Source organism: the organism of the source record quoted next, unplaced genomic scaffold (genome assembly GCF_019419815.1).
Source record: "Pyrus x bretschneideri cultivar Hongxiangsu unplaced genomic scaffold, Pyrus_bretschneideri_v1 Contig11, whole genome shotgun sequence".
In the NCBI taxonomy this organism is placed as follows: domain Eukaryota; kingdom Viridiplantae; phylum Streptophyta; class Magnoliopsida; order Rosales; family Rosaceae; genus Pyrus; species Pyrus x bretschneideri.
In genome coordinates, this window is record NW_025999402.1 from 7,627,736 (window position 1) to 7,887,220 (window position 259,485).

Genomic DNA, 259,485 nt, shown 5'->3' on the forward strand with positions numbered 1-259,485 from the left:
GTGACATGTGACAAACTTAAAATAGTAACATATTTACGTTTAAGTTGCATGTAAGTCTCTCTCGATATCATCATACTCAGAAGTTGGAACTTTTGGCCTAAATACTCTTCCCTTGAAGAGAAACATCAAGAATCAAAGCTTAACCCTTTTGCCCTAATGCAGATTCTCTGCCTTGTCAAATTATCTCAAATTATTTGCAGAATCATGTTCTGAGTTCCAAGGGCACTCAACTTTCTTCCCTCATTTTTTAAGTCTAAGATGAAGGAGAATATAGGGAAAAAAGGCACTACTTTACATCCTTTAGAGATATTATTCCGTACTTTCGTTTCCTGTTTGACAAATCTGACACACCCAAAAAAGAAAAATAGCAAATGTTTCCGTCTTGAGAACTTACATGCAATCAAGACGTCAAAATGGCAATATTTTAAGTCAATCACACAATGTCATGTGGATGTGGGCAAAGTAACACACATGACAACGCTTGATAGGCCTAGGATACCGCTATCTTTGATCTCAAACAGAAGGTTAGCGTGGTCCTGCTACTTACTTACATATGCTAAAATCTGACCCAATTTTTTTTCAAATAATCTTCAATTTGGGACTGATTCTTCATCCCCGGATAAGAAATCAAATATCCCAGTTTCAGTAGTAAACCTATGCGAACTCGTTCGTCACGCGAATTATGATTTCCAACGGATAATATCACTATGAAAAATGAGAATCATAAAATTCCTCATGTTTCTTCTCAGAGTTTCAGACCCCAATTTCAAGTTTTCTTGCGACGCAAGATTCGGCAGAGGAAGAAAACGACGAAGATGCTTTTCTTTAGTACACAAACATCTTCCATGGAAAAATAATTACACTATAAACAAGAAGAATGTATCCAACAAAATCAAAATTTCAAGGCTCAAATGTTGGAACTTCCTCTACATGGTGATACATTGCCCGATATACTGTTCTGTCGAAAACATTCCTATAAGGATCCTCCTCCCGCTTTTTAATTAAGTACGCCAAGCTGTTTTCAATGTCTGATTGTATCTGCAAGTACAATTCGTTTGCGTTTTCTTTGTCTTTCAGGATCTCTTTCTTTCCCTTTGTTTCGATGGGCTTCCCAAACAAACAGTAATACCGTCCTGGTATCTTCGGTAGAATCCCTGGAAAAAAGAGTTGTATGTTGGCAACCTCCCCACTCGACTCATCCCTATAAACCAGAAAACGTTATAACTCAGTCTAACAATTTGCGACCATTAAGATTAGAGTTGGGAGAACACGAAAACATTAAGACGGAGATTATTACCTTATTTTTATAGAATCAAGCTTAGCGGCTTTGAGATAGTCACTCACCACTGGGATATTCATTAGGTCATTGTAGTCAACAACCAACTGCCAGATCCAACATAAGAACCGAAATATAATGTTAACTGGAAGTTAAGCTCAAAAGTAAAAACAAGGCATGGCATTGTGACATTATCTGTTTTCCGAAAAGGAAAAAAAAAAAGAGTGGCATCGGAAGAAAATAATTATAAGGCGTGTTAAGTATTGAAAGCTATAGGCGAGCGAGATTTCATAAAACTTATCATACACTATGAAACAAGGTCCATATTTTGTTAAGAATTTTTTTTGGGAAGAACAGTTTAATACAAGCTTACTTCTAGCATGTCATCTTCTCCTACAGCCGCAAATGGTACAATTGTGGCCCCAAAGCGTGCAGCCATTCTCACAAATTCGGGTTGGTCAGGCCAGAATAACTTGTATTCTTCACCCTGCCAATTAAAGAAACACCATATAGGCATGGGAAACCAAAACTATAACAGATAAATTACCAACAAGAATGAAGTGTGCTTGTAAAATCCATTTCACACACATTTAAAACGTGCAAAATGCCAGATCGAAAACTAAGTTCTTGGAATCTTGGCGCACCTTGTTATGGAGAGCCTCACGTGCACCACCAGGATAGAGCAGAACATGCGATTTTGTTGCAAGCAATTTGAATAGGTTTTTTGCTGTGACAGGTACTGCGCCGAATATTTTGAGATAGTCAAATTGGGCCAAGTTCCCGTGCTTGCCCCAAAACAACGCTGGATGTGCTACTCCACGAACCATTATGCTCTTCTCTCTTAAAAATTCTTCAACTAAAGAATAAACTTCCAATCCCAATAAATTGTGATTACCAACAAGTAAGACAGGTCCTTCATCTGGAACTCCAGCAAGACCTCTCACAATCTTCCCATCTTCCAACGTTGAGAGCATTACGGAAGCAGTAGATAGGCGTAATAATCTGACATTCATGTATTTCAGTATCAGCTCTGGCCCCAAATCAACAAATATGTTAATGGATGCAACTTAGTGGGGTCCGGGTTAGGTGCAAGTGAAACCCATACATGATGCAATTATACTGCAAATACATTTTGGAACTAACATGCCTGGAAATCTGCAACACAGAATATGAAACAAACAAATGTAAGAAAAGTATTAGGTGTTGAACCGAATTACCCGAATTGTTCATCACATGTATATTTCAATTCCCACATACTAGGAGGAAGAAAATCTGAGACATAATCATGCTTCCTTGAACGACGGTATTTGTAAGTGCCTTTTATAACTGACATCAAATTAACGCCATCTTCCTGTAATATGACAATAGAGCACATTCAGTCACATTAGCATCTTCACAAGTCAATGGCACCCGAAAAGGTAAAGCTTATATTACACAGGAACAGCAAAGTATATCGAAACTTGCATCAAAGCAAACAAAATTGTTGTCACAGTAATAGTCTAGTGTCCATTGTCAAATGGGAAATTGATATCCCAAGAGAGTTCTTGAAGCCAAAACTCAATCTTTATTCTTTAACTAGAGATTTTATCCGACTTGGGAATTAATAAAAGGTTTTGAGTTCAAAGAACAGATTCAACAATATTCAAGAAAAGAAATAAAACTGTGTACTAAATTCATATCCAGAAATGCACCTTGGTTATTAATTTAAAGTTAATGTTATTAACCATTATCCAACGGACAAATTGAAGCCAACTTAAAGATAAAATTCACCATCATCAGTCGAATGTGTTGATAGTTACATCTACGCAGTTTAAACAAAATCATTAAGGGCATTGATTTCACAACGTATGCTAAACACGTCATTACACTTGTCATCATTGATGCAGCATAGAGAAAATTCAGTAGCATCGCACCAGACTTGAAAATATACACACATCTTTTAACTTACTAGTAACAGAGTATGTCCATTGTCATTGAAGTGTCGTACTGTACAATTCTGTAACGAACGTGCCAGTCGTTCTGCTTCCTCTCGACTTGGAACCATGTTATCTTTGCCACTGAAATGCCAACATATGATTTTTACTATAAAAAATTAAAATATCAAATGTACAATTTTACGATAACATTTTTAATGCGAGTGGGAGAGAAACACAATGGCTATAGTGATTATTAACCTAGCCAACACTAGCACTTCAGCTTTAACAGCATGGAGACGGGAATTTGCATAAGCAGCAGCTGACTTGAGCAGCTTCAGCTTCCAAAGAAGAGTGTCCCTCGGTATAATATCAGCCAAAGACTGAGATGGAAATGATGGAAGTAAGTAAATATTGAAAATAAGGTAGAATCCACACATGTAGACATTTCAATGAAGTTCAAGAAAAGGAATTGAAAGCACTTCTTACGGAGAGATATGGTAGCAAATCAGTCAGATTGCGAGACATTTGTGTTAACTTTAAACTCGATGGAAGTCTATTTTCTATGTTAACCATCGCCATTTTTGTTGGATCACCTGATGGAAAGAAGGTTAAAGTAGTGACATCAGAATTCTTGTATTTGGCAGTGGAAAACGTAGGGGCTTGAAACTGCAAACAGTTGTTTCTGACCATGACACCACATGAAACTTTCCAGGAAAACTAACATCCAAAAGTTCTTAAAACTGCTTCCAACAAATATACATGGCTCCCAATCAACTTAACATTCAATACAAGATAATGCAATTTACCGACGTATCAAAAAAATTAACAACAGGAAAAGTACAATAAAAGCTTCCAAAACAATTCTTTAGTTCAACCATCCGCAAACTTATCTTTCAAATCATAGAACCTATTAATATAATGCTATTATGCTAATAACCCAAGTCTCTAGGAGACCAACACAAATGAGTTTTCTTGTGAACTGAAATCATAATCTTATTGACCTCACCAAATTCCAAATATAAAGTACCATATTCTCTTTTGCTCCTAGATTAACAATTTGATAGTAAAATTCATTTTAGTTACTGGGCTCCTAATTAAAAAATTCCTGATTGTATTGATCAGATTTGTTCCCGTGATAAGCTACAGTCTAAATACTCACATTAGCATTTCAGATTGTAAGAAACTTGAGACACAAATTCATTGGCTACGACACAGGGCTCAAAATTAGTCAAGGTTCATAACAAGACTTGCAACAAGACAACATCAAGTATTTATATCATTCATTTTAGTCCAGGGAAGATAATGAACGCCGTATCCCTGGACTGGCAGCACCCCAAGAGAATAAGCATTCCACATATCATAGTAACACAATTAACCGAGACAGTGAGTGTACCAGGCTCTAAAAGAGTCTTTTTCAAGGATTGAAAGCACAGTCAAGGGCCAAATTAGAAATGACTTATCTCACTTCAGCATAAATGTTTTTGTTAATTAGATTTCAGAGCAACAAATCACAGACCCATAACAAAGCCAAGTAGATAGGGAACAGCAATATGTAATTCATCAGGCATAGCAGCCAAGATTGGGAACAGAGGTTGCAGCGGAGACCTTTCAACTGATGTAGCTAAAATAAAAAACACCGAAATGTCAGACTGAGTTGGTGTGTTGACAACACTGCCATTAGCATAACAAAAATACATGTTGAAGAAAATTGGACTGCACAACTTATAACCAACCTGGATTGACTAGTGTCAGTACTAAATCAATGGTAGGATTACGTGCAGCAATGGCAAGTGACAGGCATCCTCCAAAGGAATCTCCTACCAAGTAAATTGGCTTGTTTGGAGATGAAGCATGCTCAAGCCGTATAGTTTCTTCGACAAATTTCACCAGCCCTAAACAGATGAAACCAAACGAAATTATTGATTAAGAGTGCCACGTTATCAAAACAAAACTGATAATTCATACATATATAAAGAATTTCAAATGGTGTTATCAAGATTAACACCTTCAAATGGTGTTCGATCATTAACAGGAATATGCAGGCATCGAACTTCAAAAGCCCTGCGTTATTTCAACGAATTATATATCAGAAGCTGCTAGAAATAGTTTACCTCCAATTTCAGAGCTAAAACCTGATTTTTAACGATACCATATTTCTCTAACAAGGACAACCATTTATTTGAATGGAATTTCCCACAAACCATAGTTCTGTTTTAAAACTGAACATAAAAGTTATCCAACTTCCCAAGATCCGAACAAAATTTTGTAAACTACAACAAAATAAATAATTCGAAAAACTTACTTCCCAAGAGCTTTATGGTGCAAAATGAGGCCCCATCCAGTACCATCCAGCCCTGTATATGCACAATACATAAATGATTATACAACATTCTGCACTACAGAACTTCACTCGCTAAGAAACATAACAAACACATTTTTCTCAGATGTATGCTGTTTAGCTACTCTACACGTATAGATATATCATTTATATGCAAATCACAGTGCCAACATTAGAAACCAACTTATGATTTATCATCTTTGGCAAGGCAACAATTACCAGGCAAAAACAAAAGAATCGGAGAATCCTTCAATGGACGCCCGCACTCAATGGGAGAAAACCATCGGGGAGGTCCACCATCAGGCTTAATCATCTCCTTGTTTGCATGAAAATAATCTTTTACAGTGACAGTCCCATACCCATCATCGTACAAAGGTTCCAAACTTTCAAGACCACCACCATCCTCCACCCTCTTCTCCTCCTTAACTTTAAGCCTCAAACTCCCATTCCCTCTATCAATCACAGACCTCCTTTCCTCCCTCTCCTCGATTCCGGAAGCACCATTCAAAACAACAGATTCAGATGACAACCCCGGTGAATCCTTACCACCTAAACTCTTAACCTGCAGTACACGAGTCCGAAGCTTATTCTCCGAATTCAACACGAAAAAATGAGGACCCGGAAAGCCTATAACTGATGCCATGGCTTCAAGCAAAACGCAAAAGAACTCTTTCAATACAAACTAGCACTTGGGAACACCTTAACACAGTGAACAAAACCTGCCCAATTCAGTTGGACATTCCCTTAAACCACTCTAACAGACACAATCATGCATTTAGCACAACACAAACCGTAGGGGACACTAAAAAATCGGCACAAAATTGAAACTTGAAGCAGACACAGATAAACTACAGGAAGATATAGCCTGTGAAACAAGTAAAGTCTTCAACTTTCCTCTAATTTAGCATTAACAAAACCCAGCAAATTTTTTTGGTGCAGAAAAATAAGGAAATAATATTATTGAGTGATAATCTGGATTGTACCTGATGTGGGTCTGGGCGGCCGACCCAAATAGTTGAGTTTTGTCCATTGTTATTTTGCTCTGGTTGATATTTGGCCACATGGGTCATCTGACGCTGTGGAGTTTGCAGTAATGTTGGTGAATTGCATGAAAAAGACGAGTTACAATCTTACCAGTTAGTGGGGAAGTGGCACTGTCATTGCCAAATGGAGACAACAATGCCGGAAAGGGCTGGCATAGGTGGAGAAAATTTTCATTCAGACGGAAACACATGTGATATATGTGTTTTTATGTAAGTGATGAAATTTTTTATATTTTAAGTTATCAATTTTCTAACACACATATCTTATTATTTTTATAATGATTCGTGGTGTACTATTTGGCGTTGGAGGGCTGGCTGGCTAGTTGGAAATGGCTAGCCCGTTGGCCTGATTTGGAGGTTTGGGGCCGGTGGGGCCCACAAACCCTTTGGCCTAGCCATCGGTTAGAGGCAGTTTTTGTGTCATTCCAAACTATTTTTAGCCCTATACCCCTTTGGTCGGGTCGGTTGGAGATAGCGTAAGTAGGACCAATCCAGATGGAACAAATTCCAAAGTGATGCCAAATTAACAAAATTTGCAAACTAAATGACACGTCACCAATAAAAAGAATAAGCACGGTAATCAATAGTTAAGTAGTAATGCAATCGTTAACTTTCATATTCAATTTACAAAAATTATTCTCACTAGCATTATCCTTACGTCCATTACCGCATCACCACCACCGCCTAAGACAACCATCAGCAAGCACGATTTGTGGTCAAACTTCGAGCCGAACCCCTTTCAATGAGAAAGGGAACATAACCCAAACCTGATGGGATCATGGGACCATTTCCAACTTTCCAAGTCCAACATCACTGGCCCAGGACCATAAAATGTGTTTCTGTTTCTAGTACTTTTCACTCGTTCAAAAGTTCGGCAGTCGACACGAGTTCGCATTATAATATGACGCTTGCCGGGTACGCGCATATGGGAACTTTCGGTTTTCTGTCGAGCAATTACATTTGCTTTAACAATGAAAAGCTGGTCGTTTAGACCATCTCCAACCGAAAAGTCCAGAAATCCGAAAATCATCTCTAACCAAGAACTAAATCAAAGAACTTATGGATCCTACGGGACAAAAAGGGACCAGAGGGCCAACCCGCTGGCCATCTTCAGGCAGGCAGGCAGGCGGCTGGCTAGCCCATTTTGTTTGTCTTTTTTTTTTTTTTTTTTTTTGCCCTTTTCCACTTGCCCAGCCCAGTTTCTTTATTTTTTTTTGTTCTTTCAGCCCACCTTAGGTTTCGGGTTTAGGAACTTTTTTTGTCCTAGCCCACTTTTTTATTTATTTTTTAATAGCCCTTTTTTTTCATTTTTAATTTCTAATTTTTTTCCTACACTATTTCTCATATATTTTTCACCATTTCATACTGTCTTACCTTATTTTATTTCAATTCTTTACATTCTATACTATTGCCATTTGTCCCTCTCGGTTGGAGATGGTTTTTTGTGACAGGACTAAAACGAGCCCTCTGGTCCTTGGTTGGAGATAGGGGCAACTATGACTCTGTACTGTTTATTAAAATATTAATATCTTGAAGGGCCAAAGGGCCAAAACGAGCCCTCTGGCCAGCCTTCGATTGGAGATGGCCTTAGTAAGTGAGATGTTTTAAATTCAAAAATCGCGGTGGCGCGGGACACTATTTTTCTTTTATCCAATCTTATATCTCCAGCAAAGTTTTACTGAGCCAAAATAAAGGAAAAGATAATTTTTTTTTTTTTTTAAACAAACGATATTATCGACATTAGAATATAAAACGTTTGCTGAGTACTGGGGAACTTTCGGTCCCTTGCCGAACGTTTACATTGTCTCATGAACGGAACAGGCAAGTCCCGAGCCGGAAATAGTCACACAGAGAACGTAAACATTACAGTACAACGATTCGAAGAAGCGGAATGTTCTTGCACAAACGAAATCAAGCCCGACGCCAACGGCAACCAAAACAAGAATTGAAGTATTACAATAACGAAAGAACAGTTCCAACTCCATAATAAATTACATATACAAGGGAAACAAAGTAAACAAGAAAAACTAACAGACGATACAACAATTTCTAACCAGTATAATGCAAAATTGGGGATTTCATTTTGTAGAATGTATCTGAAAATAAGAAACTACACGAAGGAGTAGCACGCGGATAACGAAAAAGAAATCTGGAAATGATGCAGAATGATACTGTCTTATTCTGTGAAACAAAGGAAAATTCCTTTCACAATAGAGTGTTCTATGGCTGGGTATTGAAACCGACAATATAAATCTACAAATCTTTCATTACCATGTGCCTGATACGGCTCTTCAGAAGTTCGAAGAAAATTCATGTTCATTTCTCATCCGGTCGAACACTCTATCTACTGCCACATGCAGACAACCAATTGACAAATCTGCAGCGTCCAGCAAAAGCTTCTGTATCAGCAACAAAGATCATGATGCCCCCTTTTGCCCAACAAGGGGCCTTCTCGGGAAGATTTGGGGAATGGCACTGGATTCCGCAATCAATTAGTTTTCAAACTTTACAAGTGTACCACGAGCGACCCCAGAAGAATCAACGTTTCTCATTAGCTTAAACACAACATCACCTGCAAGTATTAATGACAAACCTTTAAGCTACAGCTCTGTCTCGGTAGAGCTGATCCCTATCTACCGCTTAAGTGAAAAGGCTGTTTTTTTTACTACAAATTTTCAATCAATCTTAATACATCCAAAATTTGCACATTAGCGATAACAAATGCACCTCACCTCCGGAATCTAGCAGAGACTCACCTGCCCTGAATCACCCTGTAATTGAGAACCAGGTCCTCAGATTTCTTCCATATATAAGCCCGCACCGTGGCTAAGCTCATGTCTGGGGACAAGACCTGTGCATAACAAAAGGATAGGTAATAACCAATAGCAGTCACAGAACTGGTAAATTGCATGTAAGTTCAACCAAGAATACATTTAGCTGCTAATCCCAAAAGCAGAAAAAGCATTTACCAATGTCTTAAAACTTTTAGCAGTTATAGTTTCGTTAAACTTTCAATTACCACAAAAAGAAACCTATTAAAGACTTAATTTGCTAATTACTATGCAGACGTCCACCCAAGATGTTTGTCCACTTGCCTGATTATTGCACAATATCTCTATAGAAGGCTTAAGCTTTTGCCATGGCTTCAATCCAGATCGGAAAGATCCATCTCCAACCGATGATAGCTGCAATGGCCCTCCAGCAAGACCAGGAGCAAATGTGGCATCAGGATTTGCACTATCCAATGGTTTGTCAAGGACCATCTTCTCAACAACATAATTAACAACCTGCATAAAGCTTCCCATTAGTAAAGTAAAATAAATAGGATACATGTGGGTGCGCACACAACAATAATGAGTACTTGAAGAACTTCCATCATCCATGAGCTAACATGAAACGCAGAACTTACTTTATGAATTCGTAAAATACGAGGGGCGCTTAGTTTCCCTTGAGTGAGGATCTGAACAGTTGAACCTTCACATGGATGTAGATAAAAACTGCACCTGAAAAATTAACAAAAGAATTTTTCTTCTATAAGATAACACAAAAGGACATAATATTTCAAACATAATGCCTTCACTAGCAAATTGAAAATAAAAAACCATCTAGGAAAAAAGAAAGTATTATTAATTTTTGAATAAGAAAGAAGAAATTGCGGAGAGAAGGAATTAAGGCATTGAATCCTTGAAGAGAAAGGAAACAAGAACTTATGGCTTTCCTACTTTATTTCACGACCGCTCTGATCGTAACTTTAGTTTCAACGACTATTGCTAGACTGCCCATCTTTCAATAAGAAATGTCAGGGAAAAACTAAAATGGAAAGATGTCCCTAAAACTCTACAACTTAATTTTTGTAATTGCTTAAAACTCTACAAATTTCAGGCAAGTAATTCTATTTTAATCCATAAACACCTTCGTCTTCTGAAAACTGAATGGAGAATTTATATTCTCAGCTAGGAAGTAAAAACAGTATACTAAAGCAAGGAAGTTACTTGGTATTTTCTCTAGGGGGTAGGCGATTATTCAACACACAATCGAGACACCACCAAGGAAAGTCCTTCTCATCTTCAGTGCCATCTAGGTCAGTGATTTTCTTCCTCCATGGGCCTCCCTGAGAGCCCTCAGTAATAACAGAAGGAGGGGAAGTTGTAGAAAATTCGAAGGGAGGATGGACCATTGAATCATTTTCAGCATTACTATCCACCTCAATTCTTGAATGGGTAATACTTCTAGTAGTAATATCCTTTCCAGATGACACATCCCCATTAGCTGATGCTTGTGGTCCAAACCCTTGCTTTCTTTTTGCCAACCAATGAGCCAAAAGCCCTTTAAGGGTTTCTCGCGCTAGATTAACCTGAAGAATTACAAAAACTTAATTCTCAAACAATTTCGTCATGGTGCGTAAAAATAGATAAATCGGTAGACAGACTTGTCATAACTAATAAATGGTTAAATGTCACAGCTAAGGGGAAAAAAAGACAGAAATCATAGAACCCACAAAAAAGGGGGCGAAAAAAATATAGAACAGTAAAGGTTATATCTACCTTGTCATCTTCAGGCTTCCCCACAATGTTAAGGTCTGCTGAATACATCTCCGCTGAAAAGCATTGTGGGGTATCTAAATGTACAGATAAACATCCAAGTCTGGTATCCACAGTGAACCATGCAGGAATGCTCACCTGAACCAGTCAAGAAATCACTATAAAAATTCATCAACACTGTTAAGCTGAAATCACTGTAGACTAGGACGCATACCATCTCAAAAAGCTCTTCTTTTTTCTCCTCAAATTTGACCTGTATGGTACACAATATAAGTATAGATGCTTATAATGTTCCTCAATAAGGCATTTGCCTCTAACACTATTATATAATTCTAGTCAGATAATAGAGTACAGGAAAAAAGGAATATAACCTTTCCATAATCCTCAATGACAACACCCCTCGTAATCTCCCACAACTTCACTGAATCAGCAGTGTCCTGTCAAGGTCACATTGGTTCATAATATTTAATTAAGCAATGACATATAGTTTGACAACAAAACTAGATAGTCAAAGTAACTTTAAACAGGAGCATCGTCATAACAACATATGAGAAAATCAACATGATTACCTTTGTCAAGACATGCCTTCTATTGTTTAATATTTCATGTTGCACTATTCCAGGAGTTCCAGGAATCGTAAATATAGGTTCTTTATTAACAGGGACCTGGAAAACAACCACAACAACATTAATCCCCTAAACTCAAAGGTCTGACGTGGCAAATATCAAATAAGACTTATGAAGAAACAGGTACGAATATATACCATGATAAATAGAGCATGGTACATGCACATGCAACAAGAAGACATAAATTTGAATATAAAGAACAGAGTGATACTTACTAGGGTTGATCCTTCTAAGGACACCCTTGCTCTTGAAAAGGATAAATTTCCAGCCAAGAATGCACCACCTCTTTGAATAATCTTCTGGGGATTACTCCCTTCAGCAGGCCATCTATGAACTGAAGAATCTGTTGTTGCAACCCAGATACTATCATCATGTAAAGCCAACTGCAAAATGGGATGTTCCCCTGTGGAAAGCAGGAGACTCTCTCTGGTGGCCAAGTCTGTCAAGTATAACTGAGGGTATAAACAGAATTCAGTATTAAAAAAAAATGAGCAGCAAACCTGAACAGCCAATGATGTCTGAGAACAGAATTTACAAGAGAGCTGTACTCACAGAAAGGTCTCTCCCACCACTATATACATGACTAAATGTTGGGGTACTGGCAAGTGCCCAAACAGAATCTGTATGCACAGCATAAGAATGCACACATCGCTGCTGACCAAGATCCCATAGCCTATAAAACAGAAAGACTTTGGTGAACTGTATTCGCAATAAAGTACCAACCTCCTATCACATAAACAATTATATCTTTCAACTTGCACAGAATGCTAATTGTTTGCGTTGGAAGAGATGTGGATACCAACCTGATCATTGAATCAGAAGATCCTGACAAGCAAAATCTGTATGAAATTAAAAGAAAGAACAAACTATTAATGACTGTTACCAAAGCAAATTGTATGAATATAGCACATAAAACAACCCAATAAGATGAATAAATCATTCATTATCAAATCAAGATTGTGACTTGCTTGTTCAATACATTTGCTGTATCATCTATAAAAGATACAACAAACTGAACTATCCAGACCCAAAAGTTAACAGAAATCCTGTTTGAAGTACTCAATCAAGACAGCCTGTGAAAAATCTACCCAACCAACCTTCCAGTAGAATCAATCAGCAGAGCCCTGATATTATCTGTATGCCCTCTTAGTTTCATTTTCTTCGAACCTGTTCTTGGATCCCAAACACGAACAACCTAAAGGGCATCAGGATATAATTAATAGTTATTAACACTGTCTGGTTAACCTCACACACTAACTAGAAGAGGAAAATTAAAAATATCCAACCAAACTTCCGCAGATTTTTCAGAAAGTTTCATGTCTACGTGATAATAATAATAAATTTAGGACACAGCCAACCCTAGACAACAAAACATACCTTTTCCGTTCCACCAGAGACCAGAAGCGATCCACTATCATTCATTGCCAATGCATAAACTGATTCCTTATGACCTTTGGCAGAGATTGGGACATATCCATGTGGCTGAGTTGTGTGCATAGAAATGCTGTTGCTAGAGCTGATAGTACGTAAACTAGTAATTGCATTTCCAGAACCATTGACAACAGTTGAACTATCATCTTCCATTGATTCACCTGACTTTGCAACCGGAGTAAGAGCTGCTTCAAGATCCCATACAAATACCTCCCCTCCAAGTCCACCAGAGGCAACAATATTGCTCTAAAATGCGTTACACTATAAAAGGATCAGAAATTTTCTTTTCCTATATCATATTCAAGATAAAAGTATACAAATACATATGGAAAAGATGTCCGTCCATATTAAGTGCATAAACTATACAAGAACAGCAGAAACATTACAATTAGAACATATGTCCCAAGAAATCAAGATTAATCAAAAGGAAGAGAGTGTCCCTAAAATGCCTAGCCAATGCAGGCCCACAAAGATGCCAAGTACTGTTTCTCTTCCAAAGACATCTACCTCACCCCTCTTATCTTTAGTTTCTTTTCATCGAAACAAGCCAAATAAATGCAAAGACTACACATCACCAAAGGGTGATCATCTGCTCTTTAGCAGAATCCCTAAAAGAGTCCTCCACAGACACAGAAAATCACTACCTAGGAAATGTTACCCATCACTCCAAACACTTGTAGGAACTTATTCCAGATTTAAGAAGTTCAAGGGAAAGCAGAAAGATGCAATCTAAACTGTCAGCAGATTCAGGTCATCCATAAAATATGCAATGATGCCACCAAGCACAACTTGAACTATCAAATTGAACATGAAACTCTTCATATAGAATGAGTGCAATGACAAGAACCTATGCATTCACAAGGCAGATGAAAATTTGACGAGGAAATTACATATTTCTCTGCGGAAGCAAGGCATGTGACATAGTCAGAATGCTGACGAAGAGTTTTAGTACAAGTTCCACCTGACAAACAATTCCACGTCTGATGTATCCATTTGACAGTTGGAATAAAAAAAATGAATCAGTTACATCCAAAAAGAAAACACAAGTTACAAAATTAAAACAAAGCAAAACAAAGATCTAGGCCAGTGAACCTTAAGGGTGGTATCTGAAGAACAAGAAACAAGCGTATTATCACCTGCAAGAACAGCATCATTAACCTGCACAACAGAAGTACTCTCTAAGTATAAATTTTTAACTTATGCATGAAGCACAGGAAAGTAAAATATAAATTAAATATCATTTTTCTTTAAAGTAATAGAAGGACCGTATGAAAAGTGCATGTCTGGAAGCTACCCAAGCACAAACAACACAACGCTGATTTAAAAAAAAACAGTCTAATGTTGTGCCCAGCACAAGGTATTTTGTGCGCCCCACATTCTTTCATTTCATTTTCCCTTTTAACATTTTGTATGCTGATTGGTCTAGTTTAAACATCCCACATGGAAAGTTTCAGCTATAATCTGACTCCCCACCCCTGCATTATAATAAGACGACGACGACAACAAAGCCTTATCGGTTGTATGAATCCTAGAATAAAACGAGAAGAAAAAAAAAATAAAAAATCCATCCAAAATTGAAGAGCAAGTAAATCTCAGCAATTTTCATGAGAAAGGGAGAAATCTCAAATTTTAAACATCTCCACACCTTAAATGGCAAGTTTTGTTTTAAATAAACAAAACTAGGTTTAAACATAGGAAGAAAATGGTTACCCAATCCACATGAGACTCAAAGGTTGCTGAACATGTAGCAGCATCTTCAGCCAGCGCCCATCTTTTTAGTGTGCCATCACGGCTTCCAGTAAACAGGTAATCACACCCAGACACTGATGCCTTCAGTACAGACAAAGAATTTATGCCGGCACAATGCTGCAGACAGAAACCATCCAAACACGGTTAAGCATCTATAATTTAACACTAGCAAAAAGTTTCATGCAACGTATGCAGATAAAACAAAAGTCATATATATGTTGTGCTTTTTAAGTCCAAAAGTGAGATATATATTTATTAAAATATAAAATATTTTGTAACAAATAAAAACTTAATTACAGAACTTAAAATAGAAATCAGGAAAAAAGCATGGAATCAATTAACAGAAATCAGGAAAAAAACATGGAATCAATTCACCTTCGTGTCGTCAGCATCACTCAACACATATGTTAATCTCTTCTCTTTACGAGGGCGACTGGAATTGTTTGTGTTCCCTGAACTACCCACTCGGTGCATCGCATAAACAACTACAAAGACAAGTATTAAAAATTAATAATCATTGATCACCAAATAAATGTAAACAAAGAATTCCTACAAAGTGACCGTAATTTTAGAATATATTTGGTCGTAGCAAGTGTTGTAGAACAAAAGGCATTGTCGAATATAAATGATACACTTCATTTCAGTTTTAGTTATCCACTTCAGTTTTTCAATACAACGAAGGTGATATATCCAGTACAGATGATCCAATAGATATGCTTTCTCGACATGTTAAGGAATATTCTATCATGTAATCAGTTCTCAACCTATGATGAATAACTTTATGAACTTGTCAATACCTAATACAACTGTAATGAAAATAAATGAATTAGACACTTAAGAGTTAAGACCTATTAAAGTTGCTAACCTTCAAATCAATATAATTGGTATGTACATAAGGTTTTTACATCTCAAATGTAATAAATTTGACAATCCAACCTCTTCCCACTTTCTGTTGTGATATCGCCGGGACTCATTTTACTACTAATTCACCAACAAAAACATTGGCTCTTAAGATAACAGATGAAATGGTGATACTTCTTTCCCCTATACGACGCACAGCACCAAAAACCCACAGAACCTCAAACTCCCCGACTGCCCAAAACCCACAGTTTTTATATAATCGACCAAACACACTATAGAACACATGTATACCAACAAAAAAACTCCGAAAATAATTGCTGACCATCCAGAGCAATTGCAAAATGTTCTATTAAATAGTTTTCCATACCGCCATTTCGACTAACCCAATACAACTCCGATTCGTCTCAGAATTTCCATGCAACCCGTCAATTTATCCAAAAACTCCCAACTATTACTCCATCAAAGCACCAATAATCAACTCGAAAGATTGACTAAAACAGATTAACCAGGTCACCAAGTCTACTAATTAACCCGAACCTCATCGAGATGGAGACCCCACAAACACAACCAGGACAAAGAAACACAAAAACCCATTAATCATTTTCGTATATACCATTCAGATCACCAACTCAATTAATTACCATTCAAAATCCATGGAAAAATTAAAATTAATGCAAACAACAGTTGATTTTATCCACAAAAAATTAAAACTAGAAAATTGAAAATTATTGAAATTAAACAAAGTGGAAAACCCTAACCTTATCAATCAGTGAAGAAATTGGAAGCTCCCCTTTTGTGCTCCTCGTCGTCGTCTTCTTCTTATTCCACTGAGCTGCGATTTCAGAGAGTGGAAATTTTTGGGTGTGGGTTTCGATTTTATTTTGGGCGAGTCCTTTGACTCGGTTTTTTTGGGGTTCTAGTCGAGGTTAATTTCGTCTTTCCCGTGAGTATATGAATTTATGATGGGCGTGGACTTTAGCTACACACGCCGGTGAGCGCGGGTGGCCCGATACTCGCTTCGCTGGCAATTGGTTCGTGGAAGAGATTTTTTAATGTGACCGGTATATGAGGTGTGATACATCACGTGTCATTATATAAATTGTAGGATATATGTGCTAAAAAGTTAATAATTTTAAAAAATAAAATTTCCTACCACTCCTATTAAAACACGTGGTGTATTACTTGTGTTCCTGTCACAACTAAAAATTTCTCGTAGTGTGGGCCCGACTGGGGAGAATACAGAGGTGTGGTGGAATTACAAAATGGAAAGGGATCCTCTCGGGATCCCTTCCACTTAATCATCCTCATCAAAGTATCTGGGTCCTTGAAATTTAATCCAACAGCTAAAGTTATTATAACTTTTAGTGGACCTCTATTTTTAGTCGTTGGATCAAATTTCAAGGACTTAGATTGTTTAACGAGGAGGATTAGGTAGAAGGGATCCGAAGAGGATTCATTTCCTCACAAAACGACCCATCAACGATGTGGAAACGGGTTCGGACTCTAGTTATGGTAATGGGTTCGGACTCCATATATTTATGTAAGGTTTTTATCACAAATGATTCCTGAAATTGACATCACTTCTCATTTTGGTCCTTAAAATTGAAACCGATCAATGTCGTCTTTGAAATTTGGTACCACAAACCAATGTCATTCTTACTATCCCATTCCGTTAAGTTTTTAGTTACTTGGATGACGTGTTACACATGGAGACCCATACGACCAATGATGTGGTGGTGCCACATGAATTAAACATAAAAAACAGTTTTTTAATTTGATTTAAGATTTAAAAACTCATTAACAAAACTGAAAAAAAAGGTAAGATAGATAAACAAAAATAAAAATGAACCTAATACCTCCATCTCAAAATGGATTGCCGAAAATTAAAATCAAATTCGATTTGGGAAAAACAAAATCCAAAAAATGAAATCAAAACACGTATTAGGGATCTATAGGAAATAGAGTGAGAGTTTGTGAGTCACCTCCCCCACCCCAAGCCCAACCGAACCTATCCCATAACCTCGTTGCTAGTCGTTCCTCATCCCGTCCCCTTGACTTTGGTGCTTTGGAGAAGAACATGAAATTAAATTTGAAGAGGGTATGGAGAATTGGAGATGATAGTTGGAGATGATAGTTGGAGATGATAGTTGGAGATGAGGGAGGTGGCTGGGCAGGTAACTGGGTTAGTATTTTCATCTTCTTTTTCTTTTCTTTTTTTTCTTTTTTTTCAACCCATAAATGAAGATCTCTTTTTGATTGAAGAAGCTGGGTTGGTCGTGTGCAATTTTTTTTTTTTTTTTTTAATAGTTGTGTCCTTGATTTTAAATCTTTTTTTTTTAAAAAAAAGGTTAGTCCATGTGGCACCACACCATTGGTTGTATGGGTCCTCTTGTCAGACACCTCATCAAAGTAACAGAAAAATAAACGGAATGGGATAACATTGATTTGTAGTACCAAATTTCAGGGATGATATTGATTGATTTTCAATTTCAGGGACTAAAGTGAGAAATAATGTCAATTTATAGACACTATTTGTGATAAAAACTCTTCATGTAATTTCCTTTTCTTCTTTTTTTTTGATGAGCATGTAAATTTCCTTTTAAAAAATTAAGGTAAATAAAAAAAATTTCTACAAAAAAATTATATATAATTTTTTTACTAAGGAAATGAATACACAAGTTTTTGAACCTTATTATATGAGATATCATCAACCTCAGCATGCCTATACAATCGATTGCAACACAAACAACAACTACAAAAATAAAAACATTGAATGGAGTTCTTCTAGTCTAGTCTAGTCTAATCACGGATAGTTGATACTAGATCAATTGTTTTTCTTCTTCTTTTTTTTGTCCTAACTCATGATCTGAATGAGTCACACATACACCCTAGTACATGTTCCTCATCGCTAAGGACATCCCCCAATAGTGGGGGAGTTCGTGACATTTCTGATTGGATGTCTTGTGTTTCTAATAAGTTGTTTAATAGTTGGCATATTGAATCATACAAACCCTTTAAGGGAAGGGATCCCCATTTTTCAAAAAAAAAAATGAGGACACCCTCTTAACCATTAGATTTGACTTTAATGAAATTATGTGACTGAGATTAAATCACAGGCCACAAGATCTCAACCACATAATTTCATTAAAATCAAATCTAATGGTTAAGAGGATATCACCATTTTTTTTGAAAAATGGGAATCACTTCCCTTAAAGGCTCCCTTGAATCATATACATAATGGGCTGGTTTAGTTCGATCTTAACCGGATGATTATGAATTATTTTATTTCTATATTAATAGATTAATGAATAGAATATTAAATTTGGTAAGAAGATAAAATCTCAAATCACTAATTCATCTGAAATTTTTGTTTTGTTTTTTTAATTTAGTCGCTACAAGATCAACAATTCCATGAGTTTGGGTTTCTGTTGCTGATATAAAAACATTTTTTTCCATATATTCGAATACAACCCATTTTAATTAACAAAACGATAACGACTTTAACAGGTATCGCCGAAATAGCAAAGCCATATAAAGTCATCGTGGCTCATCCATATAAAGTCATCGCAGAAAAGCGATTCCACATAAAACCATCATTGGTAGACGAAACTACATCCTAATGCCTATGATGGTGCAGCCGTCAAGTTCAGTCACCAAAGTGGTCAACCTAAAAATGGCCTTCGGGTTAGTGATAAAGAAGTCAAAGAAAAGCTTTTTAGCCAAAATAATCCATAAGATTGGGATAATTCTTTACTTTGTTCCTTGTAAATTAAAATCAATAGAAGTGGTCTCTGAAATTGTCCACTATCAACCATTTTGCTCATTCCGTGAAAAATCTCCGTTAAATTGAGGTTGTTTTTGTCAAACCAACCCCTTTACTTAAACGGGTGGTTTCTTCAATTTAAGAGAGATGTTTCACAGAATGACCAAAATAATTATGATGACAATCTTAGGGACTACTTCTGTCAATTTTGAATTTCAGAGACCAAAATAAATAATTACAAGAACCATTTTAACTAAAAAGCCTAAAACTAATAGTACGTAATTTGGATACAATTTATTATCTGTTCAGAGTCTATATAGAGGTTCCCTATATTGGAAAGTGGGGGGGGGGGGGGGAATCTCTTTTTACATGGAAAATGATCCTAGAGATCCTGTGATCATGATTGTTCATCGTATATCCTACGGAAATTTTTCGTTAGGTACTATTTGTATTTAATTTAAAATTTAAAATTTTGAAATGATTTCTGATCGCATAATGTACGATGAACGATCATGGGATCCCTAAGATCCCTAGAAAAATGATTTGGCGAGGATCATTTTCCTTTTTACATAACATAAAGGATGGACCCTGAATTTAGAAACAAATTCCTATCTGTGAATTTTATTTTATCCACTGCTATGCATTTTCTCAATTAATTATTTTTTAGGGTAAATATCAGTTTACTACACTCAAGTTTCGTGGTTTTCAACATTTGGTACATGAAGTTTTTTTTCTCCCAGAGTTATACCTAAAGTGTTAATTGGACAGTCTCATACATCCATTAGTTTGGCTGTTAAGTTTCCCGTTAATTGATGACGTGGCACCCATGTGGACAATGAATAGATGCCACATGTCATTAAGGGGTCTACGTGGAAATTAAAAATTAATTAATTATTAAAATAAAATAAAAAAAGCCTAAAACCTACCTGTCTTTTACCTCCCCCCATCTCTTATTTACCCTGCAACCCCTACCCCCGGGCACCTTTTCCCTTCCTCATCCCCACGCACCCTCTCCTTCCCTTCTCTTTTCCCCAACCAAAACCCATGTTCCTTTTCTGGTATTTTCTGCAATGGTGCAAGGGTTTCCTCCATATACCTCTCATGGATCCAAGTGTCACCTTCTCCTCACCTCCTTAGATTCGGCCCTCTTTCCAACGTCCCCAACTCTGCCACCGCTTGCTCCGCCTTGACCTTCCTCAACCTTTCTTCAAACTCTCTCGATTTCTCCATCACATCGTCCTCATCTGCCTTCCCCCTCTGCATTGAGATAGAAGATCAAAAACCAAACATAGTTGAGAATTTCAAATATTTGATCAGGAACAAATAGAACCACTTCTAAAGAACCCAATAACTACCTAAAAAGAAAAGGGAACCAAGGTCAAGTCGATAAGAGGGAGACTTGTCGGCGTTGCCTTGACGGATGGATTGCAGAATAGGATGGAAGAGAGAAGGGAGGCTAGTGCAAGTTGTAGAAGAGAGAAGGGAAGGAAGGGTGTGTGTTGCAAAAGAGAGAAGGGAGGGAGAGGGTGCGGGGGGAAGAGGAAGGGAGAAGGTGCGTCGGGGAGGGGGTAAGGGTAGGGGTTGCAGATTAAAGAAGGGATGGGGGGAGGTAGAAGACAAGTAGGTTTTAGGTTTTTTTTCTTTTTTTTTTTTGAATTTTTAATTTCTATGTGGACCCTTTAATGACACGTGACACCGTCCATATAAGTGTCATGTTATTATCTAACGGAAGACTTAACAATCAGACTAACAGATGTATGAGACTGTTCCAAAATTAACACTTTAGGTATGATTCTGGAATAAAAAAATTTTATGTATCAAATCTTAAAAACTACGAAATTTGAGGATAATAAATTGATATTTAGCCTATATTTTAAATACAAGAAAATGGAATTATTGCTTCCGCATACTGTCATTTGTCACACTCCATGTTCCATGCGACGCAAGTCTCCACCAATCACATGAACCCTGGAGAAAAAAGCAAAAAAAATAAAATATAAAAATCCTCGCGGCCCTTGAAAGTTGAAACGACGTGGCTTAAGGCCGTTCCCCAAATCAATGTCGCGCAATCCCAATCTTCCTGCAGACCTAAAATTCAGAGACTTGAAGGTATGAAGACTTCGGCGTAAAATTGAATATACATGGCTCTGTGGTCGTCACCGTCAACTTCGTCGTCGCCGAAGGGGATAGTGATAACGGTGCCGGCGCTGGTTCTCATGGCGTCAGTTGCCGCAGTTTTCTTCTTCTTTCTCTTGTCCTCTTTATCGTCGCCGTGCACTTGCGGCGGCGGTGCTGGTATTGCGCATGTGGGTTATGTCGGTGGACCCAGTGTCGGCGTGTCGGAGGGCGGAGGAGGAGAGACGATATGGTCATCGAAGGAGGATGTGGAGTGGGTGAAGGATCAGATCCGAGTGAACGGGTTGCATATGCAGGATAACGTGTTGAGGAAGGGAATTAACCCTCGCACCAGAGCTCAGCAGCTTGAAGATCTCTTGCAGTCAGTAGTCTCTCTCTCTCTCTCTCTCTCTCTCTCTCTCTAAGTACTTGTATAATATGATGTGCACATTTGTGTGATTAGAAATGGGGACGTGGATTTGTGCAGTGGGATTGTGAATTTGGACATCAATTGAATTTGGCATGGGCTTTGGGAATTGGGTATTCAATTGTGAATTAGGGAACTATATTTTTGGATTCAAAGCTGCCAACTTTAATTTTGAGTACCAGTTCATGTGATTTTTGTGCCAAGTGAGGATGTGGGGGAGTTGAGATTACATCAGTAAACTTCGATTTTCATGAGATCGCATCAGTAAACTTCGATTTGTTTAGTTATGTGGACGTGAACTCGAATTTGTTGCTTAAGTTTCTGCATTTTCTTTGCACTTTATCTTTTCGATGCTAGTTTGGCAAGTTCTGTGTTGCTCTGTTTGGTTTATGTATTAGGGTGGAGAGAAAGGAAAGGATTAAGTTTTGATCATTGCCTACATTTATAGAACATGGAACTTAGACTAGATCATATCCTTTGAAGTGATTTGTTCTATTCCTATTGTTTCGATAGACATTTCTTTGTAACATGATGATTGTTTAGTTAGAGTTTTCTCATGCTTGTTTGGGAAATTCTTCTCTCTCGTTGTGCTTTAATGTGCCTGCAGTTATAACATATTCGCATGTTTGTGGGTCAATCGAAACAACAGAAATTATATGTTATGTGAATACAGGGATGATTTTGTACAAAGAATTGACCAGTAGTTTCTGAATTTTCAGATTCAAGGGTATATCTCACTATGAAGGACCTGATTCGGAAAATCATACTGCCCTCCCATGCCCTGGTGAGCTCTTGACTGAGGAGCACCACAGTAACTACGGTGAGCCTTGGGCAGGTGGGCGAGATGTTTTTGAGTTCCTCGCCCAGTCCTCTCATCTGAAGCCTGACTCCAATGTCCTTGAGATCGGTTGTGGTACCCTCCGAGTTGGTTTGCATTTCATTCGCTATCTTAATCCCGGACACTTCCACTGTCTTGAAAGAGATGAGCTCTCGCTAATGGCTGCCTTCAGATACGAGCTTCCTTCCCAAGGTCTTCTGCACAAGCGCCCTTTGATTGTGAAAGGTGACAACATGGACTTCAGCAGATTTGGGTCCAATGTTGTGTATGACTTGATCTATGCTAGCGCTGTGTTTCTTCATATGCCTGATAAGCTTGTGTGGGTTGGATTAGAGAGATTGACAAATAAACTGAAACCCTATGACGGGCGAATCTTCGTTTCCCATAATATCAAATTCTGTTTGCGGTTGGGAGGAGACGAGTGTACAAAGCGGCTCACGAGTTTAGGCCTGGAGTATGTCGGAAAGCATACACATGACAGCTTGCTGTTTAATCACTATGAAATCTGGTTCGAGTTTAGGCGGACAAAGGCTTAGAGTTGCAGAATTTATTCATTTTTTCACTGCCTTCCGTCCTACTTTAGATACGGGATGTGAAGCGATGCGTGGCTGCGGTGCTCTTGTGGTATTTGTTTTATAACTTTGGCCACCATTCTCTGAAGGTCAAGTCTTTTGACCTTCTATTTATGATTGTACTTGTTAGAGTGGCAGATCGTTTGTGCAGGAGGCTGAGGCCTGTTTTGTATTTTTGGATAGGAAAATTGTAACCTCTAAGAATTTGATAACACTTTCTTTGAATTTATATAAGCTATTCATTTTTCCTTCAGCAGTTGCTTAATAAGTTGCATGATTCCTTGTCAACTTAAATTTTCTCTGACGATGTTGTAATCACGAGAATGACCTACCTACACCGGCTACCTACACCGGCTATGTCATTGTGGTGGTTCCTTATTGTAATCACGCTTTTATTGTGACGATACGTCAATCTAATCATACTTTATTCTGAAGGTATCTTAATCTAGTCACGGTTAAATGTAGCATTATTTCAACCTAAAAATGATCTGGAAACTCAGTTTCCCAAAACCCCAAAAATGCAGACTAAAACCCTAAATCCTAATCAAAGAGAAATAGAGACCCAAAGGAGCAACATTTTCAAGAATGCATCGCTCTTCACGGATCATAAGCACCGCATTGTGCAATAAAAAATCCAACTTGCCGTCATCGTTCTCCGGCTACCATTTCGGTGATCGCAGCCTAGCTCTGTCATTCCGTTCGATATCCTCCACGACGCAGCTGGATAACTCATGGATGAACAAGATCAAAGGGGTCTTCACCGGCAACAAGACCTCTCCGGAAGAAGCAAGATCAAAGGTGAATTCACTGGTTCCGTTTAACGATAATTATTTGTTGCGTTCGATTACAAGGGTTGGCGGATATGATGAAGATGCTACAAGAATCGGCGCGTTTAAGAAGTACATTGTCGGCAGAAGCGATATTTCGATATCTCGGAGGATTTGATTCAACTGGAGAGGTTGGTTTTACCCTTTTGAATTGATGCTTTACTTGTTAAGTTCTTGCCAGAGGAAATTTCTGTTTGGTCCATTTGGCAATGTGTACACTTATGTGCTTATGCTTGTAAAGTTCAAGTTTCATAGGTTAATCTCCAATTTATGTGGGAATCTGGAAATTTCTCGCACTCTTTCTTCTGTTGAATTACTTCAAAGCCGAGTTCTTCTGCCTACTTAAACTGCCAATATAATCGCTACAGAAAATCGAGCTGTTAAGCTGAAGGAAACTTCATAATTTCAAGGGATGCAGCCCAAAGTATTTACTTATTGGCATTTCAAAATGTTCCATATCAGATCTATGTGTGTATATTGTGCGGAGGCCTTGGTTTGTTTCGATACATTTCTTTAAGATCCCAACAACACAAAATTCTGATAACGATTTTCGACTGTAGGAACTTTGCTTTTGTAACATGTCAAAAATGAACTGTGTCAAAGTTTCCCGTTGAAGTGTATCAAACTACTGTGCAAGAGGGCGGGTGCACATGAAAAGGAGAAGATTGTTAATTACCATAAAATCACACTCTTAAAATTGAATTAATATATTAATTGTGTTCAACTCAAGTGTATAGACCATTTGATTCATCATAGATTCTCGACTAATGAAATCTTTACGAGAGGATCGTTTGTGCACACACCATAATAGTTATAGATATGATGGATATATGACAAGACGGTTCTTGCATTATTATTATTATTATTATTATTTTGTGTGTTGGTCCTCTATTTTCCCAATGAAATTAAGCACTGGTTTTTGGAGTGTTGATACTAATAGCTGCTTATGATCGATGTTCGAATCTAAACCCCTTCTCTACTTTTCAAGAGATTCTCTTATATTATTAATTCACTTTGTGTCAATCGGACTAAATTTATTTAAACAGGTGATAAATATTTATTTGATGATGGCATCCTGTATACCATATCAACGTATCAAGATGGATCTCAAAAGGCTAAATCATTGCCTAGGTACATGTGTGCTACTAAACAGAGGTATTTTATTGGTACATATTTATGCCAAAGATTCTTTGTTTCTATTCTTTGGTAAAGGCAAATGTATAAATCTTTGTAATGGGTGCATAATATAGGTGCAGTTTGGGTTGGGTCATCCGATAGTTTGTAACTTTTTAAAGACGTATAAGATTTGAATTCCATGAGAGGAATTCGTAAACCAAATGCAGGTAAATCAAAATAGCAGATAACCCTTTGTTCATATTGTCCATTAATTTTTTGTTATTTTGACAAAGGATGAGACAAGTAAAGCAACACTATTTACTTAAAACGAGTATGAAATCGGTAAATATTAGTTCTTATTGCCTTTGTATTTAAAGGCTGTCAATTTCACTCGTCGCCACCATCGCACCCAGACACCAGCTAAGTAGTTTTCAGCGGGATTAGCCAATGATTCATTCTTAGCCGCAAGAACAAGCGCATAGAGACTGCCTGATCGCAATACGGATTCACCCGAAACCAATTTCTCAAATGCTAACTTTTTTTTGGCATTCTTGTTGTACTCCGAAATGCTCCATTTTCCAAGCTATCACAAAGGGGTCGCTAATGTTTACAGGGCAAGAGAGCGGACACACATTGCTCTAACCAACTAGCGTAACTTACATCTTTCGAGAATACAATTGTGTTCAAATTGAAAAAAAAAATGCCTTTCTGAGTTTGCTTCTAGAATGGCTAACAAAAATAATCTCGGACGATTAAAAACACTTTTGATACTTATGATGAAAAGTTAAAATTGTTTTTAGATCATAAAAACGATTTTTGAAGAAACACTTGAACTTTAAATATCCAAGTAAAATCAATTCTAACAAAAATGCTTATAAGTAAAAGTCTATGAGCAAAATTATGTTCTGCAAAAGTAATTTACAAACGAGCCATAACCTTCTCGCATTCTTGTTTCCTGAGCACCGATTCTCCCGAGGCCTAAATGGGGAGGTCGTTATTAAGCGCAAAACTTGAAGTTTATTGCTTATTCACGCTGATTTCCTAACATAAACAGAGATCAACATCCTTGATTCTTGCTGGCATTTGTTGACGGACAAGGATTGTTTGCCCTTCTACTTCCGGTGCTCTTCCATGCCCTCCTGTTTTGTGTGGTCACGGTTAAACCACATCAACATTTTATATTGTTTTTTTTATAGAGATAATAAGACAAAAATGAATAGTAACATAAAATATTGACGTGGTTTAACTGTGACCACACAAACATGAGGACGCAGGAGGACAGACAATCCTCTCTATCATTACAGAGTTCCTTCCAAACCTGTTGATAGTCACTCCACTCCATAGATAACGAACACAGATTCTTGTTTAATTTTAAATTCTTTTCGGGTCGAAAACAAGAACTGCTGGTGGGGCTGTGCCCATTCTCCTTCATCTCCCACTTTAAAACCTGAATAAGAAATCTCGGAATTCACCCTACATGTCGATGAAAAAATGGGATTCGAGAGGCTGGCGGGTAATTATTTCTGGGGCCATGAACACCTTGAATGGGGAAAGAAAATAATCAATCAGATGATTGTACAATGAAAATAATTAATATATACGATGGAGAACGACCCAGTATGGGATGGAGGATGTAGCATAGGCACAGATCGAACAGGAATGGGGGGTTGAATTCTGGGGCCATGAACACCATGAAAAGGGAAAAATAATTAATAGATACACATGTGATACTTAGCTATAAGAAGGAGCAAGTAAAAGGGAGTGACATCAAATGGAGAAATTGTTAATTACCATAAAATCACTCTTTAAATTGAATTAATATATTAATCTTGTTCAACTCAGTATATGGACCATCTGATTCATCACAAATCCTCGATTAATGAAACCTTTACGAGAGGATCGCTTGTGCACACACAACAATTGTTATAGACATGATGGATCTTTGACTAGATGGTTCTTACATTATTGGTCCCCTATTTTTCCCAATGAAATTAAGCACTGGTTTTTGGAGTTCTGGTACTAATTGCTACTTATGGAAGAGTTTTGAGAGAGAGAGAGGTTTGAGGTAAGGAAAGAAAATGGGGGAGAAGTGAATGAGCTGATTTCGAGAGTGAGGATAGAGAGGAAGCGTAATGGCGAGTTTGCATGGGGAAGGGGCAGACAAGCGGACCATGAACACCATGGAATAGTTACAGGCTTACGACTGCATGCGTGACAGCTATATTAACTCCACCTCCTCTTTTGGTTGTGAGATTGAAAAGCTCTAACCCAATACATGTTCTTTTAAGTAACAAAATAAATGTGTGCCATACAGATCTATACTGTATCCACTATATGACCCATATCCATTATTGTAGGGTTTTATTATGTTCAATAAAAGTTTAGAGGGAGGGAGGGAGGTTATGGACCATCTAGCCCATCTGATATATGATGGATATGTACCATCTATCCTCACAATTTAGATCCGGATGGAATCTAAATCATTAATCGTGTGCAACTCAGTTTATAGATTATCTAATTCATCACAACTCCTCGATTAATGAAACCTTTACGAGAGGATTGCTTATGCACATACAACAATTGTTATAGACATGATGGATCTCTAACAAGATGGTTCTTACATTATTGGTCCTCTATTTTTCCCAATGAAATTAAGCACTGATTTTTGGAGTTTTGGTACTAATAGCTACTTATGATCGATGGTCTAAACCCCTTCTCCTCTACTTTTGAAGAGATTCTCTTATATTATTAATTCGTTACGTGACAATCAGACTAAATTTATTTAAACATGTGAAAAATATTTATTTGATGATGTATGTTACTGAAATTAAATTTTGGTTGCATAAAAAAACAGATTTCTCCTCTTTCTCTCACATGCGTAGTCATTAGCAAGCATCTAAGAAAGTGAATAAAAACAAATGTTTATTAGAAATTACAGTCTTAGAGGATTAAATTATTTTCCTAACTAAAATTGTTTTTCCAATTGAAGTTTTTTAGTGGAGAAGGATTTATAACCAGATTCTAATTGGAATTATTATTTCAAATTTTCAAGGGGATATTGCACTAGTTTCTTAAGAGGAGCAAACAATAAGTTGTATACCTCTTAAAAAGTTAGAGTAATAGAATTCTGTGAGGGCAGAGTGTGCAAGAGAAAAGAAAAGAGATAATAGTATAATATTTCCTATTATGACAGGTTTTTTTTTCAGTCTTAATACTAGAGACTTAGCGATATTAGTCGTTGCGCTCATTATTGTTATAGTGAAAGATTATTGCTCTTACTCCGTGGATGTAGTCACATAGCCAAACCACTTAAATTTTTTGTGTTATTTATCTTAATTATTTATTTCTGGTTTCTAAATTTGTTTTAATTTTCTTATTCTTAAACGCAATATTCACAACATCTTTCTCCCACGATATCTTAATTTTGATATGATCTTCTTTTCTCCAATCAACATTGGATTTCACCTAATGCTGTTTAAATAAGATAAGCTAATAGCCGAATAACTTGTTTTTATTAATATAGTAAGACTTTGTAGCAACTACATTAATTTACTAAACATAAAGTTAACATCCAAAGTCTTTCATGATGTTAAATAAGATTATACAAATCCAATCCATAAGAGCTAGTTTTTGCCATTGCCATTAGAACTACTTGTCATGGACTCAAAATTGATCGCTCTCCGGCCATTCAAGCTATCCGACGCCGATGATCTCATGTCATACGCCGGCGGCCGGCGATGATCAAGTGACGCAATCCCTCCGATGGAAGACGTTGACAACCAAAGACGAAGCGTTGACTTTCATCAAGGATGTTTGCATCCCCCACCCGTGGCGCCGGTCAATATGCATCGACGACCGTTCGATCGGATTCGTAACCGTTTTTCCAGGATCAGATGATGACAGGCATAAGGCAGATTTAGGGTATGCCATAGCTGCAAAGTATTGGGGCCAAGGGATAACCACCAAAGCAGTTGAGGTTGCCATCTCTCAAGTTTTCAAGGACTTCCCTAATTTGGTCAGGTTGCAAGCTTTTGCTGACTTGGAGAACAAGGCATCTCAGAGGGTTTTGGAGAAAGCTGGGTTCCAAAAGGAGGGTGTGTTGAGGAGATATGGATATCTCAAGGGAAATATAAAAGATTTGGTAAGTTATAGTTTGCTATCAACAGATTAACCCTATAGGGGGATTTCTTTAGGTTGTGTGCTTCACAAACCTTTTCAATAACAAAGAATTTGCATGTAAGATCGTGACTGGTTGTATCTTGGTTCTGATTTCTCTATTTTCTTTTGTTTTTTTTTTTAAATACTGAGACGGGCTCTTTTCCTACCCGTATAGAATAGAACATTGGTGAACCAAATCTTCTTCATGTAAAACTCGACCCTGAGTTGAATTGATCATGTCATGTGCAACGTTTATCAATGATGGTTCATTAATGTCCATTGATTTAGATTCTTTCCTCCTTCCCAACTACAAATAAAATCGAGAGGAGCCCGAAAGCCCCCAACTAGTAAGTCAATCACGCACTTTTATGCAACTTCAGCAAATTCTTGAGCGTAACCGGATATCTCTCTCCATATGTATTGTATGACAAATTTTTAGGCGTCCATGCACGAGAAAGATATAAATGAGTGAGTTTGATGGGAATAAAAAGGAGAGATTATAACACAAATTTTTGTATTAATTTAAAATTTTCGTAACCACAATTTTCTGCTTTTCTTGGCGGAGGTATTAACACATAAATTACAACTCCAGCATTCTTTGAGGACTAATTATTTCTATGAACACGGTACAAAAAGGACTCCCTTCTGCAATGCAATACAAATATTTTACAATTCTTCTTCTTCCTACTTTCTCACTCTTTTCTTTTCTGTTTATCGTTTGAGATTTCGCAACTTAGAAAGCAAAGAAGCGGAATGTCTTCCTATTCACAAACGAGAGAACGAGGTTTCTTCAAGGTGTAGAATTTACTGAGATTTCTTGACGGAGAGGTGAGCTCGGGTGGTCCAGATTCGACGGAATGACAAGCCGCTGCAAGGGCTTGAGAGCTACCGTGAGTTCTGAGAACGAGGGGCGCAAGTTTGGTTCGCTACTCAAACAGAAAGAACCACCAATTAAACCAAATTCAACAAGTAATGACATTTCAAATATGCATATGTTTCAAAATTTCGTGCAACTTACGTCTGCCAACATTCCCAAATTATCCTTGCAACAAGGGGATCAAGTTCCTTGGGGATCTCAAGGCGACGATTCTGGAAACCCACTGCACCAACGACCTGCATTGGGTTCATGCCACTCCAAGGCAATTTTAGAGTTGCAAGCTCCCACAAAATGACTCCAAAGCTAAATACGTCACACCTGTATATTTAACAAAAGATAAACATTATTGTCCTTTTTGATAATCGAGATATAAATAACCCAAAGCTGTACGAAAAGAACCAGAAATATAATAGCAAGAGTTACTAACTTTTCATTTGAGTTTTCGTTGCGGAGAACTTCAGGTGACATCCACTCAGGCTAGGACATCGATGGAAATCGGACAAAAGAGAAAAAAGTGTCATAGTTAGAGTCAAGATTTACGGTCATATCAGCAATTATCGCAGATTCTCACCGTTCCAGCAGTTGATTTGGACGACAAGAAAGTGTTGTGTTTCAAGCGCGACAATCCAAAATCACCAACCTGCACAATTGAACTCCAGTCTCGTACAATTATACCATAACTAACAACTAATCAAATGGAAATCGAATCGCATTATACACAAGAAACAAGAGAAACAACATTTAAAAGAAATTTGATACCTTCACATTCCAGTTCTTATCAACCAGCAGATTTGGAGACTTCAAATCCCGGTGGACAATCGTCGGTGTACTGGCATGCAAGCAATTCATACCCCTTGCCTGCAAAATAGATAGAGGTCTGAGAAAGTGGATATGGCTGTATCATGCTCAAGAAGACAGGTAAGACTAACTCATACCACATCAAGAGCCATCTTTATTCTACGTTTCTCATCAATTTGACAATGAGGACGATGGATAATCCGATATAGACTTCCCCTGGGAAAATAAAGCACAAGTAGACCAATTACAACGGAAAGATGACAAATAAAATGTATACATGTCCAAAATCATTTGATAATCAAGGTGCAGAATTATACCTTGGAAGGAACTCTGTAATGATAGAGAGGTTTGGAGGACGTGTAACAGCCCCCATGAAAAGCACAATGTTTGGATGACGCAATCTCCGCATTATTCGTACCTTACATTGCAAAGCAAAGATCAAAGAAACAGGTTCAGTGGTTTTGGATCAATATGATATAACAGCCACGCAACCAGGCATGTGATGATCCATAAATGACTGGTTTACAGTTTGGGGTTAAGGTCGAAACGTTCTACCATTGTCAACTATATGCATTTAAAACCAGCAGCTGAGAGGTTATAAGTTTATTTTCTTAAGGAAACACAATAATTATTCAGGTTGTAAGTTTATTTTCTTTTTCTTCCTTTCCTCAAAGTCTTGGAAACTAAAAAGTACAGCACTGTGCATACAAGGGACAAGAAAGTTACTTCTCTTTTGAACTCAGCCAAAGCAGCACCCGAGAAGTCCTGATCTAGGAACTTCTTCACCGCAACTTCCTGTAAGTCAACAACAATTCACCAGCCAAACACCAGTTGGTTTTAATCCCCGTGAAATTAAATTAAAAACAGTTTCAAGCCTCTGGCAAAGAATTAAGAAGATGAATAGTTCCAGGCAGTAATGAAAAAAAAGCAAAATTCACCATGAAAAAATGATAATGGAGTAACAATTACCACAAACTACAAATCTTAGCTAACTTCAAAGGAGAGAAAAATAGTCTTGAACATATGCAATATCATTGTCAATCAAGAATCCTCAACCAAACACTTCCTAAACCTGCTTCCCAGTAAACAGAGAAGCAATTTTGGCTCATTCTGTAGTTGGTCAGCAACTGGCAACGATAATTGATAGAAAAAAATGTGACTTTTCAATGCTTTAAAAGCCACCGTACATTTGATGGTGCTAATTTACATGTGAATTTATCAGTTACTGGCATAAAAAAGAATGAACTAACTATAAACAATTTAGCATTGCCAGTCACCTAAGCAAATCAGCAAAAAATTAAGTTGAAAAGAAAAGATACTTAAAATGTGAAATGCCCAAGGAGAACAAGGGAAGGAAAACAAAATACGGGTCTGACTTCTGAGATAGGAAAGAATGAGAATATGTGATAGAGGCATCCATGAAATAAATATAAGAATGAAAATCAAATAAAACATAACAATAGCTGCAGCATATGACGTAAGGAAGAGCATATCGTGTTTATATAAAACTCACCGTGCCATGCCAATCAGCATGGTATACCTCTCCATATGAACCTAATCAAGAACAAGAAGAAGAATTAGACAGCCCCCAGGAAAGATCAGTTTTTCCTCTATGACGAACGAACATTGGCAGTTTGCCAAAATATGACAACTTTGATCAGGTATGGAACATTACCTAGTCCAATCCTTTCTCCAATAACCAGGTCTTCCCATGGAATTTCACATTCACCTACGTCAACATCCTCAAATGATGAGCTAGAATGATATTCAACCCTGCTTGAAATGGAATCAAATGACGAGTTACAACTTTCTGGATCCTTCAGTTTCAAATTGGATTCCATAAATCTGTCATGCGTTAACTTTCTAGGATCATGGGAACCAATTTCATTGTTCTGATACGTAGCATCTACTGTGTTGTTCTGTAAATAGTTCGGAGCCCTGGGTTGTTCCCCCTTAAAACTTTTGGCATCGCCATCTCTATCAAACATATTTGAATGAGCAGTTGATCCGAAACCACCAGGATTGATCTGTTCAGCAACAGTAGAGCTGGTCGAAGCTGAAGATGATGAATTGTAACCATTAGGCGCACGATTACTTTTTGGGAAGATGCCATCATACTCCTTTCTTTTAGGGACTTCATTGAAAGCATATTTAATTTTCCACATCAATGATGCAGGAGGTCGACCAGAAGCAAGATTATTTTGTTTTTTCTGAAGCTCTTCAACTTTATTCTCCGCCGGTTTGTTATACATAGAAGCTTTCCCAGGTCCTTTTATTTGGAATGGGTTAAGATCAGCAAAAAGGTTCTTTGGGTCCTCAGAGTTGTTTTGAGTATATGGAACTACATTTACATTCATCCTCATACCACCATCACCTGCATGAGCCCCACGATTCCCTCTGTTGTACTTTGAATTTTCGAAGGCTGATGAGGAAAGCTGATCTAACTGAGTTGTTCTATTCGGTATTCCAGACGAACCAACTCCACTGTCACTACTTGCACCTGAGAATGTTGGAAATGATTCTCCTTTCTCTGAACTTGGTCTTCTCTCCAGACCTGAACTACTTTCAACTGCTGAGTTTTGGCTGCTTCCCTCTCCATGTAATGGCTTTGGTCCTAGGTAAGCGATATCTGTGTCGATATAAGAATGTAAAGTAGGAAGTTTGTTCAAGTTTGGATTATACGGCTTAAAGGTAGTGTCCTTTGAACTTTGGATGTCAGTTGGTACGAGTGTTCCAGGATCAGCCATCAGATCCACCAAAAACTCCCTGAAGACAAACTATAAATTAAATCTATGTAGAAAGGTATAAACAGATCAAGTTGAGAAGTTGTAAAAATTCAAAGAAGACTGCTGCTCAACTTTAAGGACAAAAGAAATCTAATGATATACTACATTCTAAATACATAGATGACAAAATCTCCAATGTTACTGCACATTATGAAGCTATTATGTGGCTAGAAGTTGTCATTAATTAGTCAAAACTTATAATGTTTTAGAAATTGGTAAAAGTTTTGGAATAAAACCGAACTCACAGAGCAGAATAATATCTTTTTCGTAGGCTTTGCATGTACAGCCCAGCCCAGAATAATATAAGTGAAACCCCAAAACATTATACAAAAAGTATCAACGATTTAACCACAAAAACCTGCAAAAAGCAAGCCACTACCTGTCATCCTCCAACTTTATTACATTAACTGCACCGTCCTCAGCACCAGTGTAATGAACTCCCTTAAGCAGTCTACAGGGCATCTCGATATTGTCAGCTAGTACCTACATCCGAGGATACAGATAAATATACAAGATGTAGCCTCAACTTTTATTACTAGAAATTTGTAATGGTAAAATCATTAATTAAGTCCGATACAGTTCCTCTTATATTTAAATGTCATAAAGCAGAGAAATACTGATACAAGCAAAAAAACTTGTGTTATGTCAGCAAACCAAAAAGCTTCCAGTGGTCACTAACAATTTAAATTAGAAGACCCATTCATAGCATGGCTAATGTATTAAATCCAAAACATAAAATTTTAAGAGAATAAGAGAAGTTGGTTACATACATCCGAGGTGAGATGAAAATTCAAATTAGAGAAGCTAGACTTATATATTTTCTGGAAGGACAAAACAAACATCACTCTTTTAATATCAAGAGTACTGAAAATAACAAAGCCTCCATAATATAGAACACAGCTAGCTATACTAATCGTAGAAATACTTTTGCCTAAAAGTCCTAATAACTGATGATAATCTGAAAGCTAACCTTGAAAAGCAAAGCACGATGTCGGGAGAGACCAATAGTTATGGATCCAATAGGCAGTACACTAGTTTGCATTGATGTCCTCAACTCTGTGTTTATTTCCATCCATCTCGCTAATACGACATTTGCATCCTTTACAGGCCCACCCATTCGTTCGCTAACGAGTTCAGCAAGCCTCTGAACTAAAAGACCAACATTGGTGACAGGACAGTCTAAAGCAATACACTGTGCAATTTGCACCAACTCTTCCAAGACAGGATCAACTTTTCGATTTACTACTGAAACTTCAAATCCAGAACTCCCAAGGTTTGCTTCAAGATTTGTGAGAGATGGCATTTTTCCTTGAATTGCTGAATCTGGGGAAAGTCCATATACATCATAAAATCCATCAACCACTTTCTCCTCATAGTCTAGCGCATTGAACTCCTGGTATGAACAAGAGAATCCAATCCAAATCACATGAGTTAAAAAGTAAAGCAATGTCTCTTGATAGTGGTATATACAAGCAAATAATCAAGAAAGTGTGTATTTGTTCTAATTCAATATATGAAGGTTCATGAAAGATACTACATTTTTTCCTGATTGATGAAATCTACTCCCAACCACTAATGGAGGATTTTCCTATTTGACACTGAATAAGTGAGAAAGCCAGAGTAGGCTAAAAAAACTGAGCTCAGCTACACTTCCGCCATGCCTTAAACTACTCTGCATTCCAACTTGTATCCAAATTTTAGCAGTGAGTGTATTCCAAAGTTTTAAACTGATCAAAAGAAAATTCACAGGTCATTTCGAAAACTATTAAAACTGCGGGAATTACAGACCATAAGTTCATACAGCGGGGAATTCACTACCACGCTACTAGCAGGATTCTGATAGTTCTCAAAAGACCAGATCTTTCCCTTACTTAAAAATGAATTAAGCAAATTCCGAACAGTCAACCTTACAACGACAACGGTCAAACTTAATTAACAGTAAAATCTTTGCTAATACCAAATCAAACGCATGTTTTAACACAATTAACAATCAATTCATGCTCCTACACTACAATTACTACCAATTTAAGCTCATACACCAAAATTGACTACAAAAATGACTGAATTCGAACATAAAAACTTCACCAAACTCACCCAATAGTGCCGCGACAAGGTCTCTGCCGCCGCCTCGACCTTATCTCTCGAAGACTGGATCCGATTGCCGCCCAAGCTCAGCAGCGTCGCCGCCCGGATCTGATCATTCTCCGGATCATCCGGATAGTCCGAATTCGAAGCGCTGATCGCTAAGGCGAGCTGAACCTGAAACTCCTCTTCCGACATCATATAGTCCGGTCGGTTCACAGTCGTCGTCGACTCCACAGTGCCACCTCCCCCAGCGGGCACGGTCGCCTCCGGCGTCGGCGAAGACGACGAAGGACTCGCCGGAGCATTCCCTGACGTCTGACCGGACACCGTATGGTGATCGGAAGCGAGCGACGGTGAGGCCACGGTGGATGGGGAAGCCGCCGCGGCCTCGTTCGATCGGGTTGGGTCGTGGTTGCTTCCTATGTGAAGCTTCTTGAAAATGTGCTTCATCGCCTTATCTCGCTTCCTCTCTCTTCTTTCTTTCTCTACTTTCTCCGCCAGCTTGAAAAATTCTGGGAATTCCTCTCACTTTCCCTCACTTTCTCGGTCGATTTTTTCCCTCGGGTTGTCCGGTGGAAGGCGGGAGTTCTCAGCGGAGGGAAAACTTAGCGCTGTGGGTATATTGCGTTGGCCGGTTATTTAGCGGGCGCGGTCTTTGTGGAAATTACGGGATTGACCCGCGGGGATTAGTAAACGATCCAATGTGAACGGGGCACGGTGACGGCAATGGCATTTCTGTGAAATGAATTATGACCTACGCGGCGTTGACGTCCACTCGCAGAGAGGGAGAGGTGCTTTAGGAGTATTTTATTTAGAAAAGAGTAATGTTTGTTTTTGGGTTGTTTCATTAACATCCCATATATATTGTTGAATACATTTCATATTTATTTTTTTTTAATTAAAATTTATCTTAATACACCCCACTTTACTTCTAATAATATACTCACACACTACACTCTCAACGTAAACTTCAAATTTTAAACAGACAATCCACACTGTTCTGCGCATAATTCAAACAATTATCCTAGATATGGCGATCCTTTTGGGTCCCGCATGCACAGTGGAGCTCCTCATTCCTTTCTCAGTCAATACAAGCAACCGTCGCTTCCATACTTTTCTGGACATTATGCTGAAAACAATCCTTATCAATATGGGCCTTACCCACTACTTGCCTTTGCTTCTATTGCTATGACAAACACCTGCATGGTTCAGCGCAACACGAGATGGTCAAGTGACCTTAATCCCTAAATTGGAAGCTTTGTTCATTCCCATCCAGATAGGGTGGTGTTAACCGGTGGTGGCCGACCATATCTTCCATTTTCTGATGGTGCTCCATTTGTATATTTAATTAGGTCAAAATTGTCATTGCATATTAGGACTTACAAGTTATTTAAAATGTAGGGCGTATTCAACATTGTTTGGGGTGCTAATAAAAAAATCCTTGTTTTTTTTTATTGTCGAACGATATATTTTGTTTGATTAGATGTTAAATTAACCACATACAGAATTTGAACTCACGCGATCATGCAAGGCCCAACACATTTCCACTATTGTGGTAAAGGGTAAAGGGCCACTTGCAGAAAAGAGTAATGTTAGAAAGACTATACATTTAATTAATAATTTAATCGCTAATAACTATGTCACATTTTTCATACCATATTTATATCATTTCAATAAAAGTCACGTGTGTTCGTGGGGTAGGTACAAATATGATATAAAAATATTGTAAGTGGAATTCACTAAAAAATTGGTCTTTCTAATGAATGAGGATCCTTTTTGGATCCTCCAATCACGTTTGTTCATCGTACATTGTGAGGTCAGAAAGCATTGCAAATTTTTTATTTAAAATTGAATATAAACAGTACTTGACGAAAAATGACCACACGATGTACGATAAACGAACATGATTGGAAGATCCCCGGAATCCTCACCAAGATGATCTTCATTCCTTTCTAACGTCACAACTATGAATATAGCTTGCCAACCAGTTGGTGAGCACAAAATCGAACAAATCTCATATGAAATCCAACGAAGCTGGGAGCAAAATCTAAGGCCATCTTGTACCGAATGAGTGCCAAAGGGCTCCTTTTAGCCCTATAGCTCTACAAGAAATTATATTTTAATGAACAATGCTATGCCATATTTTATACCATCTCCAACTGAGGGGGCCAAAGGGCCATAGGCCAAACATAGACCCTTTGACAAAAAACCATATCTAACCAAGAGGGCCAAAGGGTCATAGGCCAAACCTAGCATTTTGACAAAAAATCATCTCCAACTGCGAGGGCTAAAAGACCATAGGCCAAACATAATTTATTATTTTAATTAAATTAAACTAACATATTAAAATAAGGTTTTTGACATATTTTGAGTGACACTTGTCGCCAAATAAATAAACCTCCAGATTTCTTATATTTATATAATCTCAATAATTTTTTGGACAGGATTTCGAGTAACACGTGTCGCTAACGTGAGTAACTCTCCAGATTTCTTATCTTTATGTAATCTCAATAATTTTTCAGATAAGATTTCGAGTGACATGTGTTGCTAAAGTGGGTAACTCTCCAAATTTCTTATCTTTATGTAATCTTAATAATTTTTCGGATTGAATTTTAAGTGTCACGTGTCGAGATGTAATTGGTTGTACAGATTTTAGATATGATTATTATCTACGTGACACTTCTTATCTTTAGCTTTCAATGTTGTAGGAATGGTGTAAGTATATATAGGAAAAAAATTCAAATTCCAACGGTAACCTGACAGCAACATGACGTTAGCTAGCCGTTGCTAGTTGGCGTCATGCTGCCGCCAGGTAGCCATTGACATTCAAATGGGCTAAGCTAAAAGGCTGGCAAAATGTCAAGTTTGACAATCTGGCGCTGGAAGGCTGGGCTGGGCTGGAGGGCGGGCTGGCTGGCTGGAAATGGCCAGCCTGTTGGATTGATTTAGGGGTTTGGGCATGGTGAGGCTCACAAGCGCTTTGACCTAGCCTTCAGTTGGAGACGATTTTCGTGTCATTTCGAGCTATTTCTAGCCCTATGACCCTTTGGCTGGATCGGTTGGAGATGGCCAAAGGGTGCTAGCGACGGCGATCGTCCTCTCAAATTTGTTTTAAGTTATCAGTGAGATGACTCAGAGAGAAAGAGAGGAGAGAGTACAAGAAAGAGAAATATAAGAGAGAGAAAGCTGAGGGATGATTCTAAATTTATTTATTTTTTGGATAAGGATGATTCTAATGCAAAAGGGAATTGTTATTAGCATCTTTTGGAAAAGGGAATTTATTTTTTGGAATTGTTATTACCACTCCAAAAATCACATTCTACACTCCAAACTTTCTATATTAAGAAAGAAAAATACACTTGTGAGGAGTGTAGAATGAGATTTTTGAAGTATCAATAACACTTCCCATCTAAAAACATTTTCTGTTTTGAGGAAGCAAGGTTTTTTCATGGATTAAATTTGGTTTGTAGCGTAGCACCTACGTTGTAATTAGTTTGGGAGTTCGAGCCGATGACAATTGTCGTCGTTGCATGGAGTGAATGTGCAGACGACGTGCTCTCCGTCGTTGTATCCACCGATTTGGACGAGGCTTCCGTCAAGGAGGATGGAGCCACTGACGGAGTTTGAACTTAGGCCGTCATGCAAGGGTTCAACATATTTTCACTATGTGGTAAGTATTGAGTGCCGTGCAGTCTACTTTGAGGACGGTGTCACTGGGGTCGCGGCAGCATTGGCTGCTGGGGAGGGAGATGTTGCAGCAGGGGCCGTGGTCAGTGCGGTCGGACATGATGACTTTGTTGGTACGTAGGAGTTGCATGTGCATGGCGGAGATGCCGACGGAGGAGTGGAGGTGCCATTGGAGAAGGAGGGTGGTTATCTTCGAGAGGGCTGGTGAAGTTTGCATCTAAAACGGTGGATGCGTTCAAAGAGTTGGAAGTGGAGCTCAAGAAGTATGATTACTTACTAGCTATAGGCACCAAACTTTCCAAGCTCAAATTGCGCGCTCTCTCATATTTTCCCCGCCATTGGAGAAAAACTTGTGTCCGATTGGTTCGTTTACGGCTTTAAACTTAGGGATGGGCAACGGTTATGACGGGGGTAACCGCAGTTATTTACTTATAACCGTTTATGTCTATACAGCATAACTGTTTACCCGTTGGGTAATTGCATAAACGGTTATACCCATACCCATAACCGTTTATAAACGGTTAACCATACCTATAACCGTGTACCCATTTAACTATAATCATTTACCCATTTAACCATAACCATTTACCGGTTTTTGAACCCGTTTATCATTTTTTTACCAATTTATCCCTTTTTTCACCTGTCTACATGTTTTTTTTTTAACAGCTTAAAATTACAAAAGAACAATTTGTCATAATTTTTATTTTCTAACAATTAAACACCATTATAAGTACATTTGAGCATGCATTTCCTTATTTTAATTATTTAAGTCCTCATACAATTCTAATAATTGAAATAATAGTTTATGAACGATATTTTTTTTACTACATCCAAGCAAGTCTTTAATTATGATCCATATGATTACAAAGTAAAGTTTCTAAAAAGAAAAAGTAATCATTATCTTGAATACCAGATAATTCAAAACTCCAAAATATTTCGAAACTAAATACTTTCGAACACAAATGCTTTCAGAAGAGGTTAGTTAATTATGTGGCTTTGTGCTTAGGTGTAATGTGTCCCTTAATTTACGTGACTTTATGGAGCAACTGCATGGAAAATATGTATACTGATATCAAAATGGGATTTGCTTGCACGATGTGGTCACGTCATGGGTACATAATCTTCTTGCTGTGATTTTGTTATCGGTCAAACTTTATGCTGTAATTTAAAAATATTGAATCGCATGAATGTTCACACGCAAAAGTATTCATCCTTTATTAAATTAAATGGAGGGAGAGATGAACGGGTCCAGGACGTTTGAGATTGAAAATTTAGGGTTTTTAATATTTTTTTTAAAATTTTACATATATTAAATTAAATAGGTAAATGGATACCCGTTACAACTGCAGGTGATACCCATAACCGATGGATAACCGTTATAACTGCAAGTAATACCCATAACCGCCCATTTAAATTTCACGGTTAAACCGCTTATTTGTCTAAAAGGTTACCTATATACGTAACCGTTAACTTTAAATGAACGGATAACTGCATTTACCCAAACCCATAGGTATTTTGCCCATCCCTACTTCAAAGTGAACCGAATGGGACAACGGATAGAGAGAATAGAAAAGGCAAACAAATTGGCTCTCGTTCTTGTACGTGTGACCGCACAATCACGTGGTCTGACAGACAAACTCTAGAATTTGCCTCGCCAAAGTGATTCTCCAAATTAGTGCTCTTCTTCGGATTATCGGGTTTAACTTATCAATCAATATATAATAACCAAGAACAACTCCTAGATTCATTGGTAATTCCAATATAATTACGTAGTTACAAGTTCTAAGAGCAAGTAGAAAGTAAAGCAAAAATTCGACTAACCAACACGCTATCGACATGATCGAACAAAATAGCATTTAAGAAACTCTACCTGATGGAGAGATGCAAAATTTCTAATGAAACATAATTTGGGGTTCAGCCTAATTCCTTTTACCCCGATTACGTCTTGGTCCAACTACTTCCCATCCATCTTCTGCTTTAGCTGCTGGCTTGGGAGTTGGTTTACTGCTCGTCGCGTCTGCTGGATTCAAATTTGGCTGGGACTCTGGTGTGTCCACCATCATGCTAGATGAACCATCGTCTTCCTCGTTGTCATTGTCGTCGTCTTCGTCATCATCTTCATTGTCCTGAGATGAGTAAGGAAGCAAACAAAAAGAACTGTAAGCAAATAATCCTACATGTGACTTTCGAGCATGTATATGACCAAGAAAGGCTCTCCAGCATGGATTGTTCCCACGATTCCAATGTCCAAAAGGAATTCTCCCAAATAGAATAGAGCTCCACAAGTTGAACATCCAAAGAATTTGCATTCGCAAAACAGTGGTGTGATTTGAGTTCTTCACAAGAATAATTGACAACTTAACATTCATCATCAAGTATGTTCAATATGAGATGATACATCATAACGTCGTGCTACCTTCAAACAAGTTGCAATTTAACAATTCCAATTAGAGTTAGCCTCGGACCTCTGTTGTTAAAGACAAAGGGGTAGCACGAGAGAGTAATACTCGTGGATGGGAGGCTCCTCATCTCTTATCAGGAGCTGGGATTATCAACTTATAAGCACAATTTCCAGCATCATTCTTGATGCTTACACGATTCACCAACATCCATTTCAGATCAAATTAACAACAATTAAAGTTTTCTTCAAATAGACTCATGAAGAATTAACTACTTATAACACACTGGTGGTAATAATATGTGCATTATGTTACCAAATCACAGAGTCTCTTTTCCCAAGGGCGTTGATTAAAACTCACTTGTCTAACATGAGGAACGGCAACTCTTCGATGATTGGCTTCTCTCAGACTTTCAACAGAATTGAAATTGCCAGTCAAACAGTCTTCATACATAAACATTAACTTTTCAGCCACCTGTACAAGTCCAAAGAACAAGAAAAGGATTACAAACATCATCAAGACAGAAAACAAATACTGATAAACCGCATCTCAGATATCCAAAGCTAGTCAAATTCCAGCGAAAATATGCAGGAATATCCAGAAACGATAAGGTAATCAAAGGAAAACTGCAGGATTCCACTAAACTAAATTGGCTAGGGGAATGTGCTGCCCCTGTCCACCCGGGTTCGAATCACCATCCATCCCCGTAGTATATAGTTCAATTAAAATTACGGCAACGGGCTACCCTCTGCACCTAAGTTCGAATCCCCTCATCATAGTGTAGTTTATTAAAATTAAAATATCGCTCGAATAAAAAAATACAAAATCCGACGAAAATTGAAGAGTACTTATCAATTGAAGAGCATATATACCTCCTCAATGCTGCCATCCTCTGTCATTGTATTGAGAGAAATCATAGCTTCATTGAGAATATCTTCCAAATCATCAATGTACAGAATCTCTGAGAAGAATCAATCAACACATGTACAAAAGCTCTATCAGAAACAAAAAGATGGATTTTTAAAGCAACCAGAATGAACCCAGAGAGATTTAAGGCTTGTCAGGAAATGCTTCTTTAAAAAGCACTTCTGCTCATACACGATTCTATTAAAAGCACATAATTTTTTCAATAAAAATGAAGTGCATTTTTAAACCCAGAAGTACACTTTTTTTCTGCCAAGCATGGTTAAAAGCACTTTCGGTGATCTGAAGGCGCTTATTTTGAAGGCACTCCCAAAGATACCCAGAGGTGAGGTGAGTGAGTTGATTTGAGTACCTGCAGACTGAGTGAACCACGAGAAGGCATCGGCGGCGAGTTGCTCCGCTTTTTGGCGCGAGCCACGGCCGCCCCACTCGTTGTCGACGGCCAACTGGAGCGCCGACCACCGGGACAGAACCAGTCCTATGCCTTCTCTGAATATCGCCTCCGCCTCTACCGACAGCTTTCTCTCAGCTTCCATCTTTCAGCCTATCTCCGCCTCTCTATCAGAGATTCTAGAGAGAGAATCTAGAAAGAGATAGAGATTGAAACCCTAGAGAAAACAGAATTCGATTGTCAGCTGAAATGCTCGGTTGATTCACAGCAAAAGGAGGTGGGCTCTGACTGGATGAATGGGGGCGACCGGAGAAGGAAGAAGAAAGGGTGAAGGTTAGGTCAATATGGGCCTGGGCCTGTTATTGGAACTTATGTTTAATAATAGTGGGCCGATGGGTTTAATTTTATGGGCTTGTTTGATGTACCCATGTCTGGTGAGCGCAAAGTCTAATTTCAAGTTATGTTGAAGATAAAGGGGAATCGTGAACAGTACAGAGCTTTTCGTTAAAGTTTTTTTTTATTTTTTTAACGAGAGAATTACGATGAAATTAGACATTGAAACTTATTTGGTCTAATCCTACTATAAGACTCGAGTCATTCTCACGAAAAAGCAAGCCTCTTATATCCGAAATTTGGATTCTCTTCGGACTTTAGTGTTTGGAGTCTAAAGATCATAAAATTTGGACTATTAGTTTGTATTAAGGACCGTTAATTTGTGTGAAGTGAATCTACTGAATGAGTTAATGTGATCGTCGGATCCAGTTTGAGAGATTTAGATTGTCAGGTCGTTAGACTTCAGGCAATGAAAATCGAAAAGGATTTTTGTCCTTATATTTGGATACCATTCTACTTAATATAAGTCCAATCTGTATTACACAACTTACAGATCGTATAAAAAGGTCTTACCATCCACGTAAATATGTTGTCCTAAAACAAAATTTCTCCGCCCATGTCCTAAACAGCTCAAAGTACTTCGAACTTGGAACGAGTCATCATCTCTTATTCTCAATGCCATTTGTCTCCACCTTAACAATGTACGTAAGCACTTCGAAACCAACAAATTTCACCCAAGAACTCGCCAAGTACTCCCAAACACTCTCGTGCTGTCCACCCAGAATCCCGCCACGTTCCACCTCCATAGCATCTACGTGTCCAAATGTTGAATCTCTCCACATGCACGTACGCCAAAAGCCCCCCCTCCCCCTTCTTCTCCATGCTTTTCTCTACCCTCTTACCCAAATATCAAATATTTCACAGAAAAAAAAAAAAAAAAAACAGTAATTTTGATCTGAAAAATGAGCCAAGAACAGCCGCGGAGGCCTGAAGATCAGAAGGAGCCGGTGAAATATGGGGATGTGTTTCCCGGCGTTTAGGGTGCCGAGCTGGCGGAGAAGGTGGTGACGCCCAAGGACGCTGCCATAATGCAGGCGGCGGAAAATGCTGTGCTGGGGCATACCCTCAAGGGTGGTGCTGCCTCAATCATGCAGTCCGCCGCCACGGAGAATGAGAAGGCGGGTGTTGTGGGTTCAAGTGACGTGAATGCAAATGTTGAGGGAGACGGGGTTAGCGTTAAGGAGGCTGATCTTCCTGGACGCCGTATAATATCAGAGTCGATCGGTGGGCAGGTTCAATATATTTCTTGCATGTAAAATGTTTATTACATGCACACAACATTTCAGTTCTAGCTCAAAACTGAAGTACTTGTTAGTTTTACATATTTTTTTTGTAAATTTTATTTGATTTTGAAGTGTTCTTCATTTATTCGATTCCTTGTTGATTGGTTCTGGGGTCCAAATTCAAATCAAAGGAAAGTAGATCATGAAAAGCAAATGAAAATCCATAAATTGGTTGAGGTATAAAGTTTGACTTTGAAATCAATTAACCACGTACCACTACTTTAAGAAATATTTTTGGAACATATGAAATAAGTGAAATAAGTTGAAAATTTTCGATGTATATATAGAACGAAGACACTAAACCGAACGAATTATTTACTTTTGAATCGTGAAAACAGTCTCTTAACAAACTAAAGATAAGGTTGCGTAAGATAAATGTTCTCCCAACCTTTGTAAATTGTACTCTTGGTCTTTGCAAAATGGGAAGCCTAGTTGGCCTTTGTTCGTCCTATATATATTGAAAATACTAATATAGAAGTCCAAAGAAAGCTTAAAAATAAAGTTGGTGAAACAATTTAGTTTGAATAGTTGAACACACAAAATAATAAAATTCTAGACAAATATTGTCAAAATCCTTATGTTTGTGAGTGTATTGATCTATTTTTCATTTTGTTTTGGTTGCACTTGGAGACATGAATATATAATACATGCATATGAGTTCATGTTTGTTCTCTGTGAAGGGTAGGTTGTGGGGCAATACAGCCAGCGAGCTCCTTTGGCAGCACCAAACACTATTCAACCAGTCGGTGGCTCTGCCGGTCAAATCACCATTGGTGAGGCCCTCGAGGCCACGGCTATGACAGCCGGACAGAAGCCGGTGGAGAGGAGCGATGCAGCCGCAATTCAGGCGGCAGAGGTTAGAGCAACCGGCCACACCAACATAGTACCCGGTGGTGTGGCTGCGGTCGCTCAGTCAGCCGCAACCCTCAATGCTCGGGCTACAAAGGACGAGGAGAAGACAAAAATGGCCGACATTCTTGCGGTATATAGTTAACTACAGCACATTCCGTAGTAGTTTGATCACGTTGTTTCCATGAGTATGTACGTGTGACATTTGATATTGTGTCTGTGTGATTGTAGGATGCAACTTCAAAGTTACCGGCAGACAAACCGGCGACGCGTCAAGATGCTGAGGGAGTGACGGGAGCGGAAATGCGAAACGATCCATTCCTGACTACGCACCCGACTGGGGTGGCGGCTTCGGTGGCGGCAGCTGCTAGGTTGAACGAGAATAACAGCAACGAAATGCTAAAATAGTTTGCATATGTGAGTCTAGAAGTATCATCAGATACGTATATCAGTATATGCAGGTTGCTCGGGTTGTGTTGTCACTTACAGTAGCCGCCATAGCCGTGGTTTTGGGAGTCTGAAAACGTTTGTTATCTTCCAAACAGATGTCCTCTTCCGTTGGGGGGTATGAATATGGTGAATAAAGGACCCAGAGTACGTACCAATATTAATGTACGAGAGTTTGTGTTTGTAGCTTATTTTTGCACTCGAGTTCTCGAGTTTGATTTTGATTTTGATTTTGATTCTTCCTTGACACCACTTGTTTAAAAATAAAATGGAAAGAAGAAGATATTTGAAAGTGGATCGACTGAGGTATGAAGAAATGGAACTTGATGACAAGTGAGAAGAAAAAACAAGTCATTCTTCACTTATTTGTGTTTACGAACACATGGAATCAAAAAGTTTTTAAGTTTTTTTATGAAAATGTTGTTTAAATCAAATTTTAGTAAAAATGTGAGCGAGTATTGAAAAAGCAGTTGAAGTTTTTTAGATAAAAAACACATAACTCATGTTTTTATAGAAAGCAGTTTAAATGCTTTTGAAACTCGAAATTATTGTCTATAAAAGCGTTTTCAGTCATGTTAAAAACACTTTCAAACGAGTCTTAAAAATCGAATCCAAGGGGATTTGATTCCTTCCCTCTCCCATTTTCTGTTAAGCAAGCACACTCTTTACAAACCTGTTAAAGTGCTCTTTCAGTTTCCTTCCTGTTTAAAAGTTTGTGCCGGGTTTGCCAGTTTTATTTTCTATTAGAAGTTTATGCCCGGTCACCCAGTGCCAAACGTGAAAAATAAAGCCAATTTTATTTTTGATTAAAAGTTTGTGACGGATCGCCTTGTGCACCAACGTGAAAAATAAATTCAGTTTTATTTTTTATTAAAAGTTTGTGCCAGCTCGCCTCATGCACAAACGTGAAAAATAAAGTTCCGAATCGCATCAATCTATGAACTTTAAATCCATATTAATTTGAAAGCGTACTTGCACAAAGAATTGGAAGTTCGATGCCTATAAATTTCTCACCTGAGGTACCTGTTTTGTTTACACAACAAAATCGACAGAATGTACAGACTTTACACGAAACCAAAAGCTGGAGGATGAAACAATTCCTCACAAAATCACCTGTAAAAATAATTCAAACAAAAATTCAAACTTCTGATCGTGGACGCGAGGGTAGGACTACGGTGTCCTTGGTACAAATTCTTCCGGATTTTGCCCGTTCATGGAAGCTCTGTCGAGACCCAATTCTCTGGAGATCAGTCTGAATAAGACTTGCACTGACCCTCTTATTCTTGCTTCTCTGTTCAACAAAAGGATAAAGAACGAAGAGTGAGTTGTGAGCGCACCGGTCTACGGTACCATAGAATACAAAGAGTTCGGTGTATTAAAGTTATGTTTTGTATCTCGACTATGTAAACCAATATAACTCTCACCTTGATACTACGAGCTCGGAAAATGAGGGAAATAGCACAAGCAGATGCGGACGTATGTCGTGATTCTTTTCTTTTTCGAGGGCACTTTTCAAATGTGCCTTCAAGGGGAGAACGGATGCAGTATCTGAATGAATTATCAGACGCGCCAACTCTTCAAGAACGTAAATAATTTCTTCAAGTCTTGCAGCCGGCAATGGGCGTCCACCTGCAGGAATGCAAAGACATGATAATACAAGATATTATCTTTCTAGTTTTCTTAACAAGTGATAGTATGGGATGATACGGCTAAGGTGGGTATATTAGACGCACCTAAGTCATTCTCGTCGATTAGAAATCTGCTCAAGATGTATTCGCATCTGGTTATCAGTACCATGACTGCAATTTTGCTCACTTCAGATCTCGCTGAATTCCAATCATGGGATTTGTTGTCATAACTGCATGCATAATATACGGTGAGACGATATTCTATCAAATGTAAAAATGGGTTTAGACATTAACAGTATGTTCCCGCTGTCTTGGATAAACTAGAACAGGAAGTAAAATAGTAATAGCTTCTGTAAATCAATACTCCCACATTAGGACATTACCTGCTCAAGGAGAATAGCTTCTGTAAACATTTCAAGGAAAATCTGCTGCAGTGGGAAGGCATAAGTTCCACAAAATCGACAGGTAAGGAACAAGTACGTGATGCGCATCGGTCCAAGGTGGAAACTAGACGATGCAAAATCTGTCAAAGTAAGAGATTTTATATCTTAAAAACAAATAAAATAGATGTTGATAAGAAAAGCTTCTAAGCTATCTCTGTTTCACATGGTCCCAGATTAGTGGTCCAAGACCAAACATGTAAATGTTAGACTCCCTCCTTTTACATTTTACTCTCAGGATTATGGGTGGTGAGAAACTTACATCGGAAGGTGCATCGATAGGTGACTTTAGAATCCTGTCTCCGAGTACATCTAAGACAGTCATCTCAAGGGACTCATCAGCTTTTACATCCACAGTTGAGAAAGAATCATCAGAGGGAAGAGCTCGTCCACAGTAACCCACAAGGAATACTTCATAAACATCGGCAACTTCCTTCCATATACGTGTTCTTGCAGGCTTACTAGCAACTGAATCTAGTCCAGAATTTATAGCCGATTTGCTGGCATCATCAACCAGAATGCGGTTGAAGCCTTCAACAGCTAATCTCCAAAGAGCACCATCTGGATTTTCTCTTCTTGTAGTCATACACCTAACAAGAAAGACTATGCTGTTATTTCCTGGTTAAAAAGAGTATGATCCTTCTAAACTGAAAAGAAAAGAGTTTAACCGTAAAACAAACAAAATTGCCAATTGCAGATACAATAAGGATGAAGGGTTACTGAACTTCTAAGCAATCTCTAAAGTTCAAGTAATTTTAACCTGAGCAGTTGTGTTACTTAAGAGTCTAAGAAGCACAACCGATCTAAAATCCCCTCTTGATCAATATATTAGACAACTAGGCATCATAATCCGAAGAAACCTTTTATCTTCATCTACAATTAGAATACTTAAACAGTCCCTCAGAACTGTAAGTGCATACAAGGTTTCTCAACTTTGCGCTTCTTACTGTGTTTCATATAACAATTTAACCGCCAGTATCCAATGATTATTTTTCAGTAACATATTCTCAAAAAAGTTTAGTTGCGGTACAACAAAGAATTAGAGCAAAAGAGCTATCAGTACCTCCCAAGACTTTGAATAATTTCAGAATACAAGATATACTTTTGAACTGCTGGGGCCTGTAGAAAAAGATCGACCAGCAAGGGAACAAGCTTTTCTGCAAACATATAATTGGGGATGCCTGCTGTTACAGATGTCTTTAATCCAGAACTTGGAGAACATTCTACTCTGCTTGAAGATATGGAAGATGTCCCATTAGGAATTTCACGTTTCATTCTCACGTGATCGTCTGCAGAAAGAAGTTTTTATTTTCTTCAGTTATTGTTGACAATCAAAGGTATGGGGGGAGACAAGCTGATTGTATACCTGGAACTTGGTCACTAGTGCTGGCTTCCTCTGCGCCATCTTCCTCCTTTTGTACAGAAGAATGTAATCTCGGCAGATATTGCAAAAAATCCCCAAGAAGAATAAGCCACATGGAAGAAATGAGCTCTGTTGGACGTAACATCGGAAGGATCTCCAGCACAGTACGTAATACAAGTGGAACATGTCCCTAGAGAAAAGTGTCCATATCACGCACAAATTTCTAGTGTGATGAGTTGCACTTTATACATTATGAAAGAGCAGCAGTGAGTTACACTTATACATTATGAAAGAGCAGCAGTGAGTTACACTTTACATTATGAAAGAGCAGCAGTGACTTCAAATAAACAGCTCAAAAAATTGGGGAGAAAACGAGAGTAAGATAAGAAGAGCAAGTTGAAATTTCACTTACAAACTCAGTGTCACAATTATCATTGCCAATTATGGCTTGTTTAACAGCTGAATCTATGACTGCAAGCAACTGCTGATACAAATTATCGTCAAACATCCTCTGGGCTTGCACATAAAGTTCCCCTGTTGGAAGTTCAAACAAGTTGCATGTCAATAGATGATTCACTTAATCAGAAAGAACGAGTCAGACAATACAAATGTTAAACATTAAAGCCATTAAGTACACCAAATGACGAGGAAAAAAACAATAAGATAGTCATCTTAATTTAAATCATTACCGAGACTCTGCAAAATCTCCTGCTTCACCTTGATAGCTGCATTGCCACTGAGGTTTGTTGACTTTTGGAGAACAACCTCGTAGGCATCAAGAACTGATTCAAGGTAAGGCCTTGGCAGGTTCCCCTGATTGACACCAATATATTATTTGATGATATCTTTTATTGTAGAAGTGAAGGACTGCAATATTAATTTGTAATTTTGTAATTCATTTTACAAGTTTAAATGACCTTGTCCGTCTAGTTATGTTCTTCAGTTTTAATCTTTCAGAAAAATAACAGCCAGCATAGGAAAGATGAAATGCGAGGACAAAATTCTAATTCACAAATGTATGAGCATTCTAGCTTTTTCAACTTTAATCACCTTAGAAGAATGAGAAAGAACGGGTGTCAGTAAACAATTTATTGCAGCAATAGCAACCTCTTTGCTACCATTTAAAATGCTGTTCTTGACAAATAAAAGCAAAGACTCCCATCCTGCCATAGGTAAAACATCAAGTGTGAATTTGTGAGACTGACAATCAATATTGGAAATAACAATACCAGATACATCATAAATACATTGTAACCTACCTGACCAAAAGTTGTTTAAGCTTCTAAGAAAAGGAAAGAATGAACGTAATATACGTGCTATGCCTCCAAGCACTAGTACAAGTGTTTCATCCCACTGTTTCTGAGCCGTGTTGCGACTGCAATTTCATTCAATACAAGAGTTGTATGATCGAATAACAGAACAGTTTAGGAGAAGCACAACAGATTCTATCTTTTCCTTAATGATAAATTATAGTTATCTTCTTTATCGCCAACTTTTTTTTTTTTTTTTTTTTTTTTTTTTTTTTAACAAAGAAAAGAAAAAGGAGTAGGAGAAAGGAGAACAATATTTAGTCTGTAACTTATATACCTATGATGTATGAGCATATGAACTGCTTTTCCTCCTCGAGTTCCGAGTTCTTTCCCATGCCATTCATCTTTTGATGAAGTCTCAGCCTAAAAACAAACAATTCAAATCATGACTTCGCAATAGTACACAAAAGCTCTTGATATCTCTTTTAAAACCACTTCAACAAACCATGTGAGAAGCACGATCTAGTGTAGGAAAAATGTAATTCCAAAGGCAATCCTCCCACATGCTTTTCGAAAGTTTTTGCCCATGACTTCCAAGTGTCTGAAAAAGTGTCCTGATGGCTGAATTTCTAACCTGGATACAAGTTCACATTCTTTGAGATTTGTATAACCAGTGTACACATTAGTTACAATACCAGATGCAAATTGAGAAAATATTGGCATAGATTGAAGAGAACGTTGATTAAACAACACATGCTTTCCTACCTCTGGCCTTTCATCAGCTCCAAGCTTCTGAAGTAACGAGAAAGCAGAGAAAAGCAACCTGTCACGATCAACTACATTTAACAAGGGAGCTTGGTCATTAACATTGTCTGATACATCGGATGCTTGTTCTTTTGGCTTTTCACCATCCAATTGCACATCAGAAATCCCTGTAATGTTTAAAAACACTGTAAATAAATTTTATGCACGAGTATACAACCAAAGAAAAATGATGGTCTAACTGGTCAAAAATGGTAAAGTAACCTGTTTCCTTTTCCTCTCCAATCCCATGCATCAGACCTTTGGCTATAAAGTCGGTTGTTGTCCATAGAAGGCCTATCGCTGTCAAGCTTATATTCAGTTCTGTCTTTTGAGCACTGTATGCTCCAGTCACATCTACACATCTGCAACATGGATGTATTGCTCAGATAATCTAATAGGTTTCTAAATTGGTTAATTATGATTATTTGTACAACCTATGCATAAGTGTGTGTGCAGGCGTGAGTAATAAATGCTGAAGTCTGGATCCTTACACAGGAAGGCAGTCTGCGGGTATAGTTGAAAGTCCATCATTCATAATCACACGTAGGCTCTACAAGAAAACACAAAAGCGAAACTCAATCTAAATAACTGACAAGACAATCAACCTATAAGGACAACATGTAATTTCAAAAGGTGCGTTGAGCTGATGAATGCGTAAGCTGCTTTCTGTAGCAATGTAAAAACAGTAGGAAATTGATATAGTCCTATCTTGAACATCGGTTAATGGGTAATTTTATGTAAGCATATAGATTTCGGTGTACTAGTGTGGCCTAAAGAAAGTCACAATACACTATGCCTTTCGTTCCCCAAAATTTCATATCTTAAAGTCACAATATACTATGCCTTTCGTTCCCCAAAATTTCATATCTTGTTGCTAACCTGAAAGGCCAGAGTAACAAGTTCCTTCTCTGAAGAATCCGCTACAGACCTTTACAAAATAAATAAACAGAGGATCAGCCCCTACAGATCAAACCGCAAACAGAACAGGTGACCAGAAACAAATAGTTATTTGAGGCAAACCTCAACAGTTCAAGAATATCCGGCCAACTGTAGTGCAATTTCTCCCCATGTCTCTGAAAAAAAAAAATTAGTGAAGTCAGTGAGAAGACATTATGAACAAAGGCTGATAACAAGGACATATATGAAAGAAAACTTGAAATGAATTATTGTTATTACATATTACCTCTAAAACATGCAGAAGAATTTTCAAAGATCCAGCACGTAATTCAACACTTTCAGTAGATAAATAAAGAACCCTTAGTGGCGATATGACAGCACATTCAAGTGATCCCAACTGTGTAAGTCCAGTTTCCATCTGTGGAGGTATGCCAATAAATAAGCAGTGTCAGTTCTTAATTTCACTAGAATAGAGTTTCCAACCATAAGGAAGTAAAAGTTCTCACATTCTGAGATGCTCTAGATCTGGTTGTTGTGCTGTCCTGGAACTGTTCCGAACCTAAAACAGCACATATCGATTCATCTAATGCATCAAGGGCCATATTACGTAACTGCTGGTTAGATTTATCTGCAAGCTGTAAGATTCACATGCTGTCAAGAAGAATGTAAACTGTGCAAGACTGTACATTATAAGAAAACATTTAGCATGATCACCTCAAGAAAGTGGCTAACGACTTGATCCCACAATGGCTCCACTCCTGCAATAATGTAAAGAAATATAAAATTAATCCAATTACAAAATCTGAATTCAAACCAATAACACATTTCATATACAAACACTGAAAGGAAAATCCATTTTATTATAACTATTATCTGCAAATTCACTGGCATTACATACTATGTAGGTTATTGACAAGGATAGATATTATTCTCTCCACTGAAAAGTTTATGTTGTCAACTTTTTGACTTGATGTGGGTACAGAACCACTTGTAATCCCAGCCATGCATTGCTGTGACAGTTGGCATAGGGCAGAAAGAAGGGACTTTACTGCAGATATGTGCATTAGTGCTGAGCTCTCGAACAGCTTTGCAAAATGGAGAAAAGCATAAAGTCAGATCATGCATAAACACATACATGTACATATATTTATATAATACGTACGCACAACAATATAACAATTAATCTTAACAGTCCATACAGTTCTTTATAAAATTAAAATAAAAAAGGGCCTTGCAGTAATTAATCAAAAATCAAATTTTCAATTTCAAAAATTAAAAATATAAGAAATATACCGAGAATCTTTTATAAGTGTATTGAAATTGCTCAAGGTCAGGTTACAAAACACTACATTGTACTTTTACATTCTAGGACACAGGTCCCTTAATTTCACTAAATGAGAAAAAAAAGATAGAAAAACTTGAAATTGGTCAACATCTGAATCCTCAGATGGTTTTCAGAGTACTGTACACCATTCATTAGGCTCTCATAAAGGCTGAATATTTCTCAGTTTACCTGAGAATTCAAAGAAGAAAGAATGTTTAAGTCGCTGGATTGACCAGATGATTCCCTTGTAAGCTTAGGCACACCCGTGGACACCTCCTGACAAAGCAAAACTAACATATTTAACAGCTTACATCAGGAAGTTAACATAGCAGCATATCAGATCAGTGATTAACACGTTATTAAACCAAAACAAAGAACTGCAACTAGAATGTATTGCTGCTTGGCTGTTACGTATTGGTGCACTTCTGCTCCTTTAGCTGTGCGGATCTCTTTACTTTTTGGAATACAGATCTATAGGTTTAAAACCATGAAAGCCCCCAATGCTTCTTTATATCAAACATGCATTTATTTAATATTTAATTGTCAAGCACATAAAGACTAATTAATTTCAAAAAGAGATGTATGGGACGTATGGGTTCAAAACCAATAAACTAACCATTGGTCCAGGGTAAACAATTTCTTTGAAAACAAATTGAACAGCAATGAGTGTGAATAAACATTTGTGGAAATTACCTGCGTGGTGGCATGTGGTGAATGGATTGCTCGGTCCAGAGCTGCTAGGGTTTCCAACACCTACATTAATTGCAGAAACAATAAGAGAATGATTTCTAGGTTTTCAAGGACAAATATGAAAGTACACCCTACGTACCAAAACCCAAGATGGGCCCAATACATTATGTAGTCGATGAGCAATGTTGAACAGAGTTCTTAAGGCCTGAATGAAAAGAGAGCAAATTGAATTCAAAATATATGTCAAACATTTTTTAATACAGATGCTATGAAAAATTGAAAAAGAAATTTTATTTGATAATCTACAGAACCTATATACCTGGACATTCTTGGGAGTAAGAACAACGCTTTCCCTTTGATCAACTAATAGTTCAAAGCGTTTTGATCCAGGAGATTGTAAAGTGCTGCTGCGATTAAAATGTAAACCCCAAAAAGTTCAACACTGTCAGCTGCCTAACAAGACTGGATATAACTTGACACAGGAAATCTAAACTAGAAAATCAAGGCATAAATAGAAACAAATAAAGCAAAAATGATAATAAGACTTTTTAACCATGATATTGCTCAAAAGAAAAGGAAAAGAAATAAATATGGTATAATGGGCAAAAGTTTTAGCAGTCCTTTTATGCCAAGATGAAATAAATTATAGCATTTGCAAACAAATTTTGATTTGATAGAGATTCGATAACAATAGGATAAATACAAATCAATACCTCCTTCTTTCTGATTCAATGGGAAAATTGATCGTAAATTTGCAAAGGGATGCGAGAAAAGAATTCAAGGGTTCTACGGCACGAAGAACCCCGCATGCCTGTATTGTCATGGAAAAAACCATCGCTTTATCATATTTTAGAAAAAAATGGAGTTATCCTGAAAGATAAACTTGATATTGTATGCATGTTGAAAGCAGCAAAACGAAAATTCCTCACTTGAAAAAACATTGAAGGGAGTGAAAGATGCTGAAAATAGCCCAGATAAAAAGCCGAGTTAGTAAGTTAAAGTTTCGGTTACCTGGGTGAAGGCCTGATATCCCTTCAGTATTTCCAACACAATAGCCTCTCCTTGTGACCTTCATAGTCAGCTTAAAGTTAGTTATAACTTATAAATAATAAGAAATTCAGTATTATTTGAATCTATACATGTTTTAGTAGAGAAGTCCAACCTTGACAAAATAAAGGACAATGCATCTAGAATAGTCAACCATAATGAATCAACCATTGAGAGGCAGAGAATAGAAGTATTTCCAGAACACTTTGCAGGTGGATCATAATCATGTCTGGGGGATTCAATCTGGTAGACAGGACAGTGTCATGTAATATGTTACTTTAAGAATATTAGAATGAAAGAAATAAGGTAAATAAATACCTCCCCAGAATCTACTGCTTCATCCGTCAGTGTAGCAACAGTAAAGACAATGCCCAGAAGGCCTTCAACTGCCAATGTTATCGAATGAGCTTCACTGGCAACCAAGACCGCAGCATTGGAGGCATCGTTATCAAGGCTCCACTCGATTCCTGCATGAACTGAATCTCGTCACCTACTGTGTGGATCAAGGAATAGAACAACAAATGATAATTGATGAACCCCAGGTAGAAAGGTGCAATGCCATTCTAGGTTTTTGTCTTGATATATATCTCAGGTAAGAGAGAACTTTAGTCTTTGACAACCCTAACTACGAGAAAAATATATATCCGCTCATATTAATTCCTAGAAAGTGGTAAAATACACTTCTAATATCATTTGATAGAAAACAGAAAAGATTGTCTAAATATGAAAGGGAAACGCATGGCCAAAGATTACGAGCTGTACACTGAAACAAACCTTCAACCAGAAAAGACTGAAAATAAAAGCCAACACAAAAGTTCTTTTGTTTGCATTTATACTCATCAAGGATTGTCTAGAGACCTTTGATAAAATGGGAAAGACATGATTTTCATGGAATAAGATGGTTTTCATTTCACTCATAGAACCAAAGAAAACCATAGCTATCCTTGCATTTTCTGGTTAATTTCAATTCAAATGTTAAAAATAGAACCTAGTAAGTGATTACCTTTAGCTTTGCTGTTAAACATCCCTGCAACAGCTGCCAGGCTCTCATCACTAGTCTCTTGAAACTGAACCAGTTAGATTTCTCTTAGCCAATGGAATAAATGTACCAAGATGGTCAAAATATATAATCTACATTATAGTAGGGACAACAAGCACAAGGACCGTCTACATTCTGAAATTACTTCTCCAAACAGAAAAATGTACCTTATTCTAGTAAAAAGAATAAAGATTGTTCACATATAATTGAGGATAGATGCAAGCTCACAAGATAGAGCACTAAGAGCTCCAGAGTAACCTCACTACAAACAAATCACTAACAAGATCTGATATGCATCCCTCGGGAGTTGCAAGTTTCAGGAATAGACCATTCCCATAACTGTAGGAATGAAAATATAAACTTTGCATGTAGATGTCTGGGGTCTCTTTCAAAACATGATCCATCATGCCGTCAAAAATACCACACAAATGAAATGTCTTCCTTGATACACTAACACATAGGACTACAGTATGGAGTCCAATCAATCCATCTCAAGACATACCAACAGATTCATATGCCACCCATAATGGCTAACATAATATGACTAGGGAGAGTATAATATCTTGCCTGTATACTTGAAACAACTCTAGCAAGAGCTTTGACCATGCCCTCCACAACATTGGTGTTCTTTGGATCCCTAAGACGATGAGGAAAGGAAGTTATGGCAAGATAAGGGTTTTGAAAAACCTCAATTCTTTTAGAACATTCCGTACGGAACAATTTTTATTCCCAAAAAGAAACAAAAAGACCATTATGATATATATATATATTCCCCCAGAATATCAACACATTTTGTTTTACGAAAAGTAATAGGGCAGTACTTGCCTCACAACCAACTAGTAGGAAATTCCAATTGACCACTAACATGGCATGAAATTAATTGGCATAAATTGATGCAAGTACCACATTCCCAATATTAAACAATTATTGGTGACAACAATTTAATGTGGTGTCCCCTACTTTCGCAGCTTCATGCCAATAAACACATGCACTGTCAACAATTAGAAGGTCCACTTGACTTGCCATTGCTACATTAGACACGTTCTCATACTAAACAAAGATCTCATCTAGTCTTTAATCATACTAAGAATCAGAAAATACAGAATGTGAATGCAAGCTTACATATCAAAATTTCGGAAAAGAATCCGCAACGTCCTTGCGTCCACACAAAAGCCCTGTGAGATTCCACCACAAATGATCATGACAAACTACTTGCAAAGTACTAAGGGATCACTCAATATCCCAAAACATACGTAAGACACAATATACATAGATATATTCTGCAATGTCAAAATTACCCTCAGGATCTCAAGAACAAGAATACGATGCCACAATGGCAGATCAAGAAATGTGGCCTTCACCAACATACTAAGGAAAACCTGCAATTCAACAAATAAGTAAAATAAACAAAAGAAATTGCATGAGGGAAAAAATAACATATTGAGTCATTAGTTGTAGAAGATTGAGAGCTACCAAAGGAAATTTTTACAGAAAAGGAAATAATAGAAAAACTAAGCTCCAGATAAATGACAGTCTGAATCATTTAATTTTTTATTTAATTTTTTTCTCCTAAACAAATGGCACTTTGAAACCTTCTAATAATCTATAGTGAGGACAGAATTAGGAAAGATTTACCTGTGGAAACAAAACATCAAAAAACATGGAAGAGTGTTTCAACTGACAAGTGTAAATAATAGATGCATATTTGGTTCCCAAATTTTTCCGACTGAATGGCAGACCTCAAGGCTAAAGACTAAAATTAATTTAACTTTTTATCAGAACTTCAATAATAAGGGGTATTTATTCTGTTTAACTATTATTGTGACTTTTTAAAAGTTTCACAGCCATGTCATTTCCTGGTTAAAACAATCATATACAGAACACACCTCACATTCTGTGATAAGGGATGAACTGTATAGCCTGATAATATGGGCAACTGACCGCAAGACCAAACGACGAAAAGAAGGCTCTCCTGCTTCCCCTTCAATCTGATTCGACATTAAACATATTTAAGGGGGAAAAAGGTAAGCAACTGATACATTGCACTGCATGTTACATAAATAAAACTACCTCAGCATTGGTACGAAGTGAAGTCATTAGAAGTGAACATATCTGGTGGCGCAGAACCTGTTGAGTTACCGAGCAATATTTTCAACTAAGAAATTTTACTAGCAAATGCATCCAATAATTAAAAATTATTTTTTGAAAAAGGAATGTACTTGTACAACAAACTCTAAAAATCACCTGCTCATAAGGAAGCAGGGTTCTGAAAACAGCCACATAATTGGACAAAACAAACCTGGGGAATACAAGTGAGTAAATTCAGACAAAGATATAATTTCATAATATTCTTAGAGAGTCAGAAACTTGCATCTGCTATCGTATTTTGTTGCACTTGTATAGCAATGTAAGCAATCTAATACCGAGATTTCACAGGCATCATACTAGGGATAGCTTCTATTAGATCTTTAGTGGAGACCAATAAGAGTAATCAAGTACCAAAAAGTTCAAGGGAAACTCTTTGATTAGAAATTCTCATTAGGTGAGTCAGATGTGTGTTCAGGTAACTTTTCAAACATAGCTGACCAATTACGCCAACAAGAAAAATACATCTTCATAGTTATATGTTTTGATAATATTGAATAAGTATGATTTCAAATCACATGAGAACAGGAAAGAACACCCACTGGATAAATAATAATTTGGAGTCTGGACAGATTTATCCACTACTATAATGAAAGATGCAAGCAACAATATTTCTTACTCCAGTATATCAAGTGCAAAGGACCGCTGAAGAGAGCCCACTCGTAACCATATTGCCTGTCAATAAAGGGAAGAAAATCCTTTTAAAAACCTGCTTATACAATGTTATCATGATCGATAACTGCACATATATCAACTCTTTCTTTAATAAGTACTGAAAATATATACATATGAAACTGAAAAATAGGAAACCAACACAAACAACAATAATTTCAAAAATCCCTAAAACTACAAACACCACTTAGAAAGATCAACTTAAGCTCCTAATGAAACATTATACTAGCTTCAAATCAGCACATACAGATCCACCTGCAGCAAGAGCTGTCAGGTCTTCAAGCAGACGAAGTCCAAGCTTTCCAGCTTTAGTTAAGGTCTCCCTCATCAATGCTGATCGTCCAGAAAGAGATTTATCCAATGACCTGTTGATGTTTGGATTTATTAAAAGAGGTCAAATACGGAAATCAAACGTGAGACCATGCCAGTAAGCAGGGCTATGATGAGAATCAATCTTTTTAGTTAAGGTCTCCCTTTCCAACCATTACCACTCTAGATGGGAGATATGGAGAATTTGCAGATATCACTCAAAGCAATTGCTAAAAACATAAATGAGAGTCATTGATGTGAAAAAAAAGTTGCAGAGCAGTAAGCATTTACAAATATTACATACTCTGAAAGATTGATACTGGAACTAACATCGCCACTAACTAGACTGGTGCGAGAGATGTAACCTCCAGAACTAAGCTTGCCAGCAGGAAGAGTCTCAGCGCCAATCACATGATCAAAAATCAGTGCCACCGCTTGCCTGAAAGTAGCTGCAGCAGTACTGGAAATCTTCCATGTTAAAAGATATCTCAGATTGAAAAGTAGGATAAAATATATGCAATTAAAAGAAGAATCAAGAGAACAATAAAAGAAAACAAGTCATGAATCAACCAGCAAGTAATAGCATAAAAAAATAATTAACTTACTTCCGTACACTATCAGAGGACCGGTTGTTTTCAAGCAGCCGAAGGCAGATACCAAGAGCTTGAGCCATACTGTCCTGTATATTATAAAACAATTAAGAATACAATATGCCACTATCCAAACAGAAGATAATAACAATTCAATAACAAAATGGAAAATAAAGCTAAGGTAATGAAGAAGTGAAGTATTTTTCTAGTAATATGGCCAGACATATCTCTCAGTAGTGCCCATTCATTGTACGCATTACCAAATCCAGTAGAAAATTTCAAATTACAAACTATTTCGAGCAATTACATAGACCAACACCCACTGAGACGTTAGTAAGTAGTAGTAAGTACTCAAGGAGAAATTCAATGAGATTATTGTATATACGATTATATAACCCTACTTTTTTCACTGGCATGTCTGATATTATAATTATTGCATAATGATTTTGCTGGTAATTATTTTGAGTAACCAGGATGAGCGTGTGCATACCCAAGTAAGGTGGATTTGACTATGTTTAAATTTCAAATTAAAGCATGCCATTTGTTATTACTTCCACACTAGCAGATATTGCATGGTATATTAAAAAGCTTGGCTTGCACATCACATTTAACATTTTTTTCCTTATTGTCCCACTGAGTCAATCTACTTTAAAGGATAAAGTAAACTACAGTATATCCTATGAACTACTGCCCCAGCATAGGATGAAAACCCCGCTTGTATTAGGAAGACATAATTATGTAACAACTGCTACTTACCTCAGTCTCGGGGTGTAAAGGTGACTGCAATATGATTAACACAGTCTGCAGGGTCTTAAGTTGAACACTTTCGTCAGCCATTTCTGCATGCTGTCGGAAGTAAAAATAATAAATTTAAGATTTAAGGTAATGGGACTAGCATAATAAGCAAAAAAAATACTCTTAACATGAACTTACATCCTTCAGTGTGGAAAGAATTTCATTCAGGGCTGATGGAGCAACAGCGTCATGAGATATTAGCTTTTGTAAGCACGAAAGTCCGATAACACTCAGCTTCACAGTTTTAACCTCACAAGCCATCAAAAAGATTCTCAGTATGTCCTCATTCTGCGCAATCTCACCGGGACTCGACAAATTACGAAGCTGCAAGTTTTACATCAACAAATAAATAAACAAACTTTGCTAATTCCCTCCAATAATAATCCAATCCCATTGCTTAATAACCTAATTTTACTCCTAATTAAACAATTATATTCCCTAACTAGCTGACACCAGATACCGTTTCAGCTTCAATTTCGAAAAACAGTAGTTACTTAATTCCATTGCTATATTTTCCACAGTAAGTATTTCAGCTGCAGCATCCAACAATTACAAAGCCATTAACTTCAGTAACTATTTCAATAAAGCTTTTAACTTTTCATTTCCTCTGAGTTCAGCAAGCATTTGAATTTTCACCAATTACATTACACGCATACATTCTCACACACACAAGCATTAAGAACAGGAGTTTGGAGAGTGAGACCTTGATAATTGCGTGCTCAGCGCCGTCCTTGACGGCGGGGTAGCGACGGCGGGCTTCGGCGGAAAGCGCGCGAAGATCCGACTCCAAAACGGCCATGAAAGCCATCGCCGGATAGAGTTCTTCGGCGGAGCAACGAATTACGGCGTCGTGGATTAGTCAGTGTGAGATCGCGGTCGGAGGATTGAGGAAATGGGAGAGAAAAGCATCGAGATCGGAGAGCTGAGAGAGGTGCTGGTAATGGTAGTAGTGGATCTTGGCGAGCGAGCGAAAAGAGTCGTTCGTTAAGCTGGTGAGGTTTGGGTACGTTAGGAAAAGCGGGAGCTATTGGGCTTGACCCACGAGATGGGCTGCTGGGAATGGTAGTCTTAGCCCATTACTTGAAACGCTTAGATGGCCTTTATTATAAGTACCCAACTCGAATTTTGTTCGTGTAATTAAGGGTTCGTTTGAAGAATGCTTTTTTGTAAAGCACTTTTTGGCCACATAATAAGTATTCTAATTTAGTATCAAATTCATCATTTACGAGATTCGAATATAAGGTACTCTCATAATTTGGTTCTACATAAGAGTCGTCCCAATCTCTCTCCTCTCACTCTCTCCTCCTTTTCACATAGAATCACCTAGACAAAGAGGTAGGCGGAGGAGTGGTCGTGCGGTTGGGGTGCAGTGAAGTTATTGCATGGCTGGTTTTGAGAGTTCGAGGACACAAGATAAACCTTTAAGAGCATCTCTAAATGAGATGTCAAATTTTGAACATAAAATTTAAATTTGACATCCTATGTGGCATTTGACATCTTTTAAAATTTTTATTGTCCACCCAATATATCAAATTAAATTATTATTTTTATTATATTATGAAATAAATCATTAAATTAATAAAAACTTAATTGCAAAAGGCGACCGTTTCCCTTATATATTAATCAAGGCGTATTAAAAAGAAAAGAGGAGTCAACAGAAACATTAATTGCAATGATGATTAAACTAATAAAAAACATTAATAATTAATTTTGAAGCTGCTGTCAAATTTGACAACAACTCTCTTGCTAGCAATCTATGTCATCACCACATAGGATTTAACATTTCAATTGGAAAACATTAGTGTGGTCTTTTTTTACTGTTATAGCTTATGTGAACATTTTGACACCTCCTTTGAAGATGCTCTAAGATGGAAAGTTGACGTCCTAAGAACTAAATGCATTGCAGATTTGTATCTCTCTGAATATTTGTGATTATACTAGATGACCAATGAACTCCAATTCAATGTACATGAAAGCAACAACATTATAAAGACAACATTTATACAATAAGAGGAGAAACGATGAAGTTAAGAATCGATTAACTTGTGCGGGAACAAAGTGAGGTGGCAGACAACCTATTCAATCAATAGTAGTGAATCCCACATCGACCAAGTGCGGTCAAAGAGTAGAGGAGAAGGGGTATAAATAAAAAAGGACGAGCATGGAGATAACCACTTACCTGGACAGGGTCTATGGGCGATCAAAAAGATTCATGGCCTGGGTTGGTGACCTTCATTGCACTCTGAAGGGGTGCCTGCCTATGGTCTCCTCAACGTAGGAGAGCCAATGTCATAATTTGTTGCCGAGGGGGCTTGCGTTCGCGCAGCCCCTATCCAATTTTACGTCAAATTGTTTTGTAATATTGAATTATTGTCGTATTTGAAACGAATATAGGCGTAGTTTTAAGTTGTGCAATTAAGAAGTCGTATTTGAAACGAATAAAGGCGTAGTATTAAGTTGTGCAATTAAGATGACTGGGCAAAACTATGTGGTCATGCACGCTTTTGGTCCAGAATGCCATGTTAAGAAATTTCTTTGAGCGTGAAATCCGCATCGAAGAACGGAAAGACGGTTTTAAGGAGAAATATTTTTCACTTTTTCACATTTTCACAAATTTCTTGGAACACCAATATCTTTGTCATATATTATCAAAGAGGAACAGCTCGATCCTCATGTATACTCCGAAATCTCATACATCATTTTTCTTTTTGCATAGCAACCCGGTTCGCTGTACATGAACACTGTCATTGCATTTACCTAAGTATCTTTCTTCTGGTTCTGGTTCCAAGAAAAATTCCATATTCTGAGCACAGAACTAACACAAATCGAAAAGACGATATAAGAACCGGATGTTGTAACACAGCGCATGAGCCTTTGTTTCGCTCGTAAGCTACCATAGCTCATTCCCCTTGAATCATATGGTACATGGATGCTCTACTGATGCTATCAAGAGGATAGCCATCAACCAGAGTTTATTAGTTCATCGGTAAAAGGTCGTAATAATCATATATAAGGTCCCATGCATATTTTCAATAATCATATATAAGTTTTTTTTTTTTAATTATTATTATTTTAATTAAAAATATATTAAGATTACATGTACGTTAAGGTATTGAAAAGAAAAAAAAAGCAAAATTTGATTATGTAAAATTACATTTTTGCTCATGTTCTGTTTTAATTATAATGTTAAATTGGTAATTTCATAGGATTGTGGTTGACAATGAGTGTTTTATTAATTAGTAGGGATAAGGTCCTAGAAATATTTTCATTTCAAACTGGAGCAAAGTTTTCGTGTTATTTCAAGGAGCTAGGAAACTAAGAAAAGGCCGATTCAGCAACAATTTCAGCAAATACTCAAGTTTTCTGCCTCATGCCTAATTGAATCAAAGAGTGCAGAAGACAGATAACGCTCTCCAAAACTGGGGAACACTGCCTGCACAAGTGACAAATAAATGGAATAAGTTCGTGGAGTGTAATTGCATTTGATTACGAACTGACAATTCCAAGTCAAGTTTCAGGGAAGAAATCGTATAAGCTTACGGGTCAGTGCAAAATCAGACTTACAACAATGAGTTTTCCAGCATATTCAGGCCTCTTCGCCAACTTTATTGCAGCAGCGGCCGCAGCACCAGATGAAATCCCCACCTGCAATGTTAATTTGCTCTCACAATCAGCCCCGTAAATGGAAAAATGATGAATGCGTGCAACAAGAGGGTCTCAAATTTCTCGTCTGCGAATCTAATGGAGAGTAACAAACTCCTAGCACTGACACAAAAGTGAAAGCGATGTCAACTAATTGATACCATACCAGAAGACCTTCTTTCAGGGCAAGCTGCTTCGCGGTGTCAATTGCTTCCTCACTCGTTACCTAAAATGTTACATAAGCATCAGCAGTCGTTAACGAGAAATTCGTGCTTGTATTAGAGTTGTTGGCACCAAAATGAAACAAGAACTTGTAGAACTGACATGCAATAAAATGAGCTGAACGCTTACTTGAATAACTTCGTCAAGCAAGCTAATGTCCAGAACTACAGGTAGGATACCGGCACCAATTCCTTGGATCAGATGCTTCCCTTTGACACAAAGGAGAAATATTACAAATCCACATATGCATCAGCCAATATAGGTGGACAAAATCTCAAATGCTATGGAACGGTAATTTCATACTTCAGAAACTTAACCACAGACAGGCCACTTAAACGAATCAAACTATAATGTAATACTTTGCAAATTGTTTAACATTCTAACGACGAAGAAACATTTCTGATGTTTTGCTCTATTCTGCAAGACAAAAAGCTAACCCGAAAAACCTAGCATCCTCTTCACGTTCCGTTGTAATATGTTCTACAAGAAGAAGAATTTCACGAGCAAAGAAAGCAATAGTGCAGAGCCAGAGACGAGGAAAACACCAGCATTATAGTAACTCACCAGCTTGGCCACCGTTCAAGACTGGGCTTTCTGCTGGTTCTACACCGTACACCTAGACAAAAGAAAATGCTTATTAATAACTTTTCTCCTCACATACTCATGTAATATTCATGTATATAATACAAACATACAAGATTCAACCTTAATCTCTGGATTCTGCTCTTTAAGGAACGTCCCTGCACCGGCAACGGTACCCCCAGTCCCTATTCCCGAAACCAGGGCATCAACCTTCCCTCCTGTGTCTCTCCATATCTCCGGGCCAGTGGTTTCATAATGAGTCTACACCAACGGTCACATAACGATTCATGAACTCTCTCAACCATCTAGACATGTCACAGTTACTCCAAAAGTTACCTTCGGGTTGGCAGGATTTGCAAATTGGCCGAGTATAAAACCATTAGGCGTGTTACTCAATAACTCCTCGGCTTTATCAAAGACTCCCTCAGTACCCTTGGCAGGATCTGTGAGGTACACCTCAGCCCCGAAAGCTAGGAGCACGATTCTTCTCTCAATACTCATTGAAGATGGCATGGTCACCTTAACCTTGTAGCCCCTGCTTGCTGCAACGAATGCCAATCCAATGCCGGTGTTGCCACCCGTGGCCTCAATGAGAACAGTCTTCAGTTCCCGAAGATCATACATAGTCAAACTTGTTATCCTCAAAAGAACAGAAACAAAAGAGAAACTTTATGTATAGATTTTGTTAGCGGAATTCTACTTGAAAATATTTTGGATACAGCCACAGCAGTAAGAACAATGGCGGGGTGGGGGTGAAGCGAGGCTTATTCCGTATAAGTATTAACCGTGTTGAACGATAATTGAACTTGTAAAATCTCCATAACGTGCTGAAAAAACGTCTACAGATATGGAAAAGATTAATAGCTAACCTTCCCTGGCGTAATTAGACCCTTATCCTCGGCGTCCTTGATCATACTATATGCAATCCTGCATATACAAATTAAAGATCAAACGCGTATATGAATCTTGAGTTTTGATTTGCTGTCGTACTAGGAGAAAACGAAAATCAATATTCCCCAGGAAAAAGTGCAAAGAATATGCCTGTCTTTTACACTTGAGCAGGGTTCCATTGACTCTAGCTTGGCAGCAATTCGTGCTACACAACCATCCACGACATTGTTGAGATATACCAACGGGGTGTTTCCAATCAGCTGGAAGAACCAAGAGTACAACGAGAGCGCATCGTAAGCCAAATCAACATATAAAAATAAAGAAAACTAATGCAAAAGATTGAAAACTTTGAGTTGTAACGAAAATGACAAAATAAAGGGTAAAGTGAATTGTACCAGGATTGACTTTGTAGTGTAAAAATATGGTTTTTCGTTAAAGTGAACAGTATCGGAAGCTTTTCGTAAAAATTTCCTAACAACAAAGGAAAACTAAAAACAAATCAAAATCAAAATTGAATGCTTGACTTTTGTGAAGAGAAATATTACTTCGGTGACATCGTTCTTGATTGCAAATTTGACTTCCATATTTATCTTCTGTTGCAGCAAGCTGTGAAAGAAGGGAAAACAGATTCAAACGTTCAACAAAGCAACCCCGAAACGCTTCATCGTTTCATCCTCTTAGAAAATCACTTGAAGAATATAGGAGCAAAATATTGTAAAAGCCCAGAAATAGTCAACAGAAACAAAACCAGAAGACCCCAAAATATGCAGAAAATAAATAGAGAATAAACAAAAATATCAAGTATTTAACAAGAATGTTTACGCAGAAGAACACCAAAAGCTCCCAACCTAAATTTTGAAGAACCAATAATTATTAAAAAAAATTATGAAAAAAAATCAGTTAACTACCATAAACAGAGCAAAAAGAACAGAATAATAATTCTGGAATTTGTCCAATATTTTGTTAAAGTTCGAGTGAGCTATGACTACACAGATTTCCTCAGAGAATGGAAGAAATTACAGTACGAAAATGGAAGAGATGATGGTAGAGGGAGAGAGAGAACAGAGAATATGACTCTGAATATTTTTCGCACGTTCACCATTTCATTTATCTGAGAGAGGAAGGGAATTCCGCTCACTTCTAACCGTTGCGCTCTTTTGACAGTATTCAAATTACATCAAAACAATAATAGTGTTGTTACATGTGTTGTTTTTATTTTGACTCATTAGACTCACCAGATCCCACCCATTTATTTTTACTATACCACCTGTCAATCTACCTCAAGCATTCCTACGAATGCAACACCTGCTCTTCTCACTTCATGCAAACTGACAGCACCACGTTCCATTTCATCCTTCTCATCACTTTAGCAATCATTACGAGTGCTTATTGTGCACTCTATTGTGATGATCGTATGCAGCTACTAACTTCTACGTGCTGCATGCTTAATCCCTGCATTTGACACCTGCACCTGCAATTTGATGACTCTTATACTTGGCAACCCATGTTCATGACACGTCCAAATGAAGTGGAACACGTCTTGCATGTAGCTGTCAATATCCTAGATGATTTCTTACATTCTATTGCCATCACTTCATTGAAAGGCTTAGTCATGCATTTAACATTAATTATAGCCGACTCCAATCCCCTATAAATAAGAGCAAAGGCTCCATTCTTTTGAAACCACAGAAGCATGCAATGCATGCATTACGTAGGGGCGATGTACATATAGTATATATCAATGTATGTATATGTATGTACGTGTGTGTATATATTATATAGGTATAGAGAGAGATAGCGAGCTAGGGTTTGAGGTTTGTGGAGATGTTAGTTGAGTTGTCTTGCCAAAGCATAGATTATTGAGGTGAGTGGTTTATGTAATGTGTTTAAAATATTCTTATTTTTTGATAAATGAAAACCATGAGATATCATAGGTTTTGAGCTATTTTTAAATATCTCTCTATTTCAAGTCAAGTATGTTGGATTTTGTGAAGTACTTTCAGAGTTATTGTATATCTGATAAGTGAATTGTTTGAGATGTTCATGAAGCATGAGAACTTTGGTGTTGCATTAATCTGAGAGATAAATGTAAACTGCACACGGAGATATTAGGGCGGATGGTCATTAAGGGTCATGTGGTGAGTTACAATTTATGATTGATATAATGGACACGTAAATGAATGATGTGATATGGAAATATGTGGTTAAAGCATTGATATTATTATTCTATTTTATAGTGTGATTAAAATGGCAAGCTTGACTGGCATATTACATATTCTACTCACTGAGCAACGGTGGTTGTTGTTCACCCCTCCCCTATTATTATATAGATGTGTTATTTGGCAAGACGGTAGAAAAGCTAAGGTTGTGATTGAGGGGAAGTTTAAGGATTTTAATTTATTATTTTTGTACCTTATAAGGATTTTGGAGTTATTTTAATAAGAGGAATTTATTTTTCCCACCCATTTCAATTTCCTTTTAATTATTTAGTTTTTAACTCATGTTTCGAATTTAGATTTGAGTTTTTATTGCCGACCTCGGGTCTGGGGCGTGACAAAGTATTATCACAATTCAGTGGTGTTGCAGCATATTGCATTTTACCAAAATCTTTCAGCACAAATCTCAGCCAAGTGGCTTGAGCAGTTGCCTCAGATGCACTGATATATTTTGCTTTAGCCGTGGACAAAGCAACACAATGTTGTTTGACAGAGGCCCAAGAAAAAACACCACTACCAAATGTAAAAGTATAACGTGATGTGTTTTTCATGTCTTCTTTTAAACCACTTCAATCACTATCACAGAAGCCTATCAAAATTGCTCATCTGCCTTTCTTGTACTCCAAACCAAAGTCCAGAGTTCTCTGAACATATCTGAGCACCCTTTTTATTGTTCCATAATGCTTGTTAGAAAGACAATGCATAAATCTTGTTAACAAACATGCAACATACATTATATCAGGCCTTGTTGCTGTGAGATACAACAAGCTTCCCACAATTTTCATGTATTGAGCTTCATCTGCAGCTCCATTATCATATTCCTTTCTCAATTTGTCACTTGGTACTAGTGAACACTCACAGGTTTACATTCCTAGAGTCCAAACTTCTTCAACAAAGTTGAAGCATACTTCCTCTAGTGTATGAAGATGCAGCCTTCAGTTTACATAACCCTCATTCCCAGAAAATGGTGCACCAAACCCAAATTTGTCATTTCATACTTTTGCATCATATTAGTCTTAAATTCTTCCATTAACTCCTGAGTACTTCCAATATAGACTATATCATCAACATAAATAGACACTATGATCAAATCTGAGTCTCCTTCACATTTGGTATACATTGTTGCCTCACTGGTACTTATTTTGAAACCACACTGTGCAAGATAAGAATCGATCTTTCCATACCATGCCCTGAGTGCCTACTTTAGTCCATATAAAGTTTTGTGCAATTTGTACACCTTATCCATCTTTCCTTGCACAATGAATCCATCTGGCTGATCTACATACACCTCATCTTCAAGTACACCATTTAAGAAAGCTGATTTCACATCCAGTTGAAAATAACTTCCAATTATTCTTTGCAGCCAGTGCAATAAGAGTTCTTATGGTGTCTAACCTTGCCACAAGTGCAAAGGTTTCAGTATAGTTAATCTCAAGTTTTTGTGCATAGCCCATTGCAACTAGCCTAACCTTATTCTTTTGAATCAAGCTATCTAAATTCAACTTTGTTTTATACACCCATTTTACCCCAATCATAGGCTTATCAGATGGTTTCCTTAGCAGTTCCTATGTATGGTTCTTCTCAATCATGCCCATTTCATCTTTCATTTCCTTTTTCCATGCTTCATCCTGTGCAGCTTCATCAAAACCTTCTGGTTCAACAATGCACAAATGCATCTCTCATAAATTTCACTCAAGTTCATGTACCTCAGTGGAGTATGATCATACTGAGATGTAGGACTAGAACTGCTTGCTTCACCAAAGACAATAGCTGGAAAGTCTTCAATTTGAACTTAAGAACTTCCAGAGACAACATCATCATCAACCCCATTCATTTCCAAAGGCCCATTTGCAAAAAATGGAATGACACTTCATTGACTTTATGTCTCTCCCAATCCCATTAGCCATTCTCATCAAAAATCACATCCCTTGAGAGTATTACCTTCTGTGTTTCAGGATTAAGCATTATGTACCTCTTTTCACAAGTGCCATATCCAATGAAAATACCAATAACACTAGTTTCTTCTAATTTGTGTCTTAAGTTTCCTGGAATAAGAGAGTAACACACTGAACCAAAAACTTTCAGGTGTTTAATCTCAAATTTTCTTCCACTGAATTTCTAAAAAGGTGTAACATTCCCCAAAGCTTTTGTAGGACTTTTGTTTAGCAGAAACACAGATGTGTTCACTGCTTCACACCACAGATTGTAGGGAAGTTCTTTCTTATGAAGCATGCACTTTGCCATCTCTACAACAGTTATGTTTTTCCTTTCTACAACTCCATTCTATTGTGGACAATATGCAATAGTGAGTTGTTTTTCTATTCCCAAGGTTTCACAAAACTTTTCAAATTCATTTAAGGTGAATTCTCCTCCCCTATCTGTTCTCAACTTCTTAACAGGATAACCACATTGAAGCTCTACCATAGCTTTGAACTTTTTAAATACATGGAAAACCTCTGATTTGTTTCTCAAGAAATAAACCCAGCACATCCTTGAGTAGTCATCTATGAAGATAATGAAGTACTTGTTTCCACTCAAACTTGGAGTTTGCATAGAACCACATACATCTAAGTGTATTAACTCCAATGGCTTCTTTGCTCTCCATATTGACTCATTGGGAAATGACTCCCTGTGATTCTTCCCAAGTGCACACCCTTGACATACATTATCACTATCTTGGATTTTAGGTAACCCCAATACCATTCTTTGACTCTGTAATAGCTTGAGGCTCTTGAAATTTAGGTGACCAAACCTCATGTGCCATACCTTTGCACATTCTTGCACACTTGTTCTCAATGCAAATTCCTTGTTTGTACTGAAAACCAAAGGAAAAAACATATTTCCTTTCTGTTTCACATAGACCACCAAGTTACATAGAGATCTATCATCAAACACATCCACTCTATAGTCTCCAAATAGAAGAAAATAACCATGCTCAGTCGTTTGACCTACACTAAGCAAATTCTCTGCAAGACCAGGTACAAGCATGACTTTTTTTATGTATCTTCTACCCTCTATAGTCTCAATGACCAGTGTCCCCTTTCCTACCACTTCAACCAAGACGCCTACTTGGACCTTGGCTTTCACATTTCTGTCAATGTCTGCAAGTAAATCTTCCATGGATGTAATATGATTACTATATCCATTATCTATATACCACACATCACCCAACTTCTTCTTAACAAAACAATTAGCATATAACAAATTACTAGCTTCTTCCACCTGATAACAAAATTTACTTGTTACACAACCTTGTTTGTATTGTAGTATCTTGCAATATGTCCAATCTTGTTGCACTTATGACACTTCACCTCGTTCTTGATCCAACATTCACCATAGTGCAATCTATCACAGAATTTACACTTATCCCCAATGTTGTTTACCTCACTTTTCACATGAACACTAGCCTTATTACTCCGATCAGCTTTGTTACTCCACTGTTTTCCTTTTGACTTGAAATTCTTCTCATATTTGCTATTGTTAGTTTGACCATTAAATCTGTTTGGTTTAGATGTCATGCCTATCAAGTCTTTGTTCATAACCCTTTAAGATGGCAACCACATCCTGAGCATCCATGGTTTCCAAATCCTTAGTAATTTCTATCACTGCTGCAATACTATCATAAAACTTAGGCAAACTAATTAACAATTTCTAGATAATTCTTTGATTACCCAGATCTTCACCATAGCTTCTCATTTGATTAATCAGATCAAACAGTTTAGCAATATACACAGAGAGAGATTCATTATTATTTATACGAGTATACTCAAAATCTCGTTTAAGATCTTGGAGTTTCACAGATCTTACTTGCTTATCACCAACAAATTCTTCTTTCAAAATGTCCCACGTAGCCTTTGCACTTTCCTGGGTTGCAATTATTGGGAAAATTTGATCTGAAACAGCACCTTGGATAATACCCAGTGCTCTGGCATTCTTAACTACATTATTTCGTATCAGTTTCTGCTCCACCTCTATAAGCTCCTCCTCCTTCTTCGTTGAATGATCGTAACCCTTCTTAACCAGATCCCACTGTTCATGTGAACGAAAAATAGTATTCATTTTGATTTGCCAGAAATCAAAATTCTCGCCATTGAAGACTGGCACTCTAAGTTCCCTCCAAATCCAACCATGTTAAACTCGATCGCGAATACAAGTTTGAATCACTGGACTGAGCTTTTGCTATGAATCTAAGCTCAATCCCTCACAGATACAACGCACAAAGGATTCAGACCCAACCTGACTCTGAGGCCATGTTAGTGTTTGAGTGAGCTATGCAACTGTGAGCTATGACTACACAAATTTCCTCAAAGAATAGAAGAAATTATAGTACAAAAATGGAAAAGATGATGGTAGAGAGAGAGAACAGAGAATATGACTCTGAATTTTCTTCACACATTCACCATTTCATTTATCTAAGAGAGGAAAGGAATTCCACTCACTTCTAACCGTTGCACTCTTTTAGCAGTATTCAAATTACATCAAAACAATCACAGTCTTCATCTTACACCCTATGGGATGAAGACATATGTCTACCTACTTACTTAAGACCTATGAGACTTAAACAAATAAGCATACAACCAATTTAGCTAAACATCCTAGCAATATGAACTAGAAATGCAACTGCCACATCAGATCATAATTTACACACTAACATATTTAGCAGCAGATTTTCAAGATTTCAAGCAATATATTTTGCACCCAAATGCTAATAAGCAATGAACAATTCAATTCTGTCATTAAATATTCATAAATCATGTGAAACTCAAAATAAACACCAACCTTATCTTTTGCAGGCAGAGATACGGAAGAAAGAAAGAAAATTGTTTTGGAATTTTCTGGAAAATGGCTCCTTGCACTTTCATAAAGGCACTTCTGCATTTATTTATTGGAGTATGATTCTCTCCCCTCTTTTTTCCCTCTCCTTCCCTCCCCTCCTATTTGAACGATCATGATTAAACCACATCAAAATCTTATATTAATTTTTTTATAAAAAGAGAAAGACAAACTAGAGAATGTGAGAGAAGGGGATGGAAGGGGATAGAAAGAGGAGGGGAGAGAATCCTACTCCTTATTTATTTACTTATTTATTTATTCGTTTGTTTGTTAAGTTTCACGATGGTTGTCCCGTTGTCCTTGTTCTATTTCGTTTATGGAACATTTTTTCCTCTGTAGGTATATTTTAATCTTGAAAGTGACAAAGAATTTTCATTTAGCGAAAATCGAACGTTGGACTTCAAGTGCATAATTGACTATTGTTAATTGTTTGAGCTACAAGTCTCTTGTTTGTTCAGTATTTTTTAAGCTGGTCTCTAACGTGAAACAAGAGTGAAAAATGGAGGGAAGCAGAAGAAGTAAAAGGAAAAAAATCACCAGATCAACTTAAGAGGAAGCATGTGTGTAACGCGTGTTAATCAATTAAACTACAAGTCTCTTATTCGCTGGATAATAATTCAAGCTAACATCCAATTGTTGACCAAGAGTGTGAAACAATGGGAAATTTGAACAAAGTACGGAGGGAAAAGAAGAAAGTGGAAGAAAACAAGGTTACCAGGGCAGCTTAAGGGGACAGAAACTTGTCATGTTTACTAGGATAAGAAAAAACTTATGTGATAAGCCCAAATTAGAGTGTGTGGTCCAGGGGAGCACATGCTGAGAAAAACACTAATGCTTGCAAATTGCAGAGTTTAATACAATACTAACAAAGAAGATATGGTCGAATTAGATACGGTCAAATTATAAAAGAATGTGTCCGAAAGTTGGGGTTTTCTCGCATTGTAAAAGAGGGGTAATTCCGGAAGTTTGGGTTTCCATATCCTTATGATGTACCATCCGTATTCTCATCACTTACATAAAAACATATGATATATCATCCGTATTCCCATTACAATGAAAATTTTCTCCTAATCTTGTATTCCTTTTGCCTGTTTATGAAGAAGTATCTTTGATTAAAAAAAAAAAAAAGATGCAGTCAAATTAGATGGGTGGGCTTCCAATTCTCGAGGCTTTCTCTCATCCTGTGAGAGCTTTCTCACCGTCGAGTGAATGTTTTTCGTTTTCATCATTTGGTGTTTCCGCCAGCTCTGGTTGTGGCCACGAAAATAGTAAACAATTTCAACAGGATTTTGAGTTTGATTCTACATCAATCTAACTGATCGTCAATTCAATTTCTCTCATAATTACGAATTAGTAAACGGGCTATTAGAAAGTATCTCATCATTACTCTTACATCCAAAGTGCATTTATGATTAGGGTTTAGCAAGGTTATACTAAAATTTAAAGAACTTAATCAACTACACATAATTGGCAAATGCATGTACCAAATGCCATTAAAACTATGTGTTGGGAAAATTAAATGAACCAACACTACGTTCTCTCAAAGATGTCAAAACTCGACATAAGAACTGAGGTGGCGGATAATATATTCAAATTTCATTTCCAAACAATAAAATACACTTTTGGTTTCAAATAATCAACAACCACTACAGTTTAGAGTTAGACCCTTTCACATTTCTTTAATCCTAATTGCATACATAAGAAACCGACTACTATGTTAAACTATATTTAATAAATAAGTACATTCCTAAATTTTCAATTACCCCCTTAGTGGCGAAGCCAGAAATCGTCTGGAAGAAAAAATTTAAAAGGGTAAAAAGTTCCAGAAAAATATAGACAACCAAATCATTTTAGATACTAACTATGTAGCATGGATAAGGACACAAATACGACGATACAACTATTTTCTAAATATTAGGATATAAGACAGCAGGGATACGTTAATAAAAATATGCATTAATGTACTATAATGTTTATATAAATATATATTGCAAAATGTCAAAATATACGGAAATAGATGGAAATAGATGCTTTGGTTCTTTTATATATAATGATTACATAAATATATATTGCAAAAGTCAAAATATATGGAAAGGGATATGTACATCCAAGAGGATTCTCGTCGGATCCAATTTGTGAGGATCTTGGAAATCCTCTAATCACATTCGTTCATCATATCTCATACGGTTAGTTTTTGTCAGATACTGTTAATATCAAATATTGTTTTTGTCAGGATAGAAATTGACAATCAAACAACAAGAACCAAGAAAATCTAACATTGCGACAAGAACTCCTTTTTCTTTAACTTTCTATTCATTTTTAGTCAAACACAGATTTTCTTACCATTGTGACTACTGGAAACTCCTTTTTCTCTAAGGGTGTGTTTGTTTACCTTCACTAAGCTTCACTAGACTGGATTGGACTAATAATTAGTCCAAGCCCGTGTTTGTTAGCAACAAGGACTATGTTTAATGGTATTAACCGGGACTCGCGTCGACTAAAACCTTCGCTAGAAGGTCTTAGCGAGAACCCTCCAGAACGAGCGGACTGCTAGTCCTACTCTCTCCCTTCTCCTTCGCAGCTTCGCCTCTTCACCCCTTCGCCCTTTCGTCTTCTTCTTCCTCGTCGCACCTTCACCCTCTCGTCTTCTGCTCCCTTGTGGGTTTCCAGCCACGTACTATGCGTTCTCCACCAAAAGCCTACTCAAGTGGGTGAATAAGCACTGCGTTCGCCGCCAAAGGCCCCCCTCAACGACCCATTCTCCAACCCCAACAGCCTATTAATTAGGTTTGTGTTAATGGTGCTTGATGAATTTATGTCAATTTAGGTTAAATTTTGTTAATTTGGATGAATCTCGTTAATGGGGTTTAATAAATTTATGTTAATTTGGATAAATCTTATTGGATATTAAAATTCCATTATTGTTCTTTTTTTTTCTGCAGATTCTTGAAGCAGTAGAGAAAAATGGGAGTTTCAATTTTTTTGGAATCATCGGTTTTGGCATTGGAAGTCTGAGGGGTTTCTTGTTGGGTTTCTATGTTTTCGCCATTTCAGAGCATGAGGAAGTGAGGGTAAATCTTTTATTATCTTTCAGTGGAAATTATCCCTCTGTTTTTTGTTGTTGCTCATGGTGTTTGCTCAATCGATTGGGTATTTTTGTGTTTAGAGATTTTGGATTAAGCAATTGGTTGAACTTGACAGTCTTGCATGTAATTGATTGCATTCAGTATCACCTGCATCTTATGAACCGCTGATTTTGCAGGGACACTGTTCTGCAGCTATGTGAGAGGTACAATTGCTTGTGTATAATTCTTAGAATTGATGCTCTGTATGTAATTTAGAATCTTAGAGTTGATTTAAATTTGAATGATGTAGGTAGATGTGAAGTGGGTTAATTTAATGGTTGAATTGGTGGCGGTGGTGGGTGCAGGTAGGGGTGGACATGGTGGCAGAGCTGGTTAGAGTTACATTGGGTTCAAAGGGAAGGAATGTGGTGCTGCAAAATAAGTATGGACCTCCAAGATTGTCAATGACAGTGAAACTCTCATCAAATAGGTAATTGGTTCCACATTTGAATTAGCCAATTGCTATTTTAGTATTTTAGAATCTTCGAATTGATTTAAATTTTAATACCGACATAAATTGAGTTGTCCTTGGTGGCATTAGTTTAACTTTAGTGTTAATAAACAACACTCAAAATGTTATCTATCAAATTATCTTTCATTGCTCATGTGTTCTAGTTGGCATTTGTATCTAGAAGTCTGCATGAGCATCTCTTTATGGTTTCCCTTGTATTGCACACTGACTGCCCACAAAAGTTTGATCTTCCAGCTCCATTTGTATTGCACATTGCGGGACCATAGACAATTGTTGCATTCTATTTATGATGATGCAATCTGTGCATTTGGAGCAATGTAATCTGTGCATTTGGAAGGCTTGGCTGCATGTATAGTAGTGACAAATACAACATTAAACTAGACTTTGTATCTGTGGCAAAGGGTCTTCTTCTGAATATATGCCAATCAGCATTCTTGTGAGCCCAGAAGTTTCAGATGTCATATCCTCTCAGAGCAGCAAGCTTGGTTGTTTTTCTCATGGGATTACATATTCTGGACACCCCGTAGCCTATGCGGTTGCAATTGAAACACTCAAGATCTACATAATTAGTTGAAGGGCATTGAAGAATATGTGAATGAACTCAAGTTTAAGCACAAGTAGTTGCAACTTGTATATGTATTGATAGCTCATGATGGTGAAAAAAATATGTAGACTTTCATGTAAAAGCAAAATCCTTTTCCCGTTTTGTTTGTGAGATGAATGATATTTTCAATAAAGTATCTTTTATCTCTTTAAAAAAAATGTTTTTTAGACAAGAAAGTGGAAGTTTTCATAATTAAATATAAAAAATAAAAAATAAAAATTTAGTCCTGGCTAGTCCGGTACTGCACCAAACGCTTCACAATTTTAGTACTGCTTAGTCCAAGCCAAGCCAATCCAGCTTAGTCCCTGAAGTTAGTCCAGTCCTAGATAGTCCGGTGCAACAAACGCACCCTAACTTTCTATTCATTTTTAGTCGAACACATATTTGCATGCTTGTCATTTTTTTTGCTACTTGGCCGTCGACTGGAGAAATTGTTGGGTGTAATTGCCGTTTATCTCCGTTTCACTCTCTCTCGTCACGTAATTCAAGGAGAAACATTTTTCACATTTTCACAAATTTCTTGGAACACCAATATCTTTGTCATATATTATCGAAGAGGAACAGCTCAGTCCTCATATACTCCGCAATCTCATACATTTTTTTCTTTTTGCATAGCAACTCGGTTCGCTGTACATGAACACTGTTATTGCATCTACCTAAATATCTTTCTTCTGGTTCTGGTTCAAGAAAAAGTCCATATTCTGAGCACAGAACTAACAAAAATCGAAAAGACGATATAAGAATCGGATGTTGTAACACAGTGCTTGAACCTTTGTTTCGCTCGTAAGCTACCATAGCTCATTCCCCTTGAATCATATGGTACATGGATGCTCCACTGATGCTATCAAGAAGATAGCCATCAATATTAGTTCATCGGTAAAAGGTCGTAATAATCATATGTAAGGTCCCATAAATATTTTTATTTCAAACTGGAGCAAAGTTTTCGTGTTATTTCAAGGAGCTAGGAAACTAAGAAAAGACCGATTCAGCAACACTTTCAGCAAATACTCAAGTTTTCCGCCTCATGCCTAACGGAATCAAAGAGTGCAGAAGACAGATAACGCTCTCCAAAACTGGGGAACACAGTCTGCACAAGTAACAAATAAATGGAATAAGTTCCTGAAGTGTCTGTTTGAAAGAATTGCATTTGATTAGGAATTTACAATTCCAAGTCAAGTTTAAGCGAAGAAATCATATAAGCTTAAGGGTCAGTGCAAAATCAGACTCACAACAATGAGTTTTCCAGCATATTCAGGCCTCTTCGCCAACTTTATTGCAGCAGCGGCCGCAGCACCAGATGAAATCCCCACCTGCAATGTTAATTTGCTCTCACAATCAGCCCCATAAATGGAAAAATGATCAATGCGTGCAACAAGAGGAGTCACAAATTTCTCATCTAAGAATCTAATGGAGAGTAACAAACTCCTAGCACTGACACAAAAGTGAAAGCGATGTCAACTAATTGATACCATACCAGAAGACCTTCTTTCAGGGCAAGCTGCTTTGCGGTGTCAATTGCTTCCTCACTCGTTACCTAAAATGTTACATAAACATCAGCAGTCGTTAGTGAGAAATTCGTGCTTGTGTTAGAGTTGTTGGCACCAAAATGAAACAAGAACTTATAGAACTGGAAATGCAATAAAATTAGTTGAATGCTAACTTGAATAACTTCATCGAGCAAGCTAACGTCCAGAACTACAGGTATGATACCAGCACCGATTCCTTGGATCAGATGCTTCCCTTTGACAAGAGCGAGAATATTACAAATCCACATATGCATCAGTTGATATAGGAGGACGAAATCTCAAATACTATCGAATGGTAATTTAGTTCAATAGAAACTTAAACGAATCAAACTATAATGTAACACTATGCAAATTGTTTAACATTCTAACGACGAAGAAACATTTCTCATATTTTGCTCTATTCTGCAAGACAAAAAGCTATCCGAAAAACCTAGCATCTTCTTCATGTTCTGTTGTAATATGTTCTACAAGAAAAAGAATTTCACGAGCAAAGAAAGCAATAGTGCAGAGAGCCAGAGACGAGGAAAACGCCAGCATTATAGTAACTCACCAGCTTGGCCACCGTTCAGGACTGGGCTTTCAGCTGGTTCTACACCGTACACCTAGACAAAAGAAAATGCTTATTGATAACTTTTCTCCTCATATACTCGTGCAATATCCGTATATATAATGCAAACATACAAAACTCAACCTTAATCTCTGGATTCTGCTCTTTAAGGAATGTCCCTGCACCGGCAACTGTACCCCCAGTCCCTATTCCTGAAACCAGGGCATCAACCTTCCCTCCTGTGTCTCTCCATATCTCCGGCCCAGTGGTTTCATAATGAATCTACACCAACGGTCATATAACAATTCATAAACTCTCTCAACCATCTAGACATGTCACAGTTACTCCAAAAGTTACCTTCGGATTGGCAGGATTTTCAAATTGGCCAAGTATATAACCATTAGGCGTGTTAGTCAATAACTCCTCAGCCTTATCAAAAACTCCCTTAATACCCTTGGCAGGATCTGTGAGGTACACCTCAGCCCCGAAAGCTAGGAGCACGATTCTTCTCTCAATACTCATTGAAGATGGCATGGTCAGCTTAACCTTGTAGCCCCTGCTTGCTGCAATGAATGCCAATCCAATGCCGGTGTTGCCACTCGTGGCCTCAATGAGAACAGTCTTCAGTTCCCGAAGATCATGCATATTAAGAACCAAGGGAAGTTAGTTCATTGAAACATGAAACACGCCACACCACACCACATTCTCGATCATATAAGTGTAAACTCCCTTACATAGTCAAACTTGTTATCCTCAAAAGAACAGAAACAAAAGAGAAAATTTATGTATAGATTTTGTTAGCGGAATTCTACTTGAAAATATTTTGGATACAGAGAAAAGTGATCCAACCACAGCAGAAAGAACAATGGCGGGGTGGGGTGGAGCGAGGCTCATTCCTTATAAGTATTAACCGTATGGAACGATGATTAAACTTGTAAAATCTCCATTACATGCTGAAAAAACATCTACAGATATGGAAAAGATTTATAGCTAACCTTCCCCGGCGTAATTAGACCCTTATCCTCCGCGTCCTTGATCATACTATATGCAATCCTGCATATACAAATTTAAGATCAAACGCGTATATCAATCTTGAGTTTTGATACTAGGAAAACGAAAATCAATATTCCCAAGGAAAAAGTGCAAAGAATATGCCTGTCTTTTACACTTGAGCAGGGCTCCATTGACTCTAGCTTGGCAGCAATTCGTGCTACGCAACCATCCACGACATTGTTGAGATATACCAACGGGGTGTTTCCAATCAGCTGCAAGAACCAAGAGTACAACGAGAGCGCATCGTAAGCCAAAGCAACATATAAAAACTAATGAAAATAGCTTGAAAACTTTGACTTTTAACGGAAATAACAAAATAAAGGTAACGTAAATAGTACCATGATTGACTTTTTAGCGTAAAAATGTGGTTTTTCGTTAAAGTGAACAGTATCTGAAGCTTTTCGTAAAAGGTCCTTAAAAACAAAGGAAAACTAAAGACAAATCAAAATCAAAATCGAATGCTTGACTTTCGTGAAGAGAAATCTTACTTCGGTGACATCGTTCTTGATTGCAAATTTGACTTCCATATTTATCTTCTGTTGCAGCAAGCTGTGAAAGAAGGGAAAACAGATGCAAACGTTCAACAAAACAGAAGCAACCAGAAAACCCGAAACGCTTAATCGTTTCATCCTCTTAGAAAATCGCTTGAAAAATATAGGAGCAAAATATTGCAAAAGCCCAGAAATAGTCAACAGAATCAAAACCAGAAGACCCCAAATAGAGGACAAACAAAAATATCAAGTATTTAACAAGAATGTTTACACAGAAGAACACCAAAAGCTCCCAAACTAAATTTTGAAGAAGCAATCATTATTAAAAAAAAATTATGGAAAAAAATCAGTTGATTACCATAAACAGAGCAAAAAGAACAGAATGATAATTCTGGAATTTGTCCAATATTTAGCAGCAGATTTTCAAGATTTCAAGCAATATTTTTTTGCACCCTAATGCTAATAAGCAATGAACAATTCAAATATGTCAGTAAATATTAATAAAGAAATAAAGACCAACCTTATCTTTTGCAGGCAGCTATATGGAAGAAAGAAAGAAAATTGTATTGTAATTTTCTGGAAAATGGTTCCTTGCACTACCATAAAGGCACTTCTGCGTTTATTTATTTATTCGTTTGTTTGTTAAGTTTCAGTCAAACTTGAAGGTTGTCCAGTTGTCCTTGTTCTGTTTCGTTTTATGGAACATTTCTTCCTCTGTAGGTATATTTTAATTTTGAAAGTGACAAACAATTTTCATTTAGCGAAAATCGAACGTCAGATTTCAAGTATATAATTGATAATTGATAATTGTTAATTGTTTGAGCTACAAGTTTCTTATTTGTTAAGTATTTTTTAAGTTGGTCTCTAACACGAAACGAGAGCGAAAAATGAAGGCGAGCAGAAGAAGTAAAAGGAGAAAATCACCAGGTCAACTTGGGAGGAAGTGCATGTGTAACGCGTGTTAATCAATTAAACTACAATTCTCTTATTCGCTAGATAATTTGATCCAAGAGTGTGAAACAATGGAAAATTTGAACAAAGTACAAAGGGAAAAGAAGAAAGTGGAAGGAAAAAAGGTTACCAGGGCAGCTTGAAGGGACAAAAACTTGTCATGTTGACAAGGATAGAAAAAACCTATGTGATAAGCCCAAATTAGAGTGTGTGGTCCAGGGGAGCACGTGCCGAGAAAAACACTAATGCTTTGCAAATTGTAGAGTTCAATACACTACTGTCAAATTAGATACGGTCAAATTAGATGGGTAGACTTCCAATTCTCGAGATTTTCTATCCTCCTGTTAGAGCTTTCTCATCCTCAAGTGAGTGTTTTTCGTTTTCATCATTTCATGTTTCCGTCAGCTCTAGTTGTGATCATGAAAATAGCAAACAATTTCAACATGAATGTGATTCTGATTTCATACCAATCTAACTCATTTTCAGTTCAATTCTTCTCATGTTGATTACGAATTAGTAAACGGACTATTAGAAAGTATCACGTCATTACTCTTACATCCAAAGTACACTTATGATTAGGGTTTAGCAAGGTTATACTAAAATTTAATGAACTTAATCAACTACACATAATCGGCATAAGCATATAACAAATGTTTGGGTTCCAAAAGCATTTTAAATACTTTCTACAAGAAGCACCAGTTATATGATTACCCTAGGAAACACTTTAAGTGTTTTTTCAAGATTTACTTACATTTTTACTGCGTATTGTTTTCAAAAATATTTTCACTAAAAATGCTTTCAATAATTTTAAAAGAACATACAAACGAGATCTAAAACTATGTGTTGGGAAAATTAAATGAACCAACACCATGTTCTCCCAAAGATGTCAAAACTCTTGGCATAAGAACTGAGGTGGCGGATAATATATTCAAATTTCATTTCCAAAACAATAAAATACACTTTTGGTTTCAAATAATCAACAACCACTATAGTCTAGAGTTAGACCCTTCCACATTTCTTCAATCCTAATTGCATACATAAGAAACCGACTACTATGTTAAACTATATTTCATAAATAAGTACATTCCTAAATTTCCATTCACCCTCCTTAATGGCGAAGCCAGAAATCGTCTGGGAGGCAAAATTTAAAAGGTTAAAAGGTTCCGGAAAAATATAGATAACCAAATCCTTTTAGATAGTAACTATGTAGCATGAATAGGGACACAAATATGACGATACAACTATTTTCTAAAAATTAGGATATAGGACGGTATGGATACGTTAATAAAAATATGCATTGATGTACAATAATGTTATATACATGGCTTGCCACCAACTATTCTCATTTTATATTAAAAAAAAAAAAAAACAACAATGTTGAAGTAAAATCGAGGCTCTCCCAGACGACCATGGAGTCAACCGAGGCTCTCCCCAGCCAACTTTCCGACAAGCTCAGCGCAGGCTGCATAACTAAATTTTTCGACAAGCTCAGACGAACTAGAGGGGCGGTTCCTCCCTTGTGCTTTCGTTGCTTTGCCACTGCCCCCGCCCAATAATTCGTCTAACAATCCACTAACTTTCCAAAGTACTTTAAAAAAAACCATCGAACTACCTTTTTGTATAACTGCTGCCATTAGTAAGCATGTCCCACATCGACCAATTAAGGTCAAAGAAGTCAGGCGGGATGGGTATAAAAATAAACGACGATCTCTGTATTAAGTACTTACCTGGACAGGGTCTATGGGCGATCAAGAAGGCTCATGGCCTGGGCTGGTGACCTTCATTGCACTCTGTCGGGGTGCCAGTCTATGATCTCCTCAACGTAGGAGAGTCAATGTCATAATTTGTTGCCGTGGGGGCTTGCGTTCGCGCAGCCCCTGCCCAATCTAAAGTGTAACTCCTTAAAATATCTATCTGACGAAATTTCATCCTGTTTATTTTCCTCAAATTGAATCTTAAAAGTCCAAATTCAGTTTTCTCTTTTTAATCAAATTATAGTCGTTGTCATTGATGCCCTATATGTATATGCTAGGTGGAGATGGGATTTAGGACTTAAGTGGAAATCGGTAATTTTGTCAATATGGCGTTTGAAACCATTACAAAGCCATAAGTCCAATTCGTTCTCCTAATTTTTTTAGAAGTCCTCCAAATTGTATCGGGGAGGAGGTACTCTAGACTAGTAATTAAAGTACATAAATCGCCCACAAACAAATATGTTTGCTGGCCCAGCTGCTACAATTCCAAGACGTCCATTGTCTAAGCTCGTCGATAGAGTTAGCTTAGTCAAATTCAATGGTAATCGTACCAATCAAATGTAAATCAACAAAATCAACTGCTCTCATGTGTTTTTCTTTGTAAATGCGTTACGATTACTGATAATGACCTTTAAATAAAAAAATAATCAATAACGTATATTGTCTCTTGCTTAGACTGATAAATCTCCAAGAAGAAGTCCATTGCTTAAGCTCGTAGATAAAGTTAGCTAGGCCAAATTCATTAGTGACCGTATCAATAAGAAGTAAATCAACAAAATCAACTACTGTCATTTTTCCTTATTTGTAAGTACGTTACAATTATTTATTATTTATAATGGCCCAGCTGCTAAATCTCCAAGAAGAAGTCCATTGCTTAAGCTCGTAGATAGAGTTAGCTAAGTCAAATTCAATAGTGACCATACCAATCAGACGTAGATTGACGAAATCAACCGCTCTTTCCTTTTGTGTAAATACGTTAAGATTACTGATAATTTTTTCTTTAAAATGATAAATGTACCCAATGGCTTTCGTATGTTTTGATTTTAATCTATGAGTTTTCTCAGTTGGTGGTAATATTGAATAATTGTCATTTTTTTTGTAATTGCAGGACTATTTCTAAACTGCGAAAGCAGATTATTTGAAGTTGAATACAAAGGAGAGAATAACAGTGATGTAGCCAAGTTAGTTCAATCCAGAACTAACACAAATCGAAAAGACGATATAAGAATCGGATGTTGTAACACAGCGCTTGAGCCTTTGTTTCGCTCGTAAGCTACCATAGCTCATTCCCCTTGAATCATATGGTACATGGATGTCTACTGATGCTATCAAGAAGATAGTCATCAACCAGAATTTATTAGTTCATCGGTAAAAGGTCGTAATAATCATATACAAGGTCCCATAAATATTTTCAGTACAAACTGGAGCAAAGTTTTCGTGTTATTTGAAGGAGCTAGGAAACTAAGAAAAGGCCGATTCAGCAACACTTTCAGCAAATACTCAAGTTTTCCGCCTCATGCCTAACGGAATCAAAGAGTGCAGAAGACAGATAACGCTCTCCAAAACTGGGGAACACAGCCTGCACAAGTAACAAATAAATGGAATAAGTTCCTGGAGTGTCTGTCTGAAAGAATTGCATTTGATTACGAATTTACAATTCCAAGTCAAGTTTAAGCGAAGAAATCGTATAAGCTAAGGGGTCAGTGCAAAATCAGACTTACAACAATGAGTTTTCCAGCATATTCCGGCCTCTTAGCCAACTTTATTGCAGCAGTGGCCGCAGCACCAGATGAAATCCCCACCTGCAATGTTAATTTGCTCTCACAATCAGCCTCGTAAATGGAAAAATGATGAATGCGTGCAACAGGAGGAGTCTCAAATTTCTCGTCTAAGAAACTAATGGAGAGTAACAAACTCCTTGCACTGACACGAAAGTGAAAGCGATGCCAACTAATTGATACCATACCAGAAGACCTTCTTTCAGAGCAAGCTGCTTCGCGGTGTCAATTGCTTCCTCACTCGTTACCTAAAATGTTACATAAACATCAGCAGTTGTTAGTGAGAAATTCGTGCTTGTGTTAGAGTTGTTGGCACCAAAATGAAACAAGAACTTATAGAACTGGAAATGCAATAAAATTAGTTGAATGCTAACTTGAATAACTTCATCGAGCACGCTAACGTCCAGAACTGCAGGTATGATACCAGCACCGATTCCTTGGATCAGATGCTTCCCTTTGACACAAGCGAGAATATTACAAATCCACATATGCATCAGTCGATATAGGAGGACGAAATCTCAAATACTATAGAAACTTAACCACAGATGGGCCACTTAAACGAATCAAACTATAATGTAACACTACGTAAATTGTTTAACATTCTAACGACGAAGAAACATTTCTCATATTTTGCTCTATTCTGCAAGACAAAAAGATATCCGAAAAACCTAGCATCTTCTTCATGTTCTGTTGTAATATGTTCTACAAGAAAAAGAATTTCACGAGCAAAGAAAGCAATAGTGCAGAGAACCAGAGCCGAGGAAAACGCCAGCATTATAGTAACTCACCAGCTTGGCCACCGTTCAAGACTGGGCTTTCGGCTGGTTCTACACCGTACACCTAGACAAAAGAAAATGCTCATTGATAACTTTTCTCCTCACATACTCGTGCAATATCCGTATATATAATGCAAACATACAAAACTCAACCTTAATCTCTGGATTCTGCTCTTTAAGGAATGTCCCTGCACCGGCAACTGTACCCCCAGTCCCTATTCCCGAAACGAGGGCATCAACCTTCCCTCCTGTGTCTCTCCATATCTCCGGGCCAGTGGTTTCATAATGAATCTACACCAACAGTCATATAACGATTCATAAACTCTCTCAACCATCTAGACATGTCACAGTTACTCCAAAAGTTACCTTTGGATTGGCAGGATTTTCAAATTGGCCAAGTATATAACCATCAGGCGTGTTACTCAATAACTCCTCGGCTTTATCAAAAGCTCCCTTAATACCCTTGGCAGGATCTGTGAGGTACACCTCAGCCCCAAAAGCTAGGAGCACAATTCTTCTCTCAATACTCATTGAAGATGGCATGGTCAGCTTAACCTTGTAGCCCCTGCTTGCTGCAATGAATGCCAATCCAATGCCGGTGTTGCCACTCGTGGCCTCAATGAGAACAGTCTTCAGTTCCCGAAGATCATGCATATTAAGAACCAAGGGAAGTTAGTTCGTTGAAACATGAAACACGCCACGCCACACCACATTCTCGATCATATAAGTGGAAACTCCCTTACATGGTCAAACTTGTTATCCTCAAAAGAACAGAAACAAAAGAGAAAATTTATGTATAGATTTTATTAGCGGAATTCTACTTGAAAATATTTTGGATACAGAGAAAAGTGATCAGCCACAGCAGTAAGAACAAAGGCGGGGTGGGGGTGGAGCGAGGCTCATTCCTTATAAGTATTAACCATATTGAACGATGATTAAACTTGTAAAATCTCCATTACATGCGGAAAAAACATCTACAGATATGGAAAAGATTAATAGCTAACCTTCCCTGGCGTAATTAGACCCTTATCCTCCGCGTCCTTGATCATACTATATGCAATCCTGCATATACAAATTTAAGATCAAACGCGTATATCAATCTTGAGTTTTGATTTGCTGTCGTACTAGGAAAACGAAAATCAATATTCCCAAGGAAAAAGTGCAAAGACTATGCCTGTCTTTTACACTTGAGCAGGGCTCCATTGACTCTAGCTTGGCAGCGATTCGTGCTACACAACCATCCACGACATTGTTGAGATATACCAACGGGGTGTTTCCAACCAGCTGCAAGAACCAAGAGTACAACAAGAGCACATCGTAAGCCAAATCAAAGTATAAAAACAAATTAAAGTTGAATGCTTGACTTTTATGAAGAGAAATCTTACTTCGGTGACATTGTTCTTGATTGCAAATTTGACTTCCATATTTATCTTGTGTTGCAGCAAGCTGTGAAAGAAGGGAAAACAGATTCAAACGTTCAACAAAAGAAATAAATAGAGAACAAACAAAAATATCAAGTATTTAACAAGAATGTTTACACAGAAGAACACCAAAAGCTCCCAACCTAAATTTTGAAGAACCAATAATTATTAAAAAAAAATCAGTTAACTACCATAAACAGAGCAAAAAGAACAGAATAATAATTCTGGAATTTGTCCAATATTTAGCAGCAGATTTTCAAGATTTCAAGCAATATATTTTGTACCCAAATGCTAATAAGCAATGAACAATTCAATTATGTCATTAAATATTAATAAATCATTTGAAACTCGAAATAAAGGCCAACCTTATCTTTTGCAGGCAGAGATATGGAAGAAAGAAAGAAAATTGTATTGTTATTTTCTGGAATTTGGCTCCTTGCACTTCCATGGCACTTCTGCGTTTATTTATATACTTATTTATTCGTTTGTTTGTTAAGTTTCAGTCAAACACGAAGGTTGTCCTTGTTCTTTTTCGATGGAACATTTCTTCCTCTGTAGGTGTATTTTAATCTTGAAAGTCACAAAGAATTTTCATTTAGGGAAAATCGAATGTGACAAGCCCAAATTAGAGTGTGTGGTCCAGGGGAGCACGTGCTGACAAAAACACTAATGCTTGCAAATTGTAGAGTGTAATACACTACTGACAAAGATATGCGGTACCGCTGGCTCTAGTTGTGGCCATGAAAACAGTAAACAATTTTAACATGATTTGATTTTGATTCCACATCAATCTAATTCAAATTAGATGGGTAGACTTCCAATGCTCGAGGCTTTCTCTCTTCCTGTGAGAGCTTTCCAACCATCAAGTAAGGGTTTTTCGTTTTCATTATTCTGTGTTTCCACCAACTCTAGTTGTGGCCATGAAAACAGTAAAGAATTTCAACAGGAATTTGATTCTAATTCCACACCATTCTAACTCATTTTTAGTTCAATTCCTCTCATGTTGATTATGAATTAGTAAACGGGCTATTAGAAAGTATCACATCATTACTCTTACATCCAAAGTGCATTTATGATTAGGTTTTAGCAAGGTTATACTAAAATTTAATGAACTTAATCAACTGCACATAATTGACATAAGCATATACCAAATGCCATTAAAACTATGTGTTGGGAAAATTAAATAAACCAACACTATGTTCTCCCAAAGATGTCAAAACTCTTGACATAAGAACTGAGGTGGCGGATAAAATATTCAAATTTCATTTCCAAACAATAAAATACACTTTTGGTTTCAAATAATCAACAACCTAGTCTAGAGTTAGACCCTTCCACATTTCTTTAATCCTAAGAGCAACTCCACCCCTATCCACTTTGCGCCAGCACCCAGCCCATTTATCCATTTAATTGAACAGTAATAGACCCAATGAACAGTAATAGGCCAAGGCATCTCCACCCCAAAAAAAATATGCTGGCACCTAGTCTAAAAATGCGCTAGCACAAACGATCTCCACCCCTACAAAATGCGCTGGCACCCAGTCCATTTAAAATATTAAATAATTTTTTTATAAAATAATAAAAAAAAATAATAGTAGTGTAGAAAGTGTAGAAAATATTGAAATGTGGTGTAAGGTGGAAGATGAGGGTTAGGTATTTATAGAAAAAAAAAATTAATTTTTTAAAATTTTTCTGTATTTTTTAAAAAAATTTTGACATTTTTTAATTAATTTTTAATAAATTTTAATGTTGTAATTAATCTGGACCGTTGGATTTGAAAAATAATCAAATCCAACAGCCAACACGCTGCCACGTGGCCAACGGTCAAATTTCTGACCGTTGGGCCTTTTTTTTTTTTTTTTTTTAATTTTTGGTGAAAAACACGTGGACCGTTGATCTGTGATCGGACGGTCCAATTTAAAAGTGAAATTTAAATTTTTTTTTACCGTTGGAAATCCAACGGCCTACAAAAACTAGCCGTTGGAAATCCAACGGCTCTGAGGAGGGCCACGTAGCCCTTTGACAGACTGAGTCCACTTGCCCTGCACGCGGGCCCCACTGCCTGCAGACGCTGTCGGATACTCGCGAGGCGGAGCGCGTGTTGTGCACGAGCCAAGAAACGGACCGGCCTCTGGGTCTGTCCATTTTGGGCTGGGCTCTTGACTGGCACGGGCTGGGTGCTAGTCACTTTTGCGGGCTGGAGCTCATTCACTGCGTGCCGGGCCATTTTCTTCACTTGGTGCCGGGCTGGACTTGCTCTAATTGCATACATAAGAAACCGACTACTATGTTAAACTATATTTCATAAATGAGTACATTCCTAAATTTCCAATCACCCCTCTTAGTGGCCAAGCCGGAAATCATCTCGGTGGCAAAATTTAAAGACGTAAAAAGTTCTGAAAAAATAAAGACAACAAAATCGTTTTAGATAGTAACTATGTGGCATGGATAGGAACACAAATATGACGATGCAACTATTTTCTAAAAATTAGGATATAAGTCGGCATGGATACGTTAACAAAAATATACATTAATGCACAATAATGTATATGCATTAATGTACAATAATGTTATATAAATATATATTGCAGAATGTCAAAATATACGGAAATAGATGGAAATAGATAGATGCTTTGGTTCTTTTATATATAATGATTACATATATGGAAATAGATGTTTTGGTTGTTGTATTCGTGGGACAGGTGAGGTGGGGTTTTAAGGATTTGGATCCTCTTCGGAGCCCATGAAGAGGATCATCTTCACCAACACAAGTCCGGAGAGGATTCTCCTAATCAACAAAGGCTATAATTATTATAACTTTAAAAGAACTCCCCCTGTTTATAGTCGTTGGATAAAAATCCAACGGCCCATATATGTTGGTCAGGAGGATCCTGTCATTGGGCTCTGTAGAGGATCCAAATCCAGGTTTTAAAAGATAAGGAAAGGGATATCAGTACATCCAGGAGGATCCTCGCCATATCCTCTTTGTGAGGATTTGTGGATCCTCCAATCACATCCGTTCATCGTACATCGTGCTGTCAAAAATCATTGTAAATTTTTTTATTTAAAATTGAATATAAACAATACCTGACAAAAACTGACCGCACGATGTGCGATGAACGGATGTGATTGGAGGATCCCCGGGATCCTCACAAAAAGAATCCGACGAGGATCCTTTCTCTCAGTACATATCTATCCTCAATGTTTCATTAAAATAACTATGACTTGCCATTAATTGTCCTTCTTTTATGTATATAATAAAAAAAATAAAATAACCAACGTTAAAGTAAAATCGAGGCTCTTCTAAATGACCATGGAGTCAATCGAGGCTCTCCCCAGCCAACTTTCCAGCAAGCTCAGCACAGGCTGCATAACTAAATTTTTCGGCAAGCTCAAACGAACCATAGGGGCGGTTCCTCCCTTGTGCTTTCGTTGCTTTGCCACTACCCCCATTTAATATTCGTCTAACAATCCGTTAACTTTCCAAAGTACATTAAAAAAAAGGAAAATTAATGAAAAATGTTTGAACTTTTTAAGTTTTAATTATAAGGACAAAATAAAGGGTAAAGTAAATAGTACCAGGATTGATTTTTTAATGTAAAAATATAATTTTTAGTTAAAATAAACAGTACCGAACGCTTTTCTGTAAAATTCTTTAAAAAAAACCTTCGAACTACTTTTTTGCATTACTGCTGCCATTATTAAGCATGTCCCACATCGACCAATTAAGGTCAAAGAAGTCAGGCGGGATGGGTATAAAAGTAAAGGACGAGCTCAGTATAACGTACTTACCTGGACAGGGTCTATGGGCGATCATGAAGGCTCATGGCCTGGGCTGGTGACCTTCATTGCACTCTGAAGGGGTGCCTGCCTATGATCTCCTCAACGTAGGAGAGTCAATGTCATAATTTGTTGCTGTGGGGGCTTGCGTTCGCGCAGCCCCTGCCCAATATAAAGTTCTGACTCCTTAGATTATCAATCTAATGATATTTACCCCTTTTATCTTTTCCTCGAAAAATTGTATCTTAAAAAGTCTTCTAGTTCTCCCTATTTAACCAAACTATGTTCATTGTCATTGATGCCCTATATCTTAGGATGGGATTTAGGACTTTAGTGGAACGCGGTAATTGTCGTTTGAAACCATTACAAAGGCATGTGAACTACTAAGTCCAATTCGTTCTACTAATTTTTTAAAGGTCCTCCAAATTGTATCGGGGAGGAGGTAGAGGTACCCACTGGACTAGAAATCAAAGTACATAAATCGCTCACAAACAAATAAGTTTGCTGGCCCAGCTGCTACAACTCCAAGACGCCCATTGCCTAAGCTCGTAGATAGAGTTAGTTATAAGCCAAATTCAATAGTAACGGTACCAATCAGACGTAAATCAACAAAATTAACCGCTTTCATGCTTTTATTCTTTGTAAATACGTTACAATTACTAATAATGGCCCAGCTGTTAAATCTCCAAGAAGAAGTTCATTGCTTAAGCTCATAGATAGAATTAGCTAAGCCAAATTCAATAGTGACCGTACCAGACGTAGATCAACGAAATCAACCACTCTCATGTTTCCTTCTCTGTAAATACGTTAAGATTACTGATAATTTTTTCTATAAAATGATGAATGTACCCAATGGCTTTCATATGTTTTGATTTTAATCTATGGGTTTTCCCTTCGGTGGTAATATGGAATAATTGTCATTTTTGGTAATTGCAGGACTATTTCTTTATTTGAACAATATTTTAATTAAACTAATCTAAACTGCGAAAACGGATTGTTCGAAGTTGAGAGAATAACAGTGACCTAGCCAAGTTAGTTAAATCCAGTTTAACCAAACTCTAACTATTGGTGCATGATTCTTATAACATTTGGGATGCAACATGCTAGGTTTTTTTTTTAAAATTAAAAACATGGGTAGAAGGGGGAGCTATCTAAGTTTAATGGTGAGACTGATCATTCTGGTTTGCAGCCTTTAGTGTTGATGCTCACGCTGATCTAATGGGTTTGATTTTTGGCTAATAATAGTAAATTCTCGTTTGCAAGCTTTGGTGGCTGTGTCGATCAGTCCCACATTGATCAAGTACTGAAAGTGCAGGGAAGCGAGGGGGTATAAATAATAAAGGGGCGTGCCACTTTGAACTTACATACCTGGACGGGGTCGAATGGGTGATCAAGAAGGCCCATGGCCTAGGTGGGTGGCCTCCATTGCACTTTGGAGGTGCACTTGCCTAACATCTCCCTAGAGGAGACTGTACGTCGTAATTTGTGGTAGTGGGGCTGTGTACGCGCGGCCCCTCTAAAATTCTATTCTTAAATTTATTTGGTTATTTTCGCTGCTTAGTCTGTGGAGAATAATTTACATGAAGTGAGTCGTAGGGAAAATGGATCTGGCTGGAATTTTCTTTCTTAGTGATGCGGTTAGAAATAATTTTAAAATTAAATATAATCAAAGATCATTTCAAAGTTGAAATTTTAAAATTAAATATAAATAATACCTAATCACGGTGGTAAGCTCAAAATAAAATCATGGTTAATCAATATTCTATTAACCAACATAAATCAAATTCGATCATTTTATGGTTGCATCTAACATTCTTGTTAGACTGCCTGCGTATCCTCAAACGGAATCAAGCCATTCGTAGTTTACTAACTGTAAGAGAATTTGAACAAACCCCACTTAGGTCTGTTTCAATCCATTTGCTTGTCAAATTTCCAAAATTAACAATCATGCGATATTGGAACACTTCCTTCGAAGAATTGACTCCAAATTAGTTTTTGCCGTCTAGTTTTTATTTAACGGTCACACTTAATTAATACTCAACAAAGAATTATATATACATAACCAGATTCCACAATTGTCTTATAATTCCTCCATCAAGTCTAACATGAATAAAATTAGCCAAAGATCACCTAAAATCCAAGGTGAGGCTCATGGCAAGCCTACTCATCAACTTAAACCAATTCTTTGCCACTTTAATTACAAGTTTAAAAATCCACACAAATTCATCCAACTTACACTAAGAACTTAACAAAAATTAACTCATCTATTAGAACCAAAAAGAAAATATGATAGGGTTTCTTGGGTTCTCACCTCCAAACTCCTCCAAAGTCATTCATCAATCTGCCACTTCACTACTACTATCTTAAATCAACTTCATCACCACGAATCATATCCTGGAAGTGCATGATAAGAAGAGTATTTTTCTCTCTTGGGTTGAGACACATCTTAAGCGAGGTTGGCCAGAATCGGCGAAAAACCCACAAAAACCATCGAAACTTCTATGCTTCAATATATGAGCACGCATGGTTCCAGCATATGGTTTTGGTATCAAATTGAAGAGGGCTTCGTTATGAATACATAGCCTTCGACCGTGCGTGATTTCATTGCCATATGAGAAAGTTATCATTTTTGGAGTGAAGAAGAATTGAGGGGAAGAAGAACGCAGCAGCCTCCCTGCTGCATCTGCCTCCAGGGAAAGAAAAAAGAAGAGAAGCCTTTGGCTTCCAAAATATTCATTCCCAAAATTACCATTTTGTCCTCTAACTTTTAAAATTTGTAACTTACTCATTCTAATTCCGAATTCACATCCATTTGTGACCACGCATTCATTACGATAAGTATTATTTAAATAAAATTTAATATTTATCACCAAGTGTCTTGAACTCGAAGGTATCACAAAAGACAAAATTACCCAACATCTTATTTGTTTTCCAACGAGTTCCACATAATCATACAAAAATGAATAACCAAATCATACATCTAAAAATACATAGGGTATTATAGTAGTGACTCCTATTCTTTGTGTGGCTATATACATAATTAATTACTGAAAGATAAAAACAAAATTTAAAAACAAAAAAACATGATTATGACATCTCTTCTAAATGCATTCCTCTCACTAATCACTACATGAAAATACAAAATAAGTGGACACGGAGATTGCCTAAAACTCTAGTTGGGTTAAATGAATCACATAAATATTCATGTTTCTTGTATGCTTGTGTGATTTTACGTCTTAACTTTTTCAGTGCAATTATTGGCACACTCATGTGCAAACATGAATATTTAAGGAAAAATGATATCAATATTTCAATATTATGTTTGAACTGGTAAGTCTTGCACTCAATTCATCGTGGGTAGCAAAACGGATTGAGCTCTCACTCAATTTATACCCCATATTATATTTTCCATGGGGTCTCTCAGCTCGTGAAAGTTGTGTGCATAAAGCACAATCGATGTCCCACATTCATCACGGATAGGACTTATCAGGAGAGTCAAATGGAATGCGCAGGAGTCCCACATCGGCTAGAAGACGTAAGGGAACAGAGTAAGGGCTATAAAAGGGAGCGAGCAGCAGCGTTGTAACATACTTACCTGGACGGGGTCAATGAGCGATCAAGAAGGCTCATGGCCTAGGTTGGTGACCTTCATTGCACTTAGAAGGGGTGCCTGCTTAAGGTCTCCCCAAGTGGGAGAGCCTACGTCATAATTTATTGCCTTGGGGGCTTGCGTCCGCGCAGCCCCCGCCCATTTCTATTTCAGAATTTCCCTTATTTCTATTCCACAGTTGAGTATTTACTTGTATTTATAGAGTATAAATGAAGGGTCACAGTGTTGATGTTTATGGATAAATTAATACGGTTATATGAAACTTAAAATTTTATTGTTTAAATGAATAACTAAACAAAATAAATAAGACGTTTTTCTTCTTCTCAGGTCATTCGTCCAATTCAAATATTCACGACCAAGTACTGAATTCTCTGTCGAATAAGCTCTAGATGATACTGAACTTCGTGAAATCGTATTGAATATTTGACATTGCTAATTAACAAAAAATTTCACAGGAAATTACAGTTAATAATAATTTAGTTATAAGATGTAGGGTATATCAGTCGGTTGATCCCTACAAAATTAGACAAGCAAACATGAATTCTTGAACTTGCATAGCAACTAGGGAATGGTGACACGAGGCATGGGTAGAACTCGTCTCTTCAAAACCTTTTTGACATTATTGAAGGCGGGGGTGGTCGTCGTTTATTTTAGTTCGGGTTGGATTTGACCAACCTATTAAGTTTGGATTGGCATTGTTGAAACCCATCATCACCCAAACAACGAGCAACCAGCCCGCCTAAATCGGGTTGGTTTCATGCGTTGGGCCTAATTTTCTTTTTTTCTTAATTTTATGTATGCATGACAATATTCAAGATCCATATTATACTAGACCTCAATCATGTAGATTTTGTGTCGTATAATCCTTACATGCTATTTAATATTAAAATTTCATCATTCATAAAATCACAAGTAGAGTTAATTTAATATGTTTGTCTATCAAATATAGACGTATGTTCAACAATTTTTTTTATACATGGATGGGTTAATAATATTTTGACCACCTACTAAATGAGGTGGTCGGGATTTTACTTGGAAAGTCATTTTCATATGGGTTAGTAGGTTGACTCATTAAAATGCCCACTCCTAATTCAAGAACTCGATATTATGCCCACTCATATTCTGGCATATAGATCATCCTATACCCATACATAACACTAATCACTTTGATTCAATTTATAGATCGCTCATTCAGTTGATTCTAGCCAAAAGTTGAGATGTAAAACCATACTCAAGAGTTGCTAATTACGAGCTCGTTTGAATGTACTTTTAAAATGACTCAAAACGTTTTTGGTAAAAATATTTTTAGAACCAATTATTAGTAAAAATACAAATTAATTCTGAAAAAGCACTTTAAGTGCTTTTGGAACACAAAAATATTTTCTCTAAAAGCGCTTTCAATTATTTTAAAAGCACATCCAAACGAGTTTTACATCTAAATCACCCAATCTTGAACATGCATTTGAGTCTAGAAGTGACATGACCCATACAAAAAGCAAGGTTGTTACTTGTTATAAGCAAGGAATCGAAGTTTAGTTGCCATCATCAAACCCAAGGGGCTAGAAATTGATTAAACAACTCTATCAATTGGTACAAGCCCATGGGTATGTAGGGTAGGGTTTAGAAATTGATTAAACAAACCTTGGCCTTTATGGAAGCTCAAACAATTTATGAACTAGTTATCGCATTAGCTCTTTTATTTGCAAAACCAGTCCCCCATTGTATTTGCAGGCAGTCGAAAGGCGGATTTCAACGGATTCGTCATCTACAGGAGGCAAGCCTTGTTCACCAACAAAATCAGCTTGTAAGTAAAAGGCATGAAAGAGCTCCTATACTATCCCAACATTTGAGTTGAAGACTTTTTATGCATGATATAAAGAACAATTTACAATATAAATAGGTTGAAGTTAAACCTATATTTGAAGTGTTTTAAAACCATGTGTTTGCCCGATTCAAATGTGAAACTTCAAGTATAACGTGGTGGAGCATTATGTTTAATTTCGCATGTATTTTGTAAGGTAAGGAAACCAACGCCAAATGTAATTTGACAGTCCCACACCGATCAGCAAGGAAAAGGAGAGGCAAGTGCGTAATATAAAATGAGAAGAGATAGGGCCGTCGAAACATACTTACCTGGACGGGGTCAATGGGCGATCTAGAAGGCTCATGGCCTAGGTTGGTGGCCGACATTGCACTTAGTAGGGGTGCTTGCCTATGGTCTCCTCACTGTAGGAGAGCCAACGTCATAATTTGTTGCCGTGGGGGCCTGCGTTCGCGCGGCCCCTATCAATCTGAGTTAACAGAAATATATTTAGCAATTGGAAATTTACTTTATATTTTAAATTTGTATCAAAGAACTAGGTTTGTAGTAACCCTTCAAAATTTGTTACACAAGAATATTTATAATTAGTAATTTTAGGAAAATTAAAGAAAAAGGTTATGAGTTTCAATTAAAATGATAAAAAAATATTGTAAGTGAATAGTATTAGGAGTGAGTTTTCAGAGTAAAAATGTTATATTTGTTAAAAGTGAGTTTCATTAGAACTCCCTTTAATTTTTTCTCAAAGCGATTTCACTAATTAATTTTCTTTTCAGTTTAGCATTTAACCCTAAATATGAAATTAGTGGAAGATTGTGACAAAATTGATGGTTGTGACGGTGGTTGCTCAGAACTAAATTGAAAGTTTAGGGAATTAAATAAAAAAATTTAGAGAGGGCTCAAAACTATATTGAAAGTATAGTGAATTAAGATTCTTATTTTATGGCACCCAAAACAAGTGTGTAACACCCAAGACTGTAAATTTTAGATGTGAAAACTAAATTTTATTTACCCAAGGATAATGACAGTAATTTGCCAAGACTACGACTGGCTTCTTTTCTTCTTTCTTTTCTTCCCTTGGGTTGGAACTTGGAGTAGGAAGCTAGCAACTTTTTTCCCCTAACAAAATCAATTAAAATTTTCACCAATAATTTCTCATGGTAAAGATCGTTTAGGGCCTGTTTGGTATCTTATTTGAATTTTTTTTTATCATTTCTCAAAACATTTCTTAAGAACATTTCTTGAAATCAATTTTCTTTAAGACTCAAAAACTTGATTGGTTTGCAATTTAAAATTTTTAAATCTTATGACTAGACAAAGAGATGTAAAAAGGGTAGGTCGCAGGAGAGGTAGAAAAATGAGAGAGAAGGCAAATAAAGTAAGAGATGATTGAAGGAAAGAGAAAAAAGAGAAAGAGGATCGGACGAGATAGAAAGGAAGAATGAGAGAAATAACTAAGAGAATGAAGAGAGCGGATTGGAGGTGAGACGAAAATGGTAAAAAAAAAGAGGAGAGATAAAGAAGAAAAGAGAGAGAGATAGATTTGGAGTGAGAGGGGAGGAGGGAGAGAAAAGAAATAAGTGAGTTTAAATTTAAAAACTCTAAAAACTCACTTTTTATGTTTTTAGGGAATAAACTATATTTTTGAGTTAGTATTAAGTTCAGTTTTTTAAAATAGTCATACCAAACGGTTTTTAAGGCCTAAAATTTGAAAATTGTTTTTGAGTTTAAAAAGCTGGATTCAAGTAGAGTATCAAACATGCCCTTAATTATTAACTAGATTTTTACCGAGATTTGGATGAAATGTGGAGAACATAGATGGTAGGAAGGAAATTGGCTAAAAAGAAAAGTTAGAATCCTTAATTTTCTAAAAGAAATTTCTAAGCGGAAATCAAAATCTAAGTACAAGTTTAGAGGGAATCGAAAGCTAACTTTAATGTTTTTCACATATTTACAACAAAAGAATTTTAACACAATCGCTTGTAAGCATAAGTACTTTATACAAAAGCAGTCTTAAATGAGCCTTAGAGAATAAAGTGATTTATAACATAAACACTTGGGATAGTAAAAATTGAGCTCATTTTTTTTTTTTCACCCAATAAGATAGGAACGAACAACTTTATGAATTTTGTGATATTCGCGAAGGGGAGTGATTTGTTCCCACTTTCTCACCTTCTCAACATTGTCTTCTCATTCTAGCCCTTTGTTCAAATCAATAGTTAAAAAGAATGAGATATACAAAACTAAAAAATAATGTGTAGAAATCATTTCTTATCCTCCAATCAACCAAGATCGTTTGTCTTCTTTGAAAATAATTGCCAATAAGTCTCATTAGCACCAAAAGAAAAGCCTAAGTAGGATGTGACCACGGACCACAATAATTAATTAAATACCCATTTTTTGTTTCTTATCTTTTTTTTTTTGGACAGAACTTGGTTGCTAAAAAATCAGCAACAGCTCCTGCAGTTGACCAATCCTATATGAACATGTGTTCAATCTATGATTAAAAGATCAATTACTTGGACACATGTCCATTTGTGATTCGCTAGTAGTAGGAACTGTTGCTGATTTTTCAGCAGCCAAGATCTGTTCTATTTTTTTTTCCCTTTTTTTTATTAAACTGAGTTACTAATCTGAAAAGTTTCCTTTTAGGTTAGGAAATCGGAAATCATAGTAATCCAAGACAAATTAGGAAATCTATTTGTTTCGGGATTCCTAAGTTGAATACGACTAGGAAAATGTTTTATCCTTTCCTATATAAGAATGTCAATCGGAGAAAGCGCTAATTAGAATCCAAACCCTACCAACTACGTACAATCCCAACTTCCAAAACTCCACAGCTAAGGACTAGCTTGCTCTAAGCCGATCAAGTTCCATCAACTCACTCACATTCCCACCATGAAAACCTTCCAAATTGTTTTCTCCTCCTACCACCACCGTGATTGTGAGTGTGACCGTTGGACTCGCAATGATCATTACCGTCGCCATGAGACTCACCATCATCGGGACTACCATGATCGCCGTGATCATCGGACTGATCACCTTTGCCGGGACTACATTGATCCCTGTGAGCAGAAGCGTGGGACTCACCATCACCAGGACGGCCGAATCACAAAAGTCCTGCTCGTGCCCACAAGACCAAGAAGCAAACGTAGGTACAAATGCCGCATGAAGAGAGAGTATCTCCGCTCGTATGTCAAAAACCTGGGGCTTACTCCGGCAGAGTTGCAGGAGAAGCTTCGGAAGGTGAGGGAGGCGAGGGACTACAGCTTCTTGTTGTCGGAAGAATGCAAAAATAGTGTCAATGGCGTCCAAGAAAAGAATAATGCAAGGCTTTACAGTGCGTTGACAAAATCTCTGAACCAAAATAATCCTCATCAGCTTGGTGCTGCTACCTCAAACCTTAGCAAAGTCGAGAGTGACGAGAAGAAGCATGGCGGCAGTCCAAGAAGCTTGCTTGGATTTGTTCCTGATGACGTGGACGACGACGACGTGCCAAGTTCGAGGAAGAAAGGCTCGAAAAGGGAAGGTGGTGAATCTGATGCGAAGAAACGAAGAACATGCAAGATTGACGGTCGTGATGATGAACAGTGAATACAGATGTATTAATATTGTTCCATACTTGATTAACTTTGGGGAATTATTGAATTAATCAAGAATTAAGTGGATTTAGACACGTTTTAATTAGGTAGATTCGAGAGGACGAGAGAAATTAAGAGAGGTTTAATGATTAAATTTGACTTGGTGGTGAAGAAACTTGTATTCATGTTCTTGTTAATTCTCTTGCGCATTCCACTATTCCAGTATTTTGTAATTAAATTTCAGATGTAATAACCTATTTTTCTAAGAATATATAAATTTGAGATTTTTTTTTTGGTCAAAATACAAATTTGAGTGATATTGTAGTATGTGACCTGTAGATAATGTGGAGCTTAAGTAATGAATAAATATGATAGTAATATAAGAAAATACATGGAGTACTTGGAGTTAATGGAAGATTTGGGGCAAAACTGAACGCAGTGGCGTTCTAAGATTTATACATCCAATCTCACTTAGTAGGATAAGATTTTATTGTTGTTACCGTAATCTCATCTTCCTTGTAGCACATTGAAAATATTTTAAATATCACAATTTAGTATTAGGCAAATTTTTTTTTATCAGATTCAAACTTATATCCTAGGATTTAGATTTGAATTTCGATTACGGAGAAGAAATTCAAACTTTGATGCGAAAGGACGGGCACACTGCCCGCCTAACCCAAACCAACGTCTACAATCTGCTAATTTTTCTTCATTTGATGCAATCAGACAACCATTTGCAAGAGAAAACAACAGAAAAGTCACTTAAATTAGTCAACCATACGAGTACTGTTTTCTGAATTCCATTACAACCAGCAAAGCCATCACATTATTCTTCTTAGCATTTTATTGGGTCACTCATGTCAAGAAGCGAAAGCACTCAAAGCGGAAACACAGTGCAACTTGATGATCGCGCGCTCTTCCTCGCACAGCATGAAATGTGTACAACTCCTTTTGAAGAAGCTATCAGGGCTCAAAAACCATGCTCTCAGCCTCCCGCTTCACAGATTCAAACAACACGGAGGACAGATAACGCTCTCCGAAGCTGGGGAAGACCACCTGCAGACATTTTGGAAACGAAAGTAGTTGGACCTATTAGTGAGTGATTCAGTCTATAGGGAAGGTGCTGTTCCTGTCAATCTGCGCAAACTACGTAGAAATTTAAGTTTGCAACCAATTCAGTGAAAAACAGATCAAAGATAACTATAAAACACACTAGAACAAGTATGACAGTCCAACGTCTAACTATTGTTTGAAAATGAATAGTGCCAGGCTTTATAGTAGGCCAACACATTGTTGAAAATTTAGTGCGGTAAATAGGTAACACTTACAACAATGAGTTTTCCAGCATTCTCTGGCCTCTTTGCAATTTCGATTGCAGCTGCTGCAGCAGCACCAGATGATATCCCAACCTGCAATACAAATTAAACATAGATCATAATAGAAGATGGAACAACGGAAGCAACTGAAGTAAACCAGAACACTGAGATTGTTGTAAAATTCAGGACACTTGTAAACATCATGCTGAAACCAAGAGATGTCCGTCTTCAAACAGTTCCTTTATGGTTGTGGACTTACCAGCAAACCTTCTGTCAATGCAAGAAGCTTAGCAGTTTCTATAGCCACTTCACTAGATACCTGCAAAGCCATAGAAGGATGGATTTCAGTCCGGTTCTCCAATATAAACTTGCAGCTCGGAAGAAAGGTTTTCAATTAAATAAAACTAATGAAAAAAGTGGCACAGCATGTACCTTAGTGCTATCATCATGAGCATAATCATTGAATTCATACAATGAAATAAAAAATGTATTCGCAACCAGGATTATTCAACTCCTTCCAGAATTTTCATGAGCATACTTATCGCTTCTTTCACAAATTCAATCGCGATGTTTTACCATTTTATGCAACTTCTTATATTAGCCAGAAAGTCACTTGAAAAAGACTAATTATTACAAAAAGAATAACTAGAATACCGCATGTTTCAGTGAAAGAATAATGTCAAGTGGAAGATTAAAGGCTCACTTGAATAACTTCATCCATCACGTTGACATCTAAAACTCCAGGGATGAAGCCAGCACCAATTCCTTGAATCTTGTGAGGGCCTAAGATATAAGTTAACCCATCATTAAATTAAGCAAAGGACAATATGAGAAGAAAAAGCGCACTTTTTCAAAGCAAAATGAAGTTTAAGAGCCTGTAGCCCAAATCAAAAGGCACAACATTTTATAATTAAACACTTAGTGATTGTGACAAGAAGGCCATCATGACTCACCGGGTTTCCCTCCTGATAAAACAGCGCTTTCAACTGGTTCTACACCATAGATCTAGACATACGAAAGGCAAGGGAGCAAGTGGGCGGTTAGAAATATGAGAAATATGACATAAGAATAATAAACATCACTTAAAAATTGAACAATTGCTACCCTCTAGATTATAATGTGCAAAGAAAGGGCCAACCTTAATGTCCGGATTCTGTTCTTTGAGGTACTTCCCAACACCTGTTATCGTACCTCCTGTCCCTATCCCGGACACAAAGGCATCAACTTTACCACCAGAGCCTTTCCAGACTTCTGGTCCAGTAGTTTCATAATGCACCTAAAGAGAAAGGAAAAAACTTTTGATCAAAATCTATTAGGACAGAAAGTCATAAATTAACAAAAAATGATATGAACTTTCACCTTTGGGTTCGCAGGGTTTTCGAATTGCTGAAGCATATAAGCATTGGGTGTCTTTGCCACTATCTCTTCAGCCTTCTGAACAGCCCCTTTCATGCCTCTGGCTGGATCTGTGAGGACAAGTTCAGCCCCAAATCCTAGAAGAATGGTTCGTCTTTCAAGACTCATTGAAGCAGGCATGGTGATTATTAGTTTGTAACCCTTAGCAGCTGCCATAAATGCCAATCCTATGCCAGTATTGCCACTTGTAGGCTCAACCAGGACACTCTACAACATGATACAAGAACTTGTCAAATCAAAAGTTTCTCATTTACCACACTAACTACAGAAACCGAACATGGAACACTACTTGGCTGTGAAAATGTAGAGAAAATCAACGATCATTATAATAGTTATTACGCACAGAGAAAGAGAGAGAGACAGGAAGAACAGCACAAGTCAAAACACACAGGAATTTCACAAGATTGATTGATATCTAAACCAAGTTGTTGACTGAATAGTGGACTTCATAGGAACCGACTGTATGCAGAAAAGGTCTTAAACTATGAAATCGAATAACGATTAATAAACAGATATTTCTATAAAGGTTTCAAAGGCACCACATGGATTCAAACCCATTTCACTTGTCTAGATAAGTATGAAATGAATGCCAACCTCGCCTGGCGTAATGAGACCTTTCTCCTCGGCATCTTGAATCATACTATATCCGATCCTACAATGAACAATCGAATTTATTAGAAACAAAATCATAAGTTTTCATCCAAGTCCAACTTCAGAACAATCAGACTAAAGAAAGCACATGCTAGTATATTTGTAAATCGGTGGTTCCTGTTTGGGCAGAGTGTGCAACTGATAGATATTCGGATCAGAACTAGTTAGTACCTATCTTTGACACTAGAGCATGGTTCCATCATCTCCAGCTTCGCAGCAATCTTCGCTACACAGCCATCTACCACACGGTTGAGATACACCAACGGCGTTTTACCAATCAACTGCAAACATCCACAATGAGTAAACAAATCCGAGCAGCTAAATACCAGATAATGTTCAGACACTCAAAAGATCAAAGGGTACGAAATTGAAATGGGGTACGACTTACTTCAGTGACGTCTTTCGCAATCCCAGACTTCTCCTCCACCATTTTTACCAGATATCTGTTCAAACAAATGAAGAGTTTGAAGACATCAACCATAACAAATACATAGAATTCAAAATCTTATTCAGCTTCAAAGGAACAACAAGAAAAAAAAACCAAGTTTTATTTTTCAATTAAAAAATAACAGAGGTGCAATCTTTTATGATTTTTCACTGTAAAGTTAAACACTTGAGATTCTGAGAAAGTGAGTTGATCTTTTCTTAACACTTCAAAGTTTTAGCCTTTTCATTTTCCTCCATTTTCTCAGCAACCAAGCAGGTTACGATTAACATTAAACAACCAAAAATCCCAATAACCAATTCCATAATCCATGACCATGATACAACAATCAACTGAAAAACAAAATTGGGTATTTCGATTGAAAACTAAATAAAAGCTCAACATATTAAATCATGCAAGAACAGTAACAGTGCTTAGCACTTCAGGAAATCTTTGACAGAAAGGACATGGAACAGAGGAGCTTACCAGGTTGAAAAGGCTGAGACTATGAGAAAGGACGAGCAGCAGGAAAAGTATACGTGGGGTTGCGAGAGCAAATGACAAAAGGGAGAGAGAGTTTGCGGAGATTTAAAGAAATTCCAGCTGGCCTTCGTCTGTCAGATTTATTAAAATAAAAGTTAAAAAAAAATTAATTTTAATGAAAAAGAATTGTTATTAGCATTCCAAAAATTTTATTCTACACTCTTCATAAGTGTATTTTTTTTTCTAATTATAGAATGTTTAGAGTGCCAAATAAGATTTTTGGAGTGCTAATAATAATTGCCTAATGAAAAATGATAAATAAAGATGTAGTGAATAGTACTAGAGAAAGATAAAAATATGATTTTTCGTTAAAAGTAAACAGGACCGGAATGTTTCGTTGAAATTCCCTTAAAATAATTTTCGGATTTCACTGTCATCGCCGGCTTCTTCTTTTCTTGTTGGAATAGAAAAGGTACGTTAAAAAGTTTCAGATTTATTGACCAGAAAAAGAAAGAAAAACATTGTTTTTGCTGGTGCTAAATTGGAAATGCCGTTTTCTTTTTCTATTTTCTCTTATTATTTGGTGAATTTGTAATATAGAGTTCGGTTGGAAGCGTTTTTTAAAGATTGCTTGCGTTTTTATTAAAAATTGGTTCTAAAAATATTTTCACAAAAAACGCTTTCAGTCATTTTAAAAGCAATTTTAAAAGAGCTCGTATTTTCTTTTATAATCAATGTGTTCAAGGGGCCAGATGCCCAATTTTAACAATAACAATAATATTCACCTGCATAATCCGACACACGTGAGATTTTATTAAAAAGCCTCGGTGTTAGGGTGAAGTTAAAGTATTTAAACTCTTGTTTTTTCAAAGAAATGACTGAGGTGAGATTTCAACAATTTTGTCCTCTCATTTGCGTGGAATTTCTTTATCAATAAAAAAAAATACTATCATATTATTTTCATGAATATTGTGGATATCCCATTTAATAATTTGGTCATGTATGCCACGAGTAGCTACAAATGATTCGTTTCCAATATAAAATGCAACATTTATATGTCACTTTGTTAATAATTGGTTAAGATAATATTGGGGATATCCCACATGTGACAACGATGAATGAAGAAGCATGTTTACTCGTAAAAGCATGTTACATTTCTAATCATAATATTTTATTTTATACTTTAATCATGATGCCTAGCCTAATGTTACCCTTCCTCTATTTTTTCCTAATGAATTAGTTTATTTAAAAAAAAAAAAAGTTTCGGTTGTTTAAAAGCACTTATCAAACAAATCTTTGAGCGTCCAGTTTAATTATTAAACCCGTCTAAGGAAGCATCAACTTTAGAAAGAAAAAAACATTCAGAGACAAACATTGATTATTAAACCCTTCAAAGAAAGCAACAAATTTAGAAGAAAAAAACATTAACAGACAAAAATAGATTTGGAAAAATTGAATATCAATTTTGTCGTTTATCCTATTGGATAAGGCAAGTTGTGTGAGTATCCGCTGGTAGGTTGGGGTGGGTTATGGGTGGCTTTGTCAAGTTGGGAGGTGGAGTAAAATGAGGGATTTTTTAAGATGTCTGGCACACGGAGCGATATGTTAAGTATAACAATAAAATTAGTTAGAAAATTGAATTTTTTTTTTTAATCAATTGTTTAATGACGCTTGATGTATCCAGCTGTATTACCTGCACATTGAAACTTTCCACATGAAAAGAGGGTGACGGTGGATGAACTTCTTACATGGCGGAATACTATAAGACCGCAATAATGCATGTGGTAGGACTACTCGTAGCAAGGATCCCTTAATTTTAACCAAATTGAAACAATGATCATTCAACTTTAATGTCATTGGAGTAATGGTCCATCAACTTTAATCTAATTGGAGCAATGGTCTTTTAACTTTAACTCAATTGTATCAATAGTCCTTCCAACATGATTCCTCTTGATAGAATTTTGACGGATTTGAAAAAAAAAGACCATAACTACACGTAGTTAAGGGACCGTGATCATAGATTTTTAATTGAGTATTAAAATTGGAGGTTCATTGCTACAATTTTCTCTTATAAAAACTTATGACACGTGGGCGACAGCAGGACCTGTTGGGCCAGTTGGTATTGCCAGCGATGAATACAAGACATGGGCTTCATGTCTGCTTTTTTCTGGTCCAGCCCAAAAGGAACTAGGCTCCCAAATCATGTTAGATTATGGGCCAGAATTTAAAATCTCTTTGGGTTAGCCCGATATAGTTTTAAAAGATTTTAATCCGCCGTCTGTGGGAATCGAACCGACGACCACGTGGTTAAAAGCCACGCACTCTACGGTCTACCAGCTGAGCTAAGATGGCTACACGGCTTTTGTCCTTTTCTTAAGGGAAAAGGATCCGGTTAGTTTTCGTTGGGTACTATTTATATTTGAATTTTAAATTTTAAATGATTTTTGACCGCACGATGTACGATGAACAAATACAATTATAGAATATCTAGGATCACTAGGAAAAAGATCCGGCAATGATCCTTTTAATTTCTTAAGGACCAAGACCTCTGAGCACAGTAAAAGCAGATTCAAAAGAGGTTGGAGGAAAGGGAGGATTGAACCAAAAGATAGGGGGGAAAAGAAGCTGCAGGAGAAGAAAAGAAAAAGGAAAAAAGAAAAAGAAAAAGAAGGAGAAGAGGACTGCCACCAACCCTAGTCATAGTTGGGGCCGGCGGTAAGGAGGAGATAGACAAGAAAAGAGAGCACTAACACAGTGGTGTGAAAACTCTCACAAAGAGAGAAACACTCTCACCAAACGGAGATAAATTTTTCCTGTTTACAAATACCTTTTCATATCACAAATTAATCATCTTCATTGTTTGGTTCTCAATTGAAATATAAGTTATAGTTAATACTTTTTCTAAAAAGTTCGATTATACTGTCCAAATAACAACTTAAGTAACTAATATGAAATTGTTTATTGAGTGCATGATGAGAGTTGAACTCTATATTTAATATGTGAAAATTTTATGAACACACTTAATTTACAGAATAAGACACGACATATTTGCCTATAGTACGATGTGGAATGATTGACAATCAAACATTTTATGAAACAAGAACGATCCATGAATAGTTACAATAATAACATTATCCAAATTTTATTTTTTAGATGCTTGCTCAAGATTAATATAACAAGAAACGATTTATGTATACCTTTATTTATTTATGGCTCTTAATTCTCTTTCGATTAATTAAATTTGAAAATTTGAAAATAATAGAAGTGCAAGTGAAGAAACTTAGAAATTTATGAGTGTACCTGTTTGCTAATCCATGCTTTTATAATAGACTTATTTACACTTGTACTCCTAAAATTCAACATTCGGCTCACTTTATCTCCTGAAATTCAAAATATCCTACACATTCAATGAGTTTAAGTGAGATATTTTGAATTTCAGGAAGCAAAATGAGACGAATGTTGAATTTCAAAAGGTACATGCATAAATAAGCCTATATAAAATGAGCAAACAACCAAGTTGATACTTCTCAATCTCTGATGCATTAATAATAAACGAATACACTTGGTAACAATATATTGGATTATAACACTATGTGATAGTTGTCAAGTCACACAGAAAAATTTCTCCATAAAAATAACGTGCAAGAGGACCAAAGCACAAGCACCTCAATTCAGCAAAAAGAAACGAGTACAACGCTCCTGCCTACGTCCAAACACCCCCCAATTCGTCACCTCTTTGACTCTTCGATACTAAAGTCACGGTGAGGGCATTTTCGTCCCAACATTGTTTCCCCTACTAGCCACCAGAACGCCCCGTACAAACAGATCTCCAAAAACCTTCTCACGCTCTCTCTCTCCGAATGAATTAGTCCCGTCCGATCTCCGGCTCCGCTCAAACGACACCGGATTCATGGGCGTTCCTGCGTTTTACCGCTGGCTAGCGGATCGGTACCCACAGTCCATCGCCGACGTCGTGGAGGAGCATGCCAGAGAGGACTCCAATGGCGTCCCTGTGCCAGTCGACGTCTCCGGACCAAACCCTAATGGGTTCGAGTTCGACAACATGTACCTTGACATGAACGGCATTATACATCCCTGTTTTCACCCCGACGGGAAGGTTCGCTCTCTCTTTTTCCTCTGCAATTTCCGTTCGTTATGTTGTAAAATGTTGACTTTGGTGCTCTCAGAGGTAGAATTTAGCTTAGTATGTGTTTAATGGCAATTTTTTGTTCAAAACTATGGGTTTGGGAGGTGTTTGTTTGGGTTGCTTCAACAATTTCCGTACTTTTCGTTGCAGTCGGTGAGAATTGAGTTCCAGATTGATTGTTTGCGTGTTATTTCTGTCGTGTTTGCGTTTGATGATCGAAATGATTGATTTTGGTAGTCTTAAGAGGGGAAAAATTTAGTCTTCAGTTATAATTCTTGGATTTAACCCTATATATATACACACATATACATATACATATACATATACATATATATGCATATGCGTTTATGTGGCTTGACAATACTTAAATTTAGTGCCTTTTTCTTGTGGGAAGTACGTGACTCCGTTGTTTATCTTTCATATGTTGACTTAATATTGACTTGGACTGTTAGATTGGGTAAAAGTTATCTTGTTGTTTATGTGGGTGTTTGAAATGTGGGCATTTACCAGGTTATTATGTGCTTTCACTGACCTCTCGATGATGAAATGCCTTTGCTTAAAGTTGTATTGTGATGACATGTTAATTTTGTGTGTGTGTGTGCAGCCTGCCCCTGCTACCTATGATGATGTATTCAAATCAATATTTGATTACATTGATCATCTATTCACATTGGTTCGCCCAAGAAAGCTTCTTTTTTTGGCAATTGGTAAGATTTAACTTTAGACATGTTAAGTAGTTTATCTATAATGGTTTTTCGTGCGCTGAATTTAGTACTTCATATATTTCTAATCTTGCAGATGGGGTTGCTCCAAGAGCTAAAATGAATCAGCAACGTTCTCGACGTTACAGAGCTTCAAAAGATGCGGCTGAAGCGGTAACATCTTACTCACTATGCATAATTAGTTCCTATCCGGGGAGGCAGTGAACTTATTGTTGTCTTTCTTAAATCTGTTATGTTAGGAAGCTGAAGAGGAAAGACTTAGGAAAGAATTTGAGATGGAGGGGACATATTTGGCTCCTAAAGAGAAACCTGAAACTTCAGACTCAAATGTCATAACCCCGGGCACTCAATTTATGGCAGTGCTCTCGGTGGCACTTCAATATTACATACAAAGTAGGTTAAACCACAACCCTGGTTGGCAGTCTACGAAGGTTGGTTTGACATCATTGCCTGTATTGATTTGCAATTGCCTTCCTCAGTCCCTTCAAGATCAGATGGTTCTCTGTCTATGGAGTAATCCATTCTCTATATTTTTACCATGTACTTCTGGTTTTCAGGGTACTTTGTCTCTCTAAATTTATTTATGGGCTGCATTGGGTGGTTATTTGAAGGTTATACTTTCTGATGCAAATGTTCCTGGCGAGGGAGAGCACAAAATAATGTCATACATCCGATTGCAACGCAACCTCCCTGGTTTTGATCCTAACACTCGACATTGTCTTTATGGTTTGGTGAGTGTTTATTATTTAGGCCTTTTGCGAGTTTTTTATTTGCTGTTATCATTATCAGGTTTGTGTAAATAATTTTTTTTTTGCTGTGTGTGTATGCATGTTTTATGTTCTTTGAATTTGAAGCCATTTTGTATTCCTTTGCTGCATTGCTTAGTTCTAAAATGGTATTTGGATCGTCATAATCAGGATGCAGATCTAATTATGCTGGCTTTAGCTACACATGAGGTTCACTTCTCAATATTAAGAGAGGTAGTTGCTCTTTCTTCAGAATATTTTCTAAGTTGTTTATTACAAGTGGTTGATCTTATAGATTGTTTACCAAAATTGTACAGGTGATTACTTTACCAGGTCAACAAGAAAAATGTTTTCTTTGTGGACAAGTTGGTCATCTGGCAGCTGAGTGTCGTGGTATATCTGATGATAATGGAAACGTGGTTGATGATACACCAATTCACCAGAAGAAATATCAGGTTGAAGAACTGGAATCCTGCTTCTCTTTGCTACCCTTTTTGAGTTCCTCTTGATATCATTCTGATATTATTCCTAAATTATATTTTGTTTGTGCAGTTCCTCAACATATGGGTATTGCGTGAATATTTGCAATATGAGCTGGATATTCCCAACCCTCCTTTTCCGCTCAATTTTGAAAGGATAGTGGATGATTTTGTTTTTATGTGCTTTTTTGTTGGCAATGACTTTCTTCCACATATGCCAACATTGGAGATCAGAGAGGTACGTTATTATAGCTAGCAGTCTGTTGCTTTGATTTTCAGAAGTCAGCCAATTTTAGGGGTTTAGGTACTAAGTTATTGCATTCTCGTCAAATTAAAATGTCTAAGATTTGTTAACTTTTACCGTATCAAACACATGATTGTTCACTGCTCCTTCTGTTGGTTGTTCACTTTTCTTTTTTACTTGATGAAAGGATAAAGTTGTGGCCTTTTCACATGCAAGCCCTTGATAACTTGCACTTTAGATAAAAACACTTCAAACGCAATGCTTTAGAAAAAGACCTCAGACTTTGTAATGGAAGAAGGCCACCAAAGGAATTTCACAGCTAATGATCAATTAAAGCATGAAATATGTATAGATTAGGTTTTTTTTTTTCCCTCAAGTTGATCTTTTGAGGTTTTTTGTATAAAACTTGTAGTTATTGGGGTATTTTCTAATTTACTATTAACTTTTTACTGCCTCAGGGTGCTATTAATTTATTGATGCATATTTATAGAACGGAGTTCACTGCTATGGGAGGTTATCTTACTGATGCGGGTGAGGTAAATTGCTCTTCTTTACATGTCTGTTACACTTGTATCTCATTGCATTTGCCATAAATGTGTTCTGATGTGTCAATTGCAGTTTGTTATATATGATGTTTGTAATGGGTGCTAAACTCATCAAGTTTCTCTTGTTTTTTATATTTGAAAAAGTATCAACTGTTTGGATGTTAACATTTTTTAAGTGAGTGAAAGATCTTAAATGCACCCATGAATGAGGGTTAATGAATGCCATTTCTATCATTGCTACTATAACAATATTGGGAAGACCTTCTTTTGTAATGGAGGAGACTGGTGCACTTAAATCTTATTATTGATCTAATACATTAGCTCACCGTAGTAAACTGTAACTTTAATTATTGGAGAGCCGGCCCTATAGATCTGTGGATGGCTGCAGTATTGCGTGTAAATGGGATACAATGCTTGATATTGAAACACAATCAAGATAGCAATGAAAGGAAAGAGTGGAACATGGTTATTCATATTTGTCAGATGTGTTTGTTATGTGTAAAATCTTTTAATCTCTCTCTCTCTCCCCCTTGCACTTAAAAATGTGGATGTTTGCTCTGTTATTGCTTTTGTTTGTTTTGAATATGTTTCTATGAAGAACTTGTGCGTAACATTTTAATATATTATCTTTTGGCAAAAATCTTTTTGATCTATATTTAACCCTAGTTTATTTTAGTGAATATTAGTACCATGTATGTGCTTATCCATTTGAGTTTCTCTCACAGGTATTGTTAGACAGAGTAGAGCATTTTATTCAGTCTGCTGCTGTTTTTGAAAGCCAAATCTTTCAAAAGCGGGTTCGAATTCAGCAGGTATTCCGCTTCTTTCTGATTTAATGTGTACTATAGGTTCATTTGTTTGTCAATTTACTGGAGCATCATGAAACCCTATCATGAAACCAAGGGATGATGACAAATTTAAGCATGATAAAGAATTTACTCCTTTCATTGCAAAATTATTGTTCGTCCATTATTTTCTTAGTCTTATTTTTGTGGGAAGTTTTTTGTCAATACTGATACCTGGTGGACCGGACTCTTTTAAATTTCTTTTGGTGATTACTTGATTACAACGGAATTCATCTGGTCTTAAATATTTTCCCATTACAATGAGTGAGATGTTTGGTTAAACAAAAATGAAAACTTCCTATGAGATGTAAATGATGGTAGTTAAATAAGCCTTTCTAGCAAAAGGCAAGAAATTTATGGGTATATGCTATTATAGGGGCATTTGTTCTGTTCACATGATATTTTCTTTGATGATGAGAGGAAATTTGAACGCGATGATAAATCATAATTATGTAGTGACTTATGTGTTATGTCCTGGCCTTATGTGGATCCATTTGACAGAAAAGTTAATCCACTCACATTTAGCAGTATGAATTTCCCTACATGATATGTGAACCAAAGGCTTAGGGCCTTTCTTTTATAATCATATTTGAGCCATGGAAGTGAACTTTTGTTCTGGGGGTTAATTGTGGGATTATAGGTCACTGAATCATGCTACGGGTATCCATAACTATTTATTAGTCAGAAATTTGCTCCTTTAGTCAATCATACGGGTCTTTCTTCACGCTGATGATGATTATATTGCAGGCTATTGAGAATAATGAAGAGAGGCATATAGCTAGAAGAGAAACTTCAGCAGAGCTACCGGCTCCGGTGATGGACAAGGTCTGCAATATAATTGTAACTGTTTGGTCAAATTTTAAAATAATAAAGTGATAAAAGAACTTAGCTTTTTGTGCCATCTATTGTATATTTGATCACTCATTTCACTGTAAAGTCATGAAGAGACTGTGAAAGCTTCTTTGAAGGGCAGGCCAAGTAATTAAGGAATGCATTGTGTTCATGTGTCTGATTTTATTTTGTTTCCCAGGTTAAATTGGGAGAGCCTGGATATACAGAAAGGTATTATGCTGAGAAATTTCAAGTATCAACACCAGAGGAGATTGATAAAGTCAAAAAGGACTTGGTAAGCTCTCTCAGGCGAGACATTTTAGTTATATTATTTGGCTGTGGATATGGTTTTGTTTTTGGATATTACACTACTTATTTTTGCTTTTCATGTGAACTGATCTCTTTATTGAATCATCTGCCATATATATTTTGGATTGAACCTTGGAGGTTTAAGCTGTGCGTGGGGTCTGTAGCTCTACCCATCTATAGTTGGCTTTTTTCTTTTTCTTTTTTTTTTTCTTAGGAAAAAAAAAATAGTGATCGAGGAAAATGGTTAAATCACTGTGATCAGGTCTGTACATAGCTACGAACAGTCAGGGTAATTTAGGAGATCGGAAGATTTCATATGTTTTGAGTTTAGGAGATTCTTGTTGGGTTCAGTTGCTGCCTTCATTCCCTTCTAATAAACTTAATCTAATTTAAAAGCTTTTCATCTTTTTGCTGTTGTTTTTTCCTGGTTTGATAGGACAAGTACTAAGTTACTCTATGCTAAAATATTTTTGTTTCTTTGCAGGTTTTAAAATATGTAGAAGGCTTATGTTGGGTTTGCCGATATTATTACCAAGGAGTCTGCTCATGGCTATGGTTAGTTTGACTTTAACCTTTTGCTTCTTTTACCTACTTTGCCTCATCTTATTGCTGATCTGGAGGTCTGACTACTCTATCTGGAAGTTGGATGGGTGACATGTTGAGCCACCGTGTTGACTGGATTGATATCCAGTTCAGTTTCAATAACTTTGCTTGTATCTGTAATCGTTTTTTTATTCAGGTATTATCCATACCATTATGCTCCTTTTGCTTCTGATCTAAAAGATTTAAATGAACTGGAAATAACATTTTTCTTGGGAGAGCCATTTAAGCCCTTCGATCAGCTCATGGGAACCCTACCAGCTGCAAGGTCTCTCTCATTTGTGGCTTTGAATTTATTCAAATAAGTTATTTATATATAGAAGATTTCATCTTCTAGATATGATAATGCTCGGTATTTCTATTTTACAGCTCTAGTGCTCTTCCAGAAAAATACAGAAACTTAATGACTGATCCAAGATCACCTATCCATAATTTCTATCCTGCTGGTAATAATTGTCTAGTTGTATGGATCTTTTTATACTGTGAAGTTGTATCCTATCTGATAATATTTTCCTTTTGAAATATCTTACTCCAGATTTTGAAATTGACATGAATGGCAAGCGCTTTGCATGGCAGGTATGATCTCCTGTAGTGTTATTGTTTTTCTTTATTTGTTTAAATTTGTGTTTGTTTTTCCTTTTGGAGGGGTAAACTAATGGTAGTTATATCACTTTATGTGTCTGTCTGTGTGTGTGTTTGGAAGTCAGGGTGTTGCCAAATTGCCGTTCATTAACGAGTTGAAATTGCTTACGGAGACAAGGAAGCTTGAAAGCACTTTAACGGTATGGAAGAGTATTCATTTTCTTCTTAATAATTTTTGCATCAATTATACTTCATGTTCATATGTTTACTTGTCAAATTTATACCCCTTAAAATGGATTTTGTATACCAATACTTACGTAAAGCATTGGTTTTTACAAGTTCTAGGTTAGCTTGCAAGAGTTATATTTCAGTTTTTACAATCAGGGTTTTTAGGGAAAGATATGGCACCATGTTCTGATAGACTGAATTTTGGGTTTGTGAGAATGACATGAGATATTAATCCATCCTATCATGCCTATCTCTTCGAGGTCTGAACGTAATGAAATTATTGGCTATGTGTATGTATTGATAATTTGAGATTGAAAAAAGTTGATGGTCTGTGGAATCATGGATTACATTTGGGTCAGAGTAGGAGTTAAAGATCTTGTATGGTGGGCTGCAATGAGCCTACGACTTATCTCGGATTCTCTATCTTACCATAGGGCTATTTTGGACATCTTTAACTGCAATAACCAAGATAAATTGGCCCTCATTTTACTACTACATTTTGAGGGTTCATACTCTTTGGCATATGCAGGAAGAAGAGCAGGTTCGGAATAGCGTGATGCTTGATTTGCTTTATGTTTATCCTTCTCATCCTTTGGCAGCACAAATCAGTATGTACTACCAACAGTTTTATCAGACACCGCTACATGAAAGACATGCAGCGAAGATAGACCAAATTGCTAGGTAGGTTATTTTAGTAGTAATTTATGGGGACTCATGGTCTAATTGTCACTGTGGAATTCGCTAGAGTTGCGACCCTCTTTTTTCTTTTTCTTTTTTTTGCAGTGGCGGAATGAATGGATTCCTTTGGTTAACTGAGAGAAATGGCTTTAGATATGTAATCCCTTCCCCTATTCGTGGTTACCCTGACCTTGATTATAACCAAGTCTTGTAAGTAGAGCCTCTACTATTGTTGTTTTAGTATTTAAAGAGAATGCAGCGTTTTCATGGTGGGCCTTTTCGTATGCAGAAATGTTACATATCTTAATCCGGCAACTCGTAAACACAACCCAGAACTTCCCAAGGGTGTGATCCTGCCCAGAAAGGTATCTGGATTCTTTAAAGTTCTTGTCCAAGTCTTATGGAAATTTTTTCGTTGTAGTCCTTGTCATTACGTTTTACATGGCATGTTACATACCTTTTGCTCATACCCCCTTGTGAAGACATTCGTTCTTCCTGTTAAAGCTGGGATATGTGATATATCAGGTTCCTGTGTTTGGTGTTTCTCTAGTTCATGGTTTGCATACATGAAAATATTACATCCTTGTGGCTTTGTTCAATGTGAATTTTCTAATGAAAAATATTATGTTATTTCTATTTTCTTATGGTAAAAAAAAAATGTGAGTAGCTGCATATGAGTTGAGCTTTTCATTATCATTTCATGTGTTGATTTATCGTCACTTTGCTCTGTGTTTGGAGATGCTAAGACAGTTGGGAATATGCTTCAATTTCTTGCCCTCTTTTTCTGTTATCTTTTCTATTACACTTGTTTATCAGGGGGATCTAATTTGGATTGTCCTTTTAAATGTCTTTAGGTTGTAAGACCTACGGACATCAAACCATTCCCTACGTTGTGGCACGACGAAGGTCCTCGACGCCAAGGCAGAGAGAGGTGAGTTGAATTCCATTTGTCCTGATTTTACACGTTTTTTGTTTAGTAACAGATCTATCTCTGAGGATATTTATCTTATAACTACAACTCGGGGCTCTGGATTGTGGTTTCTGAACCTGATGCATTTGTTTTATAGGCCGCAAATACCTGGAGCAATTGCTGGACCCATGTTGGGAGAAGCAGCTCACCGACTGGTCAAGAGCACCCTTAATATTAGACCTAATGGTTCATCCTCTGGATTATTGGATCAACCGCCATTACGAAATTCCGGAAATTATGCAGGAAATTATCCAGTCAACAGACCAAGGCCAGCTGGGCCCTCTGGGTATGAAAGGGGCTTCCGCGTAGAAGCAATGAATGGAAATTCCTTCAATCCCCAGGTCATGATGGCTAGGCCTAGATTTCCTGCATCAAATGGTATACAAGGTGACAGACAGAATTTTAGGGCACAAGAAAGAGTACAATATCAAGAACAGAATTTTAGGACAAAAGATAGAGTACAAGATCAAGAACAGTACAACCTGAGATCCGCGATGTCTAGTTTAACAGTCCAAGATAGTGCGAGAACCAGGTCACCTGCAGCGGCGCCACCTGGGATGCCAAATTCAGGATACCAAGCAAACCGTAAACACCAGTTTGTGCAGAACATGGGTGCTCTTCCTTTGCCACCTACCAAGTGGATTAGCAAAGAACCAACTGGAAATGGTGGATTACATGCAAGGAAACAGGAAACTGGATATGGTGGAGCATATGAGCAACAGCAGGTCAAGAAGGTCTATCAAGTTAAGACGCGTGCTCCCCAGGATGTCAAACCGTAGAGACCAGACCGGGAGTGATTCCTCAGGATTTGTATGATGTTGTCTTGTTCTTTGTAAGAGGTGCCGCCACACAAATTACTCTCAGTTACTAGAGGCTGCTGATCCTGTGGTTCCAATGTGAAAGTGATTCAGCCTCCCTAATTTGTGCAGTCAGTATCGAAAACCGCAGGATTGTTTGTTACATTAAACACAGGACGACTTTTCACCAGAAGCTCTCACAGGTACTAACCGGCTATGGCGGGCATATACGACTAACTATTTCTTAGGTAGTTTGTAAAGTATGCAGTACATAGTTGCAGTTTGTTGTCATAGTTTCATAGGAAGAATTCGGGAAGTCGCTTACCCAAATCAGAAGTAGGGGGTTGGCGTATCATTAGCATGTCGGGAAATAGTATGTCGTCCGAAAGGAATCCAATGTCCGTTGCTCCAAGAACATTTTCTGTTTATTAGTTTGTTTTTGTACCTGGATATTTGTTTTGAAGTATGATATGATTTGTGGAATTCAAAGGGTTCTGCTGAGGGAACCATTTTTATAACTTTCGCAAAGCGAGATTAAACGCAGGAACGGCAAGATTAACTTGTGTTTGGGATCAACGGAATGTTTGTATTTGTTCATGAGTTTTACCGTCTCAGACGAAACTCGAACCTCAAACCTCGTCCATGGCAAATCTCGATGCATCTTCATATGTGAAATGGAATTATTTGGACTCCGACTTTCTATGCGTTTACTAACACACGTAAGTTGTAACAAAAGCACGGCCTGTGTTTCGTTTTAATATCCGTAATCCATAGAAGTTGCTAGTTAAACACATACCCATCATTTCATTATTTTCTCGATTTATGACTTCCCCCGTTCCAAGTAAACATTCCGAGAAAAGAATTGAACCACAATCTTGAATACCAATTGTTCTGAGTTGTATGTCATTAAGTAACAAGAGAGAACAATTCCTCCACTGTTGCCACAATTCAATACACAAATCTTACAAAACAAAACGACACTATACCTCTGAGAATTTTCAAGCGAATTGAATTATTATATATTTTCACTATTTAGAAAGAAAAAAACCCCCATACCTCCTCGATTATTGCAGAAAATACCCAGATAAGAAAAGCACAAAGAAAAGGAAGAGTCCCCCAAATATGAGCACAGCCTTCTGCCCAGAAGTGAGTGTATTCCCACCCAGCCCGAACTGCTGGTTCTGCGCAAACCCAGCAATCTCCACACTCTTACTCACAAAGAACCCCTGCGCCGCCCCGCACGTCGGACACCTCCAATCCTCCGGCAACTTATCAAACGGCAATCCCGGCGGCACTGGATATGACGGGTCACCCACCGCCTCGTCGTACTTGTACCCACAAGACCTGCATTCGTACACCCCAGTGTTCAACACCGCAAACTTCTCCTCCAGCCGCCGCTTGTCGAACGTCGTTTCGAGTTCCTCCGGCACAGGCTCTGGTGGGTCTACGGAGGAGGCTGGAGGGGGCGATGTGGGCTCGTCTGAAGTGGGTTTGTCCTCCTTTGACACATCAATGGAGTTTTTGTCTTCCTTTGAGACATCAATGGAGTTTGCAGACAACTTGTGGGGTTTTGAGGGGATATGAGTAAGAGAGAGTGAAAATGTTTGGATCTTTGGGAGGAGGGATTGGGTTATGGGTTTTAGGTGGGAATGTTGGGGGAAAGTGGTTGAGAAATGGAAAGAAAAGGTGGGTCTTGTTGTTGCACAAGCCATGGATGTCTGTAAATCCTCTCCGTGTTTTGTCCGCAATTCTCAGAGCTCCTTTGTTAGTGACAAGAAAGAAGAGAGAGAAAGTGTAGAGAGAGAAGATTAGGGTCAATTTGGGAATGTGATGTTGTTTCTGTATGTGGGTGTTTCAGTGATGTGTGTGCATCTGGGTGGAGGAGAAAGGAAAGGGATCCATTGGAGGGTATATGCTTGCTCTGAAACAGAGAGAGTTGGATAAGGTGGGGAATGTGATGGTTAGAATGTGTAGGTGGATCCAAGTTAATGGGCCGGGTTTTGGGTTTGTGTCCAACTCATTAAAGCCCAATAACCGATAAACCCAACCAACCACAGTATAGTTCTAAAGTTTTCACCGCCAAACAAGAACAATATTAGTGACTACTATATATTACATCACAAATAGTAGGTCAAATCTTCACAGAAGGGTAGGTAAATGTGCATTAGGAGTTGTACTTACGTTAGTTTGGATGATATCTAATACAGTGGGTTTGTTTTCTTTTTGTAAAGACTTGGTTAATTTATATGAGAGTGTCTGACCATCCAGCTGATTAGGCTGTCCTACCTAAATTTTTCTCTCACATGCATTCATTCTTGATAAAATAACATCGACGCAAATTAATATCAATATTGTCAATACAAAATCTGTCTTTTAACAAAGGACATAATTACATCAGGCATCAAATTCCTATCACAAAAAAGTGGATTTAATTTCAAAAATTGCTCTACCAAATCATGATTAACAAGCAAGTTTTTCTATCCTATTCAACAGGGAAAAAAATCTTAAAAACTAGATGAAATTGAAAATAATATTAGTGAGCTCCTCCCTTGGTCCTCAATTCCTCCAAAGCTGCCTTAACCTGATGCTGCACCAAATCCAACCTCTTTTCATAAGCCTCCAACTCCAAAATCTGCTGCTGCCTCCACTTCTCATCCTCCACCACTTCTCCAACCCCACCACTGCCACCGCCGCCGCCACTTCCCATTTTACCTTTCAAACTCAGAGGCATTGGATTCATAGCCAACCCTACTATCAATCGTCTCACATCATGACCGGTATTGATGTTATCATCCACATTAGTAACATTATTATCCTCATCAAACCATGTCGTTGGCCTCTCATGATCCGCAACGCTACTACTCGCCGCCACATTGTCCTCCTCCCTCTTCACCATAACGTTATTATTATGCGATTCCACGACAAAATTATTTCTGTTTTCGACATTCCAAATCGTACGTGAAAGCTCAAAAACCGCATTGTCGTGTGCGTTTTTGAACCGAAACTCTTTCCCGGAGGAGTTGATTTCGTTCATTTTCTTCACGACATTGTGGTACTTCCTCTTTAGTCTTCTCAGCTTCTCCACCATCTTTGTCTTGTTGCATTCAAGCTTTAGCCTCGGCTTGATTTCGTTGTACAACGACGATGTTTCCTTGGTGGTGGTTCTGGTAATTTTGGTTTGTCTGGTGCCGTAGTGGTCAAGAAAGCCACGCAACAGCTCAAGCTCGTCCTCCTTGCACCAAACCCTCTTACCCCGCCGTTTCTTTACCTCTTGTAGGGACGTCAAGGCCTCATTTGCATGGTCAATACGTCGTCGTTTCAGACGGGGCTCGTATATTGTGAAGCTGTAGTCGGAGGTGGAGCTGGATTTCGGTTCCTCCACTTTCTCCTCGTCCTCTTCCTCATCCTCATGGGGTTCGTATGAAACGTCATTGTCATCGTCCTCGTTGTCATGATCATCAACATTGTGACGCTTTTGTGCTTGCTGGACGTTGTTGTTGCCAGGGTCATGATGATGAAGATCATCCTCAGAGTCAGATTCGTACTCTGAGGATGAATAAGAAGACGAAGAAGACGACATGATCCAACTAAGCAACGGCCGCCATGCCATTTTCGAAACAAGATGTGCAGACCAAACCAGAGATAGAGAGAGCTCGTTCTCGATCCTTCCCTTTGGATCACTGGCTTGGTCTGCGTGTGCGAGAGAATTATTGCAGCTAGGGTTCGGAGTTTTAAGGATATATTTAGGTTGAGCTAAGGATAGATAGGTTTCCATAGTTAAGAAGGTTGTTGAGAAGAATAGAGAATTAGTTAAAGTGATGGTTAAAGAGGAATGGATGTGAATGGAGGAAAGCATATATCAATGGCTGCCGGCCACTGTCCGATAATGACTGCTATCCCCTACCTTGCATCCGCATAACCTTTTTTTAAGGTGGGGATTGTATTTACTTTTCAGTGTCTCGGGAATACAGCTAAATATCATGATACAAGTCATTGGATATTTGAAAAATGAAATTTTCAACGACTTGTATTTCGATACTTGTGTACTGGACCATGTTTCCGGTACAATAAAATAGAGACGAGACCAATTTGTATAAGTGGGCTTTACTCGAATACAGATGTGATACAATGTATTTCTTCGTAAATGTTATGTAGACACAAAGCTAAACCGCCACATTGATGTCACATTTTCTAATACGGACGACTCAATAAATAGTAAGACCATTTTCAAATGACTTACAATATTTTTGCTTAATAACTATGAAAATTGTTTTGGAAAAACTCAATAGTTGCTCACAAAATGTGAGCTACGTTCATGAGTTTGAATCAGTTTTTTCGACTTACTACTCAGACCAATCCTATTGAATCCAAATCTTCCCTTTAATTGGAAACGATATTTTAATTTAATTTAAAAAGAGATTTAAACTTTGGATGTATAGTTTAATACGCTCATATAGTCCATTTATGGCGCATTTACGTAACGGTAATGAAAATATAAGGAATTGAATTGAGGAGAAATTGAATTAAGGAGGAGTTGGAATAAGGAGAAGTCAGAATCGGATTCTTGTTGAAGCTGTTTACTTAAATGTACTGGAATCAGAATAAAATTCCATAAAAGTTATTTACTAATTCAGTAGAATCGGATTATAAACCAGTATGATTACTAAAATGCCCTTGTCCCAAATCAAATATTTTATATACTTTAATGGGTTTATAAAGAATAGTCTTGGAAATAAAAAAAAGTAAGTGAGGGCATAAAGGGAACAAAAGTGTCATTTCGATTGCCCAAACAAGCAGGAATTGGATTACCATCTATATCTAGGGAATCCAATTCCACCAATACAAGGAATTGAATTCCAAAATTTGTGTGGGCCCCACTGCTTTTTTAATTCCTTCATGTTTAGTAAACACTGGAGTACTTCGTAATCGGAATTCAATTCCACATTTTCATTCCGATTACGGATACGTAAACACGCCCTTATTTATTCCCAAATCAATCAACTCAATTCTCAATTTACTTTCATTTTGATTGAATTCGATAAGGTTTGTCGAATCAGATTCGATTCCTAAATTTTAAAACATCAAAATGATTGAAGCAGGTGGCGGATCTACTAATAATAACTAACTCAAAATTTATCAATTCGATTCAATATACTTTCATTATGATTGAGTTCGAAAAGTTTGCCGAATAAGATTCGATTCCTAAATTGAAAAAAAAAAATCGACATGATTGGATCAGACGAAGGATTTGCTAAACATTTTCATTCATTAATTAACTCAAAAGTTTGGTCAAGGCCACCACCACCACCCAACCAAGTCCACCATCGATCAAGAGTCCCACACGCAACGCATAAACTACAACGAAACCCCGTGAACCAACCAAAACCCACTTGAGACTTGGCCCCTTCCCTCTCGCCCTAACCCCAACCACTTCTCTTTCTCTCTCTCTCTCTCTCTCTCTCTCTAAACATAATTTCTAACCCCACCCACGACGTACTCCCCCCACCCGCCAATTTTACCCGAAATTCCCATAACGCCCTCCCCCGTCACCGCCGCGACGTTATCATGGCTCCCGACCAAGACGACGCCGTTCTCCCCGAAGGCGACCTCTCCTCCTCCTCTCAGGACGAGGAAGAAGACGACGACGTCGTCGATGAGGACGAGGAAGAAGATGACGTCGACGTCGACGACGACGACGACGTCATCAACTCCGCCTCCCCTTCCACGTCATCCGCCGGCGCCACGGATTCTCTCCCCGTCGCCATCGCCACCGCAACTCCAACCGTCACCGTCGCCCTTCCCGCTCGGGCCCCGCCTACCGTGCCTCTGACCCTCGCTTCTGCTCCAACCACCGTAATCACAAACGACGCCGTGTTGTCGTCCGATCCCAAACGGCACCCCGCGTTGTCGTCCCTGCCGGAGGAGAAAAAACCGGCTGTGCTCGACGATTCTCGGAGATTATTTCAGAGGCTGTGGACCGACGAGGACGAGATCGAGCTTTTACAGGGCTTCCTCGACTACACGACGCAGCGAGGCAGCAGAGGCTCGCACCAGGGCCCAAACGACACCGCTTTGTTCTACGACCAGATCAAGTGCAAGCTCCAGCTTGACTTCAACAAGAACCAGCTCGTCGAGAAGCTCCGGCGGCTGAAGAAGAAGTACCGAAACGTAGTCACCAAAATCGAGAGCGGCAAAGAGGTCAGCTTCAAGAGCCCTCACGATCAGGCCACCTTCGAGATCTCCCGCAAGATCTGGAGCAATATCGGCCGAATTGGCGCCGCCGACGAGAACGCCCTCGACGATGAAGATCCGATCCCTAACCCTAACAATCCTAATTTCAACAGTTACGATATAAAGGCCGAGGAGGCTGCCGGTTTCGCCGGCGATAAGAAGTCCACGCCGAGATCACGCAAACGCTCGCGAATACAGCCAAGGGCCGACGAGAAACCCCCTCCTCCGCCGCTACGTGGCGGTTTCGTTGAGCCAACACCGGTAATAAAAGATAATAAGAACGGCATTAACAGTAACAATGGTGGTGCTGGTACTAATGGCAGCAATTGTAATGTTCACGGGTTGATTGAGGAGACGGTGAAGAGTTGTCTGTCTCCATTGTTCAAGGAGTTACTGAGTAATGCAATGGGTGTCGGGCCATCCAGAGGGTTCGGAGGGTTGGCATTCAATCCGATTCCATTGAGCTTCGGCGGGCCTTTGATGAACTTGAATTTCGGGGGCGGGGAAGTGGCGGATGACAAGTGGAGGAAGCAGCAGATTTTGGAGTTGGAGGTGTACTCGAAGCGATTGGACTTGGTTCAGAATCAGATAAAAGTTGCATTGGATGAGTTGCGGTCCAATGGCGGGTGAACAATCGATTGAAGGAAGGCATTGATGTAAGTTCGGGGACTCTTCAGAACCTTGAATTCTTTGTTCATATAAATTTGCTTGATCAATGCTGCAGCAGGTGTTTGCATTTTACGATTTTTTTTCCTTCTTTTGTTGATTTCATAGAACAGTTTATGAATAATGGTTTTCCGATCGTTGTCTAGTCGTTTCATAGTTTTGTCCATACTCTTTAGACGTGTAGATAATTGATGAATAATTTATAAATTAGAAAGTTTTCGCTTCTTTCCCATATGTTCTTGCACCTGAGATGTTCGTCGACATAAATTGATCGAAGTTAGCCTCTTTATTATCGCGCTCGATTGTAGTGATGTTCAAAATTTGGAGATGTTATGTGTGAGAAGGCAGCTCTCTCATGGTTTGCATGACTGGTAGCGGTGATTGCTGTTACAAGCGAAAGATCGGCGTTTCATGTTTTAGAGATCTCTGTATGTTTCAATGACCTGAACCTCTTTGTTCGTGATTTGCAAGACTGGTGCTTGCAGTTAAAACGGGATACGACAGTGAGAGATGTCCTGTATTGTTTTCTTCGGTGTATACGATGATTAGAACTACGCAGATGCATATACATATACTTGGATTTGTGTTTGTGTTTGTGTTTGTTAAGCAGGGAATCGTTTAAAGATGTGCGTATATAAGCCGTGTATAGATACCAATGTATTAAAGGGGCGAGGCGTCCGAGGGATAGCTTCGCCTCACGCCTTACGCCTTACGAAACCTAAATTTTTTAATATATACACTGAGTTCGCCTCACGCCTCACCGGACCTAAATTTTTTAATATATGCACTGAGCATACACATATTATATTAAAAAAAAAGATTATTAATCAATAATCATCTTGAACGCGCGCGCACACACATATATATATATATAAATATAGAGGATGAAAAGCACAATGAGCACACATATAATAATGCATGTAGAGTCGCAGACGGCACACACATCCTTTATATAAAAAATAAAAATCAGAAAACAAGGCAGAGAGATAAGTGCAAGGAAGAGGTATGAGTTAGTTAAAACCCTACACAAAATTTGGGTTTGGAAGTATTAAAAAAAAAAAAAAAAAAATCCCCTGCAGCCTGCCTAGGCAGCTCCGGCTACGCCTTCCGGCTCCTTTCGCCCACTCCCTCAAAACAGAGATGGCAACCATCAAGCCTAGCCTCACAGGGCGTCTAGGTGCGCCTTGAGGCGAGCCTTTTAAAACATTGATAGATACACGTCTTGCAACAGGGCGTGGCGTATGAACTAGTTAGACTTGCTTTGTCTAATGAGAGAAGGGGTCGCAACGGCCGTGTGCTAAGCCGGCTTGTCAAGGTACATTCATGTTGCATTTCGTAAATTCAGGCTTGTCAAGGTCGTTTCTGTTGGAGATTCGGAAATTTGAGCCGAATCAAGTTCGAGTTTTGTCGAGATTACGAGCGCAGCAGTTGCATTGTATGATGGTGTAGTTGAGAATCCGATACATTTTCGAATACATTCCTACCACTTCAAGCACGACACGCGAGCACCGTCGGAAATTCATAACGACAAAGTCATGCAACGGAACAACTCATGGAAACGAGCTCGGAATTTAATTTCTCGACACGAATTGTTTTGGATGTTCAATGACAATCCATTATTGAGGAAACATTGAAATCTTTTTTTTTTCTTGAATTTGTGTAATGTCTTGTAATAATAACGAAGAGAAATGAGACTTAAATCAGTGGCTTTGGATGTCTCACCGACGGGGGGTTAATCGTGAAATCAATACATGTGAAATTTGGACTTCGTTTTCTCGAATACTTGTTCAGCAATCACCGCGCCGTTCCCGTCAGCCTTCTTGATCTCCATGTTAGCCTTCTGATAAAATGCAGTGCCCCTCAACGCGTCCGCAATGAAATCATCGAAACCAATTGCTATGGCGGCTTCGGCCTTAGCTCCGTAAACCAACCTCTGTTCAGAAAGAGCAAAGACAGATCGTTTAAACCGCATAAAAGTATGACCTTGTTATTATTTCAACGAAATTTAAAGTTCGAAAATTGGACCTTAAGTCTTGAAAGATGGATAGCACCAAAGCACATTGGGCATGGCTCACAGGATGCATATATTTCACAGTCCGCGAGCTCGATCTGATTGAGCTTCTTACAGGCCTGTGGAAAACAATTGTCCCAAGAATGACATCGGAAAAAGCATTCGGAGGTTTCCGATTTGGAAGTACAAGATAAAGAATATAACAGATGACAGAATCAACATCATAACTATAACTTGTAGAAACTGGAAACAAGCATATAAAACACATTTGCTAAGATCTATGTACATACATACTCATCATGCTTACAACTCTGATGACAATGCCGATCATAGAAACCTTTCGTATATATATTTCAAGCTCACTTGGTTATAAAAACCAAACAAATTGGACATGGCCTTAAGTCTTCCCTAAACACATTTATGCCCAAATGCTGGTACGGATCCAACAGTTTTGACATTATATTAAAAATCATTATTGCAGTAATCAAAACCCCTCTCACGAGGCAACGCAGTTATATATTAGTCTAACCTCTCTTATGGCAGTAACCTCTGCATGGGCAGTCGGATCAGTGTGTTTTAGAACCATGTTGTGACAGCTTACGACTATCTCATCATTCCGAACAATAACTGCACCAAATGGGCCTCCATCTCCACAATCAACTCCCTTATAAGCTTCCCCAACTGCTTCTGTTAAGAATTTGTGGTCTCTATCCTGTACAACTGGTTGAACAAACAAAACAAAAGGCAAAGCATGATAAATATGAAGACCAGATTGGGTTGCAAAGTACCGCCTTTTTCTGACAAAGCAAATGAGTAAATGGAATTATTTCATTAGATCGATGTTATAAATTGAATACCAATAAAAATCATATGAAAAGAATATAAAACACAATTGCTCATCTATACTAACAATAAACTTAAATTCCTCAACAACCAGCTGATAGCGTGAAATTAAATGGAAAAAGTGACTGCTCAATTGGCATAACCGCACAAGTACATGATGATTGATTGTTTATATACTTAAGTAATCTTCATTGGTTTTCTGTGTACACTGGGCAAGGGGACATGAATGAAAAATAAGACGGGTTTGGTGTTACCTTCTTGATGTGCAGCAAATGCAGCGGCCACAGAAAGGGTTCCTTCTTGTGTTTCCACCCCTGCCAAAAAGAAGAGGAGTAACAATGAATAACCAAAGCACCCAAAATTTCCCAATTATATATAGCAGACATCCACATTTCTTACAACACTCTGAACTTTACAATTAATAAACAAGTTCCACAACTTATCTGCATTTCTGATAACAATTTAAGGGAAAAAACATTGTAAACAATCAAAGGCCTGACCAGTTTTAAGCTTTCCTAGCATTTCAGTGAAAAGGAAAAAGAATAATCGGCAAGTGAAATACGAGAAAGAAAACTCCAACAACAACAACAACAACAAAGCCTTTTCCCACTAAGTGGGGTCGGCTACATGAATCCTAGAACACCATTGCGCTCGGTCGTGTGTCATGTCTTCCGTTAGATCCAAGTACTCAAGTCTTTTCTTACAGCAGCTACATAGTTGACCAAGTTCTGTGTAAAGGATGACGGGTCCAAACAGTATCACAAAGCACTATATATAGCAGACATCCACATTTCTTACAACACTCTGAACTTTACAATTAATCAACAAGTTCCACAACTTATCTGCACTTCTGATAACAATTTAAGGGAAACAACGTTGTAAACAATCAAACGCCTGACCAATTTTAAGCTTTCATACATATACATAGTATTCCTAGCATTTCAGTGAAAAGGAAAAAGAATAATCGGTAAGTGAAATACGAGAAAGAAACTCCACAAAACAAAAACCTTAGGAGTGACTGCACTCGGAATATAATGAAAGCATAAGATCATCTAGTAACACTGAACAGATTCACAGGTTTTCCAAGGAAAAGGAGGACGGTAATTCATGGTTGAAACTTGCTCCAATGCCATCACATTGCAGTCAAGGGCCCAAAAGCGATCCTATATAGAGAGAAAAAGTCTTGACACCGCTACTGGATATGACAAAAGACATGTAACTTACAGATTTTGCAAAGACAATGCAAAGTTTCCACATTTTTAGCATGTTTGTATACAGCAGCTACATAGTCGACCAAGTTCTGTGTAAAGGATGGCTGGTCCGTACAGTATCACAAAGCACTATAATGCTTATTAATTATCATTTGGCACTATAATACCCACGTTAAAATGAAGTCCCCAAAAAAATGCACAAGGATGCAGACTACATTCCTCGTTTGGTCGTTAATTCTTTTGTCAAGTGATTCATCGTGCCTAGTCATTTCGAATTCCAATCATGGAATTGCATTTGGTTATTCAGAATCATTTCAAGTACATTGTAACTAGAAATTATATGATCTTCGCAGGTAGTCTGTCTTATTGTTAGCATCAAAATTTCATTCTTTTGAACTCTCTCATCGAAATAGATCCCTACACAGCCTTCCTCCACCGGAGCAGGGTGTTTCCGATAATCATACTGATGTGCATCCCTTCAATCAAATAACACAGAAACCCAAAAAAAAAAAAAAATGTACTCCTTTTCGAATCTTTTTGCTGTCGAACTACCATTCTAAACTTACTTTTCTACTCTCTTAAGCTAAAACCAAGGCAAGTCTTGGGTTAAAAAGCAGTGGAAGCAGTTGCAACTTGCAACATACAAGCACCCACCAATTTTCTGGACAAAGTTGATCCACAAAATTCCAGACTTACCCAAAACAAAATCTGCAAATCGGAACAAGAAACGATCCCAAAACCATAGTTTCAAACCAAAAATTCAGAAGATTTAAGTTTTACCTCCAAAAAAAAAAAAAAAAAAAAAAAAGAGTTAAAATTACAGATCAAACCCATATACAATAATTGATCAAACCCATGAAAAACCAATCATATATACCCAATTCACCATAGATTGTTAAGAGATACATGATCCAAGAATTACCCAACAAAGACAGTTAAAAAGTAAAAATGGGTCGTGAAAGGATCGTACCGTTAGCTTCCGCCATTGATGGGAATTGGGATTGCGCGGAGGAAGAATGAAAGATGAGAGGAACGGGGAAGTGAATGGGGTAAGTCAAAAGAAAGAAATTGGGAGGATGGAAGGAAGCGTGGAAGGAAAGGAGAAAGAAAGCGCGATGAGAAATGGAGAGATTGGGATGAGGAGGGAGAGCTGTGAATTGTGATGGTCCACGAATTAATATATATATATATATAGTTGTCGTTGGTAAAGTGCGAGAAGGAGATTCAACTGAAAGCGCAAAAGAGCAAGAGCGACAAAGACACGACATGTCGAGGTGTGATTATGAGGAGAGATTCACAAGCAACTCCGGATCCCTTCTCACCGAATCAACCAAGTTCGGAAAGGGATCCGGAGGTGTGATTTCAACGGCCCGAAACTTTGTGAATTTGGTGGAAAGGGATCCTCATGATTCCTTTCCCACATTAGTGGTATTTTGAGCCTAACATGTTTCAAAACGTTATTATTTTATCACATCACATTGAATTATTGGTTTGAAAATGCATCACAATGATAAGGATAATGTTATTCATACTTATTTTTATGTCTTACATACTCTTGTTAATTTTTTTTCATTCATTTTCATCAATTTATTCGATTACAGAGCTGCAATTTGAGAGAAGCTTATGAAAAGTAAAAATTGGCATGTAGTTAGAACCTACCACACGTTGTGTGTTTCTGTTTTTCATATCTCGTCGAGCGGTTTAGAATATACCATGATGGCATTCTAGTTGCAAGTAATTCATTTTATAAATAGACCCTACTTATTCTTATTGATTTCTTTAATTCATTCGATTAGACGATCGAAAATTAAAAGGAACGTGTTAGAAGTAAAAATTAGTATGTAGTTAAACTACTCTATTTTAAACCTACCAGACATTGTTTGTTTCTATTTTGCATATCTCATCTAGTGATTGATTTAGAATATACCATTATGGCATCCTAGTTGCACGTAATTCATTTTATAAATGGACCCTACTTCTTGTTTATAACTACGTGATCAACACTCTTGCTTGATAGACACATTATTATATCCCAAAATTGCATAAACGTACTTAAATTATAATAAATTTGTGCAAATATTAGTCAAAGCTAGGAATTTTGCCAATTGGTAACTCAAATTCATATAAACTACGTCATTCATTTTTTTTTAAAATTATTATTAAAGAGAGGTGGATGATTCGAAACTATTAAAAAAGCTAATAGAAAGGAAAGTTTTGAACCCGGGATGCATGTGTAGAAAATCAATACCCTATCTTCTAAGATATTAGACTACATGCAAACTACCTCATTCGTTATTTCAGTTAAAATTTAATCAAAACGTATCATTCATTATTTTAATTAAAAATTAATCAAAACGTAACGTCTCCATATCATGCGGATCGCTTTCTAAGAATATTTTTGCCAATTAAAGACGCTTAAATAACTTAGCGTAGGAATCTCATGTGACGTTTACGTACACTCCTAATAATTCAAATGTCAGTTGTGAAATTTTGTCCTAATTACATAATAATTTATGGAAGTGGTGACGCTTACAATGGGTGGAAAAGGAATCTTGTTAGTACCAATTTCGTTTTCTTCTTCTTTATTTTATTTTTAAATAAAATACGATAATATATTTTTGTGTAGACTCAAAACTAGAGAGGCTAGTAGTTAATGGTTATATATATTTTTGGGTAAATTACAAAAAACTATATTAACTATGAATCGAACCACACTATCATACTCCATATTTAGAATTTTTTGCAATGTTATACCTCCGTTAGTTAGTCTGTGAATTTCTCAGTTAAATGTTGACGGGGCTTGATGCAGGGCTCAGTTCCTTGCCCAGATGGATTCCATGTGGCACCACACCCAAAGTTTTCACGTCAAATGGCATCTAGCTGAGATTTCCAATACACATGGCTTTCTCATCGGATGACACGTGGATATTCCATTAAAATTAAAAAAAAATATTTAAATTAAAATTTTAAAAATTAAAAAAGTAAAAGTACGTTGTAAAGTGTGCCATTCAAATTCATTCCCCCCCCCCCCGGGTACACCTAAACCCTATCAACCAAATTCAATTCCCAATTCCAGAAAAAGAAGAACCCTAACCCTAGTTCTCATACCAGTGACTCCAAATCTCGAACAATCAAATTAGAAATTTAGTGAAAACCCCAAATCATCTTGTCGGCTCACTTCCCTCACTTCATTGGTGTTGGAAAGGGGTTTCATTAGCTTGGAAGAAAAATTGAAGGATTCGACATGGGGTGGTATGTGCGCGAGGATCCCGATGAAACGACGCCTACCTATTGTAAGTTTTTTTTTGTGCTTTTGATGATTCCAAATGCACACTGAACTTACTTATCGGAATTGGTTGAATATGGGTTTTGTGTATTCTTGTTTGAAAAGGTGGGTTTATGCTTTGAGAATTTGAAATGGTTCCTGAGGTGTTGTATTAAGGGTTTGTAGCTTTGTTTATTCTTATCTAAAAAGGTGGATTTATGTTTTGTTAATTCGAAATGGTTCCTGAGGTGTCGGATAATGGGTTTGTAGCGTTGTTTATTCTTGTTTGAAAAGGTGGTTTTATGCTTTCTTAATTCGAATTGGTTACTAAGTTGTTGGATAATGGATTTGTTGCTTTGTTTATTCTTGTTGATATCAGGTGGTTTGTTGCTTTGTTTATTCTTGTCAAGATAAGGTGGTTTGTTGTGGTTTGTTGCTTTATTGTTTTGTTTATTCTTGTCGAGAAATGGTTAACATGCTTTGGCTGTTTGCATATAGTGTGTCGGCTTTGACTTTTCATAATATGTGGTTTGTTTTGTGAAGAATCTTGTGCTTTGGTTTTTGTTGGCTTCTGATTAGGTTAAAATGCAATTGCTTTTGTTTGTTGTTGGCTTTCAATTAGGGTTTGTTTTTGTGAATTTTAGTATATCTAGAACTATTTTCTATTGGATTGCATCATGGTGGGGAGATAAGTTATGACCTCTACATTGGGGGGAAAATGACATATATAGATAACTGTGATATAGACCTCATGTCACTGACGGTGATAAAAGATATGGTGGAGGCAGTTGGATACAGTGAGCGGTTAATGAACTACTATTATAAGATTCCCAACATGGACCGGTTTGAAGCCGATTGAAAGTGATTCCAATGTTCAAACGATATGCAATTTTGTTCCAAAAGATAGAGTGATTGAGATGTACATTGAAGAATTGATGACATAATAAGTCGTAACCCAAGAACAGCAGTTTCTGAAGTCTATGGAAGTCAGTGGTCCATGTAAATTGGTAATTGAGGAGGTAAATAGTTTAGAGGGGGATGTTGGGCCAACACTACTTAAACCAAGAAGATATAAGGGCTTGTTAGCTATTGAAAGGCCAGAAGTGGATGATTGTTGCACATCTCAACTAGTGCAAACATGTGCGACTAAGGTGTAGGAGAGACAAATGCTGATTCTAGAAATGGTCAGAAAGAGAAAAATGGTGAAGGGCCAGATGAGAACAAGTGGAAATATGTGGCTAAGGTAGGAGAAGGGGATATTGAGGTATGAGAGTGAGATGTAGAAGAGGAGGATGTTGAAGTCTTCTTTGATGTTCCTATTAGTTTTAAGGGGAATGTTGAATAAGAGAATGAAGAAGCTGCTGAAGAAAATGATAATGAGTTTGAAGAAAGTAACTATGGGAATGATGCTGATAACCCAGTGTTTTCCAAGTTTGATGTTATTGTGGAAGAAAATGAAAGGGAATCTGAGCACATAAAAGAAATGAACTTTAAGCAAACATATGAAAGGGGTTCTGAGCAAAAAAGTGCAAGGCAATCTAAGCAAAGCTGGGCAAGAAAATAATAACAAAGGGAAGAAGAAGATGATACTACAAATGTGGAACAAAATGTGGTTGATGATCCAGACTATAACTCTAATGCCCTAGAGAGTGTGTACTCTGAAGATGATGAAGGAGGAAAAAAAACATGAGCACTTTCTAGAGTTCAATGAGAAAATAGACATGAATAATCTCACTCTTATATTAGGGCTTGTTTTTAGGGATCATGTGCAATTCAAGCAAGTTGTCATAATGTGCTCCCTAGTGATTAGATATGGGGAAATCCATTTTCCTAGGAATGAGAAGTTGAAAGTCACAGTAAAGTGTGCAAAAGATGCCCTTGGATGTGTTGTGCTGGAAAAATGCATGGTTCAAACATCATACAAATCAAGACTATACTTGATCACCACACCTGTGGGAGAACTTAGGCAAACAAGAACTTGAAGTCCCATTTGCTGACGAATTTGTACATGGATAGGATAAAACTTAATCCCACATGGCATGTTGATTCCTTTTTAGCAACTGTCGAATTAGAGTGGAATCACAGTTGTATAAGGATGAAAGCTTACATGGCTTTAGATAGGGCTTTGAAGATCGTTAAGGAAAATAATGTAGAGCAATACACAAAGTTGTGAGATTTTGCTGAGAAAGTGAGGAAGATTAACCTGGAAGCACAATGAAGGTGAAGTTGGATATGCAGAGGTTCCAAAAGATATATGTGTGCTTGGGGGCTTGTAAATAGGGGTTTAAGTCAGGGTGCAAACCATTGATAGGATTAAATGTGTGTTATTTAAGGGGTGTAAATAGAGATTAGCTACTTTGTGCTGTTGGCATTGACCCAAATGATGAAACATTGGTTATAGCGTACGCAGTGGTAGAAATAGAGAATAAGTCTAGTTGGATTTGATTCTTAGAGTTATTGGCCGTTGATGTTGGTATTGTCAATCAATAAGGATGGACAGTTATCAGTGATAAGCAAAAGGGGGTTAATTCCGGTCTTTCAAAAAGTCATCCCTAATTCCCACCACATATTTTATGTGAGACATTTGTATACCAACTTCAAAAATATGTTCAAGAGGAAAACTTTAAAGGATGTTCTATGGTGAATAGCCAGAACAACAATAGTTCCCCACTTCAAAAAAGCAATGAAGGATATGAAGAAGCTGAATGAAAAGGCCTACAATTGGTTGATGAAGAAACCTGCACATCAATGGAGCAAGTCCCATTTTCAAACCTATCTCAAGTATGACATGTTGCTGAACAATCTCTGTGAAAATTTCAATGCTATCATACTTGTGCCAAGACAAAAACCTATTGTTATCATGCTACTCCTTATTCACACACTGTTGATGAAGAGAATTCAGATGAGAAGGGATATAATGGTGAATAAAGTTGGAGATCTCTGCCCTAAAATCAAGAAGAAGTTGGTGGAATCCAAAATTCAAACTGGCAGGTGCATTGCACAATGGTCAGGGGGCAATAAATTTCAAGTTGATGTTGGAGGGGGGAACAATATGTGGTTGACTTGGTTGAGAAGGCATGTTCTTGCAGAAAGTTTGGCTTAACAAGAATCTCATGCAACCATGCAATAGCTGCCATAAATTTTAAGAGAGAAAAACCGAAGGACTATGTCGATGCTTATTATTCGAAGGCACGGTACTTGGAGGTGTATTCTCATTTAGTAATGCTGATGAATAAGATATTTTGTGAGATGAAACTGAAAACGCACCAATATTGCCTCTAACATATACAAGGCAACCTGGAAGGCCGAGGAAGATGAGAAACAAGGAAGCTGTTGAGAGGGACAATGAGGGTGAACAAACTCCCATAAACCCAACCAATAATACTCAAGGGTCATCTTCAACCACTTAAGCTAGGAAGGAAAAGGTAAGGCAGTTTGAAATGCACCATATGCAAAAAAGAATAACATAATGCAAGAACCCATCATAGACATCTTCCTTCAGGTGACAAACATGTAACATTTTCTACTTTATGTGGTTTTTTAAATCCTTTAATATCATATTAGACTCTTAATTATTTAAATTGCTTTGTAGGCATCCACATCCGCTCAAGGACAATCACCATCAACAAATCCAGCCCAAGCTGCACCTAGAAAGATGACAAGGAAAACAAGGGTAAAAACCTAACTATTTCCTTAGTTGTAAAACATTTGGATTTAGTTAAAGACCTTGCTTTGTCTCTTATAGTTTTAATAAACTTTGGATTTAGGCATCATAATCAGTAGCTGAATCATCTAGAGGCACCAAGCAGAGAAAGACCAAGCAAACCAATAATTGAATCATCCAAAGGCACCTAGCACAGAAATACCAAGCAATCCAGCCTCTAGTTTTTTGCACAGATGGTTGTTTTTTTTGTAAAGGAATTATAATGTTAGAACATGTTTTATGCATCTAATAGGTCTTTTATGAATTGAATTGATGAAGTAGCTGGTTTTTTTGTAATGTTGGTTGGAGATGCTACATAAATTCAGTTAGTTTTTTGAACAGGTTTATAAATTTCTGGATAATTAAGCAGGTTTTATGCATAATTTGGCCCATTTCATATTTTTCTTTGGAAATGATGAGTAGTTTGTGCTTGAATACACTAGTTTTGTTGTGGTTATATCATTATGTTTGGGTTAGATTTTTCAAATTTGGGGTAAAGGATGATAATCTGTGCTTAGAATGTTAGATCACATTTTTCTCACTTTTTGGCGGGAAAGTGAATTTCAAATTTCAAAATTTGAAATTCAAATTACCAAAATAAATCAAATATATTTTCTGACGTGTCCACTTTTGGCGGGAAAACTTTGGGTGTGGTGCTACGTGGAATCCATTTGGCAAGGAACTAGGTCCCGCATCAAGCCAATTCAGCATTTAATGGTGAAATTCATGGGCAAACTAACGGATGTATAACATTGCAACAAATTCTAAAGATGAGGTATGACATTGTCATTTTTAAAAGATGATGTATGATAGTGTGGTTCAACCCATAATTGAGGTAGTTTTGTGTAATTTACCTTATTTCTTTAGAGTGGTGATATTCCCACTTCGGTGTCTTATTTCCCCACCCACCATTTAATGAAAATTTAATAACATATTTATCATTTTAAAATAAGACTATTAAATCCCTATTTAATTTAGTACTAAAATTTTGAAAAAAAATTAATTAATTTAAAATAATAAATAAATAATGGTGGGTGGGGTGTGATATCTTTGGTGGAAAAAGGTTGGGAAAGATTTGGGTTAGAATTGACGGAAAGGTTGGAGAAAGGAATAGGCGTGTGCTAGATGAAGGCGAGAAACTTCAATGGAGAAAAAAGAGAATTGGGTGTGAGATCTGCAGTTTGACAAAAAAGGAGGAAGAAGAGTGGTTCGGCGATCCGGGGTCTCTGCAGGACGGTGTTAGGTGTGAAGGAGATGATGAATGTCTAGGTCTTATGTCTTGCATTTTCTTTCATTTTTTTTCTATTTTTTTTCTTTATTTATAATATGATTTAAAGATGTATTAGAGTTATTTAAAAAATATATATATGGTTATTTTGGGAATAATGGTGGGTGGGGAAATAACATTTTACCTTTTTATTAGAGTTATTTAAAAAAATATATTATGGTTATTTTGGGAATAATGGTGGGTGGGGAAATAACATTTTACTTTTTTAAATTTCTATGGTGGGTGGGATTATTATATGGGTGAGAAAATAAGACACTAGGGTGAGTCTAGTAGCACTCTTTCTTTATTAGTCTTCTTTCGTTGACTTTGGAGTTTTGGAATTTTAGCTTTGGGCTTATTCTCGTCTGTGTACCCTGGGCCTGGTGGGTCGACATTTGTGGCCTAGTTTGGCTGCATTTGGGCCCTTTAGGTGTTTTAATGAAAATACTAACGTACAAAAGAAATTACTAGTTTTTTCGTTGAACTATATTTTAGAGTAAAATACACTTATCTGTGTATTTTTTAACAACAATGTTATTTTTACCATCTAGTTGTACTATTATTTGTATTATCTCTCTAATAATAACGGAAACCACATGCATTAATGGACTCTATCTATATTAGAGAGATGGTACAACTAAGTGGTAAGTATAACATTACTCTTTATTAACAAATATGAAAACTTTTAAGTTCAAATATTATTGCACGGAAGTGCTCTACTAGTATTATTGTACCCGACATTAACAATTTCATAGATAAGCGGTCTTTTCTTTAGTTTAAGTTTTGAAACCTTTTTTAACTGTTTATGGAGACAATTTAAAGTTTAATCGCAGAAACAACATGTAATTTACTGGAATTTACTTCGTAAAAGTACCAAATAATGAACAACATTAGTTGCACTGTGCAAGTGTAGTAATCACAAACTCTATGATGAAAATTCCTGTCCTCGATTTACAAGTTAATTAACCGCTAATCAAATTAATTGATCGAAAAAACTCATCAGTGTCATAGGAACAGTCGTTGATAAAATATGTTTTCATCATTTTAAAATTCAAGAACACTGAAAGACTTCGCGCACTCAATGAATGGTAATCCAAAATGAGTTGCAACATTTTGTTTAATTCGCAAGGAAAGGATCTCGTGCAAGCTCTTTGAATTAAATTCGTCACAAAATACAACATTTTGTTTAATTTACAGTCAAATTTGCGAATTTCGTAAACAGTCACAAAAAGTATTAAACTCAGAAAATAGAACATTGTCATAAGTGGGACTGCATTTCATCTAAAGGCCTAGGCTATCAAGCAAGTTCTGCTCTTGCGTATTGAGCAAGAGTCGAAACTGATCGGAGCGTGGTCTTCAGAAACGATGGCGCTTCGGTTGAATGTCGAATCCTTCTTGGAACTGTAACTCTTATGCAATTTAACCATCGCCATAGCTGCAAGATTTTTAACCTCAAGACAGTTGAGAAAATCTCTTTTCGCTTTCTTCATGATCAAGCTTTCCTTTTTTTGGACGGAAACATTATTGCCGCTGCCGCTCCTTCTTTTGTTGCTTGGTGATGACGGAACCTCCTCGCTTCTCCTTCTTTTGCGGTTCCTGTTTGAAGACGGAGCTTCTGCCTCTGTGCAAATAACAACTCGTCGGCTCTCTTTTCGAGCCGCTTCCATCTGATACCGGCTCTTCAACCTCTCAGCCGCCTTGTTTTCTTTCTTGTTCACCTCCTCCACTCTCTTCTCGAACAGCTCCTTCCATCTGAATGCGGCATTCGTGTTGGTCTTCATGTTTTCGACCACCTGATCAGCCATCGAAGCACCGAACTCCTCTATGTAGAATTTCCGCCACAGCTTGTCGGTAACAGGACTCAAATCTCTGCCTCTGGTACTCTTCTCTATGCGACTCAACTCGTCCGCGGTGCACTGCGGTAGGATTTTCTCGAGAAGATTGGAATCTATTCCACTAACATCCCCGCCATGGCGGCGCATTAAGTCAACCACCGAAGACGGAGAAGCAGTTGCTGCTTTTGCTTCCACATTAGCCATTACTCTCTCTCTCTCGCTTTCTCTCTGCTCACTCGCTCAGTTGTTTGAGTTGGGAGTTTAGGGTTCGGTTTCTAATTTCAAGTGAGATTCCTATTGCTTTATTTATAGGGAACGATCAGGTCCGGTTTCCTTTTCCTGTTGGGACTACTAGTACTACTAGGGTTTGGATTTTAATTCTTTTTCCTGGTGGAAGTAGGAATCCTGGTAATTTCATGTTTCCTTTTTCAAATTGTTGTAAATAATCTGAGTAATTCAGACAAGTAATTAATTTTTTTCTGGTTATACATTTTTTTTTTCATATATAATATTATTGAGTATTATCTTTTTATCGAAAAATGATTGAGTATTAGAATCAAGATTCAAGACCTAACAGTTTAGGAAATCTTTTAAAATTTTAATATTGTAAATTAGGAGAGATCCTTCCGGTTACCCTCATGAATTTACCGTAAATTATGAGAGGTTTTTACTTACAACGAATAGATTCAGACAGGTCAACTACCCCTACTGCACAGTAGAAAACACCTAGATGTATTGTTTTGCCATTAAAAAAAAAAAAAAAAAAAAAAAACAAACTCATGATCTCAAACATTGTCGCACCCAAGTCCCGAACTACTAGTATTACTGCACCCGACATTAACAGTTGATTGATGAGGGGTTTTTTTATTTAGTCCAGGTTTTGAAGCATTTGGTAACAATTGATAGAGACAATTCAAAGTTCAAGCGCAGAAATAAACTCTTATTTACTGGAATACTTTGCCACACGGACCAAATAATGATCATCATTAGTTACAATATTGTGCAAGTGCAATAATCAACCACTAATCAAACTGTGTGATCAAAAAACTTCATTGGCGTCGCGACAGTAGTTGTTGATTTTGGCGAGCTTCTTTTCAACCCGAGGAGTATGCGGCGTTTGTACGGGGTAGAACTTGTAAATCCTCATATTTTTCGCGAGTGCCAGTTCCCTGGCCATTTCCTCTCGCATTTTAGCAAATGCTGGTCTTCTTGCTTCCTTTAGTTCCTCCCTCGCATGCTCCCCCTCAGGTAGCTCCACCTCAAAATCTTGCTCATTCTCTTCCTCCACACTATTGTGATCGACTATGTATGGCACAGAGTACTGAATTTTCAAGTACCGATCTCTTTCAAGGCGTTCCAAAGCCACCTTTCTTTGCTTGCACCCCAAGTAACATATTTTCAGAGATTTTTTTGTCAGTCTCTCGACTTGGGCACCTCTCTTGTCCATAGGAATGTACGGGATCCAGCCCATCTTCATCTCTTTCATCGGAATTATAGCTTCTTCGCCGCCTCCCGGCCTGCTTAAATCAGTTATCTTGTAGGCTAGTTCTTGTGAAGGAGGGGAAAGCGATGATATGGCCACCACCACAGGGATCGATTCGCATTTGTATGATGGAGGCCCTTCCACAATGTGAGGCTCGGTTGTAACAAAAACGTAGACGTTTTTCTTGTTGTTTTCGCCATGGATTTCATGATGTAATTTCCCCCCTTCTACGAATTCTCGTTCAAGATTGGAGAAATCCCAGTCAAACTTGCTGTAGAGTCTGTCCAATTCCCACCACGATGTCATTACTGGAAAGGCAGATTTCCACAAGTCTTTCAGGTTTCGGGGCTCCTCCTCCACCTCCAAGTGCCCGGGTTCGGGTTTAGGTTTTGGTCGGGACGTCTTGACCCGCTTTTGCAGTGGCCGAGTGGACTTGCTGTCCTCAAATTCCGGCATCTGGCTAGCCTTCCTCTTTGCACTTCCTCCTTTCTCCATTGCAGTAATAACGTTGTATAAGAACAATTGAAATTAAAAACTCAGAGCGATTGAGAGAAAAAAAACAGAGAAAGTTTAATGGAGAAGTTTAACGATCTAATTTATTTATAACGAGTACAGTTTTCCTAATTTAAGTTGGATTAATTCTAATTCCTTGTCAATATGGGAGACTTTTCCCCAATTAAAGTTGGTCAATGTTAAACTTGGTAATTAAGAAAGACTAGTTAACGAAAGTAAGTGATCTTCAAAACTGGTAAAAATACCTACTTGGATTAGGAAATCTCCATACTCCCACTGTGCTTCTCCCCCGTAAACATTTTCGAGTCTAGATTGAAGAATACTGAAACTCTACATCGGAAAATTGATAAAATTAAATATGACTTATATTGAGTAGTATACTTCTCATTACACTTAATTATTATGTGATAAAATCCCGAACGAACATTCAAAGAGAAGGGATCTCTATCATGAGCTCCTTGGCAACACTACCCCGGTTCTTTATTCAATATTGAAATTATGTTTATGTTCTATGCTTTTAGATTTCATACTTGAGATGATCTTTTCCAAAATCTTTTAATTTCATAAAAATAATTAATGATTTTGATCATTTTTATCCTATAACATTTGCCTAGTGACTTAGCCCCTAATTTGGTTTATGAACCTGACCTAACACCGCTATAGCGACTCGATGAGTTTATGGCGGATCAATGTGTTAAAGGGTCATTTGTAGGTCAAGAAAGCTCCAATAATACGTACATGTACTATTCAAGAAAACAAAGTCAAAACTTCCCATGTTATGAACGAAGACTCGATTCTCTTTGTATTACAAAGACAATTCACAGATTGAGCAAACAACTTGGATGATTTTCGTTATACAATAATAATCAAACCGTTGCCTATTGAGCACGTAGTTGAAACCCAAAAAGAGAACTAAGTTTCATACATTTTAGCTTAGCCTAATCATCCAAAACAATAATATCGCTTGGCTTGAATGTCGATTTATCTTTCGCAGAACTGAAATTCTTCATGATCTTACGATTTCTCACCTCGAGACAATGACGAACTTCACTTCTCAATTTCTTCATCGGCACGCTACCCTTTCTGGAAGAAACATTATTAATGCCACTCCCAGAGCTACTTCTTTCATTATTGCTTGACGATGAAGGAACTTGTGTTCGAGCAGCTTCAAATATTTGATGCCCCTGACTCTTCAACCTGTCAGCTTCCAGTTTTGCCTCATACACGTCTACCCATCTGAACACGACATTCGCTCTCTTAATCTTTTCGATCCTCAGATCAGCACCAAACTTCGCTTCACAGATTTTCTCCCACAGCTTATCTGTAACGGGACTCAGATCTCTTCCTCTCGTACTCTTTTCTATGTTCCACAACTGGTCGACTGTGCAATGCGGTAGGATTCTCTCGAGAATATTGAAATCTACGTCGCTAACATTGCCCCCGCGGTGGAGAATTAGATTAGCAACCGAAGACGGAGAAGCTGCTGCTTTTGCTTCCATATAATTAGCCACCTTCTGTCTCTCTCTCTCTCTCTCTCTCTCTCTCTCTCACTCACTCACTTTTTTGACGGCGGAGTTGAAGAGTTAGAATAAATGAAAGACTTACGTTCAATTCGCTTTTTATTGGTTTGCTTTTCCTTTTCCTTTTCCTATTTGGAATAGGACTCCTGGTAAAAGGTGGATTTGTGTTTAACTTGTATGTGTTCTTTTCTTGACGCATACGTACCCAAAAAATTGTCATAACTTCATAAGTGGACTGCACATTTTATCGAAATGCCATTTTTTAAGTGAAAATAGAGAAGGATTAGGCAAGATTAGTTTTTCGTCAACAGTCGTGTACAAGAAACCAACCCTCCTCCGAAGGGGAAAGAAGCGTTGCACCCAGAAACCAACCCCCCTTGTTTTCTTTCTTGTTGCATTTATGTTGATCTTCATGTTTTCGGCCGCCTGATCAGCCCTCGTAGCACCGAATGCCATGTAGAATTTCCGCCACAGCTTATCAGTAACTGGACTCAAATATCTGCCTCTGGTACTCTTCTCTGTGCGCCTCAACTGGTCGACGGTACAGTGCGGTAGGATTTTCTCGAGAAGAATGGAATCTACTTCGCTAACATCCCCACCAAGGCTGCGCATCAAATCAACCACCAAAGACGGAGGAGCAGTTGCTGCCTTTTCCTATTGGGACTAGGGTTTTGTTTCTAATTTCGTTTCCCTGGTGGAAGTAGGTATCCTCGTAGGGTAAATAATCTGGTTTCCTTTTCCTGTTGGGGTAAAATGGATCTCCAAGATTGACTAATAATCCTAGTTTGCTTAGGAAACTCACACGTCAAAATTTTATCAGTACCGAGAATACAAGTCACGTGTTCTCACATGTCGCGTCATATAAATGTATCATGTATTTGAACAACTAGACTATTACTATCTGTTTTATTTTTACTCTCTCTTTCTGTGAAAGTTTTGAGTATTTTCTTCTCGCTAGACTATTACTAACAAAGTTACGATGGTTAAAGAAGGAGCAAAGAGGAAGGCCAGCCAGAAACCTGCAGACAGCAGCAAACCTACTCGGCCATTGCAAAAGCGGGTGAAAGCTTCCGAACCCAAATCCAAACCGGAACCCGAGCACTTGGTGGAGGAGCCCCGAAAACTGAAAGACCTGTGGAAGGCTGCGTTTCCTGTCGGAAAAGGCTGGCACGGGATGGACTCAGTGCACAAAGAGTTCAAGTGGGATTTCCTTAATCTCGAACGAGCATTCGAAGAGAATGGAAGGCTCAATCATGAGGTCATTGGTAACGATGACAACGTGTATCTGTTTGGCACAATTGAATGTCATTGTCAGAGGAAGGATGAAGTTGAAGTCCCTGTTTTGGTGGCTGTTGTATCGCCATACCCGCCTTCGGATGAGCTGAGGATTAAGCCAGTCGACGGAGCAGAAGTTAGGGTTACAATGAAAAAATTGAACATGGATTGGATTCCATGCATTCCTCTGTACAAGAGAGATTCAGACACCCAAGTGATGAAGTATCCTCAAATATTTGTCTTGGGATGCACGGAAAGGAGAAGCGATGCTTTGAAATGCACGAAGGATGAAGGTTTCGTGAGACTTCAGTACTTCTTTCCGTGTTTGGATGATCACGAGGAGGAAGAAGATGACTGTCGGGCACGAGGAGAGGTGGATGAAGTTGCCAAGTTCATCATAGAGGAGATGATAGAAGGAGATGATGAGTTGTCTCCGATTGTAAAAGCTGGCTTGAAGGAGTATGTGGAGGACAAGCTATTTGAAGCAAAGAGAAACGGCCGAGAGAACAAACATGGTAGCAAGAGTGTTTTTTCTTTTGTTCAAGCGATGATAGAAGACGGGGGATTTGAACGAAGGAGCTCGGACAAAGGGGCAAACACCCTTAGGCGCTTTAGCCGGGAAGAGGGTTTCGGAAGTAGGAGGATTTACAAGTTCTACCCGGTGCAAACACCGGTAACTCCTGACATTTCGAGAGCTAAATATCGATTCATCAACAAGTATTACGGCAAGGCTCATGAGGTTCTATAGAGCAGGATGCCAAATCCTAAACACAGTTTAATTTTCGTGTTTAAGTTTAATCAGTTGTTCATCGGTCCAACAAGACCGAAATTTAATCAAAGAGCCTTTTAACCACGATTAGATTGTCGCTCGTTAGAAAATTAAGAACACTTCGAGATCACAAATAAACGGAAGTCAGATAAATAATCTGAATCTGTTGCTACTTAATATAATAAATCTGTCCTCATCAGAATACTGAAATTTTGGAAGGAAAAGAAAAAATAAATAGTAGATGGCTCTCTAAAAATACACAGTGACAGCAGAATCTTCATTTTAAACGCATCCTAACGGCAAAATATGATTAAGAAAAGCCCAGTGCTGCTATGAGCAACAGAAACTAGAACCGAAATCACCAACGCTCATTTCTTCTTTGACTTAGCAGCATCTGATGCCTTGGTCTGCACGAAAAAAGGAACAAAATCGGTGTAAGAAGCAAGGTAATGAAATCAAACTAGAATCACACAAGGAAATAACACAAGTGACTTTCTTACCTTCTTTACTCCTCGGATCTTCTTGGCTCTGTTCTTTCTCTCCTTCAACTGCTTCCTTGACTTCTCTACCTTGGTATCAAGTCCGTTCTGCAATATATAAAAAAACGGTTTTAGTGGCATGAACATGAGCAAACTGTAAGCGAAATTACCATGTGCTAAATACGTAAATGTGAAACCCATAATGAAAATGGAAACAAAATGTTTGGGGTAACATGACTATACTCGTGCTCCCATGTTTAGTTTATCAATACAGGTGACTTAAGTATCCACTAATTCTCAACTACTAGTGCACGCCAGAAAAGAAAAGATACTAACAAACACAGGACTAACTCAGATTCTGACGGCATTAACCAATCATCAAACAATGATGTGAAAACAAAAAAAAAAAACCTTTACTTGTTCAAGGAAAATGAATATAGAAATTGAGAATATTTTGAATCGTCGTATGATGGAAAGAGCTAACAAAAAATACCTCTTAGAAGATACATTGATTAATACGACCAATAACCAATCAGCAGCTCTACAATTCTTACTAACTTAGATTAACTCAATGTGCACTAGGAGTCACCCGGGTGTTGATCAAAACAAATCACTTCAACATAGCTATCTACATTTCTAGCAGTGGCAATGTCCTGGTTTAGGTAGCCAAAATGAAATTAGAATAGATGAACTTATCAGTTAACTCTGGACTTACCCTGATCAACCTGTACTTGGGCTCGTACTTCTTCGCATTTTCAACAGAGTCATAAATCAATCCAAATCCAGTAGATTTGCCACCACCAAAGTGAGTCCTGAACTTGAACACAAAGATTGCGTTCGGGTCCTTGACCTCATAGAGCCTTGCAAGCTTCTCCTTCAGCTCAGCCTTCACAAAACAACCAAGCCAAATTCAATCGGTGAGCAAGTGCATACCTCAGAATTGCTCAAATGGAAACAGTTAAATAACTGCTATTGTAAAAGTTCTCAGTTCTAACACAACCGTATCGATTAAAGTAAACAAACTAATGACAAGTTAAGCCATAAATACAGTCGATCAGACACAATTGAATGCAAGTACGTAAGAGCTGAAACCTGAAAGAACGCAAAAAAAAAAAAAAAAAAAAAACAATACCTTTGAAACATTTGGCCTTCCTGGATGAAGAACATCGATGACCTACATGGAACAAAAGCAAAAATTGAATTATGATTAACCCCGTAAGAGAAGATTAATCACGGAAAGCTGACAGCACAAAATTCTAACAAATCATTTAAACCTCTTATTTTTCACTAAACCCCTACAATCCAACATACATAAAATAAATCAATAAATAAATAAAACCCCAGTTGGATGAGTATGAATTACATAAATAAACCCTAAATCCAGATCAAAGCATGCAACTTTACAGAGAAAAATCACAAGTAAATAATGGTAGCCAAATTATAATTAAAAACTCGGTAGGGTGAATAACAGCTTGATAAGAAAAGTCACATATCCAGATTAAAGTAGGCAACTTTACAAAGAAAATTAACAAAATTAAAGAAATAAAACAGCTCAACCCACTAACAAATACGCACACAAGATCGAAAACCCAATTAAATGCTAGATGCAAAAAGGAAGAAATGGTGGAGGAACTCACAAATTGCTTGCGAGAGAGAAGGCGGTTGGTCATGAACTTCCTGGTTCGGATGGTGACTGCCTTGTCCGCCATGGTTGGTTTTGATTAGACCGGAAGATACCAAACCAGAGGGCAATGAGGCGGAAAATGGAGCAGTCGCAGCAGCTACGGCAGAGGGAGTTGAGAGAGTTGGAAGAGTTTAGCTTTTAATGGATTAGGGTTTCGAAGGATGGAGACGGTCGATACTAGGTGGGTTTGGGCCGAGCTACGTTTAACTCTTTTTTTTTTTGTAGGCCAGGCCCAAAGGCTCTAAATAATTCGGGTCGGACTTTGGACACCAAGTCATGATTCGGGCCGAACAAGAACTCGGTCCACGATTCAACTAGGAGTGCAACTCAGAGGGGTTAGACGAACTAAAAGTCCACCGAACATAACCCATTTTTATCATTTTGGTCCAGGATCGAATTTTATCAGGTGGTCAAAATAACCCATTCTTATAAGGCTTATTTAGCTACGTCCCTGGAACTTCATTTTATCTCACTTTGCTCTTGTAACTTAAAAATCACCACTTTACTCTATGAAATTCAAAATTTGGTCCATTATGACTTATGACTCTCTCTTCCCCATGAAACCTATAAGTCGTCTCTTAAAACATACGTAGGACCCAACATCCAATAAGACTATGTCACATGTGCAATAAATTTGATTATAAATCTCCACTTTGCGTTGACATTCAACAATCAGAAGATATTAAATTTAAAAGAAAATGAAGAGATGGAAAAGATAAAAAAGGAAATGATTACCCTGGGCATCCAAATCAAACTCATACAAGAAATTAACAGATCCGGTAATGTGGAGCGAATTTGAGTGTTATAGAGACGACTTTCAAATTTCAAAGAGTAAAATGAGATCAAAATCAAGTTTTAGGGGAAAAAGTTAAGCGAACTTTGAATTTCAAAGAATAAAATGGCGATTTTTAAGTAAGAGAGAAACTAAAGTGAGATAAATCAAATTTTAAGGACGGAGATAAAAATAAGTCAAACATTTAACGTGGAAAATCTATTATCTTCATGGGTTGATCCAAGAGAAAAAGACACGGACGAAGAAAATGAGGCTGAGATTGAACGAATCAGAGAGGCCAGCTGATATCTCCTCCTCCAAAATTCCGTTTCTCAAAACAAAAACCCGTCCACGCTTTTGATTTCTGAATTCCAAAAACGCTCGACTCGAAAACAGTTTTCAAATGGCGGCAACAGCTTCATTGCTCCAACCCAACCCATTGAAATGGAAGCAGCACAATCTACTCCCCCGTCTCCGCCCCCTCCCCACAAACCCAATCAAATTCAAAAACTTCAATTTCCAAATCCAAAAACTCCCCTGCAAATTCAAAGTTCAATGCTTTAAGCAGTTACCCGACTCAAAATCTCAGTCCCTTGTCGTTGAAGAAAACCCAGCACAACCAGCAACAAACCCAGTAAACCCAATTGGGATTGTCGCCGGAAAGCTGTTGGAAGCTATGAAGGCGTTGAGAAAGCCGGCAATGGTCGCCGTGTTGTTGGGTCTGCTGCTGATGTCCGATCCCAATTCGGCATTGGCTGCCTCGGGCGGTCGGGTCGGGGGAGGCTCGTTTTCTTCGCGCTCGTCGTCTTCCTCTTCGTCCTCGAGGAGTTACTCGGTGCCGAGGACTCCGGGCTCAAGGCCCGGTTTTTCGTACTCCGCGCCGTACTACGCGCCTTCGCCTTTCGGGTTCGGTGGCGGGGGTGGTGGATTTTACGTGGGGCCGGCATTTGGGTTCGGAGTTGGAGCCGGGTCGAGCTTCTTCCTGATCTTGACGGGTTTTGCGGCGTTTGTTTTGGTTTCCGGGTTCCTTTCGGATCGGTCTGAAGGAAGTGTGCTTACTGCTACTGAGAAAACAAGCGTTCTCAAGCTTCAGGTTTGATTGAATGCTTGTAATTTTCACTCTGCAGACATATCTGTATGTATATATATGTATATTATCATGCTGCTGCTATGCAATTTGAAATCCTCTGTTAAATTAGAGATCTTTATACATATGACCCCGTGAACTGTTAGGTTGGACATTTGTTCGTTTATTAAGTTCAATGACTTGTTTGCCCTTCATTGCATTCAATTTGGATATGGATGGTTTGGGTTAGAACTAGGATTTTTGTGCTGAAGTGGCAAACTGTGGGGATTTTCGCCTTATTTGATCGGTACATGTTAAAGGTAGGGCTGATTGTTCTATAAGTAGAAAAACTAGGGGATCAAGAAATGATATGGCTGTAAGTAAGCACATTCGAGGATGGATGTTTTAAGATAACTGAGTATTTGGGGTTTGGAGGAAGGCATCTGAAGCTACTCCCTGAAAAGTGCGCCGGTATTTGTAAAACATAGCAACATCGACTGGCTTTAACCTTGAAACGAGGATAAGAGTAGGGGATCATACATACAATTTGGAAATTAGATATTTAGTGCTGTAATTTCACTTTATAGCCTAATTTTTGGAAATGTGATATGCACTCTATAGACTCTTTTGTTGGATGGCAACGAACATTTTGTTCTCTATTGTTTCACCATCAATTTTTCTCCTTCTCTAAGGTTGGTTTGTTGGGCATGGGACGAATGCTCCAAAGGGATCTTAATCGGATTGCTGAAACTGCAGATACTTCTACCCCTGATGGTTTGGGCTATGTTTTGACAGGTGAACCTATATATATTATTATTCACGCACAGTTGCATAATACAACTGAGCTCTTAGGATTGGGTTTTCAGTTAAACTAGTATTTAGATCTATTACCATACCCAGAATGTTAAGTTACTATTTTGTATTCTTGATTTCTTTTCCTTCCGGGATTCTGATGCAAATTTTACTAAAATTGCAGAGACAACACTAGCTTTGCTACGACATCCTGATTATTGCATCTCCGGTTATTCATCTGTAAGTTCAATATCATCTGTTGGCATACTTGGTTGATATCTGGTGCATCATTGTTGTTGCCTACCATTGTTAGAGATGGTGGAAACCCATAGGAAGAGATAATGATAAATCAAGGAATTCATCTCTCTTAAGATATTTGGCACTATAAAGTATGAGATAACATATGGTAGTGGCAGCTACTTGTCAAGTAATTTAAACAGCTTAGGCTAAACTTTTAAAGATTAAAACTAATGCAATTTGATGTCTCGTGCAAACATGCAAAGCTTTCTTACAAATTGCGAGAGGAAGCATGATCTATGCTGATGAAAACATAGATAATAGTGTCATGGCGGTGCCTATTTATAGAGGGGCGGTGGAATACTCCTTAAATTTATTGTTAACCAGAAAAAGTGAGAGGAAATCAAAACCGTTGGTCTGGTGGAATAATGTCTGAAGCACGATCTGGATTGGAGTTTTTCTTATAATTGTTAAGTTATGGATGCATGGAGGAAAACAGAAAGTATAACTTTATATAGATATGAGGAATGTGAAGGACATGGATTATAACTTTTGTCATGCTTGTAGGTTGCTCTAAAGCGAGGCGTAGAGGATGCAGAGAAAAGCTTTAATCAGCTTTCTATCGAAGAGAGGGGTAAATTTGACGAAGAGACACTTGTCAATGTGAACAACATAAGAAAGCAAAGCTCAACGAGCCGGAGTGCTAATGGATTCCGCAATGAATATATAGTGGTAAGGACGAACCTGTGTTGTTTATTTACTAGTTAAGCCCTGAACATTCTATTAAAATCAGTGTTTCCAAATCTAAGCATTGTTATAGAGGCCCTGCTGGCCTATCATGGAAGTATTGGTGAATATGAACGTTTGGGATGATGAACGTTTCTTGACCTCATCTTTGGTAGTGACTGCTATGCTTATATCATACATCTGAGATTATATACCATACAAACATAAAAATTCTTCTCTCCTCTAGTGTTTTAGGAAATAACATAAAATTTCGTAATTGAGTTGAATAGTTTCAGGATTGTTTTAGGGAACAGAATTGTTAATATCTGACCTGTTTTCTGTCTGAATTTCAATCAGATAACAATATTGGTGGCTGCTGAAGGAGTGCATAAGTTGCCTGCCATCAACGGCAGTGGTGACTTGAAGGAAGCATTGCAAAAGCTTGGATCCATTCCCTCGAGCAAAATAATGGTAACAATACTTTCATTGAACTCGCAAATTTTTCTGCTAAATCGGAGCTGAGCTGATACATATACATCTTGTTCTTTTTCTTGCAGGCAGTAGAGGTCTTGTGGACTCCTCAGAATGAAACTGACACTCTGTCCGAGCGGGAACTACTTGAAGACTACCCGCTTTTGAGGCCTTTATGAGAGAACATTCGGGCAACCCTGCACTATCCTGCAAGAGGTACAACTGAACTGCATATTGAGTCATTGATGAAGGGCCATTTCATTGGGGGATATCCGCAATGTACAGAAATTATACATGTCTAGAAAGAGTGTCTTTCGTGTAATTTTATACTGAGGTATCTATATTTAGAATAGAGTTTCGTCGTGTTAATTTCAATCATTTTCGTAATAGGTGTACTTTGGCAAATGTAATGTGACAAAAGCTAGAATTTGACTACATACCTTCCCAAGTTATAGTATATAGTTCAAGTTTGTTGTAGTAATGAAGACTAGTAAACTTTTAATGCAACAAAAGCTCCAATACCTTCGATATATGAGCTTGTAAAGTTGTATTGCTAAGGTTGCTAATGGTTTGGTTCGGTTAGCGGTTATCTAGTCAGCGAGAACTTTCATGCACATGGGATCCGATTGTTGCTGTATCCTGAGTTAATCACACTACTAACGTAGAAAGTTAATACACATTGCAACGCATGATTCACTTGGAATAGTGCCACAATGATGTTCCAGGAGTAGGTAAGTAACTTTTGTCACATTGGCAGTGTGCAATTCACCTGGCATACCACCATAACGGCATTTCAGGCGTAGGAAAGTTTCTCTCCCATTCAAGAGTAGAACTTTCATGCACTTGAGATGCAATTGTGGTGATGTCTCAAGCTAATCACATATTGCATTGCTTGATTCGCTTGAGATATCACCACAATGGCATCCCTAGCGTTGGTAAGTTTCTCCCGATTTGGTGTATAAAAAGGACATGTCAAGGGTTGGGACAAGCTTTAGGACTAGTTTCTTCCATCACATATTGTGGAGTTTGCCTAACATTCCCTACCATTTTGGGAAGTGGGAACTGCATCCCGATGGCACTTTTCTCAAGGCTTCTTTTTACATCTTTCGGCGGTAGGTTGGATCTTGGATAGGGATGGGGGGTTGCGGTGATGGGATGAACTGACACTACACGTGGAACTAGCTACCCTTTGTATCTGTGGATTGCCTTGGGTTGAACCCGACTGGTCCAACTTCAATAATTCTCTTACAACGAATCATGTTTTCATGATTGTATCTTGTGCAGTGGAGGTCATTTTCTCAATCCACCACAAGAAGGATGTGTTTTTATACGGCACTTTCACGTTTCAAGTTCTATTGACGCTCAAACGCCACAACTTGTAGTAGAAGGTCCTAAACTCAAATGAGTCTGACTTATATAATGGAGTTTAACCATCACAGGGTGGCTCAGTAGTAGGAGGTCCTAGGCTCGTATGCCACAACACGTCTTAGATTCAATTCTTAGTGTTGATGAATCGCATGATGGTGGCCATGAAGAGGTTGAAATGTCTCTATGAGTCTTTCCGATCATCTGAATGGTGGAGTGTCAAGCCACCAGTTTGTCCCTTTATATATATATATATATATATATATATATATATAATGGGGTTTGCACTTGCATGGGGTCAACCAGTACCTAAACACAAAGGAGTACCCCATGTACCTAAACACAAAGGAGTAAAAATCTTTATCCTTTCGTCGAACAGTCCACTTGACAATCTACTGGTCTGATCATCGCTGCGTTATATATATATATATATATGCAATGGGGTTTGCACTTGCATGGGATCAACCAGTACCTAAACACAAAGGAGTAAAAATCTTTATCCTTTCGTCGAACAGTCCACTTGACAATCTACTGGTGTGATCATCGCTGCATCAGTCTTTACCGAACGTTGGTTTCAAGCGATGTAAGAGATTCAACCATTCAAAAGAGAACATTGTTTACGCTGGATCACTTTTAAAGATTCAATTTCTATCATAATATTGTCATTGACTGATTGGTTGTTGGGAATGGTCGTCTGCATGTGGCTATCGTTGTCTAGAGTAGCATCAAGCACATAAGCCGTATCTGACCGGACACTTGATTTGGTTTATTCCTTTATTTGGAGTCAAATTATCAAAAAGTTGATCAGACATTTTGCCATCATTATCTGGTTTTATTAAGCTTAAAAAGTTGTGATTTTGATTAATACAATCTAAACCGTCCGATCATGTATGGAATACCAAACTGCTTTTTTTTCTTTCTTCTTCTTGATTTTGATATAAAAAATGCTATAAGGAGTTGGTGGTGAGGTTCTAAAAAAGGTTAGGAACTAATCAGGGAATGAGCTGGAGTCCAGTGGCGGTCAGGAGAAGTTTTAGACGGACTAGGCAAATTTAAGTAAATATATTTATATAGTATACATAAGTGTCTAGCTGCCTAGGTGTTAGGCCCCAACTTAGCACTTGACTAGCGCCTAGTGCCTTTAGATGACAATAGTAGAACACATTGAAAATATAGGGAACAAACACATGATAAGGGTTCATTCAAGTATTCAACAAGTCTCTCACAATTTATTCAACAAAAATAAAGTGCAAAAATGAAAGTTACCAGTTTTTTGTCTAAGTGAGAGTCACGACTTAGATGGGACTAAGTGGGCAAAGTGGACGTCTAAGGAGGTCTAGACGCCCTTTCTTAATTTTCAAACGTCTAAGGATTAATCGGACGGTAGCCAGCTGCCTAGCGCCTAAATAGGGCCTAGACTAAAACAATGGTTGTTGATTTCACCACGACAGTTCATTTTTTTGTAGCTGGAAATATTCACATAGGCATTTCAGCTTTACATGTCGTGTGATTCACCAGCGTCAGGAATCGAACATAGAATGTGTTGTGTGAAATACAGACCTGAAATTCATTCTCAACTCCTGAATCACCCCTTGATGATTTTTGCAGTTGATGATTATGCTCTTTTTTTTTTTTAAATCACCACTCTCAAACGTTACATTATGATTTATAAAAAATAATTTAAATTTTGATATCTTTAGCATGCCTCAATTGATATATATCAAACACTTCACGCATCTATATAACTTTCTAGATTTTCCCATAAAGTAATGCAATGCTAAAACCATTTGAGTTGGTCTCAATTCAACACCCAATAAAAGGCAGCAAATGCAATATAAACAATAAACGAAAAGACTAGTTGGCCTCCACTTTGCCACCCACTTTTATAAACCCAAAAAGGAAAAAAAATATGGTCGTAGCTACTAATTTGTCAATTACAATTTTATACGTGTGAAAAGACTTTTCTTTTATAGATTCTTCAATTGAATTTAAATCAAATTCTAATTCAAACTCAAATGCAAAGATTTTATCTTATCGTATCACATTTAAATCTATGACATACTATTTCTTTATATGCGTCAAATTGTGAAGTACAAAAATGAGAAACAACAAATATAAGGGGCTAGGCAAATGGCATGCTCTATGACGTAATTTTTGATTATCTATATCTAAAATCGAAATTGAATCAAATACCTCAACTTTCCTAGATCCATCAAATACTTGAATTTATATTCTTGAAACCACCTCGTTTGGCATGGTTACACATGAAAAACGGAGTTTGAGTTTTTTATTTTTTTTAATACACAGATATATTTTACACTAAATGTAGCATCTAGCATGATTTAGATTAAATCACAAAAAACTGAACTTAAGATCTTTTATTTATAAGTGAATCTGTCAAATTAAAACACTTTAACATAAGAGTGAGTAAAACTTTTGGCACAAGATATGGTTTGATGGTTTCGATATGTGATTCGCATTAGCTTAGATGTCTTTTTCAAGGTAAGACTCATCCTTAGGGAAGTTCATATTAAAGGGCCAATATTTTTTAGGTGATAAAATACGGGCAACCAGAATGTGCAAGTTAAGTCGAAGAGCATGCATGGAGCATGGAACATGAAGCATGATTCATTTGTTCTTGTGGGGCCAAAACAATTGAATAAACCACTCCATAATTGACACATATTGGAGGGGCCAGGTATGTCTTACCAGAAGCATTGCAAAAGATCCTGATAATACCTCCCCTTGGCCAACTCAGCATTGACATGCCAATAATTCAATTCAGATTACTTTTCAATTTTCAATCTATCTCAGTCAAAGTCCCTAACAAATGCGTATTAAGTCAGGTTGGCCACGATGACACGTTTACCTCTTGTATTCAAATTTTAGAATCAAGGACTTTTTCGTGCTGTATTTCTTTTGAGTGTCTTGAATCTTAACTTGAAATGAAAATCTACTATATCACCAGTTAAATGTAATTGTTGAATAATGTGTCTGTTTCTATTGTCATGGTTGTATACATCCAATGACACTAATCTCTCATAATATATATGACTCCCTTACAACCAATAGCTCCCGTGTAATAATATGATGGAGTTGAACACAATCTTTATAGGCCTCAAAACTTACATTTTTCCTCATATATACATACTCGGTTTTCAAGCATTTTTCATTAGTTTTCCTTAATTTTTAAATACATATCATCCCAGTTTGTTGGAAAGCCACATCCCTTGATGAAGAAAGGAGTGGCCTGGCCTTGGTAGCCATACATGATGCATGGAATTTGTGAAAAGAATACATGCTTTGTGCCTCTGCAAGTTTATAAATCAACAGCATCAACTGGGAGAGAAACTGTCCTGCGAAGAGAGTGAGGAAGCAGTGAGTCTCTGTACAGACTCTTGCCAGTGATCACATTCGCCGCATTGGGAGACTCCATCGCCTCGCAATTTCGGGCCCCTTGGGGTTCCGAATTGGGGCAGCTCTTTTCAAGATTAGCATGAAAATCTGGAGTTAAGTGTTGGTGATCATAAGCGCAAGATTTCGAAAGAACTGTGTTGTTGATTCCTCGTATTGTGTTTGATACCAAAGATGATAAGAACCCGTTGTCTATTTTTTGTTCTTTACTTGCATTCGGCAAAGATGTTGAGATGATTCCTAATTGCTCATCTCGAAGTTCCCTCAGCTCCATCTGGTGCTTTGCTTTGAACCATCTCAAATCCTTCTGAATTTCGTTCTCGTAACTGTCTGGGAGGTCATGGTACATTGGCGGGCTCATGCAAATAGAATGTAAACCTGATAAGTTTCTGATGGAATTTCTTGCCTCGGATGCCGTATTGTTTTCCACTTTAGAATCTTGCTCATCTTCAACTGTGACTAAGTGATCCATTTTCTCATATTCTTCATCTAAATGGATCTGTCTCAAGCCTACTAAACTAAGTTCACGACTTTCATGTTGTTGTTGTCCCCAAATTTCTTGGTATTGAACGCAGTCTGATTGGCCTGATTCATTTGGTTCACCCTTTGTTACATGATACTCAGACTCGTCAGCTTGGTATGTAACCTCCTCAAAACGACCGTGCATTGAAGGACAACCATGTTTACAACATTGAAGAGCTTGCAAGTCCTTAGCGCTAGGGTGGTTCGACAGATACTCCGTCATGGAACCACTTGAGGTGTGATTGGAAACACAAGTGTGACAAAAGCTTTGATTAGCAAACCGGGGTGTTTCCTCTAGTCCTGGTCCTGATTGCCAATCGGGTACCAACATGGAAATTTCCCCATCAATCATATTTGCTATTCTGGTTTCATCCTGATCGGTGATATCCAACTCTGCAACCATTTCAGTTGCCACACTCAATGCTGTATCGTTCGCAGTGTCAAATGGGAAATAAATGTTGCGTACACAACCTGCAAAGTATAGGATTTAAAGTGCTACATTTAGTTTCCACGTATAGACAATCCATAAATAAACTCTAGAAAAAGTAAAGTACTGTGCCAACCTTCTTTATCTGTAATTCTAAGTCTCAAAAAGATGCCACCGTCTTCTCCTCTCTTCCCCTTAATACTAATGTCGACATCATCAGAATGATCATCCTCATGGTGCTCAAACAGTTCGATTCCAGATGATTCTATATCAACAGTCCACTCATTTGGGGCATCAAAATCGTAATCATTCGAGTATCCATTACTAAAGGAACTGTTGCTTCGATGAAGCTCTAATAGAGGCTGCCTTGCAAGAGGACCCATGTCATCTAGCTGCCTACCATAATCTAGTGATCTCAAATCATATTCACATTCATCAATTTGGAGAAAACGGTCATTTAAAAGCTCCCTCGCAGAGAGCCTCAACGACGCAGTTGCCAAGCACTTCTCAACAAATTCTCGTACTTCTGGATCTTTAACTTTGTACAAAGCATCTGGTTTTTTACCCTATGAAATACAGAATGCGAAAAGAATCTTAGATATCACATTTTTCGTAAAGATAGTAAAGAATTCCACCAGAAAGAAAGGGAAAGAGAATCCTCTTACAGAAACAACTTTCTTGTAGATCTGAGCAGGATGAGTGCATTCGCTATACGGATATTCGAAAGTGACCATTTCCAGAACGCACATCCCAAATGAGTAAATGTCAACTAGCTCATTATATGCCTCTTCATATACTTCAGGAGCCATGAACTCTGGTGTCCCTACTTCAATAAAATCGAAAAGAAATCTAAACACATATTAACCTTCTAGGTAAATAACTTTCCCTTGTTCCAATTAACTCCACAAATTACCAAATAAACAAAATTTGCATAGGAACATCCATATTTGATTCAAAGTATGACAATTTATGAAGCAATTCTTATAGGATGGATCATTCGAAGTTACCAACGCAGTGAGCGGCGTGCGATTTCCTTAAGATTGCAGCTAAACCAAGGTCACCAATCTTCACTTCCCCTTGGTTTCCATTGATAAAGATGTTGTCACACTTGAGATCTCTATGGATCACAGGAGGGTCATGGCTATGGAGATACAGAAGCCCTCTCAAGATCTGCCTACACCAATTCTTCACTACTCTAATGTTCACTCTCTTGTGCTTTAACCTATACCTATCAGTAATTAACATAAAAAAAACCCACAAAAGATTAACAAAATTGGTTTTAGGAAAGTAAGCAAAAAAAAAAAAAATCATAATTGTTAATTGAAAACTCAGAAAATACATACTGCTTAAGGGTCCCAGAGGTGAACATTTCAGTGACAAAATTGATGTTTCTGTTGGCAGTATCAACCCAGGAAGTGTAAAATTTCATGATGTTTCTGTGCTTCAATGTCTTGAGGAGGTGGATTTCACAATAGAGCCTCTCAAGATCTTCAGGGTTCTGCAGGAAATCATAAAGCTTGACCTGGTTCCAAGCAACTTCTATCCCTTCATATTCATCAAATGCTCTGTAACTGCAACAAAAATATAAAATAAAAAAAAAACCCAGAAACAATCATTAAAAAAATCTGCCAAATTCCCCAAAAAAATTCAAAAATTTGAGAAAACTGAACTGGGTTTTGATAATTTTTGAAGAAAGTTAAGAGCTTGAAGTCTTACACTGTCTTAGAAGCTCCTTTGCCAAGGATTTCATTGTACTGCAAACAAAAATTAAAAGTAAAAAAAGGTTCATTCTTTAAGCAGAGTTCACAGAAGAAAATGAGGACAGAGAGAGGGGAGAGAGGGGGGAGAGAGGTAATTACTCTGCCATATCTCCCAGTTGGATCAACTTCAACAAACTCACAGTAATCTGGTTCAAGATGTGAGAGACCATTCATTTCTGTATAACCAATCTCACTTTTTTGCAGTTCTTCTGATTAGCTGCTGCTTCTTCCCCTTAATTGCTGGCAATTTCTTTGTTAATTCTGACAGAAACACACAGAGAGGAGAGAGAGAAGAGAAATGGAAAGAGGGAGAGAGAAAGGAAGAGGATTTATCATAAAATATTGGTTTCTAAACGCTTCATAGGCGAGTATGGAAATTAAAAGATCGAAGGAAAAAAAAACATGGATCGTTATTAATTTACCCCAGCCATCATTATTTATACATTTGATATACAGCATTCTTCTTTTGTGATGGGAATACAGACAGATCAAACCACCCAGTCCCACGACGGTACGTGACAAACTTCAAGTCTTAGTATTATAATAGGAGAGAGAAAAGCAGAGAGAGAAAGTGAGAGTCTTTCTATCGACTCCAAAGCTCTGTACTTTTTTCCGCAGTGGAACGGGATAAAAGTAAAAGACTTATGGCTGGTTTGCCTGCTTTAGTATTGTTGTGCCTTGAAAAAAAATTATTTTTGTTGTATTATAAGAATAAATAGTTGTAAAATAAAATAGTAGAGTGTTTGGTAAAATTTTTTATAAAAGTACTTTTGAATAAAGAAAAAAAAACAGTATTATAATGTTTGATAAATTTTTATGTAAAACAGATGTGAAAAAAAGTTGATTTTTCAAAGCTAGGTTTTGCAGCTTTATGTTTTTGGCCTTTTTTCATCCAAAATTATGAAAAAAAACTGAAGCTGAATGTTTACCAAAAATAAAAAAGCTCCTATCTTTTTTTTATAGTTATTTCTTTCAGAATCACCTTAATACCAAAAGAGGGCTTATGCATACCAAATTTCTATTTGTGAGCTACCATGTTTTTTTCCGTTTTTAAATTCTTTTTTTATTTATTCATTTTAAAACTATAAGGGGGCGTTTGTTGCGCCGGACTATCTCGGACTGGATTAGCTTCAAGGACTAAACTGGACTGGCTTAGACTAGACTAAACTGGACTAACTTAGTGAAGCATTTGGTGCAGTATTGGACTAAGAAGCTGGATAATAACAAATTATAATATTATATTATTTAATATATAAATTATTAATATTTTATTATGATCTTATCTTTTTCTTCATTTTTTCCTACGATTTCCTCGTTAAATTGGATGAAGTTAGCACCGCCAAAAAATTCATCACCATCCCTGGACCGAGATCTTAGCTTTGAATGCTCGAATCTGTCATGGATTTGAAGAAGCCCAAACAGGCCGAGACTTCCAGGCCATTTTCCAGCCACATTCGACCACATTTTGGCCTCGATTCAGGTAAAATCGTAATCTTGTCACTCCCAACTTTAATTTGGTATATTTTGCATGAAAGTTGGTTGTGAAATGGATCTGAAAAAGAGTCGGAAAGTTAATGATTGACCTCGGTGAACGGAGATGACGAGGAGTCTGTCGAGAATGGTCGTTGAGCATGACGAGGACGAGAAAGAGAGGATAGTCTTAGCTAGTCCCATGGTTATTGGGGGGTCTCGCTAAGACCTCTTAGTGAAGGGTTTTGTCCATGCTAGTCCCCTTTAGTCTCATTAATGTTAGTCCCAGCATGGAACAAACACAGTATTGGACTAATAGCTAGTCCAGTCCGGTCCAGTCCAACTTAGTGAGGGCAAACAAACGCCCCCTAAAGTAACTAGACGTATACCAGAAGAGATTTGGTGTGCACCAATTATTTCGCGAGAGAAAAATTTTATGTATGTAGGGAGCTTCATATGAAATTACTAAATAAAATTTCCTGTACTTTGCTCTCACCAGACGTGGTACCACTTGGTGTGAGGGTTACCCTGGTTAACGAACAAACAATATATTAGATCACATGCAGAAAGAATCAGGTAGGACATCCAGGGACAAGAAGAAAGACAATACATGGAGTACTAATTTTATGTGTGTAGCTCCACATCCACATGGTTCTAACAGACTTATAATTTGCCCGAGTCGAATCAATAATATCGACATAACATGAAAATGTATAAACTTTTCTCTACATGACAATGTATTGTATTATTGTAAATCTTATGATAGACATGCAAATTTTGTATGAGTAAAAGCAACTGGTTACAAACAAAGGGTCCAGTTGTGTTTGATGCACGACCCGAAACTTGGACCATGCTCATACATACCATTTTTTGTCCACGTTATATTTTATTTTTGAATAAATTTGTCTTTTATTTAATTTAGAAATTTGTATGAGTAGCTAGGGAGCTAGTACTAGGGTAGACATAAAAATTCAAACCCTCAACACACGTCTGTTGAACAAAACTGAAATGATTAGAAATCTCTTTTGAAGAAAACATCACTAATTGATCTTTTCAAAGCTGGAAAAATTTACCGTGTTTATTTGTTAATATTAATAAGGTAGATTTTTTTTTTTTTAAGGAAAATTAATAAAAAATTTAAAAAAATTTAGTTTTAATGAAAAATGACAAATAAAAGTGTAGTGAATGGTACCAGGGAAAAGTAAAAATGTAGTTTTTCGTTAAAAGTTAACAGTACCGAGAGTGTTTTATTAAAACTCCTTTGTTTTTATTGTTCATTTAACAAGATAATCGATGTTGTTAATGGACTTTTATCTAATAATCCCCATTCATTTATCACTCCAACCTTCACCCTATGTATTATTTTGCACTTTATGAAAATACCTATAAACACATAAGAAATCATGAATCATGTAGAGTAATTCTATTAACACCCCACAATTTTATGAATACACCATATAATTTTATTTTTTTCAATTAAATTTCCGTTTTTACCTTGACGAATTAAGTTCTGAAGTCCAAAATAAACCCCATCCACCCCTTTATACCAGCTGCCAACCACCACAGTGTCTGGGCAAAAAATCCCAGCCACTCGCCATGCTCTCTCTCTCTCTCTCTCTATATATATATATATATATATATATATATATATATATATCCTGACACACCCCGATCCCGATGTCCGGGAACATCGAGATGGTCACGTGTTGGCTGACATCCGAGGGTAACGAAAACCATTTAATGAATGCATATGCCGAGAACATATGAAACATGCATATAAATTTTGCGCGAACTACTCAACTAAAACCTGATCTAGGAACATTTAGGGCAAATTTCGACTTACCTCACCGAAGAGCCACATGCACAATGCCGAGAGAGAGATCGGAGAGGTGAGGTAGGGAGGGGAGGTCCAGGTGATGATGGTGGTGTGGTTGTGATGGTGGTGGTCGGTGTGTAGGTATGTATGTGTGTGTGTGTGTGAGTTCACCAAGAGGAGATGAGAGAATTGAGACGCGAGAGAGATCTGCGAGAGGGAGAAAGAGTGTGAGCTGAGAGAGAGTTCGAGGGAGAGAAGAGATAAGGAGATAGGGGTGGGGGTGGCGCCGCATGGCAAGCAAAGATGGAGGGAGAGTTATAAAATAATAACAAAAAAATCTAAAAAGGGAAGGGGAATCCGGACAGGGTAGGAGGATAAAGGGCAAAATGGTAATTTCCTAATTTCATTAATATGAAATTACACATAATTTGGGATGGGGTTTCACATCCGCCACTTGTCGGTAGGTAATAGGGAATTGGGAGATAGGGTGTGTGAATCAAGAGTGTTGGGCAATTCTCGGTCTGTTACAGAGTCTGTCTTGGCTGTTAACTTCCGAGACGTGGGAGGGTTTTGGCTGTGCTAATATCGATGACGGATACCTCTTATATGGGTGGCTCATGGCCATCGAGCTAGCTTTTTTGCCATCATTTGTTTATGGGGATGGGGTGGCTTCAAAAAAATGGAGGACAAAGTTGGAATTTTAGAGGCGCATTTTAGATGTGGGGTGTATTCATAAAGATGTGGGGTGTTAATAAAACAACCCATCATGTAAATTTGCAAAACAAAAACAAAATGATAGTAAGGACTTATTTAGAAGTGCTTTTAAAGTGGTTGAAAGCGTTTTTGATGAAAATATTTTTGGAACTAATTCTTTGTAAAAATGTAAGTAAATTATGAAAAAGTACTTGAAATGCTTCTTACAAAAAGCATCAAGTATGTGTTTCTTATAGAAAACACTTCAAATGTTTTTGAGTTCCAAAAACATTTTTTCTAATAGCGTTTTTAATCATTTTAAAAACACCTCCACGTGAGCTTTAAGAAAAGATAGTGTACATAGCTAGGGTTTTGGACTCGCATAATATTTTCATGTAACTTTGTCACCTATACAGTTAGAATGCATACGATATTTGGCCTCATGGTTGGCTTTCTTATTTACCAGCGGGCTACTACGACTGCATGAAATCATTTTAACTTCAAAGATATTTCAATCATTTACTTTCTTCGGGCCCTCGGGGTAACGTTAAGGTGTTCGACTTTTGTGAATGACAAGCCCGATATTAATTTATTATGTTCCACCATGTGTGTAGTGTTCTAACTCAAATCCTCCACTCTTTTTGTGCAAAATAAAAGCATGCTTTAGGAAATCACATGATTAATGCAAATGGATGTTTATTAAATTCTGTATTTAAAGGAAATCTGAATGAAATGATCCAGAAATCATCTATTAAGAAAAAAAAGTTCTACAAGTAATGCATCATGTGGAAATTGAATGTCATGAATATTTGTTTGATTTTTTTTTTTTTTTTTGAACAATATTATCTAAACTAAGAGGATGAAAGAATGAAATTTGTTTAAAATTTTGAATCCATCAAAACATTAGGTATGTGTATGTCTATCTGTCCGAAAAATGATATGGGAGGTGACTTGCAATAGCTATATGTTTTTTGGTTATCACTACTTCTATTCATGAACAAAACACAATTGATCAAACGTCCGATAAATATTAAAGTCCATGGTTTGGACACGACCGACTCACATCAATGATGAGAGCCTTGCACACTGCACTGCGTTTGACTGACTGACTTCGCTTCAGCAATATTGGTAAACATTTTACGACATAATACTTTCGTGTAAGATTTTCAAGTACGTATGAGATCTTCTTTAGAATTACACTAAGATCATGACCGTCGTGTGTCCCTAAAGAGCCAACATTTTCAACTAGGAAAAGATTGTCCACGTTAGGAGTGAGGGTACAATCTCTTTATACAACCACGTACTGGTGTATCATTGGCATGCAGAAACTTTATATTTCGTTCGTTCACGTCTGCATAATTCAGTGCTTTTTTTAGATACTTTTAGGTAAATGTCATCCGTTAATTAGGTCCCTAAAAGGAGGAAGTGATCTCCCCACGATCTTTCCCATTAAAACCCATCAATCAATTAATTTGAGTTTTTGAAATTTGATTTAACGGTTACAAATTTCAATAAAATTTGATTTAACGGTTACAAATTTCAATGAAATTTAATTTAAAAACTATAATAATTTTAATCGTTAAATCAAATTTTAATAATCCGAATTAATTGATTAATGGTTTTTGGTGGGAGAGATCCGAAAGGAATCTCTTCCCCCTAAAAGGTAAAGATTAAATCACATGTCAAGCCATAAAAATATAAAACTACTTAAAGGCTTATCTGTCTCCTATAATTATTTAAATTACTTTAAGGTATTATTAAAGGGTATCCAAGGACTGAACTGTCTCGGCAGACATTGTTCCAGCAGAAAAAGAATTCCGTGATCGTGATCGTTTATCGTACATTGTGCGGTCAATTTTCGTTAGGTACTATTTATATTAAATTTTAAATTTTGAAATAATTTCTGACCGCACGATGTATGATAAACGATCACAATCACTAGATTTCTAGGATCCCCAAGAAAAGAATCCGACGAGGATCCTTTTCCATTCCAGCAAATATATACACACATATATACATATATAAATTATATGGTGTCCTCGTTCATAGTTAGACTATTACTTAAATCTTTGACTAACGTATTTATTTTTTATTCATGACACATCATATAATTTATAAGAATAATGTTTGAGAGATTAAATTGGCAAACCAAATGAGGTGCCTCCAATAAAAATGAGCACGTTTATTTTTTATTCATGACATATCATATAATTTATAAGAATAATGTTTGAAAGATTAAATTAGCAAACCAAATGAGGTGTCTCCAATAAAAAATGAGCACGTTTATCAACAATTAAGTAATAATTCAATCATCAACTTCTATGTCATTTAGTTTACAAACTTTAGTCTCCCTAACATTACTCAATTTATAAATGTGATCTAAAAAAAGAGAAATGCTAAGCTCAAATCAGTGCAATATTCTTTACTTTGGACTTTTTTTTTTAAACTACGTAATGCCTTGTGGACGACTTTTCTGTTTTATTAGCAATAAAAAAGAAGAGATTACAAATTTGTAATTTATGATTAATATCTGTCATGGAAAGGTAATATATATTTATATATCAACATTTCATTGCCCAAAAATAAAATCAATATTTCAATATTCTCAAGCTTGACTAGTTGATGTTGAATCCATCGATTCCGTACACATACAAGTCAATAACATACGAAAGGCTGACTCCCAAACTCAACAAAGTACTTTTCGATTGATGCTTTAAAATTTTGTTAATGTGGATTAGGACTTTATCATAGAATTATAAATTTACATTTTTTTCATACAAAAATATATATATATACATTAATCTCATGGAATTTTCAATCATCTCGACGATTGGCTAAAGAACAAGTCGAAATATTAGATTTTTATTTGGTTTTTAAGCCAAAACAATTTATGAGATTGACATAACACTTTTTAGTCATTGAAAATAAAAATTGATAAAAGTGATCCTTAAGTTTGTCTACCTTAAATTATTTTGAACTTCTGTGAAAAATATGTCAATTTCGTCGTGAAGTAGAAGAGTTGGTTTGACAAAAATACTATGTTGAAAGTGGTCACCTGATTGTTCATGTAACAATTTAATGAGGATATTGGCATATTTTTTTCCGGAATGATTAAAACGATTTACAATGGACAAACTTAGAGACCACTTTTATCAATTTTCATTGTCAATGACCAAAATAAAAAAATTATGTCAATCTCATAAACTCTTCTAGCTAGAAAACTTTTTCATTTTTAATAGAACAAAGAGCTTTGAAAATCTTAGAGGATTGGAACACTAAACAAAAAAATATTATGGAGATTATAAAATACTAGCATCCACTATGCATTGGGAGGATTAAAATAACGTAGGGCACATATTAAGCCAAATTACCAAACACGTGCATTGGTTAACAAAACTTTAATATATTAAAATTCTAATTCACAAGAATCACGACCAAAAGACTATTTAATCTTAGAAAAATTTATACGATTTAATATTTTTCTTACACAAGCCAAATTGGACATGGAGATCAACCGTAAAATTTCGAGTGTAAAATTAAATAATGTTTGATTTATTGAGATTATTTTTTGTGGTAAAAGAATGAGAAATTTTATGGTTCCCATGCATATTGGTTTATGAAAATAGAAAATTTTCAGCATGTCAAGAGTACGATATGGTGCAACAAGTGTCATAATATAATTTGTTGAAATTTTATTTTTCAAATTTCCAATCAATTATATAATTATATTAATATACTTTGTGTACCAAATCATATTTCCGACCAACTAAAAATCTCTCTCTCAAAAAAAAAATCGAATTCTTACACATTTGGGTAAAAAAGAGGGCATCTTCTAAGGGAAAAAAAAAATTATATTCTCCAAAAGCTAAACTCTAATTCTGGAAGATCATATTGTTTTAAAACACAATATCAACACCCACAAAAATTGACTATTTTATATATTCGTTGTGACATCTCACATCGTTCAGGGGAGTGATCCTTATACCACTCCCTTGGGCGATGTGGGATGTTACAATCCACCCCCCTTAAGGGTCCGACGTCCTCGTCGGCACACTATGGCCAGAGTTAGACTCTGATACCAAATTATCACATCCCGGCCTGGGCCCCCACCATATCCCGGGCTCAACTCTACCGTAGCACGATATTGTCCGCTTTGCGCCCCGACCAAGCCCTCACGATTTTGTTTCTGGGAACTCACACGAGAACCTCCCAGTGGGTCACCCATCATCGGAGTGCTCTCGCGCGCTACTCGCTTAACTTCAAAGTTCCCATGGAACCCGAAGCCAGTGAGCTCCCAAAAAGTCTCGTGCTAGATAGGAATGAGAATATATATATATAAAGATCACTTCCCTAGACGATGTGGGATGTTACATTCGCAAACGCCTTCTTTCCCTCTCAAATACGTAGGACCATATTTTTAGTCAAATTCACTAACAGGTATACCATACACACGAATTTTAACATACAAATATAGGTATTACCAATCACTTTACTCTTCTAATCATTACCATCAACCTCTTCTTTATTTACTATATTAAGGAGAAAATGAAGAGTTTAAAACTATTATAATAATTTAGAAGAATTTCAAACTTAAAATACATGTGTAGAAACTTAATATTATATCCACTAGGATATTAGACCACATTAAAATAAAAAAACTCATAATTAATTAGAGACAACATGGACGAATGCTACAATAAAACGGTGTTCTTATTAAAAATCATGTGTAAAATTGTTTAGCTTATTAAGAAATTTTTTATAACTATTACATTTTTTGTGTTTGTTTTCATATTTTTTTTTACAATTTTCAAGAGAATGAAATTCAAAAAGAAAAACCTTAAAACTACTTTTGTAAGTTTTCAAAATCCAGCTTGATTTTGAAGAAACTGAAAAACAATTACCGAGTAAGTTTTAGTTTAAAAAATTTATGAAATTTAGACGATTATCAAACAAATTCTTAATTAGTTTCTTCTTTTTAAAGTTTTACATAATTTTATGCGTACAATCAAGCTAAGATAAATAGTAAGAAGACTCATTTAAAATAAAATTATTCAAGAACTTTCTGCCACCTCATACCTCACAGTTTAACTTTAATTTTTATACAAGATCATAATGATGAAGAAAGAAAAATAATTATTATAACATAAAAAATTCTATTTTGAGAAAATTTCCTTAATTTCTCTCTATCAGCAATATGATAATTCTGTCATTTTCCTTCTTCTAGTTATTGACACGTAAAACATGTCTCACAGTTCACAATTAAACCGCCCACAGATTTGCTAGACTATTAACAGCCGTTAGATTCATTAATTTTAAGTTACAAATATGGATGTATGCATGGGTAGGGGCAGTATTGTACCAATGGCTGGGGTCCACGTGAAATCTATATTAACCAAAAAACAAAAATGTCGAAATTGCATGATAGGTTTTGAGCCATGTTCCAAAATTTGGACATGTGTGATGTTTGCGGGTTAGGGCACATAAGTGGGGATCCTATGTTCTTGATCATTATCGAAATCTTAACAAGTTGATGATATTCTTTTTCATTTGCAAATTAGAAGTTTTAAGTTCGAATCTTGTAGATGATGAATTTAATATTAAATTAGATTGCCTATTATGTGACTTAACCGAATTTTTCTCTCATCTTAGTATAAAATATACCGTCTACTAAAAAAATATATCTTGAGAGTTAGCAGCCAAACCAAAGACGGTTTAATTAATGTAAACAATATTGTGCCTAAACCATTTGTGGAAGATGAAACTCAAATTGCTTCAGCCCGAAATATTTTAGATTAAGTGTAATATTGAATTCAGATGGCCTGTATAAATTTGAATCCAAAATCGTTTTATACAAAACTAGGATGGATTTTATGCCCAAAAATGATATCAAAACATTTATCAAAGTCTTTTTTTTTTTTTTTTTTTCTTTTTTGGTTAAAAAACGGGGCTAAAAGCGCTCCTAAACAAATCTACTCAATAATAAAGTTAGACCAAGATATCTCAAGTCGATCATTACGAATAAACTAAGTGAGCAAGAAAGGAGGAGTATCAAAATAAAAATGACCTAAATCTAAATCAAGATTATAGGTCGCTAAACTATCCGTCACACAATTCTTTTCTCTATAGACATTTATCAAAGTCTTGCAAATAGGCTTTATAGTGTGCCATAAAAGGTGCTTATTTCAACTGCCGAAGGTTGGTTAAGTTGATAAGGATTGTTCTCTTTGCTAGATCAAGACTTAGGTTCGAGTCCTGCAGCCGGCACTCCGTCTTGGTGGACAATATGTAAAAACAAGAAAAGGGACTACAACCCTCAGTAAGTCCTCAAAAGATTTGTGGTAGTGCCCTAGCTCTGGGATATAGTAGCCTCCCCTCCCTCTAAACTTTTAGCAAACAAAGAAAGTGCTTATTTCATGAAAATTGTCATGATCATTAAATTTTAATGTGAGTATGTCACACACAAGTGTTTCTCTAGTAAGCATAATTCATGTGCATTCGAAAAAGAATACGAAAGTTATTTTCTGACTTCGAAGATTATGAGTACCCTTAAGGTTGATGCTTTAATTATATATATTTACAAATCCCACAATGTCGAAAACCACATTAATAGAGGCAGAAGACGATGAAACGAAAAAAGAAAAAAAAAAAGAAAAAGGAGGATGGCATGTCAAGTATTTTTGGAAGGAGGGGTTTTGGGAAATTGGGTTGGTAAGTTCCCTACAAAAAACAGCAATCTTTTTCTTTAGGTATTTGATTTCGAATGCATATTATTAAAACTATGGTAGTAACCATTGGCGGAACTACATCAAGACGGTGGACTGTAGTCTACGGAGTTTGGGGAAAGAGACCAATATAGGACTGTAGCTCATGGAGTTTGGGGAAGACATAGACCAATATAGGACTGTAGCTCATAGAGTTTGGGGAAAGAGACCAATATAAGTAAGAATATGTTAAGGATAAGTAAATTGCACAAAAGTCCAATTCTTTCATAAGAATAATTAAATGGTTGACAGGTTAAAATGACATGAAATAACCAGTCCGACCTCCACAATTGTATATCTCTCCTTGCACAAAATAGTTGCACTATGAATGGTAATGTGGTTTTTTAGATGCAATTTTGCATGATTTAATAGGAACAACGAATTAAGTTGTTTATATGATTAAGTTGGTATATATGATTTTATTTAAATTTAAATTCTCTTGATGACTATACTTACTCAATAGAAAAAATTGATTATCTAAACTATTAATGAAACCTCTTTATTAACTAAAAGATGGTGAAAATACATTTTTGTCTTCTATCACAACAAAAAAAGTTAAGAATAGTAATGTAATTTCACAAAATAAAATTTTGTTGTTTTCTTTTAAACATCACCTACAGGTGATTTTACCATCTATAATTAAAAAGATAAAAAAAAGATAAAAAAAGAAGCAAACATCTCTCCCTCCCTCCTCATCCCACCTTCTTTCTCACTCTCTTTCTCCGTCCTTCAATCTTAAAAACAAAAGTGAGAAATTTCACACACTTTATGTGTGCCCGTAGACGTTTTAAGGTAAGACCACCCACTAAAAAAAATTATTGTTCCACCCTTGCTAGTAAGACACTAGTTTATTTTTCTTTTGAGAAGTCTTTCCACTTCCTCTTTAGTCGGCTTGGGTGATGTACCGAAAGTCTTTCCACTTCCTCTTTAAATTTGGAAAATCACCTAATATGCCAATTTGTCATTGTTTTGGTTGAAAGTGGAAATTTTTATCAATTCAGAAAATCACCAAATCTGTTGAACATAAAAAGAGTTTTTTACCACAGTGGTGGAAATATGTTGTGCCCTTACATGACGGCGTAGGTTCGAACCCCGTCGATGGCTAATCTAACATTTAACTTACTAATGCTATCATTTCACTCAACAAAAAAAAAAAAAAAAAGTTTAGATTGACACTATACGAGGGTTAAAGTAATATTTCTTACTATTTTATTACTTTCTATTATTTCATGTTTATTCAATTTATATATCCAATGGTAGTTGAAGAAAGAAAAACACTAACTTGACAATGACCATGATTGTAGAAGACTCGAGGATGAATGTAAATGTACACAAGTCAATCGTAACCATGGATCTACATTGTTGGAGCGAGGTGTTTTTCATGATAGTGCTATTAATCATAACTATTTTCGGTCGTTCATTTACAAAGAATGATCCGTTTTTTAGAGAAAATGCTACTAATTAACCATAACTATAAATCATTTTTATTGCGATGGATAAATACGACCGAAGATGGAGCGCACATGCGAGTGCTCTCCTTCCAAGCAAGTACTTTTGGAGTGCTGGAACTTGCTTCATCATTTATAACAGAAATTGAAGTAGGTTTGGATCGTTCATGCAATTTTCTTTGTTGTTGTTCTAAAGTTCTAGTTTTGAGCAATTTTTCAATTATTATTATTTTTAGCTTTTTGTGTTTGTTATGAAGCCAGTCTATATCATGTTGGTATTACTAGAAAAGCGCTTTGCAAGATGTAAAATGACTATTCTAAAAAGGAAATTAGTCTAGTTTTTCAAACACATCTGTATTTATATTTTTATTTTTGAGAGAGTGCTATTATGCTCATCCATTGTCTTATTTTTTTACTCACTTTATATGGATTTATTATGATTATTTTAGTTATAAGGTGGATGAAAAAATAGAGCAGGTGAGCGAGCATAACAATACTCTTTCGAAAAAAAATGAAAGGATGCAGACAAGCCTATTCTTTTTTTTGGAGAAAGACAAGCCGATTCTCCGTGTTGGTTAAAATGTATGAAAAGTCGAACAAACGTAGTCATATTTTCTTGGCCCAAATTAAGAGTTGGACAAATACGGATCCAGAAATCAGCAACTCCATCAATCAACTGGAGAACTTGCATGCTAAATCTCCAAGAAAAAAATAGTGAACTTGTATTTTTTAAAATTAAGATAATAAATTAGAAACGCCTTGGCATAATTTGGGTAATTTGAGGAAACCAATATTATTCAACACAGATATGGGTTCAACTTAGCAAAGAACTTGTAGTTTTAAGTAGTTAAAATCATTCTTCACCATCGCTTGTATAAGGACTCGAGTTCATGAGGTTTGAGGGGCAAAAGATGGTAGATAAGAAACGTTACAATGTACGTGATTTGCTTGAAAAGGCCTTGTAGTTTTAAGTAGTTGAAAGCATTCTTCACTATCGCTTGAATAAGGACTCTAGTTCCTAAGGTTTGAGGGTAAAGAAGGGTACGTAGATAAGAAATATGTAGCCGCTAAAGTTACAACGTCCGTGGTTTCCTTGAAAAAAGATATATACGTAATTTTCTGTGAAATTTGTATGAATAATTGTATATATTTTTGGTTTACATGTAATTAAACACTCAAATTAATGGCATAGTTTCAAAATCCAAGTGTTTATTGGTCATTAAAGCACTTTTTATGAAGTATTTTTCTATGAAACACTCGCGTAATAAATATCTCCACACGTTTTCAAGAAAAACATTTGAAACATAAAATGTGATTTTCGAAAGAAGCACTTTTAACTTTTCTTACCCAACATTATTACAAACGTTTTTACTAATCTAAAAACACTTCTAATAATCTTAAAAAACTTAGAGTCGAAAAAAAAAAAAAAAAACCCGCTTTCAGAAATAAGAATCAGTGAATCACGAGAGTTGCTTGCTTGCCATCTACTTATAGCATCAAACCACGTGATTGGGGAATATGCGTTGCGTAGTCTTGCTAAAACGCGTTATTGAGTTGAAAAAGTAAGGAACATTATTTACAAGCCACCATAGCTCCAACTAACCCAAAACTTCTAAAATAATGGCTCATCAACCACAGAAACCCCCTAATATTAGGAGCAAACCACATCTTCTATATATATACACACAAATTAACACCCAAAAAACAAATCTCTGAAAAGAGCTGAAATTCTTTGATTGATCAATGAAAACGAGTAGCAGTTCCAGTACCGTTGTTATTCATGCCCTGAACAACTTGACCGTCACCAGATTTGTGGAAGACACGACGACGTTTGAGAAATGCAGTAAGGAGTGTTTCGGAAAACTTGACGTGGACGGCAAGGGAGGGCTATCGAGGGAGAAGCTACGTGCAGGGTTTGGCAAACTTTTGCCGGGCATCGGGTACGTGTCGCAGCCGAAAGACGAAATCAACGTCCTGCATGATGCAATATTTGAGAGATTTGATGCGGATAAAAATGGTGTGATCGATGGTCAAGAGTTTCAGACTCTGTTGGCGGAGACGATGCTCGCGGTGGCGCGAGGGATTGGGGTTCGCCGGTTCTGGTGGCGCTTGAACATGGCAGCCTCCTCATGAGGGCTGCTGAACATGAAAAGGCAAGAGTATGCAAATAGCTGGGATCAAATAATTTTCTTGATCTTTGTATTTTATGGTATTTTTGTATACATATAGCTACAAAGACAGTAAATGAATGATGAACCTGAAAATTTTGGAATACTTGTTTAATTTTCAGGTGTTATATATGGAGCATTTTGCTTTTTTACTTTGCGTTGTATGGATTTGTTAAGACTTTGCTTTTGTTTATATATTACTTTGTGTATATTCATGGTACAAAAATTGCCATCTTGTCCGCAATTTACAAGGTAAAATATATAACATTTTTTTAAGCGGATAAATTCACAAGTTGCATTGTGTAAGATGTAGGGAGATTGCAATATCTATCCGTAATGAGAAATAGAGAGATACAATATTGCACCCGTGATACAGAAGTTCTTTTCCTCTGGGGGAGACTAGTTTTGGCAAAACAATCTAGTTTACAGAATACTCATTTTTATTCGTTGTTTTTCACTACGAAATAGTCACAATATTTAGCAGAACTATAAGCTTTGTTTTAGGTCATTGTTTATAGAAGTATATACAAGGGGGCATATGGCACATGGATTATCTTAATTTCTCCTTTTCGTCTTTAGGTGTGGGCATCGTGCTACATAAACCGTCCACCTAAGACACATAAAAAGGATTTCTGCATTTAGGTTCATCAAATTGAACCTGTTATTGTCTTGGACGGACATGTGACGTAACATGATTTCTCACATCCAGAACTTTCTAGTTTCTCCTCGTTTCGATGATCAACTGGATTTAGTTAACTAAAATGTTATAGCTATACCAGATCTTGGAAAACAGGGGCCAAATCCATGCAACCCAAAAAGAAGAAGAAGAATGATCGTTGGATGGGAGATCGGGATTATGCTGGGAATGTGCCAAACAGCATGCAACCCAAGAGAGACTCATTGCCTTTAAAATCTGCTTCAGACACTGCAGCACCCTACTAGGTCAGGCGCCACACTAAACGCTAGGGCAGAGAAACTTGTTTCGTCCTCATTGGCCAAATATTAACATGCTCATCGGCATTCAAAACGATTAGTTGTTGAAATCATGACAAAATATGAAAATATCATGCTGATGTGTAATATACTCTCAACCCTTTTGTTTTATAATTCAAGATGTTGCTGTCCACAACTACTTGCCATGTTTCGTTGGTGTATCGCCATCTTGATCAATTTTGAAAAATAAACACAAATGAAATTAGTTATAAATTTTTCATCATGATTAAATCAAAGAGACGTCATGATGTGAATTGTCCGTTTAATATCTAAACTGTGTTTTATATACGTCTAATTATCCGTTTAATGTCTCCTTAGTTCTACTTTGTATTAGAAGTTTGTAGCTGATTCTATTTTTGTACATTTCCGCTCAATTCTTTTGTGTATTATACAAAAAGTTGCAGTCTGCAATCTACTTGTCATGTTTTGATGGCATGTGTTCATCGTTATCAATTTTGAAAAAGATATAAACAGATAAAATTAGTTACAAACTTTTCATCATAAATATTAAACATAATTCAAGAGACACTATGATGTGAATAAAAAGGCATTAAACTACGGTTTATATGCAACTAATTATTTGTGCATATTCAGTGTTATCTAATTCAATTTTGAATTATAAGCTTGTAACTGGTTCTATTTACTTGTATTTCCGCTCAACTCTTTTGTTTTATAATAATACGAGAAGTTGCAGTCTACAGCTCACTTGCCATGTTTGGTTGTGTGTCGTCATCTTGGTATCAAATATGATGCATTTCCACTTGATAAGTGAAACTGAAGCTACCATACAAAAGTAGTTGGGGGACTCTCTCCTTTTCCCAAGGCCCCATCTTCTAAAATCTCCTTTCGAGATGGCAAAGAATTGAAAAACAACATTATTATATGTATAGGAAAAACAGAAAGACTACTTACCCTTGAAAGTAAAACTAAAATAAAACCAAAGTCACCTGCAACTGTGACCCAGCTGAAACCCTAGTGCAACACAGCTCATTCCCATGCCCATGAGAGAGAGAGAGAGAGAGGGAGAGAGTTTAAAAATCCATCAAAGGCGCAAATTAAGGATATAACATGAATGTAAGGCTTGGCTACCGGTGCTGATGATTGTGATGATGGGAACCTTGTGACTTTCATCATTCAAGATTCAAAGCCACAAGCACATTCTAAGCCAAAAGCCAAAACTCAAAAGCTAAAAGCCAAAAGCTCTTATTAAATACTCGACTAGCACGTAGCAAAGCCTCAAAATCCCAAGCTCCCCATCGGCACCAAACCAAAGACTAAGCCTTTTAAGCCTTCAAAGCCTCAAATCCAAACTACCCATCATCAACAAGCCAAGGACAAAGCCCTTAAGCCTCCCAACTCTCTCTCTCTCTCTCTTCCACAAAACCTCAAATATAAAACTTCCAATCAATACAAAACCAAAAGAATATATAATCAAACCTCCAAACACTCCATTCACACACCTCTCTCTCTCTCTCTCTCTCTCTCTCTCTCTCTCATCACATTAAAACTTCCCACAGAATTCTCCAAGTGCTTATGCTTGAGCAACAAGCACTGAAAATTGGAACACCATGATCCCAGCATGTTTCAGCCAGCCCAACACACCCACAAGCACCTCTCAAGTGCCCCAAAACCTCATAACCTGCATATACCAAACTCACCTTTGCAACTCTCCTATATATCTCACTCTCACCTGGTCCAAAACCCTCTTCTCTCACTCCCTCACCATCCATGCCTCTGACTCTTTCTCCCTCACTATCTCCCTCAACCCGTCAACCTTCTCGTTCTTTCGAACCAGACCCGGTTCCAAATCCATCTCTCTAACCCACAGCCACCACAAAAGAATCAAGCTTTACTGGGACTTCACCCGGGCTGACTTCACTCACAACTCCGCCGAGCCCGAGTCTTGCTTCTACATCGCCATTTCTTGCAATGCAAGGCTTGAATTTTTTCTGGGGGATCTTTCAGACGAGTTGACTGGGCGATCAGGGTTACTTCTGACTCACAAGCTCAGACAACCGGCTTTGCTGTCAAGGCGGGAACATGTGTTCGGGCGGAGGAATTACATATCCCGAGCTCAGTTCTTGGGGTCCAAACACGAAATCGGAATAGAGTGCAGTGAGGGAACACTTAGAGTAAAAGTAGATGGAGTAACAAGCCTGGTTGTCAAAAGGTTGGCTTGGAAATTCAGAGGCAATGAGAAGATTTTGATTGGCGGAGTAGAATTTGAATTTTATTGGGATGTCTTCAATTGGGTTAATAATCATGGTGGCAGTAATGGGAACGGTCATGGTGTATTTGTATTTCAAGTTGGCGATGGTGGAGTGTGGCCGGAAATGGTAGGTCCTGAGAAGAAGTTGATGAGGAAGAGCTTGTCAACGTCGGCTGCTTCAGCATCAATGTCATCGGTGTCTCCATCGCCATCATGCTCGAGCGTGCTGCAATGGGCAGATGAAAGTAGTGATGGGGGTAGGAGTTCATGTTCATCATCAACTAGGTCGTGTGGTAGTAATGGGGGATTTTCTCTGTTGTTGTATGCTTGGAAGAGGGATTGACACTTTTATCTATTAATTCCAATATGAGGACATGTTTGAAATTGGAAATAAGTCCTTAATATTGTACATTTATTGTGTTTTTCCTTTGCGAAATGACATCCGCACTCTTGTTCTCCTTCTGCACGCTTATATTTATTTTTGTCTCTTGAATCTCCTTTGATTCATTCAATTCACATGCCTGAAATAAACAAAGGTGTTCACGAGTATAAAATCAAAGGATGCGTTGAAATGAATTTCCTTTCCTTTTGTATATGTACGTATGCATTTTTTTTATCTGATACAAGCGATATTTTACTCTGAATAATCTAAATTGCGGGGAGGATAATTTGGACTGGAGTGGCTACACCCACATCCAGCATATTGCCTTCTTTATTTTACAAATTTTGTAAGTCTTTTTTAATGCCTTTAACAGAAAGGTCGGGACTTTCTGCACAAGAACATGAGGAGCTTACTGTCCCTACACAGTTCATGCCTAATGGCTATATTCTATATCATCATTGCAAACGTACACTTCTACCCCTTTGTAATAATCACAAGCACTAAAAAATATTGACATCTCATTTTTCTGCATAGAGAACAAATAGATTGGCAAAATGTAGCAACTTTTCTTGGTAAATATTGTGATCTAATTCATTTACTCTGCAGCTGTCTAAAGTAGTTACGGGCACAAAGTTGGGGGGAAATGTCCGCCATGTTGTTTTCACGGCACATTGTTTGGCCCGATGCTAACCAGCAGAAGGCGTCGGAAATGGAATAAAATAGCAACCAAATCACATGTCATCCAGTATATATTAGCATTAGAAAGGTCTATACAAAACTAGACAGAATTTCGGTTGATGTAAATAATACGCAACTGTAAACTTCTGCTTCTACAAAAGTCCACATACAGAACAAGATAGGGGCCGTTCGAGTGCATAAATAGGTACTATGTTTACATGGATCCCCCTACGTCATTCCATTGGGGGACAAGTCAAAGAAATACCAAAAACAATATGTACCAAGTAAAAGTAAGGTCTAATACTATCAAAAGACTAAGAATCTAATCATACTATTAAGTTTCGCCGAGATATAGGGCTTCAAACAATGTTGGTGTCTGCCAATTCAGAACTACAGAATCGAATGTCGACAACTGAAAGTTCAACAGTATCCGTGAACATAATGTTAGTCATTCCGTCTTGATCCTGATTAGCAACTCCTATTCATCTTAATTTAAACCTCGTTGGGAGTTCGAAGACTTACCGTGTTCAGTCATTGGATCTTCCATAGGTAGGCGTGAACAGCTGGCCAATTGCCTCAATTGCAGAGACATTCCAACTTTCAGCGTGCCTTACAATCTGTTAAACCAAAAGTGGAAATCACAAATTAATGACTGGCAAAACTACCACATGTTAAGGATCAATAATCCAGCATACGAAAGCGCTTTTTGTTCTCACTTTAAACTTATCGTCTAAGTCATAGACCGTACTTCCATCGATGCAAATGAGAGGCCTCCATGGAAGTTTTAGGTATGTCCTGCAGACCGATAAAAATAGTTAGGTTGAACCCACAGCTAGGAGTTACAAAGAATACAGCAGGATCAACACAATCAAAGAGAATCATTTCAGGAAACGGGGTGGTAACGTGGAACCGTGAGGACCAACTCTAATATTTCCCTTTCTACTTTTTTACACGCTATCAAAAGGCACAAAGAGCAAAATATGTTGAATGAAAGGCCAAGATATTTTCTATGCCTATATGCCCAATACATACTAATACGGTCAGAACTTATCACAGAAAATCGGTGTGAAAAATCGACAAGATCGTTTTAAGCACCTGAGCTTCCATGTTGCTAGCACAAAATTTGCTTCAGCATCGATACCCTGTACATGGTCATGTTTATAGTATCTAATCAGCTTGGTTTTTTAGCGTTTGCTTCAAATAAAGCAGTGTTACACAGCACATTATAGGTCAGCTAACATAGTTCGTGTGGTGGTGATATATCTTGAACTATAGTACTGAATCCAACTATGATACACTGCAAAATGATTACCTGCTCGATCTTTTCTAATCCAATTGACGGAGAGTCAAAGAAAGGAACAAGCAATTTCAAGTTGCGAGAATACAAGTCCTTACCTAAACAGCCAAAGACCATGAAAATTAGCGGAGTGAGAGACAAGCGGGGAAAATTTGAGCATGCGATCGAATTCAAAGTGTAAGATAAGCAGACATCTTTTTACATGTCTGCGTATTGCAGTATATCTAAAGTACAAGTGAAACAAAATGAATCGCCAGGATTTTCTTACCTCGAAATTTAATAGTTGGATCTTCAAAGACACAATCTTCAGTATAAATTGCAGAAGTGAAAATCCCTATTACCAAACACAAAGTAGAAGAGTGAAAACAATAACAACAATAACGACAACAACAAAGCTTGTCTCACTAAGTGGGGTTTGCTGTATGAATCCTAGAACGCTGTAGCGCTCGGTTAACAATCATTCATATCTACACCTAGACATACACAGGAAGGTCTCATTCAAACAGTGCAGTAGGCACCTGTTACAAAATACGCATTCTCGAAATCAGATTTGAGAATCGTTACAACATCATCAATGCCGGAAACTGAAAACTCTTCGCTTTCTTTGTCACTCACTCCATTCAATCTGCAACATGTTAACAATATTTAAAAACAGAAATCCAAAGAGCTGGCTTCACCAACAAATTTTTTCGGACAAATGATAGTGACCAATATTTAGGGTTGATAACTTCATATAGTATGCTCAAAACCACTAGTATACACAACACGTTATGGTAATCTAAAATTGTTAAAAAGGAACCACCTTTGACAAGTAGATGTAGAATTAGGGATAATTTAAAACATCATAGAATTAATCCAAATCATCAACTCTACACACGAAATCGAAAGCTCGAAAATTCGGAAAATATCATAAGATTGAATCTGAGAAGAGTAAAATGGGAAGAATACCTGGATGCTTTGTTGGAGAAGGAGAAGAGCCTGAGCAGCTCAGTGACTCCGCTCACAGCAATTTTCAAAACCTGCGGGGTTTCTCTCTTGTTGCTGTTGTTGTTTCTGTTGTTATCCGGTGCGGCGGAGGAGCACCGGATGCCGCGGATTCCCTGGAAAATGGACGGTCATAAATGGATCAGAAAGCAACCAACGGTCAGGAATTGAAGTCTCTGTGTGCTACCTTCGACTGCAGGAGCGGAGGAAGCCGTGGAGTTGCAGTTGTAGTGCAACCGTAACACACTACTCCCGCCATTGTTTTGGCGGGTTCAGATTTCACCAAGTCGGTTAATACAGTTGGGGAACTGCAAAGGTCGGGTCGGGTTATATTTGGGTTGGAGGAAATTGGACCGGTTAATGGCTGGTTGGGTTTTTAAGCTCCAATGTTTGCACAACACGTGTACATAAGACAACTGGCAGAGGAATGAGGATCCTTTCAGGATTCTCTTTGTGAGGATCTTGAAGATCCTCAAATCGTGTCCATTCATCGTATATCGTGTAACCAGAAATCATTTTAAATACTTTTATTTAAAATTAAACATGAACAGTAACTGACAAAAACTACGATGAACGGACATAAGGTTCCGCATCCTCACGTTCATCCTAGGCAACTAGTTTACGAAACTAACATGCGCTTCTCTTACTGCCTGCCATGGTGGACTGCAAAAAATGGAACACATACGCTTCTGCAATTTGGTAGTGATGCGGAGATAAAAGGAAGTTTTCAAGCAACGCAGCTTGTGCCTGCCGGAATACCCAGATTCTGTCTTATAAGAGTTAGGTATTAGTGTTGCCAAAGCGCCTCAGTATAGATCCTGCACTGTTCAGGACGAGGAATGACGAGCGGAGGGTTTATGACCGGCACAGGTAGCCCCCCGTACAGTTTCCTTGCTCAAACTGCATATGCAACTCTGCGAGAAGAAATTCTGCAATATATTATGCAGCGCTACAAACGCCAGCCTAAAAGACCGGGTCTGCTGCTCGATTCTGATGCTATTTTCAAGCCTGCTGATACTGCCGTCCGCATGGGTAAAATGCCTACTAGTGATGCAGGGCCATGTCTGTTAGGGGCATTTCAGCAGGTAAATCATCGCTTCTTGTTCGATGTTAAAAGTTTGACAATGTTGTATGTAGCAAATGAATGCTAATATAACCGAAAAGTTCATGTGATCCAAGGCTTGTACTTATTTACAGAAATCGTGCGATTGAAAATATATTTCATGCTTAACAAGTTTACATTCATCGCATGATTCGCAAATGAGACTGACCTTTCTATACTTGATAAGTTGATATAGAACATTGTAAAACATGTGTAATGAACAAAGCTAGCTCATGTCAAACTCGCCGGCTGACACCACATTTTGATTTGAGGAGGTTTTTTTTCCTGTGCTAACGAACGAATGGCAGGCAGGCAATGTGTCAGACAAGACTCAGCTCATCAGTAGTATTAACAGCTTTTGTGTATTCCTCAGAAGCTTGGGCTGCAAGCTTCTTTCTCAATCCCACCAACTCTTCCCCGGCATCACATATATATGCAGAGGCTTGCCTGCCAGACAAAGTTGCTCCTTCCATGCTGTCGATATAGTCCTGTAAAAGGTACAGCCAATTAGAATTTGCATTTTCTTTCATCATTCTTCTACAGAAAAATTAGTTGCGCAAACCTACCTGTTTTGTGTATGAGCCAGCGAGGAAAAAATTCTTCACAGGTGTCTTCTGATCAGGTCTAAACGGATCTTTGCCAGGTCCCTCCCGATAGAGAGATTGCCCAATTTTGACAACTGATGACCAAGTGACTTCTAAACCTTGGGATGATGGGAATAAAGCCAAAACCTTGAATTGAAAATTTTGAGGTTCAGATTGATGTTTGCAATGACCGAAAATAAAAAAATAAATAATGTTTTCATTCGTTTCTTCTAACTGCAGTTTAACTTGCTTAACGTATGCAAAGTGTTCTTTATAAGCTAATTACCTGTTTCTTCACTCTTGCTATAATTTCTTCGTTTGGTAAAGGCATGTAAGGATCACCTGGTGTCAAAACGCATCTGCAAGATGAAGAAGCATCAGCGTTAAGTTCAAAATTATAAAAGTGCAAATAGGAAATGCAGTGACTTGATACCTAATCGGAATGTGTGTGTGTGTGTGTGTGTGTGTGTGTGTGTGTGTGGTGTGTTTTGATCCACTAGGATGGAAATTTCAAGCAATTAAAAAATCACCACATCTACTTGGTTCGGTTTGAACGTTTCAAATTCTACAGGAGGCCAAATAAAGAGGGTTTTAAAATCTAATGTATCTCTATTTGTAAAACCGAAAGATAAGAATAATAATGGGTATGTTTTCCTTACTGGAGGAGTGAACCTTGTCCCTCAATGTAGTAATCTTCTGGAGAAGTAAGCGCTAGGTCGGCAAAGCAAGAGAAATCTGCATCAGGAGTATATAGGAGATTATCTAATCCCAAAGCTTGCTTCAATTGCCTATCAAACAAAAATATCCCTGTCCATTAGCCTTGAAGAAGCAAATTTTTTTTTTTTTTTAAGATTCTGACAAGGTCCTTAACACAAAAGAGTTTTTCTTTTCACATCTAAGTACTTCAGTGTGTAAGGGAGAATCACCTTGACCGTTCTAGATCTTGTAACTCTGTGACCCAACCGTCGTATCTAAGTTGCACAGTAACAACAGGGACTCCAACTAGCTCATAAACATTATTGAAAAAATCCCATTCCCTCCACTGAGAAGGAAGCAGTCTCTTGATTCCAGGCACATCACACGCTGTTAACATACAAATATGAAAGAAAAACTTTTTCAACTGAAATTGGAAATAGTTTTTCGGAATAGGAAGGAACAAAGAAGCAAGAGTAAACCACAAACCTGCAACATAAGCATCGGCTGTCACAATTTTCTTGTTAGTAGCCTACAACCATAAAAAGAACACACTAGTTATTTACACTTAAAGAAGCACAAGTTCCACTACACACATCTAAGGTTAACACAATTAAAGGTTCCAGTTGTCAAAGAAATCAATCTTTATTAAATTTCATTCGTATTAAAAGAAGCAATATGATAAGTAAGTTACCCTAGACATTGAAAATCCGGTAACATATGTTTCGCCATCAGAAGATTTATCATATAGTATTTCTCTACACCCCCACCTGAGATGAAACCTGTAACAGCAGAAAATGACATTCCAACTGATAAGAGATCAACTGATATAGGAGAAACAGAAAAACAAACAACTGTTATCTCTTCGTTTCAATGTAAAGCTCTTCTAGCTTTCACAAAGATATACCTGCCCCCCTTGGCAATGATATAATCTCTGATGGGGCCACTTAAGTAAACATCTGGTGAACCCTTGAGCATGCGTAGAAGGGAAGCCTCGGTCTTAGTGGCAAACAATGTGAATATAGTGAGCATACAACGAGCGCTAATATTATCACAGTCAATAAACCCAAGTGCATATGCAACAGGATCCCACATCCGCTGGATACTCATTCGCGTGCCACCTTTGGACAAGAACCAATCAGAGAAGCTTATCTGCAAAAGCCAAGTTCAATTTTTAAAATACAAAAATTGTGTGAGAAAATAATAACTTGTAATAGACTTCCAAACATTTCCAGTTTCAACTGAAAACACAATGTGAATGGAGACCAAAATAAAAGATAAAAATAGCTTTCATTCTTACACTATCCAAATTCCGTACATCCTGCAATGCTCCATCTGGATTAACAAGAGCCTTTACAACCGGACTTAAGGCAAGAGCCACTGCATTTCTTGCTTTATCGTAAGTCTGAACAGTTATAAGGGAAATTCATTAACGGAAATCTAACTCAGCAAGAAGCTTCATTACAATTTGGTTCACTAGGATTAATAAACTCAATGATAACATGGAAAAAGTGTCTTTTTTTTTTTCTTTTACTGTTTTTCCTGACACAAGGTGCACAATGCTATATTCTCTATACTGGTTTCCAAAATAATGAGATGTGACAATGAAGATGATTTGCAGTAAAGTCAGTCATAGTGGCGATGGCAAAACGTGCCTTAATCTGATTTGTAGACAAAAATGCAAGAATCCCATGTATTGGTGCTCCAATTGGGAACCGAAAATCAAGTTCTGCGATGAAAATCAAGTAACAGATTATGTACATTGGATATAAGTGATTCAGGAATGAACTGTGAAATACAAGATCAGGCACCAAGACATACCACCAATGTTACCCCCTTTGTTTACAAAAGTGTGAGTATGATCCTTGACAAGAAGATTTTCATCTGCACCCACCTGTTTAAGTGGTGGTCCAAGAAAACTTATTAGCAATTATACATAATATTGCTCAAGTGTAACAGAAGTTCAACCAAGCAATAGTTGTTCACCTTTTTCATTAATCGGAAAAGATTACTGTAGCAACCAAAGAAAACATGGAGTCCCATTTCAATGTGGTTTCCTTTTTTATCAACAAAAGAGCCCACTTTTCCGCCAATGAAAGGCCTCGATTCATAAATATCCACCTGCAGAATTTACAAACAACAAATGTTAACAAGTTTCCCAGGAAAAGACAATCAGTCATCAAACAACCTTACAGAAAATTATGAAGTTAGCTTACTGAGAAGTTCAGTCAAAGTGTCCCAACTTTAAAAATTCAATTCATACATTGAAGCAATGTAGCTCTAAACTGAAGGAAACATACAATTCGGACAAAGTAAACAAACCTCATGGCCTTGATCCAAAAGCTCAACGGCGGTTGACATGCCCGCGAGTCCAGCTCCGATAATGGCCACCTTCAGCTTCGGACCGCGGTAGAACTCCGGTTCAGGTGGAAACAACCCTTTTGGAGCTGGAAGATTAAGCATTCATCTCAGTATACATTAAATAGTAGCTCAAACAGTAAATAATCCTTCACTTAATCACTAAACACCATATTCTGTCTAACTTTTCGTGGTAATGTTAAGTATTAACCTCAAATTGCAGCACAAAAATTAGTTCTTAAAATAAATTAATGGAATTTGGAACTTGAAAAGTTTGAACTTTGATCAAAAGCCAATAACTTTATCATGAATTCAATTGAATTAACAATCATCCCATCACAATAATTCTCCAACGGAAAGAAAACCCAGAAATTAAAATCAACTAAAAAGCTTTAAAACCATTGAAAACTGACAAATTGGAGCTTAAGAAAAACGAGAACTTTACCGTTTACCCTCATGTCAGAAACATTGGTGTCCAAAGAAGAGCGAACCCAGAAGGAGGACGACCTCTTTGTCCTGGCAGGAGTCACCAGACAGCGACCAGTTACTGGAGCTGCCGGTAAAAGAGCCCAAGAAGCCATGGATTCAAGCTTCTAAAAACCCACAACTTCAATTGAGCTCTCCTCTCTCTCCTCTCTCTCTCTCTCTCCCCTCTCTCTAAGCAGAGTACTGGTCTGTGTAAAGAAAGAGAGATTGAAAGAAATCAAACTAGCTAGCTCTGAAGCATATGAGAGAGAGAGAGAGAGATGGTATCAGGAGTGGAGGAGATGCTGAGGGTGAGAATTTGTCACGTAACTGAGTTTGGCGAACCCAACTTTCATGTGCAAATTCTGCTAAGTGGTAATGTAGAATTTCAAAAATAATATCAATTTCCACTCTCACAATATCATGTGGGACCCACCATATGAGTTGTAGAACGAGAATAACTTATAAGACACGGGTAAACCATTACATTGATATTCTGTATCAATAATACAAAACTTGTTAGTTACTCTTCACTGTCCTTATGGATATTCATATCAATATAAAACGTGTTAGTTACTCTCCACTGTTCTTGTATCGTACATATTGTTATCTTTCAAAGCACTCTATTCTTTAAAAAAAAAATAAAAAAAACGCGCTATTAATTTTGTAATAATAAAAACAATTTTGTTTGTATTACAGAATAATATATACATATTTTTTCAACGAAATAAAATATGTATTTGGAGGTGGTATTTTGTGGTGGGTTTGAAGTTTATTGTATTGTCTGTTTAAATTTGGTGAGGCATCAGAAATTAAGCGAGCAAAAGTAACGTTAGAAGTGCGCTGCTTTCTGTGTAACCTAAATGCGCCACTAAGGCTTTTAGATAATATTGAAAGTGAAAGAATGTATCATGATTTATGAGTCAGCGTTTGACATAACAGACGTAAGTCGGGTTAATTAGCTTGAGTAAATTATTCATGTCTTTGTACAAGAGTTTAATTAATTTTCACGTAAAATAGAGTAGTAAGATTACTCAAATACATTATAAAATGTGATACTTTTTTAGAGACATCATTAAACTGCAATGTTGAAATGGTATACTTTAGATTATATTGAAAGAAAATAAGATATATTGGATAAGGGATTGAGATCCAATTTGGATCTCTGTGCCCCGTGCCCGCAAATCAAAAGGTCTAGATAACTCAATTTTAATCATACGACTTCTATTAGTCTACTAACTCAATTCACAAAAATTTAAAAACTTGAACAGCATGGATCTCTTTCTCTCTCTAAACGACCCAAATCTCTTGATTCGCGGACTCTAAACACATAAATGCAAAGTGAATCTAAAACGATGAATAAGAGTTGAGATAACACAGATGAATTGGTCAGCATAGTCAGTGTGCCCTTGCAGGTAGGCCATTATTGACAGTTTTTTCTGAGCAAGTATTTTTCTGTGCATCTATAATCTAAAAGCTACAACAAGAACGTAGCTTCTCGGTTTGGACAATGCAATTCCATCACTGAATTGTTTGGTTTTGCAAAAGTGTAGTTGCAAAGTTCATAGCTAAAAGGATCAAGGGAGCACTGAGTGATTATTTGCACCTTCACTTCATCTACAACAACCCCTGCAATATCCAATAAATAAAAAAACACAAAATATGTTAGCTAGTTGTTCGTCTTAATATACGAAAAAATAAAATTGCTTGGCGGTGGAACTCTTTTTTCAACTCTGTCGTAGTGTCACGTAAAGTTTTGTGAAAACAACATGAAGTTCATGTGAATAAGTTAAGAAAACAGTAGGGTTTTGTAGCATCGGGGCCAAAAAAAAGGGCTAGTAAACTAGTAGTGAGAGAGAAAATGAAGAGCACTCTATAACAAATGTATTTACTTGGGCATGCAACAAGGATATCTTACGAATTGTGCTTCTTGTCATCTTAGCCGTCAACAAGGTTGGGAGAGGGGAAACCGAACCTAGGATTTCAGTTACAGGAACAATGATCTTAATCACTTGAGTTACAAATCTCTTGCACATATTTAAATAATTTACGTTTAAGCTAATACAATGTATCCATTCACCAGATTAGGAACTAGATTGCATAGAGGATCTTTCCATTAAGATGAGCAAGAAGTTAATTACCTTACTAATTACTAGTATAAATTATCTTTCAGTCACAAGGAACAAATTAAAATTTGGTATTAAACGGTCCAATTTTTTTTAATGCAAGGATGATAATGGATTAGGCGAGTCGAACTACACACAAGACTTAGCCGTCAAACTACAATAGTAGCTTTACACTCTAAATCCGCACAAAGCGGTTAGAAAGAACCAAGACCCTAAGAATAGCCATCAACTACGAAGTGGGCTACTTCCTTCCTACACAGAGCGATTAGAAAAAGCTAACTTCCAATAGAACGACCCCCCTTCCCCTATCTTTGAAATTTATTAAATAATTAAGCACGAAGAGAAAGCCAATGTGATTATTAACAACTCCTTTCCCTTTACATTGTTTTATTACAATTTTCCAGTATTATTGTTGTGTCTGTCTGTCTCCCTAACGGCTGCAGCAACAACGTAGCTTCCCCGTTTGAACAATGCAATTCCCGTCCCTGAATTGTCTGCCCTTGCACGCTGCAAAACACTCGGCATCTCCAAATGTGTCTGAGCAGAGATCGTAGCAATAAGGATCAAGGGGCACTGAGTGATCATCCTTTGGCACCTTCACTTCATCTGCTATAACTTCTGCAATATTATACATTCAAACACAAAACCAATTTCATCTGTTGATTAATTATCTAGTTTATTGTTCGTTTTTATACAAGAAAAAAAAATCGCTTCATAAATGCAACTCTTTTCATAACTTTTTCGCATGATGTTTCAGAAAAACGATGTGAAATCCATGCGAAAATGTTGAGAAAATAATTAGGGTTTTGTAGCATCGTTCTGAAAATCTGGTAGAGAGAGAGTGAAAATGTACTTGAGGTTACTAAAGCAGCAGATATAGCCATGGAAGCAAGGAAAAATGTAAGGAACTTTTGGGATTTCATCTTTGGAATCTCTTGTCCTTGAGATACATTTCTAGATGCATGGTAGGATTGAAGAACATTGGTTTATATAGATGGAGTAAAGTGCACAAATGAGATTTCAAAGTTTTACCAACCATATTCTTCAGATGTCAACTTTTAATGAACATTCGTCTACTATGTTGACATTAAGTTTCATTAAAGTTAATATATTAATGTCAATATAGTAGACGAAGTTTACATGTAACATAGATGATTTTTCCACTAATCCCTTATTAGAAAGTAGATTATACTAAGTTTTCTTCTATTTTCTCTGGATATTATTTGATATTGGTATCTTTTGACTCAGAAAACACAAAATTTATGTCATATATCCGTGCTAACAATGATGCAGCTACCGTTAACTTGTTTGTTCCCTTTACTGGCATTGCCAGGAATATTTTTGTTCATCACCTTCAAGTGATAGTGATGGTTACCACCCTATTTATTACCTTTGAATAAGTTTATAAATTTTGATTTGTGTAATGGATAGACATAAATTTCAATATTTAAACTCATTTAATGGTAATAAATAGAGTGATAAACATTACCAGCACTTAAAGATGGTGAACAAAAATACATCCGGCATTGCCACTGATCATAGCGCACGATTTCGACTTCCTTGTCCAAAATTATGAATTTGCTTATAAAGTTTGTGCTCTATGAGCTGTTTTCTAGTAGTTTACACACTCATCAGCTACGACTTTGAGATATTATGAGCAAAAATTCGTTGGCTTACGTGCCAATTACTTTTTTAATTTGTTTGTTAATTAGTCATAAGGAGCACGATTAGTACAATAAAGTTGGTGACATGGACAATGATGGACTTGAGTAAGAAATCTTGTTGTGGATGCTAACAAATCAGTCTTGTATCTGACAAGAAAATGCTTTCAAATCCATATCTTTCTTGTACACAATTTAATTCAATATCATACAACTAAGATGATGATATACTCGAATTTAATTAGTAGTAATTGAATGGATGATTAAGGAACTAGATGGATCATACTAATATTGCATTTGAAATCTACTCATACCATAAGATTAAAACGATTTAAATCTTAGTACAATGAAATATAAATTCGTAGCTGGATTTCGATTATTATGATTACTTTCTTATTTGTTTCAAAATTATGTCTTTATAAATACACAAATTGTAACTCAGTACGAACCAAAAGTCTTAACAAGAAATAACTTATTAGTTATGCAACCATCTTGACATTTGTCGTTTATCAAAGTTTTACGATTAGTTTTTTCTTCTTTTCTTTTTCTTTAATTAATTTGTTAATGAAAATAACTCGGAAAATTGAAAGTGATCCAGAAAATGGATGGATGTGGGCAAAGAAATGGTGATTTTATAATTTATTTGAAGAAATCAAGCTCAAACAGATTTACAGGGTGCTAAGCTTCATGTGGCCAATCCATAGGCCCTTGTTGATGTGGCATGTAGTTTATTTTTTCAGAACATGTGGTTATGTGGTGTTATTATTCTACTTAAATTATAACACTTGTATTTTTTTCTAATTAATATGCCTTAGAAAAGAACATATCATTTTCGTAGTCCACCCCTGTTATAACATGTGCATGATAACATTACGTGACGGTGTTCCTCTGCACACAAAGATTTCCAAAGTTTTCATCTACAACTTATATAGATGAGCAAGAAATTAGTAGGCTCACAAATCACTTCTGTAATTTAATCGTGTTCTGGATGATGGGATTCAGTAAGAATGCTTCCCCTTGTACGTACTAGAAGTTACTAAAACGGCAGATATAGCATGGCTGCCAAGAAAACAAAAGAAATTTTGGGATTTCATTTTCTAATTGCAGAAAGATTGGATGCAATGTGAAAATTGAATTTGTAATCTGGATTTGACTGCAAATTAATCGCTCATTTCGACATTAACCGAACAAGTCGAGAAATTGATAATCATAATATTAGGACGCAAATCTCATCCTGAAAAGATATATAATCATCAATAGATAAATCATTTAGAAGGTTGCCTCACGTTAATTTGTTCATATGATATTATCCAAAGTTACAAAAGTTACCATCTTCTAAGTTCACTGTAAATATAATTGATAGAATATTAAGTAAAATTCTTAGTTCTTGGTTTACCAAGCTGTTTGTAGTATTTGTGGGAAGGAAAATAGGTTTTCTACTAAAAAAGGGGAGGAAAAAGAAATCAATTAGCAGAAAGTATCCAGTTTTTGAGTTTCAATGACGATTTTTAACCTTTCCCCGACAAATTAGAATATCTTGCGACGAATTTCCTATATTTAATGACCATTTTATGGTTTCCAAGGCGTCAAAGACCTTTACCAACCAAATATTCGCCGACAACCGCTGCTAAAGATGTTTTAAGCAACGAAGAAATCCTCGCTAAAAGCCGAGACCTTTAGCCACAATAAAATTTTTGTCGCTAACCGTTACTAAATATATTTAAAGCGACGGATTAAAAACCCTCGCTAAAAGTCGGAGAAGAAAAAACGCCTTCGCCCCCGGTTGATTAAACAATGATTGTTTGCTTCAAAACGTAACTCTACTAACATCCTCTCATCACCCTCACTCTAGTTGTCTGTGTTAATAGAATTTACATGGAAATATTGTTCAAAATTACTCTCTACGCAATTCCTTTGGGTTTTTTTTTTTTTTTTTAGCCTGCAGATCCCCAATGTTTGTAGCCTGCAAATTCACACAGCCAAAGCACCATTAAAAAGCACATCAGTAATCTTAAAACTCCAAAATCACGCATTTACTAAACATGATCACTATTTTCCCTTTTTCCTACAACCATAGACAGTCGAGGACGAATGCATTTGCTATTTTATGAGGTCCAGTACAATCCCTACTTCTTAGCTGTTCATCGAGGCCAACGTTCCACTTTCCTGTATTACTGTTCTAATTGCTTATCCGACCTTCTTGCATTCTTCTACTGGACCATAAAATTCCATTCATTTAGGCAGTAGCAGTAGGAATCGGATATATGAATTATTTTCGGAACCTCCAACTTTAATTTTCAAATTCAACTTCATTGAGTTGAATAACTAAACTAATCTAACAATACGGCTGATGTTTGAACCAAACTCAATGAGGAACTACACAATCGCAGTTCAGAAAAAAAAAATTAGTCAAAAATAGTTTTATAGAATGTGATTAAAGGGGATTACCTTAGATTTCTACGGGGATTTTTCCATGCGATTGAAACAGTTTTGAGGATCAAGCTTGTACGAATATAGCTGAACCTTGTGTTCTTTTATCTTTGACAATCTCGGGTCAATGTAAAAGCTCAACATACAGAGTCAGTCTTGCTCCGCTGCAATTCCAGATATGCATTCATGAATAAATTTAAACGTGCAGGGGCAACTTATGGACATCAATCGCATTTTAACATAACTTAGAGGTTCAAAAGGAAGCCAAATTACACCCCAGCAGAACCACCTTGGCAATCTGCACAAGTATCATATTTATTTTTCAAAACTATTTTGTACCTTAAACATACAGCGCAGTTCACAACTGGAGAGAAACTCAAGAACAAAGGATGATGAGAACATATCGGAAAATAAAAGCACAGGTGCACCCATGCTACAACACAAAAATTGAATTGCATTTTTTTTTTTTTTTCTCACACTGAATTGCATTTTATGTTCCGTCTTTGCACAAGTCAAATGAATGTAGGGCCACTATCTCAGGGAATGAATGAAGGATATACACGCACGCATATATATATAGGGAAAGGAGGTCTTTTAATGTTTTACATTAATTTCGTTTTTAAGTTTCCAAGTTGTGAATATTCTTGTACAAGACTGGTTTTGTAATAAAGAAAAAAAATTCAAAATACAGGTTATAGAAATTAAAAGATAACTAACTCATGTTAGAATGTGTGAGTTTGAGAAGTAAACATACCTCAACATGTGATACAACCAGAAACCGTGAGTACGATGCCAGTAAAGAGTGAGTATCAAATCCGTCACCGGTGATACTTTGAATCATGAAGTAATCCTATGACTGCTGATGAACATGCTACAACAGCTGCCCAATCTGTTAAGATTTAGTTACTTAATTATCTCATCTCAAAATAATGGTAAAGACGGCCATCCAAGAAGACACATCATGCTTAAGCTTACTTCCCAAGAAGACACATCATGCTAAGCTTACTTCCCTCAATAGCGAACAATTACGGATAAAGTTTAAAATCCAATGATTATACAGTAAGTAACATACATATACGACACTAGTCCAAACAGGTACATCTCACATACAGACTTTTGAAAGAACCAACATCTCATGTACGGACTTTCGAAAGAACCAACAAGAAGATATATTCTAAGTAGGTTAAGAACTTAACTATACTAATGATAAGTATCAGAAAGTCACCCGCAGATATAATCATCCATGAGTGCACCTCCTCCATAAAGGAAGCATGATAACGCTGTCGATCAACAACAAATTTTGAGTAAACATAAGCATGATAACGCTGTCATCAACAACAAATTTTGAGTAAACATGTGTGTGTGTGTGTGTGTGTGTGTATATATATATATTCTTACGAAAAACATAGCCACAAAATCACATACACAAGTAGTTGCCCATCCAACTCTGTGGCGTTAAACAATCTTGTTAACGATATTAGAGCGACAACAAACCGCGAAAAAATCTTCAATCTTTACGAAACAAAAGAAAATACGGCATGCCTCAAATGTCCGAGGTTCCATGAACAACCAAAATGCACTCAACTCACAACTTATTTCTAATCCTTTCAACCTTACCGACCTCTACCGAGTGAAATTTTCCAACTTGATGTTAAAACCGGTATCGCTACTATAAGTAATTGAAAATACCAAATAATTACTTGTATTAAGTCACATTGTTAATAATAAAGTTTACTGAATACACATCCTAATTGAAACCCAATGGCTAAACCAACTGTAATCGAAAGAATATGCCCATCGTCATGCATATAGTGCTATAAACCCAGAAAGATAGGAAATTCAACAACCCAGTACGCAGAACTGGATAAAGATCCAAACTTTTTACCAATTTATCATTTCTCAGCAGCCAAACGTGTGTGTGTGTGTGTGCGTGTGTGTGTGTGTGTGTGTAGAGAGAGAGAGAGAGAGAGGGGCCTTGATTATCCATGGGGCGAGAATCGTTGAGCGCGGGATCGTCCCAAGTAGGAGGAGAGAACTCGGCGTCCTGTGAATTTCTCAATTTTCTGCTCAGCTTTCCCCATCGCTTACGGTTTCTATTGTTCTGTTTGGCCTTCGAGAAGGTGGAAGGGAAATTTTGGGGAATTTTCTCGCCCGAAATTGTGAGTCCTAATATTGGACGGCGGATCAAGTGGGTTTTGTTTTCTCCTGTTGTGTGTGGCCGTAGGATGGGTCGAAGCGAAATTCCGCAGCAGGGCGGAATTTGTAAAATAAAGTTATCAATAAAAAAATAAACGCGTTAATCAATACTTAAAAAATAATTTAATCATCAATAATCACATTATATAATTTATTTGGTCTAAAAAGTTGTAATGTACGTAACTAATATTATACTGAAAAACAAGTGGAAAAAATTCCACTAAACCGAATATCAAGATACCAAACAGACGGGCCAACATCCCACAATTAACCACATCGGTATTGTTTTCAATTTGCAATTGTAACTTATCATATGCACAACACAACAAGTGTGAAGATTTTATCACATAAGATGTCGGTGTAATTAGAAGTGAAACCATGCAATATAAGTCTTCGATAATTTTGTCAATTTTCCGATGTGAAACCTTAGTATTATGCAACGCCAAAATACAATAGAGATAAGATATTATCGCGTTCCTGCATAATTTTATTTATTTCATGTATTGTATTGAGATAGCATGAAAATTTCCTTCCCCTTAAGTTGCCAAGAAGAATACAGTGTATCCTTGTATTTCAATGTTACTTGTAATGTAGGTAACTTGTATTTTACTTTGGAAGGGATGCATGTATCCCTGTTTAGAAATAATATAATTGTAAAATTTGCACTTAAAAGAAGGAACGGGATTCTCTTCGGATCTGAACCATCTGGATCATGTGGATCAAATAATCTTAACCGTTCACGTAAATTGTGTAGCTGAGATCACTCTGTTCGTTAACTTTCTCAATCTTTCTCTCGGTCCTCAACATCGTTGCCTTCGTCTCCGACAACATCGATGAACCAAAACCACAGAGAAAGAAAGAAGATGAAGAAAATAGGAGGGGTTGGAGGTTGGAGAAATATACAGTCGGAATTGGGGTGGGAGTGGAGGTGGTGGTGAGTGATGGTAGGGACGTCCATGGGATCCGAATATGATATGTTCCTTTAAAAGCCAGGAAGATCATAGCCGGATCCTCCAATCACATCTGTCCATCATACTTTGTGTGATAAAAAATCATTGTAAATTTTTTTATTTAAAATTGAATATAAACATTACCTGACAAAAATTGATCGCACGATGTATGATAAACGAATGTGATTAGAGGATCCTCATAATCCTCACAAAGAGAATCCGGCGAGGATCCTTTCTCCTTTAAAAGAACAAGTAAAATTTTGCTTCAACTGTATAGATAAACGTTCACGCAATCATACATTCAGTATGATTAAACACGTACAAATACGTAAATGAAGATGAATACACATGCAGTCAGCCCTAAAACCACAGAAATTCCCCAGCAAGTCTTCCAAAGCTCATTGGAATGTAAGAACTAGGTGGATAAATCTGCTGCTCAATCACATCAAAGTCAGAAATTTTTTTTTTCCAGAAATGATCTAAATTTGGTTAAACTCTACTGATCGTTTGTGTAAGAATGTGAAGGAGAGAGTCTCACGTTGATGAAAGGAAAAATCTTGCAAAAGCTTATAAGTAGAGGTTTCAACAGTTCACATGTGAAAAAACCTATCAAATAGTTATGAATATTATGACATGACATAGACAGGCCGATGAAAAGCCTTTCAAGTGAGCTCAAGTGGGAGAAGAAGGGTGTTAGGATGCTAGATGGTATCATCTTGTAGTAACAGTTAGAGTTGAGTATTAGTATAAATAGTACATTGTAAGAGAAGAAAAGACAGTTAATGAAATTGTATTGTTGTTCTCATGTTATGTTGTAAAGAGTTAGGATTAGAATAAGTTCAAAGTTCGATTTTTTTCTAAAAATTTGGTGCATATTCCTAACTCACGTAATTTAATGGAAAAATGGATTCTTTTCTTGTAGACCATGAGGAAGTGGACTCAAGAAAACTTTTCTTATTGTTCACTCAAGAAAACTCAAGAAAACTTTTCTTATTGTTGACGATTTATATAATTACACAAAAAAGTTCAACAATCTTATGTTGGAATTTAACCCTTTTGACTTTACACGATCGCAACTTCAGAAGGAATGGGTATAAAAGATCAACGGAATGATTGATACAAGCACTTGTACAAAAAGCACTTCTACGAAATCAAAAGTTCATACCACAGAAAGACCCACTTACCCTTCATTGCATTTTTTTACAGCTTTGAGCTTTTTACTTTTTCCATCTCATGAATCTCCCACCACCTTATTCTACCCAAGTTAATGGGTTCTTTTTCTTTCTTTGCATGCGAAGATCTCATGTCACTTTTAACTACAATGCTTTGACAAATGGGTAAGGTCAGTTAATTAAAACAGTATGTCCGCCTTTTTAACCTAATTCAAATTGTATTTTTCGTAAGTTATGTTATTTTTCGACTCACTTACCCACGCAACCATTTCTTATGTGTAACTTAATGATGGATCCATGATCCAAGATTATGCAAAACCATATTTTGATATGCTTTTTTGAAGTGGTCCCTAGCATTGGTTAGATATACAAGGTTCGATCTATTAATAAAATAGGACCAAGGAGGGGCTTACACATAGTGTTTAATTATAGGATAAAAATCATAAATATCACTTTTAATAATGTTAAGATCATGAAGATTCAGTATTATTGTTGATCTTGTCCAAAGAGTACTCCTATGCTGGTCCAATTATAAGAAAGATTTTTTAGTGTGCCGGAAATATGACCCAGTATATTAAATATCATAATACCATGTTTTCTACAAATTAAAAAATTTCTCCAATTATCAACGCACGATGTATATACTAGGAATTATTGTATGTTTTAATCCAACAAAAACAAAAAACTAGGATTTTTATTTTGAACAAATGATATTATACAATAAGGGATGGAGGAGTGGGCTAAGCCTCACAATGAGTTAGCAATAATGTGGTTCAAATTCGCCTTTGGTGAAATCAAACTTAAGATCTCTCACTTACAAACTTACAATTAAAGAATAATACTATTAGTCCATAATACTAAATCACAATGATTGAATCCAAGACGCAATAATTAAAAAGAAAAACCCTAACTATCAAAGTAATTTACGGACTTGTAATTTTATAGTTTGTTAAAGTATTATCGTATTGTTTGATAAAGTATTGTGGAAGGTAGGAATATTATTTGTCACGTGGTTATGTAATTCAAAGTGGTGACCACATGGAGATGATAGTGTGTCCCTTCTTATTTGGGACTGCTAATCCTAGCTTTTTAGTGTACAACTAGTCCTAGCTTTTCTTTTGGTACAAATAGACTTGATTCGAACTTGGCACGTGGACATGTATCGGAGTAGGGTTATCTCATCTTCTAATTTTCTTGTTTTTTTCTTTATAAAAAATGTTAACATGACTTAATTGTAACCATTTAAAAAAAAAAAAAGTCAACATAAAATGAATATGATGGAGATTAGGAGATGAGAGAATCATACTCCTTATACGAGTTTTCAAACGAGGCCTTAGTGTCTATTGTCATTACAATCAAGTTGTATTATTTTGCACTGATGAGAGGTCTTAGTTCAACTCACATAAATAGCGATTTCAATACGATATTATTATTAGTCGATAACTATTGTGTGGTTTAATCGAATCCTTACTCCAATATCGTTATACAAAAAAGAAAAGGACTCTTATTAGTATATTTTCCAAATAGGATTAAAGAGGCAGACCAAAAGACTAATCCCAACAACAACAAAAATGGGTGATAATCTTGCATGGGTTGCTTTTCTCCAAAACTTTTATGGCTTGCTTGTCTCTTATCCCTTATCCCTCTTTTTTTTTTTTTTTTTTTTTTTTTAAGTACAATATCTTGTAAACCCCACATATCCATGCACCCTCCTCAATCAACTCCTACGGTCCTACCCCAAGGCCATGCTTATTTTGCCCTAATTAACAATTTCCCTTTCCAGAGAGATTTTTTAATGTACCCAGAATATAAGGCGGCATGTTATATGTTGTTATTATAAGTGGAGGAATTTTTTTTTTTTTTCAAGTGCCCCTCCACTCATATAATGACATAAGATGTATGTGGTATGTATCATTAATCTGGACACACTAGAAAATCTCTTCCCTATCCATCCTTATAAAGTTAACCCCCAAAAAAAGAAAATCTTCACATAAAATTTTAAGAGGAATAAAGTATATCAAAGTCTAGCAAGTTGACTAAAATAGTGTGTTTTTTTATAAATTAGTGCAAATTATCGCTTGAATAAGAAAAAAAAATTTGAAAACATAAAAAATCTGAATTGGGCTTGGTAAGGCCCAATAAGTACAGGAGCAACGAACAAGATAATCAAATAATTTGGGGTTGATTTAACAAAACCATGGACAAGTACACGTGAAGACCACGTCTTTATATATCCCCATAAAGTACGTATTGACAAATCTTCCTCATAATTTTAGCTGTCCATATTCCCCCACGAGCAGAGCCGAGCACGTGGTATGCACTTTCGCAGCTCATATTTAAGCTTAGTAATAATACATAAAATTGTTATTGCATTTTAAAAATCTAATTATATATTTTAAATTTTTATATTTTAATAAAAAAAAGGTCAAATTTTAAGCATAAATTTTAAATTTGAAGGCTGTTGTGGCATATTGATTTTTTTTTTTAAATTTTAATATCAACCCAATATGTTAAATTTTAATTATTAAATAATGTATATTTGTTTTTCTTTTATTTGTAGGAAGTATTTTTAGAACAAAAGATAATAAAAAAATGATAAAAAACATATTTATTAATCACAAAAAATAGATTTGAAATTGCCGTCAAATAGCAACTACATTTGATGTCAATCCACATTATGTCACTTAAGAATTGATATAACGATTGAAAAATACCGAAGCTGTGTTTTTTCACACGTCCTTTAGAGCTGTTCTCGTTGAATTCTTTTTCATCAAGGAAGCTATTGATTTTTTTTTATTTTAAATCTAGCGCGTGTAACTCACTAGGTGATATTTGCTTTGAGAAATGAGCCCCTCCCCTTTGGAATTATTTAATCCATAATGCTATTCATACCGTATTTTTGTATTACATTTTCATACCACCTTAGGTGGCATTTAATATGGACAACCACTTCATTTGAATTAATCAAACTTTTAAATTTAGTTCATTATTTAATAAACTAATAATTAAGAAAAAATAGTTTTTTTTTTGTTAAAATTAAGAAAAATTAGTTAATTAAATGATAATTGTGGTATATGAGATGTCTTTCTCCTTCATTTCCTTGGGTTTTGCAAATTTTTCAAATAATATGGTTGTCCGCATCAAATGCTACTTAAAATGGTATAAAAATATAATATAAAAATATGGTATGAATATCATTACTCTTTAATTAAATATTATTTGCAAAGCAAGAGATTTAATTTTTAAGTGTTTCCTTGTGCCAGGTTGCCTAAAACACTTGTCCAACAACCCTTTTTCAGAATCAAATCCCTCCCACAATACCAACTCATACAGATGTTGAGATCCTAAGCATTTTGGGAGAGAGAAAGGCTGAAGATTTTTAGAGAGATAAAGGATGAGGATTTCTAGAGAGAGAAAGAGATAATGGGTTATCAATTATTAATCAGTGACAAGGACAAAGGGTAGTCCTTAAAATAGTGTCCAACCGACCGAGGTCAAGGGTCATTCTTGTACAGCGACTGCACTAAATTTACAGATGACTAAACGATTTTCAATCAAATTAAATAATCTTTTGAAGATCAACCCTTGCGACGGCAAAATTTGAGTGAACTTGTTTGTAATAGCTCCCTAGCGTTGCATCATAATTTGCGACGTCTGACACATGAATGTCGAGAATGTTTGTGGTATATGTGGCTTGGATGATGAGACTGAAACTCATATCTTTTTTACGTGTGAGTTTAGTCATGTGGTGTTGGAAAACGATGAAGGCGGAGGTTGGGCTATGGATGGAAAAACATTTCAGTGTCCCAAAAAAATGTTACACTAAGTGCACGATTGGAAACTTTATAAGTATTTAATCACTTATATTATGATAGTTAACTTATTAAATCGTGATTTTGATACACTAAAAAATCTCTCATATGAATGGGTAGCGAGGAATTTTACATGCTATTTGCGGATGGCCGGGAGCGAAGGAGTATAGTGCAGGCTGTGCAGCAGGTGGGCAGCATTCCAGGTTTGTGCAAGGAAGGTTTTGATGGTAAGTCTACTATTTTGACAAAAAAGAAAATAAATACATTGCGATTTATGCGTCAAAGAACATAAATGACAAGGAAAAAAACCGTAAATTCATTTAATACGAACATATAAGTAAATGATTTTTAATCAAATTGATAATTAAACATGTATGTTTTAGATTGCTTTTAAAATGGTTAAATGTTTATCGACATTCAGAAATTCTTCTAATAACGTTTGACAAAACGACATTAAAACTGTCTATTGGTCACGTAATTGTTTCACAGAGAAGTGCATTTCGACAGGTTGAGGTGCTTTTCCAAAAAAAACTCTTGAAGTTTAATAGGAATTTCAACTGTTTCTTAGCAACCAATGTGAACCAATGTAGAAACGCATATGAACATAAATGCATCGAACAACACAAGCCCAGAAGCATTATTTTTAAAAGCTCTGTGAATGCTTGTAATTATTGTTCCTTAAAAACCAATTAATATGAGACATAATCGTGCTTGCACTTCACAAGGCAGGTGAGTGGGGCCCTCTTCCTCCAAAGCTGTTGTTTTACTCTCTCATTCTTCTCCCCCTTTAAATAACATGCAAAAATTAGAGCGCAAAAGATAAAGCTTTATTTTTTCTTTCTTTTCTTTCTCCCTTTTTTTATGCCTTAATTTCCATGAAAGTGGAGGTTTTAAAATCCCACCTCTGAAAGCTCCTGCAACATGCATCACCAAACAAATTTGTAAATCTGTCTCTTCCCAAAAGCTCTGAGAAAAATTCCCAATTGGGTTTCAGTTTTTGGGGCTTCTGCTTCTCTCTCTATGTTTCATGTGAGCATGTCAGCTAAGGCAAACGTCTAGAGAGAGAAAGCGTGATGGAGTAGAGAGAGAGAGAGAGAGAGAGAGTGTGTGTATTCTTTCAAAAACCAACCTTTCCAGCATAACCCAGTTGCTATATAACCTTCTTTTTGCTTAACCTTCATTAGATTACACAAGCAGCTGTCAACATCTTTGAGGTATATATTTTTCTAACATTTCTCACTCTCTCTCCTCTCTGTGCATCAGCTTTACTGTTTTTTTTTCATATTCTCTGTAGTGGGTAATTTTTAATTTGTTTCTTTGAGGTAAAGGTTTAATTTTTATTTATAAATAGTGTTACTTGTTTCTGCGGAGGTCTTCCTGTTTATAGTGAAACACGTTTGCTTTTTTGTCTTCTGCTTCTCTCTCTCTGGGATTTTATTTTACAGCCCACGTTTTCAAAGCTGGTTCCTTTGAGTTTTAGATTGATGGGTTTTGTGCAGTAATGCATCAAGAGCCAGCAACCCAGATCAAATCAAGGCTGGATAATCAGATTTTGAAGCATTTCTGAGTTGGGTTTTTGTCTCTGATCAATTTGAGGTAATTTCTCTGCTGCTTCTTGTTGTTCTGCTTATCTTCTTGCTGTTTTTTTTTAATCATTTCTGAGTGGTTCTGTGGATTTTGTTTTGTTTTTTGTGTAAGGTCAGCAATTGTTTGTTTAAATTCCCCAAAGAAAGTTTGGAAAAGTGAATTGAGGTACTTGGTTTGAAAAATGAGAGATTTCCCATCTTGTTTTGGTGAAAATGGGGTTCAGGTTGCTGATTCTTCATCATCAAATAGTAGTAGGACTGCCCAGAATTTGGTTACTTGTGTGTATCAATGCCGGTTACGAGGCCGGTCGTGCTTGATTACTGTGACTTGGAGTAGGAATTTGATGGGTCAAGGCCTTAGTGTTGGGATAGATGATTCATCAAGTCAGTGTCTTTGTAAGGTTGATATTAAACCCTGGTTGTTCTCCAAGAGAAGAGGGTCCAAGAGTTTAGAAGCTTATTCGAGTAAAATCGATATATATTGGGACCTTTCATCTGCAAAATTTGGATCCGGCCCTGAACCTTTGGAGGGATATTATGTGGGAGTTGTGGTGGACAGGCAAATGCTTCTCCTTCTTGGAGACATGAGAAAAGAAGCTTTCAAAAAAACGAGTGTCACCCCTGTGCCTTCAAGTGCCGTTTGCGTTGCTAAGAGAGAGCATATTTTTGGTAAGAGGGGCTTCGCTACAAAGGCTCAGTTTTGCAATGATGGTCAAGTTCATGATCTTGTAATTGAGTGTGACACTGTCGGGGTCAATGATCCATGCCTCCTGGTGCGCGTTGACAGCAAGCCTGTGATGCAGGTGAAGAGACTTCGGTGGAAGTTCCGAGGGAACCATACCATCTTGGTTGATGGGCTTGCCGTTGAAGTTTTCTGGGATGTTCACAATTGGCTCTTTGGTACATCACCTGGAAATGCTGTTTTTATGTTCAAGACATGCCTCTCAGCTGAGAAGCTGTGGGCTAGTCAACCAGCCTCCGATCCAAGCTCGTTGCAGTGGTCATTTTCACAGAGATTCTCAGATAGTAAGTCACAAGGTCTAGGATTCTCGCTGATTTTGTATGCTTGGAAGAATGAATAGAGGAAGTCAGAAGAAGTTCTCCATTGATTGCTAACAGAAAACCTCTAGTGAGTGATGATTTTCTCAGCTATGTGATTGAATTACCGCAAAAAGATGATTATATATGATATGATCATTTGTTATATAATCATTTGTTTTTTCTCAACCTATTTTTCTCTTTTTGGTTTATCTTCATGAGTAGCTTGAGCAATCCAAATAGATCAGAGACAATTTTGTTTATACTGGTTGTATATCCTCCATACAGCGTTAATTTCATCCTAATTTTTTTTGCTTTTGCCTACTGAGAATTCTATGTCAAAATCATCAATGTGCAAATGTTGAAATTAATTCACTTTTACTCAGCAAATCGTTAAGCTTCTTATTTGACCATGTTTGCAGTAGCTGTAGTGATGTTCTTTTCCAAAGTTGGAATGCCAACGCCTAACGGACTAGGCCACATCCTATTCTTCTTGTTAAATAGCCATAAATCTAATTTCTTTTATATTACAGTTCTTTGAATTGGCCTAACTCCACTTGTATTAGGGACCATTCTTTGCTGCTGATTGTGTTGTGGGTGTTGTTGTATGAATACTTAGACAAGTATGAAGCGGTTCAGACCCAGAAATTTGTACATTTTATTTACATTCTTGCATTTAGATGTTGATCATCACTGTATAATAGCTAGACTAAGATAAAATGCAAGCGTGAAGTACTATGGTACTTGAATGATGTTTGTATAACTATGCAACTGATGCTATTGAGGCTTTTGAGTGAGATTAAGTAATTGATGGAGGTCTACTGCTTTTGCTTGTCAAGGTCCCGAATATAGCTTTCGGGTAGCTTATGCTAGGAAAGCTTCTCTCTTAGAACGGTTCAAAGAGTCGAGATCTCACATTCTCTAGAAGGAAACAGAGAAGCAACAAGAATCTTTGGTTTGGAAAGTTGTACAGTTGCTAGCTATAAGGTGGATAGAACGATGTAGAAGGTAAAGATGTACATATTCGAAAGAACACGAAGGGATAGGAGCATGACCGAAGTACCCTGCCCAACTCCTTTCTGGATTATATTTGGGATGAAAACTGAAAAGTCTGATGTAAAGTAAAGTGCTAGGCATCAGTTTGTGGTTGATCAAATAAAAGGGACAACCCACAACTGGTCTATTTCTTGGAGCCTTGAAATGTTTTGTTCCACAGCCAGAGGTTGGCTACAAGCCTACAACAGTATTTCTCCGTAGATTCACCGGTCCAGCCAGCCTATGGAACACATTATGCTTCGTTGCATTGGAGCTCAAACATCAAATGTACAGTTTCCACTGAGTTTGTGAAATCTCCTCTCTCTTTTCCTTTGGTTTTTGGTGCATGAATTCTTCCTCATCTCCTTACATAGCATTCAAAGAGTGATTTGTTCATGTTGGAGAAGGCCCCTCGGCCCTTCACACTTGTTGAACCTTGTAGTTCATGTCATTAGTTGAATGTTGCAGCTGCGAATCTGTCATAGGCATGAACCCGGCCACAAATATTCGCGCAGGTCGCGCAGGTTGAACCTTAGCTGTGGTTTAGGGTTAGCGATGGAATTAAGCTATTTCCGGGATATATTTTCTGATCTTGGGCGTGTTCTTAGCACACTCGAACCAGGCCTGGTTCTGTTCCTTCAGACATTAGCTTGCGGAAAATTCGCAGTTGGTCAAGATATTCAAAACATATGATGAATGTATTTATTCCAAGTGGCCCTAATTGATCAAGGTTCTCCTTGAGAAAAATGTTGATCAAGGTTCGCATTGCCTGGAGAAAAATGTTGAGTTGAAGTATTTGCTGGTTAAAGTTTTAAATGAACGCAGGTGGCCCTAATTGATCAAGGTTCTCCTTGTGCTGATTTCCTTGTGGTTTTAACTGCATTAGGTGAAGGAGTTTAAATATTTGGTGTATGTACCTAACCTAAGTACAAAGAAATTAGGGTTTTGTTGGCAATGCGATGGTCCACTTAGAAAAAGTTGAATACTTGAATGTTTATGTCGACTTGTATTTTAATCTAAACTACACAGACGGAGATTTGGACTTTTGCAGGCACCGTTCATAGCCAATTTGTCTACGCCCAAGTTTGCAAGACTAGTAGTTTTATATATGGTCGCATCAACGTCTAATCTCTTTAGTTGGGTTAGTTTTGCTACTTAAAAATGCTTCCAGATAATTAAAATGTTTGGTTAGCGTTTGATAGAGATAACTATAAATGTTTCTGACTTATAGATTGTATTAGTGAGATTCTCGTTGTGCATCTTGATCAAGTGAATAATTTCTTTGTAAGAGCATGCCAAAACTGTTCTCAGGGCTGGTTCAATTTGGACCCGAATTTTTTTCTCTAAATTCTAAAAACACTTTTGAGTTGTTATTTAATACTACGATCTAGTAGTATTCTTCTTCATTTGTAAAGAAGAGGTCTTAGGTTCGATTCTTACCAAAGACGAATTTGAACCACATTATTGCTAGCCCATTGTGAGACTAAGTCTACCCCATTCTCCTTAGTGTAGATAATATCGTTTGTTATAAATAAAATTAAAAAAAAAACACCTTTGAGTTCTTTTCCATAAAACTCCTAAACCTTAAACCCTAATAAAAGCACAAAAGCACTTCCTAGCTGAAATACTTCATGTAAAAGCAAACCTTAAAGATTGGTTCGACTTGGGGTTGCTCGCCCAAGCACAAAAGCACTTCCGAGCTGAAATACTTCATGTAAAAGCAAACCCGAAAGCAAACCTCAAAGATTGGTTCGACTTGGGGTTGCTCACCCTAGCCCTAAATCCGAGTGATGAGCATGAACCTGATTTGAATCAAAGATTTTCTCACATAACATATTTACATGAAACTCAATCAGAGTATAAAATATTCCGAAACACTGTAAAATATTCACAAACTCATAACCCTTAATTACCAAGAAAAGAGTAAAAAAAAAAAAATATCCGAAATAATAAGAAAACAAAAGAGGGAAAGGGACATGATTGTCTTGCCAAACTGCCAGAGCATTCTCTAGCAGGATTAAGAAAGCAACAGCTTTTCGACTGTTTGCCACCGAATTTCCGCACCCACTCAATTATTGATAATGTCCAAAATATAACTCAAAAGAAAAAAAAATATATATATATAATTTAAAAAAAAACGCATGTGCATTCATAGTCCACCGGCGCGTTGTCTACCTTGCCGACAAATTCGCGTGAGTGTGATGTCCCTTACACTGCCATGCGCGTGTATTTGCTTAACTTGGATTTTTTTATTAAATAACTTGACTTGATTTCAGCGGATTAATACAAAATTCAATCACTCCCGTCTGATCAGATTTATTAGCAATAATGTTAGTTTTTGTTACAAATAATAACGTCAGATGATTAAATTGTTAATTGTTGAAGAGAAGAAGATTGGTGTGGTCGAATATGCACTAGGAGTCTAGGATGCAAATGTATATTGTATTTCGACATTGCGGTAAAGCTTAATAATGGGCTAGCCATATTAACTCGATTCAAATTTGTTTTTGACGAGAATCGAACATAAAATCTCTTATTTACAATTGAAGAGGAACACCATTATATCACAGTATTATGTGATAATAATGTTAATTTTAAATACACGCCGATATGCTAACATCTGTCGTCAGGTTTACAAGTTTTATAATGAGAGATGTAGACATAGAAGCACATGTTTTCAATTATAGAACACTCTTTTTACCTTGTAACAACGAGAGGTTCCTAAGTCTTAAGCTTTGGGAGAGATGTTAGGAACATTGTCGGTATCAGCATGCGTGAGTGAATAACAGCAGTTAATATATATATATATATATATATATATATATAAATTATGCAATGAATCAACAGTTAATAGTCGTCGATGTCGTACTTATCTAAATTTCTAGAAAGCAGTAATACTTTATGACAATTAAAAACGTTTCCAACAACATATGACAAAAATTCAATAACAGATTGTGAACACAAGGACCTTCTACATATACGAATCCCAGACAAGCTATAAATTCTTTACAACACCACATGCGTGATAAATAACATAACAATAAGAGGTTCCATACCAAAGTCTTGAACTTTTCAGAATTTCAGGTCAAAAAGTTCAGTTTAATTGTTAGTGAAGGTTGGCCGTGATTAACGTCTAATGGGGTCCCGAGTTACCCATCAATCATGTGATCATGTGACATGCTCCTCCTCTCATCTCACATATTGTGATACTCTTCGAATCTTACACTTCAGAACCTATGAACCGAACAATTCAGACCTTTCAATTTAAATTCAACGATCCCTATCAGCTTATCCCAACCTTACAAACAATTTACCACCAACGCCCATTATCTCTCTTGAACCTGCGAATTGTTGAGTCCCTGAACTCCGTAGTGTGAGATCTGGATCAGTTTCCATCCCACCTTAGATTCTTATAAAAAAAAAAAAAAAAGTTCATGCAATGATGTACAGCACAAGAAGGCATACTTTATTAAATCCTTTTTTTTTTTTTGTATGCATTTGCTCTTATAAAATTACACCAAATAATATGTATGGAATCAATCATGGACCGACCCTATAAATCAATAATATTTTTTTGTATAAACGACGTAATAGTACTTAAAACTTTGTTTGATACATTAGAAACATATATCCACAACAAATCTTACGTTTGTATGATATGTTATAATAAGTCAAACTCATTACAAGTATATATTGCTCCGTTCAACCATATTAACTTCGAGCAAATCTCTGATGTAGTTGCCATAAGTGCAACAACTCATAAAAATAAGGTCGAATTAAGTCGGGTGGGATCACCAAAATATTATTGAGTGTTTTGTGAGAGCCGTTATATAATACACTTGATTTGACTGCCTGATACTATCAACTGAGAACGATGTTTTGTGAGGGCAAGACACGTGATCACGTTAAATTATATAAGTGATCTCGACTGTTAAAATAGAGATTATATTTCAATTAAAAGCTCATTTGAAAGTGTTTTTAAAATAATTTAAAACACTTTAAATGATTTTAGAGTTTAAAAAATATTAAACAAAAACATTTTCAATCATTTTAAAAGGAACGTTCCACTCGATGAAAACATTAGTTTATTCTATAGATTATTGCTACAGAATATTAAACAAAGCAAAACATGGCCGCAAAGATTGGTAGCTTTATCCATATACAAAATCAATAAAAATCAAAAGTGGAAAAAGAAAAAAAAAGGGGAAAGGAGGCAACTAAGCATGGGCCCGGTCGTGAGCTGGCGCGCGTTGTAGACTAGTCAGGATTATTCATTTCCTGCGGCGTCCAGGTGTCAGATAGCTGTAATATGCTTCCAGGGAAATTACGTAATAGCCCCTGACATTCCAACGGTCACTTGCACAACCTAAAACTTAACACCACGTCCAACACAAATTTAATCATTAAATTACCATCAGAAAACTTAATTCAATATGTAAATTTATCTATAAATTTATATAAATATACTATTTTAGTTTATAGGAGGATGACAATACCAAAACACTTGCTTTTGCCCCTTACAATGACGCTCTTGATAAAATTCCAGGTTACCTTGCGTGATCATGTCAAACAAGCCGTTTCCTTTTTCAAGAACCTACTACACTCCATTGGATGTGGGATTATGGATGAATTCTATTTGTATTGTTAATCTTATCTTATACTTGATGATAACTATACGAGAAGTTAAAAGAAATTCATATAAAATTTAAGTTAGATACAAATTTACTGATAAATTTTAGTTTTATTTCGTACTTGATAGTAAACAAATATGGATTGAAATAAAGTTTCTCCAATCAAAATCATGACCGGAGGCGAAAGTCGTCATTACGGCAAAATAGGAAACTTACTGCTTGGAGGGTAATTTCATAATTCAGAAATAAAACATAGAGAGAAAGAAGAAGAAGAAGAAGCAGCAGCAGAAGAAGCAGCTGCGGAAAAAAAGCATTTTTTTTTATTTTCCATCGTTCTGGTGTTGAAGAAAGCAGAATCAGAAGCTGGTAACTGAGTCATGGGCGATTCGAGCGACTCGGTCTCCATTGACATTGATATGATACCTTTAGGAGGGAAGGTAAGCAAAGCAAAAAGCAAGGAATCAAACACAAAACCCACCAAGAAAGCAATAATATTTTTCCATTTCTGCATTTCTCTCTCTAATTTTAATGTTTTTGTTGATGGGTTTTGATTTTTATCCTCTTTTGTTTGGTGTATTTTATGGGTTCGCAGGAATGTGTGGTGAAAACAAGCAAAGGGCCGGTCTCTGTGCTTGTTTGTGGGGATCAAGGAAAGCCTGCTTTGATAACATATCCTGATGTTGCTCTCAATTGTATGCTTTCTGTTCTTGTTCCTTTCGATTTTCGGCCAATGGGGCTGTTCTTGTTCTTATTGTTAATGATAAGTTCTGTATTGTTTTGAGGGTGGTTGTAGAGTGCTTCTTGCATTGGAATTGAAGATATGCTAGGATTGATGTTTTGTTTGATTTATTTTGATTTTGGAGCTTAATGAATATCCTTCAGGGTAGTTGAAATGGCGATTTTATAGTTATGTTGAGCCAATGTAATGAAAGAGGTTGCATTTTTTGATGTCCGGGTGTAATTTGCTTAGGGGGTTTTAGTGTGTTCTTCTTCTGGATTAGTTGAAATGGCCATATTATCTTTATTTTGATCCAAATGAATGAAAAAGGTTGAATTTTTCGATGTCCTGGTGTTATTTGTTTTGGGGGTATTTAGTGTGTTCTTGTTCTGGATAGTTGAAATGGCTGTTTATCCCTATGTTGATCCAAACGTATGGAGAAGGTTGAGTCTTTGGATGTCCAGGTGCTATTTGGTTTGTAGGTTTTTTAGTGTGTAATTGCCGTTTAGTCCCGGTTGATTATTTAATCCTCGAAAGAGAAGAAAGAAAACCGGTTGATTCAAAAGGAATGTGTTCTTTCTTCTGCTCAATCCAAACTCTGAAAAAAAAAAAAAAATTAATTTGTAGGCCTTGTATGCTTCATAGTTTGCTTTTCATTGTTATTATTGATCCCAAATGTGTCTTAAGTTAATGTGGTTTCTAAGTGGCCTCCTCTTTGAATAGACATGTCCTGTTTCCAAGGCCTCCTCTTTTGCTCGGATGCTGCGTCATTGCTGCTTCATAACTTTTGCATTTACCACATCGATGCACCTGGCCATGAGGTCAGTTATATGCACCCATATATTCCGCTTTAAATATGTTGTATATATGAAATTGAGTAAAAAAAATGTTGACATTTTGGTGATTTTAATTCAGTTTTCTACCTCATTTGTTTAAGAGTGTCTGCAGTTGGGAGCTGATGTGATTTCTTCAGATGCCCCCTTGCTTAGTGTGGATGACCTTGCAGACCAGGTGGTCGAAGTGCTCGATTTCTTTGGGTAAGTTATTGATAACCTATTTTACTGTTTCGTAGGTTCCAGCCAATCAAACTTCCTTTGCCTTAATATCCCATACTGATTACGATTGGCTACATATGCATTTGTCATTTCGCTTCTTTAGCATAACCTGACAATAATTACCATTGGAGAGATACAATCTTGTAATTTGAGATGCGTCTTCCGCCAGACATTGCTATATGTGTATTTATAATTTTATTCTGACTGATAATATATATATGTATTTCACTCGCAGTTCTCCATAGGTCTCTTTCGCTCATTTTTTTAATCTCTTTTGAACTTAAAAATCAGGTTGAAAGAAGTGCTGTGCTTGGGTGTAACAGCTGGTGCTTATATCCTTACACTCTTTGCAGTAAGTTACTGATATTCTCATCTCCTTCGCTCCTTTGGTATAATGTGACATTCTGAATTAGTTATTGGCTTTTGTGATTCCAATTGGCAGATGAAGTATCAAGAACGGGTGCTTGGGTTAATTCTTGTGTCTCCTATCTGCAAAGTACCTTCATGGACTGAATGGATTTACAACAAGGTTATAATTTCCGTTACTAAGTTGATATTGTTTATGTACTTTTGCTGGTAAGGGTTTTCCATGTAAAAATAGATTGACCCATCGACCATGCTGCTTAAGATTTCATGAACTCTAAATTTGCAGGTATTGTTGAACTTGCTATACTTTTATGGCATGTGTGATATAGTAAAGGAATGCCTTCTGCAGCGTTACTTCAGTAAGGAGCTTAGGTCTGGCATACACGGTGGAGAGTCAGATGTTATAGAAGCTTGCCAAAGGGTAAGGAAATTTCAACAATTTGTTGCTTGCTCGGTAAAGAGCGCTTGTTATGTGATGTCAACAAAGTGCTCATTGTCTAATGTACATGACTGAATCAATATTGATTCTTTTCTTGATGTGTGAATACAGTTATTGGATGAAAGACAAAGTTCAAATGTCTTGCGGTTCCTTCAAGCAACTAATGAGTAAGATCATCTCACTACTCGAAACATGTGTTCTGTCCCAAACTTATATATATTCTAAATTTTCTCCAAATGCGAGATGAAAGCTGTAAAGATCATTTGACGTCTTGTGGCATGTTTTCTTTATGCATCTGAAGACTTAATTGAAAGTGTTTTTGCAGGAGGCACGACCTTACCCAGGGCTTGAAGAATTTGCAGTGTAAGACTCTTATTTTTGTGGGTGAAAGAAGTCCATTCCATGCTGAATCCGTCTATATGAATGCCAAAATGAACCGAAGAAGTTGTGCTCTTGTTGAAGTAGGTTCCGTGCAGTTAACACATTTCACTTATCTTCCCTCCATCAGTATACTTACAATAGGAATACTTACTGTCTGCTGCCCTTGACAGGTTCAGGCATGTGGCTCGCTGGTAACAGAAGAGCACCCATACGCAATGATAACTCCGATTGAACTCTTCCTCAGGGGTTTTGGGTACTACAGACAATTACATTTTACTTCCTCATCAAGTAACGATTCGAATCCCACCAGCCCCTCAAAAATCAATTCATGCATAGCGCCCGAACTTCTATCTCCTGAGAGTCTGGGAATCAAGCTCAAACCGATCAAAACACGGGTAGCCATCGAAGTTTGATGCGCGTGTGGAGTGCAGTTCCATTGAATGCATGTATATGGCAGTATAATTTCCTTTGGATAGTAGCAAATTCTTTGAATGTAGGTTTGTCTATATGGGAGAAAAATTAGATGGTTGGGGGTATTAGGAGAATTCTTTGAATTGTATGCGCCATTCATTTGTATACATTTTCATCTTTTGAATTGTATTTTAATTTTCCTCGACCCTTGCAATTCTGGGAATCTTGTTGACTTTGGGTCGTCGTTTTTTAATTGTATTTTAATTTTGTAAGAAGCTGACAACATATCCTGCAATGGAAATTTAGAAAAGACAATTCTTTTGCAATTTTATGGATAATTTGAAATTATTTGTTGGTAAATTGTCGAAAGTTTTATGCTTTGCAGGAGATGCTATTGTGATTATCAACAGGTTAATGAAATTTGCATGGTGCTTCAAAGTATTTTATACTATAGAGTCTTGATTTTTGTACCGTTGAACAATAAATTACGGTTAAAAACTTATGAATATAAAATACCTTGAATACACTAGAAAATCCCGTCATATACTACAAATATTATACAAATTTTGTTTTCAGACACAAGCAAAAAATACTCAAATTTATATTTTTCAGAAAAAGGATGTGATCATTACATCTGAAAGTTAATTACAAAGTAGTGGGATGCATAAAAGAATTAACAAGAACGTGAATAAAAGGCTTCTTCACCACCAAGTAACAATTAATCATTAAACCTCTCTTAATTTCTCCTTCCTCTCTAATCTACCTAATTAAAACCTGTCTAAATCCTCTTAATTCTTGATTAATTCAATAATTCCCCAAAGTTAATCAAGTCTGGAACAACATAAATACATCTGTATTCATTGTTCATCATCACGACCGTCAATCTTGCATGTTCTTCGTTTCTTCGCAGCAGATTCACCACCTTCTCTTCTTCGTTTCGAGCCTTTCTTCCTCGAACTTAGCACGTCATCGTCGTCATCAGGAACAAATCCGAGCAAGCTTCTTGGACTGCCGCCATGTTTCTTCTCGTCACTTTCGACTTTGCTAAGTTTTGATGTAGCAGCACCAAGCTGATGAGGATTATTTTGGTTCAGAGATTTTGTCAACGCACTGTAAAGCTGTGCATTATCGTTTTCTTGGACGCCATTGACACTATTGTTGCATTCTTCCGACAACAAGAAGCTGTAGTCCCTCGCCTCCCTCATCTTCCGAACCTTTTCCTGCAACTCTCCCGGAGAAAGCCCGAGGTTTTTGACATACGAGCGGAGAGACTCTCTCTTCAAGCGGCATTCGAACCTACGTTTGCTTCTTGGTCTTGTGGGCACGCGCAGGACTTTGGTGACTAGGCCGTCCCGGTGATGGTGAGTCCCACGCTCACGTTCACGGCGATCATTGTAGTCCCGGCAATGGGGATCAGTCGGATGATCACGGTGGTCATGATAGTCCCGATGACGGTGATGAGTCTCATGGTGACGGTAATGATCACTGCGAGTCCAACTGTCACACTTACCATCACGGTTGTGGTGAGCTTCACGATCACGGTGACGGTGAGTCTCTTGGTCACGATCGAAGTCACGGTGGTGGCGGGAGAAGAAAACAATTTCGATGGTTTTCATGGTGGGAATGTGGTGAGTTGATGGAACTTCGATCGGCTTAGGGCAAGCTAGTAGGGTTTTGGCTTGTAGGGTTTGGTTTCTAATAAGCGACTTACCCCTATTGACGTTCTTATAAAGGAAAGAAAACATCATATTCCTATTCGACTTAGGAATTCGAAAACAAATAGGTTTCCTAATTTGGCTTGGATTATTATGATTTTTCTACCCAAATAAGGAAAATTTTCAGATTAGTAACTCAGTTTAATAATAAAACGTGAAACAACAATCATAAGGATTCAATGTAAAAGTACCGGCTGTTGACTACCTGACGCCCTTTTCATCTTTCTTTATTCGGGCTTGGGATCGGCAATATAAGATAAACTTACACAAACAACAACAATTATAAGGATTCGACGTAAGATAGAAGTAATAAAAGGTGAAAAAATAAATAAAATTGAAAAAGGGGCATTTATTGTGGGCCGTGGTCGCATTCTAATTGGGCTTTGTTTTGGGATCCTATACTCTTATTATATATTAGGGCGTTTTACGACATATCGTTTCACTGAACCGAGACCTCACCTTGGGTCAAGGGCGGTCCCCACACACACAGGGACAAAAAGGGAAAAATAAAAAAAAACGAAAAACCCCTCTTTCCCGCCTTGCCGCCCCCCTCCCCGGCTCCTCCCCCCTCTATTATTTTCACTCTCTCTCTCTCTCTCTCTCTCTCTCTCTCAAGTTCTAGAGAGAGACGCGGTGGAGCTTTATCTCCGGCCATGGACACTCCTCTGAAGAACAATCAGACCACCCCCACCACACCTCTTCCTGCTAAATACGAGGTTATTTTTCTTCAATTTTTTTTAAAATTATTTTTTCTGGGTCAAATGGGTTCTGCTGGGTTTAGTTTTTTCATATTCTTCAATTTATTTGCTAACTTTAGGTTGTAATTTGGGTTTTGAGTTTTAAAATCTGGGTTCTATTCAATTTTAATTTTTTGTGACTTCCAACTGTTCATTTCCACTTTTGCACAAATGGGTTTGTTGCAATTTTTCACTAACTTTGATGGTTTCTGCAAAACCCTTTCGAATTTTCTCAATCTTTCGAGTTCATTGCTGTTTCAACACCGTAGATTGAGAAGTGAGAATTGATTCCTGTTTGATGATTTCTGCAGGATTCCCCTGTGTTCAACTACATTAGCAATCTTTCCCCAATTGAGCCGGTGAAGTCCGCAGGAAATGATCATCACACCTTCAACTCCCTAGCTTTTGCATCTCTTCCTTCTATTTTCGCTTCGCCGCAGAATCTCTCCATCCCCGAAACCAGATTTGTACTTAGAAGGTATGGTTTTAATCATATCTTATCTTACTGCTTTGCTAGTTTTACTAGTTTTATTTGTGTAAGTGTTTGATGTTTTGTTCATGTTGTCAGGCACCACTTCTCTGATTCACCAAGACCCAATTCCTTTCAGGGTGGAAACCCAAATAGTAAAAGTGATGGAGTTCCGGTTTCAGTTGAGCAATCATATTTAGGTGCTGACCAACCAGAATGCTTTGCATCCGGAAGTTCTTCAGATGTAGAGGTTGCTAGTGCAGTTCCAACTGAGAGTATGGAACTACCAGTTGAGTTTCTAAATAACTTGAAGTATAGTTCTGGTAGCCCACATAGCAATGATGTGCATCATTCCAAGGGAAGGCACTCGTTTTTTGAGAGGGAAACACATTTGCGCAGAATTCACAGAATTGAGCAGAAGAAAGGCGATTTGGTGAGGTTGATTTCTGATGATCAGTTAAAATTTGATTCAACAATCATTAAAGAGAACTGTGCAGGGCACGATCCTACACCAGTAGATCCTGGAGAAATCTCTTTTATGTCAAACATCCTACGAGACAATGATATTGAAGTCAAGGAATTTTCTGGTATTATCGATTCTAGTGAACAATGCAGATTGGGGAAGGTCAGTAATCAACCAGAAGGTATTGGGAGAACTAAGGAAACAGATGAAACTCCGGCGATACTTTCTAGAACTTTACTGGATAAGTTAAATGTTAATGATCCAAGTGGTATTGTGGATGAAAAGTCGCCCAAGTGTATACATTCTAGCTGCAAGGTAATATACTGGTTTGGCCAATATTTTTTGTAGTACTCAGCTTCCTACTTTTTCGATTTTATAGTAATGCAACAATTTTGTCTGACCATGTTCAGCCTAGTTCTCAGTCATACGCAATACGCAGACGTTGTTTGGATTTTGAAAGGCCAGCAACGCACAAAAGGAAATCAATAGATGCTAGTGGCGGTTCGTCAGCCTCACTACAGTCCAGTTGTGAAGTCGCCTCTGTTGAAAAGCAGTTGGTTCAAACTATAAAAGGTTGTGATTATTCATCTTCTCGGTTACCTGGTATTGGTTTGCACTTGAATGCTCTTGCAACTACTATTGAAAGTAATTTAAGTACGGTTGTCAAGCACGAGGTTCACGCTTCTGAGATTCAAGGGATTAATTTGCCAAATTCCAAGATATCTAGTACTTCTTTGACTCCCAGTGAGGTTTCTTGTGATGAATCATGTAAAAATAAAGCTCAGGTTCCAGTAACTTCCCCCCAAATATGTGCACCAGTTGGTCAAGAACCTGACCATAGTAGTCCTGAGAAGAAAAGGCACGCGCCGTAAATTCTGATGACTGTTTGTATTATTTAGATCCACTCCCTTGAATTCGATTGTTTTAACATTTAATACCTTGCAGGCTTAAGTTGCAGCCTGTTGTAGAAAGCTTGGCTTGCAAGCGCTGTAATTGTAAGAGATCAAAATGCTTGAAACTGTGAGTTTTGTGCATACTTTATCTCGCAAATTATGAGTTTATGTGTGCATTATATCTACTAATTAGAAGTTTAAAATTTTATACTCGATTACAATTTACAACTTTCGCTTTTTTGCCTTGTACTCTATGGGTTCATTCGATTCCACTTTTTTCTTAGTTTGACATCCTAAGTTCTCTGACACAGTTATTGCGATTGTTTTGCTGCTGGTCTCTACTGTATTGAGCCTTGTTCATGTCAAGAATGCTTCAACAAGCCTATGTATGAGAACATTGTTTTAGAGAATCGCAAACTGATTGAATCCCGCAACCCACTTGCATTTGCTCCCAAAGTGATTGCAAGAGCCGTTGCTATTCCACAGTATGCGGTTAGAATTCGTAACTGAGATAATCCATTGCATTTGCATTGTCCTATAAATCATAACCATTTAGACCCACAACTTTCCCTATGCAGGAGGAAACTAACTCGACTCCGTCTTCAGCTAGGCATAAAAGGGGATGCAATTGTAGAAAATCAGGTTGCTTGAAAAAGTACTGTGAATGCTTTCAGGTACCGGAATTTGGCCTCTTTTGCATGAATGTAACGCTCTTGTAAATCTATTAAAGTTTCTGGTATGTATCTACCAACTCATATGGTTCCTTTGATTTTCTTACCAAGGGCGGTGCTGGATGCGGCATCCTCTGCAGATGTGTAGGGTGTAAAAACACTTTTGGTCGGAAAGATGGTGAGCAAATAGTCATACGGAATTTAACAAATCATTTTATGTTTCCTACAGGATCCACAATTTGGGTACTTATAATTTATTCTTCTTCTTTATACAACAGAAGCTGAACATGGTGAAGTTGGAGGAGATGAATCAGTAGATCCGAGAAAGGATGCAGTGAATGTCAATTTACCGACAGTGAGGGATCAAGATCTCCTAATGGCACCTTCGGGGATTTGCAGGTTTTTGATCCACTGATTCGTTGGACCGTATGTAACTTCTTTGAGATACGTTGTAAAATGTTTGGAAGTTATTTTGTTTTGCAGACCTCCTCCAGGCCAACTGACATCTTCTTCCAACGGGAGACCGAAAATATTTTCTCTGCATTCTGTTCTGTCATCTTCTCAGCATGAAAAGCATCTTCAGGCAATTCCAGAAGACGTAACTCCTGAGACGTTGGCTAGCAGTTGCTCACAACCTAGCGGTTTGAAGTCAACCTCTCCAAACTCAAAGAGGGTATCGCCTCCTTACAGCAGCAGCGAGTTTGGATCAGCTTGGAGGGGCGGCAGGAAGTTAGTTCTGAGATCCATTCCACCATTCCCAACTCTGGAATCACCACGAAAGCGGTGACATACAGAAGATTCAGTCAAGCACTCCAGTTCAACGCATTCTTTGCTGCCTTGTTGTGATACAACAACCATGTGGCTTTTTTGCTTTCTTTATGTTGTTACCCTTAAAACGATCTCAAGTTCGTATTACGTTTCCTTCTCTTATATGTAATTCCGTGTTTCTCCTCAAATTTTAGGCTCAACAATTGCAATTTACCTCTTTTTTTTGGGGAAAATTCTCTAATGGCGAATGTAAATTATTCGTCTTTGCAGGAAGATGTAAATAAAAACATATAATTACATTCTTTTTTACGTGTTTTGGTGATGGATCCCACTAATTAAAGAGAGAAAATTAAATAGGATCTCAAATTTGCGTCATTCTCATTGGAGTGGAACATTCATTTACATTTGCCGAAAATATAAAACGGGATGTAAATATGATTTTTCATCTCAAATTTATATTTTTCCATTGGAAATGCCCTTAATTATCAAAGATATCTGATTTCAGTAATTTTGGAGAGGGAGTTTATTTAATTAAATGCCTTCCAAAATTTTAATTGACTAATGGATGATCAAATTAACTTCATCTGTATAAGTTTATCTTATGCTGCCGATCTCAAGCCCAGATAAAGGAGGAGAGGAAGGGCGTCAGGTAGTTGACATCAGACAATATACATGTATAAGAATTCAAGATTTGAAGAGGGAGTTTCCTCTTTCTAGTTGGATTACGTTTCCTTTTCCTAATTGGGTTAATTTGATTATATTGTTGTGCCTTGGTCCGTTCGTTAGTGCGGAACCGAGATTCAAATTACAACCTCACCAAAATCACACATAGTTGAACAAAATAAAATACAAGAAATAAAGACACCGAGAAATTTACGAGGTTCGGCAAAAACCTGCCTACGTCCTCGGAGAGATATTGCTCTTCACTATGAGAAAAACAGTACAAGTTACACATGAGTTAAATCGACATAACCCAATCCCATATCCCTTGTACACCCACTCACAGAATTTTCCCAAGAGCCTCACTCTACCCCAAGAGTTCTTTCACAAGAGATCTTTCACTCTAACTCTCTTGATTTCTCTCACCCATGTCCATGGTAGAGCCAAATGCTCACACCATTTCTTTTGGATGCTTTCCTTCTCTCATCCGTATCCTTGTTTTGCCAAATGCTCTCTTTTTATGCTTTTCTTAATCCAAGCCTTCTCCCACAAAACATGGCTTTGAAAAAGCCACAAAACATGGCTTTGAAAAAACCACAAAACATGGCTTTGAAAAAGCCACAAAACATGGAGCAATTTAAGCCACAAAACAAGCCACAAAACAAGGAAACATTTGGCCATTATCCAACAATCTCCACCTTGGCCAAATTGTACCAAAGTCCATTGGCTTTACGTACTAGCATGCACACTCTAAATCAACCTCGTTGGTCCTGTTCCGATTCAGTTACTGCCAATGCATGTGCAGCTGTTGCAAGCTAAAAATCACCATTTAGCTTCAGACAGGATCTCAACACATCCTCGTCTTCTCCAGCAGGTTTTCCTCCTCTTCATTGTCTGCAACCTGGAAACTCGTCAGCGCGCCTATTTCCAGCAACAACCCATCAAGCCAGACAAAATTCCCACACTTCCTCCTACCTCAGGACCTTCTCATCACCTGTGAATCCCATAGCTCCACCTGCTGCAAAACCCCTGCAACACTTGAGACTAAACATCACCAGGAGAAGTGTTGCTTCGAGTACCTAGAGGGCATACTCAAAGTCTTCCACCAAAAACTTGCTAACCCGGCCTTGCACCCGTGGCACTGTGGACCCTTGCCTCCGGAACAGGATCTGAACCTGCTGTCTCTCTCAGATCCTCTTTCCAATTTTCTTCCACGATTTCAACCTTGAATAGCTTAAGCAGTCTTGTGCCCACCATCATCCATGGTCTCTTTTGTGTATCATTCCACACCAAAGAAGCTTGCACCTGCTCCAAACTTAGTATTTCTTTCCTTGCAGTAAAGTTTCACAAGGTTCTCGTACAAATCTGAAAGTGAGGTAAGAAGAAAGAGGCCTTTGTCTTCTTCCTCAACATCAACTTTCGCAGTTGATCCAAGCATCCCTAAACACGGCTTCCATTTCTTCAGGCTTCCATTACTCTCCTTTACCAAGAGCAAAACCGCCTCTCCCTTTAAACTGCTCAACTGAAAATTCCATGGTGAACAACAAATCTGGACCTCCAACGAACCAAAGCCCCCAACGATGCTCTGATACCAATTGTTGTGCCTTGGCCCGTTCGTTAGTGCGGAACCGAGATTCAGATTACAACCTCACCAAAATCACACACAGTTGAACAAAATAAAATATAAGAAATAAAGACACCGAGAAATTTACGAGGTTCGGCAAAAACCTGCCTACGTCCTCGGAGAGATATTGCTCTTCACTATGAGAAAAACAGTACAAGTTACACATGAGTTAAATCGACATAACCCAATCCCATATCCCTTGTACACCCACTCACAGAATTTTCCCAATAGCCTCACTCTACCCCAAGAGTTCTTTCACAAGAGATCTTTCATTCTAACTCTCTTGATTTCTCTCACCCATGCCCATGGTAGAGCCAAATGCTCACACCATCTCTTTTGGATGCTTTCTTTCTCTCATCCGTATCCTTATTTTACCAAATGCTCTCTTTTTATGCTTTTCTTAATCCAAGCCTTCTCCCACAAAACATGGCTTTGAAAAAGCCACAAAACATGGCTTTGAAAAAACCACAAAACATGGCTTTGAAAAAGCCACAAAACATGGAGCAATTTAAGCCACAAAACAAGCCACAAAACAAGGAAACATTTGGCCATTATCCAACATATATTATCATCCTTCTACGACCAGCAGCTTATGGCTTCTTCTACAAAATGAAAATCGCAGAGAACCAACATCATGGCGTCAAATAAAAAAAGAAAACTCGAAAATCAGACGGACAGTAAGGAAACAAATGAGGAACGCCAATTAGAAGATGATATCATCGGCGAAATCCTCCGTCTCCTTCCCACTAAATCTTCCGTCCTCATGAGCTTTCTTTCCAAGCAATGGCAAAGTGTATGGTTTGCCCTCCCCGCAATACATTTAGATTTCGACGAGGAGGGTGAGCCGCTTCATGATAACAATGACGATGACAACCACGTAGTTCGTCAACATGCAAAGTTCATCAACATGTTCAGTTGGTTTGTGGGTTTTCGCGAGAAAGACAAGCAGCAGCAGCAGCAGCTCGTGGAAAAATTCAGGATTCGAATGGTTAGGTATTCATTACTTGAGGACGAAGCTACTGTCGTAGACAAGTGGTTGAGGTTCGGTCTGGAGAGAAACATCAAAGAGTTAGATATTAGTCTCCTTGGAAGAGGAGGGAAAGCAGGTTACACCTTACCTCAAACCCTTTTTACTTCAAAATCTTTAACCACCCTAAAACTAGAGCATGTGACTGTAAATATTGACCGCCATAGCTTACCTGTATCGCTTCCATCTTTAAAAACTGTAACCCTTAAAACTGTCCGCTTCAACGGATATTCATCTTTCAGAGGCTTGCTATCATCTTCGAAAGGAGACCTTTCCCCTTCCATTGAGAATTTGTCGATCGTTTCATGTTCTGATGTTGGTACCGACATGTTCTGGAATATTTCGATAAATAGTTCCACTCTTAAATCTTTGGAAGTTATCGATTGCGATTGCAGGACTGTTTCTGCTAGTGCAGGAAACCTTGAATCGATGACCATTGTTTCAGACTATGCAGATTTTAAGTTGCTGAACCTGTATGGATGCTCCAAAGTGAACTACATGGACATCCGCGCTCGACACCTAGGAACTTTTAATGTAGATGAGTTCAGCCGAAGTGTGAAGGAAGCCACTCTCGACGTTCCAAACCGATGTACTTGTTTGTATGACTGCAAGCTGCATGATCAGAGGTACATACTTTCACGCATTAGTGCCAAGGTAGCTTGACAAGTGCCGAAAAGGAAACAAGAGATTTCCGGTTGAGGGACACTGATCGATCGAGTTTTCAATTGCAATCATTAAATTTTGGAAGGAAGGTCGACATAATACTATTAAACAGAGTAAGCAATAGTACATGGAGAAATTTTGGAACGATAAAAGTGGACGGTGATAAGGAATTAGGATTGAAATGGACTTCTTTTTCTTCAATTTTTCTTCGTTTTTGATTGCACGAGTCTTGTTGTTTAATTTTAGAGAAAACTAGTGAAAATGACTCGAAAACTTTGAGTTTTAACGAAAAAGACAAAATAAGAGGTAAAGTGAATAGTACTAGGATTGACTTTTTAGTGTAAAAATGTGGTTTTTTGTTAAAGTAAACAGTACCGCGAGCTTTTCGTTAAAGTTCCCTAATTTTATTCCATCTCAAATACCTAATTTTTGCCCTAATTTTTATGGTAAACATAAACTTAAGGGCATTATAACTCTCATGACCTAATTTCTCACGTACGCTTGTGTCTACAACGCTCGAGACCTGATCAAACCCTAGAAAACCACACCACACCAAACCTCAAGCTTCAACCATGTCATGCATCCCACCGGAGCTACTCTTCGACATCTTTTTACAGCTCCATACCACAGATTTGATCCGGTGCATGTGCGTTTCCAAAGCTTGGTATGCTAATTACGTCTCTAGTTTGTGGTCTGGTTTAGATTGCTTGTGGAAGGGTCAAGAGGATTAAAAAAAAAAATCTGTTTTCTGAAGCATTTTAAGGAGAAACAAAAGTCAGATACTTTTTTGGAAAGCAAGTAAATTTTTAGTCAAAATTTTAATGCAGCATTTTTAGCAGAAGTGCTTATGAGGATTGCTTGAGTTATAAGCGATTGTGAACATGAATTATAAGCGATTGCGGTTATGCCAGTTTGACATGGCAGAGTATTCGCCCTCTTGGCCTGTGCACCCTAGTTCGAATCGCTTTTTTCATTGATTAGATTAGTTTAGAACATCACCGAGGATCTGAACTGGAAACTGGGCAGAAAAATTGTATGATGTCAAGAACATCAATGTGTACTCCTAATCCTTGAATTAAGATAAAAAGCAAAGGGAAAATGAAATTAAATCCGAAAAGAAGAAAGGGTGTTACTCATACATTCCTAGTTAGCCACTGTGGCCATCCTAAAGAATACATCTCGTCCTCTTATTAAGGATTTGAAAAAAAAAGACACAGGGAAGTCGAAACACGAACAAAAAATCATTTAACGTAACTAAGATATGAGATTCTTGTAATCCACAGCCATTCGGCACCAAGTCGCCACTCACCTGTTTTGCTATACGAAGATTCTTCGAAGACTAAGGAGTTATGATGAAACTTTCAAGCTTTTCAAGGCTGTCGTAAGCAGGGAAAGTTTTGCAGGTGCTCTCTGCTTGTAGTCTTTCTCCAAGGCCGTTGCTGCCAGTGATTGTAGTTCTAAGCTCTCTTTGTCTTCCTTGTTCCTTCCTTTCGCAAGCTGTCCGATGGCAGAAGTGCACTGGAAGGCAGGAGTTAAGACGTTCTTTCAGTAATTCAAGTTGATCACAAGAGCAAGAAAAGAGGGATGAAAACAATCTGAATAATCAAATTAAATATACGGTGTCTAAAACTTGAACAATCAAATTAAATAGATGACCCTCGGCCACAGCAGGATCAGCAACGGTCTAAACTATCGCTCCAATATATATATATAAGTATCTCTGAATCAATGCACCTCAAGAGGGAGAGAGAACTCACCAAGTTAATACCAAAAAGTGCTCTGGTATTCTTGCCCCCAGTCAAGTCTATAACGGATGCATAGTATTTTTTTGCTGTCTGAAGGTTTTCTAGTCCACCAAGCGTGTATAGCACCTGTTGCCACAAAAAGCAAACTATCAGACATTTACTCACTTTTAATGCGGGTGTTTAGTGCTGTTAAACATGTAATCATAATTATATGTTGAATATGCACAGCTTCATTTCTTTATTCCCAGAGTACTCGCATTTTGTTGTTTGACTCCTTTCCACATAGTAGGGCAACAAAATATCAAGGATATAAATTGCAAGTTAGATACTAGGTGTTCATATTTGGAGTTAGCTGGACATTATGCACCATTTTAAATCAAGTATGTAACTTTTGCATTTGAATGACTAAATTTACGTACGAGATGCCAATGCTCATGCAAATTTTAGTTTTTACACCGTTCAACAAGAGGGTACATGGAGCTTTTCTTTAATCGCAAAAAATTCTTTGGCCGTAAAACCAGCAAATAAGAATGTCTATAAAGCAAACAGGATTTATTTGCAGTAATGAAAAAACCAAAGCCACTTACATCAGCATAAGCCAAGTGGTGAAGAGGAACAGTAGGTTGTGATAATATCAGCTCCTCATAGCAGAACGCAGCTTGCTTGTACCTAGTTTACATAGAAACATAATTTATCAATCAGCAACAAGGCATAGGCAATTTGGAGACATAAAGTTTCAACAAGTCTGTTGTAAACATACATTTGCAAGGAAACGTAGATTTCAGCCAGCTCTCTCCACGCATCATGATCGGCCATAAATCTGTCAAAACAGGAAAATACAACTTAGCAACATCTTTTTGCTGACATAAAATCTTTTTCTTTCAAGGAATTTAATTTATGCCTTACATTTCCAGATATTTATTAAGCCACTCAATGGCCCCTGAAATGTTTCCTTGCGCCTTTGCCATAGCTACTCTTCTCTTATGTATCACCTGCATATGAAAAATAATTGAAAGTTACATAAGCATTTTCCTTTATCTTTTCTCAGAAAAGAACATACAATTTTTCTCATATAACAAAAAGATAAAGCAATGGGATCAATCTTAAAAAATATGGATTGATCCTTCTGTTAAGAGTTTTTATATGAATTACTTGATCGAGTGGATTTTCCTCCAGAAAGCTTGAGTAAGCCTTCTCTGCCTCTGCCCAAGATCCCTTTGCCTCTAGCAACATAGCCTCTAGCCTGCCTGTGTTTTATGCAAAACAAATAGCTAAGCCTCTAGCCTGCTTGTATGGGATCTAAAAATCAGACTTCCATACAATATTCAAATTAGTTATTTCAACTTACCAACTCTTTTACTCTCAGGAAATGCCTTACGTAAAAGCTTAATGCAGTCCTGCAAAAGTTCAAGGCAGGCAGACATGAGATAGCATTATTAACCCTTCCACCATTAACACAAAATAGCACATCCGCCTTACACAAATCTTACGATTCTCAATTCCAGGGTAGGCTATACCAAACTCAATATCTGCATTCAACAACCCACCCTCTCCCTCTCTCTCTCTCTCTCTCTCTCTCTCTCTCTCTCTCTCTCTCTCTCCCCTCCTCTTCCTAAGTGGGGAAGCCTAAAGTTGCAAGTTCAAAAATAATAGCTAAGCAATTTCAAAAGTGTAAGCCAAAAACATATCACACCTTAGCAACATCAAGAGACTGGCAGTCCATAGCTGCAATTGCAACTTGCTCATATAAAGTCCATTCTACACCAAAAAATGCAAACTACTTGTTAGTCAGAACTCAAAATCTACCCCAACAAAATAAGAACTCTAAATCGAAGGAAGCATGTTGCATGATACACATGGCGAAGTTAAACCAACAGAATATATCAAACTCGAACAATCAAATCCATTTCTTGACCACACAAATTCAAATTAAGCTTCTACCACAAAATTAACTGCAAAGTAATTACAAAGTACAAACCCAATTGAATTTACGCAAATTCAAACACACAAATTGCACAGAGTCCATAACCAATTCCAATCCATGCCCAATTCAAATCAAGCAATGACGATCACAAAAACACAAATTAACCACAACCCAATTGAACAAACACAAAACCCAGATGGAATCACCAACAAACCGAAGCTCGAAAACTCACCTTCCGAGCCAAGACTGGATCTTTTCTTGAGGTCGTTCAAGATCGACAGGCCGTACTTCAGGACCTTCTCTGAGCGGCGGACCTTGAGCTTTCTGACTAAACAGAGGTACTCCCAGGCCCCTCCTCCTCCATTGTCGACCTGGTTCTCGAGCCTGTTCAATTGGGTTTCTTCCGTTTTGCTCACCATCTTCGCCAGTCCAACGAGCGAAGCTCCTCTCTCTCTCTCTCTCTCTCTCTCTCTAGGTGTTTCTCTCTCTAGCCTGCTTCACGATCGATCTGTTTCTATTGGAGGGGGGAGAGAGAGAGAACACCCTCCCACAATTGCACTTGTCTTCCCTCTCCAACTATCGGCCGACTCTCACTGGCTCAGGGTCACAATCGTAAACTCCAAAAAGCTTCAATTTCATATTCAACCCCCCCTAAACTTTTAGGATATTTCAATTTTTTTGTTAATTACTTTTGTCCAATTCGCTGCGTTTGCCAGAAAAAAAGAAGGTCTGAGGATCTAAGTGTAACAAAAACTAAGGTTTGAGGGGTACATTTGCAATAAGAAAAACTAAAGATATCAAAACGGTTAGGGTAGAGACAATACGGTGCGTTTCGCGGGAAAAAGCGGTATCCCCGAAATCAAAATGTGGCTTAAGCCCGCACCATCGTGCTTCTCTATGCTAAAACCCTACTGCTCTGCAACTCCTCCACCACCACCACCGCCAACCACCACCTTCAAACCCCTAATGGCAACAAAAACCACGGAGGAATCCGACGTTGGCATCTTCTGCTACATCTCTCAGCTCCCCGGATTTCGCGGCGTTTTAAAGCAAAGGTCTGGATTTTAAATTTCTACTGTGAAATATGAGCATTCTGTTCTGTTTGGGATTTTCAAGTTATTTATTTTCGTTACGGTGTGTTTGGATGCCTAGAAAATGTTGGAAAAATTGATAAAGGTAAGATTTTTCTGTAAAGTTAGGAACTTGAAAATTAATAACCACAGAATGTGAATTCAGCATCTTTTTTGTTATTTTCCTCAACTGGATTCGTACATTTGCATATAAATCATTGTTTTTAGAGAGAAATTATTTGTCGATATTTTAAAGTTCGTTCGTTTTCTTGGTAAATCGTATAGGTATTCGGATTTTATGGTAAACGAAGTAGATAAGGAGGGAAATGTTGTTCATTTAACCAACTTGGATGCGCCGGTAGAGGTAAATAAGTTCATATTTTTGTTCTTATGATTTAAATGGAAGTACCTATTTGTATATACAATTTAGTATTTATGGGAAGTGTAATTCTTTGGCCGTATTCAGGCAGTTAAGGAAAGTGGAACAACGACAAGTGATGGTGCAAGTAAAGATTATACTACTGAAATTGAATCGTTTAGAGCTCTTGCTGATCCTAATGATGCCGAGCGCTTGGAAACTTTTATCAACCAAATTAATTCCAGTAGTGATGATGGTGTTATGCCTATTGTTCTTTCCCCAGATTATGATAAATCTCATCGAACGGTTAGTTTTTCGGTCTTATCTGATTATTTTAATTTAGATAGTGTTTTGCATAGCAACGTGGACATGAAACTTGTGCAATCAAAGAGGTCAGGGTGGAACGGAGTATTTGATTTCCGCTAATGTGAAAAAGAAGTACAAATAATCTTCCAAACTTAATCTGCGTAACCCTCCTTTGCCACCATATTTCAAAATGAGTACCCAGTTCTCTCTTTCGGTTTCATTCGTGGCTTGCACTATCTGTCTTCCAGGCAGTGCATAATTTTTTTAAGCAGCACTTCAAGTTTCTTGTCACCGACACAGTTGATGGACCAGATGCTTCATCAAAATGCATCCGGGTGAGAATAAATTCAGGAGGACAGAACAGCAGAGGCAGAAATTCCAGAAAAAGAAAAGAAAGAGGTGATAAACCTTTCGATAGCAGGGGTTCAGAGGATTGGTCGGAGCACGTTGGCAAGTTCCTTAGGTAAAGGGTTTTTTTGTGTGGTTCTTCTCTTTTAAAGATTTAATCTCTTAACTTATTATGGTAGAAAGGTACCTGCATAATCTAGATATCTCTATTGAGATTTGGTGTAATTGGCACAGCAGAGCTGTCTGATTTATTCATATCTAAACCTTCTAACTTATCAATTAATCTACATCGTTCTCCTTTATTCCTTTGAAACTGTTCTGCCTGAAGTGCCCTCCTTAACAATGACTGATGAGAGCGATTTGCTAGCAGTGAATTATGCATTTACTAATCCGGCTGTTAACTTGCTTTCATCTTCCCAAGTCAGCTTGTATGCAAATAATAACCTGATGTGTTTTTCTCATTGGGCTCGCAAAGGTTTATATGCTCTGTTTATTAAAGCTCTGTGTCAGCTTATCTGAAAGGTTCTTCTAATGCGAATGTACAGGTTTCATCTTTACAAGGAGAACAAGGATACACAGGAAGCCTTAGGAGTTATAGGAAAAATGCTTGGTGTCCAGGTATGGGTTCCAGCTAAGAACTAGTTGACTTGAACACCATTTGACATATGAGTCATGACTACTGTTTTCACAATGTTTGGGAAGTGAACATCTCCACTGCCTGATCTATTTACATGGTAATTAGTGGGCTTTTGTTGCTCCTTTTTCGAAAATGATACAAGGGTTTTGATAAGGAACTCATTATAGAGTCAGTCGTTGCTATCTGCTTCCTTCCTGCATGCATGGACACAGTTAACACATTCAATATTAAGTGTGTATTTTATTAATCTATTGTTGTCTTTGATTTTGTTAAGGTCCATTTGCAGCACCTTTGTCCCTACTGATGTTATTAAATTAAAGTTTTCTGTGGTCTTCATTGAATATTTAGCAATTACCTGTATGGTACTTTAGTGGTGATGAAATATAGTTGTTCTTAGTTAGTTCTCTACTTAATTTTCACCACATGACAGAGAGCAAAACTTGGATTATTGGTTTCCATGTAAACAGTTGAGATTGGTCAGATTTGTAGAAATTTATGGTTCTTTTTTGTCATCTTTGACTTAATGTATAGATATCATATTACTTATCTTTCATTTGATAGATTAATATGTTTTTATCCATAGCCAAGGTCCTTTGGGTTTGCGGGTACAAAGGATAAGCGTGCTGTCACAACTCAGAGGGTAATTGATACTCACTAGACTTTTTGCTTATTCTGACCAATATTCTATAAGTTGAATTTCCTTTAGTTATTAGGCTCATAGTAACTCCCCTCCAAAGTATGTCTACTTCCATGAATCCTCAAGTGCCAGTTTTTCTAGTCGGAGCATAGTGGTCACCCAAAGGGTTATTGAACTTCATTTTCTTTTGTGTTTCCAGGTAACCGTTTTTAAGAAGCTTGCAAGTAAATTGGCTGCTCTTAATGATAGGTTGATCGGTATCAAAGTAGGTGACTTCTGGTAAGACTGATGAATTGTGAATGATAGGATTCCCGGTCAATTGGGTTTTAATGCATACTAATGTGATAGTTCCATTATCCAGTTATGTGACAGAAGGACTTGTCCTTGGCCAACTCTTGGGAAATCGGTTTACAATTACATTGAGGTAAGCATGTTCCCTGTAATCATTTATGTGCACTTGAATGAAACATCTCTCATGGCTACTTATATTATTCGCCATCTGATTTGCTCGTTGTGTGCACTCACATTACTTCTCAGAGGAGTTGTTGCAGATTCTGAAGATACCATCAAAGCCTCCGCAAGTGCCTTGGGAAAGCAGGGATTTATTAACTACTTTGGTTTACAAGTACTCTCTCTCTCTCTCTCTCTCTCTCTCTCTGAGTATATCTTGTCCTGGTTTAGACTCCTTACTTGCATAAAATGTTATTGATATGTAGGTGTTTTGTTCGTTATTGTTTGGACAAGTGGATGTTTTCTCTTTTGTATCTAAAGCTATGTGACATTTTTTGCCCCAAGTATATTCTACTTTTAGAATATTTGAAAACACCTTTTCAAGTCGTTGCGCATGCTGTATGTTTCTCATAAGTTGTCTTAAATAAAAAATGTTTTTTAGACCATCTATATGTTAGCGGTGAGAATTTTATATTCTTGAGGCATGTAGATTACATTTTGTTGTGGTTAGTAAGATATTTATAGCATGCATGGTAATGAATTCAGCGATTTGGAAGCGGTTCTGTGCCAACTCACCATATTGGAGCTTCACTACTCAGAGGAGAGTGGAAATCTACTGTAAGCATGTTCCTTGATCCAAGAGAAGGGGATATCCTTTTTGTGTTTGTAGGTGTTGTGAGGATACTTTTCTTTTCATTTCTATACTTAACTACTTCTTGCTAAACTGTTTAGTACATGCTGCTATATTGTTCTGTTGGTATTTGTTTTCTTTAACTGGATCTTCGATTACAAAGGAATGTGATTACAGAGGCACGAGAATACTATAAGGAAACTAATGACATTGAAGGGACCCTGAGGAAATTACCTCGACATCTGGTCTCTGAAAGAGCTATAGTAAGTCACCAAGTCACCAACTACGACTGCTTTGTTGGAACATGCTAGTTTTTTCTTGATTCTGTAAACTATCCCGAAATATTAAGTTCTACATCTAAATCCTTTTGTTTATTAGAGTAATCCTTCCCTGTCTAGCATTGTGCATCCTTTACGTGATTTTCATGCATTTGGCATGGCGATCATAATATTTGTATGATATTACTAAATTGGATTACTTCATCTTGCGGTTCATGGATGATCATTACTTTTTCCTCTTCTTTGTTCTCATACAGTTGCAGTGTCTGAAGAAATGCCCCGGAAACTACTTGCAGGCCTTGAAAGCTATTCCTAGAACTTTGAGGATGATGTAAGAGATTTTCCAGCAGAATTAGTTCTGTCTTCTAACTTCATAAACGGAGTCAATCTTCAGTTAATGTTTATGCTTTTTCTGTGTTCAAGTCAATCAATACAAGCTTAATTTAGGTACAGTTGAACATATATGCTGTATATATAATATAGTATATACAGGGAAATATTTGTATTATATCATGTGATGGTTTTACCACTTTCTGGTGCATACTTATCACCCTTATTTCAGGTATGTGCATAGTTACCAAAGCTATTTGTGGAACCATGCTGCAAGTATGAGAGTGAAGAAATATGGTAGGCCCCCAGTTATTTATTGGAGCAAAACCAATTCATTTATTCTTGTCGTGGACTGATTGCGTCACCATCATTATTGTTACAGTTGTCAAAGCTTTATTGCAACCATCTTTGTATCATATACTTTTGTAAAACCCAATTTTATTCCACAATGTGGCAGGAACTGACCGAGTTGTGTTGGGAGACTTGGTATTTTGTAAAGGAAATGAAACTGAAAAGGTGACCGAAGTTGTTACTTCTGAGTGCATAGATGAAAACAGTGATGATATGCTTGATCCTAATGATTTAGGTGATATAGCTGAAACAAATCTTCCTGAGGAAAAGCTTAATCTTGTGAAGGTTAGTTGCGTCCTCGTTGTTGAAAATATTTTTCCTGTGCCGTCCTAAATAGTATGCTATAATTACAGCTACTTTAGTAACTTAATCTATGAATGCAACCCATCTGGCAGGCTGTAACTGCAGAAGATATCCAGAGTGGAAATTATACAATTGAGGATGTTGTCCTTCCTATGCCCGGGTAAGGGAAAATTGACTATTTTCCCTGATTGTATACTTCCCAGGCCGTCTCAGATTGCGGAAGTTATTTAATACTTTGTTGTTTTGCAGTTCAAGGGTCATTTTTCCAGAAAATGATATCGCTGATGTCTTTCATGATTTGGCAAAGAAGGTTTCTATTCTCAGCAACAATGTCCATCTTCCCCTGCTGTTTGTTTGATTTTGTAATTTTATTGACTTCTAAGTTCTAATCCGTCTTATTTTCCTCCTGAATTAATTTTATATGTGTTAATCAGGATGCAATCAGCTTGACAGAGACCGTACATAATGTCAAGTATGTACCTATTTTCCCCCGTCATCTCGCCCCTTAACTCTCTCACGGGTTTCTATTCTAATTAAATGCATACATCTTGTTGCTCTTTTTAGTGAATTCTCAATAACAAGTGTGACAGGAAATTATAGGCGGGTCTTCCAAAAACCAATGGACTTTGAATGGTATACCGCTACTCTCGTTTTTTCATGTTTAGTAAGTTAATTGATATACTTCAGCTACCAAATGACAGTGTTCTGTAATTGTTTGATTTTCATTGTTACAGGGAAATACTAAAATATGTTGATGGTAATGTACCTTTGGTGGATACCGACTTGGACAAAATTTCCAAAGCGAAACCTGCTAAGGTAGACAAAGAGGATCCATCCAGTGTAAATGGAGATGGAAGTTTGCATGACAGCGCAAAACAGTCAGAGTACATTGACAACGATATTGGGGACAAGGGAGAAAAGGTGCCGGAAGTTGGATCGCTCGGCGACACTAATCCTCAGGAAACTCAGATGGCTCTCAAGTTGAGCTTTACTCTCCCAGCTTCATGTTATGCAACAATGGCAATCCGAGAGCTTCTGAAGACATCGACATCTGTATGTACCTCCCTTAAAAAGTTTTCTTATTCTGTCCCTCGTTCCCAATGCTATAGATCGCAGCATTTCTTACCAAGAGAGATTTATAGGCCCTACCAATTCAACATATGTTTTCGTAAACCTGACTATGGTCAATTTCCATTCCGGTTAGCTCAGTCAGTTAAACAAAATTTTGTTCTTGCAGGTTGCGTTTCACAAAACGCTAAACTAGCATGAGGCCGTGTTACTTGCGGTGAACTATGGCATCCGAGAAGACACAATTCCTACCGGCGGGGAACTAAGTCGAAAAAGGACGTCAATCTGGCATGGGAGCAAACAAAGATGGCACTCTTTCGTACACCAAGTTCTCGCCTTTCGGAACAAATCGAGTGTTAATTTTCCGACTAGTTTTGTTGATTGACACAGAAATACAATTGTATTTTACCTTCGAATAATATTCCATGACATGGGTCGTTTTCAGATATGTTATAAAGGTCAGTTTGCTTTTATTTGTTTGCAATAAACAAAATAACCCTTTGAGAGACTTGAATTAAACATGCATGCAAGGTGATGATAGGTTTTGAGACGCAGCCGCCTTGACGTCCTTGTTTTCATGTAATTTCTCTCATCAGAGGGCTGTTTTAAATGCGATGAGCTTGCTAGAAGAATTTGGTGCCAAACTCGTCATTCATGCGAGTCAAACATAAGAACAATAAATTAGTATAAAACTTATCAGAGAGCCATTTTGAATACGATGAGCTTGCTACAAGAATTTGGTGTCAAACTTGTTATTCACGGGAGTCAAACGTAAGAACAATAATTAGTATAAAACTCCACCATTAACGGAAGTAAAATGTAAGACCTCTTACTTCCAATTACTCAAATGAAATATTAATATAAAAAAAAATAAAAAAAATATGCGGTGAAGGTGGATCGAACACCTGACCTTCAGATCTTCAGTCTGACGCTCTCCCAACTGAGCTATCCCCGCTGATGTTCTTCGTATAACAAGTATTAATATTAATTATAAGCTGCCTTCCAGGTTCTACGTGCAACCACAAACTCCATCACAGTATCAATAAGAACAAAACACCACATCCTTGGAGTTCTTTATGTATTATTGTTACCAATTCTTAGTGAGTGAGATGCCTTTACTAACTCGAGTAGGATAGGTGTCCTTAATATGACGTCATATATCAATTGTAACAATGAAATAGAATTACAGTACATTTAGTACTCACCTAATTTAAGTTTCATCATCAATCATCGCTGCTAAGTTACAAGTATGAGCAAAAGCTCGACCACACCACATGACTAGTCATTCATGTTGGAAAAAAAAATATGGCAAAGGTGGATGACACTGTATGATACATCACTTTCACTTGAACTCATAACAAGTTGGTGAATAATGTACTTAACCATAAAGTAATATTCTCTTTGTTTAAATTGCCAACTCAAATTAAAACCCACAAATATTTCAAATTCTTTAGAATGATATTATATCGATTAAAATTCTATAAAATTCTAGAGTACAAAACACTAAGAATAACCATGGAAAATTACGATATATATATTATTATTATTTTCTTTAAAGATCTACTAATAAATGCATGTGATTTCATATTCAAGTGATTTTTTGTAAGAAAAATCTTTTAACGAATACCTAAATATTAGTCGTTTTAGACTAATGAAAGTTAAGAAAGAATTGAAAATTAGACGGTTTAAATTGACAATGATTAAGAAATTAAAAAAGACCTAAAAATTAGACGGTTTAGATGACGGACTGATGAGGTGCATGTTGAGTAGTAGTTGTGATCCATTGTACCATTGGGAAGAGTCCCACCTTCCTTAAATTAAAATTGGTCCCAGTGTCTGCATGTTTTCACGTGTCCTGCCATCTCCTTGCGGTTAATTACACCATCATGAGCATCAGCTACTGCATAGGATTCTGAAGGCCACCCAAATACTACCAAAACGGAAATTAAATTTTTTAAAGATTGTGTATCATTTTCCTCAAATACAATACCTACCAACACCATTCTCACCTCACCCCTCGTGGATCACACTCCCCAATCCTATCACTACTTGTATGGTTTTGACTCTTTTGGGTTATTAGGGGTGAGATTTAGGTCATGTAATTGGAAAGAGTTTGTAACTCGCTATGTCAACTGACTAAGGCATTGTGCTTATTTCATTAGGCAGATGCTTTGGTTAGAAGATGTGATTATGAGACAGAGATTTAGATTAAAAGGAGTAGAAGATGACTTAAGAAGACTTGAAAAGAGACTCAAAGAAAAGATATGAAGTATTTAGAGCTAACTGAAGACTTGGTGCAAAATCAAACACATTGGCGTTCTAAGATTCATACAGCCGACCCCACTTAGTGGATATGCTTTGTTGTTATTGTTATTGTTGTATTAAAGTAGAGAAATGTGGAGTAACACAGTCACATATGAATACTTAAAGCAAGAACTCACGTAAAGGATACCTTAACAGTTACAAGGTGAAATTTGAGTAGTATGGTATTAAATTTACATAGAACTAATGGGTTACGTGCTAGTTTCTAACCAATTTTAAGTTTTGTTAACACCAATTCAGATGGTATAGGTTGAAAGTAAATATTTATCATGTTAAGCATCGGTTGAAAATGGTGCAGAAAACAATGTCATAGTGCACAACAATTCAATGAGGTTAAACCCGCCACTTGGGAATTCTTAGACACTTTGCCTGTCCGAAAACAACCACTATTAGTCATACAATTATAAAAGTTACTTGACGCAAACTCAACTTACCGTAGCCTCGTACTAGAAAGCAGTTTCGTCCTTGCGCCCTTGGTACTTGAATGCTATAGAAGACTTGATTTCGCTCTTTCTCTTCGTATTCTCTAGATGACACAATTCTAAACGCGGTTGTTAATCACTATTACATGTAATCATATAAACAAATTCAAATTCAAGTTGTTTTAATTTTCCATATAAGACACTAGCTAGAATGATTGACATTTACGATAGACACAATAATATGATTTAAAATACAATGTCAATCAACTTTTTATGTTATCACTTGCTATTACATGTAATCATTGAAACAATTTCAAATTCACCCATAATAATTGTGTCAATGTAGTGAATATACCAAGTCACATTTTAATGTACTAAATAATTTTCTCCCAGTTTGAGGGTAACTTCACCTTCTTCCAAAACGGTGTGGTGGGCTATCTTTTCTCTTCTATGATAGGAAGCATAGGACAAAATAAGTCCTTGATGAGAGAGAGAGAGAGAGAGAGAGAGAGAGAAGATTCTGGTGTTTTGTAGTCTTAGTTTCTAACATTTTGCTATTTTACAGTGAGCAAACAAAAGGAATGGTAAAGAGGAACACACACACACTCTCACACAAAACACACACAAACATGTTTGATGGAGTCCCAGCTGAGCAGTTGCACCAACTCATAGCATCCTCAAGAACCTCCCTGCCTCTTCCTCTCCCCCTCCCTCTCTCCTCCTTCCCTTCTGCACCACCAAACAATAACATCAATACCTTCCATGTCCCTGCTGGTGCTCCTTTTGATCCCTACAACAATAACAACGACCCTTCTCATCTTCATCATCAACTCCTGCAAATTCAACCCCATCTGCTTCATCAGAATCATCAGCTTCTGCAACTGCACCGCCAATCCACCGCCACCCCCGAAAATCTCGAGGAGGAAGAAGAACACTCTAGTACTGTTTCAATCTCCATAAACAATAATTTGGAGATTGAAAGAGATAGATCTTCATCAGTACCGGCATCATCAAATGTACCGATCAGTAGTGATCCTTGGAGTAATGATGAATTGCTTGCACTTCTCAGGATCAGATCTACCATGGAGAATTGGTTCCCTGAGTTCACTTGGGAACATGTCTCAAGGTAAGCTTACATGTAATTCGTTCATTTACTTATCCATTATTATGATTATCTTAATTATTAGTTTATTGATGAACTAGCTAGCTAGGTTTACATTTAGGAAATTCATCTAAACAACGGAGATGAAGATTCGAATATGATCTCAGAAAGGGAGCACACACAGCTCTAGCCAACTTGGTTAAGCTTATTTGTACGATTATACCGATGAAATTTGATTATAATTAAGTGAGGATTGATGCTTTATCAATACTAATGGAATTTTAGTCACTGTTTACTCAGGTGTATGTGAGAGAGAGAGAGAGAGAGTGAGAAACGACCGTCTTGTACATATATATTCACTAAAAACATAAAGATCCCCTCGTACACAATATATATTTTATGAAGTTAAATTAGATACTAGCTAGCTAGGAGTAAATAATGGAGCGAATAAATGCTGTTGATTATTGATGCTGCTGGTTTGATATATATTTATGGGGGGAAGCAGGAAGCTAGCAGAGCTTGGTTTCAAAAGGAGTGCGGAGAAATGCAAAGAGAAATTTGAAGAAGAAAGCAGATACTTCAACAACATTTGCTTCACCAAAAACTACAGGTTTCTCAGTGACCTCGAACAAATCTGTCAAGGCGGTGGTGATGCTCATCAGCGAAGCCCTGATGATTATGATCACCGGAACCCTGACGATCATCAGGAAGCTCCTGGGGATAAAAATAATAAGAAGGAAATGGTAGAAAAGCCGAGTGACGAGGGAGATCATCCAGACTCAACAAGAAATGAAACATTGGTTGAGGATAATATCGGTGTGATCAGCAATGAGCCGCTCAACCTCCAGGAGCACAATAAGAAAGAGGTAGTAGTGGAAACTAGACCAACGAACAATAATAATAAGAGAAAAAGGCAAAGGAGATTTGAAATGCTCAAGGGTTTCTGTGAGGACATTGTGAACAGGATGATGGCTCAGCAGGAAGAGATGCACAACGAGCTTCTTGAAGAAATGGTGAAGAGAAACGAAGAGAAGATTGCGAGGGAAGAAGCTTGGAAGAAGCAAGAGACGGATAGGATGAACAAGGAGCTCGAGCTTATGGCGCGTGAACAAGCAGTTGCTGGTGATCGACAAGCTACGATCATTAAGTTCTTGAAGAAGTTCACATCGTCGTCAAGTAATTCTAGTACTTCTACTTCGTCTTCCCCGATTCAAGTACAAAACCCTACTCTTCCTACGTGTCGTGATGTTAGTGGCCGTAAAGAACTTGATCGTCATCAAGAAAAGGAAAATAACCCAACCACGCCTAGTTCTTTAACTGAAAGTACTCTTGCACCCCAAAGCCCAACTTCAAGTACTCTTGCTCCGACTCCGCTACCTGTTCCGACGGTGACAATTTCTTTGAGTACGACTACTAATACTACTGTTACCCTAGCTCCTCCTGAAAACCCTAGTTCTGAGGATGTCATCATAAATGCTCAAAACCCTAGTTCCATTAGTCATGACAAACAAGACCTCGGAAAGAGATGGCCGAGAGATGAAGTGCTGGCTCTGATAAACTTGAGGTGCAGCCTCTTCAACAATGGTGGTAGCGGCGGCGATCAGGACAAGGACGGAGGAGTGGTGATGAAAGCTCCTCTTTGGGAGCGAATCTCACAAGGGATGTTCGAGATCGGTTACAAGAGGAGTTCCAAGAGGTGCAAAGAGAAATGGGAGAACATTAACAAGTACTTTAGAAAAACAAAAGATGTTAACAAGAAGAGGTCACTTGACTCTAGGACTTGCCCTTATTTTCATCAGTTAAGCACTTTGTACAATCAAGGAATGCTCGTGTCGCCATCCGATCAAGCACCGGAAAACCGCCCTGCTTCGCCGGAAAACCATTCTCTGGGTGATGGTGATTCAACTAAACATGATGAAGGTGAGAAAAACAACAATATGGTAAAGCAAGCACCAACACCAACACCAACACCAGCTTTTGATTTCGAATTCTGAGTAATTTAATTTGCATATTTGTGGTGCATTTCAAATTTTCTATGATAATATGTGATACCTTTTTTTCTTCTTGTCTTGGTAAACATGTGGTATCTAGATGGTACTCCCGGCAGTCGACATGAATTTTATTAATTTCCGATATATATTTATTTTTATTTTATGACGGATATATGTATGTTTTATGCTTGTTTTGTAGTGAGCACCGACAGATATTTTTTTTGGTTCAAATCAGGAGCCATATTTTAAATGAGGTCTGCTGTCATTTTGTATTTGCCACATTCGTCGATAGCTGCTATTCCAATTTACTCAATCAAAAAGTTTAAAGATCTAAAATATTCATTATAATTTGGGAATAATTGGATATTACTCTAAAATAATAGTCAGTTGTTAGGTTTAATTAGAGAAATTTTAATTATCAATTTAAGTCCTTTTATTTTTATTCCAACTAAGAAAAGTTCTTTTAAAAATAAAAAAAATAACGAGAGCTTTTATAATGTTTTTACATACAACTTACAACTAATTAAGGAACTCAAACATTTAACCTGCGTTTTATATTGTTTTTGAACATTAAGTCTACACTTCAGTGAATTTACAAAAATTCTATTATGCTCTAGTATACGATACACCGAAACATACTAGATTCACCTACACAAGTGCCTGCCATAATATATAAATTAGGCTAATTAGCAAATGAAACAAGGTGGCATTATTTTCTTTCATTTGGGGCTTGGGGCTTGGGTTTTGGTTTTGAACTACAAAAATACTCAATCGACAATACAACTGCATGTCTGCATGACATAATTTTTCTGCTTGGGAATGGGACCTATCGGAATGCTCCAGAGAGAGGGGCCCGTACTGCCAGTGGTCACTGGTCTGTGAGCAAAAGACTTAAAACGTTGTCGTTTGGTGTCTTGTTATTGATAAAATGTCTCTCTCCGAGTCGGAGAGGGTCCCATCGTCACCTTGGTGAGGATTCGCAGACAAATGATCCTCTGCCGCACATCAACATCACACGTGATGGGTTTGTCCGCACCCTATCCTAGCCTCACCCCCTAGGGCAAGAAACAGTAACCTGCTGACATGGTCAGGGGGCCACCTCATCCAACGGCTGACAATCTCAGATGCTAATTAAGCCTTCAGATTCAATTCTTTAAAGAATCAAAATCAAAAGTCAACAAAATCAACTCTGTTCCCACTCCTCCTCCACGTTTGACTTTGTACAGTTTTAAGCATAGGGTAACTACAAACATGTTGAAGGAGGTTTGACCCAAACCAAAATTGTTACCTATCATTTTCATCGGACTTTTATAACACGGAAACGGTGTATTTGTATCATAAAAGTTATATATTTGAATAACGCAAGTTATATTACGTATTAGTCTTCTTAAAATAAGTCTTATAAAATGTAACTATACGTCATGCACAAGTTAGGTTGTGCATTTTGTCTTCTTAAAGTAAGTCTTACAAAATGTAACTACGCATCTTCTGTGCTTTGATGGTTTTAGCTCTATGTAGTATACTGTAAAAGTTAGAATTCATTAAAGGGAATAATTTTCACACACATTTTTTCTTTATGCACATTTATATTTTTTCTGTATTTATATTTCCGTTCAAATAAAACAAAAGAGAATGAAAAAGAATGTACATAAATTATTTTTCTTCGTCAAATAAAAAAAATAAAAAAAGAGTCTCTGTGGGGTTGGGCATTTTTACAACAATTGTATATCACAACTCCATGGAGTATGGATCGAGCTCTAAGCCTTAGCCAGCACGAGATCAGTCGAAATGCTGAAGTCCAAAATCATCTTGTTAAACCAAAACCATCTTGTTAAAGGCATCTAGTCCTTTTGCATGGGAATGGGCCTAAAACATCGTTGCAACCATATTGCATGATACAAGCAATGTTTTGTTCTCTTGTTTTCTTCAGAGGAAGGGATTTGAATTCCAAAACTTTTTTAAAATCGAAAAGAAACATTAGTATACCGAGCTTAATGTTGCACATATGGCATTTAGATTATTCAATGACTACAAGGAATTTGAACTGTCCATGAAGAAAGTTGAGATTTTTATACTAGATCAAATACCATAAACAATGTGAGTACGAGATTTCGATCTCAAAACTAATTAGTAAGGTGAGGAAGGGGGAGCGACTTGTGATCAAACACCTTATAAGCCATTTTTTCTTTAATAACTTTCTGATATGGGACACTTCTTTGCATCCTCAGACCGACTGTGGTCTCTATACCAAAAACAATATGTCATAGCCTCGCTTTCTGTCGACACAACTTCTTTATACCAAGTGATGTGGTCCTTTGTGTTACTTCTAGATGAATATGGCATTCCAATCACCCTGTCGTCACTGCTTCAATGTCCTAATTCATTAATTATATATTATATATCAATTAACAGTAGTTTGTAAATTCATTTTCTCCGCCAGTACTGCTGCCACCCAACATGGATGCACGTCAACGTAAATTGCTAAATGGTCAACTGCACAGCAGAGGCTCATATACATGGTAGCTCGTTTTCGGTATGAGCCTAATTAGGATAACTTTCATATCGAATAATACTAACATAAGGTTGAGTGAGACTAAAATCTATCGAGTCTCATACTTTTGTGAAGACTGCTTTATAGATGATGTGGCATATATGCAAGTTTTTACCCACATACAGGGCAACTTCCAACTCGACAACAAAACCCTCGTCGTGGCTACCCGAAAGGTCCTCAAAATTTGGAGGTTTCATGCAGTAAAAATGGTGCCAGTTGCACATCACGAGTCACAAAATAAAGTTAAGAGGGGTTGATCTGTGTACATTGTTCATGAGAAAAGGCATTGCTTCCTCCCTCTTTTAATTTGGTGGGGAAGTATGGATGAATACTGCTATTTATGCATCCTATATACCTGCAAAAACCGTGACCATTTTAATTGTGCCAAAAAATGAATTTGTAGCAACAACTTTTTGGGGCGTTTTTGTTTTTTGTGAACCTATATTTTTGGGTTTTTGCTCTAAAGATAAAAAGTAAGGCATGAAATGAACAACCTAACGCGTCAGTTTTTTATTAAAATCTTTAAATGCAAAACGAAAGAATGCAGGCAGATAACCAGTGTAGGAGTAGCTATTATTAAAAATTGTATGAGGATGTGCCAACCGGCAACCATCAAGAACCAAAGCATTTGATGTATGATAAGTGCGGGTGATAGACGAGAGTTGGCTAGGGTTTTTCGTGACTGTTGCACTCAAGCTCGATTTTTGTAGCTCACATATTTACTCACAAGAAATGAAATTCGAAGGAATGAGTATAATTTTTATTTATGTGTTTACTACTAACCAAATGAATGAAAATGAGTGGGTCTCATATGTTTTTGGTTTGTCATATCTTAAAAATGAAGGTAGCCTCAGTGTTTAAAATGTTGATATATGTGAAAATATTGATATGCAAATATCAATATCGGTTGATCAACTCATTTGAATTTAGCTGAAACTAGAGAAAATTTTCTCAAAAAAATTCAAAATCTGCAATAGATTCCGGCAAAAATTCTCTAGTGAATCAGTAAATATCGTCGATATTCACTTATTTTCCTATATCTTGCCGATATAGGGTGAATTTTGCATTTCACCCCCTTTCCATATTAATCCTTGATTTTTCGGATATCTCAACAGGAATATCGACAATTTCGTAGATATTTTAAACCCTGAGTATCCTGTTAACAATGAGAGAGTTGTTTATCTCATAGTCATTCATTCTCATCCCTCATTTGTTCTAATACTCATACAATGTAAGTAAATGTGCCCATTCAGTAGCTCAAAATAACACCTCTCAAATTTTTTTTTTATAACACAAAATTGCACAAATTACAACAAAAATCCTTTTTTTTTTTTTGAACAAGCGATATTATCTACATTAAAGAGGTGGGAGAGGCTAGCAATAATGTGGTTCAAACTTGCCCTTGGTAAGAATCGAACTTAAAACCTCTCATTTACAGGTGACGAAGAATATCATTAGACCGTGCATGTCAAACCGTAACCAACCATAACCAATCCTTTCTCGCCAAGCTTTATAAAGCTTTAATAGAGAATAGAGAGTAAGAGGGACATTCACTTCATTAGAAAATCGACCCATACTCTCTTTCTTCTCTTGCAAAGCCCTGAGAAAGTAACTGGCGTTAGATTAGTACGGTTCTCCTGTTGCTGATTTAGCCCCACACTGATTTGGGAGCTCCTTTAATCTAGGATTCAAAATAATAAAACAAAAAAAAAAACCAAGCGGCTAGCACCTTGTATAGGTTGTGCGGAGCTTGAAGAAGCGAGCTCCTTTCAGAGAAAGCAATTGCTAGCTAGCTAGTATTTTTCAGCTGACTGTTACGTTAGTTGTGGCGCGCCTTTCCTCGTTCTCTCATTTCGGAAACCTGGAAATGACAGCACCAGGAAAGTGAACCATACGCAAAAATAATCATGATGATGTCTTAATGTAGCAAATCCGTCTGCAATCATACATCAGCTTGTCATCACATATGTCGAAATCAGCTACTGAAAGAGAAGTTGATGCATATGTAATTATGTATAGATGAACATGAGTCAAAAGAACTCAAGGTCGGTCAAATCCGACGATGTTGGGTCTCCAAATTTACCGGAATTATTATACAAGTCAATTCATGAACGTGCTCGCCGCACGTCGACCGGAGGTTGGACATTTTGAGGGGTATTTAATCATTTGGGGATTAGGAGGCGCTGAATGCCATGATTCGTGATTGGTTGGTGCGGATCGAATGGGCGACGAGAGATGGTTTGGGCCCCACGCTGCTTCACTTGGTCGGCCTTCTTGCACCGCACATATATGCCACGTCAGCACACGAACAAAGTTATTGGAGGAAACCTAACGAAATGACTACATTGATTTTGACGTTCTAAGATAGAGACTACATTTATTAATTTTCATTATTAGGGACCAAATTGAAGAGTTTTAGTTAAAAAACTTCACTTTATATTTTAGCATAATTTTTTCGAATAAAAAGGAGAATGATTGACATGAAACGAGTTTACAGTCGTTGTTACATTTTGGTTTAGTAATGGAATGTTATGTATTTTTTCTTTTTTACATTACGGATCGAAATGTCATATGACAATGCATTCATTTCATACAAGTTGCTCTTTTGAAAATATTGTCTGATTATGTTATGGTATGATGTTTGCATGAAAGAAATTTGCAAAATTTCCAACAGAAAGGAGTTTGCAATAAGTGGGTTCACATGAAAGTTTGCTCGTGATTGCCATAACTACGCCTAAAAATAAGTTGAATTGTTTATCGAGTATGGATAATTGGTAATGGTTATGGATAAGTTGATTTGCTAAGTGATAATTTAATAAGATATTTCTACTCTTTTCCAATACAAACAATATTTGAGGACGGGTAATGCTAAAGAGACTAAATTTGTAGATAAAATTTTGTAAACTAAATAATATGGAAGTTGATGATTGGATATGACATAAGTATTGATAAACGTGTTCGTTTCTATTGGTGACACATTATTGAGTTTGTAAATTTTGTGTACAAATTTATTCTCTCTAACACTATTCTTTAAGGGCTCGATATTGGTATTCGGAACTCGATAGTAATAGTGAATGTTCTTTACTAACTTAATTACAAACTTATTGTAAAACCTTTATATTTGACTATCTTCTTGACATGTAAGATTATATTTCTTATTAGCGACGCATCATTTGATTACAAATTTTGTCTACCTAGTATTATCCTAATGATTAACATTTCTGTATGCGTTGAATTGTGATTCCCTTATTAATGTTTTAGTCAAAATGCTGCTCTAACAATCTTGCCTTGAAACAGTTTAAATCTTTTCTTAGCATGTTGCTAGCCAAAGTCGTAGCTTGCAATCTGCTAAACGAGCTTACTGCCCTGTAATATAGGCACGTGTGAGTGATAAAACATGTCTTATTCGAAGTAATGAGTTGAACATTAGTCTTTGAATATTAGTAAAATTTATTTTTAACAAGACGATATTGTATACTACTCTAACATATGAGAAAGACGGATTGGGATCCTCGTCGGATGCTTTTTTTGGGGATCCCGGCGATCCCATGATCGTGGCATTTTATCGTTCATCGTGCGGTCAGAAATTATTTGAAATTTAAAATTAAATATAACTAGTACCTAACAAAATCCGACTGCACAATATACAATTAACGGTTACGATCACGAGATATTCAGAAAAATGATCCGACGATGATCCTTTTCCGAGAACGACTATCCCAACTCACATCTTAACAGGTCAAAATAACAATCTCGACTAATTAACTCGATTCACATCCGCAACATTTATTTATAATTTCTAATAATCCAAGAAAAATAAGTAGAATAAAGTCTCCAAACTCCAAAGTCTAAAATATTTAATAAAGCTGTGTGACAAAATGAGGGGGCCATGTTCATCCTCCCAGCTGGACCTGGATCCTCTCTGAGGCAAACTCTCGAGATCCTGCTGAGCGAGAAACACGGACCGTTGAATTTCGATCCAACGGTTACAAATAAGGGGATCCCTTTTAAAGTTATAATAATTGTAACCGTTAGATCGAAATTCAACGGCCCGTATTTATCGCTCAGCATGATCCCGAGGTTTTGCCTCGGAGAGGATCCAGTTCCCTCCCAGCTTCCCAGCCTCCCCTCTCATCACAAGCCCTCCTATCTGGTTTCTGTATGGAAGCCTTCTCCTCCCCACCCCCTTTGTTTGTTAGTGTCTCCTCCTCCTCCTCCTAGTGCCACATAGAGGATAAATTTTTTAATATGTCTGGAACACAGCTTGTAACACTAGTTATCATAATACAAGTGATTAGATATTTTGAAGAAAAACTTTAACCATTTAAGTATAATTTAAACCGAATTGTGCCGACACATTGAAAAATTTATCTTTGTAAAGTTGCTTTCTATCACTTCTCTCGTTTTCACACACCAAACAAATTACAGTGAAAAAATTACTATTAATTTTCTTGTTTAACACTTAATCTAATTTTTTTTTTCAAGAGAACAACTTGTACAAAATGAATACATTATTATTGTGATATTTGTTTGTCAATGACACACAATGTTATGTAGAAAAAAAGTTATAGTAAATAAATGTATACTCATGTGAGAAGAGATTCTCTCAAAGTATGATTTTTCAAGAGAACAACTTGTAAAAAATGAATGCATTATTACTGTGATATTTTTTTGTCAATGACACACAATGTTATGTAGAATAAACGTTATAGTTAATAAATGTATACTCGTGTAAGAAGATATTCTTTTAAAGTAGAACTTTATATAGACTCTTTGACACCTAATAATTTAACGCTAATTTTTGTGCTAACATTATAAAATATTACGAGAAAAACATGAGTGGTTAGACAGCAATTTAGCAATGCAATGCAATCAATCTCTCTCTCTCTCTCTCTCTCTCTCTCTCTCTCTCAAGAAGTTGACAGTTTGTCTGTCGAGAAGTTGGAGAGTAAAAACCCAAATGGGCGGATGGGGGAAAGAACTACTGCAACTTCCTCTGCAGCTTCTACTTCTTCTTCTTCTTCCTTTTCTGCTCCCTGCTCCACTGGTCCTGTGACGACGTCGTTTTCATCTCTTACTCCCCTGCCGCCACCCGAAATGTCTCCTCCCTCACCTGCATTGTGATCTCTTCGATCCAACTCTCTCACTCTACTTTCAGGTCCTCCAAATCTCTCCCTTTCTCTCTCTTTCTCCTCTTCTCTCTCTCTAGCTGAATTCTCTGACTTTTCTTTTTCTTTGACATCAAAGTGCAAATTTTGACTTTGGGTTTTTAGTTTTGAGTTGCATTTTCCATTTTCTGTGAAGCAATTTGCTTAATTTTTATCACTTTTACTCGGTTTTTTTCCTTTCTCTGAACTTAGTTTTTACTGTGTATATTACATTGTTTGGTTGCTGAGAAAATGTGAGAAAGCTAGAGAAATTATATTGTGCTATTCATGGTTTTTCTTACTGTTGGGATCTGGTTTTGAGCATAAATTCACCATTTGGCTGAACTAATTTGATAATTTGGACACAAAGTTCAAATTTTTACTTCTTTTTGGTAAAATGTTTATGTAATTTCAGCTGCTTTTTACCGCATTTGATTTTCAACATTAAAGAACCGGGCATTCATTTAAAAAGAAAGCAGAATTCGGGTTGTCGACTTGAATTTTGTACTGAAAGTAGTTGAAAGGGTAACTATTGCTGACCACATTTTGCTTTCAAGGGCTTATCAATTTTCTTGAGTGAAAAATAAGGTATTGTTTTGGTATTGCGTTTATTTTGTTTGTTTCTCAAGAAAAATAGAACTGCAATTTTCCGAGCTATGCAAATCTTGACTAACTTCACATATGGTGGAGCTTTCCCTTGCTGCCGAAATGCTACGTTTGATTCGTGTCAAAGTACATTCCGAGAATAAAAAGGAATTGGTTTCGCTATTGTGAATGTATATGAGATTAAAACCATTTTGTTCTTCATTCGGTGAAAAGTTTTTAGTCTAAAACATGGAGCAATATGAAGTTCTTGAGCAAATTGGGAAGGGGGCTTTTGGTTCCGCGCTTCTTGTCAGGCATAAGCATGAAAAGAAGAAGTAAGACTGGATTTTACTTTTCCTTTTTCTTTACCTCTATCCATTTTTACTTTCATGGGAACATGAGCTGGTCCACTGTTACTTATTGTATGGTGATGCGAATTTTGGGGCAGATTTAATTTTGCTTCTTTGATATATTAAGGTACGTGTTGAAAAAGATTCGCCTTGCCCGCCAGACTGAGAGATCACGGAGATCCGCACACCAGGAGGTTAGTATTCTTTGTCAATATTTTGTCTCAAGGAAGTAAACTAAATACATTACTTGTGTGTGCAGCTAATCTTCCATTTCTTTTCGGGCTTCAATTGATAATCTTCCATATACAATAAATCTCATTCATTTTCTAGACGACTTTATGGAAATAAAAAAATGGAGTTTGCTGCAGGCTTTATTATGTATATTGGATACCTCCAGATTGACAACTTTCCTCGTTTGTGTAGATGGAACTCATTTCCAAATTCAAAAATCCATTTATTGTGGAGTACAAAGATTCTTGGGTGGAAAAGGTACATTTGACCACAACTGTATCTAGTGTATTTGTGCTCGGTGGTGCACTTTTCCTTTTCTTCTGTATGCGATATATTGCTGCATTTGTTTATTAATTCCCGGTTGGATACATTGGAGTTATGGTAGCCTAGCTAGTTGATACGGCCTAAACTTGGTTCATACCCCTTGTTTTCAGGGTTGCTATGTGTGCATTATTATAGGTTATTGTGCAGGCGGAGACATGTAAGTTTTGTATCATGCTAAAATTCTTATATTTATATATGTGTAATGTGTAGATTCATTTGCTTTGACTTGAAGGCTTGCATATCATTTGCCAGTCACTCATTCTGTGTTTCTGTGTGATTCAGGGCAGAAGCTATAAAAAAGGCCAATGGTCTACTCTTCCCTGAAGAGGTTTGAAGTTACTTCAATTCTTGTTTTTCTCTTTGTTTTCTCCTCCTGCAAAATTGTTTTTTTTTTCTTCTTAAAAACACATTCCTGTCACATAGTCACTTTTATGCATTACGTAACGATAAGTTCGCCTCCTATCATCTAATATGGAAATCAACTTTTTTCAGAAGCTCTGTAAGTGGCTTGTCCAGCTTCTGATGGCGCTCGACTACTTGCACAGGAATCATATTCTTCATCGCGATGTCAAGGTTACTGACATTTTTCATCCTGTGCACTCTGGAAAGATGGGTGTTGCTATCTTCTTTCAAATTCCCTGAAGCTAATTTGTACTAATAGTGGTCCATGGTTGTTACAGTGTTCTAATATATTCTTGACAAAGGATCAAGACATACGCCTTGGTAAGTGATCCTATTATCTTTTACAGTTCTCCATAAGCGGAGTGTAATTTTTCTGAACAATTGATAAACGTTGGAGCAGGTGACTTTGGACTTGCCAAAAAGTTGACTTCAGATGATCTTGCCTCTTCTGTAAGTAACTGTGGTCCTTTTCTGAAGTTCATATTCACAGCATCTTGAAGCTATCTATATTAAGAATCATTATCTCTTGATTAAGGTTGTCGGAACTCCTAGCTATATGTGTCCTGAGCTTCTTGCTGATATACCTTATGGTTCAAAATCAGATATTTGGTCCTTAGGTAAGCACTGAATATGTGTGAATTTTTTGTCATCGATTATTGTTCTTCTTTGGCTGCAATATGTATTGTACTGAACATATCTGATCCAGGATGCTGCATCTATGAAATGGCTTCTCATAGGGCCGCCTTTAAAGCGTTTGTAAGTTTTGTATTTCTCATATTTCAGATATCTAGAGATGCATTGCTTTACCTCCTTTGTGTGTGTTTCCTTAATCAGTTTCCTTTTAAAGAAAATGTTTTATATTCCTCTGCATTTATAAATTGTTTCCTTTTTCTCTCGCAAGCTATTTTTTGCCTTACGTATTTCTTTTCTGTTTCTTAAACAGGATATACAAGCACTGATTAACAAAATTAACAGGTCCATAGTGGCTCCCCTTCCCACAAAGTACACTGGTGCATTGTGAGTCCTTATCTGGTTTTTCGTTTGGCTTTGGTGGCTATTCAATGTCCATTGCACGTTTAGCTGCCTTCCTTACTGCATAAGATCATTACAAATTTGTGCAACATTTTGAATTGTGCAAGGATAAGATCAAGTGACAAAACTAACGGATGCTTTAATAGCCCGAATTTCTTTTACCTCGTGTTTCTAGGCGGATGTGTTTAAGTTGCCTCTCATAAGTGAATATTACTCATCTAATCACTTTCCGTATTTCTATTTTCAGCCGAACACTTATTAAAAGCATGCTTCGGAAAAACCCAGAACTCAGGCCTAGTGTACGTATACTTCTCCTCTGCTGCAGTGTGGTTTATTTGATTGAAAATCATTTTGTAATTTCCGCTTATGAATTCGAAAGCATTGTAGAACATTTTGAATACATATTATCAATTCAGTGTTGCCTGGTATGACTGGTTTCATACAATCTATATAAAAAGCATATCTTTCGGGTTAGTCCGATTCCTGCAGAATCAGATTTCCTCGGAATTGTGACAATTCACATCTTTTGAAATTTTCATCTCATTTGAAGTGTTTCTATTGTGACAGGCTGCCGAGCTGCTTGCTCACCCAGTCCTTCAGCCTCATGTTCACAAGGTTCATCTCAAACTCAGTAACCCCAGACATGGAACTTTAGCGGTCAACTGGCCTGACACCGGTTACTTGAAGAAAACAAAATTTTCAGAGCCAGAAGATGTTCCTTTCTCCACTCCCCATTACCAGGAGAAGCGGCATACATACAGCAATGATAGGACTTTAAATCCTAGCATATCTGGAGGTGAGCAAGATTCCTTAAGCTCTACCCAAGAAATGCATGGCAGGCCAAATTATCTGAATCGAGAATTGGCAGGAGATTCTGTTGGTGGCACTGGCACCTATAGAAAAGCAGCCATACGCAAGCAACCAGTTGCTTCCAAAACTTCAAATATCGTCAACAGTCGAGTTACTCAAGGAAAAGCTACTGCCACTCCCAAGAGATTTATGGAGCCAAAGAATCGTGCATCGGTAAGATATTTCTCTCTCTCTCGCTCTCTCTCAAACAAAAAGTACAAGTTTATCTCAAACAAACTTTAGCTGCATAAAAGCACTAGCTATACTTTGGCAAAATATTTTAGTTTCTAGACGGCTAGTTTTTTGCTAGTCTAATAGTTTGAGTTTATAAAATTCATCTTTCCAGCTTCCTGTTTCACGCACTCCGCTGAAGACAGTGAGTACAACTCGCAGAGCATCATTGCCATTAGCAAGAGCTGCAACTCAACAGTCCCCTTTCTGGCCCAATGTTGGTGTTCTTCACTGTATTAAATCTCCCGATGTTTCTGTCAATTCCCCTCGAATTGACAGGATAGCTGAATTTCCATTAGCCTCATATGAAGAACAATTATACGAAGAACAGTTTCTGCGTATCCATAGAACCTCATCACCCTCTGTGCAAGGCTCGTCTGGTTCCCCACACTACGGTGACCGTTCAATGATGAAAGACAAATGCACAGTTCAGACAAACGACAGAGCCTCTCGCAAACTTAGTTTCACCGGTGCATGGCAGGGAATAGAACCTGGCATGTTCAAAGCTGCACCAGACAATCAAAGTGATGGCTTTTCGGATCAAAATGCAACTGCTGGAGCATCGAGCCAGACCTCATCAAACACACGCCGCCGGCAGTTTGACACTTCATCATTCCAGCAAAGGGCTGAAGCTTTAGAAGGGCTACTCGAATTCAGTGCAAGATTGCTTCAGAATGAACGATATGACGAGCTTGGGGTGTTGCTGAAGCCTTTTGGGCCAGGGAAGGTCTCTCCTAGGGAAACTGCTATTTGGTTGACTAAGAGCATCAAGCAAAATACTGTCAACCAGGATGATCAATTCCAATGAGCGTTAGCAACATGTATTATATTTCCAACTCGAATAATTTTTGTAGTTACGGGTTTCCGATTATCATTCTTCTCAAGAGGAATTAGGCTCCTAGGTAGATCCTTATTTTGCAGGTTATGATCTCAGAAGAGGAATTGGTTATCACCATGAATTCAACTTAGTTTGCAAATTGTAATGGATTAATATTCTCTCTCTCTCTCTCTCTCTCTCTCTCTCTCTCTCTCTCTCTCTCAAGAAATGGTTCGAAATTTTTCAAATGATGGTATTTGATACAATTATTGTCCTCAAATGGCACTGAACGTCATGAACAAGTACAATTAGTTATTAGTATCTTTCATAAGAAAGTTCTTTTGAGTAGTGCAAATGCATGCTACGAAAATTCTAGAGTACATCAATGTGCGTTGAAGAATCCATCATATTTTAACGGGTGAACTTGAGCCACTTAAAACGTTTACATTTTGATATACATTGATGTGTAGGACTCTGCATGCTCTATATCAGTCTGGAAGAGCTCTTCAGCATCCCCTTCTGTTAGTACAAATTCACATGAGGCTGCAAATCAAATATTCAACAAATTAGACAAATACGAAAAATGCAGAAATCGACAATAAAAACCTGCAGAGCTCAGGCCATTAGGATAAAGTCTTACCTCATATGCAGCAAGAGATTCTTGATAGTAAGAATGGACAGTACTCGAGCTAACGGAAGCATGCTTGTTGTCCTCGGACAATCTTCTTGATCTGTAGAGCTTAACAAACCAGGGATCATGGCTTTTCTGACCGTTGGGTTTGAACTGCGTAGATGAACGTTTCAGCACTTGATCCTCCATCGCAACTAGTGTTGCATCCACTTCCGTTTGCTTGCTTCTATTCTGCAAGCTTCCTTCAGGCCTCTGCTTTGGTTCACTCTGTGACCTAGCTTTCGCCTTGGAAGATTTCGTGTTGGTCATGTAATTTGGCTTGAATGCGAAGTCCTCGTAGTCTGTGTCATCTTGGGGTTGATGAGCGAAAGAGTGTCTTCTTGGTTTTGGTTTGGATGCAGCAGGATAATTCCGGGGACTATTTACTGTTGCAAAAGAGGATTCCTCGTAGTGATGCCGGTTTGAGATGGAATGACGATCAGAATAGACTGTTGAATAGCCATGCTCAAACCTCCCTACAGCTTGTGAATGATTAAGGTGTCCACTCGTGCTTTTCGCAACTCGTTGAACATCATTCGTGTTCAAAACTATTGACTTCTGCATAAACAAGACCACATTGTAAGCATGGTACATTTTTTGAACCACGATCACTTCATGTTTGGTTGTTATCAGAAAATGCTTTCTTGAGGAGCTCAGATTTCGAAACCCGAGTGTTTGTATCAGGCTGAATTGGGTTTCGAACCCGAGTGTTTGTATCAGGCTGAATTGGGTTTTTGATGCAATATTCACTCGGGTTTCGTAAGCTAAGATAAATCAAAACAAAAACTAGTGAATAGGAAACATTTCGGATTGAATGAGGAGACTTACCCTATGAACTCCACTGTACTGAGGGTGGCCTCTTCGAATGATCAGCTGCTTTTTATTAGCTATCTGTGCTTCTTCCACCATCTGAATTCGCTTAAACCGCGCTCTAACCTGGATCGCCATCAACGCCTGCATCTGCATTATCGTAGCAGTTGTTTGTTTCCTCACAATGTGACCTCTTATGAGTGCTTGCAACTTCACCAAACCCTTCAAGGCATGTAAAGCCTTCCTTGCCTGAAAACAACATAAGCAATATGACTACCAAGATAAATAGATTTCGAGTTAAGAATCTTATGTTGGAAAATATTAGTATTTTAGGTTTGTTTTCTTGTTTGGTTTTCTTGTGGGTTTAGGCTTTCGAGTCAATAATATTTTTCATAGTTTGTTCGTATGTTTGTTAGCGTACTCTCTGATGTTCAACTTCTTATAACATGTTTACTAATATGTCATTGCATGCGGAAGAATTGAATTGACGAGGAGTCAGAATCGGAACTCCCATTCAAGATGCTAACTAAATCATCTAGAATCGGATTATGAATGATACTGAAAATAATCGTTTAAGGATTCGTGAACATGTCATAGAGTTTTGGATGGAAATTTGTACCAGATGCGAACGGAAGGCAGCTTGAATCCTTGTGGCAGCAGCATTTTCGACATCTCTTGGTGCCACGGCATGATTCTTCCGAACTTTCAGTGACAACTTAGAGATGTCAATTGAATCAACAGATCTTGTAACCCTGTGGGAAGCCTCTTTGCCTGCCAACTTTCCAAAGCTCCACCTTCTCTTCACTTTCGGCGTCCCTGGCCAGTTCACCGACGGCCTGGCAGAAGTGGTAGATGAAGACTCATTCGAAACCTTAGTTTTCGGAGCATCGTTAATCTTTTTTTCTTGCTTTCCAACCAAGAAATTTATGATCCATCTGCTTGCCTTCCCCATCTTCAACTGTCACTAAACGTTTATAACACCACAGGAAAAATGTAGTGTTACACTTTACACGTAGGAGTATTTATGTACATATACATATACATACATATATATATATATGTATGTATGATGATCTTACTTGTGTAAATAAAATATGATTAAGATTAGTTGACTGTGTGGATGGTTGGTATATTAAAAACAACCGTCAACAGTCTGCATGGCTTTTTCTCAAAGTGCTTTTCCGGAATGGTCATCTTTATGCTGAATATTTAATCACTTTGGCCAGCAGAGGCTTCTCTGAGAAAGCCATTTGCCACCCTCATATGGATAGGCAAAGATTCTTAATTTCCTCCCTTGTTAAAGTAATAAAAATGTCAACTGCTTAGAATTTGGTTTTTTTGGAGGAGGCTGCATCAAGTCAAGGCATCAATGGACTTATTAATCCCTTATTTCCTCTAACCAATCACATTTTTATAAACTTCAAAATTTGGAACTCAAGAAAATGATAACTACACGGCTTTTCTCTCCCTCACATCTATGTTTAACCGTGTCTGTTGTTTTCATTTGATTTATTCAATCCAACAACTAAAAATAAAAAAGATAGGAGGGACATGTATGTAAGAGGAAAAAAATGGTGTGTGATACCATTTCACTTCAATATTTCACGGGTCCTTTATTAGTTCATGATTTTTCAGATCTTCTAAGGGCCCGTTCTGAGATTTGTTTGACAACCAAAAACACTTATGACTCGTTTGACAGTTTAAAAGTCAGAAGTATCTTAGGGTTATAGAAGCACTTTCTAAAGAAGCACATGTCAAATACTTCTTCAAGGAGCACTTCCAAGTTCTTCTGCAAGAAACACCATGATTTTTATTTAAAAAAAACGAGCATAAGTGCTTCTTACAAAAGCAATCTCAACGAGTCCTAAATCCCATCAGGCTGTCATCGCCATCAGGGCCGTCGTTGATTGCTTACCGAACCGGCCATTGCAGCATTGCTAACATAACACCTTACACAATCTTAAAAGACTTGGAACTTGCACAGAAAGTTTCTAATGCGTTCAATATATATCATGAAACCATGCAAACATGTAAAACTCAAAAATTTAGGTCAAAATACTAAACTTATCCGACATTGAATTTCCGAAAGCATTCAAACAGATTATTGCTAATAACCAAAACCGAAGCACTAGATCTAATTCCGCAATACTATTTCATCGCTTCCTCACCAACACGCTGACTTCGTGAATTCAAATACTAGCTCTCTTCCGACTTCAGTAAGCGCTGGTTGTCTGATAACAAACGATCTCCTACCTCGCAAGCATAACGCAATCTGCATAAGAAACATGAAATCATATCAAACGCGAAAAAAGAAGGAAAACCGGCAAAACTAAGCAAGCAGAGGCACGGAGCCTAGTGAATGCCGCATGGCTTTTCTTTCTACAGGCTAAGTCTCAAGCTTATTTAAAAAATGCAGATTGTTTTGGTGCACGTGAGAGGTAAACTATTTCAAAGCTAGATTCGCAACTTATCAATCAAATCTCCGAAAAGAAGTTATCATCCAAGAAGTGAGAGGAAAAAAATTTAGCAGGGAAGTAAACTATTAGGAGCCAAAAGTAAAAAAAAAATCAACCTCCAGTTATCTGAGCTTCTCCTTCGCACTGCTCTTTCTTGCAGCTTCCTTAACCTTCTCAATATAACCTTCAATTGGAGGAGTCAGAGTTGCCATGAACCGGTTTACTGGGAACGGGGTAAGATCTGGAACCAATGCTGCTGCTTTCAAATGTTCAGGCAATGCCTCAATCGCCTCCTTCTTCAACCGCAACAGTGTGGACTCTGCTGCCTGCCTTGCACGGTGACGCCTCATCAAGACCCTGCTATACTCCTTTGCAAGCTTTCTACCGTCTTCAACAGTCAGGTTATATTTTGGTATCTTCTCCACATCAACCAAACCTAGTGATATCAAATCCAAACCAGGTGTTCCAATAATTGTTGGTTTTTCTGGGATTCCCAATTTTCCCTTATCTTTCTTCAGCATCTCAATCTCACGCTGTCGCTCTTTGCTAATCAGTCCCATCTTCTCTCGCTTTATTTCACGTTTTCTTTGTACTGGTGGTAACCACCTAACCGGCGTTGGGGCATTTAAGCACGAATCATATAACTTTTCCGCTGGACTTATGTGACCTCCTCCACCTTTAGCAGCAGGAGCTGCAGAACCCCTTTTTACAGTTATCTTTGACCGCTTCAGTGGTCCCGCAGCTTTTGTCTTTGATTTACCCTTTGCCGTCCCACTTACAGAGCATCTCTGAAGGAAGTTATGGCCTGAAGAAGACTCAATGAAAGACGTCACAGGTTTAATCTTTAAGATTCGTATCATTTTCTGAAACCCACTAAGCTCCTCAGCAGGATACAGTGGAAGTCTTGCTTCTACAATTAACTTAAATTGCCTGTCACTATGGTAAACAAAGAAACAGATGCAGATTATCAAAGGGCGAAAGAACATTATTCACACATTTCACCCCATCCAACCGCCCAAATGAAAAATCAGCAGTACACACAAACAAGAAGTACCATCATTACTCAACTCAACTAAGTTTTCAATTCCCAAATCGAAAGAAGAAACTAAGCTTTCACTTGAACATTATTTTGCCCCGAATACAACATTAGTATACTCCTACTCATAAGATACGGAAAGATCTTACTTCGGATTCAAACTTTCAATGGATAGCCCCATAACGTAACATTCCAAAAATTTGCGTTTGTTACAAAACACAAAGCAATTAGTTTTACAAGTTTTACAAAACCCGTTTCTTGTTTCTAAAGACTAAAATTTGACAGTATTGTGCTCAAACTTTACAACTTCAACAGCCAAATACAAATATTCGGGATCAAATTTAAGCAGAACTCGAACTAGGGAAACATCTAGCTACAATTAAACTACTTCTACAAGCTGAAATTCCTCCAAAACTAAATAAATAAATAAAAAACCATCAAAAGATTCACACTTTGTTTTTTCGCTTCTAATTCCCAATTTTTAAAACCTAATTAATAATCACAGGCTAAAATTGCATCTTCAAAAGGGAAAAGAACAACAAAAAACCCCAATCTTTCTGTGTAAAAAGCATACAGAATTACACATTCAATAAACCCAGAAAAAGTTAAAACAGCAACCCAGAAATTCAATGAAACTAAAACAATCTGTAACTAAAATTACAGGAAATAAATCTTCAAAAAAACCAAAAAAATTGATCTTTTCCACCATCAGACCAAAACCTTTGATCCATTCAAACTACATATTAAAATCAAATGTACGAAGAAAAGGGAGAGAGAGAGAGAGAGAGAGAGAGAGAGAGAGAGAGAGAGAGGACGTACCTGGTTGCTCGATTGAATCAGCCGTGTTGCGCCGGACTGAGGAGTGAGAGGAGGAGAGAGAAGAAAAGGGTTCGAAGGTTTAAGCGAATGATGAGAAATGATAAACGGGTGTTGGGCTTACGGGTTAGAGTATGGGTGGGTTCAATTCGGCTTGGCCTGCTTAGGTAGGATGATCTTCTCCAAATAGGCCTCACATATGGGCCCAAAAGTAGGTGGAGCACAAAACTAGAAAACTCAGTTTTTGTTTCTCAAGGTTTAATCCGTTAATTAATAGGTATATTTGCAAGTACTTCTAAAATTGCTAAAAGCGGTTTTTACCAACTTAAAACACTTAGTATTACGATTTAGTGATATTTTCCTTCACTTGTAAGTGACATGTTTTAAGTGCAATTCTTGTAAAAAACGAATTTGAATCATATTATTAATATTCCATTGTGAGACTTAGTCCATCCTGAATAATATCGTTTGTTTAAAAAAAAATTACTTAAGAATACGTTTGGAAATAAAACTTAAAAAGATCTTGTTCGTCTTAAAAAAAAAAGTAATAAAACGACTTTTAACAAAAAAAAAAAAAACTCTTATAAACAAAAATGCTTCCAAACGAAACACATTAATTTGATCCAAATTGGAAATGAGTTGCCACAAGTTGAAGAGATCTTGCATATAACTGGATAATATTACTTTATATTTACATCTCTTGTCCCATTAGAATTACCACTACTTAGCTTTCAATTCGTCTATGATCATCAAATAAATGTGAATAAATATGAATGGATATATATATATATATATATATCAGTATCTCAAAAATTACCACTGCTTAGCTTTCGACCAGTTACATCTCTAATAAAACGATTTTTCGTATCAATATCTTTCGTTACGATATAAAAAATAGATATAAATGGATATATATCAGGTACAAATAAGAATCTCTCCGCTTATTTTGAACAGTTGTCCGTTAATCAATTAGCATAAGCATGCTTAGTGAATTAAAAAAAACATGAACTTTAATAATGAGCAATTTAATTATGTGGTTTGGTCTATAATTTATGAGTGCTTGACTTTATGTCATCAACTTTCCTCTTCTCACAGGGAACAAGTACCTGTACATTCTTCGACAAAATAATATTTTTACATCTGATGTAGGATCATGCGAGTTCAAATCTTCTATGCTCAAAATTTTTTGTGACCTTTCTGTACTCTATTAAGTAAGATTTAAATGAATGATCAGATGTCAACAAATGAGATAAGTTGTAGAGAGACCACAGAGAATTTTTGGTGCAGAAGATTTAGGATTTAGGCCAGGCATCATTAAACTATTTTTTAACTAACTATATATTATGGTTTTAAGAACTCAAAGGATATTAATAATTAACGTGGCTATTAGCTCTTCACCCACGCCAAATAAAAATAAATAGTTATTCAAACGTGGTACATAGTTCATAGTTGAAAGAGAGACAATAAACTTGTAGTTTAATTGATTAAAAGTATATATTTTGTACTATAAATTTTGAGTTTGAATTCTTTTTACTTAAAAGAGAGATGAAGATTTTCAAGATGATTTTTTATTAGGGCAAATGAGATATGACAACAGGGATGTTGGAAAATTACTTATTCACAACGACGTCGTTTTGAGTCTCCTCGCTTCACCGTCCAGTTCCGCTTGTTAATTTAACTTTTGATTTCATCGTCTTTCATTGTTTTCCTCTAACTATACCTATAGCCTTAAAAAAGCACTTCCAACTGTTTTTTCAATATCAATTAGATTTTTAATAAAAATTTCATCGTGCTTCTAATAAATCCTTTTAACAAAAGCCCTTGCCAAATGGAACGCATTAAGTTGGTCTAAATTAATTAATTGGAAATTAATGAACTAGCAAACTAGCCATCGCCTGTTGGAAAGAGATTAATAACCAGATTTATCGTTTTCTATATTCATACATCACCAACTACCCAAAAGAACCTCTCTAGTTGATAAGAACAAGTGTCAATTCAATTAATTAGCATAATCCCATGCTTATTGAATTCAGAAACGTAAACTCTACTAGTGATGTGGTTTGGTTTATAATATAGGGTATATTATCAATTTCCCCCCTGAACTTGTGACCATTGGCCAATTTCCCCCCTGAACTTTAATTTTGGCCAATTTCCCCCCTCAACTCTCATAATTAGTCAATTCCCCCCCTGAACTTTAATTTGGCCAATTTCCCCCCTCAACTCTCAAAATTAGTCAATTTGCACCCTACTGTTAATTTTTTTTTTATTTTAATTTTCCACCCTACAAAAACATAATACAGTTAGTATGTGACATGGGTTGATTATAAGAAAAAGTTATGAATCGGGTTTAAAGCATGTAGAAGAAGAAATAATAACAAAAAGAAATAATAATCCTAAACTCATGGATCAAACCTATTTCAATAAAATGGGTTATTCTTAATAAGGAGTCGAAAATTATGAATAGACTAGCCGTTTTTTTACTAAAGCTCGATTCTCTGCAATTTACTTGAACTTAGCTTTCACTTTTATAAAGAAAATTGTATTCACATACAAAAATTTACACATCAATCCTTTTTGTTATCAATTTTGTATAGTCAAAAATCAAATAAAATTACTCCATGATAAATTGTAAAATTATAAATTTTAATCTATTTGTAATAGGATAAAGATATAGGAACATGATTAACATACATCTTATTTAGTTTCTTACACACACTTGTTTAATTATGATCAAATTAAAAATTTAACAGTAGGGTGCAAATTGACTAATTATAAGAGTTGAGGGGGGAAATTGGCTAAATTAAAGTTGAGGGGGGAAATTGACTAATCATGAGAGTTCGGGGGGGGAAATTGGCCAAAATTAAAGTTGAGGGGGGGAATTGGCTAATGGTCACAAGTTCAGGGGGGAAATTGATAATATACCCTATAATATAATATGTAAAACATCCGCCGAATAATTCAAATCAAAGCAATTGGAAGTTGGACTCGGGCCTATAATTTATGAGAGTTTGACTTACAATTTCGTCATCCATTTGTTGTTCTCTTCTATATTCTTAGGATTAAGCCAACCATGTTAGACAAAATAATATATCTCCAAGTGACGCGAGGATCATGCATGACTGCATGTAACTTAACTTCATTAAACTATATTTTTCGAAAAGATTTAATATTGACAATGGTTTTGTAACAACTCAAGGATATGAATTTAGCTATTTCATGTTCAACCACCCCAAATATTAATTTAACTCGAGGATATTAACTTGACCTAACATCTCACGACGCAAGCTGATTGTATTCGTATTACACCATGTCATGCTCTTTAACTTGGTCAAATAAAAAGGGAATTGCTATTAGCATTCCAAAAATCTCATTCTACACTCCAAATTTTCTATATTAGGAAAGAAAAATACATTTGTGTGGAGTGTAAAATGAGATTTTTAGTGTGCCAATAACACTTCTCAATAAAAATAGTATCGCACAAATGGTTTTAGGCACAATTATATTTGTGTCTTGTTTCTATATTTCACATTAAAAAAAAAAGAAAAAAAAAAGAAGAAGAAATTCATGCACATTTTCAACCTTTGTGCGTGCAAAATTTTTCAAGCATGAGAAAACTAATACAACAACAACAAAGCTTTATTTCACATATTAGCTTTATGAATCTGAAAACGCCACTACGAAAGATTTTTTTAAAGTTTTTTTTTCTCCATAAGTATACATCTTAACCCCGATAAGTGGCCATGGGGAAAAGTGCGAACCATAGCTCGCTAAAGAAAAAATTGAAGATCCTAGATTCGATACTTTGTAAGTTGTGGATCAATGAAATTCTCAACTAACCTCCGCTGAATCTAAAAATAATGAATAATCGTGATTCGTCACCAGTTATTCACTTTTCAAAGGAAAAAAAAAAAAAAAAGTACACATAATACATCTTTGTCCATATGTTGACATCTGCCTTTTGTTTTGGCTTAAACCTTTGGAAAATGCCTTACTCGGTTTCTTTCTTCTATGGTTTGTGGCCATTATTTAATTAAGAGACGGCTTAATGATAATGAAGGGGAGAGGTTGACTCTGGGGGAGCTCAAAACAACTTCTTTCCACGTGTCACTCCTCTAGAATTACAACTGCCCCTTTTGAATTTTGCACACCGTGTTGAATTTAGTAGAATTTAGTACAAGTCTATTGGAACTCTACAAAAGGGAAAAAAAATAAACTTTAATCAAGTTTAGTTAATATAACTTTTAGCAAAATATGATTGTGTTGTACAAGGATACATCTGCCACTAAACTACAATCCTGAGTTATAAATATAATATAATTTTGCGGTACAACTATTACCGGATTCTAAATTTGATTGGCATCAAAGTGAATCAAAATCTCATAATTATTAAAAATTTATATAACTTGTTGTGACACAACTACATATCAACGTTTTGAATTTGATTGACACCCATTTAGATTAACATCTTTAATTACATAAAATTCTTGTAATTTATTGATTTTATGATACAACTAAAAATCAACAGGCCTTGAATTCGATTGGCACCCATTCGAATCAACGTCTCATGATTACCGTACTCTACGGTTTTTTGTTGTCATCAAATGGTA

At 37.1% G+C, this 259,485-nt stretch overlaps 32 protein-coding genes, 1 long non-coding RNA gene, 8 other non-coding genes and 3 pseudogenes across 60 annotated transcripts; 22 read left to right on the forward strand and 22 right to left on the reverse strand.

Annotated features, from left to right (window-relative positions):
- Positions 1–841: 841 nt before the first annotated feature.
- Positions 842–6,509, reverse strand: LOC103934044 (phytyl ester synthase 1, chloroplastic). 2 transcript variants are annotated; one of them, XM_009343750.3, is made up of 13 exons: positions 5,750–6,509; positions 5,495–5,546; positions 5,198–5,253; positions 4,926–5,084; positions 4,709–4,813; positions 3,679–3,785; positions 3,451–3,572; positions 3,225–3,333; positions 2,494–2,627; positions 1,921–2,278; positions 1,650–1,763; positions 1,298–1,383; positions 842–1,201 (listed from the first exon to the last, which is right to left on the reverse strand). In XM_009343750.3, exons 1-13 carry the CDS (start codon positions 6,171–6,173, stop codon positions 901–903), a joined length of 2,127 nt encoding a protein of 708 aa, XP_009342025.2. In that variant the 5' UTR covers positions 6,174–6,509; the 3' UTR covers positions 842–900. The 2 variants fall into 2 exon arrangements, with proteins under 2 accessions (XP_009342025.2, XP_048433090.1); XM_048577133.1 differs by having other exon boundaries at positions 5,890–5,963.
- Positions 6,510–8,632: 2,123 nt separating this feature from the next.
- On the reverse strand, positions 8,633–16,696 carry LOC103934045 (WD repeat-containing protein 48 homolog). 3 transcript variants are annotated; one of them, XM_048577135.1, is made up of 19 exons: positions 16,540–16,696; positions 15,296–15,405; positions 14,882–15,037; positions 14,264–14,329; positions 14,062–14,151; positions 13,118–13,417; positions 12,838–12,935; positions 12,544–12,579; positions 12,293–12,413; positions 11,956–12,192; positions 11,684–11,779; positions 11,486–11,551; positions 11,329–11,367; positions 11,118–11,252; positions 10,566–10,927; positions 9,983–10,076; positions 9,669–9,860; positions 9,330–9,424; positions 8,633–9,145 (listed from the first exon to the last, which is right to left on the reverse strand). In XM_048577135.1, the coding sequence occupies exons 2-19, from the start codon at positions 15,392–15,394 to the stop codon at positions 9,142–9,144; spliced, it is 2,286 nt and encodes a 761-aa protein (XP_048433092.1). In that variant the 5' UTR covers positions 15,395–15,405; positions 16,540–16,696; the 3' UTR covers positions 8,633–9,141. The 3 variants fall into 3 exon arrangements, with proteins under 3 accessions (XP_048433092.1, XP_048433093.1, XP_048433091.1); XM_048577136.1 differs by having other exon boundaries at positions 9,306–9,424; XM_048577134.1 differs by having other exon boundaries at positions 8,633–9,424.
- Positions 16,697–21,565: 4,869 nt separating this feature from the next.
- On the forward strand, positions 21,566–23,749 carry LOC103954451. The gene is made up of 2 exons (XM_009366282.3): positions 21,566–22,041; positions 22,806–23,749. The coding sequence occupies exons 1-2, from the start codon at positions 21,686–21,688 to the stop codon at positions 23,458–23,460; spliced, it is 1,011 nt and encodes a 336-aa protein (XP_009364557.2). The 5' UTR covers positions 21,566–21,685; the 3' UTR covers positions 23,461–23,749.
- A 5,176-nt stretch (positions 23,750–28,925) lies between these two features.
- On the forward strand, positions 28,926–29,884 carry LOC125473821 (annotated as a pseudogene).
- A 208-nt stretch (positions 29,885–30,092) lies between these two features.
- LOC125473820 (serine/threonine-protein kinase EDR1-like) lies at positions 30,093–36,932 on the reverse strand. 2 transcript variants are annotated; one of them, XM_048577137.1, is made up of 13 exons: positions 36,153–36,932; positions 35,029–35,451; positions 34,438–34,541; positions 32,948–34,038; positions 32,786–32,826; positions 31,981–32,067; positions 31,590–31,690; positions 31,410–31,488; positions 31,234–31,332; positions 31,046–31,114; positions 30,902–30,951; positions 30,616–30,792; positions 30,093–30,523 (listed from the first exon to the last, which is right to left on the reverse strand). In XM_048577137.1, the coding sequence occupies exons 1-13, from the start codon at positions 36,591–36,593 to the stop codon at positions 30,388–30,390; spliced, it is 2,898 nt and encodes a 965-aa protein (XP_048433094.1). In that variant the 5' UTR covers positions 36,594–36,932; the 3' UTR covers positions 30,093–30,387. The 2 variants fall into 2 exon arrangements, with proteins under 2 accessions (XP_048433094.1, XP_048433095.1); XM_048577138.1 differs by having other exon boundaries at positions 31,999–32,067; positions 36,153–36,931.
- Positions 36,933–41,520: 4,588 nt separating this feature from the next.
- On the reverse strand, positions 41,521–43,846 carry LOC125473822 (pre-rRNA-processing protein TSR2). The gene is made up of 4 exons (XM_048577139.1): positions 43,506–43,846; positions 43,102–43,190; positions 42,590–42,703; positions 41,521–41,956 (listed from the first exon to the last, which is right to left on the reverse strand). Exons 1-4 carry the CDS (start codon positions 43,687–43,689, stop codon positions 41,750–41,752), a joined length of 594 nt encoding a protein of 197 aa, XP_048433096.1. The 5' UTR covers positions 43,690–43,846; the 3' UTR covers positions 41,521–41,749.
- A 993-nt stretch (positions 43,847–44,839) lies between these two features.
- On the forward strand, positions 44,840–46,675 carry LOC125472047 (annotated as a pseudogene).
- An 825-nt stretch (positions 46,676–47,500) lies between these two features.
- On the reverse strand, positions 47,501–62,492 carry LOC125473823 (protein MON2 homolog). Of its 2 annotated transcripts, none has more exons than XM_048577141.1 (44): positions 62,213–62,492; positions 61,648–61,833; positions 61,471–61,560; positions 60,730–60,803; positions 60,429–60,584; positions 60,063–60,180; positions 59,763–59,818; positions 59,243–59,297; positions 59,069–59,125; positions 58,885–58,986; positions 58,297–58,377; positions 58,121–58,173; positions 57,566–57,635; positions 56,963–57,026; positions 56,278–56,426; positions 56,075–56,202; positions 55,924–55,981; positions 55,626–55,723; positions 55,232–55,316; positions 55,052–55,117; positions 54,916–54,975; positions 54,412–54,498; positions 53,797–53,983; positions 53,613–53,656; positions 53,405–53,533; positions 53,185–53,316; positions 53,022–53,074; positions 52,881–52,929; positions 52,493–52,551; positions 52,224–52,363; positions 51,963–52,129; positions 51,703–51,831; positions 51,535–51,620; positions 51,207–51,322; positions 50,998–51,110; positions 50,637–50,760; positions 50,360–50,481; positions 49,951–50,137; positions 49,648–49,873; positions 48,847–49,174; positions 48,528–48,667; positions 48,250–48,374; positions 47,941–48,145; positions 47,501–47,807 (listed from the first exon to the last, which is right to left on the reverse strand). In XM_048577141.1, the coding sequence occupies exons 1-44, from the start codon at positions 62,315–62,317 to the stop codon at positions 47,687–47,689; spliced, it is 4,980 nt and encodes a 1,659-aa protein (XP_048433098.1). In that variant the 5' UTR covers positions 62,318–62,492; the 3' UTR covers positions 47,501–47,686. The 2 variants fall into 2 exon arrangements, with proteins under 2 accessions (XP_048433098.1, XP_048433097.1); XM_048577140.1 differs by having other exon boundaries at positions 55,232–55,319.
- Positions 62,493–63,680: 1,188 nt separating this feature from the next.
- Positions 63,681–63,842, forward strand: LOC125473936. The gene has a single exon (XR_007255675.1). It is a non-coding gene; the product is annotated as a U1 spliceosomal RNA (small nuclear RNA).
- Positions 63,843–64,776: 934 nt separating this feature from the next.
- On the reverse strand, positions 64,777–88,903 carry LOC125473824 (cysteine synthase-like). Of its 6 annotated transcripts, none has more exons than XM_048577145.1 (11): positions 82,234–82,376; positions 81,711–81,771; positions 81,325–81,434; positions 81,165–81,222; positions 80,527–80,790; positions 80,314–80,451; positions 80,173–80,224; positions 79,757–79,836; positions 65,318–65,377; positions 65,074–65,154; positions 64,777–64,942 (listed from the first exon to the last, which is right to left on the reverse strand). In XM_048577145.1, the coding sequence occupies exons 1-11, from the start codon at positions 82,314–82,316 to the stop codon at positions 64,853–64,855; spliced, it is 1,077 nt and encodes a 358-aa protein (XP_048433102.1). In that variant the 5' UTR covers positions 82,317–82,376; the 3' UTR covers positions 64,777–64,852. The 6 variants fall into 6 exon arrangements, with proteins under 6 accessions (XP_048433102.1, XP_048433101.1, XP_048433099.1 ...); XM_048577144.1 differs by lacking the exons at positions 64,777–64,942; positions 65,074–65,154; positions 65,318–65,377; positions 82,234–82,376 and adding exons at positions 78,997–79,183; positions 79,326–79,406; positions 79,571–79,630; positions 88,759–88,842; XM_048577142.1 differs by lacking the exons at positions 64,777–64,942; positions 65,074–65,154; positions 65,318–65,377 and adding exons at positions 78,997–79,183; positions 79,326–79,406; positions 79,571–79,630 and having other exon boundaries at positions 82,234–82,358.
- Positions 84,384–84,545, forward strand: LOC125473935. The gene has a single exon (XR_007255674.1). It is a non-coding gene; the product is annotated as a U1 spliceosomal RNA (small nuclear RNA).
- A 3,271-nt stretch (positions 88,904–92,174) lies between the features above and the next one.
- LOC125473934 lies at positions 92,175–92,336 on the forward strand. Its single transcript, XR_007255673.1, has one exon. It is a non-coding gene; the product is annotated as a U1 spliceosomal RNA (small nuclear RNA).
- A 1,194-nt stretch (positions 92,337–93,530) lies between these two features.
- On the forward strand, positions 93,531–93,687 carry LOC125473937. The gene has a single exon (XR_007255676.1). It is a non-coding gene; the product is annotated as a U1 spliceosomal RNA (small nuclear RNA).
- A 2,070-nt stretch (positions 93,688–95,757) lies between these two features.
- LOC125473932 lies at positions 95,758–95,918 on the forward strand. The gene has a single exon (XR_007255671.1). It is a non-coding gene; the product is annotated as a U1 spliceosomal RNA (small nuclear RNA).
- Positions 95,919–97,905: 1,987 nt separating this feature from the next.
- LOC125473933 lies at positions 97,906–98,067 on the forward strand. The gene has a single exon (XR_007255672.1). It is a non-coding gene; the product is annotated as a U1 spliceosomal RNA (small nuclear RNA).
- A 3,861-nt stretch (positions 98,068–101,928) lies between these two features.
- On the reverse strand, positions 101,929–105,588 carry LOC125473827 (cysteine synthase-like). The gene is made up of 11 exons (XM_048577149.1): positions 105,474–105,588; positions 104,952–105,006; positions 104,735–104,844; positions 104,507–104,564; positions 103,856–104,119; positions 103,635–103,772; positions 103,450–103,501; positions 103,200–103,279; positions 102,756–102,815; positions 102,509–102,589; positions 101,929–102,236 (listed from the first exon to the last, which is right to left on the reverse strand). Exons 2-11 carry the CDS (start codon positions 104,991–104,993, stop codon positions 102,144–102,146), a joined length of 978 nt encoding a protein of 325 aa, XP_048433106.1. The 5' UTR covers positions 104,994–105,006; positions 105,474–105,588; the 3' UTR covers positions 101,929–102,143.
- A 2,154-nt stretch (positions 105,589–107,742) lies between these two features.
- On the reverse strand, positions 107,743–107,822 carry TRNAK-UUU. The gene has a single exon. It is a non-coding gene; the product is annotated as a tRNA-Lys (tRNA).
- A 1,558-nt stretch (positions 107,823–109,380) lies between these two features.
- LOC125473828 (5'-3' exoribonuclease 4-like) lies at positions 109,381–118,706 on the forward strand. Its single transcript, XM_048577151.1, has 22 exons — positions 109,381–109,587; positions 110,222–110,324; positions 110,416–110,492; positions 110,579–110,770; positions 110,951–111,070; positions 111,257–111,319; positions 111,403–111,540; positions 111,638–111,802; positions 112,267–112,344; positions 113,079–113,165; positions 113,946–114,023; positions 114,229–114,324; positions 114,823–114,893; positions 115,078–115,206; positions 115,308–115,384; positions 115,474–115,514; positions 115,646–115,720; positions 116,278–116,429; positions 116,532–116,636; positions 116,716–116,791; positions 117,281–117,357; positions 117,494–118,706. Exons 1-22 carry the CDS (start codon positions 109,381–109,383, stop codon positions 118,173–118,175), a joined length of 2,889 nt encoding a protein of 962 aa, XP_048433108.1. The 3' UTR covers positions 118,176–118,706.
- A 362-nt stretch (positions 118,707–119,068) lies between these two features.
- On the reverse strand, positions 119,069–120,025 carry LOC125473829 (rubredoxin-like). The gene has a single exon (XM_048577152.1). It carries the CDS (start codon positions 119,903–119,905, stop codon positions 119,258–119,260), a length of 648 nt encoding a protein of 215 aa, XP_048433109.1. The 5' UTR covers positions 119,906–120,025; the 3' UTR covers positions 119,069–119,257.
- A 701-nt stretch (positions 120,026–120,726) lies between these two features.
- LOC125473908 (probable transcription factor At5g28040) lies at positions 120,727–121,803 on the reverse strand. The gene has a single exon (XM_048577331.1). It carries the CDS (start codon positions 121,801–121,803, stop codon positions 120,727–120,729), a length of 1,077 nt encoding a protein of 358 aa, XP_048433288.1.
- A 1,814-nt stretch (positions 121,804–123,617) lies between these two features.
- On the forward strand, positions 123,618–125,322 carry LOC125473830 (probable transcription factor At3g04930). Its single transcript, XM_048577153.1, has one exon. The coding sequence runs from the start codon at positions 123,759–123,761 to the stop codon at positions 125,052–125,054; it is 1,296 nt and encodes a 431-aa protein (XP_048433110.1). The 5' UTR covers positions 123,618–123,758; the 3' UTR covers positions 125,055–125,322.
- A 1,318-nt stretch (positions 125,323–126,640) lies between these two features.
- LOC125473831 (guanosine deaminase) lies at positions 126,641–130,333 on the reverse strand. Its single transcript, XM_048577154.1, has 5 exons — positions 130,126–130,333; positions 128,199–128,258; positions 127,631–127,821; positions 127,116–127,220; positions 126,641–127,023 (listed from the first exon to the last, which is right to left on the reverse strand). Exons 1-5 carry the CDS (start codon positions 130,139–130,141, stop codon positions 126,835–126,837), a joined length of 561 nt encoding a protein of 186 aa, XP_048433111.1. The 5' UTR covers positions 130,142–130,333; the 3' UTR covers positions 126,641–126,834.
- Positions 130,334–140,264: 9,931 nt separating this feature from the next.
- Positions 140,265–141,203, reverse strand: LOC125473909 (protein HEAT INTOLERANT 4-like). The gene has a single exon (XM_048577332.1). The coding sequence runs from the start codon at positions 141,201–141,203 to the stop codon at positions 140,265–140,267; it is 939 nt and encodes a 312-aa protein (XP_048433289.1).
- A 956-nt stretch (positions 141,204–142,159) lies between these two features.
- Positions 142,160–142,720, reverse strand: LOC125473910. The gene has a single exon (XM_048577333.1). The coding sequence runs from the start codon at positions 142,718–142,720 to the stop codon at positions 142,160–142,162; it is 561 nt and encodes a 186-aa protein (XP_048433290.1).
- Positions 142,721–143,720: 1,000 nt separating this feature from the next.
- Positions 143,721–144,764, forward strand: LOC103954488 (protein HEAT INTOLERANT 4-like). Its single transcript, XM_009366322.2, has one exon. It carries the CDS (start codon positions 143,721–143,723, stop codon positions 144,762–144,764), a length of 1,044 nt encoding a protein of 347 aa, XP_009364597.2.
- Positions 144,765–144,912: 148 nt separating this feature from the next.
- Positions 144,913–147,066, reverse strand: LOC125473832 (40S ribosomal protein S24-1). Its single transcript, XM_048577155.1, has 5 exons — positions 146,902–147,066; positions 146,397–146,438; positions 145,980–146,150; positions 145,286–145,372; positions 144,913–145,192 (listed from the first exon to the last, which is right to left on the reverse strand). Exons 1-5 carry the CDS (start codon positions 146,971–146,973, stop codon positions 145,154–145,156), a joined length of 411 nt encoding a protein of 136 aa, XP_048433112.1. The 5' UTR covers positions 146,974–147,066; the 3' UTR covers positions 144,913–145,153.
- Positions 147,067–147,911: 845 nt separating this feature from the next.
- On the forward strand, positions 147,912–151,489 carry LOC125473833. Its single transcript, XM_048577156.1, has 6 exons — positions 147,912–148,813; positions 149,479–149,581; positions 149,763–149,818; positions 150,383–150,547; positions 150,899–151,012; positions 151,099–151,489. Exons 1-6 carry the CDS (start codon positions 148,124–148,126, stop codon positions 151,189–151,191), a joined length of 1,221 nt encoding a protein of 406 aa, XP_048433113.1. The 5' UTR covers positions 147,912–148,123; the 3' UTR covers positions 151,192–151,489.
- Positions 151,490–155,525: 4,036 nt separating this feature from the next.
- LOC103954434 (probable serine/threonine-protein kinase WNK9) lies at positions 155,526–158,916 on the reverse strand. 3 transcript variants are annotated; one of them, XM_009366268.3, is made up of 7 exons: positions 158,600–158,916; positions 158,457–158,494; positions 158,084–158,311; positions 157,748–157,968; positions 157,406–157,563; positions 156,877–157,306; positions 155,526–156,784 (listed from the first exon to the last, which is right to left on the reverse strand). In XM_009366268.3, exons 1-7 carry the CDS (start codon positions 158,672–158,674, stop codon positions 155,697–155,699), a joined length of 2,238 nt encoding a protein of 745 aa, XP_009364543.2. In that variant the 5' UTR covers positions 158,675–158,916; the 3' UTR covers positions 155,526–155,696. The 3 variants fall into 3 exon arrangements, with proteins under 3 accessions (XP_009364543.2, XP_009364542.2, XP_048433114.1); XM_009366267.3 differs by having other exon boundaries at positions 157,406–157,566; XM_048577157.1 differs by lacking the exons at positions 158,084–158,311; positions 158,457–158,494; positions 158,600–158,916 and having other exon boundaries at positions 157,406–157,589; positions 157,748–157,886.
- A 13,352-nt stretch (positions 158,917–172,268) lies between these two features.
- On the forward strand, positions 172,269–172,962 carry LOC125472054 (annotated as a pseudogene).
- A 2,455-nt stretch (positions 172,963–175,417) lies between these two features.
- Positions 175,418–176,401, forward strand: LOC125473911. The gene has a single exon (XM_048577334.1). The coding sequence runs from the start codon at positions 175,418–175,420 to the stop codon at positions 176,399–176,401; it is 984 nt and encodes a 327-aa protein (XP_048433291.1).
- A 761-nt stretch (positions 176,402–177,162) lies between these two features.
- Positions 177,163–179,759, reverse strand: LOC125473835. Its single transcript, XM_048577160.1, has 9 exons — positions 179,587–179,759; positions 179,364–179,515; positions 178,934–179,040; positions 178,684–178,749; positions 178,431–178,513; positions 178,214–178,260; positions 177,835–177,913; positions 177,641–177,735; positions 177,163–177,530 (listed from the first exon to the last, which is right to left on the reverse strand). The coding sequence occupies exons 1-8, from the start codon at positions 179,656–179,658 to the stop codon at positions 177,646–177,648; spliced, it is 696 nt and encodes a 231-aa protein (XP_048433117.1). The 5' UTR covers positions 179,659–179,759; the 3' UTR covers positions 177,163–177,530; positions 177,641–177,645.
- Positions 179,760–180,531: 772 nt separating this feature from the next.
- Positions 180,532–184,952, reverse strand: LOC103954429 (zeta-carotene desaturase, chloroplastic/chromoplastic). The gene is made up of 14 exons (XM_009366256.3): positions 184,582–184,952; positions 184,101–184,225; positions 183,765–183,899; positions 183,600–183,672; positions 183,434–183,507; positions 183,079–183,183; positions 182,686–182,930; positions 182,473–182,560; positions 182,268–182,310; positions 182,012–182,168; positions 181,745–181,873; positions 181,372–181,444; positions 181,068–181,232; positions 180,532–180,989 (listed from the first exon to the last, which is right to left on the reverse strand). The coding sequence occupies exons 1-14, from the start codon at positions 184,715–184,717 to the stop codon at positions 180,822–180,824; spliced, it is 1,716 nt and encodes a 571-aa protein (XP_009364531.2). The 5' UTR covers positions 184,718–184,952; the 3' UTR covers positions 180,532–180,821.
- A 5,133-nt stretch (positions 184,953–190,085) lies between these two features.
- Positions 190,086–192,182, reverse strand: LOC125473836. 2 transcript variants are annotated; one of them, XR_007255627.1, is made up of 4 exons: positions 192,044–192,182; positions 191,573–191,707; positions 190,837–190,982; positions 190,086–190,351 (listed from the first exon to the last, which is right to left on the reverse strand). It is a non-coding gene; the product is annotated as an uncharacterized LOC125473836 (long non-coding RNA). The 2 variants fall into 2 exon arrangements; XR_007255626.1 differs by having other exon boundaries at positions 192,015–192,172.
- Positions 192,183–199,542: 7,360 nt separating this feature from the next.
- On the forward strand, positions 199,543–201,761 carry LOC125473834. 2 transcript variants are annotated; one of them, XM_048577159.1, is made up of 3 exons: positions 199,543–200,162; positions 200,448–200,544; positions 200,647–201,761. In XM_048577159.1, exon 3 carries the CDS (start codon positions 200,717–200,719, stop codon positions 201,614–201,616), a length of 900 nt encoding a protein of 299 aa, XP_048433116.1. In that variant the 5' UTR covers positions 199,543–200,162; positions 200,448–200,544; positions 200,647–200,716; the 3' UTR covers positions 201,617–201,761. The 2 variants fall into 2 exon arrangements, with proteins under 2 accessions (XP_048433116.1, XP_048433115.1); XM_048577158.1 differs by having other exon boundaries at positions 199,544–200,162; positions 200,652–201,761.
- A 5,708-nt stretch (positions 201,762–207,469) lies between these two features.
- On the forward strand, positions 207,470–210,818 carry LOC125468264 (protein NDL2-like). The gene is made up of 10 exons (XM_048577161.1): positions 207,470–207,675; positions 207,831–207,930; positions 208,680–208,777; positions 208,905–208,993; positions 209,303–209,363; positions 209,454–209,540; positions 209,664–209,798; positions 209,928–209,983; positions 210,142–210,277; positions 210,368–210,818. The coding sequence occupies exons 1-10, from the start codon at positions 207,616–207,618 to the stop codon at positions 210,608–210,610; spliced, it is 1,065 nt and encodes a 354-aa protein (XP_048433118.1). The 5' UTR covers positions 207,470–207,615; the 3' UTR covers positions 210,611–210,818.
- A 2,032-nt stretch (positions 210,819–212,850) lies between these two features.
- Positions 212,851–216,587, forward strand: LOC103954426 (protein tesmin/TSO1-like CXC 3). Of its 2 annotated transcripts, none has more exons than XM_048573112.1 (10): positions 212,851–213,039; positions 213,372–213,538; positions 213,629–214,307; positions 214,415–214,851; positions 214,938–215,012; positions 215,197–215,377; positions 215,464–215,559; positions 215,668–215,734; positions 215,835–215,955; positions 216,040–216,587. In XM_048573112.1, exons 1-10 carry the CDS (start codon positions 212,977–212,979, stop codon positions 216,341–216,343), a joined length of 2,190 nt encoding a protein of 729 aa, XP_048429069.1. In that variant the 5' UTR covers positions 212,851–212,976; the 3' UTR covers positions 216,344–216,587. The 2 variants fall into 2 exon arrangements, with proteins under 2 accessions (XP_048429069.1, XP_009364529.3); XM_009366254.3 differs by having other exon boundaries at positions 212,852–213,039; positions 214,403–214,851.
- Positions 216,588–219,242: 2,655 nt separating this feature from the next.
- LOC125473912 (putative FBD-associated F-box protein At5g56410) lies at positions 219,243–220,298 on the forward strand. The gene has a single exon (XM_048577335.1). It carries the CDS (start codon positions 219,243–219,245, stop codon positions 220,296–220,298), a length of 1,056 nt encoding a protein of 351 aa, XP_048433292.1.
- A 1,347-nt stretch (positions 220,299–221,645) lies between these two features.
- LOC125473837 (ER membrane protein complex subunit 2-like) lies at positions 221,646–224,521 on the reverse strand. Its single transcript, XM_048577162.1, has 9 exons — positions 224,200–224,521; positions 223,737–223,801; positions 223,392–223,440; positions 223,196–223,290; positions 222,950–223,035; positions 222,804–222,863; positions 222,631–222,712; positions 222,056–222,169; positions 221,646–221,816 (listed from the first exon to the last, which is right to left on the reverse strand). Exons 1-9 carry the CDS (start codon positions 224,384–224,386, stop codon positions 221,646–221,648), a joined length of 909 nt encoding a protein of 302 aa, XP_048433119.1. The 5' UTR covers positions 224,387–224,521.
- Positions 224,522–224,797: 276 nt separating this feature from the next.
- On the forward strand, positions 224,798–231,207 carry LOC125473838 (multisubstrate pseudouridine synthase 7-like). Of its 2 annotated transcripts, XM_048577163.1 has the most exons (20): positions 224,799–225,022; positions 225,323–225,401; positions 225,504–225,701; positions 225,950–226,164; positions 226,595–226,667; positions 227,270–227,326; positions 227,523–227,602; positions 227,685–227,747; positions 227,861–227,948; positions 228,320–228,422; positions 228,564–228,667; positions 228,940–229,013; positions 229,245–229,309; positions 229,470–229,648; positions 229,759–229,826; positions 229,916–229,976; positions 230,101–230,138; positions 230,231–230,299; positions 230,401–230,719; positions 230,904–231,207. In XM_048577163.1, exons 1-20 carry the CDS (start codon positions 224,832–224,834, stop codon positions 230,928–230,930), a joined length of 2,151 nt encoding a protein of 716 aa, XP_048433120.1. In that variant the 5' UTR covers positions 224,799–224,831; the 3' UTR covers positions 230,931–231,207. The 2 variants fall into 2 exon arrangements, with proteins under 2 accessions (XP_048433121.1, XP_048433120.1); XM_048577164.1 differs by lacking the exon at positions 230,904–231,207 and having other exon boundaries at positions 224,798–225,022; positions 230,257–230,299; positions 230,401–230,483.
- Positions 231,208–231,616: 409 nt separating this feature from the next.
- Positions 231,617–231,689, reverse strand: TRNAF-GAA. Its single transcript has one exon. It is a non-coding gene; the product is annotated as a tRNA-Phe (tRNA).
- Positions 231,690–233,983: 2,294 nt separating this feature from the next.
- On the forward strand, positions 233,984–236,737 carry LOC103954423 (trihelix transcription factor GTL2). The gene is made up of 2 exons (XM_048577165.1): positions 233,984–234,604; positions 235,086–236,737. Exons 1-2 carry the CDS (start codon positions 234,060–234,062, stop codon positions 236,572–236,574), a joined length of 2,034 nt encoding a protein of 677 aa, XP_048433122.1. The 5' UTR covers positions 233,984–234,059; the 3' UTR covers positions 236,575–236,737.
- Positions 236,738–243,995: 7,258 nt separating this feature from the next.
- On the forward strand, positions 243,996–249,281 carry LOC125473840 (serine/threonine-protein kinase Nek3-like). 4 transcript variants are annotated; one of them, XM_048577171.1, is made up of 15 exons: positions 243,996–245,189; positions 245,332–245,398; positions 245,628–245,693; positions 245,870–245,916; positions 246,042–246,087; positions 246,252–246,332; positions 246,440–246,482; positions 246,562–246,611; positions 246,697–246,778; positions 246,868–246,917; positions 247,105–247,178; positions 247,441–247,492; positions 247,761–247,989; positions 248,062–248,216; positions 248,389–249,281. In XM_048577171.1, exons 1-15 carry the CDS (start codon positions 245,104–245,106, stop codon positions 249,079–249,081), a joined length of 1,821 nt encoding a protein of 606 aa, XP_048433128.1. In that variant the 5' UTR covers positions 243,996–245,103; the 3' UTR covers positions 249,082–249,281. The 4 variants fall into 4 exon arrangements, with proteins under 4 accessions (XP_048433128.1, XP_048433127.1, XP_048433126.1 ...); XM_048577170.1 differs by having other exon boundaries at positions 243,996–244,280; positions 244,685–245,189; positions 247,761–248,216; XM_048577169.1 differs by having other exon boundaries at positions 243,996–244,280; positions 245,089–245,189; positions 247,761–248,216.
- Positions 249,282–249,367: 86 nt separating this feature from the next.
- LOC108867736 (protein IQ-DOMAIN 19-like) lies at positions 249,368–251,523 on the reverse strand. Its single transcript, XM_048577172.1, has 4 exons — positions 251,190–251,523; positions 250,589–250,819; positions 249,731–250,318; positions 249,368–249,633 (listed from the first exon to the last, which is right to left on the reverse strand). Exons 1-4 carry the CDS (start codon positions 251,520–251,522, stop codon positions 249,613–249,615), a joined length of 1,173 nt encoding a protein of 390 aa, XP_048433129.1. The 5' UTR covers position 251,523; the 3' UTR covers positions 249,368–249,612.
- Positions 251,524–252,546: 1,023 nt separating this feature from the next.
- On the reverse strand, positions 252,547–254,990 carry LOC125473841. Its single transcript, XM_048577173.1, has 3 exons — positions 254,882–254,990; positions 253,143–253,962; positions 252,547–252,842 (listed from the first exon to the last, which is right to left on the reverse strand). Exon 2 carries the CDS (start codon positions 253,884–253,886, stop codon positions 253,149–253,151), a length of 738 nt encoding a protein of 245 aa, XP_048433130.1. The 5' UTR covers positions 253,887–253,962; positions 254,882–254,990; the 3' UTR covers positions 252,547–252,842; positions 253,143–253,148.
- Positions 254,991–259,485: the final 4,495 nt, after the last annotated feature.

Bases quoted from the DNA above. Each gene is read 5' to 3' on its own strand.
- LOC125473833 (XM_048577156.1), top strand. From the start codon at position 148,124: ATGGCGGCAACAGCTTCATTGCTCCAACCCAACCCATTGAAATGGAAG. The intron at 149,582-149,762 runs GTGAACCTATAT...CTAAAATTGCAG, and splicing joins TTTGGGCTATGTTTTGACAG to AGACAACACTAGCTTTGCTA. The intron at 149,819-150,382 runs GTAAGTTCAATA...TCATGCTTGTAG, and splicing joins GCATCTCCGGTTATTCATCT to GTTGCTCTAAAGCGAGGCGT.
- LOC125473840 (XM_048577167.1), top strand. From the start codon at position 245,104: ATGGAGCAATATGAAGTTCTTGAGCAAATTGGGAAGGGGGCTTTTGGT. The intron at 246,483-246,561 runs GTAAGTGATCCT...ACGTTGGAGCAG, and splicing joins GGATCAAGACATACGCCTTG to GTGACTTTGGACTTGCCAAA. The intron at 247,493-247,760 runs GTACGTATACTT...CTATTGTGACAG, and splicing joins ACCCAGAACTCAGGCCTAGT to GCTGCCGAGCTGCTTGCTCA.
- LOC125473827 (XM_048577149.1), bottom strand. From the start codon at position 104,993: ATGGTGGAGGAGAAGTCTGGGATTGCGAAAGACGTCACTGAA. The intron at 104,120-104,506 runs GTTGGCATTCAT...ATCATGTTGTAG, and splicing joins GTCTCATTACGCCAGGCGAG to AGTGTCCTGGTTGAGCCTAC. The intron at 103,280-103,449 runs GTGAGTCATGAT...CTTATATCTTAG, and splicing joins TTTATCAGGAGGGAAACCCG to GCCCTCACAAGATTCAAGGA.
- LOC125473910 (XM_048577333.1), bottom strand. From the start codon at position 142,720: ATGGAAGCAAAAGCAGCAGCTTCTCCGTCTTCGGTTGCTAATCTAATT.
- LOC125473820 (XM_048577137.1), bottom strand. From the start codon at position 36,593: ATGAAGCACATTTTCAAGAAGCTTCACATAGGAAGCAACCACGACCCA. The intron at 34,542-35,028 runs GTTAGCTTTCAG...CCTCGGATGTAG, and splicing joins ATCGTGCTTTGCTTTTCAAG to GTACTAGCTGACAATATCGA. The intron at 31,333-31,409 runs GTATGAGTTAGT...TCTATTTTGCAG, and splicing joins TAAAGATGGCTCTTGATGTG to GCAAGGGGTATGAATTGCTT.
- LOC125473831 (XM_048577154.1), bottom strand. The intron at 127,822-128,198 runs GTAACACCAAAC...TTGTTCAACCAG, and splicing joins ATTTGCTGCACATCAAGAAG to TTGTACAGGATAGAGACCAC. The intron at 127,024-127,115 runs GTCCAATTTTCG...CTTTCTGAACAG, and splicing joins TCCATCTTTCAAGACTTAAG to AGGTTGGTTTACGGAGCTAA.
- LOC125473838 (XM_048577163.1), top strand. From the start codon at position 224,832: ATGTGGCTTAAGCCCGCACCATCGTGCTTCTCTATGCTAAAACCCTAC. The intron at 227,327-227,522 runs GTAATTGATACT...TTGTGTTTCCAG, and splicing joins GTGCTGTCACAACTCAGAGG to GTAACCGTTTTTAAGAAGCT. The intron at 229,649-229,758 runs GTTAGTTGCGTC...CCCATCTGGCAG, and splicing joins AAAAGCTTAATCTTGTGAAG to GCTGTAACTGCAGAAGATAT.
- LOC125473834 (XM_048577159.1), top strand. From the start codon at position 200,717: ATGAGAGATTTCCCATCTTGTTTTGGTGAAAATGGGGTTCAGGTTGCT.
- LOC125473911 (XM_048577334.1), top strand. From the start codon at position 175,418: ATGATCCCAGCATGTTTCAGCCAGCCCAACACACCCACAAGCACCTCT.
- LOC125473909 (XM_048577332.1), bottom strand. From the start codon at position 141,203: ATGGAGAAAGGAGGAAGTGCAAAGAGGAAGGCTAGCCAGATGCCGGAA.
- LOC125473908 (XM_048577331.1), bottom strand. From the start codon at position 121,803: ATGGCATGGCGGCCGTTGCTTAGTTGGATCATGTCGTCTTCTTCGTCT.
- LOC125473823 (XM_048577140.1), bottom strand. From the start codon at position 62,317: ATGGCTTTCATGGCCGTTTTGGAGTCGGATCTTCGCGCGCTTTCCGCC. The intron at 58,378-58,884 runs GTGTGTTCTGTA...GTTGAATTGCAG, and splicing joins CCCTTATCACAGAATGTGAG to GTTTTCCTTAGTATGTTGGT. The intron at 57,636-58,120 runs GTAAGCTTGCAT...TCATCGTCTTAG, and splicing joins CTTTTCCGAAATTTTGATAT to GGATCCAAAGAACACCAATG.
- LOC125473837 (XM_048577162.1), bottom strand. From the start codon at position 224,386: ATGGTGAGCAAAACGGAAGAAACCCAATTGAACAGGCTCGAGAACCAG. The intron at 222,864-222,949 runs GTAAGGCATAAA...CTGTTTTGACAG, and splicing joins CTTAATAAATATCTGGAAAT to ATTTATGGCCGATCATGATG. The intron at 222,713-222,803 runs GTATGTTTACAA...TATGTAAACTAG, and splicing joins ATCTACGTTTCCTTGCAAAT to GTACAAGCAAGCTGCGTTCT.
- LOC125473830 (XM_048577153.1), top strand. From the start codon at position 123,759: ATGGCTCCCGACCAAGACGACGCCGTTCTCCCCGAAGGCGACCTCTCC.
- LOC103954451 (XM_009366282.3), top strand. From the start codon at position 21,686: ATGGCTCTGTGGTCGTCACCGTCAACTTCGTCGTCGCCGAAGGGGATA. The intron at 22,042-22,805 runs GTCAGTAGTCTC...CTGAATTTTCAG, and splicing joins CAGCTTGAAGATCTCTTGCA to ATTCAAGGGTATATCTCACT.
- LOC108867736 (XM_048577172.1), bottom strand. From the start codon at position 251,522: ATGGGGAAGGCAAGCAGATGGATCATAAATTTCTTGGTTGGAAAGCAA. The intron at 250,820-251,189 runs GTACAAATTTCC...TGTTGTTTTCAG, and splicing joins CTGCCTTCCGTTCGCATCTG to GCAAGGAAGGCTTTACATGC. The intron at 249,634-249,730 runs GTAAGACTTTAT...TTTGATTTGCAG, and splicing joins AATCTCTTGCTGCATATGAG to CCTCATGTGAATTTGTACTA.
- LOC125473832 (XM_048577155.1), bottom strand. From the start codon at position 146,973: ATGGCGGACAAGGCAGTCACCATCCGAACCAGGAAGTTCATGACCAAC. The intron at 146,439-146,901 runs GTGAGTTCCTCC...TGTTCCATGTAG, and splicing joins TTCTCTCTCGCAAGCAATTT to GTCATCGATGTTCTTCATCC. The intron at 145,193-145,285 runs GTAAGAAAGTCA...TTTTTCGTGCAG, and splicing joins AGATCCGAGGAGTAAAGAAG to ACCAAGGCATCAGATGCTGC.
- LOC103954488 (XM_009366322.2), top strand. From the start codon at position 143,721: ATGGTTAAAGAAGGAGCAAAGAGGAAGGCCAGCCAGAAACCTGCAGAC.
- LOC125473841 (XM_048577173.1), bottom strand. From the start codon at position 253,886: ATGATACGAATCTTAAAGATTAAACCTGTGACGTCTTTCATTGAGTCT.
- LOC125473829 (XM_048577152.1), bottom strand. From the start codon at position 119,905: ATGGCTTGTGCAACAACAAGACCCACCTTTTCTTTCCATTTCTCAACC.
- LOC125473835 (XM_048577160.1), bottom strand. From the start codon at position 179,658: ATGGCGGGAGTAGTGTGTTACGGTTGCACTACAACTGCAACTCCACGG. The intron at 179,516-179,586 runs GTAGCACACAGA...TCCATTTTCCAG, and splicing joins CTCCGCTCCTGCAGTCGAAG to GGAATCCGCGGCATCCGGTG. The intron at 177,736-177,834 runs GTGAGAACAAAA...TTGGTTTAACAG, and splicing joins ACTTAGACGATAAGTTTAAA to ATTGTAAGGCACGCTGAAAG.
- LOC103954429 (XM_009366256.3), bottom strand. From the start codon at position 184,717: ATGGCTTCTTGGGCTCTTTTACCGGCAGCTCCAGTAACTGGTCGCTGT. The intron at 184,226-184,581 runs GTAAAGTTCTCG...TTAATCTTCCAG, and splicing joins TTCTGACATGAGGGTAAACG to CTCCAAAAGGGTTGTTTCCA. The intron at 182,311-182,472 runs GTAACTTACTTA...TTATGGTTGTAG, and splicing joins CCGGATTTTCAATGTCTAGG to GCTACTAACAAGAAAATTGT.
- LOC103954426 (XM_009366254.3), top strand. From the start codon at position 212,977: ATGGACACTCCTCTGAAGAACAATCAGACCACCCCCACCACACCTCTT. The intron at 215,560-215,667 runs GTACCGGAATTT...TTTCTTACCAAG, and splicing joins AGTACTGTGAATGCTTTCAG to GGCGGTGCTGGATGCGGCAT. The intron at 215,735-215,834 runs GTGAGCAAATAG...TTTATACAACAG, and splicing joins CACTTTTGGTCGGAAAGATG to AAGCTGAACATGGTGAAGTT.
- LOC125473828 (XM_048577151.1), top strand. From the start codon at position 109,381: ATGGGCGTTCCTGCGTTTTACCGCTGGCTAGCGGATCGGTACCCACAG. The intron at 110,325-110,415 runs GTAAGATTTAAC...CTAATCTTGCAG, and splicing joins GCTTCTTTTTTTGGCAATTG to ATGGGGTTGCTCCAAGAGCT. The intron at 111,320-111,402 runs GTAGTTGCTCTT...AAAATTGTACAG, and splicing joins ACTTCTCAATATTAAGAGAG to GTGATTACTTTACCAGGTCA.
- LOC103954434 (XM_009366267.3), bottom strand. From the start codon at position 158,674: ATGAATGGTCTCTCACATCTTGAACCAGATTACTGTGAGTTTGTTGAA. The intron at 158,495-158,599 runs GTAATTACCTCT...TTTTGTTTGCAG, and splicing joins CAACTGGGAGATATGGCAGA to TACAATGAAATCCTTGGCAA. The intron at 156,785-156,876 runs GTTGGCACAGTA...TATACTTTGCAG, and splicing joins TAGAATTACAGATAAAGAAG to GTTGTGTACGCAACATTTAT.
- LOC125473822 (XM_048577139.1), bottom strand. From the start codon at position 43,689: ATGGAAGCTGAGAGAAAGCTGTCGGTAGAGGCGGAGGCGATATTCAGA. The intron at 43,191-43,505 runs GTACTCAAATCA...GATTCTTCTCAG, and splicing joins GTGGTTCACTCAGTCTGCAG to AGATTCTGTACATTGATGAT. The intron at 42,704-43,101 runs GTATATATGCTC...GGACTTGTACAG, and splicing joins AGGATGGCAGCATTGAGGAG to GTGGCTGAAAAGTTAATGTT.
- LOC103954423 (XM_048577165.1), top strand. From the start codon at position 234,060: ATGGTAAAGAGGAACACACACACACTCTCACACAAAACACACACAAAC. The intron at 234,605-235,085 runs GTAAGCTTACAT...GGGGGGAAGCAG, and splicing joins ACTTGGGAACATGTCTCAAG to GAAGCTAGCAGAGCTTGGTT.
- LOC125473912 (XM_048577335.1), top strand. From the start codon at position 219,243: ATGGCGTCAAATAAAAAAAGAAAACTCGAAAATCAGACGGACAGTAAG.
- LOC125468264 (XM_048577161.1), top strand. From the start codon at position 207,616: ATGGGCGATTCGAGCGACTCGGTCTCCATTGACATTGATATGATACCT. The intron at 207,676-207,830 runs GTAAGCAAAGCA...ATGGGTTCGCAG, and splicing joins TGATACCTTTAGGAGGGAAG to GAATGTGTGGTGAAAACAAG. The intron at 209,541-209,663 runs GTTATAATTTCC...CTAAATTTGCAG, and splicing joins CTGAATGGATTTACAACAAG to GTATTGTTGAACTTGCTATA.
- LOC125473824 (XM_048577145.1), bottom strand. From the start codon at position 82,316: ATGGTAGTGCAAGGAACCATTTTCCAGAAAATTACAATACAATTTTCT. The intron at 80,791-81,164 runs GTTAGCTATAAA...CGGGAACTGAAG, and splicing joins GTCTAATTACGCCGGGGAAG to ACTGTTCTCATTGAGGCCAC. The intron at 64,943-65,073 runs GTAAGTCTGATT...TCACTTGTGCAG, and splicing joins ATGCTGGAAAACTCATTGTT to GCAGTGTTCCCCAGTTTTGG.
- LOC103934044 (XM_009343750.3), bottom strand. From the start codon at position 6,173: ATGGCATCAGTTATAGGCTTTCCGGGTCCTCATTTTTTCGTGTTGAAT. The intron at 5,085-5,197 runs GTGTTAATCTTG...TCATCTGTTTAG, and splicing joins TGATCGAACACCATTTGAAG to GGCTGGTGAAATTTGTCGAA. The intron at 1,384-1,649 runs GTAAGCTTGTAT...TGGATCTGGCAG, and splicing joins GAGAAGATGACATGCTAGAA to TTGGTTGTTGACTACAATGA.
- LOC103934045 (XM_048577135.1), bottom strand. From the start codon at position 15,394: ATGCACCGAGTGGGTAGTTCAGGGAACACAAACAATTCCAGTCGCCCT. The intron at 15,038-15,295 runs GTGAATTGATTC...TTCTGTCTGCAG, and splicing joins GTGATGCTGACGACACGAAG to CATTGTGCCGGCATAAATTC. The intron at 11,253-11,328 runs GTATGCGTCCTA...TGACTGGTTCAG, and splicing joins AAGAAGAGCTTTTTGAGATG to GTGAGCATTCCTGCATGGTT.